Source organism: Callorhinus ursinus, unplaced genomic scaffold (genome assembly GCF_003265705.2).
Source record: "Callorhinus ursinus isolate GAN/ISIS: 27379988/994484 unplaced genomic scaffold, GSC_fseal_2.0 scaffold10, whole genome shotgun sequence".
Classification (NCBI taxonomy): domain Eukaryota; kingdom Metazoa; phylum Chordata; class Mammalia; order Carnivora; family Otariidae; genus Callorhinus; species Callorhinus ursinus.
In genome coordinates, this window is record NW_027397072.1 from 38,268,656 (window position 1) to 38,472,622 (window position 203,967).

The 203,967-nt window shown below is 51.9% G+C and overlaps 3 protein-coding genes, 2 long non-coding RNA genes and 1 pseudogene across 21 annotated transcripts; 3 read left to right on the top strand and 3 right to left on the bottom strand.

Annotated features, from left to right (window-relative positions):
• Positions 1 to 14,991: 14,991 nt before the first annotated feature.
• IL1RN (interleukin 1 receptor antagonist) lies at positions 14,992 to 28,909 on the top strand. Of its 3 annotated transcripts, none has more exons than XM_073897414.1 (5): positions 14,992 to 15,016; positions 23,680 to 23,731; positions 25,158 to 25,246; positions 26,344 to 26,456; positions 27,609 to 28,909. In XM_073897414.1, exons 1-5 carry the CDS (start codon positions 15,007 to 15,009, stop codon positions 27,819 to 27,821), a joined length of 477 nt encoding a protein of 158 aa, XP_073753515.1. In that variant the 5' UTR covers positions 14,992 to 15,006; the 3' UTR covers positions 27,822 to 28,909. The 3 variants fall into 3 exon arrangements, with proteins under 3 accessions (XP_073753515.1, XP_025724006.1, XP_025724005.1); XM_025868221.2 differs by lacking the exon at positions 14,992 to 15,016 and adding an exon at positions 23,412 to 23,537; XM_025868220.2 differs by lacking the exon at positions 14,992 to 15,016 and having other exon boundaries at positions 23,544 to 23,731.
• LOC112821046 (uncharacterized) lies at positions 19,794 to 23,360 on the bottom strand. The gene is made up of 3 exons (XR_012379737.1): positions 23,308 to 23,360; positions 20,712 to 20,881; positions 19,794 to 20,124 (listed from the first exon to the last, which is right to left on the bottom strand). It is a non-coding gene; the product is annotated as an uncharacterized lncRNA (long non-coding RNA).
• Positions 28,910 to 40,234: 11,325 nt separating the features above from the next.
• On the top strand, positions 40,235 to 74,466 carry PSD4 (pleckstrin and Sec7 domain containing 4). 3 transcript variants are annotated; one of them, XM_073897415.1, is made up of 17 exons: positions 40,235 to 40,256; positions 58,723 to 59,768; positions 60,836 to 60,961; positions 61,232 to 61,310; positions 61,804 to 62,164; positions 64,864 to 65,040; positions 65,487 to 65,567; positions 65,713 to 65,825; positions 66,063 to 66,121; positions 66,292 to 66,381; positions 67,476 to 67,519; positions 67,915 to 68,075; positions 69,134 to 69,204; positions 69,323 to 69,489; positions 70,034 to 70,178; positions 70,429 to 70,572; positions 72,156 to 74,466. In XM_073897415.1, the coding sequence occupies exons 2-17, from the start codon at positions 58,845 to 58,847 to the stop codon at positions 72,411 to 72,413; spliced, it is 3,000 nt and encodes a 999-aa protein (XP_073753516.1). In that variant the 5' UTR covers positions 40,235 to 40,256; positions 58,723 to 58,844; the 3' UTR covers positions 72,414 to 74,466. The 3 variants fall into 3 exon arrangements, with proteins under 3 accessions (XP_073753516.1, XP_025724007.1, XP_025724008.1); XM_025868222.2 differs by lacking the exon at positions 40,235 to 40,256 and adding an exon at positions 51,421 to 51,745; XM_025868223.2 differs by lacking the exons at positions 40,235 to 40,256; positions 60,836 to 60,961 and adding an exon at positions 51,421 to 51,745.
• Positions 74,467 to 75,751: 1,285 nt separating this feature from the next.
• On the top strand, positions 75,752 to 78,247 carry LOC112821048 (uncharacterized). Its single transcript, XR_003207331.2, has 2 exons — positions 75,752 to 77,715; positions 77,837 to 78,247. It is a non-coding gene; the product is annotated as an uncharacterized lncRNA (long non-coding RNA).
• A 6,929-nt stretch (positions 78,248 to 85,176) lies between these two features.
• PAX8 (paired box 8) lies at positions 85,177 to 142,940 on the bottom strand. Of its 13 annotated transcripts, XR_012379738.1 has the most exons (13): positions 142,847 to 142,940; positions 142,393 to 142,500; positions 110,870 to 111,035; positions 108,744 to 108,944; positions 107,276 to 107,364; positions 106,880 to 107,005; positions 106,443 to 106,630; positions 102,189 to 102,312; positions 101,511 to 101,717; positions 94,775 to 94,876; positions 88,040 to 88,126; positions 85,990 to 86,703; positions 85,177 to 85,305 (listed from the first exon to the last, which is right to left on the bottom strand). XR_012379738.1 is itself a non-coding variant. In XM_073897423.1 (12 exons), the coding sequence occupies exons 2-11, from the start codon at positions 142,415 to 142,417 to the stop codon at positions 88,040 to 88,042; spliced, it is 1,221 nt and encodes a 406-aa protein (XP_073753524.1). In that variant the 5' UTR covers positions 142,418 to 142,500; positions 142,847 to 142,940; the 3' UTR covers positions 85,312 to 86,703. The 13 variants fall into 13 exon arrangements, 12 of the variants coding, with proteins under 12 accessions (XP_073753524.1, XP_025724428.2, XP_073753518.1 ...); XM_073897423.1 differs by lacking the exon at positions 85,177 to 85,305 and having other exon boundaries at positions 85,312 to 86,703; positions 101,511 to 101,638; positions 106,455 to 106,630; positions 108,744 to 108,941; XM_025868643.2 differs by lacking the exon at positions 85,177 to 85,305 and having other exon boundaries at positions 85,312 to 86,703; positions 106,455 to 106,630; positions 108,744 to 108,941.
• A 12,808-nt stretch (positions 142,941 to 155,748) lies between these two features.
• Positions 155,749 to 155,854, bottom strand: LOC112821383 (small nucleolar RNA SNORA72; annotated as a pseudogene).
• Positions 155,855 to 203,967: the final 48,113 nt, after the last annotated feature.

Below are 203,967 nucleotides of genomic sequence, written 5' to 3' on the forward strand. Positions count from 1 at the left end.
ATGGACATCTTGGCTCTTTCCACAGTTTGGCTATTGTGGACATTGCTGCTATAAACATTGGGGTGCACGTACCCCTTCGGATCCCTACATTTGTATCTTTGGGGTAAATACCCAGTAGTGCAATTGCTGGATCGTATGGGAACTCTATTTTCAACTGTTTGAGGAACCTCCATACTGTTTTCCAGAATGGCTGCACCAGCTTGCATTCCCACCAACAGTGTACGACGGTTCCCCTTTCTCCGCATCCCCGCTAACATCTGTTGTTTCCTGACTTGTTAATTTTAGCCATTCTGACGGGTGTGAGGTGGTATCTCATTGAGGTTTTGATGTGGATTTCCCTGATGCCGAGCGATGTTGAGCACTTTTTCATGTGTCTGTTGGCCATTTGGATGTCTTCTTTGGAAAAATGTCTGTTCATGTCTTCTGCCCATTTCTTGATTGGATTATTTGTTCTTTGGCTGTTGAGTTTGATAAGTTCTTTATAGATTTTGGATACTAGCCCTTTATCTGATATGTCATTTGCAAATATTTTCTCCCATTCTGTCGGTTGTCTTTTGGTTTTGAGGACTGTTTCTTTTGCTGTGCAGAAGCTTTTTATCTTGATGAAATCCCAATAGTTCATTTTTGCCCTTGCTTCCCTTGCCTTTGGTGATATTTCTAGGAAGAAGTTGCTGCGGCTGAGGTTGAAGAGGTTGCTACCTGTGTTCTCCTTTAGGATTTTGATGGACTCCTGTCTCACGTTTAGGTCTTTCAACCATTTGGAGTCTATTTTTGTGTGTGGTGTAAGGAAATGGTCCAGTTTCATTCTTCTGCATGTGGCTGTCCAATTTTCCCAACACCATTTGTTGAAGAGACTGTCTTTTTTCCATTGGACATTCTTTGTCCAAGATGCTTTGTCAAAGATGAGTTGACCATAGAGTTGAGGGTCCATTTCTGGGCTCTCGATTCTGTTCCATTGATCTACGTGTCTGTTTTTGTGCCAGTACCACACTGTCTTGATGATGACAGCTTTGTAATAGAGCTGGAAGTCCGGAATTGTGATGCCGCCGGCTTTGCTTTTCTTTTTCAATATTCCTCTGGCTATTCGGGGTCTCTTCTGGTTCCATACAAATTTTAGGATTATTTGTTCCATTTCTTTGAAAAAAGTGGATGGTATTTTGATGGGGATTGCATTAAATGTGTAGATTGCTCTAGGCAGCATTGACATCTTCACAATTTTGGTTCTCCCAATCCATAAGCATGGAACATTTTTCCATTTCTTTGTGTCTTCTTCAATTTCTTTCCTGAGTATTTTATAGTTTTCTGAGTACAGATCCTTTGCCTCTTTGGTTAAATTTATTCCTAGGTATCTTAGGGTTTTGGGTGCGATTGTAAATGGGATCGACTCCTTGATTTGTCTCTCTTCTGTCTTGTTGTTGGTGTATAGGAATGCCACTGATTTCTGTGCATTGAATTTTTATCCTGCTGCTTTACTGAATTCCTGTAGGAGTTCTAGCAGTTTTGAGGTGGAGTCTTTTGGGTTTTCCACATACAGTATCATATCATCTGCAAAGAATGAGAGTTTGACTTCCTCTTTGCCGATTTGGATGCCTTTGATTTCTTTTTGTTGTCTGATTGCTGTGGCTAGGACTTCTAATACTATGTTGAATGGCAGTGGTGAGAGTGGACATCCCTGCCGCGTTCCTGACCTTAGGGGAAAAGATCGCAGCTTTTCCCCATTGAGAATGATATTGGCTGTAGGTTTTTCATAGATGGCTTTTATGATATTGAGGTATGTAGCCTCTATCCCTATACTCTGAAGAGTTTTGATCAAGAAAGGATGCTGTACTTTGTCAAATGCTTTTTCTGCATCTATTGAGAGGACCATATGATTCTTGTTCTTTCTTTTGTTAATGTATTGTATCACGTTGATTGATTTGCGGATGTTGAACCAGCCTTGCAGCCCAGGGATAAATCCCACTTGGTCGTGGTGAATAATCCTTTTAATGTACTGTTGGACCCTATTGGCTAGTATTTTGGTGAGAATTTTTGCATCCATGTTCATCAAGGATATTGGTCTGTAATTCTCCTTTTTGATGGGGTCTTTGTCTGGTTTTGGGATCAAGGTAATGCTGGCCTCCTAAAATGAGTTTGGAAGTTTTCCTTCCATTTCTATTTTTTGGAACAGTTTCAGGAGAATAGGTATTAATTCTTCTTTAAATGTCTGATAGAATTCCCCTGGGAAGCCATCTGGCCCTGGGCTTTTGTTTGTTGGGAGATTTTTGATGACTGCTTCAATTTCCTTAGTGGCTATAGGTCTGTTCAGGTTTTCTATTTCTTCCTGGTTCAATTTTGGTAGTTGATACATCTCTAGGAAAGCACCCATTTCTTCCAGGTTATCTAATTTGCTGGCATAGACTTGCTCATAATATGTTCTTATACTTGTTTGTATTTCTTTGGTGTTGGTTGTGATCTCTCCTCTTTCATTCATGATTTTGTTGATTTGGGTCATTGCTCTTTTCTTTTTGATAAGTCTGGCAAGGGGTTTATCAATCTTGTTAATTCTTTCAAAGAACCAGCTCCTAGTTTCGTTGATCTGTTCTACTGTTCTTTTGGTTTCTAGTTCATTGATTTCTGCTCTGATCTTTATTATTTCTCTTCTCCTGCTGGGTTTAGGCTTTATTTGCTGTTTTTTCTCCAGCTCCTTTAGGTGTAGGGTTAGGTTGTGTATTTGAGACCTTTCTTGTTTCTTGAGAAAGGCTTGTATTGCTATATACTTTCCTCTCAGGACTGCCTTTGCTGTATCCCAAAGATTGTGAACAGTTGTGTTTTCATTTTCATTGGTTTCCATGAATTTTTTTAATTCTTCTTTAATTTCCTGGTTGACCCATTCATTCTTTAGTAGGATGCTCTTTAGCCTCCATGTATTTGAGTTCTTTCCAACTTTCCTCTTGTGATTGAGTTCTAGTTTCAAAGCACTGTGGTCTGAAAATATGCAGGGAATAATCCCAATCTTTTGGTACCGGTTGAGACCTGATTTGTGACCTAGGATGTGATGGATTCTGGAGAATGTTCCATGGGCACTATAGAAGAATGTGTATTCCGTTGCCTTGGGATGGAATGTTCTGAATATGTCTGTGAAGTCCATTTGGTCCAGTGTGTCATTTAAAGTCTTTATTTCCTTGTTGATCTTTTTCTTCGATGATCTGTCCATTTCAGTCAGGGGGCTGTTAAAGTCCCCCACTATTATTGTATTGCTGTCAATGTGTTTCTTCGCTTTTGTTATTAATTGCCTTATATAATTGGCTGCTCCCATGTTAGGGGCATAGATATTTACAATTGTTAGATCTTCTTGTTGGATAGACCCTTTAAGTAGGATATAGTGTCCTTCCTCATTTCTTATTACAGTCTTTGGTTTAAAATCTAATTTGTCTGAGATAAGGATTGCCATCCCAGCTTTCTTTTGGTGTCCATTAGCATGGTAAATGGTTTTCCACCCCCTCACTTTCAGTCTGGGGGTGTCTTTGGGCCTAAAATGAGTCTCTTGCAGACAGCGTATTGATGGGTCTTGTTTTTTAATCCAATCTGATAGCCTGTGTCTTTTGATTGGGGCATTGAGCCCATTTACATTCAGGGTAACTAGTGAAAGGTATGAATTTAGTGCCATTGTATTGTCTGTAAGGTGACTGTTACTGTATATTGTCTGTGTTCCTTTCTGATCTATGCTGCTTTTAGGCTCTCTCTTTGCTTAGAGGACCCCTTTCAATATTTCTTGGAGGGCTGGTTTCGTGTTTGCAAATTCCTTTAGTTTTTGTTTGTCCTGGAAGCTTTTTATCTCTCCTTCTATGTTCAATGACAGCCTAGCTGGATATAGTAGTCTTGGCTGCATATTTTTCTCATTTAGTGCTCTGAAGATATCTTGCCAGTCCTTTCTGGTCTGCCAGGTCTCTGTGGATAGGTCTGTTGCCAATCTAATGTTTCTACCATTGTAGGTTACATATCTCTTCTCCCGAGCTGCTTTCAGGATTTTCTCTTTGTCTCTGAGACTCGTAAGTTTTACTATTAGATGTCGGGGTGTTGACCTATTATTATTGATTTTGAGAGGGGTTCTCTGTGCCTCCTGGATTTTGATGCCTGTTTCCTTCCCCACATTAGGGAAGTTCTCTGCTATTATTTGCTCCAATATACCTTCTGCCCCTCTCTCTCTTTCTTCTTCTTCTGGGATCCCAATTATTCTAATGTTGTTTCGTCTTATTGTATCGCTTATCTCTCGAATTCTGCCCTCATGATCCTGTAGTTGTTTCTCTCTCTTTTTCTCAGCCTCTTTATTTTCCATCATTTGGTCTTCTATATCACTGATTCTCTCTTCTGCCTCATTTATCCTAGCAGTTAGTGCCCCCATTTTTGATTGCACCTCATCAATAGCCTTTTTGATTTCAACTTGGTTAGATTTCAGTTCTTTTATTTCTCCAGAAAGCGTTTCTCTAATAACTTCCACACTTTTTTCAAGCCCAGCTAGTATCTTTAAAGTCATGATTCTGAACTCTAGGTCCGACATCGTACTAATGTCCGTATTGAGTAGGTCCCTGGCTGACGGTACTACCTCTTGTTCTTTTTGCTGAGGTGATTTTTTTTCATTTTGTCATTTTGTCCAGAGGAGAATAGATGAATGAGAGAACAAAATGCTAACAGGTTAACAACGTCCCCAGCAAATATATTGTGTACAAATCAGAAAAGACCTGAAACTAGGGGAAAAGAAAGGGAAAGAAAGAAAAAAGAAAGAGAAAAAAAAAGAAAAAAAGAGATAAAAACAGAACAGAACAATACAAAAAAAGCAGAATATGATCAAATATGATCAAGCTAGTGCATAGATCAGTGCCACACACTAGATTTTGGGCGCATTTTGGTCTGTTAGAAAAAAGTGCCTCCTAAAATTTTAAAGGAAGAAAGACACAAATTATGTACAAAATAAGGGTTGATACACTGAAGGGATGGAAGATGACTGTAAAGATGAAAATTATAAAAGATTTTATAAAAGGAATTGATAAGATAAGTTGTTTGAAAAAAGAAAGAAGATTAAAAAAAAAAAGAAAAAAGGGAGAGAATGTGATCAGGCAGGAGACTAGAACAAAGCCATACACTAGTGATTTAGGGTATATTTTGATCTGTTAGAAGAAACTGTATCTCAAAATTTTAAAGAGAGAACAACTTATATATATATATGCCAAAAATAAGGGTAACTACTATGAAGGGATAAAATATGACTCTAAAAATGAAAAATAAAAAAATGTTTTTTTTAAAAAGTGATTGATAAGATGTTGGTTGAAAAAGGGAAAAAGGAAAATTAAAAAAAAACAGTTAAAAAATTAACTTTGATGAACTAATGAATTATGGTAAAAAAAAAAGCCATGAATTCTACGTGCAGTATTCCCTAGCGCTGGAGTTCTCCCGTTCTCCTTGATCGGTAAACTTGGTCCTGGCTTGCTGGCTGTTCGTGCTGGTCTTCTGGGGGAGTGGCCTGTTGCCGTGGTTTCCAAGTGTCTTTGCCGGAGGCTGAATTGCCCCGCCCTTGTCGGTCGGGGCTCAGCAAGCTACTCAGGTTTGCTTTTAGGAGCTTTTGTTCCCTGCAAGCTCTCGGTATATCTTTGGAGGACCAGGGCGAAAATGGTGGCCTCCCAATCTCTACCTGGAGGAGCTGAGAACTCAGGTCCCTGCTCCTCAGTGCGCCCCCAGAGAAAAGCAGTCACTCCCGTCTCCCTGGTCTCCGGCTGCACTCCGTGCTCACCCGGACTGTGACCGAGCGTTGCTATCTCTGGCACCCGACCCCGTGTGGAGTCTCCAAACCCAGCAGATCCCTGCGGTGCGTTCCCGCGCCGCTCCTCCCAGGGGAGAAAGGGGAGTCTCCCCGGCTCTGCCGCTTTTTGGGTCCCTGCTGGAGGAGCAGTGGCCCGACTTCCAGTAAGTGGTTGCTTCTCTGTTCAGAGAGTTGTTGCTACTCTCCTCTTCGATCTCCTGTTGAGTTCGTAGGTGTTCAGAGTGGTTTGATCCCTATTCAGCTGAATTCCTGAGACCAGACAAAATCTAGGTCTCCCACTCCTCCGCCATCTTGCTCCGCCCCCAGACTTCTTTAAAACAGAGGGAAATATATCCTCTGAGAACCGTGCACCCCAAAAATCTCCATGCTTTTTCTGAGTCTCAGTTGGGTGAGATGACACTACCAGTGTGCGATAAGCATTTTTCGTGTTTGCTACTTGGTCTTTAAAATACAACATTTCAAAGAGCTGCATCATTTTCCATAAATATGGCATTATTCATTAATTTTCCTTTTCTGCACATTGAAGTTTCTTCTCATGTTTCACTGTTTTCTTCTATGCTGAAATAACCATGGGGCTTTTATCCTTTGGACGATTTTCTATTGAACAATTCCCTAAAATGGGATTAATGAATCAAAGATGGATAATGTTTTTATGGCTTTTGATACATGTTACACAATCACCTTCTGAAAAGTTTAGAACAATAGCCCATTGCTGGCATCAAATTTCAGTGCAACCTCTTCAGTGTTGGGAAGGTGTGCTTTTCTGATTTTCATTAATTCATTAGGTGTAAATGCCTTATTTTAACTATGGCTTCTTCGTTAATGATGTCAATCGAATATTTTCTATATTTCTGTCTTCCATTCAATTTCAGCTTTTTGCAAAATTTCCTTTGTTCGCTGGTCTACTAGAATTTTGATATTTTTCTTTTCAATTTGTAAAGGAACTCAAATCCAAAATCACACATGGGAAAATAAACAAAGGTCTCCTTAGGAATCTACAGAAATAAAGGGATAGACTAAGAACTAGAACAGCAAAGGGATAATGAAGATACAAAATAATAAATTCGAGTTTATTTTCGTTTTTGACGTTCCTCCAGCATAGTGATTCTTTTTTTTTTTTTTTTAGAGAGCTTGAGCTCACAAGCACACATGGACGAGTGGGGCGGGGTATAGAAAGAGAGGGCGAGAGAAAATCCTAAGCAGGCCACATGCCCAGTGTGAGCTTGACACAGGGCTCCATCTCACAACCCTGAGATTGTGACCCGAGCTGAATCCAAGAGTCAGATGCTTAATCGACTGAGCCACCCAGGCGCGCCCCCAGAGCAGTGATTCTTAACTTGTTTTTAGATTATACATCTTTTTGAGATATGAGTCCTTACCCCCTAAATGAACCTGACCTATTGCATAAAATTTAAATGAGTTCATGGCCCTTCTCAGGCCTCTCCTCAGACACCTCTCAGGTTAAGATCCTTTGTTCTGTAATAACTGCTTTAACTAAAAAGTTCATTTGATTACTGCTCATTTTTGCCTGTCTTAACAAAAAGCTACATTGCTTTGTTTTGTGTTAGAAGGCTAATGTTATGAATAAGTCAATGTATTGCTTTTCCTTCTTTTTTTTTTTTCCCCCAGAGTTTTGAGGCTATCACTGGGTAGACTTCAGAGTCCCAGAGGGAATTTGACTTCACGACTCAGACCTCCAACTTCAGGTATGACATGATCCCAGGAATGTGGGAACCTCAGAGTCTGAAACACAACTGACAGATTGACGCCCCCAAGACTTCAGACTTATCAGATTCAAAATTTTAAATAACTATGTTTGAAATATTTAAAGCAAAACAACAACAACAAAACTGAATCAAAATGTGAGCAAGAGAGAAAAATAACAAATGACCTGGCATTTTGGAGAAAGAACTAAACTGGAGTGTTTAAGAAATCATCATTCTCTTCAAAGTGCTGAGAGAAAAATAGCTGTGAATACAGAATTGTATACCTATTAAAACTATCAAGAAAAAGTACACAATAAGGATATTTACAGGTAAATAATAAATGAGTTTACCCCCAACAAGCCTTCACTGAAAGAACAAAGGGTGTTTTAAAAAGAAGGAAAATTATTCCAGACAGAAGGCTTATTAGTTTTTTATTAGCTGTTGTGACAAATTGCCACTAATGCTGTGGCTCAAAACAATACAAAATTATCTCTCATTTCTTCAGGTCAGAATTCTGATCCAAGTCTCATTGGGTTAGAACCAAGGTGTCAGTCAACAGGGCTGCTGGAGGTTCTAGGAGACCACCTGCTTCTCTGCTTTCACCACCTTCTAGAAGCTTCCTGCGTTCCTTGGCTGGAGGCCCCTTCCTCCATCTTCAAAGCCAGTAATGGGTGTTGGGTCCTTGTCACATCATATCACTCTGACTCCTCTTCTGTCTCCTTCTTCTACTTTGAAGGACCCTTGTGGTTACATTGAGCCCACCCAGATAATCCAGAATAATCTCCCTATTCTAAGGTCAGCTGGTTAGCAACTTGCTGAGGTTTTCACTCTCTTACCCAGTTTGCACTTCTGGGCAGAAACAGGTTCATATGCTGGCCAGCCAATAAAGCCCCCAGTACTCCTGTGGCTTTGGAGCAAGCTCCTCACCTGGTAGGTGGCCGTCAGGTGTGCTGGAGAAAGCCAAGATCCCGTCCCTTCCTGGCTCTGTGTCCTTACCAAGTTACCCGCCCCCACCTCCGGACCTCTGATTGTCGGTTGTCAAAAGCCTCTGGTTATTGAAGGGATGAAAACATAACCTATATAAAGCACCTGGCATGATGCCCAGCACAGGTGGGCATTTCACAAATGTTGCCTCCTTCCAACCCCTCTGGGGAAGTCCATATCCTCTTGGCTGGACTGGCTCTTGCTTCCATTGTGTCATCAGATCCATACTAGGGCCCTGTTGGACATGGATTCTGGGAATTCATTCTTGGCCTCAGTTCTGTCTAGAGACTTCCCTGTCATTTACTTCTATCCATCCATTTGCCAAATGGAGGTGTTTGCTTTGGCCTTCTGCCAGTTGGAGTACCCGAAAGATTTAGGTTTCTGGCCATCCTCAGAGATTGGGGGTGGTCTTATACTGCCATTTCTTAGATCCCATACTGTTCTTCATGCGCATTAAGAATTCCATCTGCTGTTTGTAGAGGGGTTAGCAATTCACAAAGCACATCCAGCAAAATGTAGATCAAGTATTATAATCCCCCTTTTACAGCTGGGAAAACTGAATCCCAGAGAGGAAGAAAGACCTCTCTGGGAAACAGTCAGCAGCTAGATGGGAAGTGAAGGCCTTCTGTGCTGAGGTTTCCTGACTACCCATCCAGTGCTTTGCTTGGGAAGGAGATGTTATGGTGAAGCAGGCTCTGAGTCAGACAACTCTGGGCCTCAGTTTCCTCATCTGTAAAGTGAAGATAATAGTAAAACAGGCTGAAGCTGTTGTGAAAATTCAGGAAGCTAGTCCCTATGGTAGCACTGCGACTGGCATTGGGCACTGCTGCCGTAGACGCTGGTGGGTGCTGCCCAGACCGGCCCCTGCCCCAGGAAAACAGTCTGCACCTGAACAAGTCATGTCTGCTCTCCAAGGGAAGCCCACATCCAATGACCAGTCAGTATGGGGTGTGGAGGTCCGGCTCTCTTGCCAGGCCCACCATAGCAATGACGTCCCAGGGAATAATGGGCCGAGGCCAGTGTTATGACTGCACTGTACTTCAGCTCCTTCTGCTCCGTCCTTCTTTCTTCACACCACGCGGGGGCGGAGCCTGAGCTAACTCCCCAGTAAGTGCCCTGTGCGCTAGTCTCCATGTCATGCTCAGGGAGTGGGTTTGCATGGAACCATGCACACAAAGCCCAGGGTAGCAGAGATGCTGGCCTGGGTTAGTTGTGTACTCCGTGTCCTTGCAACAGACTAGGATGGGCAGGCTCTCCTAGGTTCTAAGTCCATGACCCTGGCCCCCAGCCCTGGGACCAGACAGCTGGGGAAACCTCCAGGTCTGGGCAACCCCAGACTCTGGGCTGTTCTGTTCCTGGGCACAGACTTCTTTCCCCAGTGATGCAACCCTTTGCAACAGACCACAGGTCAGTCGTGTTCCTGTTACCAAGCACAGAGAGGCTTGCGGCTCAGTCTCTCCAGGAATTCTGACGCACCGCAAGACCCTGTGGTTGGAATGCTTCTTTCCTCATAAAAGCCCCTGGCCTCAGAAAAGGAAGATTTCTCAGGTGACTAACATGTGAGTAGGTCTTCCCAGGACCCAGTCACCCTGTTACATGAAACAACCAGCAGAGATCGACTTCCGCTCAAGTTATTTGAGGGGGGGAGAATAGGACCCCATAATTACCATCAGCTCCCCAACTTCCCCTCCCCCAGGTAAGCATACAGAGCAAGAGGGAAAATGCAAATGGAACACTTGCCGGCCTTTTTCCCACTTCCAACCAGACTGCCACCCCAAGTCTCCCCTGTCAGTTCTGGAGCCCCTAATGCTGCCCCAAATCTAGAGCCCTTGATGACATCGATGGGTGAGGGCCTGGAGCCCAGGGGCTCTGTGACTCTGTAGGCTGCTCCCACTGTTCTTCCCCGCGAACACTACACTTCAGCTCTGCTTTGCCTAAACCCCCTTTAACTATGGTGGAGCTCCTCTTCCTTCCTCCTTCTCTACCTGTCCCATCTGGCTCCCCTGGCCGCTCCCCTAAGCCTGAGTAGGGTGTCCCTGCTCTGCACTCCCACAAAACGCTGTGCTTCCTTTATCCACACACATATCACCCTGTGATGTAGTTTTCCGGGGGTGTGAACGCTAAGTCCGCGAGGACAAGGAAAAACCTGCCCCGCTTACCTCTGCCCCGCCAGGATCTAACATCACACCTGGCAGTGGTGCTGGGGCCGGGGCGGGGGGAGGCGGGAAGTCTTCGTGGAACGGATGCACATTAGGTTTTGTTAGGATTGTTAGTTGTTGTCACAAGGGACCAAACCCCACCTTGAACTTGCTGGCAGCTTCTACCATTTGGCTGCTGTGAGAGCCAGAGGAACTGCTTCTCTTCCTGAGGTTCAGCTTGAACAATACCAGGAGGAGTCCCACGTCCCAGGCACTGTGGCTGAGGATGTGGTAAGGTGGCTGGGCTGGGAAGAGCAGGGCCAGCTTAGCATCATGAGGCGGGGAACCTGGCAGGCAAAACCTCAGGCGCTACGGAGCTGCGGACTCCCGTGGAGGAGCTTTGTGAACTGCAGTGTCCCTGGCATATGTGGGGAATGACTTCCCATTTGTTAGCCGGTGCTTTGCTGGAGTCTGATCCCTGCATTTTCATTTTGATCGACTCCTCAGCTCCCTTCTGTGTTGCTTGTTGGCTTTTATAGGATTGTATAATTGAAGGCTTTGGTTGCAGGAGGCAGACGTGCTTGAGCTAGCGTCCGCCATAATGGGGAACGTGTGAGACAGGACACCGTGGTAGGCAGTGCAGTCAGACCTCATGAGAGACTCTACCCGGGGACAGGGAGGTTATGAGATGTGAAGCCAGCCATAATTATCTGTCAGGCGAAGGCCTCTACCATCCCACTGCCACGTCTGTCTGCTGTGTTCTTCCCTCCCCGCAGAGCGGCTTTCTCTGCCTCTCTGTGTACCTGCAGCAAGTAGCTGCTCTAAAGCCTGTGGATTTTGAAGTCCTCGGTGTGAGAGCGTGTCCGTGTGGCCTGGCCTCTCTGCATTCTAGTCCCTCCCTCCTGCAGCTGCCCACCACAGGTCCAGTCAGCCGAGGCCTGGGGACCACGTCAGGCACATTTATCCGTGACTGGCCCCGAGGGTTGTGGCGCGGTGATGGGGGTAGTTCCCAGAAGAGTGGATCATGGGGTTAAGTGGAGTCTGCATATCTTGACCTTGCCTGATGTGAACTTGTGTGTTTCAGTGTGTGACCACTTATGAATGTCATGCTGGGAGACTTATTCTTTTATACAGATGTGTGAATGGTGTGTGTGTATATGAGAGAGAGGGAGAGAGAGAGGCACCAGGTACATGAGTGGCAGCTTCCCATCTATTCCTTTACTCATTTGTCCACGTGGCAGGTTCTGTGTGAAGAGTCAGGGATATCATGGTGCATAGAACAGACACACTCCTTGCTGTGACCTGCCAGGGAGGTAGGTGTCACACAGAAGATCATGTGAATGATATGTCTGAGCTAAGGTCTTAAGGGTGAGGGTAGTCTGCAAGACAGTGGAATGGGGCAGGGAAGGGTGTTCCGTGCAGAGCCGAGGACAAGCCTTTGTCAAAGCCCCGAGGCAGGAGGAAGAGGTGATATTGAGAAATCAAGAGGCCTGTGTCGCTAAAGTTCAGGGAATAAGGGGGTTGTTTTGCAAGCGGAGCCTGGAGCTGGGTTTTGTAGACTCTCACAGATCCTGCAAGGACTAGCATTTATCTAAGATCATGGGAAACAGCTCAATGCTGGCTCTTTTCACAACTCCGCTCCACTCCTCTGCCTCATGCACCTAAACTTGCAGGAAGCAGGATGCCCCCTCAGTGCCTCTTTCCCCTGGCTGCGATGAGGGGCTTCTCTGATGCTCCTAGTCTTCCCACGGTGCACAGGGAACCTGCCATTGAGCCCAGAGTATGGCTTCCCCTTGGGGCCTTGGCATCTCTCCTGCCAGGTAACCTCACCTGCAGCTGTCTCAGTCTGAGACACGGGTTCTAAATAACATCGAACCTCAGTATCTCATCCCTCCTGATGCCTGCTCTCCTTGTCACCTCCTGCCTCCACCCTGTCTTCTCTCTGTCCCCTATCCCCTTCTTCCTTGTTCAACAGGCTGGCCCCAGGCAGGTCAGTGCTAGAGTGAGTGCTCAGTCACTGTTGCTGGAGGTGGAGTAGCTCCGTGTTGTTCAGAAGCAGCCCCCCTCCACCTCCAAGGGTGCCCAGCCCCCAGGAATTCCCGAGGTCTCAAATGCCAGCCCTTTCCACAAATGCAGTCTTTCCCATCTCCGGGACATTTTTGGCCCCGGGCTTTTGGCCCCGAGTGAGCCAGGCCAGGCCACTGGTCCCTTAGATCTTTGCAGCTTTGGAGGAGAGGTGGCAAGCCTGGAGAGGAGACTTCTGGAATGGGCCAGGCTAGGGAGTTGAAGATGCCCACATTCTGGATGTGGCCAGAGTCAGGCCTGGCCAGGGAATGCCCGCCTTGTGCGCTGACCAGCATGCCATCTCCAGCCCTGACTGGCAGCTTAGTTTATCAACTCCTTACTGCCCAAAGACTGGCCAGGCCCTAGCTCCCCAGGGAGAAATCAGACCCATGATCTGCAGGAATAATAGCTAATGCTTAGATAATGCTTCCTGTGTTCTAAGCACCTATGGCTTGTTAGCTCAGTCCTCACAGCCACCCCACAAGCTGGGTAGCAGTCTTGCACTCAGTTTACAGATGTTTCCAAGATCACACAGATGTAATGTGTGAGGCCAGGACCTGAGACCCCAGACACCAGAACCTGCCTCACAGAGTGGTCGTCCTGATGTAATAAAAGACATGCAGGCCACCATGACAAGACGGCATGCGCAGGCAGGTTCCCTGACTGCCCTAATGCCCAACTTTCCAAGTTTACAAAATTTAGTTCCTGATTTGTTTGCAAATGGGCATTTCTCTACAAAAATTGCTTCAGAAATTCCCAGCCCAAACTCAGAGGCCTTGGCATTCTAGCTGATGAGCCAAGGCTGCTGAGAACAGGAAGTGAAGGCCTTGTGGGAAGTCCCTGTGGTCAGGGGTCCCCAGGAAAGAGCACCCTGCCCGCCTCTGGCTCTCCGCACCTCCCAGCCAACTTCAGGCCCTGTGCGCTGAGTGGAGAGACCCTGGGAACGAGCCCAGATCCCAGAGACAAGGTTAGGGGAAAGCGAAGCCCTCCACTAGACCCCTCTTGAGACCCCTTCTGCAAATAAGCATGGTCTTTCCTTCTCCAACAGAAGAGACAGGCTTGAAGGTGGCCAGGAGGCTGGCCTGCTCCTTCACTCTCCCTTGCCCTGTGCCCTAAGGCCCTGTCTAGAGCAAAGCCCTGTTTCAATGCACACAACTTGTAAAGCATTTTATAGTCTGCATGCCATTTCTTCCTCTAGCCTGCCCCTACTCTAAGGGACACTTCCAAAGTCATACAGCTGGTTAGTTGCAGGCCTGGGGACAAGACCTGGGACTTCTAGCTTGCCAAGGGAGCCCTTGCCACGGCTCTCCATGCATCAACCCAGATGGTCTTAAGGATTCCTGAGTTGTCTGCTCCTTGATGGTGGGATCCAGGGGCATGAAGCTAGAGAGTAAGTTCAGAACGGCAAAGAGGAGAAAGTTTAGGACATAGGGTCTTAGAGAAAAGGTGGGGAGAGTATTAGGCCTTGTGGACAGTGTCATTGCCAACAGCTGGGGTGGGGAGCCTGAGGGGAACTGGAAGAAGGGATGGACACCCTGCTGCTCCATAAGCCACGTCCCAACTATATAAGCCTCCACATGGTTCCCAAATAAACCAAGAAGATCCCTACCCAAGGGCCTTTGCACTTGCTGTCCTCTCCCCTGGGACACTCTTCCACTTCTTTGACGTCACCCGGGTCTCAGCTCATAAGTCACCTTCTCAGATCGGCCTTCCCTGCCACTTCACATAAAACATGCACCCACCCCTAGGTCCCTCAAAAACAGATCAGGCTTTTGAATTCCCCTGGAGCACATACTGTCATACGAAGTTAGTTTATTTGTTTACTAGTTTCTTGTCTGCCTTCCTCCATTAGATTATCAGGGACCTTATCTGGTGTTCCCCCAAAGCCTGGAAGAGTGCCTGGCCACAGGATTAAGTCAACCCACATGGTCGGGATGAATAAGCACATGCGTACATGAACCGGTGGCAGTCGGGTTGAGAGTAAAGTGGGGTGGGCACAAAGGTCCAGCCTCACTAAGCCAGCTCAGTTCCTCATGCAAGACCTCTGGCTTTACAGAGATAAGCATCTGTTGGGCTTCTGTTAGGCTGAGTCACCCTTTTGGAAGCTGGGCCTGGCGAGCCCTGCATGGGTGTGTGGAAGGCAGGCTCTGGCCCTTTCTCTTCCTTTCCCCAGGTAATCAGGAAGCAAGGAGCAGCTCCACCCTGGGAGGTGCTAGTAGCACAGGTACTGCCCGGTGCTTCTCCTTTCTGCGCAGCAGCTTGGTCTGGAGCCAGAGGCTGGAAGTCCTCAGAAGACCGTGGAATCTACCAGGCCCTTCCCATGGCTGCAGGTAAGCTCCTTTGACTCCTACCTTTCCATCTGAAAGATGGGGAGGAAAAGAGCCACCATTAGTTCTTACCAAATGCTCTCAGACTCTGAATAGCAAGCTTCCAGAGAAATGTCAAAGGCAGGTAGCTCCAGGCCCGTCTGGGAGACCTGGCCCAGGGGAGGCAGCAACAGGCCATGAGAATGCACTGGGGCTGGGGCCACCTGCCCAATGCCTGCAGGGCCCGCAGGGGACAGAGGAAGCACGTCTGCTGTGAGAAAAATCCTGGAGCTCTTAGAGTCTATTGGTCATTTTCCACTGGTGAGAGAGAGGTGGAAAGTGGGGACATATTCCTGTCGAATGGGAGAAAGAACCGTGTGAGCTCAATGAGAAATACGGACAGAATTAGGCACCAGGTCCCAAAATCTGAAGGGTCATATGAAAGGGTAGGGACCTGGAATCCCTGGCTACTACTGATTTGTCCCAGCAGATGGTTGTCTCATGAGGATGCAGGCCCAGGTGGCCAGAACTTCTCATTTTTCAAGAACTGTCAGATATTCTGATTTCCTTATGTAGTATTTTGATTAAATAAAACAACAAAGTGAGCAAAGAAAATATTCAACCTGTGGGCTACAGGTTTGTAATCTCTGGTTAAGATCTGTGGGGGGCAGAGAAAAGAGCTTTAAACTGGGGGGTCTGAAGACCCAGTTTCTAATTCTATGTTTGACCTCGAATGGGTGAACTATTCCTCCTTTCTGGGGCTCACTCTTCTCAGTGTCAAGAGGAGGCTGGCCAACTCTTAGGGTCTCACGGGCTCGGTAATAGCCAATTCTTCCATAAGCTTATGGACCAGGCACTCTGCTGAGCAATTAACATGGCCTGTCTCTTCTAATCCTCACAACAGCCCTATGAGGAAGCACTGTTATTCACTGTTTCAGAAGTGGGAACTTGGACACAGGTTAAGTAATTTGTCCAAGACCAGACAGCCACTCTAAGGGGAGGAGCCGGGCTCCACTGCAGACAGTCTGTTCCAAACCACTGCATTGTGCTCTGGGGGTGTGGAGACTGAGTGAGGTCATGGAGAAAGAAGTACTCTGTAAACCACCAGCAGTTTTTCCAGGGGCAGCAAATCCTCCCCTTTCCCCCAGTAGGTGAGGCAGGCTCCAGTGGGATGTGTTAAAATGTCAGTCCATGGTCTTACGCATCTTTCAAATGTGTAAAGAGGATGCCACTCCCAGAACCAGACGGTGATAGAACGTGAGGGAACATTTATACTTAAAAACAGTCCACTCCAAAATATTTTAAACTGGCACATGGTAGGTGCTGAGTAAGTTTGAGTTCAGGAGGCGAGGGCATGGGAGCCCAGTGAAGACACCGTGTTTTCTGGGAGGCCAGGAGCAGGGCTCAGAGAAGGGAGACCATGGAGACCATGGAGAGATTTGGGGTTTGCCTCAAGAACTGGGAGCTTGAGGACAGACGAAGGTGGGCATGTATCTGGGACACGGCACTTACCTTGCTGGCCCTCTGCCTCCTCTCTAACACCACTGACCTCACAGCTAATGTGTGTGAAGAAGGTGAAGCAGAAGGAAGAGGGTGTGAAGGTGCAGACATTGATAATGAAAGAGAAACTCCTTTTTACGGCCTAAGTTTGAAACCAATGTTAAGCTACTAGAGGTTGACCTATCTTGATTTACACAGTTGGAGGAAATGTGAATGGCTAAATTAAAAAATTAACTTGATCAGAAGGGGAGTGATTGGCCAATACTGCATCTGCTGTGGTCTCTTTTCCTGAGTGGAAGGCTAAGGCTTTTGGTTCTTATGTGTTTTATCTATCATCTATCTATCTATCTATCTATCTATCATCTATCTAATAAAATGGACCCCATCTCTGCTGGGCAAGACACAATGATGGGCAGCTAATCGTGCCTGCAATTTGCAGTACTAGCCACCAGATGGTATGAGCACCTTTTAAGGATTCATATTATAGGGTGACCAATCATCTCAGCTTTCCAGAGACGCAGGACTTTCAGTACTAACACTTGGAAAGTCCTGGAAAGACCGGGGCAAATGGACACCTTAGTCCAAAACCAGGTAAAGAGCTTTCTCGTTAACCTCTGTAAGGTTTTAGAATCATCCTTTCCTTACTACCAAAAAACAGACAAACTCCTAAAATTTCCAAACAACTGTGGGAACAAACTGTCACTCTATACGATGTGAGTTCAAATCGGAAGGAACTCCGTAAGAACAAATAAAATTCTTGCTTCTGTTCATTGTGCAATGAAGCGAGGAAAGAAGTCAGCTGCCTTTTTGGCAGGACTGCCGTGTGGGAAGGAATACAAGAGCTGGGTTCAAATCCTGCCTCAGCCACAATCTGGGGTAAGCGATTTAATCTTTCTGAGCCTTGATTTCTTATTTTGCGAGGTGAGTATAAGTATATACCCATCTTGAAAGTGGGTGTAAATATACCCACCTTGCACAGCTATTATTAGGACTAAGTGAGATCCATGTGAAAGAATAAAACACCATAGCCTGAGCCTGACGCACAGCAGGTAAGAATTATAACTGTGCCGTCCCCCGGTTCCTGCCCCTCTCCCTCTCTGTCCACCTGTGGAGAAGCTGGCTGCCTTATAAAGCTAGTCACCAAAGCCAAGAGGGCAAGAGCGAACATGGACCTCTAGTAGGACGAGATAACCGGATAAATAATGGCTTGCAATTCAGATCCATATCGAACCCAGAAATTGCTGGAGCAAAAACCATCTTGAAAGACTTGAAACTTATAAAAGATTCACCGGCAGTTGACTGTTAAGACCTAGGAGGAGGGCACGCTTTTGTGAAGCAGTGATTGAGGACAGTTGACTTTACATACAATCTCCCAACCACTGTACACGGACCAGGAGGGCATTCAGGTTGGCCAAGACGCCCAGGAGAACCTCTGTCTCCAAACCTGGCCCACTGCTATAGGGAGCTTCTCATAAGCTGCTGGATTTGGTTAAAATTGACTTGGTTACCAGGCAGGGCTGCGTAGGTGGAAGCTGACAAAGAGAAGACATGGTATTTGCCCTTCCTCCGCCTGTTTGTACTGATATATTTACCCATCTCTTGGAAAGAGTAACCAGAGACTTTGTACCATTATCTTAGTAAAAATTTCCAAAGTTTGGGCAACAGCACTGCCGGCAATTTCTGGGTTTGATATGGATCTGAATTGCAAGCCATTATTTGTGTCCTGTGACGCTCACGTACGCTGAAGGATCTAAACATGAGATTGAGCCATTACAACTTAAGGTGCACACCTGTCCCCCCAAAGCCAGCTGCTGACAATTTTACAAATGGTGTTTGCATGACATGCATGCAGGCCAATAGGCACAGTTGAAAATGTTTGCACCAAGATCCAGGGTAGTGTCCTGATACACTGGATTTGTTGGGAGGGATTGCTTTCTGTAATGGGGACAGGACCTGGGGGTAAGCCCCTGGGCTGAGGTGGGGAGAGACTGGAGTTGGGAAATAGAATGCTATTTCTCTAGATGAGACAGACAGAGAGCTGCCAAATCTCCCCACCTCCATGAGGCACTGGAGCCAGCAAGATACGCTTGAGCATCTCTTCCCAGCTCTGCATTCAGTGTTGTCTTGCTGGTGGCTTGAGGTCATCCATGGTGGGAGTATTTACACCAGAGAAACCAGCAAATGCTACTGATGAGAACTCTTTTGGAGATCTAGCTGTCAACATTTAGCAGCACACCACGGCCCTGCCTTCAGGCTTGGTGACCCCAAACCACACACCAAGTCTCATCTATCTGTCCACTGGCCCCAGGATGATCTTAATAAAACAACCCTGACGGTGTCACCCTCTGATACCATGTTCTTTAAGATAAATTCCCTGCCCCTTGTTGTGTCATTAGAGGCCCTTCCTCCTCTGACTCCTGCCCAACTTTTTAGTCACTTCTGCCCCTACCCCCGAAATGCTGTTCCAACTCTGCCATCCCGAATGATATGACTCAAAAATAGACATCGTGTTCCACATCTGGCCTAGGACCAAACTTCCTGCTGTGATAACCAGCAAAGCTAGCAAAATGTATTTCTAAACAATCGCATGGGATCAAAGAATGACCGGGGCTTTGAAGAACTGCAGAGGCCCCGGCAGGTGGAGGTCAGCATTGGGGCCTTTTGCCCCGGGAAGCATTTGCTGGTTTCAAAAGCCCCAGCCGAGTTTTGGACAAACTTATGGGGTTGGACAGGGGATGGGAGAGGATAAAATTTGTATTTTATCTCCCACTGAGGAGAACGGGCCCTGATAAACCCCCCAGGTCTGGGCTAGGACCGAAAGGACTGGGACTGCACAGAAATGGAGTAGCCTGCCTGGCTACTGGTGCCCCGTCGTGATCATCTCAAGCCCGCTGGGGGGAGGGTCACCTGCAGCTGCAGCGCCCCCGGCCTCCCCGCCCAGCAGAAGCAAAAGGGAATCACCTCTAGATAAGTACAACATTGTCCAGAGCCTCAAATGACCTCTACCATTTTCGATGTGCTACCATGCCCAGCAGTTGATAGAAAGTAGCCAGGCACAGGCAAGACAACCCGTGCACCAGACAAAAGCAGACTCCAGAAAGACACCCAGAGGGGATTCAGATAATAAAGTGAGCAGGTGCAGCCTTTACAAGAACCATGAATACCGCGTCCAAGGATTTTAAAAGACACGACGGAAACTTTTGGCAGACACCATGCCAAAAAAAAAAAAAAAAAGGAAGCAGATGGAAATCCTAGAATCGAAAGAAGCAATTAGCTGAAATTGAGAAAGAGCTAGCATTTTTTGAACACCTCCTATGTGGATGGCGCTCTAGAGGCACCAACAGGGGCCCAGGGCTTGGTCTCAGTAGAGCCTGTCGAGCATCAGTCCAAGGACATGGTTGTCCTATTTCCCTCTGAGTGGGCCTTATCATTTCTGCTGTCACCAGGGCAGGGCAGGGCTCAGCATGTAGAAGGCACTAGATGCAGTTTGATGCCTGCAGCTCGCAGGGAAAGTGCAAGGTGCTGACCGGGAAGGCAGGGTCCACGACGTGGTGTGGTCATTAAACTGAATTTGGGAACTGGAGTGAGGGGCTGAGCACCCGGAACCAAGAATAAGTTTCGTCAGAGATTTCCTGTGGGCAGAAATCATAGGGACACCAACTGTTTTTGATAAGACGGAACCAAGAATGGAATTGTGGCCAGAAGCGTGAGGGGAGGGGAAGGGAGGAGCCTCTGGACCCCGGCTCCTTTCCTCCCCCAGCCCAGACCCCCTCTGGAGTCCACCCCGGTGTGCCGGGCAGGGTGGATGGGGTTAGGGGCATTGTGACTGACCTCCCTCACTTTACGTGGGGTGAAGAAGCAGATGCGATAGCTTTCTATTGTGTATTTCCTACGTGCCAGGGTCAGGGTTATGTACACTGTGTGCGACATCTCAGTCCTCACAGAACCCGTGATAAGGCTTCAATTATTAGCCCGTATAATGGATAATGAAACTGAGACCAAGGGCCTGGGTGGCCAGCTCCTAGGTGACCTGGGAGAGCGCGGCGCTAGGTCAGCCTGACGTCTCAGGCCAGCCCTAGGGACTCCCTCCTCTCTATCGGGAAAGGCCTGCCAAGCCACTTCTTGGGCACAGACCTGGCAAAGGTGGAGAACCCAGGGATCTGCCCTCTGGGAGAAATCTGTCTCTCTGAATTTGGGCTGGGAACAGGGGAGCATTTACCCAGGAGCCACAGTGTGGGTGGTACCTTGACTTGGAATGCTGTCTTGAGGGCAGGCCGGCAGGAAGGAGCCCCTCGGCCTCCCCTGAGCAAGTCATTCCTCCTCTTCAGTCTCCAAGGACATTTTTCAAGGGGTACTGAAGTAACATTGAGGAGGGCTTCACAAGAGGCACTGAAAGACAAGTAGGAGAGAACTTATCACAGTGGGGGCTAGCTGCCTTCCATAGCAACACGGTGGTGACCAGTTCAAGTCCCTGATGACTCGTAGATGTTCCAGAAATTATACCCCCAATTCAGCAAATGCTGCCGATGGTAAATAATCAAGCAGGTTCTTATACATCACGTCCTCCAGCCAGCCCTCCCCCAAACAAATAGAACTCCCCCTTGGCCTTCAAAGGTAGATATATTCTTTCTTGCATGTGTTTCAAAGGTGAATGTCTCCTTCAAGGTCACTCACCTTGTGAGAACAGAGGGAGATACATACAAGTCACTTTGTCCCTCAAAGTAATCACCCAGGGAAGTGATACAATTTTTGCAGAAATGTTCCATTTGCTCTGAAAGAAGAGCTCTTTAAAGATTTGAGAAATTCATTTGTAACCTTTATAAAAAAATTTTTAATTGCAGTATAATTGACATATAACATTATATTAAATCTGTTTAAATTGAGGTATCATTGAATGGATAAAGAAAATGTGGTATACATATACAGTGGAATATTATGCAGCCATCAAAAGGAATGAGATCTTGCCATTTGCAATGACGTGGATGGAACTGGAGGGTGTTATGCTGAGCAAAATAAGTCAATCAGAGAAAGACATGTGTCATATGACCTCACTGATATGAGGAATTCTTAATCTCAGGAAATAAACTGAGGGTTGCTGGAGTGGGGGTGGGGTGGGAGGGATGGGGTGGCTGGGTGATAGACAGTGGGGAGGGTATGTGCTATGGTGAGCGCTGTGAATTGTGCAAGACTGTTGAATCACAGATCTGTACCTCTGAAACAAATAATGCAATATATGTTAAGAAAAAAAAAAAGAAGAAGAAGAAGAAAGCAGGAGGGGAAGAATGAAGGGGTGAAATCGGAGTGGGAGATGAACCATGAGAGACGATGGACTCTGAAAAACAAACTGAGGGTTCTAGAGGGGAGGGGGGTGGTTAGCCTGGTGATGGGTATTAAGGAGGGCACGTTCTGCGTGGAGCACTGGGTGTTATGCACAAACAATGAATCATGGAACACTACATCAGAAACTAATGATGTAATGTATGGTGATTAACATAACAATAAAAATTTAAAATAAATAAATAAATTGAGGTATCATTGCCATATAACATTAAATTATATTTAATTGAGGTGTAATTGACATCATAACATTAGAGGTATACAACATAGTGATTCACCCATTACCTGTTTTATATACATAGTTATAAATGTATCTTTTTTCTTGTAATGACAACTTTTACCGTCTACTGTCTTAGCAACTTTCAACTATACAGTGTAGACTTCCTCTTTGAAGGATTTTACCCTCATTTGGTCACGGACCCTGATTTTTTGGTTAAAAATAAAGTCAGACTCATCAAGATCAGCTGTTGTAACAGGATGACCACTGGATGGGAGTCTGAAGACCTGGATTCCTAGGCATACCTCTGCCATTAATGAGCGGTGTGGCCTTGGGCAGGCCTCTTTCCCTCCCTGGGTCTTTCTGAGTGTTCTTCAAGGTAATGATAGGGTGGGATAGGCCGAGCTCCCATCCAGTTCTCCAACGGTATAGTCTGTGCTTCTGCGTTAGTACTGGGCGCTCTGATCATGGGACGCCCTATCCATAAATAGGAGTATGCCTACCTTTTTCCTAACTTCCAGAATGTAGGAAGGAAAAAAGTTAATGCTTATGAGTGCTCACTGCAGGCTAGAATTTCCCCTTCCTTCCTTCCCTCCCTCCCTCCCTCCCTTCCTTCCTTTCTTCCTTCCTTCCTCCCTCCCTCTTTCCACCCATGAGGAAGACATGATCAATCCCACTCTGGGCCCTGAGGCAGAGGGGACAGAGGTAGAGGCCCAGAGAAGTGAAGCAACATGTTCCAGGTCACATGGGTAGCAAATGGCAAGTGGCAGACGTGAAATCTGGATCCGTTTCTGTCCAAGGGCTGCGTTGGCCCCATTATCCCAAGACCATAACTTTAAAGACGTGGATAGTGTCTTAGCGGAAGAGAGCTGGCTTCAGAGAACCTCTCAGGAAATTTACTCTATGGCAGGGGTCAGCAAACTTCAAGCCAAACGCAACCACCACCTCTTTTTGTAAATAAAGTTGTATTGGAACAAAGCGGGCTTGTCATTTACAGATCACCTACTACTGTTTAAGCTACAATAGCTGAGTTGAGAAATCATGACAGAGACAAACCCTAAAATATTTACTATCTGGTCCTTTACAGAATGTTTGTTAGTCCCTGGTCCAGAGTCCAGCATGGCTGTCCATCCTTCAAAGAATACAAAGTGACACGCGACTGTCCCGTGTGCTGAAGAGCCCTGCCACTTGGCTTGTTAGGAAGGAGGACTTCTCTTCTTAAATCTATTTTTAAAAAGGCCAACAAACAGTCTCAGGATACCTGTCAGGCCGATGAGGGAGTTCAGTTTTCATTGTGCTCTTCCCAGGAACTCAGTGAAGGGGAAATAGAAATCTTAATTTTGGGGAAATTGCACAGGGGAAAAGGGGAGGGAATCAGTTACAACACCCCATTGCGACACTCAGCACAGTTGAAAGTGACAACAGCAAGGGTTTCTCATTTTGGAAATGTGAGGGCATTTCCGTTTCTCAGAGTAGGACAGGGCGGCTTGGGTGAGTGACTATTTTCTTTATAAGCGGCAACTCGGGGCCCGAAATGGCAGTGTCGTGTTGCCTCGCTGCGGCCACAGAATGGAAACCTGCAGGTGTCCCCTCAGTTACCTGATCTCTTTCCTCCTTTTCCTGTTCCATTCAGAGACAGCCTGCCATCCCTTGGGGAAGAGACCTTGCAGGATGCAAGCCTTCAGGTAAGGCCACCCCTGAGGAGGCGGGGTGGATAGATAGGTAAATGGATCCACCGCGGCTGGTGGGGGGGCCCGCTGGCCTCCGCAGCGCCTGCGGACTGAGTTTGGGCTGGAAAGGGAGGTCCGTTATTCAGAAAAGGGGAGCCACATCCGTGGTCTTCAGGGCTTGTGTTTCAGAATATCTCAGATGGGCAGAACTTGGCTAAAGGCCTGGCTTATTCTCCCGGAGACTCTGGCAACTCAGTGAGTGACAGACAGGTGCCGTGGAGCCAGGCCGGGGCTCTTTGCTGGGCCGCGTGGGCAGCGCACAGCCCAGAGGCCAAGACTGCTGGTCAGCATTGCAGGTCCGTGTGGACATGGTGGAGGACCCCATTCCTTTGCGGCCTCAGTTTCCCCATCTGTGACATGGGGTTAAGGATAACCCCCTGCTTGCCTTACTGGGTTGTTGTGAAAATCAAACAGTGCTTGAACACTACTGTGATTTTTTTTAAAAATTGGGCCAGGAGTTTTGTGAGAGAGATGTCACCAACCCTGTTGTAAAATCGAGAGGCTGTGATGCTGTCCCCATGGGCCCTCTGTCCTGGGACATTGCAGGCCTGAGCGACGTCAGGGTGACTTCACCGTCAAACCGGGTTTCCCCGGCTTGGGGCTGCAGTTCGGGATTCTGTGCGTGTGTGTGTATGCGTGTGAGTGCATCCTGGGCAAGTCATTCCCCTTTCCAGACACGGGAACTGCTTCACGAGCTTTGCCTCTGCTTCTTCCTACTGGCTGGGGGCTCCAGGAGATGCACCTGGAGGTCTTGAGTAGGAGACTTATCCAGGAATGCAGAAGAATCTCGAAAGGTCAAATGCTCAACGTGTGCAAAGACCTTTACAGTTTGTCCAACCATCCCTCACTGAGCTCACGAGCTCCCCCAAAGTCACCTGATGCCACGGGCCTTGGTAGCCACACTTCACTTGTGAAGAGATGAGGCGCAGGTCCAAGGTCACATGGGTGGGCAGCGGGGCACAGAGGGCCCACGTCCTGGCTGGGGCTCTGCAAGCCCTGCTCTCAGCCCTTCACCACATGTGGCTGGTGGCTACCGTACCGGACGGTGCCGAGAGAGAACACTCCTGCCCCCAGCAAGTTTTATTGGATGATGCTATTCTATGATGTTTTGCTGAAGTAGAAGGTGCCTGCTCTGGGAATCTGAGGGTGAGGAGCAAGGTGAGGAGAGGGGTAGAATGTGGGTGCACTGCTTTCCAGCTGTGGGAGCTGGGCCGGCCTCGACCTCAGTCTCTCCTCCATGCCAAGGCTGGGCTACAGCACCACAGCCCCGGCAGAAAGTTGAATGCACATTCAGTGAACTCTGGGGGACACAGGAACGGGGGGAGCACAGGGCTGGGCACACGGAGGTTGTTCACCATAGCTGGGGCCTTTCACATTTCAGAATCTGGGATATTAACCAGAAGACCTTCTACCTGAGGAATAACCAACTCGTCGCTGGATACCTGCAAGGATCAAATACCAAATTGGAAGGTGAGTGGTTGCCAGGAAAGCAGATGCTGTGTGGGTACCGGGTCACTTTGCCCTGGCGTCTCCAGCTTGCCCTTGGAAAGCTTAGGTTCAAAGTCCTAATCCCCACCGGGTCTTTGTGGTTGAGTTGGAAGCTGGGGGAGGCCTGGCCACACGTGAAGGCAGCCTCAAGAGGGTAAGAGGGTTAGAGCCTAGGTCTGGAGCCCCCACCTGCTGGCACCGTGTCCCGGGGCCAGCACTGGCAGGGAGAGGGCACAGAAGGCAAGGCGCTCCCTTTCCCTCCTGTGACCTTGAAGCCTTCCGTGTTCCTGTGTTGTTCAAACCCTAACTACCACCCAAAACGAATACACCACATCTAAGGCTGGGTTATGCCCCTTATTCATGGACACCACATTCAGCCGTGGTCTGGTCCTTGCTCTAAACAAGCTGCATGACCTTGGGCAGGCTTCCCCCACTCCATCGCTCAGTTTTTCCTTCAGCGAACCGAGGCCTGCCTCATGGCAGTCTGGGAGAGTCTTTCAGCGTGAGCTTCCTGGGATGTTTCCACGTCCCTGTTGCCTGACTGGTCCTACGGGATGGCACGATCTCCATCTTCCCACCTTGTTCTCAGCCCCTGCCTTGCCCCGAAAGAGTGTGAGACCGGCCTTTCCTGTCCTTCTATGAATTCCGCAAACGAACAAGCCGAAGTGCCGAAAGGCTGAGCTTTTCACTGTCACATGAGGGCTCCGAGATGACCAAGGGGCAGGGTCAGAGTCACCCAGGTGCCTGTAGACCAAGCCCCGGGGCCCCCTGTGTGCTATTTCCCTGCCCGTGGGCGGCACCCCCGGGGCCCTGGAGCGCAGGTGTCCTGCGGAGAAGGGAGGACAGGGACCACGCAGAGCAGAATCTAGGGGACACGGTCCTTGAGGGGTAACTCGATAACTGCTTGGTGTGATCTTCCATTTGAGTGCAGGCCAGGAAGATGGGACCTCCCTGCCCTTCCGGCCTTCGGGTTTTACGTCGGGTCGGGATGGGGTGGGGAGACGGAGAACTCTCCTGCGAGAGTCCGGGCTGCCTCCCCCTCTCTCTACAACCTGACCCTGCCTTCTGCTCTTCCCCAGAGAAGTTAGACGTGGTGCCCATTGAGCCCCATGCTGTGTTCCTGGGGATCCGTGGGGGGAAGCTGTGCCTGGCCTGCGTCAAGTCTGGTGATGAGACCAAGCTCCAGCTGGAGGTAAGGACCCGCCTCCGATGACAGCCGCCCCAAAGCTGGCGGCTGGGACAACCGCAGTCGGTTCCTTCCCGGGGCCCTGTGGGTCGTTGAGGCAGGCACAGCTGGGCAGTTGTGTTCCGCTCGGCGTAGCTCCCGTTCCTCCGGCAGCGGCAGCAGTGGGGAGCTCTGCTGGGGGGGGGGGCACAGTGACTTCTCGCCACCACCCCGCCCGCTCCACGTGCTCTCTCAGAGCTCCGCGGCCAGCGTGGGACTCCTGCCAGCGTGGGTGCTGCCTTCCGAGACAGATTATGCCACAAAGGCAAGCCTCCGTGGGCATATCAAACCCCCACTGACGTCGTACAGCTCACGTCCCATGGGCCGCAGCCAGCCGTGTGGCCAAGTCTAGTCTCGAGAAGGGCAGGGCCGGGAAGGACGGTTCCTTCGAGGACTTCATTCTCTGTGTGCCACTCTCGGGCCCGCCGGCTCCGACCTTCTTAGACTCGCCCTCCTCCAGGGAAGCCAAGCTTTAGGACTTTTCTCTTCTAATCCTTATCTGCTCAAACCCACGAGTTAGCATCCTATCCAGGGCCCTGTACTCCTTGATCCCTGCAGCATGAACAGGCTGCCAGCCCTGGGAGGAGATGGCTTTGTCTCAGGGGCTTGTTGGTCAGGATCTTAACCCAGTGTGAGTGGCTGTGACCGGGGCTCCGTCCCTTACCCCCAGCCGTGGACAGGGCCATTCTTTGGGAGGGTGACTACTCCGTGGAGTGGGGATGACCAGGACGTTGTGTGTACCGTGTCGAATGCACTGCAGTGATCTCTGCCCCCCATTCTCCGCCGCGCCTCCTTGCCAGAGAGAGGCACAGGCCCCGACAGAGTACCAGCCTCCATGAGCGTTGACCTCTGCGGCTGATGCCATGTGTTTACCAAACCTACTGGCCCATGGCTAGAGGGGCCAGATTTCCCAAAGTCAAGGTGTGACCGTGGGATGGCCTCTTTGTGTCACTGTTGTCCTAGGAGAGCCGGGACGTGTGGCCTGCTGCAGGGGTCCCCGGTCAGAGTTTCCCCAGTGCTTGTTGTGGGCCGGCCGGAGGCCAAGTCCTGGTTGGGAGAGGGAGGCAGCACGGGACCTATGGGCTTCCCAGCCCTCACTGCTCATGTCTTGGCTTCCAGGCAGTTAACATCACTGACTTGAGTAAGAACAAGGATCAAGACAAGCGCTTCACCTTCATCCTCTCAGACAGCGGGCCCACCACCAGCTTCGAGTCTGCGGCCTGCCCCGGCTGGTTCCTCTGCACAGCACTCGAGGCCGACCGGCCCGTCAGCCTCACCAACACGCCCGAAGAGGCCATGATGGTCACCAAGTTCTACTTCCAGAAGGACTAGTGGTGGGTCCATGCCGCACGTCCCCCACGCCCAGCACACCGATGACCCCGGAGACGCCTCTCCACCCTGCCCCGGGGCCCCTGGGCTGTCGTTGGGGCTCAGAGGAGCAGCCTTGGTGGGGTGGACCCTCGGAAGGATGGATGAGAGCCCCGGTAACAGGACTCTGTCGCCAGCCTCCTCAGCTAAGCAACCTCCATGCTGCCTCCACGGTGGTCTTTCTATCGTGCAGCTCAAGCCACCGCACTGCCCCAGGCCTTTCAGCACTGCCTGTGCCTCCCGGTCGAAAGCCAGGCCGCTCGGCCAGCCTGGGCCCCCTCTGCTCTCCCCTCCCTGACTCCTTGGCCTCCTCCCTCGCACCGTGGCCACGTCCCGGATCCCTCATGCCCCTCGCTGGCCTCCCAAACCTTGTTTTGCCAACTGATGCTGTTCTGTGGGGAAAACTTTTAGAGCCTATGCCACGGTGGAAGAGAAGGATTTCCTTTTTCTTTTAAGCCAGCTTCATCCAATTTGAAGGCGAGTCCTTTCTTTAGAGACTGTGTCCTTTCTGGAAAGGGGGCAGGGGAGGGTGGAAGGAGCTCTCCCTTTTGATTTCCCTGTCTTCTTTTTGTAATGCCCTACCCTGCAAAACTGCGAAGTTAGTGTGTTATGTTGGTCCCTAGTGTTTTTTTCTTTCTGTGACGTTCCTAAAGTCTGGCCCCCACTGCTCAGGCCGGGCACCATTTCCACCCCAGACCTCGTACAGCCGCCCACCGCGCTTTTTCTCCCCCAGCCCACCCATCAAAAGCTCCCAGCTCCCAGGGCAGCACAACCGCGGCTCCCCTGGGGCTCCTTCCAGGTCTCCTGGGAGGGAGGAATGGCTCTTGGACCATTTTAGCCCTTCAGACACTCTGAGACTTGCTTGGAAGACGGTTGTGCCTCCGTCTGTGTCCCGCCGCAGACTATGAGCTCCTGAGAGCAGGGAGCGTGATGACCCGTGTGTGTTTCGGACCCTCAGCACGTGCTCCATAAACGTGTGTTCTGTGTGTTGAGTGGAAAGTTTCCTGCTTCCTGTGACTGAAGCTGTTTTACAATAAAATCTTGAAAACTCATCTACTTTGCTGGTTGTGTCTCTGGCCTCGCCAGGCTTGGTGCATAGAGAGCTTGGGAAATGGGGAGGCCAGCGGGCCTTTCTCACCCCGGGGACTGGGCCTGGCTGCCTCTCTTCTGATCTTCTGAGAGTCCTTTCCTCCTTGGGCCTCACTGTCTCTGGTCCACGAGAGTGAATCTTCCTGCCAAGAAGGTGGGTAGCACCACTGTCCACACTAGCCGCCAGTAGCAAACAATCCAAACATGCATCACAGAGGAACGAATACAGACATCAGGTGTGTGCATACAACACAACGGTTGACAGCAAAGAGAGCGGATGGACTGCAGTCGGCTGCTCTCCACAAAACAGATGCATCTTACCCACATGATGTGGGGAACAAGATCGACAGAAGGCCGCACAGAGCGTGAGTCCATGCACAAAAAGCTGAAACAGGCAAACCCGAGCCGTTGTGGGGAGGGATGTGTAGACAGGGGGTGCAAACACACGGAGAAGCAGGGACGGGCTGTGTCTGAGAGTGGGGCTGCTGGCTGACTCCTGGGAGACAGAGGGTCAGGCGGGAGCCCCCGGAGGCTTTTAGGATCCAGGACACACCATAATTCTTGGCATGGATGTGGTTAGGCGGTTTGCTGGGTGTATGTCATATTTCACAATTTCGAAGTCTAAAAAAAATGAAAAGCCTTGCCCCCTGGGGTGTGAGCAAAGGGGGCACTGGGAAATAATGAGATCACCAGTTGGAATATTGAATTTGGCCCCGTGAGATGGGAGTGCAAGACCATCCTCAGACACAGCTTGGCTACCACTCAGAACTCCTGCCCGGCTTCTGCTGACTTCTGCCCTTGGTCTCTGGAGCCCTCGAGTTGAGCCCAAGGATGGCCTCCCTCCTTGGGGCCTGCTGGTCACTTGTTCCCAGCGGGAGCTGAGACGGGGTTTGCAAATAGCGCTCTTGGCACTTGTCTCCAAGGCCCGGGAAACAGAACCTAACAAAGCTAGGCCGCAAGGCTGGGCTGCACATCTCGAACCTGGCTCTGGCCGGGCCTTTTGCTCCTCTCCACTTCACAAACTAGACTTCACGCACCGCCTTGCTGGAAGAGGAGATTTCATCGCTAAAAACTAAGTTCAACAGGTTAAAGGATAACCGATTGGAGAAAATCTTTAAGATCTCTAGATCTCGGCTCCAGAGGAGGCCACCCTCGGGTCAGGTTTCTCTTCCTCGTATGGAAGATGGAAGTTGTCACACTTGCTCCCTGGGGACGGGCTGGGGATAAAATGAGCCGGTATGGGCACCGTGTTGTGTGTCAGGGAAGGGTGCATGTGGCTGATAGATTTTTAGTCCTGGCTGATAGACTTTTAGTCCTGGTAAAGGGGGAAGTTCAGGGCCGAAAACCCTTCAAGGCTTAATGGTAATAACAGCAACAACGCTTGTGGGGCTGGCTCTTCAGCCATCCTGCCTCCTCTGACAAAAAAGAAACCTGAGGCTCAGACCCTTCATGTGATTAGATCACGCAGCCGGGTGTAGGTAAGTAACAGGTGAGGGAGCAGACAGTCATGCACAGGAGCCCTAGAATGTTCTGGCTCTCCTGCTTGCAAAGTGCACTCACGGACAATGAGTTAATATCTTGCAGGCTCCGTTTAGTCAACTCTAAATGCAGGTAATAGCTAGTGCACAGGGCTTATTTACTCGAGCTTTGCAATATTACTGTGGTAGTAAGTCATACTGGTATTTGTTTTGGAAGAGTCAGTGCTCAAGGGAATCTGCTTTAAAGCCTTGCTGCTCAAAGTGCGGTACCCAGAGCAGCAGTGGCAGTGGCAGCATTTGGGAGTTAGAAGGCAGAGTCCCAGGCCTTGTGCCAGACTTCCTAACTTAGGATCTTCATCTTAAGCAGGTCTCCAGGTGATTCAATGCAGGTTCAAGTTTAAGATAAAGGTCTGCTTCAAAGTGCAGTGCTCATGCGGTGTATAAACTCGGGCATATTTGTTAAACTGACCCTCATAATTACAAACCAAACCCATGTCCTCAACAGTACTCCCACTAGCTCACTGACGATACCCCAAACTCCCCTCTTAAGACCTCCTCAGTCTGGTAAAGTGTTCTTTAAGAGAGGAAAAGCTTTAGGGGCCCCTGAGTGGCTCAGTTGGTTGAGTCTGCCTCTTGGCTTCTGCTCAGGTCATGATCTCAGGGTCCTGAGATCGAGCCCTGTGGCGGGCTCTACGATCAGCGGGGAGTCCGCTTGTCCCTCTCCCTCTGCTCTGTCTCTCTCATAAGTAAATAAAATCTTAAAGAGAGAGAGAGAGAAGAAAAGCTCTAAGCCTTTTCCATCCTGCTAGAACATCATCAGCTCCACACACGCAGGGATTTTGATCTGTTTTGTTCTATGATGTATCCCAAGTACCTAGATCAACACCTGGAATGTACAGGGTGGTCAATCAAAATTGGATGAAGAAGTGAATTGGCCATTGATGTATCAGTAGGCACTAATGTATTACATGGGTCAGAAAATTTGGGAAGACAGGGAACTTAGGCCAGGGAAGTTTTGAAAGGGGCCCAGAAGCCCAGGGCGCTGCATGTCGCAGAGATTTTGGAGCTCATCAAGGAAAAAGCAACGGCCACAAGGTGGCAGTAACGCACCCACGCTTTACTGGGCCGCGCCTTGACAGGTTCCCTTCCTTCACATCAGAAGTTTGTCCAGAGGTGACTCAGTAGGGAGTTGCTACTTAGGAGGAGAGGTGGGGCATGGGGACTTGGGGGAGAGGGGACTCATGTGTCTAGGTGATGTCACTCAGCCGCACAGTGGGGAATTTCTGGGTCAGAGAGCTCCAAAGCACAGCGGCAGCTTGGGGCCTTTATGGCCTGGGGCTTATCCATGGCTATCAGATGTTGGGAACAATTTCGTGGGGTATGCAAAGCAGGCCGGCTCTAAATGGCTAAAAATCTGCTTATTTGGGTGATGTTTAAAGCAATTGGCTATGGAGACATTTGAGTTTGGCCTCAGGTGGGCTTTGGAGCTAGCCCCTCTCAGTCTGCTGTGAACAAATCAACCGCCGAGGGCCCGGTATGCAGGGGCCACCTTTGGCTCATTTAGGTAACACAAGGCTGGGGGATGGCTCAGGACAGGCAGGCCTGGGCAGCACGTGAAAGTGACAATTTTGTGCGAATAGGGGGCAGTGAGGGTGACTGGGAGGTGGGAGGCTCAGCTGGGAGAGCGAAGCTCAGGGAGGGACGATGAGCAAACTTCGGAGAGGAATGTGGCCTTTTCTGTCACTTGGAGGCCTGACTGTGCTGTCAGACCACAGGATCATGGAAGAGCTCATTTGAAACTTCGAAACTGAAAGTACAGGGCTCCAGTCTTTCAGGCTTTCACAGTCTAGTCAGAATTTCCCTGCTAACTAGCTGGGTGACCTTGGCCAAGCGCCATCTCCTCTCTGGGCCGTGGTGTTCTCACTTACACAAGGAGGGGGTGAGACTAGGCCCGTGGTTCTCATTCAGCTCACCTGTGGAGCTTTACAAAGACTGATGGCGGTGCCTGACGCCACCCCCAGAGACTGGTTCGGGGCTGGTCTGGGCACACCCAGGTCAAGACCCCCTGGACCGGAAGGCTCCTGTGTTCAAGTCCTCCCAGCTGCTCCCTCAGAGTGAGCCCCATCCGGTGGCATCTGGAAATGCAAAGGAGGGAAATGGTCCTTACCTTCAGAGAGAAGCTCTTGTACCAAGTCAGTGGTATATTTTGACTATATTTTAACTTGAGTTGAAGGTAGAAGAAGGTTTTCTACTTTCTTAGTCTGGTTAAGACACATTTTGAGCTTCATTGTTTTTTTGGCATAAATTATGCTATAATAGTAGATGTTAAATTGGTGTAAAATTCTTGCAAATCTTAGGGAAACCAAATAATGTTGTGTTTTCTCTTCATAAAATCATGAGATCCCTAATCATAACAGCAAGTCTTAACATGCTTGATATTAAACCCAACTCTCAGAAAAGTTTGGAAAGATAGCGAAGTATGTGTTTTTGGGTTCTTATCCTCAAACCTGACGAAGCCTAAAGAGAGGGACGTTCAGCTTTCAAAAGAATGTTTTGCCTCTGGGTCTCCTGCTGCATCAAGTATGTGGGGTTTAAAAAGAACAACAACAAAAAAACCCCAAACCAAAAAAACAAAAAACAGTTTAAGAAATGTCCACCAGAGGTCAGCATTTTGCTGAAGAGAATCCTATATGAAATAACTAGGTTCAGTTTTTAAAAAAAACTCTCTGAGAAACAGCTGGGTTTTCATGCCAAGGGAAGTATATTCTCATGCAACCTCTCAATCAGGCTGTGGTCCTAATTTGAGCTATTTGCCTCATGAAGTACATGAGCCCTGAGAAGTTTCCAACCAACGGTGTCTCTTACTGATGTCTCTTTTCCATACGGTGAGATTCAGGAAGTTCACCAGGTCTTCTTGTATTTGCTTGAAAATCGACATCCTGTGGTTCTGTTTCCAGCTGAGGACCCGGTAGCTGGATGATTGATTGATGCATGGAATTACCACCACCCCTCTCCCCCGACCCCCCAGGGAGAATGTGCACCGCCTTGCCAGGAATCAACACAGGAGCCCCAGTGGGCATGCCTGCAAGGGACACGGGCACTTTTTTGTGTGCTGGAAAGGGGTTAATGGAGCTCACAAAAGACATAAACAAAAAGGCCTGGACACTTACTACGATGAGGACTGGATCCAGGTCCAGGGAGGGAATAAACTGGCCTCTATCCTCTCCCCGGGGAAAGCCTACACACAGTCAGCTGACTCGGAGTCAGAGTGGAGGTCACTGATCCTAGTGACCAGGGACCGCAAGCTGCCACACCTTGTTATCCACCTCTATTCAGGGGGGTCTCCCCGCCAAGGGATGGGAACGGCCAATTCTTAAAGTCAAGGCATACTCTTCCTTGGACCTTGATGGAATCATCTGGCATCTTCTTCTTTCTCCTTGGCAGTATTCCTGATTAGTCATGGAAGTTTTCTTTCCTTCCATCGAAGGCCTGCGGCTGAAGCACAGGCACAGGGGAGAGGTAGGCAGGGGCTAGATCGCGCCGGGCCTGGCTGGTGACGGTCTGGATCATAGTCTCTATCCTGAGGCCTGAACAGGACTTGGAAACTCTGAAACTTACCGTGTCAGCACCCCAGGTCCCATTTTGGGGTGCACACTCTCCTCCTCAGCACCACCGAATTCCTAGTCAACCTTCATGTGCAGGCTCCTGGGCCACGGTTTCTGTGAAGCCGCCGAGGACCATCTGTGCCAGCCCTCGGTACACCACTCTCTTGACACCTCCACCAGGACCTGTGGCTCAGACCCCTGATTTGCACAGTACTGATGAGACCTTTCCAAATGTGCATGTTTTAACTGTCCCCTGAATGCCTGAAGGTGGGGACGAAGCATTTTGCATTTTGCAACCTCCAGAGCACTGGGCCACTTCCCTGAAACTGATGAAAACTCATTGCAAACAAATTCCGAAGTATATTCATTTCCCATGCACTTCCCATTTACTCTTTCCTCTTCTTAGAGTGCTCTACCCCAGAGATCCCCGGGGAGGGTTTCCTCTTCTTCCCTGAGGCCTCTGCATACTTGGCACCTTATCAGGTCTTTTCTGGTCCCCCTATCTAAAATAGCATTCTACCCCTTGCCTCCCAAATCCACCTGCATCTCCCTTACTTGCTGTCCCTGTACCTTGCTTTGTTTTTCTTTCTGGCAATGATTACCTTCTGACATGTTATATATTTGCTTGTTTGCTCATTTAAATCTATTGCCCTACTACATTTTAAGCTTCATTAAGGCAGGAACATTTCCCCACACCAGTGCCTGATTAGTAATTCAACAGTCTTCTTCATCAAGCACCTGCTCGATGTCAGTTCCTGGTGCTAGAGACAATACCCAAAGTGCCCCCTAGCAAGCTTGGCCAGGCATAGAAACCTGTTCAAATATATACTAGCAATGGGTAGTATTTTTACACGGTTAAAACTTGTATTCCAGTTTTCCTCTCCTTTCTCGTGTGGTGTGGCGTGAAACAACAATTCCTTCTCCTGGGGTAGATATGGAGGCCCAAGGGTACTAACGGGGCATCTCTATGTCCTTGTTCTGAGAGCCACAGAAATCTCAGGGGTGTGATGGAATGATCTGAGGAGAAAAAGAAAGGTTTGGAATGTGAATGAAGGGTCACAGCCAAGACAGCATGAGCCACAATGGGAACTGAGTGGGAGACCCCACTGTCCTAAACATTCACCGGCCTCCCCACCCCACAGGGCAGGATCCCAAAGCCCATCTGAGCGCTTTGTTCTCAGCCCCTCTCTTTCTGTAAAGACCCTTCCCCATCACTCTCTAGCTGCCGGCCCCCAAGGCTCACATTTCTGCAAAGGAGCCTATATCTCCTGACCTCCTTCCACCACAAGTGGGTCCAGGGCTGACTTTGCGTTTCCAAACAGACCGAAGAGCTCCGCTAAGCACCGGGCCATTGTGCTCCAGGAGGGGCAGAGCTTTCAATTTACGGTTGTCTTTAACATCAAATTCTTGGGCAGAGCTTCCAGTGCTTTCAGACCAGAGCAAAGGGCCTGGGGACCGTCCACGTCTCCAACCCCTCCAGAGGCCCTCAGTCAGGAGGCTGGGCGCTGCAGTCAGCAGAGGGGCCAGGGCGGCTGCACAAGGGGCTGGCTCCAGGCGGGCCACTTTCCCCTGGAGAGGGTCGCCTAGCAACAGGAAGCCAGACTTGAAGTCAGAAGGCTCAGGAAGAAGGTCCAGCTCCATCATATCATAGCTGGAGGATTCTGAGCAGGCTACCGAAGCTTCCTGAAGCTCTTTTGATTCATTTGGAAAACCAAGATCATAACTTCGCAGAGTTGTTTTGATGATTAAATAACATACGTAAAAGTACTCTGTATCAAAGCTCTCTGTAAAACCCGGTTTCATAATGGTATAACCCAAGCGTCTCCAGATGTCTCCAGGTTGTGGAAACAAAGCAAATCACACAGTCCGAGTGTCCGGGTCCCCAACCGGCTTCCCCTGAAGCCCCTGGCTGCCCCCGACAGGACTGCTGGGATGACCCAGTAAGGGGCCTGCACTCGTGTCTGTCAGAACCTGAGCCCCAAACCTTCCACCACTTACTTCCCTCCTGTCCTTAATGCAACAGCGTCTGCACCAAGGGCAACCTCTCCAGATGATCCCGGAGCGTCCAGTTCTCAAAAGTGTCCAAGTGGGTTCCGAGAAAAGGAAAGAACATTTATTTCTCCAGCTTTTGTACCACTAGGTGGCACTTGTCGCCCCCAAAATTGCTCAGTGAGGCCTTTCCGTTCCCAATGAAACACTTGGCCTGTGATCGTTTGTTTCATTAACGAACAAGTTGTTTCATCACGTTCCCCAGAAGCAACAGCAACATTTTGCAGGCACAGCGAAGTCGGCTCCGGATTTGGGAAGGAAACGTAAGGACCCAGTGTACAGGGCCGCCGTCCCCTCCTCTCCTGCTCCCACTGTCCACAGAGCAAGGCTCTAAGACCCCCTCTTTGGAGGATAGTTTCTGCTTGGCAAATGCCTAATCGAATGGCCCCATTCTTCACCCAGAACGAAGGACCCACCTGCCCCAAATGCCTTTCCAAGTGTTCATTTTTTCCCCTGACAAAATTGTTTGCTGCTTCGAAATAACAATTTCTCATTCAACATAATGCTTTTGAGATTCAGCCACGTGTTGTGGACAATCAATAGATTGTTTCTTTCTAGTTGCTGAGCATATTCCAACTTATGAATAGATCACAACTGTTTACTCATGGGCTTTGGGGGTCGTTTCCAGTTTTCGTATTTGATAAATGAAGCGGTTGTGAATATTCCTTTGTACAAGTCTTCTCACGGACATTTAGTTTTCATTCTCTTGGGTAAATTGCTAGGAGTGGTGTGTCTGAGTTGGGTGGCAGATGTGTGTTTCATTTCATAAGAAATTCACAAATTGCTTTCCAAAAAGGCTGCACCTTTTTTTACATCAACAAAGTAACGGTTCTACTTCCTCACCAATATTTGGTATTATTAGTATTCAAATTTTAGCCATTCTTGGAGGGGTGATGTGGTATCTCATTGTAGTTTTATTTTGCACAAGTGATAGTGAGCATCATTTTATGTGCTTATTGGCAATTTATCTTTCAGTGTAAAGTGTCTGTTCAAGTCTATTGGGCTTTATTTTAATTGAGTGGTTTGTATTTTTACTACTGATTTGCAGCAGTCGACTATAACCTGGATATAATTCTTCTGTCAGATATATGTTTTGTGAATATTTTCTCCCAGTCTGGAGCTTGCTTGTTCATTTCCCTAACAGGGTATTTTGATGAACAGAATTAAAAAATTTTTAAATCTAATTATTATGTTATGAAATCTTGGCCTCTTACAAAGTTGCAAAAATTGTCTCCTTATTTTCTTCTGGATATTTTATAGCTTCAGTTTTATAGTTTTCTATGATCCATTTTGAGTTAATTTTTATGTGTCATGGGAGGTGAGACACAAGGTTATTTTTTTTTTCTTTTGTAACTGCTTGGTTAGTTTTCATCATTCACATGCCACACAGTTCAACCATTTAAAGTGTACAATCCAATGGTTTTTGGTACTGTCATGATTAATTTTATGTGTTGGTGGAGCTGAGAGATACCCAGGTAGCTGTTAAAACATTATTTTGGGGTGTGTCTGTGAGGGTGTTTCTGGAAGATGTTAGCATTAAATCAGTAGACTAAGAAGGTGGCACTCACCGACGCTGGTGGACATCATCCAATTCATTGAAAAGCACATAATGGCAGAGGAAGGGTGAATTTGCTCTCTTTGCTTGAGTCGGGGCATCCTTCTTCTCCTGCTCTGGAACCTCAGCTCCCCTGGCCTTTGGGCTCAGACTGGGACTTACATCACCAGTGTTCTGGCTCTCCAGCCTGTAGACGGCAGATTGGGAGCTCATTCCCATAATAAATCTCCTGTTTTGTAGAAATCTCTCTCTATACCCTGTCGGTTCTAGTTCTCTGGAGAACTCGGACGCTAGCATTTATGGAGTGTTGTACAACTATTGCCACAATCAATTTCATCCTTTTCATCACCCCAAACACACACCCCATATTTTTAGCAGCCACTGCCCATTTGCCCTTTTTCCTAGTCCTGGCAACCACGAATCTACTTTCTGTCCCTTTAGATTTGCCTATTCTGAATGTTTTATACAAATGGAATCATGCAATATGTGGTCTTTTGTGACTGTTCTTTCACTTAGTAAAATGTTTTTGAAATTAAATCCAGGGGCACCTGGGTGGTTCCATCAGCTAAGCGTCTGCCTTGGGCTCAGGTCCCCATCTCAGGGTCCTGGGATCCAGCCCTGCACTGGGTTCCCTGCTCAGTGGGCGAGTCTGCTTCTCCATCTCCCTCTGCTCCCTCCCCTCAACTCGTGCTCTCTCTAATAAATGAAATCTTTAAAAAAAAAAATTAAATCCATATTGTCGAATCATGTATCAGATAGGACGAATAATATTCCACTGTATGCGTACGCTAAATTTTGTTTATTCATTCATCAGTTGATTGACATTTGGGTTGCTCTCCTTTTGGCTACTATGAATATTGGCTGCTATAAACATTCCTGTACAAATTTTTGTGGGGGGATATATTTTCATCTCTCTTGGGTATATATATACCAAAAAGTGTAATTGCTAGGTCATATGGTACTTCTATGTTTAAACTTTGAGGAACTGTCAAACTGTTTTCCAAAGTTGCTAGATCATTTTATGATTTTATAATCCCACCAGCAGTATATTGGGTTCCAGTTTCTCAACAGAGAGATTAACTCTCTTTTTTATTGTAGTCAGCCCAGTGTGTGAAGGAGTATCTCATGGTGGTTTTGATTTGCATTTCTCTGATGGCTAATGATGTTGAACATCTTTTTGTGTGTGTGCTTATGAGCCATTTGTGTATCTTTTTTTGGAGAAATGTTTATTCACATCCTTTGCCCATCTTTTAGTTGGGCTATTTGTTTTTTTTTGTTATTGAATTGAAAGATTTCTTTATTTACTCTAGATACAAGTCCCAAGGTTCACATTTTACCATGTGGATTTCTAGGTGTTCCAGAACAATTTCTGGAAAGACTTTTCTTTCTCCACTGAATTACCTTGACACTTGAAAGGGTGCCAATTGCTCATATGTGTATGGATCTATATTTGAACAGTCTGATTCTGCGACATTGATCTGCTTCTCTGTCTATGCCATTTGGTTTGAAGTGTTTCCTTTTTCCCTGCGATGTCTTCTTTGACTCATTAATAAGTTATAGGATTGCGGACCCAGCATCGGGGCCCCCTCTAAGAAAGACAAAGCATCGACCCTGCGTGGTAATGCAGAGCGTGGACTGTAGGTCCTTCTGACTGTGTGATCTTGGTCAGGTTACTCAACCTCTCTGTGTCCCAGTTTCTTCATTACGTGAAAAGCTTCCGACCTCATTGGGTAGTTGCGAGGATTCCATGTGTTAGGACAGGTAGAGAGCTATTGCCTGGCACCTCGTTAACAGAATAAACATTAGCTGTTGTTCCTCGTAGAGAGCCTGGTCAGCACCATTTCAGGCAGCATCAGGTAAGGAGATGGGCTTCTCCAGGTTGCCAGTCTCTAGGAGAGAGCTACATATCTATCCCTGGCTATGCTGGAAGTAGGGAATCACTTAACTCGGATTTTCACACACCGTGCCTTACACAACTACAGAAGTAGAAACTAGATAGTGCCATTAAGTGGAATCCTGGAATCCTGAAAAAAGCTTCTTGCCAATGTCAACCAATGTCTGAGGATATGTTTGCTAAAACAGGCTCGTTTCAAAACCCAACGACTCGCCATCACGCCATCAATTCCCGACGCAGCCAGCAGCTAGCTAGCGCCGTAAGTGCACACGCACAGACAGCTGAGGTTCTGGGCTCTGCAATCACGCAGTTTTCCTCGCGCCCACGAAATACAAGCAAAGGGCTTGCGGGGACCCGGAGCAGCGCGCGGCTCGAGGCGTGCACACATCGGGGTCTGGCCTCAGTTTCCGGTTTCTGGGCCGAGAGAGACGAAGCAGAGGGCCCCGGCCGTGGACGGCTCGGGCCCGGGAGAACGCAGGCCGGCGGGCCAGCCCGCGCCGCGGCCGTCAGACCAGTCGGACGGCTTCGCCCCCAGCCCGCCCCTCCCCGCCCGCGCCGCCGCCCTCCCTCCCGGAAACCCAGTCCCTCCCGCCGGCGCCCGAGCAGGACGCGCGCGGCCCCCGCGCAGCCGCCGCCCGCAGCCCTCGCGCTCCCGGCCCGCGCCCGGGCGCCGGGCCATGGGGCAGCCGGGCCGGCGGGAGGCCGGAGCAGGAGCCCGGCGGGAAGTGGGTAAGGGCACGCGGGGAGGCCGGGCCCGGGGCGCCCCCTCCGCCCTCGACAGTGACTGCGTGCCGGGCGCGGGGCGCGCCGAGCCGGGGAGCACCTGCGCTGGGCTGCGGGGCCTCGCGCCGAGGTCGAGGGGGCCCGCGGACGGGGAGAGCGGGAAGAGGCCGCGGGAGGGTGGAGAGCGAGCGGGGGAGGGGGCCCTCAGAGTCCAACCTAATCTGGTGACAGGGACGGCACACGGTGGCGACAGTGCCCCACTGGGAGAGTCAGCCCGGGGCCTGGGCTGCGGTGGCTCCACAGGCTTCTCCAGCTGGGCCGGCTGGATCTGGGTGACAGCGAGAGCTTCGCTGCTAGTGTCCGTCGCCCTGTGCCGCAGTGGCCCCTGACCTCCTCCCTGCCCTCTTGGATGTTGGCCCCTCTCCTTGGCCCCTCTGGGTGTCTGGCCAGAAGACATCAGAGATTCCCGGGAAGGTAGACAGTGTCTGCTCAGCTAACAAACTCACATCCCCTCTAGGTTCCTTTCTGGTCCTAGAATGGAGTCTGGCTTGTCCTTTCAGTAGGACGGTGGAGCCAGGGATGTGCGTTCTTTGCTGGTTTCTTCCATGCTGCAAGATGGATTTTGCTGCTCTGGTCAGTGCAGGCGTCCAGACCCCTGTGGCTGTGGCCTGCATGCTAGGTCAGGAGGCCAGCATCAAAATGAGGGCCTGGGCAGCTTGGGGCTCCACCTGCCCTTGAACCTCATTAGCCCAGCCCTTTCCCCAGCCCAGCCCTTTCCCCAGCCCAGCGCTGATTGAATGTAATTAGCAACTAATTGGATGTCTGTGAGCCCCTCTGCTTAAGAAGTACACCAAGGTCAAGGTTAGACAGCCGATAGTGCTGAGTGATTGGTTCTTCAGACATGGTATTTTCTCTCTGTGGGGCCTGTGAAGAAGAGCCATTCGTTTATTCATTCATTCAACTCAGATATTTACTGAGTGCTAACTACTAATCAGGCAGGTAGGCATCGGAAATACAACTGCTCTTGTTTAGGTATGAATTGTATGAGAGGGAAACAAGTAAGGGGGTGAATCACATTATTTCGGAGAGTGATAAATGCTGTAAAAACAAAAGACACTGGCTGGTGATGGGCATGGTGGTGAGACAAGAGAAATTAGCCCTTAGCTAGACAAGGGACAAGCTTTGTAAATGAGGTGGGAGGATGTACGATTTTCAGGCCCTAAAACTCTGGGGGCTAAGAATAGGATGTCCTCTGTTTCCATGAGCAGGGACTTCAGAGCTGCCCATGAGGGGTGAGTGAGCAATGGGTGAGTGGTGAGTAGCTCCTCTCTGGAGTCCTCAGAGTACACTTGGGGGGCTTACATCAAGGCGGAACTCTAAGCTTTCCCGGAAGACAGGCTCTGTGGGCTCACTCGCTCATTTGTTCATTCAACAGATGCTTACTGAGGGCCTGTACCTTCCAGGCACTATTCCAGGTGTTAAGGATACATCAGTGAACAATACCGTCTTGCCCCCTCACAGAGCTTATTTTCTGGTGTGGAGAAACGAATAATAGACAACAACAACAGTGATTTTAAGGTCCTATCTGATAAATGCTACGAAGAGAAAGAAAGTAGCTTAAGGGGTTAGAAGGTGATGGGCTATTGTGTTCATAGAGTGGTCAGGACTGGCTGTGCTGAGGAGATGAAATTTGAATGGAGACCTGAATGTAGATAAGACAGAGGCATGTGACTCTCTGAGAGAAGAACATTCGAGGCAGCGGGAATAGCAAGTGCAGAGGCCCTGAGGCATAAATAAGGCTTGAGCGTGTTGGGCATCTGAACATGCCGGAGGAACAGGAAGGAGGTCAGTGTGATGGGGAGGCGAGCAGGCATTTCAGAGGCTCTCCTTGGACGGGGCCTCAGCCTGATGACCAGAGGCATCCAGGAGAGCAGGTGATGCTCCCAGGTGCTGTGGCAGGAAGATTCATATGCTCCCTGGCAAACCCAGGGTCAAGCCTGGTGGTTTACACTGAGCAGGGGAATAGATGATCACTAGAGATAGAGAGTATGTGTCTTGGTGGGAGAGGCATCACTTGCTTTCCTTACACCCAGAATCTGTCAAGAACACCATCATGGGCCCACAAAAAAGAGAGCTAAAGTGGGAGGCCGATCCCAAGTTTTTAAAAAGAGGTAAAAACTCTGGAAACTGGATATGGGGAGAAAAACTCGCCTTCTTGGAAGATTCCAATAATCTTTCATTCTTTAATTAGGTTTTCTCAGTAGTAGTCTTAAAAGGAAAACAGAAGAGTATATAATAATTTACATTTATTGAACACGTACTGTATGCCAGGCTCTCCTTTGAGCACCTTATGCGCAAACACAGATCCTCACAGCAAGTCTGTGCGAAGTGGTACTGTCCCATTTCACAGATAAGAAAACTGAGACCCAGAGAGTAGGAAAGTTGCCCACTTTTACACAGCTAGCAAGTGAAGAATCAGGATTTACAGTCAAGTGGTACAGTCAAGTGCTGAGAGACAGAGACGGGGTGGGGGAGGTTTTGGCTGAAGGGATGTTTGTCCACAATGGAAAGGGATCCTAGCGCCTAACAGCAGGGGGTGGTTAGAGAAGACAGTAGGGATTGGGAGCCCATTCCACTTCTTTTGTTCTTTTTAAGATAACATTTGCATGGGTTAAAAATTCTTTAGAAAGTATTTTTAAAGGTATCACTTGTATGTGTTAAAAATCTTTTTATAAATGTTCATTGAAACAGCCCTTAGGGTGCACAGTGAAAAATCTCCCTCCCCCTCCTGTGCTCTCAGTTCCCCTCTTCAGAGGCGATTTCTAGAGAATATTTCCAGACAGATAGGTTCTGTTTGTAAAGGAGCATACAAGTATGTGTAACTTCTCGTTTTCTACACAAACAGTAATAATACTCAGTTCTGTACTTCTTCTTATTGTTTTACTGAAGATACTTAACCTGATTCAGGACCTCTGGAAATACTTGATCCATTTTAAATTGTAACGTCTCCCTGAGTGGAGGCACCATGTTCATCTAGTCAGTCCTCCATGGGCTTCGAGATGGTTCTCCCCATTTTTGTGTGTGGGTTTGATGTGATTGACAGTAGTGCGTTAAGCACACTTGTGCCTACATACCTGCTCACTTCTGTGACTATTTCAGCAGGAGAAGTTCATGAACGCAGGATGACTGATTTAAACGCCCCGAGGATTTTAGGTGGTGGTTGCTGCTGCCAGCCGGCCTTCCAGAGCCTTGGTGTGACTTGGAGCTCTTGCTCTGCAGCGTGACAGATAGAAACCCCTGGCACCACATTGTAGTTTTCATATGTATTTCTAGTGAGTGCTGTTAGGAACCTCATGTGTGTTTTTAGCTCTTTGTCTCGGTTTAAATTGGATTTTCGTCTTGTTGTTGTTGTTGTGATTGAATTATCTGGGGTCTTATTAGGATTTCTTCTTCACCCCTCAAATCTTGTCGCGTCGACTGCCCCTCCCCATCTCCCCCTGCCCTGCTTGTGAGCCTCAGCTCCACGGATATATTTCTGGTAGGTTTTTCCTGGGACCGGGATGTATTCTAGAGAAACAGATGATGTTGATCTATGTATGCATGTATTTTAAACCTACATAAATTGTATTGTGCTACAAATCATGCTCTTCTTGCTTTTTAAACCCGAGGCTGTTTTTTTAAAAAAGATGGATCTGACTGCTGTGTTGAGCCCTCGGTTCGTCACTCCCGATTCTGCCCCGCGCTCCCTAGCTGGCGTTACGGAATTCCTCTAACAGTTGATTCTTTTCAATTAGCAAGAATCGCGCCTTGCATAAACCTCATTGGCTACGTGGCTTGGTCTACAAAGACTGTCTGGAGAGATGGCATTATGGGGAGAGGCTCGGAGGACGAGGAGGATTTGAGAGATGCATTGGAGAGTGGGGACAGGAACAGAGATGACCCAGTGCGCCAAAGTCCTGGGAGCATTGAGGCCCCTAGACTCCCCTAGACTTCAGGGTCATGCTCCAGGGTGTGGATGCGTGGTCCTGGGAGAGGCTAGGGGGTCTTCCATGCCAGTGTTGGGCCTTCCCTGATGGCAACATGGGTGACGGAGGGGGTGGGAGTCAGCAGGAAGAATTTTCAGGGGCAGGAGTGATCCCCTGGAGAACTGGGGACTTCTGCCCTCATGAAGGGGCAGGAGGTCCCTGCCGCTCTCCTGGTGAGGGGGTGGGGGCTCTGGGGTGAGGGTGGAGCAGTGGCACCTGCCGGGGAGGGCGAAGCCGCAGGACGGGGCACCGGGGTCAGGAAGAGTCTGGCCTGGTGTCGGGGCTGTTAACCTTGGAGACCGGGGCGGATGTGACGCCGCAGACAGGACCCAGGAGGGGCGGGCCTGGGCACGGGAATGGGAAGGCGTGTTCGTGGGACATGGGCATACTGTGGGGCATGCTACTAAATCTAAGACCTGCTCATCCGGCTAGAGGATTCCTGCCGGCAGTTAGGACCCGGGCATCAGTGAGCAGGTGGGAGATGAACCTGTGGGGTGAGGGAGGTCATCCCGGGAGAGAGTGTAGGCAAGAGCGGCCCAGGCAGAGCAGAGACTGCAGCGGGCAGGGGAGGAGAAGTGGATGGACTGGCTGAGCTGGCCAAGGAGGCTGGGTGCACTCTGGAACTCTCCCTTTGCTGGTTCCGTGACCTCAGGGAAGCCTCCTCTCAGCATGGGAGCCTGGGCAGGGGTGGGGGGGGGAGTGGGCCCTGCCTTCCTGGTGTCTCCCGGTGCTGCCTCAGAGGAGGCAGCATAGACGTGCAGAGACAGGAGGGAGAGGGCCTCGGGCGGCGCAGGTGTGTGGGCTCTCTTCCCAGGGGTGAGCTCTGAGGCCCCAGTGCCGTTCCCACTGGAAGCTGCCACTCCAGGCCGCCCCTCTGTCCCTGCGGGCGACTGTGGACAGAGCACAGATCAGCTCCTGCTGGCACGGACAGGGCACTAAGAAGCCCAGGGCGTTGCTGCGCTGGGCAGGGTTAAGCCCGGGCACCCCCGGGGAAGTGCGGGGCCTTTCAGGTGGCCCCAGGAAATGCCTTGCTCTAAGTGTTGTCTTCCTCCTTCGCCAGGTCAGAGCATACCTGTTCTCTCTTTTCTGTAACAGCGGAGCCTTCCATTCCTGCTTGTTGTCCTGTTCAGCAGTTAATGACTGATCAGAGCTAATTAGCATTATCATATATAACTCCCAGTTCTTTCTTCAAAGTAAATGCTCAAAAGGTTTGAGTCAGCCGTACACAGTGTCTACTCATTTACTAAGTATCTTGTCATGATTTTTGACAGAAGAGTTTTCCACCTGTACGATTTTATTTCATACTTTTCCTTGACGACACACAATGTTGAAAATAAAGTAGCCACTGTTTACTTCCATGTGGTCCTAAGAAATAACATCTGTGGAAGCGCGGGTATTTTTTAAATGTGTATTCAAATAAATCCTCAACTATTAAAAATGTTCATTATGTGTACCCCGTACCTGCTTAGGCAAACACAGCCTCAGATTCATGGCGTCCTGGAGGAGGTCATCTTTGCCATGAAGGAGAGGGAAAAAAAAACTCTTCCTCTACCCTCTTAGATTCAGTCACTGAGACAGGCAAATTAAACTGACGAAAGACAGGTTAACAGTAGAAAGAGGTATATTGGCATGCCCCTGAGAGCCAGCCAAGAAGTAGCTGGCTTGTGAAATGGTGAAAAGCCTATATACCTAACTTCGTAGGGGAATGGGGGCAGGGAGAAAAAGGCTTCTATGGGAAGAACCAGTAGGTTTCTTTAGGAAAGACAAATGGGTTTTTAGAACAAACGAGAGATGAGAAAGTTTGTGGTAACGTTTGTCTCTATGGTATGGGTGGCCTTTGAGTGTCCCTCAGGGCCATCATCCTTCTTAGAGAAGGGATTTGGGATGGTTTTTATATGGTCTTCTGGGAGTAGCTCCACCCTGAAGAAGGAATTTATGGTACCCTTATTTTCCAGAAGTTGCTGCTATTAGTCAGATGAGGGAAGCACTGAGAAGCCTTCTTCTTGCATCTGTCAAATCTCAAAAGTCTTCACCTTAAAATAATCTTCATAGTAACTCTGGGGTTCCAAGCAGGTCCCCACTCCACCAGCAGAGAGGCCACCTGGCAGTCCCTTGAGGGGTGGTGACAGTGAGGGGTCGAAAACGGTGAAGGCCCTCCCTGCGGCTTGCTAGCGCCCCGCCTCCACTGGAAAGGAGGAACGAGGTTGGCAAAGAACATCGCAGTCTTTGAGGAGAAATAGTCATTATTTAATTCAGCATGTTTAATTTCCTAATACCTTTCTTATTTTTGCTGATGATAAACATAATACATATTTATTTTTTAAAATTAGATACATACCAAAAAAAGTATAAAGAACTTTCAATCACGTGTACTGTTGCCACACACAGATAGCCACTATCAACCGATGCTTTGGTATTTTGTTGCCTAAATACACAAACAAGGTTTTTAAAAAATCAAGATCATAATGAATATGTAATTGGTATTCTTAATAATATGCCATGAGCGTCTTTCCACTGCATTAAATACTTTCTAAAACTGAGCTACTTAAAGGTGGCTGAGGCTTACCATATGGCTATAGCCTCTACCATAATCTATTATCCAATTCCCAGTTGTGGGTGCTAAGGTTGTGAGCATTTTTGCCACTAGAACAACTGCATGCTCCCGGACTTCAGCAGATGCTGGTGAGCATCTGTTGGGTGCCAAGGGGGTTTGGAGACTGAGGTGAATGGCTGGAATCCTACCCGCTGCTTCCCTAAGGAGGGCAGACCCAGGACGGGGGGGGGGCTGTAGGGAAGGTGCCCGTCTGCAGACGCGCCGAGTTGGGAGGGAGCAGAGAAAGGGAGCCTTGGCAGACGGAGTCTGGGGTCCAGGGAGCCGTGGCCTGGGCATCTGTGCCCACGGAATTGGGCAACCAAGTCCAAGAGGTAGAAGCTTGTCACTCACTGTTGTCATACTTCCTGCCCCGCTCCAGGAAACCAGGGGCCGCAATGGGGCCCGCATAGGTGTTGGGTGGTTGGTGGTGGTATTGCCGCCGGACTGGGTCCCTTTCCTCGTGGCCCTGCCTCTGAGAGACTTCTCCCTCCCATTCTAGGACTATAGGCATTAGGGAGGGAAGCCCTCACCACCACTCCCACACCCCTCCCAGCCCCCAGCTCTGGGCTCAGATCCCCAGGGGGCCCAGAGTCACGTGGGCCAGTGCAACTATAACCATCTAACCTGGCAGAGGAATGTTTAGGGAGGCGGGTGTCCTCCGGACTGTCCTGCCTGAGGCCCCAGGCATGTGGAGGCTGGAGAGCTGGGAGGGAATAGGGCCTTTGCTGGAGGAAGGAGCATGTGGCCGCCTTCCCCCCCAGGCCTCCCTAAAGGACAGAAGTTTGTCCTTTAGGCACCCAGGAGGGCACTGAGTACTTCTGGCTTTGGCTCTCACGCTGCCCAACCACTGGTGCCCCCGAAAGGACGGTAGTGAGCTTCTAGAAGCTTCGAATTGGGAGAGATGCTGCCATTAGTGCTGCTCGCTTGGAGAGAAGGCCTGCTCCTTCCCATCAGCAGAATGCGGGTGGCAGCGGGGTAGAGCAGAAAGTGGATTCGCTTGGGTTTGGCAGTCCTGGGTTCAAATGCGGCCAGAGTAACTGCTCAGACCCTCCGTCTCCTCATCTGTTCGGCAGCATGGGGGTAATAACACCCCATTCCCACCCCAGCTTCATGCGCACTGGAGATGCTGCTTGTGAAGGGCCTGGTGAATGTCAGCACATGGCCGGCAGGGGCAAGTCAGGTGCACCTCCCTTCCCTGCCGCAGGAGGGCAGACTGGGTGCTGGAATCCCCAGAGCCCGTCTCCTGGAAGGCGGGCCCCATGCCCTCTTCTGTGCTCAGCTTATCAGCTGCCCCCCCCCACCCGTGCTGAGCCGCTTCCTCTGTGGGCAAACAGGAAGTCTCTTACCTCGAAGGAGGCAGGAAGGGGCTGCCTGGCAAGGCTGCGTGCCCAGGGGCTGTGGTCAGGAGAGGAGGCTGGGTGTCCTCTGGGCCCTGGGGAGGGGATGGTGGGCCAGGCACGGGGAGGGGTGGCCGATCAAAGCTCGAGCTGGCAGGGCTCTGGGGCAAGAGCCCGTTTCCTTCCTCCTGCCCTCCTCCAAGCCCCACAGCCACTGAGTTGGTGCCCTCCTTGCCTGTATCCAGGGATTCCCCCCTCCAGAGTTTCAGTCCTGGCAACCTTGGGAAGGAGATGAAAGCTCGGAGATGGAAGGGAGCCAGGGGCAGCACCAGTCGGGGAGTCTGCTTTTGGAGATTGCTGTGAGCAGGAACGCCCCACACCCCTAGATACGTGCCCCATTCGCCTGCAGAGGAGCCCCACCGCCTGGGAGGAAGGCGGGGGTGGGGGGCGCATTCCATCGCCCATGGCATTGTCCCGGAGCGATCCAGGAGGAGACGATGAGTGGTTTTCGCTCATTCATTCCTCAAGTGGCAGTGGGCACTTATGAGCCAGGCCTCTGCCCCACAGCCTCCGTGCTCCGCAGGTGAACACCGGGCCTTGCCCTTGAGAAGGTCACGTGGCAGGGAGCGTGCGGACTCCGAAACACACGGAGGAGGTGGAGCACTGGGCCCCGCCTGACCAGCCGCAGGGCAGTCACGGGAGCTGCTGGTGCCAGGATCACGGCTGCGCACGGCGGGGGGCAGACCCGGGGTCGGGGTCTGGGAGGTCGACCCCAGGTTCTCCCCTCCTCATCAGTCCTCACCTCATGGCCGCTTGGCTTCGGATCCCCTCATGCCCCCTGCTCCCCCAACCCCTGCTTGTCCATGACCTCCGTGTGGCCACATTCGATGGCCACTTTGCGCCTTACCTCCCTAGCCTTTCTAGCAGCATTTGACATAGCTGACCACTTCCTCCTTCTAAAGTTATCTCCTCCTCTTGTCTTCTGTGATGCCACACTCTGTCCCCTCCTTGACAGCCCTTTCTCACTCTCCTTTGCAGACTTGTCCCAAGTAGTCTCCATCAGCCCGCGGCGTAGCCCCTTCATGCTGCTCACCCACGCTCACTTCTGCTTAAACAGCTGGTCTGCCCACTCAGCCCAGTGTGTGTCCCAAGTCCTCCGCCTCCCCTGTTCTGCTCTTTCTGCACCCCTCCAAGCCCGCCTCCCCTGGACTGCGGAGCCCCCAATGGGTCTCCCTGCGCTCAGTGAGCCCTTGACTGGCTGTTGTCCGTACAGCAGCAGATGGTCTTATAAACCAACATGGCAGGGCTCCCTGACCTGCCATTCCCCCGCTCAGCGTGCACGCTGGCTGACCACTGGGGACCCCCTGGCATCTGGTCCTGCCCATCCCGCCTTGTCTTCTCCCACTGTCCCCTGAGCCAGCTGGCCGGCCATACTGGCTTCGCTTTCTGTCCCCTTAATGCATGAAGAACTTTCCAGTCTCAGGCAAGGAACTAGACATGCTGGCTCCCCTTCATCAGGGTATAAAGGTCCCCACAAGCATTGCTGGTCCCCTGCCTCCGTCCCTGCTGCCGGCCCTCCATGCTCCCCGCCCCTTCCTTCCTCAGCATCCCTCACAGTTTACAATCAGATGTTGATTGCTTAGGCCACTTGTTTATTTTCTGCCCCCGTCACTAGATTGGACGCTCCCTGGGGACAGACGTCCTGTGTTTTATTCCTGAGGGGTCAGCAGCTTCTCACATAGGGACCGCAGGAGGATTGGGTGCTGGCCACCAGGGGCCATGTTCCAGAGAGGCCCTGGGAGGCCCGAGGCCTCGGGGGAGGGTTTGCATTCAGGCTGAGGTGACTTTGGGTTCCTGGCGTACATAGCTGGGCACAGTTCTCTAAAATCCCGAATACAGAAGGAGGGGCAGCCGGGGGGAGGTGAGGAACCGGGTCAGCATTGCAGTGAGTCTGAGGCACTGGTGAGATAAGCCTGCCCTCCCATTTGCCAGCCCCAGAGAGTGAACAGTGGAGGGCCCCATTGGATTGTTCGAATATGTAAAAGTTACAACTGCAGCCGACAAAGTGTTCTTTCTATAAAGTGGGTCCTATCATCCTACCTCCCATCTTAATAGTGACCAGGGGGTCCAGGCTTGAATTGAGATTCTCGGCCTCCCGCAAATGTGGCTACTGCAGCCGAGCCCACTTCCAACCTCCAGCCCCTGCCACTGCCCACCTCCCCTCCTGCTTCTCTACCCTGTACCAAGTGTGCACGCTGGGGTGGGGGGCAACCTGCCTACAGGTGCAAGCCCTGTCCATGCCCTCCCCGTCTCTAGGGCCGCACAGAGCGGTGATGCAGTTCCTCATGGCAGGCAGATGGCACATGGGCCGGGAAGCTGAGACTTCCAGGCTCCTGGATGCTCTGAGGGTGGTGGAGAAGGGCCTGGTGGGCCCAGTGGGCCTGGTGGACCTGGCCTTGTGAGGGAGGGACGCAGCTGGAGGAAGGGTAGAGCTGGAGCTAGGCCCTCTAAACTATGGGCCGGGGTGGCCTGGGTCAGAAGGCACTCTGCTTCTGGGAGCCGGTGGCAGGGTCTCCTGGACACTTGTAATGGTGCGGACTGGAGCTTGTGGGTGGGGGGGCGGGGTGCAGGGGTTTTGGAGCCTCAGCAGGGAAAGTGGTAGCGGTTGGGGCTGGAGACGTCGATTGTGCAGAGAGAGAAGAGACTGGTGAGTGAGCGTGGCTCCCCACCAGCCTCTGTCTCACACTCGTGGACACCTGCGACCTGCGTCCTGCAGACACATGATGGGAATTCAGCCGTGGGAATGCATGACAGTTGGTTCTCGTGGTCAGACACTCTTGAGTTCTAACCTCTTCTGTGCAACCCTAGGCAGTGGCATAACCTCTCTGGGCCTGCCTCCATTCTGTAATGGATATAGCAATGCTCCATAAAGGAGCTGAGAGGGGCGGCTGAGGTGCCACTGGGGGACACTTTGTAAAAAAGATAGTTGTAGCCACACCGCGGTTACCTACATGAGAAGAAGCCACGCCGCGTTCCCAGTGTCATTTATGAGAAACAGAAAAAGGAAAGCTGCTAGGCCCAGGGCCCTCCTCTGTCCCCCAGGTGCCTGGCGACAAGGGACTGCCAGCTGGGGCAGAGATGAGAACCTGGTGACAGAACCACAGGGAGGAAGGGGGAGGGGCCTGTCCCCAGCCCAGGGCGCAGCACCTTCCCCTTTCTCTCCCCAGGGCCCTTGACTGAGGAGAAGGGTGTCGGCACTTCTCTCCGGGCCTCGTGCAGGGTAGGGGCCTCCCGGCAGAGGGGGGCCTGGGGAAAGGGGCCAGAGGCAGTGGGCCTGGGAATGGAGGCGCTTGCCTTGTGGGCAGGAAGTGTGAGGTGGTGAGCAGCTCGGGAGCCCTGGGGAGGCCGCAGGCTGGGAGGGGTGAGCGTGTGTTGGTGAGGGGAGCGGAAGTCGGAAGCACGGCAGGCGCATTCTCCATTCACGGGTGGACGGCCCTTGCATCGGGAGGGCCCGCTTGCCCTTTGCTGGGGCCTTTGGAGGTGAGCAAGGTGGGCCTGCTGGGGGTGGCGCCCGCCCGGGAGGGAGCTGGGGGGAGCAGGGGATGCGGAGGGTCCCGATGTGGGCCCTTGTGGTAGCTGCTGGGGCAGGTGGACAGGAAGGAGGCCCCTGTGGGCCCACGGCGTCCACACCTTCTGGGAGCCTGGCAGGGCTACCGCCCTCACCTTCGTCTTCCTTCTCTCTGTCCCCCTCCTCCCTCAACCTACCCCTCCCAATCTGGCCCCCACTTACCCTGGCCTCTCCAGAGCCGCTGGGGGTCTGCAATTACGAAGGGGGACGGGGCAGAGGAAGGGGCTCCTTCCTGAACCCCTTGTGGGCCTCCCTGGGTCCCTAGTGATGACTGTGGCGGGGCACCCAGCGAGGGCTTTTGTGGCCAGAGGCCCCCAGTGAGCCTTGGAGAGGCTGGAGAGAAGGAAGCCAGGCAGGCCTGGGCTTTGGGGCGGGGTGAGCTTTGGGTGCAGGTGCTGCAGGGGCTCAGATGCAGAATCCACCATTAGGGGGCCCCCGGCTCTACCTCGCCTTCCGGGCCGCACCCTGAGAGGACAGGTCAGTGCTAGGGACCCCAGTAGCTGGCTTGCCGGGGCAGCCTAGGCTTGGACCCACTGACCTGATGCGTGACGGCCATTGTTTTACTCGCAGAGAAGCCTTCCCGTTTGGGACACTGAGGCCTTCTGCTCATCGCTGTCATCCTCATGGTAGATGGAGTCTCACGGAGGGAAGGGCCTTTTGGGGCCTAAGATCCTAGGGTTGGTGTCACTCCTCTGCTAAAAACAGACAGGGGAGGGTGACCTGTCGTCGGCAGATAATAAATACCCCTCCGGCCTGTTGAAGCTCAGCCAGGTTGGAAGGAATGTGCCTCAGATGGGCCTGTCTCCCCAGCCTCCTGGGCCTTCAGAACATCCCAGAGCTGCTGCTTTCTACAGATAAGGAACCACCCAGCACAGGGCTTAGAACCTGGGCTGCTGGGCTCTCAGGGGAAGGAAGGGGAGACCCAAGAAGGGGGGGTGAGGGTGGTCCAGCCTGGCCCTGAGCCCTCCTCGGGGGTCCTTGTCCTTCCCAGGGGACAGCTGCTCTGGGGACACGGCAGTGCGCTGCCCCATTCTCTCTGTACCCCAACATCTCTGCCCCTCATCTCTGCCCCCCATTCTCTTCCCCCACCCTCTCTGCCCCGCCGTTCTCTCCTCCCTCTCTGTTCTCCCTTTCTGCCTGAGCCCCAGCTGACCCCCCCCCCCCCCCCCCCGGGCCCCCTCCCCCCCACTGCCCCCCCCCCCCCACCGCACACTCGCATGAAGGCTTCTTCCGCGTGGGCAGGATGTGGGGCTGCCCCTAGTCCTGTCTCTCACGGTGCTCTGGCCCAGGTTCAGGCAGGAGCATGTCCTGCAACTCCAGATAAGGAACTTTTCCTCTGCCCTCCGGATGATATCCCTAACCTGGCTCCTCCGAGGGCTGTGTGGGGACAGGCCATCTCCTAAATCCCTGGACGGGCCAGGAGCCTCTGCTTTTTCCATAGGAAGGAAAAATTTCCAGGGCAAAAGGGAAGAATGTCTGCTGAGTCTGGAAGCTTAAAGGGAGTGAGGGACAGAGACAGGTCGCTCCCGGGGAGAGGGGGGGCGAGGCTGAGCGTTGAGGGAGCCCCCTGGGAGGGTTGTTTGTGGGCTTATTGTTTTTGGCTTTTCTAAATGACCAGCAAAGGAGCAAAGTTGAACTGAGCAGGACATGCTATTGCTGAGCACCTACCGGGGGCCAGGCCAGCGGCAGCTCTCAGGCCCGTCCTGCTTTATCACAAATCTACAGAACAGCTTTAGTCCATCTTATTTCCTTATTTTACAGATAATGAAGTTTTTGATCAGAGTCACAGAGCTTGTCAGTTGTAGGTAGGACTTCAGTCTCATCTGTGAGCCTCCAGACGTAGGGGGGCTGCAGACATTCAAGGCTGCCACCTCCCCTCTCGGGGCAGGCTCTCCCCCAGCCTCCTGTGGCCTCCCTGCACTTCAGAGTACAGGCTGTGTGCCCAAGCAGCAAGCAGGGGGGTGAAAAGCAAACCCACTCTCAAAAAGTACAGTCCAGGAGCCAACTGGTCTCCTTGCCCTCAAGATCAAGACAAAGTCGCACTGAAGCCCAGGGCAAGGTCGGGTAGGGGTGGAGGGACTTAGGCCCCTTAATCCCCCAGCAATCAGGTTCTGCGTCCTGCACTCCCATCAGCCAGGCCCCGCTCAGCCCCTGCAGCGTTCCCCACTAGGGTCAAGAGGGGGCACCTCCCCAGCCTCCTCCCCCCCTCTAGCCTCTGCTCTTTCCCATTCCTTCCTCTCACTATCTCTGGAGCTCAAAGCATTTTGTTGGATGCCATAGAGTCATTCCACTTCTCCCGGAACTTATCCTTCCGCTCCCCAAACCAACGGAGGGCCGCTTTATTTTGGAGGTGAACAAAACCCACCTTATGAGGCACGTGGCAGACTTTCTTCCTCCTTTGTTCTGGTTAGGATACCTGAGAGAAGCCATTTCAACAGAGATTTCACTGAACGTCAGGGCTGAGAAAGTAAACCAAGAAAGTTCTCGGTGTGGGAGACCTGGGCTTCTGGTCCCCAGTTCCTGGCCCACCTCTGCCTGAGAGGTGCCATCCTACCCCCAGGAAAGGAAAGCCCTTGCTCCACCCTTGGCCCTTGCTGTGTCAGGCTGCCCCCACCCAGGTGACTAGTGGGACTGCCTTGATGGTCATAGGAAGTGACGTCACCCCTCAGTTCATCCTACCCCTTCATTCAGGGAGGAGCAATTAAAAAAAGGAGGAGAGAAAGAGGGAGAGGAGAAGGGGAAGAGAAAGAGAGGAAGAAAGGGGGCAGGGGAGGGGAGACGCTTCTTAAACTCTCCGTGACAATGGCCTTGCACAGGCCGAGAGCACAAACAAGATGATTGATGGGTCTTCCTCCCGTCTCCTCCTCTCTATCCAGCTGCTGCCTGGGAGCCAGGACCCATACGACCATTTTGGCTGCTGGCCTGGCAGGACCCTACCTCTGGGAAAGCTCTACCCCAAGGGCACTGGGCTTCCTGGGAGGAAGGAAGATGTGATTGGTTCATGGGCAGACTGCCCTTGGGAGGAAGTTGTGAGGCCAAAATGATGCTAAATCTCCTGCAAGCCTCAGTCTCCCGAGTCCTCTAGTAAGGTTATTGAAGAGGGGCTTTCTGAGGATCCACCCCTCCCACCCACTCATCCGTCCATCATCCATCCACCCATCCGTCCATCCTTCCCTTTTATCCATCTGTCCATCCATCATCCATCCATCCATCCATCCATCCATCATCCATCCATCCATCTTTCCATCCATCCATCCATCCATCCATCCATCCATCCATCTGTCCCCCCCTTTACCCCTCCCTTGCATCCATCCATCCATCCATCTTCTCATTTCCACAAACATTTTTGGAGTACCACTTCTGAGTAAAGCAGGCATTGCACTGGGCTGTGGGAAAACAGATGAACTCAAGAGACCCTGCCTCACAAGTAATTCATGCTTCGTTTAATTCATGAAGGCCCAAGGGAACTGATTTATGGGTGGGGAGAGAGAGTGATACTTAAGAGAGCCACAGACCTGGATACAGACCCCAGCTCCCCTACTTACTAGCTGAGCTCCCTGGGTCCATTTCTGACAGTCTCTGAGCCTTAGCTTCCTTATTAGTAGGAAAGAAATGTTACCACTTGTCTCATTCATGGGGTGGCTGTCAAGACCCACAGATGAGCTCATAGCTGTAAAGCACCGAGCTGGGTGACGGGTGTGTTGCGGGGGCTCGGTACATTCTTTTCACCTCCCCCAGGGGGTAGGGTGGCCAGCTAAAATACAGAATGCCCAGTTAAATGTGAATTTCAGTTAAACAGAGTAAGTTCTTAGTATCAGTATGTCCCAAATTTTGGGCATCCTATATGTATATTTGCTAAAGGTGGCAACTCCACTGTGGAGCTGTGTGCTGCCCATTTGGAACTGCCAGCCTAGAGCCAGGAACACCTCCGGAGGGCTCTAACTCTCCAGGTGTCCCACGGGCGGTCCCGAACTTCTCAAGGCAACACTAACCTTTAACTTTCTAATGCACTTGAACTAAAGTGTAAGGACACGCACCCCACCCTGAACTTTGTAGGTGGAGTGGGTAAAACACACGTACTCAACTGATACAGTCCTTAAGCACGTCCATACTGAGACAGGTGAACAGAAGCACAAAGAACCTCTCTTCTTGGTGCTCACGTTCTGGGAAGGGGATGCAGACGAGGACCATGTGGGTAAAGCACCCGCAGTCACACCCTGGGATAAATGCTCTGAGACGGAGAGTGAGGGGTGGGGTGTAGCCAGGTCGAGTTTGATTCAGAGTCATGGCCTAGCCAAACCGCACACCTCTTCCCCCACCCAATGCTCAGTCGGTCTGTCTGTGTGTCTGCTTCCTCCCTCCATCCCCCAGTCCCCACCCCACCTCCCTCGGACCCTTGAGACTCCTCAGGCCCCAGAAATCGGCTCTCTCCTTTTTGGTCTCTGGAAAACTGCTACAGCTTCTGATTTTTTTCCCCTGGAGCCCATTGAGGAATGCCCGGCTTCTTCTGGGAAGGCACATCCAGTGATCTTTGATGCCTAGCAGAGTCATGAACATCTACCCGTAGCCCTACGGGTAGGGCTTAATTCATATACAGAGTTATTTAGAAGTACATATTTGCAAAGAGGAATGCGTGGGACTCTTGTCTCATACAAATTTCAGGATGGCCTTTCCATGGGCCGAAGCTAGCATTTCCCATCCCATTTATTGGCGTTTGAACTTTTCCTATCAAGTGAGTTCACTAATGAGGGTAGGGGGACGGATGTCATCCAGGCCAAGTGCTCTCATGGCCACAGGGACGTGCTCCTAAGGATGGCACACACTCACAATGTGTGGACCTGTGGAGGAAGGAGCACCAGAGCAGGGGTGTGGGGAGGGGAGCCAGCTAAGCACAAATAGACCAGGTCTTGGCAGGGAGGGGGAGGGTCAAGGGACATCGGCCTTGGGGTCTGGAAGTGAGCTGTAAACAAGGTGCTTCCCTCCACCTCTGTCTCCTAGTGGAACTGCCTTCCCAGTGTTCCCTGTACCCTGTGGGCTGCTTGCTCGAGAAGGCTGCAGCGGGGGGATCTCACTTCCTTTCTCACACTGGCCTGGAGAGGGAAGTGTGGATCCAGAGGGGCTGCCCAAGTACAGACTGCCCAAGTGGGTTGCGAGACTCACTCCTCCTTCCCCCTGGGAAATAGGATGATGGCAGCTCTCTTACGCAGAGAGGTCGGAGAGTAGAAAACGGACCGCTGCTTAGGGGGAGGAAGGTGTTCTGGGATTGCCCCTTGGGCCAGCCGAGGACTGAGGGAGCAAAGCATGTGCATCCTCAGCCTATAACTGGGGGCTGGGGTGTGGGGTGGAGACAGAGAACCAAGAAGGAGCAAAGGCCGAACTAGGAGACCTAGCCGAGAAGAGCCAAGGGCGAGACCAGGGCACACCGATTTGATTCAGAGCACCGAATACAAGATTAAAAATAAGGAACAGCCCCACGTTTGGGGAAAGTATGTTCTCCACCGTCACTGCAGGAACTTGGCGGCCCTGAAGGCTGGCCAGGGGCCTTCCCCAGGGATTGTGAGGCCCGAGTTCAGCAATGACAGATTCTTGCTCCAAGGGTGGACTGGGGGTGTTGGGACAGAGAGGGAAAAGTCCAGAAAGGGGTTCTATTTCTGAGGGACTTTTAGGAAGAGGCCCTCAGGAGGAACAAGAAACTGAAATTCGTGGTGGTCCTGTGTCATTTCTGTCAGGCGCCCTCCTGAAAGAGGGCACGGTGCCAAGCTATGTTTTCCAGGTGACCTTAAGCAATAGGTTTGGACAGTAGGCCCCCCACCTGACCCCGGTTTTGCAGCTCTGGGGGTTCCCATTTATCGAGAGTCTCATGGTAGGCCAATAAGTAGGCAGCAGGCGGTTACAAGTTGGGAGCAGGTGTGTGTTTCTTTATACCTTTGTTCCCCCAAATAGTTTAATACAGCACACAAGCACACACAAGACTTCAGGGTGGAAACACATGAGTGAAGGAAGTGGGCCAAAGGGAAAACCAGAGAAGATGTGATGGACACAGGGGTGCATTACCCAGTACTGGGTACCTGCGCTGGGAGGGCCCGTGCACTTAACCCTGAGCGGCCTGGGATCCACTACCAATTGGGGAACGGGTCGGGTCAGGAGTTGCATAGTGTCCGTGGGCTCAAAACAAGCCCTTGTTCTCAGGGCCACCCAGAGAGCCATGTGACTTGTCTACATGCAGAGGATGGACACGTGCGCTCCTGGAAAATACCCTTCAAGATTCCTTGGCCGCATCCATGTGGTGCTGGTGCGGCCCATGCACTGGGCAGTATGAGCAGGTGTGGTGCCGCCCCCGTGGGCTCGGCCACTCCCTCTCCTCCCCGTGTAGCGGGGTAGGCCCAGGGGCTGAGGGTCCTGCCCTTGGGGGCCGCCGGCTGAGTGTATAGCTCAGCGAAGGATGAGGCCCCCCAGGGCTCCTTGCCTCCAGTCTGTATCTATTTGGCTCCCACGTACGTTGCCTGATGTGTGTTTTCGGCTTGCCACTGCTTTCGTGCTGTTCTGAGGAACGTCCACCTTCCGCTCCTGCCGCCAACCACTTCAGGGTCTCCATTCTCCGTTCCAAATGCCCAAGAGAAAGATCCAGTGTGTCCCGTTTATCTCTCTCAGCGAGGCCACTTGGCCACCTTCAGCCAACAGATGGGTGTCTTTGGAGCAGGTGCCGCCGTGGTGCGAGCAGTTGGGGTTGTGGGGCGGACAGCATCCATGGTGCCCCCCTCACCCCTGGCAGGGCTGTGGAGGGCTCGTGCCCCTCAGCCGGGGCCGGAAACCTGTCTGATACACAAGACGTGGGCCTCCAGGGGCTGGGTGCCCTTCGCTAACCCACATTTGCTTTGGGCACTTGCAGGGTAGGCGTGGATTCCCCGCTGCCCCCCACCCTCCCCCGGGCCAGCGCTCCCCCGGATCCACACAATGGGACTGTGAAGGCAGACACTTCTGGGGGCACCGGAGCAGCTTGCACTCTGGAGGATGGGTGACGACAGACTCTCTGAACACCCCAAGCCCATGGAATTTCTCAACCTCTATTTGGGAGACAACCTGCAGCCCAGCCCAGAAGCACACCTGAGGGAAACGTGCAGCCTTCCTGACCCTCCCGAACCTCGTGGGGAACAGACCTGGGCCTCTGAGCCTCCTCAGAGGCCGGATGCTCTGCCCTCATCCCAGGGGGAGCCCAGGCACAAATCGGCAACCCCCGGGTCACCCAGGAACAGCCATCCTCTGGGGAGCCCGAGGCAGAGCCAGAGCACGTCCACCCAGGTGGTATTCTGGGCAGGCATCCTGCAGGCCCAAATGTGTGTCCTGGACCTGGAGGAGGAGCTGGAGAAGACAGAGGGGCTCAGGGCTGAGCTGAGGTGCTGCCTCCCTGCGGCCCCTGTGGAGCTCCCCCCTTTCCCCTCCAGCCCCGCAGGCCCCCGGAGCTCAGGCCTCCACCCCAGGTTACCGGTGGAGGTGGCCCCAGGGGGAGACAGCAGTGGCCCTGAGGGGGAGAACCAGCACTCTGTGTGGCCAAGGGAGGGAGGGACAGACTCCTCCCCGGAGTGGGGTGCTGAGGAGGAGAGCATATTCTTCGACAATCCCCTCTTTTTGGAGAGCCCTTGCTCGGACACCAGTGCTTCTGGAGCTCGTTTTTCCTGGGGGTTCTCAGACTCCCGCACGGATGTGAGACCTGAGCCCCAGTGTCGCCAGATCCCAGAGCCTCCACTCCCAGGAGGGGGAGTGCTGTGGGAACTGGACAGTGAGCCAGGCTTAGGGGATGGCGCAGCTGATGACAGCGGACACACCACGCCTTCATTCCCTGTGCCCACCTACAAACCTCACTCCTTCTCGTGGACTGTGGAGGGTGAGGCCACCAAGTGGACCCCTGAAGCACCTCCTGACTGGGGGGAGGGTGAGGTAAGCCAAGCCCTGGAAAGGCCTTTCTCCGTGGTCCCTGGGCCCAGAACACTCTTTAGATGCTAGGGCCTTTCGGAATCCTGAAGTAGTATAGCAGAAAGGCAGGCCCAGTGTGGCCTTCAGAATTACAGGACATTGTACAAATGCCATGATGTCAACAGAACATGATGGCCATTGAGTCCACAGACGTCCCTATCTCACCAGCTCCAGAGGGCTGTGTCTGGACACATTTGGAGAACAAACAGCTCCTCCAATTTCAGTGTGTTCCAGGCCATTCTTAGACTCTACCCCTCCCACCTCCGGGACATTCCCAACCGTAACAGGGCAACCTCTGCCCCAAGCAGGGAGGTATCTGTTTTAAGAGTCTGGTCTCTTGAGAGATTTCAGCATTTGGTTACTTTGAGTTCACCCTTTCATTCCCACCCAGGCACCTCCCTCCCCAGGGTCGATAGATCCGGCCGCATGACAATGGCAGAGGTCCTTGATAGCAACTAGGACCAGCTCGGGGGACAAGTGACAGGAGACGGTAGGGCGCATAGTTTTCCCAGGGGAGGCCTCTGCTCAAGAGATAAGGAAACTCAAGATGTCAGAGCAGGGCTGTAAGTTTCTAATCTCTCTGGTCCCAAAGAACAATGCAGAAGAGCCATTAACTAGACAGCTCTCCCACCTGACCCCAAGGTCACAGGAGCGGCTAGGTACTGTTGGAGATCCCTGACCGGAAGGCTGGGGCGTCCAGTGCGGGGCATTGTGGCTCTGTCCCGTGAGAGTGCATTCTCGCGACCTTGTTGCTCTAGGACCCTTGGGGTCCTCAGAGGGAAGCCTGGGAGCCCCATCCTCACAGCAAGTGGCATCTGCTTCCATCCCAGTGCCTGGGCGCTGTCACCCTCCCTATAATACAGCCCGTCCTTGGGCTGGTGCTGCGGACCACAGAGGGAGGAGGGTGGGGGCAGGGAAGACTAGAAGTCAGTGGGCATGGATGAGGGACTCTGGAGGCCTCGTGGGGTGCATTAAAGGCCCTAAGAACAGTTTCCCTCGGGTCAAACCTCTTGCCCCTCCTTCTCTCTAAGACTTCTCTGGCAGACAGTCCTGACCCCGTCCCACTTGCAGCATCCTGTGTGGACAAAGCATTGACCTGGGAAACGGGACAAGTCGGATCTGATCCCAGCTCTGCCATACAGCCTGTGCAACCTTGGGCAAGTCACTTACCCTCTCTCGGCCTCCCCTTCCCCAACTGTATGGAGGAACGTGAGCCCCGGTGCTTCTTGATTCTCGGGGTGGGCACCAGCACCCCTAGGATGCAGGTCTTCTCTCATCCAGGATTCCTCCTCTGATCTGGGGCCCTGCTGTCTGGGTGGGAAGAGAGCAGGGAGGGAGGGGCCCTGGATACTCAAAGTCATTCTCCCGTCCCCCTCCCCCTCTCGGTGCCTCCAGGGCTCATGGAGATACTGTGCCTCTCTCAACAGGCCCTGCCCAGCCCGGAAGGCTGGCAGACAGAAGAGGGTCCTTCCTGGCCCCAGGTGCCTCTGATCTCCCAGGACCGAGGTGAGACCTGTTATGGGCTCTGGGAAGTTGAGTGTGGGAAGCTTTGGATCTGGGTGGGGACAAAGATCTCCTTGGATCCATAGATATCATTAAGAAGTCCCATTGTATCAGGTTGAAACCAGAGCAGGGGTGAAATCCTGCTTCTCCTGTGACTACATTCATACAATGGTTTTGAAAATGCTCATTTCATAGAATTAATGAAGAAATGTGCCAAAGACCCAGCATTTCTGATGCCTGGGTCTTAGGGGTTTAGGAAGTCCTGAGCCCCAGGGTTGCCTGGAGACCGGAGTTCTGGGAGCCCTCTGCCTGCCGCCTCTGCATGTGGGAGGTCCCCACCGCTGCCTGCCAGAGGAGGGACAGACCGGCGCTGCCCGGCTCCAGGGGGAGGAGCCCCAGGGAGGGAGCCTGTGGAGGTGGCAGCCCAGGCGGTTTTCCCCTTGGCCCTCAGCCTGCCGCTCGCCCCATGTCAGCTTCCCTCCATGCTCTTCCTCAGGTGACAGTGATGCTGAGTGTCTCCAGGAGTCTGCTCTGCGCACCTTGGCTCCTGGCCCCTGGGGGAGCCCAGCCTCATCACCGGAGCCTAGTAGCCCCGAGTCTGAGAACAGAGGCCCTGGCCCCAGGCCCAGCCCCGTGTTCTCCCGGGAAGGCAGCCCAAAGCCCCGGGGTCCCCACTGGGACAGCAGTCTTCCTGAGCCGACGCTAGATGCTTCACACCCTTCACTCTTGGAGACAGATAGGGCAGAGCCACGTTTGCTGGAGAAAGAGGAGGCAGGAGAGGCCTGGAGTGAAGGCCCAGCCAGGACTCCAGAGGCGGGAGCCGTCCAGCCTGGCGCTTGCTTGACCTCTGCAGGAGGGTAAGTGTCCGACTAACCAGCTCTCTGGCTTCTAATTTTGGATACATTTACGAATACCCTGGTCTGGATGGAGCATGAGAAATGCCCATTGGGATTTAACATATTAACACCTGTTAAGCCAGGATTCTATGACTGGGTGTCAGCAGTTTTGAGCAATACTGGAGGGTCTGAAAGCACGCGAAACCCAAAAGCAGACAGACACGTGGGGCAGGATTTGCACGTGCTGAGGCCATGCCCCAAGAGCCTGGACACCAGGAGAGGGGTGGGAGGTGTTCAGCGGACCTGACCAGGGCCATGTGCCCGGAACAACGGGAATCGTGCTAGGCAGGGTGGGGAGTGGGAAGGTCAGAGCTTGTGATGTGGGGATGACACATTGCTTTGAACTTGAGGAGGTGCCTGGGAGAAATCCATTGGTGAGCCTTAGGCCAAGGGTATGGCTCAGATCTCAGGGGAAGCCAGAACCCCAAGGGGAAGTTTGGCTGGAACCAAGGAAGTGGATCTTGGGGCCCATGGCAGGATCGAATAACCCCAGAACTGTGGCCAGAGGCAGGAATAGGACCACTGGGAAACCAGCCTAGATGTCTGCCTGCCTCCAGAAGCTGCAGGGGGCTGTCAGTGCCTGGGGCCTCCACCCAGGAAAGGGGTTTTGTTCTCTGGCTGGCCGAGGAGGGGACATCCTAAAGAGGCCGGGAGGAACCAGTGATGGTTTGGGTTGCACTAACTTGAGGGTCGCCCCCCCCATGTCAGTGTCACTGGGTGATGGGGACAGAACCTCAGGCAGTGTGTGTCTCTCATGCATCTGGAAAACTATACAGCCTCTGGAGGTGTTGGGAGGCTTGGGAATCAGGGGAGTCTTTCAGGATCTGAGAAGAGAGGGCTCGTCATACCAAAAGTAAAGTCAATTCAACCCAAAATAAAAGTAAGTAAATCCACCTGAAATGAGAACCATATGTTCATAGTAAGTAATGAAAAAAGGCTCGATTGGGGCTTTTCTTGCTGTGATGCTAAATATTACATAAATAAATAAGTTTAATCTTATTTTCAGCACAATATTGGATTAATTTTCCTGGCCCGAGTTTGCTGGTCCAACGGGATGTTTCGTTTGTGCTTGACTATCACAGTGAGGTCACAGAGGTTATTTTTATCACATTTTATTTTTTCATTTTATTTCATTTCATTGCAATTAATTAATTTTTTATTTTTTGTTTGTTTGGAGCGGGGAGAGGCCGAGAGAGGGAGAGAGAGAGAGAATCCCAAGCAGGCCCCACGGCTCAATTAATTTAATAACAGCTTCATTGAAGAAATAATTCGCATACCATACAGTTCACCCATTTAAAGTACACAGTCCCATGACAGTTGATATCTGCATTACTTTTTTCCCCAGAAGTAACTCCCCATCTAGATATTATTTTAGAAACAACACTAGTCGACTAGGTCATTTCTGTAAAAGCATTTTAGGGCTTGCGCAGCTGATGATCCAATAGTTCTCTTCAGATGTGACATGCGGGTCGTTAGTTTTCTCCTCTCCAACTGTCCACTGGACTTAACTCCTTCAGTCCCTTGTTTGTCCCTGGCTTTTCTGCGATTCCTGGGATCTTCTGGCCTCACTGACACGGACTTCATGAAGCCCTATGTTTTTGGGGGATGAGATTTGTAGGTCACTTTTCAGTGGGGCTCTGTTGTGCCGGCCCCGCTGGGTGTGCAGGAGCCTCAGGGAGAAACGAGCGGAGAAGACACGGCCCAGTCGAGGGCAGAGATGGAGGTCCGTGTTAGGAGAGAGGGGCTGTCGAGCGCAGCCTCATTTGATAAGTGGTCAGTCTATCCGTGAACATTTGCAGGTTCTGCTGACGTGGCTTACCTGTACATCGCCCTAACTGTGGTCACTGGGATCTGGAGTGTTCCGATAAGGAGGATCCCCTAGCCCCGGTTGTCGTGTTGCGGGGGAAATGGAAGAGTCCGGCAGAGACTGGGCTTGGTGACTTCCAAAGTTCCGAGCATCACATGCTGAGTGTTCCCCTTGGGTGTCGGGGCGGCCTGGTCCTGTGTATGTTCATAGTAAGAACTGGTCGCCATGTGGGCTCCTGAGGTGAGGGCTTGCTTCCCCACAGGGCTGCCGGTGTGAGAAGGGAGAGGTCGGAAGCCACCTCTGACACCCCCCCCCCCAGCCCCCAGCTGTGGCCATGCCTGAAGCCAGTCTGGCTGCTTCTTCTTCCCTCACCCTTGCACCTTCCTTGGCTCCAGCTCTAGGAGGGAAGCCTGGGGCCGGGGCCGGGGCCGGGGCCGGGAGGGGCAAGGGGGCATCACGAGCAGGGGAGGACAGGTGAGGGAGACAGGTGGCTGGTGGGGCTCAGGGGGACGAATGCCATCCCTCCTGGGGATGGATTCAATACCACTGGCGTCTTCAAAGGGCTGCACCTGCCACCTGAGGTGAACTAGGCTCAGAATGTCCTCGTGGTTTACCTGCAAAGGTGCTGGGCGCTGAGCTTGGCCTGGCAGGTGCGCCACCTCTCTGGATCCTCCCGGTGCCCAGGCCAGGCCAGGCCGGGTCAGGGACCACCCCGGCACTCCAGCTCCCCTGCTGAGTTTTGGGTGTGGACTGTGAGCCCCCCTTTCTGTCACTGACCTGGAGGGACGCCTGACCCAGTACCCCTCCTGTCCATCCCACGTGGTAGTCTGAGGACACTGTTGGACCTTCGCAGGCTTCCCGAGAGCCCCATGCCCCAAGCGCAGTCCCTGGAGGAAGGCCAAAGGCCACAGACTGGAGACAAGCTGGCTAATGGTAACAGCACCGACAAGGTGGCCTGGAACTTGGCCTCTCGCCTCTATCACCTGGAAGGCTTCCGCAAGTCTGAAGTGGCTGCCTACCTGCAGAAGAAGTAAGGGGCTTGGAGCCTGAGCAAGGCTGGAGGTTGCGTCAGGAGAGGGAAGAGTGGTCCACGGACTTCCGTCCACGGGCCGCCGCATCCCTGACCTTCATCCCATCGTTCCCGTCCGAATCCATCCCCCCCCCCCCCCCCCGGTCTCCTTGTGGCGCCTGCCTCTCCCTCTTAGTCCCACTTGTCACCCCTTCTCCACACTCTGGAGCCCTGCCTAGAGCCACCGGACCTGGCCACCTCGTCTCCCCCACCCAACTCCACGTGTCCTCCCCACTCAGCAGTAGACGGGGGCCCGTGGCAGACCAGACCTGGGCCGCCCCCTTACCCTCTCACCCTCTGGGGATGTGCACAGGCCCTGGGGCCCCCTGGCATCGCGGCTCCAGCCCAGACCCCCTCCCCCCCCCCCCCGCCCCCATGCGGCCTTCATTCCTGGTTCTTTTCCGCAGCAATGACTTCAGTAGGGCCGTGGCTGAGGAGTATTTGTCTTTCTTCCAGTTTGGAGGCCAGAGCCTGGATCAAGCCCTCCGGTAAGGCCTCCAGGCCCTCTCTGGGGAGGAGGGATGGCTGGGAGGTGGTAGCCCCGGTGAGGCCAGAATCTGATTGGCCCCCGGCTCTGGAGCCTGCTGGCTGCCCCAGCCCGGGCTCTGGCCTGGACTCTGGCCTTCCTTCCAGGGTCTTCCTCCAGGCCTTGGTGCTCAGCGGGGAGACTCAGGAGCGAGAGCGAATCCTCTACCAGTTCTCCAAACGCTTCCATGACTGCAATCCCGGGGCCTTCTCCTCCGCAGGTAGGGAGGGCTGGGCCCCGAGGGCAGGGCAGGGCGCGCTGGGGTGCCTGGGAGAGGGATGGCACTGGAGTGCCACCCGGGGGGGGGGGGGGGGCTCTGCGTAGCGGCTCCTGGGTGTGTTCGGGGGACTGTGGAGGACCAGAAGCCTCTGGGGTCACCCTGCCCAGCGTGGCCAGTGGAAAGGCAGGAATCCCGGGTCTAACGAGCTTTCTCTGTACTCGCCTCCCGCCGGGGCAGATTCCGTTCACACCTTGACCTGTGCCATCATGCTCCTCAACACGGACCTGCACGGACAGGTGAGGGGGCGGGGGAGCTTGAGGCCAGGGGCCTGGGATAGGGTCACAGAAGGGCTCCGGGGGAGGTAGGGCTGGAGGACTGGAGCAGGTCTCAGAGTGGCCAACAGGGGGGTTATTTTCTACGGGTGGGGAGTGTGTGCCTGCTGCCCCACCTCTCCCAATGGCCACAGAACATTGGGAAGAGCATGAGCTACCAGGAATTCATAACCAACCTGAACGGCCTGCGGGACGGCGGGAACTTCCCGAAGGAGCTGCTGAAGGTAAGGCACAGGGGGCTGCCCCCTGGGCTCGTGATGCCGGGGCTACCTCTGTAGCTCCTTGTCCCCCGGGGGGGGGGGGGCGGGCGATGCTCAGCCCGGGCCTGGCTCTGCTGCCGTGCCCTTGGTAGGCCACGGCCTGTTCGTGGAAGGTACTAGAGTGTGCGTCCTCGCCAGCAGCAGCACCATGGAACTTGTTGGCTTGTGTGAATTCGTAGGCCCCCTGCCTTGGACCCTACTGAATTAGAATCTCTGGGGCTGGGACCCCCTAAAATGTTCTCTGGAGTTTCCAGGTGATTCTGAGGCATGGGGAATCTGAGACGCACTGGGGTTTTGGGTTCTCGGAACGAACAAAGGGCAGGGCTTTAAGTGGCAGTAAGTCTAAGACTGAGGAGCCGGATGTTCTGGGGTTTGAATTCTCGTCTTGGGCAGCTTGCTCGAGTTCCTCCTGGGGTAGCACCCACTTTACAGTGTGGCGCTCACAATGAAATAAAGGTTGCCAGGGGCCTAGCATGGCGCGGGGCACACAGCAGGCTTTTCACACGCAGTGATGCCCTGGTTCTTTTGTCTGTGTGGGGAACATTTCTGGAACTCTTGCTGTGTGCCCGGCACCCCGCGAGGCACTGCCAGGACTATGAAGGCAAGCGAGGTGCACGGCCATGAATACCCTTTGTTAGGTCCTTTCAGAGTCCCAGCACCTCGCTTACTCATTCCTTCACCATCCATTTGTTGCCCCTGTTTGTCCCCTGTCCCTGCGCTCAGATCCCTCTGGGCGGGATGGTACTGGATGATTCATGTACTTTCCAGGAGAACTAGCTCGGGCCTCCCTCCCTAAGCTTGGGTCGGGACTAGGATTGCTTTGCTCATCCTGTCTGTAGCGTCGGGCATGGTGCCTGGCACGTGGTGAGCGCTCCGTAAACGGTCGCACGCACGGGCACATGGATGCACGCGTGCGCTGCTTCCTGCTCGAGGAGGAAGGGCAGCTGTGCTGGGGGTGGAAGAGGCAGACCGCAGCTTGCCCCTGTCCTGCCTCTGCCGGGCAGAGTCCGGGCCCCACGGGGCCGAGGCTCCCTGCCCACTGTGTGCTTCTGTTCTAGGCCCTCTACTGGTCTATCCGAAGTGAGAAGCTTGAATGGGCCGTGTAAGTGAGAGTCTCCCTTCCCTCCACTCCCCGCTCCCCTCCCCTGTCTCTGGGCCTGTCCTCCCTCCACCCGCCCACCTGAGAGTCAGAGGAGCCCGGGGGAGGCAGGGGGGCCTGGACAGTGCTCCCCTCTGAGTGGGATGCAGCCAGAGGCCGGACCCTGGGTGAGTCTCCAAGAGGGTAGAGGAGTCCAGGCAACACCTGGAGAAGCCAGGGGCTGTGGGGGGTGGGGATGACAGGAATGGATGGGCTGGCTTTGAAGGACTCCTTTTAGGGGGTCCTGGGGTATGGCTCCCCAGCAAGAGAGAGAGAGGGTGGAGGGCGCTGAGGCCGTGGGCTCCTCCTAGTAGCCTTTGCCCAGTCAGTACCCCCCAGCCTGATTCTCTGATGTCCAGGGATGAAGAAGACGCAGGCCGAGCAGAGAAGGCCCAGGTGTCTCCCCCCACTGGCAAGATGAGCAACCCCTTCCTCCGGCTGGCCCAGAGCCCCACGGCGCCCACCTACAAGCAGGGCATCCTGGCTCGGAAGATGCATCACGATGCGGATGGCAAGAAGAGTGAGTGTCTGCTGCCCTGCTGTGTGGGGAGCTTGTGTTCGCCGCCGAACCCGCGTGTGGACGTGCGTGCGGGCGTGCAGAGTGGCTCGGCACAGGGCCGCGGGCTGACGTGTGCGCCGGCGTGCAGAAAGATGGCACGGGTCAAGGACTGGCAGCCTGTGTTCCTTCCTTGATGGTGACCATGTGCTGGGCGCCGGCTAGAACGCCAGGGAGTGGGGGTGCAGAGACAAGACAGACCTAGGTACTCCCTGCCCCCCAGCCCCCCATGGTAAGGGGGAGGTTAGATGAGCACATCAGTGTCTGGGATAAAAGGTGGAAATGGCTGAGGGGTGTAGGGAGGGTGAGATCAAGTACGGGGCTGTGGAGGAGGGCTAGGTTTTGGTTTGGTTTGGGGGGTGAGATGTGGGGGACAGGGATGGGTGAGCCTTCTGGGAAATGATGGTATCTGAGCTGAACCTTGGAAGACAAGAGGCCAGAGGGCATCCCTCTCAGACAAAGGAGCAGGCGGAGTCGGCGGGGAACAGGGGGTGGGTGACGGGACGGCAGGAGGTGCGTTTGGCCTCGCTCCGCAGACAGGTGGAGACTTTAGAGCAGGGCAGCGCCAGGACCGGAGCAGTAATGGGACCCTGGCTGGAGAGGACAGGGTTCAGCGACCGGCCAGGGAACTAGCACTTGGCCGCCAGAAGCCACAGGGCCTGAGCAAGGCTGGAAGGTGACTCCAGGGAAGCCAGCCTTCTTCTGCAAGAGGACCTAAGCCCCTGTGCCTCTCTGGACGGGACCAGAAAGACGTCTGGTGGCACCGTGCTTCGGTGTGGGAGTGTTTGGAAAGGGGACAGTTGGTATGGACATCTGCTTTTGTTGTTGTTTGTGGGGTCTGCGCACGACTGCCTGGGTGTGAGGCATGGCACCTGCTTGTTCCTGATTGTTTTGTGGTGTTGGTATGCCGCTGCGTGTTTACATGCACCTGGGGAGGGACTGAGTTGGTGGGGAGAGGGGACCACGTGTGTCTGAGTCTGGTTGGGGTGCCACCACCTCTGTGTGTTCTGCTCCTGGGGCAGCGCCGTGGGGCAAGCGCGGCTGGAAGATGTTCCACACCTTGCTTCGAGGGATGGTCCTCTACTTCCTGAAGGTAGGAAGGGGGTGCACAGCCCTGACAGGCAGGGTGGGGAACAGGGAAAGGCCCAGAATGGTTTGGAGGGCAGGCCCCTGTGATCACCTCTTTTCTGAGCCCCTGTGCCCTGTGGCAGGGAGAGGACCACTGCCCCCCTGCAGGGGAGAGTTTGGTGGGACAGATGGTGGACGAGCCCGTGGGGGTGCACCACTCGCTGGCCACGCCGGCCACCCATTACACCAAGAAGCCACACGTCTTCCAGTTGCGGACTGCCGACTGGCGCCTCTATCTCTTCCAGGCTCCGTAAGTCCCCGGGGGGGACAGACCAGCAGCAAGGCTCTGGCTCTCTTGTCCCTGGTCCCTTGCTCACCACTCTCTGATGGCTGCTGGCCGGGGCCCTGGTGGGAGCAGGAGAATGCTGCGGCTGGCAGGGGTCCTAGGCGTCCTGCACCTGCTCCCCTGACCCCACCCACTTTGCCACTGCAGCGCCTCTTCCCTGGTGGAGGGGCACCCCCCCCACCCCCGCCATCCACCCTCCTACTTCCTAACCTAGGATTCCAGGAAGCCTCTAGCAATTGATTTTTATTTTTTTAATTTAATTTAATTAATTTATTTATTTATTTTTTGCCTTAGATCTAAAATCTGTTGCCTTCCTAGATTTTCCTCTTTGACGGATGATAAAAACCACCGGCAGAGGTCAACCACCTCGACTGGTGGCCGGGCTTCTGGCTTTTTGAGGCGCTGGGTACTGAGAGTCTGGAAGGCTGTGCAGACCACAGGAGGTTGTGGGGAGAGGGGCAGGGCCGGCTCAGTCACCTTGGGGTCTGACGGCCTCCTCTGCCCTCAGCACTGCGAAGGAGATGAGTTCCTGGATTGCGCGCATCAACCTGGCGGCCGCCACGCACTCAGCGCCGCCCTTCCCCGCCGCGGTGGGCTCCCAGCGCAGATTCGTCCGGCCCATCCTGCCTGTGGGCCCGGCCCAGAGCTCCCTGGTAAGGGGAAGGGGACTGCCCGGGCCCGGGGGACGAGGTGGGAGATGGGAGGTGGGAGATGGCTGCGCACCTGGCCTAGGAACCGGGAGAGGGGTGCGGTGCGCACCTGGGCCTGGGAACGAAGGGAGGATGTGTGGGCTGCACACCTCGGTGCAGGAACCAAGAGGGGTTTGTGGTGGGCTGCACACCTGGGGCCGGGAACGGAGCGGGGTGCGGTGGGACAGCTTCCCCCTCCGCCTCCCGCTCCCAGGAGGAGCAGCATCGATCCCACGAGAACTGCCTGGACGCTGCCTCCGACGACCTGCTGGATCTGCAGAGGAACTTACCGGAACGGCGGGGCCGCAGCCGGGAGCTGGAGGAGTACCGCTTGAGGAAGGAGTACCTGGAGTATGAGGTCAGGCTCCGGAGTCTCCGCCCTCCCTGCTCTCTCCCGCCCCCTCGGCCGGGCCCTCTGCCGCCCTCTCGTGGCCGCATCCGGCCTTGCAGCCTTCGTTCCTGGGGCCGCTCAGGGCTGCGGGAGGCCCTGTGTGCGCTCTCCCGTGCAGTGGCTTGCACAAAGTGTGCGTGTCCGTGAGCACTCAGACCCCTTCACTTCTTGTCCTGGGGTACCTAGAAGGTGCTTGTCTGGAAACACTCACAGGGGACGTTTTGTCACTTTCACCTAAGAGTATACTGTATTTGGCTTTACCTAAATTGCAGGTAGAAACGGTATTTTAGTTGAATTATTTACCCTAATACCTACCTAGTACTAATAGGCAGTATTTATGGAGTTTGTCTTACTTGCCTGTATTATCTTGTTTAGTTGTCTAACAACTCTGGGGTAGGGACCGTTATCCCCACTTTACAGATGAGGAAACAGGCAAGGAGATATTAAACAACTTGTCCAAACCTGATGAATTCATATCCTACTCCAGTCAGGGCCGTGCCTCATTTATAGTCTTAACTAAGGACCTTTTTAGCCCTCTGATCGATGCCGCACTGTTTTATCCCCTGACCGCCCCCCCCCCGCTGACCCCCCACCCCCTTACATCTTACGCCTCTGGTCAGTGCGCATGTTCTGGGACCTGAAGCAGGAGGGGTAGGTGAGGGGCAGTATGAGAACAGAGGGGGTCAGAGCCATCCAGAGGTGGAGACCAGAGAAGGGAGCGTCCGTGTCATCCCCGGGCTGTGTTTGCGGGGCCTCGTGCTGCCCCCTCCCTGCCTTTGTGGCCCATCCCTTGGCTTGTTAGGTGCATCCTCAGCCGTCGGTACACTGCTTCGCAGGGGCCCTGGGGTGACAGGACCCAGCTCTGCCTGCAGAATTCTAGCCTCTTCCTGCCCATGCGCAGCTGCAACCTGTAGCAAGCCCCTGCCCCTCCCTAGACCCCATTCCCCTCCTTATAAAGTGGAGACAGTGATTCCTGGGCCACCCAGCCACCCGGGCTGGGATGAGAATCTGGTGGGGTGGAGGATGAGCATGCACTTAATACACTGGGACCCGTATCCGAAGGCTGCTAGTTACGGAGGCCTTTGGAGTGTTAAACAGATGAAGGTGGTTAGCATCCCGCTCTCCAGATGCCAATTGTTAAAATGCTATTCAGACTCAATTAGGCTTCAGTACAGATGTGAGCTGTTTGTGTGCAGTGCCGCACAGATCAGGCCTAGTGGGTTATGGATCTCTTAGTGTCTCAGGGATGTAACATGTTCTGGAGACGTTAGTTACAGCACTACAGGGTGGTGGCTGTTAGAACAGGGCTGGGCTGCTTATAATACTGTCCAGATAACTGCAGGGGTCGGGCACCGATGTGGCTCCCGTGTTCTGCACAGTCAGCTGGCTCAGGCTCAGTACAGACGTTGGCTGTTGGTCCAGTCCTCTTTCTGCAGAAATCTTTACCACCAGAGCTTTGTACACATGGGAGCAGTCTGCCCCTCGTGATTCCGGCCTCCTCCCGCCCTGGAGCTGGGGTGGCGCTAAGGGGTGGGGCCCGTGTGTTGCAGAAAAGCCGCTACGAGACCTACGTGCAGCTGCTGGTGGCCCGTCTGCACTGCCCCTCGGATGACCTGGACCTGTGGGAAGAGCAGCTGCAGAGGGAAGCCGGAGGCACTCAGGAGCCCAAGCCCAGCCTGAAGAAGTCCCACTCCAGCCCCTCCCTGCACCAGGAAGAGGCCCCCACCACAGCCAAGGTGAAGCGCAACATCTCAGAGCGCAGAACTTACCGGAAGATCATACCCAAGAGGAACCGCAATCAGCTCTGAAGCTGGCACCACCACATGGACTCTGGCCCTGTGTTCGGAGGGGGGGGACCTGAGATGAGACCCCATGGAGGAGCCTTGTTTCAGGGTCCGTGTTGGGGGATGAGGCCCTCCCCTTTCCCGCTGAAGGACAGGCCCTGTTTCTCTGCAGTCCTCACTGGAGCTTTCCTAATACTGCTGTGCCGACCCCCACGGCAGCCCCAGCTGCCCCAGTCCCTGCTCACTCCCAAGGGAGGACAGAGGTCAAGGGTTTGGCTGCACTCCCATGTCACCCTCCCCCCTTCCACAATCCAGAGTGGCCACATTTCTTGGGCCTGGGGGCAGCTCGGCGCTTATTTGAGAATCCGAGCACCCGCGGGCCCTGAGCTTCCAGAAGGGAGGCTGGGGCAATGGAAGCCTCTGGGCAGTCAAGCCAGGGGAGCCACAGCCCTGAGGATGGTTTTGCTCTGGGAGTCAGGTGACCTGCAGTGAGAGGTCCTGGGAGACCCCAGCCAGCCTCAGGTGACTGAGAGAGCGGGGTGGCTCGACCCCGCCCCCTGACAGGTAGGCCTTGGGGGGGGGGGGCTTCGAGGATAAACTTGGTGAGGCTGACTCTGGGGCCCTGGGCCTTTGTGTCCTTTCTCCCTACAATCATCCACGCACCCAGGGCAGATGAGAGAGGCCCCACCTCACACACCCAATTGCTAATCCTCAGAGCAGAGCCCTTGGTGGTCAGTGAGGGCCAGAAGGGGTTGGGGCCTCCAGAGCTCCATGGAGAGCCCTGGGAACAAGGGGCCTTTGTTTCCCCAGAGCAGGGAAGGAGGTCCTCCAGGTTCGGACCCCTGGGAGAGGCCGAGAGGCGAGAGGCCGTGATACATCCCCTGAGGTCTCTCTTGGAAGGAGCTGGTCTGAGACCTGGGAGAGCCAGGTAGAAGGCTGGCTCCCTCCCACACACCCCATCCCATAAAGTTGCATTCCCAAGGAGGGGCACCAGGGCACCTTCCAGACCCCCCTTCCTCCCCACCAGCTCTCAGGGGGCTTTGCTGCCCTTCCTGGGCAGTCCCCCTGTGCTGCCCTCTGGCTGCCTCCCAGCTGGGCTCTGGGGGAGGTTCCGGACACTCACGGACCTCAGGCTCTGCCTGTGGGAAGGAGGCTGGGTTGGCGAAGCAGCCACCATTGTCTCTGTTCAGCCAAGTGTGCGAGCAGGCTGCCCGCCAAGAGGGCCGCTGCTGCCTGTCTGCAGCCTGCTGGCTGACGCACTGCTCTCCAGCCTTCCTGCCAGGGCCCCTCTCCTCCCATCTGTGCTGGAAGCCAGCCCTGGGGTCTGGAACGCCACCAAGTGGGGCTGGCCCTTGGGGACCACAAGGGGTGTCTGGCCAGGGCTCAGGGCCGGGCCGGGTACCCAGTGGGTACACAATACATGAAGGCCAGTGAAGAAGGAGGTGTGCACAAATGTGTCAGGAAGGGAGGGTCAGGCAGATGTGCGCAGCTGGAGCCACCTGCAGGGGGCCAGGCTGGGTGTCCCCCCCCCCCGGGCGCATCTGTGCCTATGCGGGTCTATGTGCCTGTGTAGGGGTGTGTGTGCATGCGTGTGTGTGTGTGGAGCACTGCGCGCGTAGACTGTCAGAGCCTCAGGGGGCCTCAGTCATTTGTTCATCCACTCATTTGTTCATTCATTCATTTCACAAATAATATTGACCACTTTTTATGGGCCAGGACGAGGGCATTCCAGAATGACTGAAACACATCTCTGGCCTCCCGGAGGTAACAATCCTGTTCTCTGGTTCCTTGCTTTCATATGGAGGCACACTTCATCTTGCTGGGGAGACATGCTGAAGACACATTCCCACCCTTTGCTCAGGGATTCGGATTCAGTAGATCTGGGTCAGGGGCACGGATATATATTTTTAAAGCAGCTTGGGTCACTGATGTGCAGTTAATAGGTGAAAACCTAGCATCAGGTTGATGTGACTTGCCCCAGGACTGACACAAGCTTGGCCTTGAGTGGGTTATTTGATCTCACTGAACATGTATCCATATTTCTAAAACCAGAATAAAAGGTGGAGGTTTGTCTGCATTTGTGCATGTATGTGGCACTTCGATGCTGCTTTGCTCGTGTGGAACTGGCACCTGTCTTTCACCAGGGCACCTGAAGCCTTCCGAGAGATCCGGGCTGCAGGGCGCCACCTGGCACAGCTTGCAGACTGCGTAGTTAGGCTGCAGTTCTGACATGTGACCGCTAGGGGGCGGGCTTGTATCTTTCAAGTTTGTGGGGCCCGGGTGTCCAGCTGCAGAGCTCCGCTCCCTGAAGAAGAGGAAGTTAAGTCTCTTTGTTCCCAACCATCAGCAGAACCAGGACCTTCCACTTTCCTAAACCCACAGGGGTCCAGGCCAGGCCTCCCACCTTCTGGAGAAGTCAGCCTTGCAAACGGTTGCGACTCTTTTGACATCTTCCTGCAGATGGACAGGAAAAAGGGTTTCTGGAGCCATATGGGAGCAGCCTAGAGTTCCCCAAAGAATTGTCCCCACAAAAGTGAAAAATGAGTGAGCTCCCAGTCCCAGTCCTGAGGTTTGGGGCAGATCTGACCCACAGGCCTCTGTCTGACCTTGTGTCCACCCTCACTTTCTTTCCCATCTGGGAAGTGGGTTGGTGCATCTCTTTGCAGACGATGGGACAGGCACAGGTTCTTGGTGATGAGCTCAGGCCCTGTAAGGCTGGCTGAAGTTTGTCTTTGGTTCCTTCGTTCCCTCCTAGGGGGGCTCAGCCTCCAGGGCCCTGGGCCTACCATGACCCAGGTGATACCCCAGATGTAACCTCTTCCTGGTCTCCCGGCATCTCTGTTTTGTGTGGCTTTCTGCTGATAACATTCATTTGTTGGTTGTTTGCCAGGCACCAGAAAAGAGTAAAAGGCCGCTGAGGCCCAGGGCTTGGGTCCTTTCCTTTTGGGGTTCAGAGTCCGATGGCAACAACAGGCGGGCTATATTTGAAGGAGCTGGGCTGCAGGACTGGGGGGGGGGTGGGCAAGGGAAACGTGGCAGTAGGGGGGGGGTTAGGGCCTGGTCACACAGGACCTCTCCTGCCACCGAGTGAGCTGTACCAGCCGGAGAGGCACAGGCTCATGGCTTGGGAGGCAGTCAGCCTGGGAGTCTTGCTTTAAGAAATGACTTGAGTCAATAAGGCCAATAGGTAGAGTCAGAATAAGGCCTGGAGACCCTCTATACAACCTGTGCAACTTTTCTGTAAGTCTAAAATAAAAAAAAAATGAAAAGGGGGGGGAAGCCAATGGCCTGGAAACAGGAAAACCTGGCAATCCCCCTTCTGGCCCTTCTCCCTCCCTTACCGCCCTCCCCCCGACGCACATGCCGGCACATATTCGCACATACTTATGGCTTTCCTGAATGCCACACTCTCCACCAGGCCTCTTCCCCACCGCCCCTCTGCCAGCTTTCCTGGATGTCTCTGCCCCCTTGCGTCTAAACGTGGCTCACACCTTCACCTGTCCCTTCCTCCTCCCTTCGCTATAAGAAGAGGTGCTCACTGCATTCCTGGGACTGACCTCCTCCCCGAGACCACACACCACCCCTGCTTCTCCTGCCTACCATGACCTCTCTCCCTCGGGGGTACCCTCTGGGTCTTTGGGCCTACTTTCTACCCCCTTCCTTATCCCTTGCAAACAACTTCCAGTATATCACCCTCGCGAGGAAAAAGGAACAGAAAAACCTGCATGTGACTCTTCGCTTCCTGTAGCTGAGACCCACAGATGTGTGGTCTTTGCCAGCTGTTTCTCTCCATTCACACCTGGCTCCCATTCACACCTTGCAAACTGGCTTCTGCTCTACCCTTCCCTGAAACGGGGACACACCAGAAGGGCCACTGGTGAGCCTTAAGCCTCAAATCCAATGTCTTCTCAGCCTTCATGTCCCTCACCTCTCAGCGACCTTTGACCCAGAGACCTGTCTGGCCCTGCACAAGGCCCAGCGTGATCTGGTCTCAGCAGCCGGGACCGGGAGTCGGACTGCCTGGTATCAAGTCCCAGCGGTCCCTTTTCTAGCTGACTGCAGGCCAGTTACCTAGCCTCTTGTACTTCGGTTTGCTTCTTTATCCAATGGGGATAATAATGCTATTTACCTCACAGGGTCCTTGTGAAGAATAAGTAAAATTATGCACATAAACATCTCGGAACAATGCCTGGCACCGAAGGAAAGCCTAGCAAGTTAGCTATTAGTCCACGGCCTTGCTGGTCTTACCACATGCACCCTCCCCTCCTTGGGGCCCGGCTTAGGTTCTGCGAATGCAAGCAAGGCCTTTGCTTTCCTTCTTCCTGGAAGGTGCAAGTAACAAATCTGAACTCAAATGGGCTTTAGCAAAAAAAAAAAAAAAGGGAGGGGGACATTTCATCGCTCCCATAATGGGACAGTCTATATCCAGGTCAGGTGAGGCTTCAACTAGGGCTCTGCACTGAGCCTTGCCCCCCTCTGTTCTTCTGGGCTCCATCTCCTAGGCTAGGAGGCAGGAGCAGCCCTCATGGTCCCAAGATGGCCCCAGTAGCTACCAAATCGCCCTCTTCTTGGTGGCAGTCTAGCACATAGAGACCATCTGCTTCTTGGGAAGTTCAAACTCAAGTCCAGGAATAGAGTCTCTCTGAGCTGCCCACTTTGAGCCATGTGCCCCTCTCTGAGCCAATCACTAGGGTCAGGGGCTTAGGGTAGTCAGAGTCCACCTTCTGAGATGGGGGTGGTGGTGAGGCAGTATCACGCAACGGATGGGGACTGGGACCAGCTGCAGAGAAATCCTGAGTACAACTCGTACCAGGAAGGGGAGGACACCAACTGTATCTGGATGCCGTCTCCTCCAGGAAGCCTTCCTTGAGCCCTGCTGCCCCAGTTACGTCTGTAACTTTCTACATCCCTCGCTTCCCCTGCTCGCCCCTCATTCCCTTCCCTCTTCTTTCTGTCTCTGCTCCCAGTAGAACATACGCTTCCCAAGGGTAGGAGCTGGGCAAGTTGGTTTCCACCGCTCAGGGCCCAACAACGGCAGTCTAAAAGTGTAGCTCACGAAACTGTACCCCCGCGCCCCGGGCTTCTGGCCTCTGCGTTCTCCCGGTTCTTCCCCCTTCTTACACGTTCTTTTCTGTCTTTCCTCTGCTTGCTGCTCTCACCCCTGAACTCAGCCTTCCCCCCAGGTGCGGCTTTTGGAGGCCTTCGGGATAGCTTCTGGGAAAGCCTCCTGATGTAAATAAACCTTCAGCTCTGGTCTCCGTGCTGGATTTCAGTCCCGGAGTTCTAACTGGGCGGGACGTGGCCCTCAATAATCTTCCCGGAGCGGGTAAGTTTCTGTACAGATGTTACTTATTACACGTAAGACTGGATTTAGTGTTGTCCCCCTAAACCTGTCCTCTTCTGACTCCCCCGTTTCTATTAATGATTCTGTGATGGTTCTGTGACAGTGGATTTGAGAGGCAACACAACGGGATTATGAGAATATTTGAGCCAAATGGGCCTTTGCCTCACCTTTGGTGTCAGGCGGAAGCTTCTGGTTTTCTGACGTCTTTGTCTCCGTTGGTGTGACACGGACAGGGTCTGGAGGAGGTACATGGACAGAAAAGCGATGACTCTCAGTCAGGTAAGGGACTGTGAAACCCTTCCACCTGGCCACCACCATGAGGCTCAAGGCCGATCTACAGCTCAACGGTGGCTTCTCAGGACCACTCACTGTGTATTTTCTGTGGTCCTCATGCTTCAGTTCTTATTTGTATTTTCCTAATTTATTGCATGCATTTCCTGTGAGCTGTCTCAAATCCTCTCTGGAACAAGGTGGGGAATACATTAATATTTAAAATAAAATAAACAAAATGTCAGTGTGTGTGTGTCTTAGGTTGGAAATTCCTTAAGGGCAGGGACCATGTCTGTTTATATAGCACCTGGCACAGTGTCAAATTGAAGCTTAACAAATGAATTTTGATGAAGAGGGAGAAGGAAGCTGCCTGCAGGAAGATACAGAGATTTAGACTTCACCCTCCAGCTACCCCTCAGCCAAAGCCCCCTTTGGCAAGGGGCGCCCTCCCTCACTCCGTTCCTGACCTTCCAGGTCCCCTCCTGCCATCGCTGCCCTGTCCACACTCCTCATAACGAACCCTGTCCTCACACAGACCCTGCTGTCTTGCAGATGCTCCCCTTCCTCACACAGACGCAGCCCCAGACGCACCTCACTCAGGGCTTCACCCCGAAACACCCAGCGCCCCCCCCTTCACCCTCTGCCCCAGCCCCACAGGCTCAGCCAAGGCCGGGCAGCCTCGTATGGTGCTAGGGACCGCCACCGGCTGAGCGGTTGGAGGTGCTGTCCCCACTCGTGCCTTGGCCCCGTGGGGGCCTCCAGCCAGGCGGGGACGTGGCAGAGGGAGGGAGAGGGTAAGCTGCTTCAAAACTCCAGATGCAGCAGTTAAAAAGAGGACAGAGGCAATGATCCTTCAAATTGCCACATCTGTATAATCTGCCTTTTATTTTCTGCTTCATGAAGTTTTATTTCCTATTATTTATTCACCTCCCCGCCCTCCCCTCCCCCGCCTCCGCTCCTCCTTAGCAGGCGACATGCTCAGATGGGCCCTGAGCCTTGGCCTGGGTCTCAGCCCACCCCCACCCAACCCCCACCCTGGGCCGGCTGCTGAGAGAAGGCACCTGCTCCCCCTTCTAGGACGCCCCCCCCACCATTGTGCTACAGCCCCTATGGGCCCCTCCCTCCACCCTCCAAGTGGGGCTTGGCTGCAATGTGCTTGGGGAGAAGGGGTCGGGGAGGTGAGGTCTGTCCCCCAAGACTGCTATCACTGTTACCACCACTTAGCAGGAGCTTATGGGAAAGAAGAACCCAAGGACCCAGAACTCACAGCCCGTTGGAGTCTCTGTCCCCATGTACCCTCTCCCCGCTCTCCTGTGTCCATTTCCCACCCTCCACACCTCTCCCTCCGCCCTTCCCCTCTGCTCGTCCTGGGCCCCAGCCTTGCTGAGCTGGGGAGGGGCAGGTATTGAGATGGGACGAAGGGGGGACCAGCCAAGCCCACACAGGGAGGGGCACCTGCCCAGCTGGTTCAGGCCCTGAGCCCCCTCTTCCCCTTCCCTCCCTGGCCCCGTTGCAGGAACAGAGAAGCAGCTCCAAGAAAAACCCAGGGCTTCAGGTCCCAGGCTCCTGACTAGTGGCAGGCGAGGCTGGAGTGGAGTGAGAGGGTGTTTGGGAAAGGTGGCTTACGTTTTGCCTGCCCCTCACCTAGCACCCTCCTTCTCCCTCCTGGGAACACACGCACAGGGGAACAGCCCTTTTCTGGGGATTGAGGTCTGGCTTTTAGGCCCCAGGGGGGTGTAGGGTTTGCGTTTGGTGTTCCTGGTAGCTGCTTGAAGACAGGGATGCCAGAGAAAGGCCTGGGAGGGACAGGAAGGATTTTGCAAATATTATCTGAAACCTGAAAGCGCTTTACATCTCCTCTCTCACGGCCTTCATCACTTTCCCACCTTGTATTGTAGGGACTTTCATCAAAGTCTCATTTCTAAGTTCGGAGGGATCTGGGGGTGGGGGTGGTGGATGGTGGTGTTCTCTGCTTAGTGCCTGTCACTGAGTCTGGCACGCGCAGTAGGTGGTTCGTGAGAGACCCCCGGATGAACTTGTCAGCGAGTGTGAGAGCTCAGGAGATTTTTCCCGCCCCCGCCTCTATTAACTGTGGCACCTTAGCCTACCCTCTGGTTTCTGCCCCAGTCCTGGAACCCTTTGGAAGCCTGGCTTAGCTCCACCAGCAGAGGCAGGGCCCCAGCACCCTGTGTGAGTGGGGCACCAGAAGCCACTCCACCCCACCCCGACAGAGACCTGATTCCAAATATGGCAATATGGTGTTTCCTTTGGTGTTCAACGGAAAATTACCTGCAGAATTGGGGAGAAAGAGGCTTCATACCTGAACCAGTCAGATGAGGCTGGGAATGCCTTTCACTGACCCAGGCAACTATTGAACCACAGTGTTAGGGCTGGACATCATGGCCCATGCCATGCATTTTACAGCTGAGGAAACTGGAGTCCCCTGGGGTCTCCAGTGGGGAGGTGATGAGGCGGAGTCAGAGGCCCACACCCCAGCTCCGGGCTCCTTAGCTACATCACTGGCCCCTCTCCCTAGGGGAGGCGTGGGAGAAACAAAGGTGATGATCAGGGGCCTGGTTCTGCTGACAAGAACCAGCAGGTTCCGGTACTCCTCAAATTCAGTCCCCAGAACGGCGGGCAGAGCAGCCCCCTCTCTGCCACCAACATCTAGTTTCACCTGTCCCGTCCCCCTCCTTCTTTCTTAAGCTTTTCTTTCTCCTCCCTTCTTCCTTTGGTGGGGAAATGAGTTTCCACTTAGCGCATTCAGCCTAAGCTCACCCTTTTGTGGACGATTTGTGGATTTGTGTCCTGCTGCGGTGAAGTCCCCTGGGCCGCCGGTAGAGTGAGGGATCGGGCCCAAGGAACCTTCTGGCCATACTCCCTGGGCTGGGCCCCCCGGGGTGCTCTCATCTCCCCAGGGGGATGTATGTGGGGGAGCCGATGTGGCCGGGAAGTGGGGGGGGGGGCTCCTGGGAGGCAGGGGCAGGCCTGGAAAGAAGGCGCCATGGTGGTGGGAAGATGAGAGGGCCTGAACGTGAGCTCCAGGGCCATGCTCCGGGCAAGGCTGCAGGGGCTGTATGCCTGGGGGCCGGGGAGTTAGGCTTGCTACCAGTACCCCCTCCCCAAAGCAAACAAACAAAAACCAGACAACCAGGATTTATTTGCGAAGGAACAGGGCTCCCGTTGGAGGCCCACTCCTGGAGTGGGCGGCAGGCTGAGTGTGCGGTTGTGTGTGCGGTGGGCGCAGCTCCCTGGCGTGGGGGAGGGGGCCTGGGCTGCGGAGGAGGAGGAGGAGGTGGTGGTAGTAGGGGGTCTCGGAGGGGGTGGGGACCCGAGGCGCGGGGGGGGGGGGGGGGGAGGGTGTTGGCTTCATGCTGGTACTGGTTTGATTTATCCCTAATGAGTTCTGAGCACATGGCTGCTCCCGGCTCACTCCAGGGGCCGGCGCGGCCTCCCGCGGGCCCCAGCCCGCCCCGACTCCAGAACAGCCGCCGCTCGCTCAGAAAAGAGCCAATTTCCACACTGCACAGTCCGCTTCACTCAAGGGGAAATCACATTTCCCTGGGAGAGCCGCAGGCTGCGCTCCGCTCCACGACCTGGCCAGCTGCCACGGGGCACGGGGCTGCGCCCGGCCTCCCTCCTCCCCTCAGCCAGGGCCCCGCTTCCCGCCGCCGCCCCGGAGTCCCCGGTCCGGCCCCCCGAATCCCCGGGCGGCCTCTGGGGCTTCGCAAGAGGAGGGAGACAGGGTGCCGTCCGGGGGTGGGGGGGCGGCGGGGGGCAGGGATGCGGGCCAGCAGGGGGCCCGCCTTGCCCGTGGCCTCCCGCGTCTTCGAAGGCCGGCCAGCTGGTTCTGTCCCAGGGCCTGTGACGCTGCAGGTGGGGTTGAAGGTGGTGGGGTGCGACTGCCTGAGCGAGCGGACAGCAGCGGGCACGCGCACCTGCCCTCAGGAGCCGGGGCCTCTGTGCCTGTGTCCCCGAGTCCCCCGAAGAGCAAGAGGAACAGAGGAAGGTAATGAGGAGAACAAGGAGCCAAAACATTAGGAGATGGAGAGAGGAGAAAAGCGTCCTGGCATTTGTGGAGCAGGACGCAGGACCTCTGAGCCCTTCCGGAGAACTCACCTGCTCTCTCCCACTTCCACACCCCTGCAGACGCCAACTGGGCGGGGGGTGGGCAAAGGAATAATTGAGTCAGATCCCGCGGAGGAGGGACTGGAATAGAAACTAAGAGAGTAAAGTGTCAGGACAAAGAGGTGAGAGAGGTTGAAGGTCGGGGTTTTCGCCACAAGAATCACGGTCATGGTCACTCAGCTGGCTCACTCCCTCTGGAGGGTGACCCATAAGCTGCGGCAGAGGAACAGTGAGACCCCCTACAGACAGAAATGCTGTGTGACCCTGAAGGTAGGAGAACGGCTGCCAAGGGATGGCCTGAGGAGCCACTCAGGGCCAGGGGCAGAGGGGAACCAGGATCACCCCCGCCCTGCACTCCTTCTCCACCTGTAGCCTGACATCTGGGCCTTCCATCCCGGACTGTTGGCCCTGTCATGGCAGTGCCCTAGGTGGTCACGGGCCTTCTGTTCTTCCCCACAAAGTCACAGCTGCCTGAGGTCTCTGCAGAGGCCTGGCCACGTCTGGGTATCCAGGCCTTGGATTAGGATGCAGAGTTGGCCTTAGATGAGGGGTTGGGCTGTGGTCCCTGCTCCTCTGAATGACCTTGAAAAAGTCAAGTAATCTTTTGCTCTCAGTTTCTCCAGTGCCAAATGGAGCCAACGTTCAGGAACAGAGACAAAGATTGATGCGGTGAGTTTTATAAACAGAAACTAAGCCTACGTGAAGGGTTAGTATATCTTCCGAGGATGAGGGAAGAGGAAGGGGGGCATTTAAGTAGGGAGCGAAGGGGGCTGGGCAAGGAGCCCCAATCCCCACCGGCTTCCCTCTGCCCCCGAAGCTCAGTCCCACTGATGAGGGGCACTGAGGTCTCTAGGCCCCTCCTCCTGCACCCACCCCGAAGGACAAGGACATCAAGAATCGCCTAATGAGGACCTAGGTGGGTACACACTGGAAAAGGTGTGTGCATTTGGGGAAGGAAGCAGGAGGATGGGGAGGGCAGGCAGGAGAGGGGCAATCCTAGCGAGTGCCTCAACTTCGCTGGTCCCCTGTTTCCCATCTGTAGACTGTGGCCGTGAAGTCCTCTTGCCTGAGCTTGTTGACAGGGTGGAGTGCATGCCCCCGTGGAAAATACACTCTCTTTAGTAACAACGTACGGCAAGAATATTGGAGAAGGGGTAGGGTGTGGAACCAGCCTGGGGCTGGCCTTGGAGGCAGGACTCCCAGCTGCCCCTGTCCCCACCACTGCGGGCTGTGCGGTAGGGGCCCAAGGGTCACACCAGCTCCAGCCCACCTTAGAAAGATGGGCTCTACTCCACCTGGTGGCCCAGCTCCACCTGGTGGCCCAGCTCCACCTGGTCTGAGCTGCTCTGTCTCCTAGCAGGAACCCTTTCGGCCGCCTGCAGGGGCTGCCTGGCCGGCTCAGACCTCTGCGAGCTCCTGGTACCCTGGGCTGGCCTGGCCGTGCTAGGAGGGGTGAGGGGCAGGTCACTGAAGCGGACGAGTGAAGATGAGGGAGCAGGAGCGGGGAGAGCTGCCCCGAAAGCTGAGGAGGCGTCCACACATGGGATCTGACCGGGATTGCTCCAGTTGCTAGGGTGAGGCTGGGCCCTCTGTGCCCTGGGAATGCTCAGGCCCAGGCTTCATCCCCAGTTCTCCTCCCCACACATTCTACTCCCACAGGCTTTCACAGAAACCTTGCTACATGGTAAGCCAAACCCTATGTCCCCACCCGCCCTTCCTCCTCATACTCCTTTACCAAGCCCTGCCTGTGCTGCCCCAACATCTCTCAACAGCATCTCCAATGCTGGGGCACCTCAAATCATAGCTTTCCCCCAATACATAGATGACTGCATTTTCCAAAGGGGGACCATGGTTTGACCATGGATTGAATGTCTGAATAGGTACCGGCCAGGACACACTGCCCTTGGCCCACACCACACACTCACCAGCACCTGCTTTAGGCAGAGTGCCCTGCACTGCTTAGCCCACCTCAGAGAAAGAAAAGGGAGTTCTGAACCAGGGTCACCGCCAGCAAAAGCACAGCCCAAGTCCCTTTGCCATTTGGGGTTTGGAGAAGGCCTGCCAGGGGCACCAAGTGTTCCAGAGAGGGCTTTGGCTGCAAACGCAAAATCGCTCTGCAGGCTCCTTGGGGCACCGTGCATCTCAAAGTGATCTTGGATGAGGGGGTTTATTGTTCCTCAGAACCAGGTGGGAGGCTCTTTTAGGGCACTCAGGGACCCCGAGGCTGGAGATGATGAGGAGCCTCAGATATGAAGGGATTCAGTCCTGCTGCCATGCTTGTAGCCAGAGGGAAGTGCCGTTAGTGGACAACGAGCCTCGACTCAGGTCCCCTCAGAAGAGATGAGACTGATTTTCTCTGTGGGATGATCCCGTGGCTCTATTCTCACGCCATCCTTGGTGAGCATCCCTGGCCTCTCTTTAGGGAGGACCCGGGGGTAAGAGCCCGATGTCTCCTCCTCAGCCCTCCCAGTCTTGGAGTCCCTGGTAGGTGAGGAATTCTCTCTTCCTCTGACTCAAACTCAGTTGTCTGCCCTGCTGTCAGCATTCACCTGGGCACCTTGCCCCACCTTGTTTCAGCTGCACCCCCACATGGAGAGGGTGCCCACAGACCAAGCACCCTGGTGGGGGCAGAGCCCGTGCGGCCACCATTGTGTGTTGACCCTTGTTCTCCAACTCTTCTTAGACAGGGATTGTCTGCGGTCCCCGCAGGCTCCCTCGGCCCTTCCTGGCCCTGCACACCCAGGGCCTCCCCACTGCTCAGTCTTCCCAAGAGGGTTTGATTGAACCCACCACTTCCCACCTTGGGCAAGTTATTTCTTTCTGTCCGAGCCTCAGCTTCCTCAAATTGTCAAATGGGGCTACTCCCAACTTATTTACGTGAGGCCCTTCGCACAGAGCCCGGCACACGGCACGGCCCAGAGAACATCTTCCCCCCCCCCCCACCTCCTCTCCTGCTACAGGGGGCGCGGGAGCCGTTATGGAGGCTCCAGTATATCATGTTCCCAGAACCTTCACCAGTCCTCCCCGCTGACTCTCTGGCTTCCTGTGATTAACCAGAGCGACTACTTGAGAGTCTACGACTGGCCCGGCACCGTGTCACGTGCTCATTTTATCCTGTGTTCATTCACAGTGGAAATCAAAGTTGAGGATAAGTGGCCGCCCGGCGTGAAACATCTAGCAACGGAGGGAGAAGGAGAACGTGCAGTCAGGACTCCCGGGCATCAGACGGTCCTTCAGCTCCCCCCGCCCCGCCCCCAGAATGAGCTCATGGTCCACGGGACTCTGAGGTTCTCTGAAGAAAGCCCAGACCCAGGCTGCTTCCTTCCCCAGCCAAGCCCAAAGCCTGAGACGAAGAGTAATGGTTTATTGAGTTATGTGGTAATGGTGGGTTGTCTTTAAAAAAAAAAAAGAAAAGCATCAAGGAGAGAAGCCCAACATGGCAGGGAGACAATTCACTGAGAGGCCAAAGTCTAGGGGTGCAAAGAGGGAAGCTTGACCCAAAGAGAGCTCCATTTACAGTATTTACAGTCAGGCTTTGGGGGGCAAGGGCTGCGGGGGGCCAGAGAGGGCACCTCCATGCTGGCTTCGGGGGGTTGCCACGGGGCCTCTTGAGTTGCTGTGGGCTGGGGCTACAGGCGGCATACCTGGCGTGGCAGGGGCTGTCGGCGGGGGTGGGGGGCGGAAGCGGGTCCCCAGCAATTCTGCCTTGCTCCGCCCCGGGCAGGGCTGCAGCTCACTGGGGGGGGGGGGGGGGGGGGGGGGGGGGGGGGGCCCTTGGGAATGTCTGTCTCCAGCTGGAATGGGCTGGTCTGGCTATGAGGGAATGATCCACCGGAGGAGAACCTGGGGTGTGCTCACACATCCTCAGCAGCAGGCAACAGGAAGGCCCCGGGGACCATCAGGTGGAGCTTCGGGCTTCGACTCGACCCAGCCCTCAGCCCTGGCCAAGAGGGAGGTGCAGAAATGCCAAGCAAACTGAGTGGAGAAGGTGGACAGCCGGAGCCTCAGCTGTGGGGCAGGCGGGAGGTGACTCTCAGGGGGGCGGCGAGGGAGAGCCTGGGCGCCCAGCTGCGGTGTGGGGGCTGGACAGAAGTGCGCACAGCCCGTGCCTGCAAGAGCATGTCGATGGTGGAGCCACGGGGGCCTCGGTGTGGCCCTAAGCCTATCGTGGGCCCATGCGCCAGCCCTCTCGAGCTCCTCGGCTGTTCCGCTCTTCTCTCCGTATTTCTCCTCCAAGTGTGTCTCTTTTGGAACGGGACAGTTCTCCCTGGGACTTCTGCCACTCATTAAGGAGTCTTGGAGGACAGTTTGGCCTTCTCCAAAGTCATCCTGTCTTTCATGGTTCATTAAATCAACCACACAGGGAGTGCGCCGCAATGCTGGACTTGTGGTTATTTTTCATGTAATAAATAAAGATTCCTTTGTGTGACTCTCTGGGGCCTGTCCCAGGCCAAGTCCTCCTGGTGCTCAGTTGCTCCCACTGTCCCCATAGCAACTACAGATGGTCAAAGGCCGTGGCGGTGGTGGGTGGCGCACTTGGCCTTGATGTGGAACTGTAATAATATGGGGAACCTGGACATGTTAAAAAAAAAAATAAATAACAACAACACTGCTGGTCAAAAAGGGGAAATTGCACCATAGCCTCTCCTGCATCTGCTAACCTTGAAGACAACACAAGTTAATCATCTACCCCTCCGGCCTATCTGATCATCAAAGATTAACTCCTCTCTGGCCCTATTTCCTCCTTCTCTGGCCTCACCTTTGGGTTTCTGGCCAGAATGAGAACTATGGCTCCTTGCCCCTCCTCCCATGATTGCTTTGACCTTCAACACCCTCGTTTCAGGGAGAGGGCAATTGAAAGCAGTTACATCTGGAACCCTGAAGAACTAAGCACACTTGGGGATCCCTGGGACCTTCCCCAACCTTACCTAAACAGCGCGAGGTCAGAGAATCTTCCTCTTAGGGCCCAGAAGGACTAGAATCCTGACTGGCCAAGGGGAATGCATTTGAGGGCCTCCATGGGGAGGCTCTGTCCACCTGAAGGATGGCCAGCCCAGGCGAGCTTGCATGGAGGTGCCCTGCCCCCTGTCCCAGCTCAGTACCCTCATCCTTTCTGGTGAAATTGAACAGAAAGGTGGCTTGGAGTTGAACCCATCTGGCAAACAGAGCCCAGGGGAGCCACCCTCCCGGTCATTGCTGGAAGCAGGAGGTAATGGCGGGGGTGGGGGGGGCTTAGGAAATGGATGGTCCTGCCAGGCCTGTGATGGTGCCCACGGAGTGGGCCGTACTTGCTTCACTGCTTCTCTTGGGCTCAGGTTTGCTCTGAGGCCCTCAAGGTCATCGCTCAGGGAGACTCTCGTGGAATTCCTCAAGTTCCCCATTTATGGGACTTGGTTTCCTAAAAAGCTTCTCTACCCAGCCCATGGTGCCGGGGCAGGGGAGGGGTGAAGAGTAGCCTGTAGCTCACTCTCTGGACTGCCCCCCTGAAAGGTGTCCACATCTCAAGTCAAATACCGGGAACGTGAGCAAAGGATCCCCATGTAAGGGTGCTGGTGCCGAGTAATGAGACCCGGTGCGCCGCTGAGATGGTTAATGTGCACGACAGGATGGCCTCGTTTGCCCAAGGCCTGAGCCCCATATCTTACACAAAACAGAGTTCAGACACATGGCCTCAGGCAGTAGGAGGGAGAACGACACGGAGAAGTCTCCGGCCTGTGTGCTCTCCCTGCAAACAACCAGGGGCTCTGCCTTCCCACCGCGTGCTTGGCCTGCCAAGAACACCTGTCTCCCCAGGCCCTCCATCTAACCTGGGCCTCCCGGCTGCCTTTCAGGCAGACTTTTGGCCCAGCCTTGTACCCCAACCCTGCCCCACGCAGCAGAGGGCCTGGGTGGCCCCGAGGGGACTTACTCAGCAAGCTGGAGTTGGGGAAGCGCCAGGCCTCGCTGTAGGAGGAGTAGGGGGTGTGGCCGTAGGCATTGCCCGAGTATTCACTTCCTGTTGGAGGCACACAGGTGAGAGGCCTGTGAGGTGGACACACCCGTGTAGGCTTGGGGGTGGGGGAGAAGGGTCTGCAGTGCTGGCATTGGGTGACCTCTTGGGGACAGGGGGAGACAGGGAGAGCCGGGGCAGGGCCAAGGTGAGCTCAGAGGCCCCTCAACCCACCCTTTGGGGGCCCCTCAGTCTGCATCATTTTGGACAGGGCCCTTTATTGCCAGGTGCCTGAGGCACTGCCCTGACAAGCTCAGTCCTCCCAGCTACCCCAGCAGGGAGATGGTATTATAAGGCCCATTTTCCAGGTAAGGAAGCAAAGGCTTGGAGACATGCAGAAGCTCATGTGGCCAAAGGGTTGGGTGGTGTTTGGAAGGTACGCTGTGATTCCAGCGCCCAGGTTCTAGCCACTTTTCCTGCGGCCCGGACCTTCCACAGAAGGCCGTTCCAGGAGGGCCCGAAGGGAGTGAGAGGGGTCAGAAACAGCCATAGAAAGAATCCCTAGGTCTGAGTTTGTTCGGGACGGGGTGGGGGAGGAGGTGGCGGGGAGGGGCGGGGGTGCTGACTGAGGATTAGGGGAAGGAGCAGAGGGAGGAGCCCTGCAGGGCACCAACCTCTTTGGGGAATCTGTCCTGGGACTTGCTCTGAGGATGTCTGCGTCCCATATTCCAAGTCTGCCACTTGAAGCAAACTCAGTGCATGAATCGAAACAAAGTAAATCAGATCACCTCCTTCAGTGAGGGGATTCTTAGCTTTACCAAAGGAATGATTTACCAAAGAAATCACATAAGGATTCCCTTAAACAAGAGCAACAAACCCAAGCAGCCCATTCCGTTACCTTCGGTACTCGGTACTTGGTAGGGAGCTTAAAGTCTGCGAAACACTTTTCCACACCCTCGGCCCTTTGATCCTCACGAGCATCCTATGAAGTACCCATTAATACCACCAATTTATAGGAGAGGAAGTTGGAGTGCAGCAGGATTAAGCAGTTTGCCTCAAAGCACAGCATTGGTAAATGGCAGAGCAGAACTTGACCTTAGGGCTCTTAACTCTGGATTCCAGATAATCCCTTTATGTGCTTCCGAGCTGATTCCCTCCACAAAGCCAGGTCCCTGCCAACCCGGCCATCTCCCCTATGTCCGCGCTGCCTTTCAAAACCTCATCTGCTGTTGGGAGCTAAGTGCCTGCTGTGGCTCCCTGTCTCTTTGACAGACTCTGGACGGGAAGCTTGAAACTGCCTGGCTCTTGAGCTGGCCTGCCTGGAGTCAAATCTGTGCTCCCCACTTCCCAGGTGTGTACCCTTGGACCAGTCACTTCACCTCTTGGAGACTTGATTTCCTCATCTGTAAAATGGGGTGAATTATTGTCCCTATCTCATGGGGTTTAGGGAGGATTAAATTTGATAACATCCATTGAATGGTGAGTCCCACACTTGGTATATAAAAAGCACTCAGGAAATGCTAGCTTTTATTATTTTCCCGTTAAGCAGGTGCTAGAATAAAGTGCAACAGAGGATCACAAATGAAGAAACGGCTCCCCAGCGAGGGAAAGACATTTACCCCAGGTCCCGTGTTCAGTTAGAGCCTGCGCTAGAACCGTGGCCCCTTCGCTCCTATTCCAGGGCTCTTCCTTGTATCCCACAATGCTAAATGTTCCCCACTTACTGCTGGTGTACCCCAGAACTGCCTGGTTTCAGAGCACCCTAGGGGGGAGCCAGGGCCCCCGTGCCTTCCTTCCACCCGGCGCCAAACACCGCCGGCTCTGAAGCATGAGGAAGAGAGGCGGAAAACACACAACGCTTCCTCTCTCATTTTGTCACTTACTCATGCATTTCACCTGCTCACACACTTACTCACTTACTGAACACACATTCACCAAGTACCTACGTGCTTCAGTCACACACAAGTTGGCGTAGGGCTTGGGGCTCAGGAGGTGGCACACATCTGGCTGGGCGCAGCATCTCCCCACCACTAGATCTGTCCAGCTGCCCGCAGCCGCACGGATGAGACACCCCTGCACCCACAAAAGGCTAACCCCTCCTCTTTGCATCCCCCCCCCACTCACCTGTCCAAGGTCTTGGCCCCTACAATCCATCCCTTCTTTTTCTGCTTCATCGATCTCTCCCTTCCTAATTTACCACTCCCTCCAGCCAGCGAACGTGGTCTGCCATCTTCTCTTTTCCAAATCGTTTTCTGCCCCACCTCCGGCTACCAGCCCCCTTCTGTGCTTCCTGGCCTCTGCCCTCACCTCCTCATTCCCGTCCAGTCGGGCCAGAGCAGATCCCCTGAAATCCCACAACTTCCACCCTGATCACTCCCATGGTCACTTCTATGCCCACTCCCACCCCTCCCCCAACCGATTCAGGTCATGGCTCCTTCCAATGTCTTTGGGTTTTGTGATGCCTTTGCTGCCAGATCCACTGTCCTCTCCCGCTCACTCTCTTTGCTGGTTTCTTCTCTGCTCAAGCTCTAAATGCCCAAGGCTCGGTTTGTGAGCCTTCTGTGATTTTCCATCCACATTCTCTTTCTAGTGATCTTTTCTAATCCCTTGGCATTAAATAACAGCTCAGTACAATGGCTGACATTTACGCCCTAGCCAGAATTCTTTCCTGACTTCAGACATATATCAGGTGCCTACTGACTTATTAAACTGGGTATTTGGAGGTGTCTCAATCCTCTTATGGCCAATAGAACTCTTGATTTCCACCCGCCACAGGCTTTACCTCTCCCTCTCCTGGTCTCCCCCATTTTTACTTGCGACCACCACGTCATGCATTTTCCCAAGCCCCAAGCCTCGGAGTCATCCTCGGAGCCTCTGGTTTGGAACCCCCACAGACAAATCACCAGTAAGTATTGTTGGCTGTACCACTAACATATCCTCAGTGTCTCTTTCCTCCTCCCTCACTGCTACCTCCCCAGCCCAAGCCACTGTCATGCCTTTTGTTTTTTAAGATTTTATTTAATTATTTGAGAGAGAGTGAGCGAGAGAGAGACAGCACAAGCCCGGGCAGAGGCAGAGGGAGAAGCAGGTTCCCCGCTGAGCAGGGAGCCCGATGTGGGGCTCGATCCCAGGACCCCAGGATCATGACCTGAGCTGAAGGCAGACGCTTAACTGACTGAGCCACCCAGGCGCCCCCACTGTCATGTCTTGAATGAATGATTGCAATTGTCCCTCCCCTAATTGGTCTTTGTGTTTCCCGCTTTTGACTATCTACTATCTGTTTTCCCAGCAGCCTGAGTAGTCTTAAAATTTGACCCAGCCACTCCCCAAATCCCCTCATTTTGTAGTGCTTTCTCCATTCACTTGTTCTTAGATATACTCACCCCCTTTTTATCTGTGATCATGCTAAACTAGTTCCTGCCTTGGGGCCTTTGCACTTGCTGTTCTTTTGGGCTGGGGATGGTCTGCTCCAGTTTATCACTTGGCTGACCACTTTGAACACCTTCTCAGAGAGGTCTCCCCTGTTCACCAATCTAAGGTAGTTATCTCCTCTCCCTGTGGCTCTTACGGACATCATTCTACTTTATTAGATTCATGGCACTTATCACTATCTGAAATTATCTTGTTTTGTTCATTCATTGACCTGTTTACTGTACTTTCTTCTCCACTATTAGGTTGTAATCTCCATGAACAGAGGGACCTGCCTTGTTTACTGCTATATCCCCCAGCATCCTATACCATAGATATGCAACCAGTATTTGTTAAGTGAAAAAGTGGTGAATGGATGGAAGGATACAAGAATGGTTGAAAGGCTGGAAATGGAGGATGGAGGATGGGAAGATGGATAGATGAAGGGATGGCTGTATGGAAGGATATATGGATGGATGGATGGATGGATGGATGGATGGATGGATGGATGGGTGGATGGATGGATGGATGGATGGATGGGTGGATAGAAGGATGGATGGATCAATGAAAAGATGGATGTAAGAAAGGATGGATAGATGAATGGACAGAAGGAACGACGGATGGAAGGAAAGAAGAATGGAAGGATGGATGAATGGGTAAGAAGGTGCATGGATGAATGGATAATGTGCGTAAAGATACATGGGTGGAAAGCTCAGTAGATGGATGGATGGATCCGTCTATCTGGAGTTGCCAGTTCTGCTCTAGAACTGGTGTGAGGGTCATCAACTCTGTTAATGAGGCAGGAACAACAATAACAACCACGAGAAGGCAAAACAGGAGATGAGTGGATAAGAGAAGTCTGTCCTGGTCCTGTTCTTGTGTCACTTTCTTATAGTTTGTGTCATTACTTCTGGTATTGTGGGAGGCAGTGTGGTATAGTAAAAAGAGCCCTAGATTTGAAATCAGAAGACCTGTGTTTGAACAACTCAGCCACGTAGTATGGTTCATTAAGACCCTGAGCACACTAAGCTTGTTCCTTATCTGTATTAAACTAGAATAATACCAGCCTTCTAGTCCTATGGTAAGGATTAAACAAGAAAGTTCTATCTATGAATGACCAGGCACACACAAGTGCACAATAAGTGATCTTTGCCTTCCTTCCACAAATGATTGAAGAATGTCATTGGCATGCCTTGCATTAAGCAAGTGTTCTGCACCTACCACACAGTAGGTGCTCAGCGAAGGTTTATTAATTTAATTTTATTCTTTTTTAAGATTTTATTTATTTGTCAGAGAGAGAGCACGCGTGGAAGGCAGAGGGAGAAGCAGACTCCCCACTGAGCAAGGAGCCCAATGTGGGACTCGATCCCAGGACCCAGAGATCATGACCTGAGTCGAAGGCAGACACTTAACTGACTGAGCCACCCAGGTGTCCCGAAGGTTTATTAATTTTAATGGAAGGAATCTCCACTCAGCCCCCTGGAAGATTGTGGCTACTGGTAAGAGATGGACAAATCATATTTTACGGAAAAAGAATTCCTTAAGAATTCATTTGTACCATAGAGTCCCTAGGACCCAGACGATGCATTTAAATAGTATTGCATTTTCTGAAAACTGGTTTACATATAACTTATTGGGAAGCCCGTGCACTGTGCAAGGCAAGGCCCACCACCCCTTTTGCAATTCACTGGTAGTTGATGCTGTACTTGGGCTATTTTTTTTTTTTTTTCTTTTCCACCACACTCACTCAGGATGAGCTCTTTCTGGAAACACCTGGGGGCCTTTGATGAGAGGCCCAAACCTTCCAGCTACCTCCCAGGTCAGACTCCAGGCCCCAGGACCCCCTTTGCCCTGGGCTTGGCCCCCGGGGAATGATTCATAATTAAGAGAAAAAAGCCCTCTGCTTTCTGTTTCCTCCTCCTCCTCTGAGCAGGCGGCCAGGGAAGGTGGAGAGGTTGGAAGGGGGATGGGAGAGCCGACTGGGGCCTGGGATTTTGATTGAGAGGCCCCATTATCCACACTCTTAAAAAAATAACCGAATCTTTTCCTTTTTTATCTTGACCAATCTCATTTCACGCTCCAGAAGAGGAAGGGAGGGAGGGAGGGAGTCCAGGGCCAGGAGGGAGAGAGGAGTCGGTATTCTGTATTTTCAACGCTGCATTAAGCACATCGCCACGGTAACCAGGCAGCAACAAGTGCTAGCTCAGCAGGTTCCCAGGGAGTGCAGATCCTCCTTCCCTCCCTCCTGTCTCCCTCCTCCCTCTCCTCCCTCTGCCCAGGAGAGACCAGCCCACCTGCCTCAGCGAGGAGGGGGGGGGGGGGGGGGGGGGGGGGGCAGAGTGGGTGGCTGTTGAAGAATAACCCTGGCCAGGGAGGGAGGGAAGCAGGCCTGGGTGGATGTGCTAAGTCTCTGGGGTCAGAGCCACAGAGGCTGGCATGGGCATCCCAGATGCCTGATTCAGAGCCCGTTCCAGAAGCTCCGGGTCCTAGGGCCTCTTGAGGCAGTAGAAATGGCTCGATTCTGCCCTCTCCACCCTTGGGTCCTTCCTCTATGGTTCTTGAAAGAGTGAGTGCGACTCGCCCAAAGAAACTCCCCTTGTCTTCCTCCCTTGCCTAGACCTTGACACCCTGGGTCACTGCTGGGCAACGATCACGCTGGTAGATAAAGAAACCCAAAGGACTGGCAGATAGGAATCCAGGACAGTTCCAGTGATGGTGGAGAAATCCTCCCAGCTCATCTCCCTGTAGTACCTTTGGAGTCCCTAGAACGTGGGTCCCACCCATGCAATGTGGAGTGAGGGCGGGGTATAAAGGAAGGTATATGTCAACCATCTTCGTCATCATCATCACCAACACCATTCGTACTCAGATTTTATAGAAAGGGCATACAGGTTCATCAGAGGGAAATGACTGGGAGACCACGGGTGGCTCGAGAGCCAGGTTGGTGTCTAGCTCACACGGTTCTGCGGACCCCTAGAGCACTCTCCATCAAGGCTGACTGAGTCAATGGAAGAAGTGGCAGAGCTTGGATTTGAACACTGGTCTGTCTCAGCCCTGCCCATTTCATCACGGGGAGTCTGGGAGCATGTGGGAAGAAGGAGGCTGAGCTGGGGGAGAGTTAAGGAGCCGGGACTGCAGTGACATCTTGGCTCAAGGCATTTACAAGATGTGCCCTTTGGTGGGTCCTTTGATGCCCTCTGGGAAGTCTGTGCATGGGACACACCCTACCTCTTGCCCCCTTTTGCTCCACCTTTGGCCAACACCTCCCGGTTGTAGGACTCCCCTCCTGCCCAGCCCCCTCCTTACCTGCCACCATGCCTGCGATGGCAGAGGAGGCATAGCTGCCCTGCCCGCTGGTGGGGATGTGGGGTGGGTATCCGGGCAGCGTGGGTCCCACCATCTCTCTCCCTGGAAAAATACAGCAAGGAATCGCTAGTTAGGCCATCATGGGCTCCTGCACTTCCTGTCTTGCTTCCTTGAGGCTCAGCAAGTCTTTTCCTCATGCCATGGCCCCTCTCTCCAGAGCCATTCTCCAAACCCAAGTCCCCCCTCATCCCTCCTTCGAGTTCAAGCTCTCCCCTCTGTCTGGCCTTCGGCAGGACGCAGGCTCCACCATGCCGGGAGCACTGGCTAGTGCAGTCCTGCCCTGTGGCCCGTCCTCTGATGATTGCACTTGCGTGAATCTTAACTCACCCATAAAAATGTCATGGTATTGGAGGGAGGCGGGGGCTATGTCTTCTGGGCCTTTGTTATCCCCCCAGCGTCCAGCACAGCAGTGGGTGCCGCTGCCCTAAGTAATACAATGCCCTAAGGGCCACTGGACTGAGACCTCATGGTCTCTCAGCCCCAGCTCTGAGGATCAAGGAGGAGGCCCTACAAACGATGGCACAGGTGTGGCCTTTGGGCCACTACCTTTGACTACCCTTTTTTGGACCTGTGGCAGACATTGCCAATCAATCACTGCACTGTTTTCCAGTGGGCCCGAAAGGGTGTTCCTCCTCCTCGACCCGGCCTTCCACGTGGGTACAACCTATCAGAGCTGTAAAGGACACAAAACCTAGGGGGCGATCCCTGACCTAGAAAGGAGATGTGGGCTGAGAGATATTTAGTGTTTACACGTGAATATGAACCACACATCTGTCAACCCCATTCCTGAGGGAAAAACAAAACAAAACAAAACACATTTTCAGCAAAACAGACACCCATCTCTCTCTTAATAATTTGAGGGTAATGCCTTTGCCTTGGTGGCACTGAGGTAGCTCTGGAGAGACCTGATTTCCCTGGTCCCACCTCTTCCTTACACCTGGAAGTCGAGCTTTCCCGTTTTGGAGGCCCCATCTGACCGGGTGAGCTTCTTCCACAGCTGCCACGTCCTGCAGGCCCAGATCAGATTCTCCCTCACCCGAGGATTCTTGGCAATACATCCTGGTTTGCCTACCTCTGTCCAGGTTATGACCACAGTCCCAGCATATTTATTAATAATGTCCATTTCACTCTCAAATGCCCCCATGTGAACGATGAATTACTCGGTCATCCCAGTTCTTGGTGATGTTTACAGGGTTTCTCAACTTCAGCACTATTGACATTTGGGCCCAGATAATTCTTTGTGTGGGGGCCATCCCGTGCACGGCAGGACATTCAGCAGCATCCCTGGTATCTACTCACTAGATGTCACTAACAGTTCTCACCCAGTGTGACAACCGTAAATATCTCCAAATATTGCCATATGTCCCCAGGGGGTAAAATCACCCTGGGTTGAGAACCACTATGTTTACTTATGACCATTTCTCCCCAAATGCCTCTGCCACCCTGGGGGCAGCTTCTTCTCCCAGGACTTACGTGGACTCCCTGTGAGCCTGTCAATCAACCTGCCAAGATCGTCCTCTCTACAGCCCTGCTTGTCAAACTTTTCTCCCTGAGGTTCCCCCTCAGGTCCCCCATGCTTCAAACTCCTCAGGGGGTGGCCAGGAATGATGAGAGGGAAGGTATGGCCCATGGAACCTTATGAGTTGTCAATACGTATCGGAGTGACTAATTCTTACCTCGATTTCTAGAGATTCCCTGAAGACAATTTGTGCATTCAGTAAAGATTTATTGAGTAAGTATGATGTCCTAGGCACTTTTCTGAGTACTAGGGATACAGCAGTGAGTAAGAATGCTAAATTAGCAAGGCCAGCCATTAAATCAAGATGGGGCATGAGTTGGGATGAGCATGTGGAGCCAAGCCTAGGGGTTAGCAAACAAGACCAGGCCTTCTGGGCTTCTGCCCTTTCTCTGGAGGGAAGGGTCTAGGAACCAGAGGACCTCAGTCCTTAGTCTGTTTCTACAGCTAATATTCTAAGTGCCCTCAGATCAGCTACCTATGTGTCCAAGCTTGTTTCTTCTTGGGCAAAATGGGAGAAAAACAGTAAGAGTAGCCTTACGCGCCTTATTACTATCGCTATGGTGTTACCAGCATAATTCAGAGCCAGGGTTTCACGCTACAGGTGGACATTGATCAGTGCAATGGACACCTTCTATAAATTGTTACATGTCATGGGAACCATTATAGAATAAATCCTATTTGAATGAGCCATCAGTGTTCATTATTTAAAACTATGTGTATGTTTTCATAAAAATAAACACCACCTCCTAATTTGTTTGACTTCTGGTACAATGTGCAGCTATGGTTGGTGCTGGACCAAACAGGGTGGAATCTACCAGAATTCTACAGGTGGGTTCAGTTCACTTGACCCAGGGTCCAAACAAAAGAGGAATTGGAAACCCAGGGGAGGCAAGGAAATTTTAGTATATTTAGAAGTAGAGGGAGGAATATGCAGGAGATATACCAAGGTAAAATCTGGTTTTCTTCAAAGAAGAGTGCAATACAATCAGCTATCAGATTCAGCCCCCTCGGCCCTCAGATGAAGCACCTGGCCAGGTACTGGAGCCTATGAGAGCAAGGGGTGACAGAAGCCTGTAAGGGGCAGCACGGGTACAGAGGATGGACAGCTGCATGCATAGGAGGGTGATGGAAGAGACTGGTGGCTAATTCAGGTCCGAAGTCTTCTCTCTTTCCTCTTTCTGCTTCCTCTGGGAAAGTGAGAGAGAGAGAGAGAGAGAAGACAGCTCTAGATCCAAGCCAGGCTGTGGCTGAGTGACAAACTATTTAATTGCTCTGAATCACATCTTCCTGTCTGTCTCACGAAGAGCTAGGTTAAATTAGAGACTGCAAATTAGGTTCAGCTTACCACTTAATTCTTTCATAGGGGCTCCAGGTACACTATGTGGAGCAGGATTCTGAGGCTGCATCTGTGTCTACCATGACTGGGGCTGGAGGCCAGGAGGTTAAGCCTTGGCTCTCAGGCCACCTCTCTGCTGGAGCTGGCCTAGGTACTCTCCAGGGCTCCTGTGGTCCCACATTCCCCCTTTCTCCCACCTGCATCTATCCCTTTCCATCACCTGACCCTGCTGCTTCTTGAGCTTTACAGCTCAGTGGGCCAAGCACTGGGGCATGTGCTCCCCTGAAGCCACAATTTAATTTAGTCACAGTTGCCCTGTCGGACCCCATCCCATGAAACTAGCCCCTAGACTGCTCTTAGAAATAAATTCATCAGCCTCATTTCCTTAAATTCTGAGATTTTTAATCTTCATCTCTCCTTGGTCACCAAGTTTTCTCCCAGTGAGGCAGAGGTTTCTGAATTAAAGAACACCCCCAAAGGTTTCCATGAAAGCTGGCCCTCCTGGAAAGCCGAGGAAGACTTTCTACAGGATGGCTCTCACCCAGGCTGTGGCACCTTAAACTCCCCTGTCAATCCCTCAAAACTCTGCTTCGGTTCCTTAAATAAGTGGTTTCTTCCAAAAAGCCGAGAACCTTGCAACCTTCTCAGATATGAAACCACAGAAGCCATGAGGTAGATGCGCTCCAACGTGGCCTAACCGTGACCTTTAACTGACTTACTTATTTTTAAGGCTCTTCATCATGAGTTTCTTTGATTTGTAACTCCTCAGCACTCAAATATACTTCCAACATGGCCCTATTTTTCAGAAGGTGATGTAGACACAGATCCATGATGGCTGGCTGTGAAGGGGTTCTATAAGAAAACACGAGCACCCCAGAAATATTGATAAATGTTCTAAATATTGGTAGCATCCCTTGGAGGAATTCAGAAGGTAGAGGTGATTTCAGACAATTTTATTTGCCCACTTTGATGCCTGCCCTCTACGTGACCCCTTTTTAATTCCTTATCTTGTTCTGATAGCAAAGAAAATTTATAGCAATCCAGAAATCTCTTTGGCAGGACTAAATATAATTTCGCACAAAAGAATGGAGGCGGGTAATGGACTCTTTGATGATAACACCAAACTCAGAGCTTTCTGATCAACTGAGCTGGAATCAGCCCCAGAGCAGCCAGGACAGGGACGGCCTCAATATCCCTCTTACAAGTGCGCTGGGACCCAGACTGGGGCATCTGAAGGGAAACAGCAGGAATATTAGGGGCAAGCCTATTGTTCCCCAAACTCCGATGCTTCATTTTTGGCTGATTAGGGAGAAGCGGAGACCCAGAAGGACAGTCACCCTGAAAATTGCACTATCAGAGCCCCTGGGCAAGGAGAGGAAGCGACCCCAGGGGGAGATGGTGATGCAGCAGGGAGGGTCTTAGGAAACCACTCAGAGGAGGCGAGCCGGGAGGGCCAAGCTGAATCTGGAATGAACACTCACCTGGTCCTGCCTCCTCCTCTTGTCTGCAGCACTACCTCAGAACAATTTAGTCTTGGCTACCTTCTCTCTCTTCCAGGTTCACCTCTTCCTCCCTTGGATCGATTTCTAGCCCCCTAAACTCTTGAGATCCTTCCTCCCAACCTTTCTTCTCCCTGGATCTCCTCCCAGCCCGCTCACCATGGCTCAGCCACATGGTAGGCACTTAGGTCCATTCTTGACCAGAGGCTGCAGGTGGATAGTCTTCAAGGAGCTCCAGGCCTACACCCTGGGCTCTGCATGGACACCAGCCATCGGGTACCTTGTGCCGGAGCCACAGAGCCGCCTCAGCTCTGTGAACTGCAGCCCTGACTTGCTTCCTGCTCTTGGTAACCAGCCTGGACCCAGTCCTTCCAAGTCTGGGCATCTCTTGCTTTTCTCAGAGCCCCCGCCTCGGGTGCCCCATATTTGGCCCCTGGGCTGGGCCCTGCAGCCCCCCACTGGCTTCCACAGGGGCCACACTCTGCACCCTGGCATCTGTTGCAGCTTCCTTACCCCATGCGGGTAAGTATGCTTCATACCACTATCCAAGACCGCTTGCCACGGCCATCTGCCCTTCCCTCTCCACTCCACAGGGCCTGCCAAGTCTCTGGGCAGCTCACACAGTAACCGAAGTACTGCTCCCCATCATCACAAGCTTTGCCCACACCTCACCCCTTGCCTGCCTTATTGTAGCCCTCCTGGTCGGGCATTCACACCAAGCAGGCAGCCTCACCCAGTGATCGGGCCTCTCCACCCCGCAGTGGATTTGAATCCCTTTACTCCCTGGCTCCCCTCCCTCCCCCCCATCCCATTTTCTCTGGCTGACATCATTCCACTCAGCTCGCAGATTTTTCTCCTTTAATCACTTTGGTCAAAACAAATGACCCATCTCCGCTGACTTCACCCGCTTTTGAAATTTTGAACTCTGAGTCAACGTTAGCTTCCTTGCTCCACACCCCGAAACACTGCCTCTCTGCCCACACGCTGGACTTCCTTTGTTAACCCTTTACCTCTGTGCCCACCTCTTCCAAGAGGACCTCCCACATTAGATGTGGGGATGCACAGAGAATAAAAATCCCAGGTGCCTGCCAGACAGAAAATATACGGTCAGTTATAAGACAGGGTCTGTGAACTTGAATAAGACAACCCTGTGGTCCCTCTGGGCAGGTAGAGGTCTTGTTCTTCTGGTTTGGTGGTTTTCAAGTCCAGGGGCTTTTAGGGGGCAGAGTCCCGACTTCAAACAGCGTAGCTCTTCATTTGTCTGGTCTGGATACCTGGCTTCTATAAAAGCTGTCATTTCAAGAGAGTGTTTTGAGGCCCAGCAAGTTGAAAACCACTGGTCCAGAAGGGCTGGCTCACTTCTGGCTTCCTCCATGGGTTTTAAGTTCAATGCCTTGGGCCCACATCTGAAATAGTCCCATTTCTGAGGAAGCCTGTCAGATATCTGAAGAGGATTACGGGTCTCTGCTCCCTTTGCTCCCTCCACTTAAGGCCTTCTGCCCAAGCTAGACACCCTGACTCTTTTGGCTGCTGCCCAGGTTCTTGCTGGATGGGCTGATGTCCTTCTGCCAGGGAGACCCAGTTTGATTTGTAATTCGGTGTGCATGCAGGCTGAGCCCTCACTCTGCCAGACACCACATGCCTATTCAGGGACCTTGACCAGGCCCTTCTCCTTCCCAGGCCTGTTTCCCATCAGTATAAGGAGAGATTTGCTCTAGATGCCCCGGAGGGCTTCCAGCTTTAAATGTTTTGAGGCCAATGAGGTTCCTGATGGGAGGTCCCCTTGTTCTCCATCTCTCCAGTTGGTGAGTTACTCTGCCTCAGTGTTTTCCAAGGGTGACCTTGTTAAGCTGGGTTCAAGGAGAGCTACACTATGGAGACCCAATGGGAACGGACCCTGTTTTCTTTAGAAATTTGATCCAGAAATTAGCTACAGAAGCCAACGACTTTTTGCCCTCCAAAGTTCTTTTTTATTTCTCACCCAGACCAAGGGCTCACTGCTTTATACTGCCCAGCTCCTGACCTCAAGGTCCCTGCTGGTCCATGGGGCTTTGGGGCAAGGTTCTAGAAATCAGCCAGGCACCCCTCTTACAAGCATCCCCAGAGTGCCTGCCCGTCCCACGGCCTGACTTTGCCGGCACGGACGGAGCACCACATCTCGGCACGTCCAAAAGTTGCAGGAAGATGGAGGGAATAGAGTGATGGTGAACAGGACTGAGGGCCAGAGGGGGGGCTGGTCCCCAAAGCAGGGGGCTGGTGGCCGGCCCTGAGGACCCCCCCTCCCGCCCCCCGCGAGAGCTGCCCGGGACCTCCCTGTCGTACCTGAGAGGAGCGCCTGGCCCGTGAACTGCCCGTACACGGAGGCAGCATGGGGAAAGGCATTGAAGGGCGGGACCGAGGCACCGGCTGGGACCCCGGAGCCGACTTGCTGCAGATCCAAAAAGGCGGAGCTAGATAAAGAGGAAGGGGTGGAGCTAGAACTGGACACCTCGGGGGTTTCCTGCTTTATGGCGAAGGGTGAATGAGGATCTGCCGGAGGGAGGGAGACAACAAGGAAAGAGGGGTGTGAGATGATGGGGTGGGCACATGCACGAACCCAGCCATGAGATGTGGGGGTGGAGTGCGGGCGGGGCGCTGGGGCAGGCGGCTCCTCTCTGAGTCTGGGGGCAGCGGGAGGGGCTGCGCGGGGTCCTCAGGGTGAGTGAGGGAGGGGGCGAGAGAAGCTCTGCCTCCCTGCTGTGCCTCTGCGCCTGTGGAAGGACAGTGTGTGCCCTCTCCCCTGCCCCGCGGCGTTGGGGGAGCGAGGAGGCGCCCAGGAGGCCCTGGGCTACTACGAGGCGGGACCCTCTGGACCCACCTGGAGGCCTAACCGGCACAGCCCACCTCTCCTCTGCAGGCCCCGGGCCCTAGGCCCCTCCTCCTCAGGGCCAGCCACGCCCTGCCTTCCAGCCCCTCTGTGCAGCTGGGGCCACGTGGCCCAGGACATTCCAGGCATCGTACCTGCCACCACTGGGTAGGTCTGGTGAGTCGAGAGGTTGCGCCCCAAGGGTGTGTTGGAAGGGGTCAGGGTGGCCTTGCCGTCGTCCAGGGCGGCGCTGTTGAGCAAGGGCAGCGGGTAGAGGCCCTGGGGAACAAAGAGAAGTCAGCGCACAGAGGCCCTTGGCAGCAGGCCTCACTAGGGACCCTGAGGCCTAATCTCCGCAGAAGTGCGCCCTTCTTCACTGTCCCCTTCTTTCCACTCATTCTGGACTCCACTTAGCCTGTTTAATGGGTTCTTATGTTTCTTATTCTCCGACTCCACTCGCAGCCCCATCCCTGGCTCACAGCTTCCCCTCCTGCAGCCCTGGGATTCCAAAGCTGGCTGGTGGCCTGAGGGCTTGGCTGCGTGGCCGCCTCCTTCCTTGTCTCCCCACATGGTCTGGACCCACAGGACGCGGGGCGGGAGCAGTCTGCCTCGGGCGCGGTTCTAAGTGCTTCACTCGATTCATTAGTTTATTCCTCTCCAGATAGGAAGCACAGCCACAGGAAGGCCACGAAACCCGGCATGTTCCCCTATGGGGCAGAGGCAGGATTGAAACCCAAGGGGTCCGGCTGTCATGTCCATGCTTCCAAATGCTGCGCTAAACTGGATGACGTCATGACCATGTCCGTTTGCAAAGAGCTCACATGAGAGCTTTGCCCATGTTATCCTGTCTGTTGACCCCCAACAGCCCTGTGACGTGGGCAAGCGATGTTGTGTCTGTTTTATATGTGGAGAGCCTGAAGCCCAGAGGGGCCAGTCCCCAGACAAGAATGACACAGGTACTAAACCGCCCCCGGTGCTCTTTCCTTCAGGGAAGCGGCAGACGTGCCCCCCACGCCCACCGGAATAGGGGGCTGTCTTCTTTCTCTCCTCTATATCCAAGTCAATATAAATTCGCTGCTTCCGCTGGAAGGTGATTCTTGGGGTTAATTTTGTTAAGGAAAAAAAAAAAAACTCGATCAAGTACCTGCGGGGTTTTCTTTCTCCCTTGTTCAGTTACGGGCAAGCGCGCACTACCCCTCCCCGTGACTCCCTCCCTCGAGGGGACAAGACAGCACACGCAAGCACACACCTGTCCCCCACGAGTGAGTCACACACGTCACAAATACACTCTTGTGTGCAACAGTACAATCAAGGAATGCTCCGCAGTTACATAACAGCTCCACTAAAGGCAATCACTTCCAAGGATTTCCGTGGAGCCGGTTTCTCCAAGGGGCCCCGGCGCTTTCTGGTTGCCTGCCAGGCACTTTTGGAAGCTGCAGGCAATTCTAGAGGCCACCAGGGCGTCGTTATCATGTAGCTGAGATTACTGACTAAATGGTGCTCTGGTTCCATGCTTTCTGAGGGGGGCTTGCTTTAAGGCGGGGCGGAGCTGCTTAGAGCCAGGCTTAATGAAACTGAGCAAAATACCTAATTTCTAGAGAGTGTAAGAAAAGTTTAAAATGCCTTATGGATGTGTTGATTTGATAACAGATACCTACTCAAAATCCCATAGCTTTCCCAAATCCAGACAATTCAGTGGGGGGAGAAAAAAATCCCCCAATCCTCCCAAAGTCCCCAGTCATCCCAGTGATGGCTGGATTTCTTCCCGGCATTGAACTTGAATTGGGGTGCAGAGTGGCATAATGCTCTAGCACGAGGGCCAGTTTGAGGCCTGGGTCTGCAGTGAACAGCCACGTAGCTGTGGGCTCCTCGACCCCTCTGAGCCATGACTTTCTCATCCTTATAACAGGAAGAATAGAATCTGCGTCACCAGGCTGATGTAAGGATTACCTGAGATTTTTTTTATACATACATTGAGTGCTTAGCCCAGAATGCCCAATACGTTGCTCTAATAGGTATTATTATTTGTGAATTCTGTGAAGAGTCATAAGCTGCAAAATTCTCGGTCTGTGTCATAATATTCACATTCTGCTGATCTGTTCTTGTTGCACTTGTAAAATAGAGGACAAAGAACCTCACTGTGACTCCTAACTGTGCCTGGTGGTGAAATAGCAACCAGGAGTGAGGCCACATGGTGTTTCCGTTGAATGCTTTCCCCCTTGTTGATCTTACAGGAAAGATGACTGTGCCGTCCCCGATCCTGAAGTCGGGTGTGCGGACCTGTGATTCTCTCTCTCGGCTCCCCAGGCCAGAGGGCCTTCCTGGGCCCAGGTGAGAGCACACAGTGCCCTTCGACGGCACAGTCCGAGTCACCAAGGACAGGAAAGGCAGGGGCTCAGACCTAAGGAGCCCTCGGCACAGGCTGGATGCTCCCTGCCCCTCACCACCCAGCCGGGTGAATGAATGAGCAAGTAGAAGATTGACTGCGGGAGGAATGAATCATGGATGGACACTGCTGAGCCTCAGCTTGCTTATCTACAGGACAAGAGGTTGGAACAGTTCCATGGTTTTCCAAACTCTGTTTCTCCAGCCTTCGAGTAAGAACTGACATAGAAGCATTATATCTAGAAACAGGGCACCAGCGGGCCAGTCTGAATGAAACCAGGGCCGGCAGACCTGAGCTCCGCAACCGTTCGCTCCCCCAGGCTCTGACCACCCTCCCAGGCCCTGGGTTATCTCAACACAAATGCAAAGACTGGTCTCCGTGGTCCCCGAGGTCCCTGTGGCTCTAAGACTCTCGAAGACCACAATTCCCAGGCGCATGGGCCAGCTTGGTGCTGGTCTCGGTCTCCCTGTCATCATCAGGCAGGGCCCGCTGGGGGCTCAGCCATGGAGCCAGGAGGTGGCCCTCAGACCCAGCGGGTGCCCAGCATCTCAGCAGCAGGGTTTCTGCAGGACAGCGGGTGCTTGCACACAGAGCGGGCTCCCTGTGAGCGAGCCCACAGCTGCGGCCCCACTTCCCTCCGGGAGCCATGTGCTGACTCTCGGATGAGCACCCGGGTCCTCTCCCCAGGTCTGCTGACGGCCAGCTTTCTCTGCACCCCCTCGTGGTGGCCGTGGCCCAGGCTGATAAAATCGCTGACGCAGATTGCCTGCCCAGCTGCGGCGCTGGCGTGGGCCCAGCAGCCCAGACGGTGCCTGGCGACAGTTCAGCTGCTTACTGGCATCGTCCACATTGTCCTGCTCAGACTTTCAAAGCGTAAGGCTTGCCTCACTCCTGGATCAAATGACAGCATGAGCAAAGTGGGGTGAGCAGACCCACCCTAAGGGAATTCCTCAACTGGTGGACCTGGGGAGGGGGGATGGGGGATGGAAGCCGCGGCTACTGGGGACAGATGCACATGAACGGAGGGACCAGTGGTCCTGGAAGTTCTGTCAGAGTTGCGGAGTCTCTGCTGGGCTGGGGGGGGGGGGGGGGGGGGGGGAGACCAGTGACATCTCTCTTAGCTTTTCCCAGAAGCTGACCCACTGTAAACCATTTCACCCATCCTGAGCACTAGAAATAAAAACTCCCCTGTAACTTGCAAATTATTGTTCTGGATTTCTCAGCTCACTCACCAATACACCTCTACTGAGTATCTATTCTAAGAGGGGCACCTTGTTGGTGCCAGAGATTAAAAAAAAAAAAAGATGCTTCAAGATGCTGCCCTGCCTTATGAAACCCACTGCCTACACCCCTGCCCACTGGACAATTATGGTATGCCGTGAGAAGTTACTGGAGTGGTGTGCTGGATGGGCGGAAGCACAGATGAGGGAGAGATGAAGCATGTCTGGGGGCAGGGCGTGATTCATGGGTAAGTGATGCTTGAGCTGAGTCATAACGGCCAAGCGGTACTTTTCCAGGCAGAAAGGTGGAAGGCAAGGTGCTCTGCGGGGCGTGCATGCAGTGTGCCAGTGCAGAGGGGTGTGAACGAGAATGACATGCTCGTGAGCGTGAGTAATGCAGATCAACGGTGTGCAGGTGTGAGTGGCCAGAGGTAGGCCGGAGGTGCTGGTCGAGGTCATGGTGTAAGGCTTTGAGCAGCCGCTTCAGAGCTGTGGGACCTGACCCTGCGGTCTGGGAGAGCCCCAGAGGACAGAGGGATGGCATGGCCTGGGTGTGGTGCTCTTCCAGAAAGGGTGGAGCTCAGAGGCTAAGGGTGACAGAAGGCAAGAGGGCTGGGGGGAGGAGAAAGGTGCCCGCATCTGGTAAAAGAAAGTCTGTGTCGACTTGGAGCTGCATGAAGCATGCGCCCTGAGCCCACTGGCACAACTTCTAGTTGCTTTGGTGGCAAGACTGCAGGCTGACTAGGAGTCTTCCAGAGACTGTGCTTTGCTGGGCCCCTGCCTGCCACTGCTCCGGGGCTCACCTGGCTGCTCACCTGCTCGCCTTTGGTGTGGCTGGGGGAGGCATAGGCCTCCGGGTAGTGCTGCCTCTCGAATGGGCACTCGAGCGGCTCAAGGTGGTGCTGGCTGAAGGCGTCCGTGCGCAGGTGCTTGCGGGGCCCGCTGCTGCTGCCCTGGGAGTCGATGCTCAGCCGGCAGCTGTCCTGGTCACCTGGCATCCCCAGGCGGGGAGAAAGCTTTCAGGAGACCCATCTACCCATGCCCCAGGCCAGGGTGGAGGGGCCGACTCGGGCTGCAGAGGAACAGGAAGGATCCGGCTCCAGGCCGGGGAACTGTGGCCAGCTTAGGGCAGGCCATGTGCTGTAGGCACCTGCGAAGTCCAGAGCCACCAGTCCCCTTGGAGCCTGAGCAGACTGCCCTCCTGCACCCCCAACCTGCCCTCTGGTTCCCCAACACTCACTGTCGTCCATTTTCCTCTTGCTGTCGCTGCCAGGCTGAGCGATCCCCAGGAGCCCGTTGATGGAGTAGGTGGAGCCCAGAGAGTCTGACTGGGGTGACTCTGGGGGCGTTACGGCCGAGCTGGGGACTGCGGTGGGATGAGAGGGAGAGGGTCGGCATGTGCAGGGCACACCCCTCAGAGCCCACTAGCAGGAGGGTATCTTGGAGTCGAGGCTGCCTGACGTGTTGCCACCCCTAAGTATGTCAGTGCATCTTTCCTGGGACCCAGCAAGGCTTTGTCCCTGCGGAAGGGCTCAGTCCACGCTGGGGGTGTGTCTTCGTGGGCGTGTGTGTGACTACGGGCTTGCAGGTGGGTGTGCGTGTGCGAGGGTGAGCATGCCAGCACGTCAGCACTCACTCAGCGTATGTCCTGGGCTCAGGGACTTGGTGGCCACGCAGCTGTCCATGGGGAGGTTGAACGGTTGCTGTACTTTGGTCCGGATGATTCTGTAAGGAAGACGAGAAAGGCTATTAGAGAGAAGAGGAGGAAATAGGACTCACACGGCCCCGGATCCTGTGCCTTTTTGAGAGCTCACTTGGGTATCTTAGAGGCACCTCGAGTACAACCTGTCTGAAATCAAACCCCTGACCTCACTCCTCACACCTGGTCCTTCCCAGTGTTCTGTTTCATGATCAGTTCCACTGGTCACTCAAGGTGGAAATATAGGTGGAGCTTTACATCTGCCTCCCTCCCTCCTCTATTAAAACCATCATGAGGTTCTGTGGGTTTGACCTTGTAAACCTCTCCAGCATCGACTGACTCCTCTCTGCATGTCACTGTCAGCAACATAATGCAGGCCATCACCAGCTCTCTCCCCCCACTCCCGGGGATCACTCACTGGCCCACCCCTATCTGCTCTTGACCCTTTCTAATCTCTTCTCCCTATTGTAACCACAGTGGACTTTTTGAAATGCAAGTCAGCCTCCTGCTTACAGTCTGCCAAGTTTCTTATAGGTCACAGGTAAGAATATGTGACATGGCCACCAGCCTCTAAAGGGCAGTTTTTGCTGACATTTCCACCTCAGCCTATCTCGTGCTCCCCTTCTATCTGCTGGCTTTCTTTCAGCTTCTTGTCTAAGATCTGTGAGCCACAGGGCCTTTGCATATGCTGCCTCCAAGCTCCTTTGGCTCCCCTTTTCACCTAGTTAACTCTTATTCATTGTTTCTTACTCAGGAACATCTTTTCGTTCCTTCCTAAACCAAGCACCCTATGCTAACTCACATACCTCATGTTCCTCTCCTTAGGAGGACTTAGAGCTGCATTTTTACAATTGTGTGTGTGGGCACTTGATTAGTACTTGATTAGTGTCTCTCTTCTCACTAGACTATAAGCTCCACAAGGACAAGGATTGTGTGTTCCCAGGGCCTAGCACATTATGAGTGAATTACGTATACAGAAATGAATGAGTGAGTAAATGATTGATCGAGGCTGTGAGTGAATAATTGAAAAACCAAACAATTGAGTGAATGCTTGAATGAGGGCCAGGTTAGGGGTCGTGTGGCCCAGGAAAGGGTCACTTCGAGATTCTTTTATTGAATGAAAGAGGATATAGCGTGTGCGGAAGGAAACTGGCGAAGTACAACCCGGGGTGGGGTGGGGTGGGGTGGGGTGGGGGAGGGAGTGTCACAGAGCAGTGGGGAGGTGTGATACCTGCCCCACGGCGCCTGGGGTCTTCCTGCTTAATTCTTCAGCAGGAGTCCCCTTCCTAGGCTCTGTTCCACCCAAGCCAGGCCCTTCTTTGGGTCTCCGTCATGGTTCCCCCAAAGCCCAGGAGCCCTGCCCCCCGCGCCCCCCCCCCCACGCCGGCTGCTGAGTCCCTCTCACCTGTTGATGGAGCTGACACTGGGCACAGTGTCATTGTCACAGACACCCTCCGCCAGGAGCCGGTCTCGGATCTCCCAGGCAAACATGGTGGGGTTCTGCCGCTTATAGTCTCCAATCTTCTCCACCACCTTGGGGGTGGCCACCTTGGGCTTGGAGCCCCCTATCACTCCAGGCCGGATGCTGCCGGTCTCGTAGTACCTACTCCAATAGAGAACCCCAAAGAATTACCCAATAAGCAGGTGGGGTCTTCGGGCAGGGACTTAGCCAGAGACTCTTGTTCCTCTCCAAGGCTTCAGGGGGTAAAATGCACCCCCAGGGCTGCCCCCAGACACTTGATGTTCCTGGCACTGTCTGCTTCCCTTGCATGAGTAAGTTTATGCTGCTGCCAAACCAGAGCCCTCTGCTAAAGACTTCACCCTGGACACCTGGCTTCCTCTCTCTTTCCCTCCTGCCAGTCTCCTGCGTCTGAGCTCCCGCCAGAGCCAACTTCGGCACACAAACGATTTCCCTTCTTAGAAAGGAGGTTTTGCTGCGCATGCTCCGTGCGTACGTATAGGTTCACAGTGGTGGGTTTCTCTACGCAGCTTTCCGGGGTTAAATCTTGACTCACCGTTCTTGGCCATCCTGGCTTTACCCCTCCCCAAGAAGCTGGTTTGGATGGTTGGGCCCTCTGCTCTGTCTTACTGCTTCACCTTTGCTCCCCTACCTTCTCCCCCAGCCCCCACCTCCCGGCTGGCCGCTGGTTTTCTGCCAGATTACATGGTTCAGGTGGAAGCTATTCTTCCTGGACTCTGGAATGCCAGCCTGGCCTGGATCCCTGGCCATGTCCGGCCCCTTAAGCCAAGCCTGCTGTCTCAGGCTGTCCACTTTTCCTCTCCCCCGAGCCCCCAGCCAGCTGCTTTGGTAGATCCTTGACTTATGTCAGGATAATTTTCCCCTCTTTGGGTGGAAACTCTCTGGTCTCCTCTACCATAGAGTAAAGTCTGGTTCTTTAAAACTCTGCTTGTCTGTCATAACCATCCCAGGCTCAGCTCTCAGGGACACTGCAGCCCATCTTGGGAGCCCCTCTCCTGACCCGAACCAGGGAGTGCCCTTGCCATTGGCAACTTTAGTCAGGAAGCCAGGACTCTCCGCAGTTCAGCTACAGTCAGGTCCCTTTGCCTCGTTAAACCAGAACTCCTGCTGAACCCACCTGTGAGCTGGGTGAGGGAGGCAGGTGCACTGAGCTGATGCAAAGCCCCAAGTCCCCCAGGGCAGGGGCATTTGGAGAGTGGCTCTCCAGACTACGCTGTGTCAGCCCAGACACAGGGCTTTGCTGCCTCTGGTCCTTCCTGAACCTTTGAGTCAGTGGTCCTCAACTCTGGCTACAGAAAATTGGAATCCCTTGAAGGAGACTTAACACTATACAAAAACTTGAGCCCGTTCTCCTAAAGTTCTGCTTTAGTGGGTGTGGGCTGGGGCCTAGACATAATTTTTTTTTTTTTAATTAAGTTTCCCTAAGTGACTCTAATGTGCAACCAGAGTGATGAACCACTGCTCTGGAGTTGAGTGTTCATGACTGGTACATGGTCATCTCCTAAAAATCACAGCACCCGGGCCTGGCTCCCAGAGGGGATGCTGTGATTTATATGTAGGTCTGGACCAGGCCTTAGGGATCTACATCTCATCAAGGAACCCTGGTGCTTCCGTGGCAGGTGCTCTGGGAATTAAGAGTTTGAGAAGCACACTCAGACATCCCTCATGCGGGGGGGTGAGATTGCAGGAGCCACCTCTGATCCTGTGTCCTCTCCCTAGTGGTTCCATTTCCCGTGGTCTCAGCCAGGGTGGGGGTGGGGTGCTTTGGGGAAGATTCTCCTGCTTTAGGAGTAGAGAAGCCCCTAAAAATGAGAGATGGGGCAAAGGAGACAAGCGAGAGGGAGAAAAGAAAGGAAGGAGAAATGGACGGAGAAGGAAGCAAGGACAGGAAAGTAACAGAAGAGCAGCGGGCGGGGAGGCCGGGAAGCACCACCGGATGGAAGCTGGACATCGGGCGACCGAGTGCCCCGGGGGCAGGGGCGTGGCTGCCAGGTGGGCCGCTCCAGGCAAGCCCTGCAGGGAAGGTGGCACGTGGTGAATTTCGTGCTTACCTGCCAAGGATCTTGCTGACACAGCCATGGCTGACTCGGAGCTGGCGGGAGATGTCACAGGGCCGCACGCCCTGGTGGGCCAGGTCCACGATGCGTTGACGCACCACTTCAGGCAGGGGTCTGCCGTTCACAAAGGCCCCTCCCAGCTGGTTCAGCCCTCCGTGGCCTAAGAAGACAGTAGTCCCAGGAACAGCTATCAGGGCCGGGCAGGGCCAGGGGGTGGGAATTAGCCCTTGAGTGTGGGTGCGTTGTGCATGCGCGACCGTGTGCGTGTGAACTCTCACCATCGTGCCCTCTGGTGCTCCTGCTGATGGACCGCCTCCTCTCCCCCACTGTAGAGGGAGGCTAGCTCCCGTTGGGGAGGGTCACATATGATGCCAGAGGGACACACTGCAATCTGGGGACCGCTTGGGCCTGCTCAGTTTCCTCTCAGACCTTCAGCCCTTCACTCCGAATAACAACTAACTCCCCACCTTCTTCCCTCCCTCCAAAAAGTATATAAAGAGTTGGAGATGCAGGGCCTTCCCACTCTGATGCTGAGCTGTGTGATGCTGGTGAATGTCCCCTCTCCTCTCTGGCTCTCCTTTCCTTATCTATAGAACGAGGGCATAGACTACACCCGCGGTCTTTATGTTTGTCTTTGTCTTTCTTCTTAACACAGAGCCAGATTTTATCAGCACAAGTGCATTGAGAAACACAAACACAAACAAACAAAAGCAGAGCTTCTGTGGTCGAGCTGAGGCAGAGTGGGCCCAGGCCTTGTCTGTGGGCTCCCAGCGCAAGTGATCCCATGGCTTCTTCTCTCTCTGACAGGCCAGAGCACTACAAGGGCGGGCAGAGATCTCCCCGGCACGCGTTCGCAGGGGTTCCAGGCACATGACATGGCGGGCTGCAGGCTGTTGTGCAGAACGTGGACGTGCCGTGGATGTGTGGGCATGTTCCTTAGCGGCCTTGCTGCCTTGCCTTCTGCCCTCTGGCCCCAGCCTGTGCTTCATTCTGAGCCCATCTACCTAGTCAAGCATATATGTACTAAGTGCCTACCATGTGCCAGGCACTCTACCAGGTCCTGCAGGTGCCCAGGTGAATAAGGCGGGTGTGATCTCTGTTCTTGTCTCATGGGTTTACTAAAGTGAGGGCCCAGACCAACAAACAGCCAATCACCTGACCACGTGACCACTGCTGGGGCCAGGGCCAAGTAGGGAGTTATGGGGACCACTGGAGGGGACCAAGCCCAGGCTTGGGGGACTCTAGAAGGGTTCCTGGAGAAGTCTACGCTTTGACTGAAGGTAGAGAGGTGTTCACCAAGGGAAGGAGGGAAGGGAGAAAACTGTTCCAGGCAGTGGGAACAGCATGTGCAAAGGCTTAGAGGCAAGAAGGTACTTGTCTGTTAGATTTACCAACCTTCTCAAATCTTGCAAATCTCGAGACCCAGGCTGGGCTCATTCTGGGGCTAAGATCGCCCTTTTGTTGATGAAGAAACGGGCTTGGAGGGTATGAGTGACCTGCTTTCCATGACTTATGTGACTCAGCCTGTGTGAGGCGCCACCAGGCTCTGGCCAAGGATTAAGGCTTCCATCAGTGCTTCTTGGGTTGAGCCCTGTTCTATGGCCAGAACCAACCCTGGAACCTTGGCCCTACAGCCTGTGCTGAAGGTGCCATGATGTGGGCATGAAGGACACCTTTTCATACCAGGGTGTGATTTGGTGATCTGGCTGGGATGGTAGAGCTCCAGGGGTGGGAGTCAGGGGGAAGGGGCAGGCGAGGAGGAAGAGTCAGCCCCAAGCCTTCTGTGTGAGCCCGTTAAGGACTATTTATGGCCGAGGGTGGGAAGTGCCTCTACTGGGCACACAGTGCCCATTACTGCCCACGGACTTAGCACATTCAGAACTGCCTTGCCATGTCTCCTCGGGGGCCCAAGCCGGCTTCGGCAGAACAGTCAATTTCTCTTAAAAGAAAAAAAGAGGCTATGAGTCTCTGGCCTGGGCACTAAGTCAGGAGGAACAAGCCTGCTGGCCAAATACCCAGCAGGAGGGACACAGTGATCCATCTCTCTGCTGGAGGCAATTGGGTGAGCGTGGACACAATTTCCACTGTCCCATACAGCTTGTCCCAGGGAATGCTTTTCCACAAGGGCTGGGAGGACATCCCAGATAACCCACTTCTGAACCCCTTCCACTGGCTTCTCACGGCCATAGGCCATCCTTGGAGAATGGCTAAGCCATTTGACCCTCACTCCATCCTCGTGGTCTTTTGGCTCTTTGGGTCCAGACAATGAACACAAGGGGGCGCCAGACAGCCACCCAAACGCAGACAAGACCTTGAGACTGTCCAGCTTTGTCCCCATTTTCCAGAACTTAGGCTGCCACCTCAACCACCAAGGCTCAGGTGTTTGTGCTAGGACCTCTATATCTGGAAGCAAGGTTTCCTACAGGCGGAGTTCTTCACCCCTAGAAAGGTAGCAGGTTTAAAAAACCAAGCACCATTTTTGGGGTGACCTGAATTGGGTATTGTGCCTTAAAAAACAAACAACAACAATAAAAAACCAACCCTGTTTGTCTCTCTATTGAAAAAGCTATGTGGGCTATTGTCCTAAATCTTCCTGAAGGACTGATCAGGATCCTTAGAGACCCAAGCCCTCAGGAACTCTCCTTGAAACCTTATTTATTAGATCATCCAGCATCAGTGGGAAGGGAAAGGGGTACTCATACCTCTGGCCCTTAAACTATAAATTATCTAGTGCTTTATTTTATTTTACTGGCTTTGAATGACTTTGTGTTGCTGTACAAAGAGCATTGGGCCAGATTCCTGCATTGACTCTGACTGTTTTAATTTTATCATTTGAGAAAGTGGGTTTTTTTTTCCAGCCTCACTGTTCCCATCCATTGAATGGGACTTCTTGCTGTGTCTGCTGCTGACCCTATAACAACTGCTATAAGAAGATGGGGAAACGAGGATGTAGGAGTGTTTGGTTTGCTGAAAATTTTGATTTCGTGCAAAATTCTTCTAATTTTTAATATTTACACGGTTGAATGTTATGACCCCAAGCTTGGCCTTAGGGCTGGAACAGTGGTTCTCAAACTTGAGCATGCATCGGAATCACTTGGGGGGCTTGTTAAATCATAGGCTGATGAGCTCAATGCCCTGAGTGTCTGAATCAGCAGGTCTGGGATGGAACCAAGAATTTGTTTCTAGGAAGTTCCCAGATGCCACTTGTCTGGGGCCACATGGCGTAAACTACTGGTTTAGGCTGGGCGATGGCTGGTAAAGAAAATCAAGAGAGGAACTAAATACTTGTACCCCTACCACCTCGGCCCCGCCAGCTTTAAAGAATAATAATTCATACTGTTTTTATATCATAGTTTTCATTTCTTCATGTACGAAGTGCCTACCACGAAGGTGCAAAGCACTGAGGAAACCATCTTGAAAAGGACAAGGAACTGGCCCTCAAGGAACTTACAATCTTCGGGGGATCCAATCACATATATTGGGAATCGCCATGCTAAGGGAGAAGTTTCTTAAGAGAGATTAAGTTCAGGTGCTGGGGGAGTCCATAAGTGGTCAGTTGGAGGTTGCAGGGAGGGATGACTAGGAGGTAACCAGGTGAAGAAGTTTCCAGAGGAAAATAAATCCATGCACAAGGTCTTGGTGCTTTCAGGATATTGGAAGACACTTACTGTGGTGTAGGACAGGCAGGCAGCAGAGTCTGGAAAGAGCCTGCTGGCTGAAGATGGCGATGACCCCCGTGGTTTGAGGTTTTGAGCTGAGTCCCTGTAATGGAAGGACGTTTGTCCTTCCTGTGTCCGGTGTGGGGGAGTGGACTCCTTTGGGTGAGTCACCACCAAATGCCCAGAGGTGGGTGCAGCCTTCCTTCCTGCACCGGCAGGGGCTGGGCCACCCACTGTGCTGACCACCTTTCCATGCAGCTGTGGACAGGGTGGGCTTTGAGGCCGGAAGCCAGGAATGAGTGGGAGCCCCTGGTTGGGCTAGGAGGAAGGTGTGAACCAGAAAGAGGTTTGAAGCTTCCTAAGCAAAGGCCCTTTGCATGGTCTGGAGCGTCGTGGGTGGGGAGTGGTGGGCATGGAAGAGGAAGACAAGCCTGTCTGGCTGGACACGAGCAGGTTCTGAGTGTGAAGGCCCTCAGACAAAGGGATGCCAACTTTCCCAGGGCCAGAGAGGACTATTCTACAGTGAGGGGTCTGGAAGCCTGCAAAGCCCCAGCTGAACGGAGATGTATACTATGGAGAAGTGACCGTGTAGGGAGGAGTTAGGGCTTTCTTTGGTCATTTCTTCACCCCTTACAGAGCTCTGAGGAGCAGGAATGGTAGAAGGAAAAGAGAGGCTCATCGCACGAAACTCCTGTTACAGGCACCAATCCCACACCCTTAAGGCACACGGAGCGTTGTCCCGGGCCCCCCTAGTCCTCTATACGAGTCTCCATCATGGCATTGATTACGTTAATCGGTCTCTTTGTTTATTCTCTTTAAGGGCAGAGGCCCTGTCTTTGTCTACCTGGCACCTGTCACAAAAGTCTAATTAATGCTTATATACATGTGACAGAAAAGTGCTTTCCAAATGTGAGGGGCCGGTGTGCAGCCACTGTGCAGACTCCCCACGGTGGGATCCCTAAGTGGCCGACTCCAGTACTTTCCTCTTTCTTCCTGTTTCGTTCCTCACGCCTTTGCCCAGTCCCAGAGTGACACACTGGTTCGGTGGGTTGTTCTGGGAAAATTTCTCCTTAACTACCTGGGGCCTTTTGCTTTAGCTCCAAAGGGTGGCAAGGTGGCAGGACTATCACGGGAGGGGCGGTGGCTGCCTTGAGATGTCCTTTAGATCACACGGTGCCTACTCCCCTTCCACAAAGGAATGGCCTTGCTGGCGTGAAGCAGGCTCTGACATACTTAGCCTGGTGGCGTTGTCATCGCCCCTCGCCCCTCCGCATGCTCGCTCGCAGGCCGATGGTCTCCCACTGTAACCTCCCAGCTGCTCCCCTTGGCCCGGTGCCTTTCCGGAATAAAGGCCAGGGTCTCTGCCTCATACCACTCCTAGAGAAAATGTCCCAGGACCACGGAAACCTAGCGTTCCAACCTCTCGTTCCATCTCCCACCGCAAGCGTGCAGACTGGATGGCGCCAGCATCCATGGCTATGGGTTACCTAGGCACCTAGGCCTTGCTCTGGCACAAAAGGGGCCGGCACTCGGAGAAGGAACATTCCGCATCTGCCTTCAGCCCCGACCTGCTGCATGGCCTTGGTATCTGGGCCTTGCACCTCTGCTCCCCAGGCTAACTGGAGCCGAGAGACAGTAGCTGGCTAAAGCTGTGGCTTATGCCTCTCCTTCATTTCGTATTGACCCCATCACCCTTCTACCTGTTCTGGAACGCTACTCCACAAATTATCCTCATATTTCTTTTATGTTATTTACCTCTCCCTTTCTACTAGGTCTTTCCCCTGGGCCTACAAACACAATGAAATTCATCTATGCTGCCTCCCCACCCCTGCCCCCTCCCCCCAATATTCTCCCCTGGACTGTGAACTTTTTTCTTACTATTGTTTTAGACCAGATTTCTCAAGAAGTAGTCATACTTGCTGTTCCCATTGCTTTCATTCCCTTCCTGGCTGCTCATTGGTTACCCTGCCGTGTGCCTCGGGCTGAGCATGTACTCAGACACTCGGTACTGGGTAGAAGGGGCGTGGTGTGAGTGTTACATTCTCCTCCTTGAGGACGTTTCTGTGACAATGTTGTCTCCTGGTTCCTCATACCTTCAGACCTGCTTTTGTTTCTCTTTACTGGGGTTCTCCTCCCTCCTTTGTTTAATTAGATGTGTCTATTTTTCAGGCTTTTCCTAAACCCCAGTGCTGCGCCCACTCTAGACAGTCGTCTTTGGCGATCACCCCCGCTCCCAGTGTTCTCCCTACTACCCATGCACTGATGGCCCTGTAGGCATCCCCGGGATCTCCAGCCCAGAGCTGTCCCCCTACGTTTATGTTCAGTTTCCTGTTGGAAATATCCTGTTGGGTGATGAGGAGTCTCCTTGCTAGTGCTGTCTTGGTTGGGAACATCACGAGCTGCCGCACAAGCAGAGAACCTGCCCTACGGCATCACCTCGTGCCACCTTGCACCACACCGCCCTGCACCCTCATCGGCCTTCTGCATGACTTCAGAGCTAGTAGCGCGTCCTTCTCCCTTGGGGCTTTTGCACATGCTGTTCCCTCTGCCTGAACTCTTGTCTTCCCCTCTTATCTAGTTAACTCCTACCCGTCCTGTATAGCTTAGTGCAAAGTCACTTGGGCTGGGTGGCTTTGCTGTATCCTACCGAGAAGGTTAGGGCCTGTGTTTAGACAATCTCGACCAATGTCCCTTACCTTTCCTGCCTGGCGTTCATTCAGATTTTAATTTTACATTCATTGGCATGATTATGCACACACAGGAGTAGCGACTGTCTCGCCCACTAGATTGAAAGCTTCGTGATGGGGGCAGGACCATGTCTGTTTTGTTCATTATTAAATTGGATTAGGCATTCAATTAATGTATGCCCCGTGAATTAACTAAGGGCCTTTAGCTTCTTCCATTCTCCCCCTATGGAGGACTCACCAAACCATGGCATTTTTACCTCCTAAATATTTACCTAACCAGTACCTTCCTAGCCATCCTAGCATTCACACATCCATGTATTCGTGCATCCATTCAATGTGTATGTGCTGAGTCCCCACCACATGCCAAGCACTTTACTGGAACTGATCATACAGAATTTATGCCTGACCTCATGGAGCCTCCAGTCTAGAAATAAGTAGGTATTTACAAAGTAAACACACAAATAATTGTGTAAGTATTGCTTGGATGGTGCTAAGAAGGACACAGTAGGGTACAGTATTAAAGAATAATGGGGGGAGGGTGAGAGACAGAATCACTTCCAGGTGACCCAAGAAAATCTGGGACAAAGGTGCGTAGGAGTTAATTAGTCATGTGGACTCACTGGTCCCTGCACTCAACGTGCACATGTGACCTTTTGCTGGGGAGCAACGCATCTAAAACCCAAGTCTGACCGTGTCCCTCCTGAAGAAGCCTGCTGGGGCACAGCCCCATCTGCCTGCCTGCCGAGGTCTAAGCTACTAAGCCTGGAGGACAGGGTCCACATGAGCTGAGCCTGGCTTATCTTTCCAGCCTCCATCCCTACCTGTCTGAGCCCTATTTCCGATGACCCAGCAATGCGGAATTACTTGCTGGTCTTTTGCAGCCTCTGAATCCTCGCCTGTAGCCTGGTCTGGGCTGCCCTCCATGCCGGCAGTGGCCTTTCCTAACTGGCTCCGGATCGATCTGTGCTCATGCCTTGAGTCACTTCGAAGCTACGTCCTACAAGAAGTCTTCCCTGCCCTTCCTGCCTGCTGTCTCTCGTCCTTTCTTTTAAACATGCCCGGGCACAGTGTCTACCACTACATGCAGCAGAGAATGTGTCTGTTTATACTGTCTGGGCCCTGCTGCGACGACTGTGGGCCCTGTGAGGGATGACGTGGCTTTTTTTTTTTTTTTTTTTTTTTTTAATCTGTAAAGCCCTAATATGCTAGTACAATGCTTGGTGCACAGTAGGTACCCAATAAATGCTTGCTAATTGTTGGAAAAAAGGCAGGAAGGAGGGAAGGAAAGAAGGAACCAAGGAAAGAGAGGGGAGGAAGGAAGGAAGGAAGGGAAGGAGAGAGGGGGGGGGAGGGGAGGGGAGGGGAGGGGAGGGAGGGAGAGAGGGAGGAAGGAAAGTAAACAGGCCCAAAACAAGCCTGGTGAAGCCCACACATCCTTTGCCCTATGCAGAATTGTGTCTTCCAAAGTCACATTCTCTTAGACATGAGCTTTTTTATAAAGGGTCCGGGAAAAGAGCAGTTTGCCCTCCTCCAGAAGCCATGGGATGAAGGCAGAGGCCTTCCTTTACATCCAGCCTTTGACATCAGCATGAAATGTGTGAGCCCTTGTCATGAACTTACAGCCCGTTTGGTTCTGCAGGAGCTCTCTGTGGGAGTAGAGCTACTGTGTCATGCCACCCCCATGAGGAAACTGTCACCAAGGCGGGTCTGCCAATTCTGAGGTAAGAAGCCTTTTCCTTCTAACCCTGACCTCAGAGGGCCTCATGGAGAAAGACGAGGGGTGACCCACACAGGTTGACCCCTACGGGCTTTACGGCTCCAGGGGGGGAGACTTTAGTGTGCCTCGAGGGAAAGAGCCACAAGAGACAGCTTGAACTAGGGATGACCACGGTGTAGTGTCAAAAACTACCCTTCCTGGGACTTGGACACCCCAGAGTCGGAGGCTCCCTTGAGGAGAAGTTTCTGACTCGGGGCCGTTGCGCAGGGCTGCCCTTTTATGTCTAACAGGATCCAGCTGGTCAAAAAGAAACTGGTTTCCCAGGTCTCGCTGCCAAGAAGCTCAGCATTGTGCTCTGTGTTCAAGGCTGAGGGCCTGACCAAGCCAGTCCTGGAGCCCTGTTTCCTCAGACCCCCTCTGACATCAAGTGGCATGTCAGTCAGAGTCCAGTCAGAAACCAGAAGCCCGTTCTTAGGTACTTCAGCAGAGGGGCTTCGGTGTGGGAGCTGGCTTCTCTGGGTGCTGGAGGGCTGTAAGAGCACAAGGGAGCCCTGAGGTACCCCTGAAGTACCCCTGAGGTGGGGACTGCAGGAAGAAGCCACTGCTCCTAGCAGGGAGCTAAGCGAAGAGGCCTATTCTTGCCTGATCACTGTCTTGCTCTTACAAGGTCCTAGAATGCCCTGAGGGGCAGGAAATAATCCCAGCTCTGTCTTCCCCGCTCCTGGAGCCCCTGTCTAGGTGGTTCTTCATTGATTCCTGGGCTTGTTCTTGTTGATTTTTTTCCTCCTGGTGTGCTGGGCTCTGTCCCTCTTGTGGGGCTCTGTCCTCCCTGCACTTGAATGCACCCCAGAGGTGTCCGGGGTGAGGCCATGAGGACAGGCTCCAGCTCCCGACTTCTCACAACCTGAAGCCCTAGCAAATCCGAGGGTCCCCAGAGGCCCCTGGAACAATAGGGTAAGAAGTTTGGCTCCCTTGGAAGCTCTGCCTTCAATCGGCCCAGAAGGTGGGAGGGCTTAGCACTATTCTTTCCTCCTCAACAGGGAGAGACGGCTGGGAGGGCGGAAGGAGGGAGACAAAGCGTGGATAAAGAGGTTTCCTTCGGATTCGTCTCTGGCAGAGAAAGAACCACATTTGGCGGGTATCTTGCCAATGCTGGACTTAAAGAAGAGGAAAGGGGAGAAGGAGGAAAGGAGCGAGGGCTACTTTTCAGGATTCAGCCCCCGTCCCCCATGAGTCAAAGCTCAGGCATACCGCCGAGAGCCAGCATGGCGGGAGGTGCTGACTCCTGAGCTAGGCTGAGCCCCCTGAACGCATCCTTCCATTAGTCCTCCTGGCAGCCCTCTGAGGTAGGTAGCCCCTTGTCCCCATTTTACAGATGAGGAGATGAGAAGCAGAGGTCGCGTGCAACTTGCCCAAGGCCGCACCACCACGAAGGGGCGGGAGTGAGATGTGGGCTTCCGGCCTCCACGCACCGCTCAGGCCCGCGTCCTCGCCAGCATGGCCCCTGGCCGCAGGACAGTCGGCCCCTTCTTCAGAGCCACAGTGTCTTCACCACGTCACCCACCAAACCCACTTCGGGGTCCTCCCCAGCTTTTCATTTTGCTGAGGCCTAACCTTGCCTTTTCTATGGTTTTCTTCAGGCAGAGGACTCACCGAATTCGGTTGTCTTTCGCCCCCCTCCCTTGCGTGCTGGTTCGTTCTCCTGCGTTCTGTTCCCCTCCGTCGCCACCCCCCCCCAACTTTGTGCCAAGTCTGTCCCCGCTCCGGGGTTCCTTCCTCTGCCCTCTGTCCCTTGTCCCTTCCCCTTCCGATTGCCCCCCTTGTCTCCCTTTCCGCCCCACACTGACGGTCCCTGTGCCTCCCCTTCTCAGTCCTCCCAGCCCCTTCCCTGCTCCAGTCCCTGGATCCCGTCCAAGATGGCAGAGCCCGCCCAGGCCACCTCTCCCCTACCCCCTTCACCCCCGGCGGCGTTCCCTCCTCTCCGCCTCTGCGCGCCTTTGGCCGGCCCCCTCCCTGCGCCATCTTTATTGCCTGCATGACTGCTCAGGTTCTTTATCCCATCTTCCCCTCAAAGGCATTCGCAGCTCGGCTGTTATTCTTGTATTAGCATTGAACCCATTAAAGCTAATTTGTTTGCCCTAATCTCCATTTATTTTTCCCTAGTTGATATTAGATTTCCCTTTCTATTGCTCCAGCATGATTTTCTCTTTGTCTTCCTAATGGTCTACCCCCCTCTCTCTTCCTCTATTAATCTGGTTGGCTTCACTGTATGTTTCAAGGCCTTTCTCCGCCTCCCCCAGCCCTTAGATTAACCCTGTCACCTCCCTCCCAGGAAGGGCCCCAGTGCCTGGATTTCCAGGAATGGAGCTGCTGTAAATGTCAAGAGACCTCTAAGCTTCCCGAGAAAAGTCCCATTGGACGAGAGGCGCTGCCCTGTCCAAAAGCCAGTCTGGATGATGCCTGGGGAGCTCAGGGGCTGGCGAGCTGGAAGCGAGGGGGAGAACACGGGCTCTTCTGAGTCCTGAGGGGCCACCAAGCCCAAGGGTTCCCTGGCTAGATTCCCCTCTGGGGCTGCCTCAAAGATTTCTGGAGGCCTCTGCAAGCTTTCTCAGATCTATAAATGATATCGGTAGGCCCAACAATTGGATGGGCCACTTTCTCCCTGTGATTAGTTTGGGCACGGTTCCCCCTCCTTCCTTGTTTCTCCAGCTAGAGACACACTCCCTCCTCTTCCTGAAGAGGTGAAGCCTCCTCTCTGACGATGTGGCTTTGGAGTGGCTAATCTGCACCTCACACTCTGGCCTTTGTGTTCCCCAAAATAGAAACCTCCCTGAGCCAGCTCCCAGGGAAATTTATTATCCCCTACTTCCTCCCCTCCCCGATTGCCCCTGTCCATGGCCCTCCATCTGAGTCTCATTATTAAGGCCTTTCTCAAGGTCCATGCTTTGCCTGCCCCCTAGATGCCTAGCTCCCTGAGGGCAGGCGTAGCGTACTATCTGGCCGCATAAGCTTGCCTTGCAGGGGGGACAGCCGCGCTCCCGCCCTGGCTGCATGCTGGAATCACCTGGGACCTTTGGAAACTTTCTACCTCCAGTCAGTTCAACCAGAGTCTCTTGAGAGGGTGTCCTTGAATCTGTATTTTTTTTTAAAGTTCTTCTGATCGCCCAGAGTTTATATCCACTCAGTAGATGGTCAATAAATATTTATTGAAAGCATTAATTAATTGATTAAACATAAACTTCTGGTCAGAGGCTGCAGTGGATCTTTCCAGTGCTGGCTCCAGGTTTCCTAGAGGTCATTCTTTTCGGCTCCTTCCCACTGAGCTTAGATACCTCCAGACTCCTGACACTGCATGGCAAGGCGGCGGGGGGCGCTGCGGCAGAAAGGGCCGGGCGTCTGTCTCTGGGGGGAGAGAGGTGTGCAAGGCGGCGGCAATGCCAACACCCCCTGGACATGTATTAGAAGCCCAGCAGCCCCACAAATCACTGTGCTACACCTTCCACCACCCTCCCTGGGGTCAGAGGCCTGTGGATATTAATGCTATTTTTTAAAATATGGGCCTATATTAAAGCAATTTTCAGTTCGTTAGATTTCAATTCAATGAGCACCCCCTCTATGTCTAATAATATTCCAGCCTGGGTGTGTGTGGGGAGATGGTTTCTGAGTAGAAGTTCTTGCCCTTGAGAAACTTACAAGTTAATAAACCCTGACACATTATAGAACCTTAAAATTTTAAAATCCATTCACATGCACTATCTCCTTCAATTCTTTTGACGAGCCTGGGGAATACCTATGGTGGTGGTGGGGGGGGCCGTGCATGTGTATGCATATGTGTGTGTGTGTGTGTGTGTGTGTGTGTGTGTGTGTGTGTGTTGAGGATGAGGGTGAGTCATTAATAATTCACATCCTGATGACATATGTTGTGGAACATTCTGCTACGTTCTACAGCTCAAAGTTATAATGTTATAAATGTGGGTTTTGTGGACATTGATTTAAAAATCACCCAGAGATGGGGAAAGGTTAGGTCATGATCCCAGTGTCCTGGGATCGAGTCCCACATCGGGCTCCCTGCTCCTTGGGAGCCTGCTTCTCCCTCTCCCATTCCCCCTGCTTGTGTTCCCTCTCTCTCTGTCTCTGTCAAATAAATAAATAAAATCTTTAAACAGAATAAATAAATAAATAAAAAATAAAAATCACCCAGAGGTGGGGAAGGGAGAGAGTGGGGAGGTAGCTAGAAGGGCCCCTGGAGGGGAAGGGAGAACACGGCGGGAGAGGGAGAGGGAGGGGAGGGCAGCAGCCCTCGGCGGGTGGGGTACCTGCAGTCCCTGGGAGGCCAGAGGCATGAGGGCGTCCTGGATAGAAGTGAAATCACGTGACGAAGAGAGGAGGGAAGTCTTGCCTCACCTGGAAGGTTGAACTCAATGACCTCTGAAGTTCTCTCTAACGGGGATTCTCTACTTCTGAGATCTTAACTGAGGTAAGAGGTGACCGACTAGCTCAGCAGGGAGGTGGCTGGAAAGGGTGAGATTTGGGCTGAACTTGAGGCAGTTAGAAAGGTTGTGTGTCTGGGTGGGTCTGGATGTGTGCGTGTGCACGGGTCTGTGTGTGTGCAAGGGGCAGAACCCTCGGGTCTGGCCGTCCTGAGGAGTGAAACAGGTAGGAGCAAATGAAGAGGAACCGCTTTTTTAAGCCTAACACACCGAGCAAAATCTGTGACAAAACTGCGTGTCTGTGGTTTCCACACCTGGCGATAGCTGGTTCCCCAGGACCCGGCACCGTAGCCGAGTGGATTACACACTCTGAAAGCCACGCTCGCTGCTGCATAAGGAGCCAGCGAGGCACAGATGGGGATAGACTCAGCCTGCAGGTTATGGTTTCAGGGGAGGGCACAGGGGTGCTGAGACCCAGGTTCCACCCACTCTGTGACCTGGCTTGTTTGTGCCTCAGTTTCCTCATCTGGTCTGAAACGAGCTGATGATCTTTACTGTCCTCCCAGTCCAATAGCTGCAACTCCAGGACAGCCCTCGGGTGCAGAGAGAGCTCTGTGGGAGGACCTTGGACAACTTTTCCACACAGCAGACTACCAGGGGGTGGCCCTGAGGCCACCTGGAGGAAGATGAGGGAAAGTGGCACACAGTGGGCCTCCTGGGCTGCCATGTGACCTGTATGACGGTAGAGTGAGACACTCTGGCTAACTGAGTATGGAGGTGGCCATGAGCAGTATCCTATTTAGTGCCAGAGTTGTGGGCCCTTCTAGAGGGTCCTTGGCCAGGAAGGGAGCGACCTGTCTAATGTCACATATACTCACTTCATGGCACTGCCAAGACTCACATTTTTTGACCTAAATCCCTGTTCATTCCACGTTCCAGGAGACCCTTTGGGACCTGAGCTCCATCTTGGCTAGGGCCATCTTAGCGGACAGAGGAGGAAGAAAGGTGTGGGGACTGGGCAGAATGTGTTCTGAACCAAGGCACACCCTAAAAAGATTTCTGCTGCTCTTACCAGCTTGTTTGCTTGTCATTTCTATTTGCTTATGTAGTGAACCCAGCCTGGAGGCTCTGTTCTGTGGGTTCTGGGTTGGGAAGCAGAGTCCCTTCTTCTGTGGGAACACGGGGGTGGGCACAACAAGAAAGGCTCTACAGAACCCATATTGGCTTCTCCTCTTCTTCTGTCAGTCCCAACAGAGGCTTCTACCCTTGGTGCCACCTGGACCTAAAGCAGCTAAGGGTCCATTCAGGGCTGAGTGGGGAACTGACCCACACCAACAACCTGCAACACTCAGATCGTTATGCGTGGAGTTGTGTCCCCTCAAAACTCACACGTTGAAGTCCTAACCCACAGTACCTCAGAATGTGACCTTATTTGGAAATAGGGTCTTTGTAAATGATCAAGATGAAGTCATTAGGGTGGGCCCTAATCCAATGTGACTGTGTCCTTAAGAAAAGGGAAATTTGGACACATAGGGATGACACGGGGAAACTGCGATGCAAAGACTGGAGTTATGTCGCCACAAGCCAAGGAACACCAAAGATGGCCAGTAAACCACCGGAAGCTGGGGGAGGGGCATGGGAAACAGATCCCCGCTCAGAGCCCTCAGAAGGAACCAGCCATGCCAACATCTTGATCGCAGACGTCCAGCCTCCAGAGCTTTGAGAAAGTAACTTTCTGTTATTTCAGCCTTCTCCACCCCCGCCCAGTTTGTGGTGCTTTGTTAGGTCCGCCCCAGCAAGCTAACGCACAGATCAACAGGGTTCTAGCTCTGAACTGGATCCAGCAGACCTGGGGATGCCCCTTTGGGCTAGTCTCCTGGGATATTTGGCTGCCCCTCCAGGTAACTTTCCAGTCTAAGGCAGGCTCAGTCAAACAGAGAGCACTTTCTAACATCTGACCCTCTCTATGTGCACCCACTTCTCTTGACAATGCTGTCATTCCTACAGAGCCACCATCTTGGTCTCCATTCCTGATCCTTCTATCATGCAGCAAATTCTTCTTTAACGTAAGAATGTCAACACAGCAGCATAGCAAAGCCTTTGTGTAGGTGCCAATCACTCTTGCCCGGCCAGGCGGGGTTCCCCCCAAGTCAACCAGGACTTCCAGGCTTCTCCTCCTTTCAAGAACTTTCTGGATTCAGTCTAAAGGTTGGTTATGGACTCACTTAACAATTTGCAGAGCTAATGGCAGGTAAGTGATTCTTAAAGTTAATTAAATTCAACAAATATCAACTGGGCTTTCGTTGTACCAGGGATGAGTTTTCATAACTCTGTGAGAGAGGTAGGGCTAGCATGTTGAGCCCATTTTCTAGATAGCTTGGAAGGTTAACGGGCTTGTGCACAGCCAGTTAAGAGCAGACCTGAGACTGCATGTGAGTTGGATCCACTCTTGCCCACAGCCAGAGGGGAAATCTGAGAGGCAGGATGCTTCTGTACAGGAAGAATGGCTGTCTCCCCCGCAAGCTGTCATGAGAGTCTCCACCTGTGAGAGACCTCTGGCTGGGCCTTGCTGGGCTGACTCTAGATCTGTGGTTCTCAAAAGCTGATCCACAGTAGAATCACTGTGCACTTGTGATGGGTACAGATTCCAGGGCCCTACATCTGTTTACATAGCCCTGGAAGCTTCTGATGCTGGAGCGAAGACCACACTTGAGAAACACTTGTATAAAAGCAAATTTTAAAATGGTTATTTCATTTAGCAAATATTTATTAAACATCTAGCACGTAACTACAATGTGCCAGATGAATTTGAAGAACTCAGTTCCCAACGTATGGAATCTTGGAAGCATTGGTCCTCACAGATAGCCCTAAATCTGGCCATCCACCCTGCCCAGCTGATGCCCAGCATCCACGAGGAAGGACCCCTGTTGGGTCAGTATTGTCCAGGCCTGCCAATGTTTGCTACTCCCAGTGGTTACTCCTGCCCAACCTCAACACCCCGCACCTGGGCCTAGGCCAGCAAGGTGCCTCAGGACCGGGGAGGTGTCCCAGTGGGGCAGCTCAGGCCTCAGCGGCTGTATCAGGTTTCCCAAAAAGGCTACAATTCTTATCTCCTCAGTCACATAGCGCCCCCTTATTATAAAGACAATCGGGCAGTGATTACAGCAATGTCATATGGAAGGACCAAGTGGGCTTCACGTGGGGAAGACTTTATTCGCAAAGCTCAAACAGACAAGTTAGGTCAACTAGCAAAACAATAAAACATGCTAGTGGAGAATTATGTCAAAACTCCCATCACGGGCATCTGTGGAGCCCTCATATGATACAGGATTTTATGTCCAAGTGCTGGGGATGTAGAGAGAACGAAGAGTTCTCACTCTTGCCTAGCTCAGAGGTGAGTGCAGTGGGGAGTCAGACGGGATGGTGGCTAAAGCTGAGAGGAGCAGAAAGGGCCTGATTAGGGAAGTGGAACTTGAGCAGAGCTTTGTCTAAAGGGTGGGAGTAGGGGCGCCTGGGTGGCTCAGTCGTTAAGCATCTGCCTTCGGCTCAGGTCGTGATCCCAGGGTCCTGGGATCGAGCCCCGCGTCGGGCTCCCTGCTCAGCGGGGAGCCTGCTTCTCCCTCTCCCACTCCCCCTGCTTGTGTTCCCTCTCTCGCTGTGTCTCTCTCTGTCAAAATAAATAAATAAAATCTTTAAAAAAATAAATAAATAAAGGGTGGGAGTAGCGATGATGTTCCCAGCAGCTGCCATTGCACGGGCAAAGGTGCAGAGGTGGGACTGTACACAGTGTGTTTTGGAAACAGAGACCAGTTGGCTGGAACATAGGTTTGCATCTGGAAGTGGTGGGAAACAGCGTCAGGGAGGTGGGATAGAATGTTCTCGAATTATACACCAGCGGTTTGCCCACAAATGCCTGTTAATGATTGGATTAAAAGGAAGTGCAAATGGGACTCTAAGATGATTTTGGAAAATCACCAGGCTAAGATTCTCTGGAACAGGGCTGGGAAAAGAGAGAATTCAGAACATTTTAATAATGTGAATCATCTAGCCATCACAGATTATTGCCAAGCTGTTCCCCTTAATAAAAATACCACAAAGCTCAAAGAGGATAAAATAAGTATGTGGCTCTAGCAAGGGAGCTGAAGGGAATATGAAAATCAACGACAAGGGAAGCGAGGATGGAAGTTTTCATGCACCGTGAGTGAAACACTCCCAAACATGTACACTGAGTGCACTCGACCCAGGCTTCCTAATGGCAGGGTTGGTCTTGGCACCTTAGCCTGGCCTCTCTGGTCAAAGCCCCCTGTCGTTTGCCTGAGTCCCACCTGACGTTCCATTGCTGCACCCTTAGCCCAGAGCTGACTCTGGTCCCTGGAGCTGCACACACTCCTAGGACTCCACATCCCTGCTCCCCCTGGTCTCCCCTAGAGTCCCCTGCTGGAATCCTGCCCCTGCCTCAGGGTAGGCTTCCACCCCTGCCCCCCCATCATAGCCCCACCCCTTCCTCTCCCACTAGCTCAGCATTTTGTGTCTATCTGGACTGACCGTTTCCTTTCTCTCTTCACTTGTGACTAAACGTCCAATTTGTTTCCGTTATCTCTAGAATGTCAGCGTGTCTCCCCGGAGTTCTGCAACCCCAAAGTCTAGCTCCACGCCTGCCATGCTGAAGGGTTCTGTAGATGTTTACTTATGAAACTGAATGTTAGAGTACGAATGTCCTTTGAAACAATTCGGAGTTAGAGCTCAAGGCTTATGTGGCCAGGCATACCTGGGTAAGAGGGTGAGAGTATGTCCTAGGACCTTGGAGTAACGAAGCATGGGGTGGGGGGGTGGGTATGGTCGGAGACATACCCAGTGCCCAGCACAGGGCACTGCCAGGCAAGTTCAGGCATGCGGGGACTCGGAGAGAGAGAGAGCAGAGGGACCCCAGATGCTTCTTGAGAAGCTAGAGTAAAACCTCAGGGGACCCAGCGGAACACCCACTTAGGAGAGAAATAGCCCAGAAGGAGAGGAGACAGGTCTGTCTCAGGGCAGGAGAGGGCTGGGAACAGAAGCATCTCTGGATAGCAGACCAAGTAGTCTGTGCTCCTGAGGAGAAAAATAAATGATGACTTCTATGGCTGGTGTCAGGGGCTAAATGTTGGTGTCCCCCCAAATTCATATGTTGAAGCCCTAATCCCCAGTGTGATGGTATTTGGAAGGGGAGCTTTTGGGAGGTAATCGGGTTAGATGAGGTCATGAGGGTGGGCCCTCATGGTGGGCACAGTGCTTGTAATCAGAGCTTGTAATAATGCTTATTCTTATAATAAGAGACACCAGATCTTTCTCTCCCCAGGCACATGCACCAAGGAAGGGCCACATGAGGACACAGCATGCAGGCCCCGTCTACAAGCCAGGAAGGGCACCCTCACCAGACTTGACCATGCTGGTGCTCTGATCTCAGACTCAGCCTCCAGAACAGTGAGGAATCAATGTCTGTTGTTTAAGCCACTCAGTGTGTGGCACTGTGTATGTTTTTTTGAAAAAGATTTTATTTGAAAGGGGGCGGGGGGAGAGAGACAAGCTGACTCCAAACCGAGTGCACAGCGCAATACAGGGCTCGATCCCACAACCCTGAGATCGTGACCTGAGCCAAAATCAAGAGTCAGAAGCTTAACCGACTGAGCCCCCCAGGTGCCTCTGGCGTTGTGTTTTAACAGCCTGAGCTGACTAAGACAGGTGGCTGGGACAGAAGGTGTGGGGAGACAGGATCTTTGGAGGAAATCTCAAGGAGAGGTGTCTTGGCCCTAAGTATGCTCCATAGCAGCCGAGAGCGAGACAGGGGAGCCACTTATTCAGGTTGTGTGGGAGAATGTCCTTACTCTGCCACAATCACCGACCCTTAAATGACCGACACACGCATGCTAGATACCACGTGCCTGGAAAGCAAGGGGCTTTTTGAGAAAGTAAAGGTGAGAGAGGTGGGGGCTCAGGGACGGGGCTCCCTCCTGGATGGTGGCAATGCAAATTCTCTCTGATGGAAATGTTCCAGTGCCTTCTGATGCAGGTATGCGCATCTCATCATTTCACAGAATTGGGGTGCAACGCCTGCCAGGTGGACATCGGGCAACTCTAGTCTCATATCAACACTAGCTATTCTATTTTTTTTTTAAAGATTTCATTTATTTATTTGACAGAGAGAGACACAGCGAGAGACGGAACACAAGCAGGGGGAGTGGGGGAGGGAGAAGCAGGTTTCCCGCTGAGCAGGGAGCCCGATCTGGGACTCGATCCCGGGACCACAGGATCGTGACCTGAGCCAAAGGCAGACGCCCAACGACTGAGCCACCCAGGCGCCCCAACACTAGCTATTCTGACACCTGTCAGGAGAACGGGCCCCTGGAAGGCCACACACACTTCCACCAAGAACGGGACCGAACAGCAAGCTCCACATAGCGAAAAGTATAACGTGCTGCTAAATCGATCTGAGATCCTAAGGAATATACGAGGTAGTGGCCATTAAATAGAAAAAAAAAAAAATTACACCTTGAACTTGAAGGTGGTTTGTCCACAAATGCACTTTCTCCTGCCACTATTACTCACTTTCATTATATCAATGAGCAACTCTGTCTGCTCCGCAGGGAAACATTGTTTGAGAATCACTGATTTATGAAGGTTATACAAATATTTGTTGATCAAATGTACAAAGCATTCGTGATGACACCATATTGTTTGTAATAATCCATTCTGCAGGTGCTGCAGCAAGCCTTGTGCATTTATGAGATTGTGGTGCACACTCACGTGGCCCCTGAACATTTTCGTGATCAGGGGCGTGTGTGCTCATAAGGCTGCAGGCTGAGGACCGAGGGGCTCAGGGGGCAGAGCTGCCAGGGAATTCTGAGCAGGGGTGAAAGATGAGACAGGATATTCTCATGGTCTGAGCAGAGGAAGGAGCCCACCAGTGACAGCCCTCAGCCACCTGCCTTCAGGGCTGCCATCCTCAGGGGACCAAGAGGCCAGATTCTAGAATAAGCAGGTCCTGCGGCTGTTGCTTGCCTGCTTGGTAACACTGTCCTCGTCTGGGAAGAGCCACTATGAACCCCGGAGACAGAGCATTGCTAGTGGCTCTGACACTGGCCTAACGAGTGGTCCATGTGAATGACTGTCTTTTGGTCTCATTTGAAACCAAGGTCTCTGCAGGGCCCCCATGACACCTCTGTCCTGTAACTTCAGTGGGGCCCCGGGGAAGAGGGCTTGGCTGGACGCTGGAGTTCCTCAGCTCAGACCTCAAACTGTAGGTTGCCAGAACGGGAAGGTCACAGGCTGGTGACTCATGCTTCAATTGATCTGAGTTGACCCACAACACAGAGCAGATTCCCCGGATACCTTGGACCTCACTTTGTCTACCACGTCTATTACTGGTTGCTTCTCAGCAATGTGGACTCAACCGGGACTCAGCAATAGCGCCTGTGTTTTTCTGGCTGTATCTCTTGAGGTCTCTGAGAGCAGAGGCTTCTTTGGCCTTCCTTTTTATCACACACAGACCTAGGACAGACCTCTGCATACACAGGTACTTTGTAAAGACCCTTCCTAGTGTTTATACGTGAGACCGGGTAAGTATTGTACCTATGTGTGTGAGCATATGTCCCCCACATGTATTTGAGTGTGGGTGTAACTGGTTATGTGGGTGTGTGCGTCACATACAGAGGACTAGGGCCAGGTACAGAATTTAAGGGGGCACTCACTCTCGGGGCCAGCCTTACCTTTGTCCTCCCGGCGCCTCACCCTAGTCCCAACCCTGGTTGGGTGTATGTGTGAGTGTGTATGCGTGTGGCTCTGTACATTTGTGTGTAGGGGAGTGTGCGTGTTGTGTATAGGTGCGTGTCTGTGTGTGCATTTGTGTGTCCATGTGTGTTGGTGCCTCTCCCTGGGCTTCAGCAGTCCCTGTCAGCAGGTGTGGGAGGTCCCTCTTCCCGGTTCCGTGGGTCAGTGCTCACATAGAAGAGGCTGCAGCCAGCACTCCATGGACGTGGGTCCGCCCTCCCTCTACCCTAGCACACTCTGAAGGCAGCCCGGCGTCACCGAGTGAGCCCTGATCGTAAGCACGAAGCCTCTGCTGTGCCACTAGGCCCGTGGGGTCCGGAGCAAGGCACGCCCCTGTGAGTCTCAGTGTCCTTGTCAGGAAAATGTGGCAACAGGGCTTCACTTGGGAACCCCTGCTGGCCTTGACCAACTCTGGGTCCAGGTAGATATTTGATGTAACAAAACCCTAGGGAGCTCCTATGTGAGGCCCACAGCCTCGCAGGTGTTCCGGTAAGCCCAGATCTAGAAGGGCAAGAGCCACAGAGAGAAATATTCCTTTACAAAGTGGACTGCAAAACATGCCATAAAAAGGAAGTGGTAGGGGGCCCTGGGGAGCTGGAGAGGCGGGGAGGCTTTAGGGGGAAGTGGCATCTGAGCTGGGCTGGTAGAGGATAGCTGGGGGTGGGGGGAGCCCCCAACAAAGTACTTCACAAGCCTGAAGTCAGCCAGTCCTCACAGCAGCCTGCCGAGGCAGGAACCATGCATCTACTTTTCTGTGGGTTGTAAGTGGCTGAACGCAGACTCAAGACCCCCCAACACCAGCCCCTTTGACACTCCCTTTTGTCCTCCAGCAAGGGGAAAGACAGGCCCCCTGGCCTCAAGATGGGCACCATCTACATGGGGTGGATTGGCAAACACGCACCAAATTGTCTGCAAACAATAGAAGGCTGTGCACAATCACATCCTTGCTGTGGTACGGACAGTGACTTCCAGGGAGGTGGGGACAGAGAGCAGTGTGGGCAGGGGCACGATGCGCTCCTGGCCTCAGATCTCCCGGGGAGATGGACACCTTCCAGCCCACAGGACCCAGCCAGCCAGGGACGCAACTGTGAGGAGGCGATCAGGACAGCAACTGTGTCACCGCCAGCAGGATTCTTGAGACCAGGTCTCACGTGCGAAAGGGTGAGCCCTGCGGTCTGGGCCGGCCTGTCACAGTTAGGGGCCCCTTCCAGACAGCTCTGTGGCCAGCAGGAGAGGGGCAGCTTCTGTGGGGGCGGGATGGGGATCTTCCCGGTGTGGGGCACTGTCATGTCATCACAGAGTACGGGGACTGGAAAGACCTGCTCCTTGTCACACCGTCAAGGAGATGGCAGGCCCAGAAGGGAAATCCTATAAAGTCTGCACATCTCTGAAGGTGTGGGGGATATGCATCAGAAGTGTCCGGCAAGCGTTTCGATTTAGCAGATGTGGGCACATCTCCATGGCATTTGAACCTACAGATCGGCGACATCTTGCCATGAGCCAGCTAGCCACCCCACTCTGGAGTCCCAGTGTAGACCCCCGTGGAGCTGGCTGAGCCTACACAGGCTCACGTGCTGCTTCTCTGGAGCAAGTGGTCCAAGGACCAGCTAGACTCACAAAGGCCAGATGAGCTTTTTCTGTTGGCGGCAATGACATGGTTGGGCTGGGGTGGCTGTTGGAGATAAATGACCTTTGGTGTTCCCACCGCCCAGGGTTGTTAGTTTCCAGTCCTTGACCCGCCACTGAATTGTTTGGTCTGATTATTTCCCTTCCTGGTGCTGTGGGTCTGTCCCCTTGACAGGGAATCACAAGACTCCAGTGGCCCGCCCGGAGAAGGTGCCACTCACCCCTGTCATACCTTGACCATCCAGGGCAGTGAATGCCACCATCGCTGGCATGGTGCCCTGCACATGGTGGGCGGCCCACCACAAGGGCTTGTTACATTGAATTAAACCGCTGACCCCCAGGTTCCAGCTGGCTCCCAGCTTGACTCCAGTACCTCTCCTGCCCTAACACTCTCCCTCCCATCCTCATTCCTCCCCGTTCCCACCTCCAAGTCACAGCCAGATTCTGCCCAAGGACCTGTCAAGAGGTTGCCTCATTCCTGCCACTTCCATTTTGACAGCACTCGAGAATGATCTCAGGGTTAGAGGAGAAGACCAAAGCGGAGCTGGAGTCAGTGATATGGTGCTCAGCTAATTTTAAATGTCACCCAGGCTTTGCTGTCATGACAAAGCTGGATTATTATTATACAAAGTAGGAAAATATAAAGATGGGGGCAGGGTGGAGGGAGGGAGAGAGAATAGTGAATTTTTTTTTAAAGATTTCATTTACTTATTTGACACAGAGAGAGAGAGAGAGAGAGAGAGAGAGAGAGAGCACACACAAGCAGGGGGAGCGGCAGGCAGAGGGAGAAGCAGGCTCCCCAAGGAGCAGGGAGCCTGATGCGGGGGACTTGATCCCAGGACCCTAGGATCATGACCTGAGCCGAAGGCAGACGCTTAACGACTGAGCCACCCAGGCGCCCCAGATCAGTGAATTAAAAAAATAATAATAATAAACGTATGGTTTCGTATCGATTAAGAACAAGTACCTAGACGTGTCTTTGTGTGGTCCTCTCAGAACTACACATCCACTTCTCCGCACCTGTCCTCTAAGACCCTAAATTTTGCTAAAGCCCTAGAATGTTCTGGATTCCAACATAAAGTCCATGCATAGCCCATTCTAGTGTTTCCCTTATGACTGGGTTTTCTGGTAAAGTGAAATAAGGAATCATCTTGCAGAGTGGGCTGCGATAGGAGCTGATAATGGCCATGGGGGTCTGAGCCAGCCCTTCTCACATGTCCTTTCATTTAATCCAACACTCCTAGGCAGTAGGCTTGTTCTTTTGTCCACCTGGAATACTTAAAAGATCTGTCCTAAATTTTAACTGGAACAAAGTTTCCATGCGGGGTTGCAAGTTTCACAGGAAATGCTAAGACAATGTAACATTTGGGCATCGGCCCTGGAGAAGTTTTGGAGACTCACCTCTCTGGTGACCAGTGTATGGAGGAGGACAAAAAAAATTCTTGAGTAGCTGCTGTGTGCCAGGTGGGGATACTGGCCATACTTTCAGTACTTTCTAGAAGCCCTGCAACATCTTCGTATTTTATACACATGGGGAAATTCAAAGCCTAGAGAGACAACTGACTTGCCTAAGGTCACACAGGGAGAAACTAGCAAGGTCAGCAAAGGCAAAGCCTCCAAGGCATAGCCCCTCCTGCTGCCTGTGGGGATGGGGAGGCTCCCATGGCCCTGGCTTCCCAGTGACTGCAAAATCCCTAGCCCTCCTGACACCTCCTGGCCTTGGAGTTTATTCTAGGAATAATAGTTCTGCTGTCCTCCTAGAGAAGCTGAGTAATAAAAAATGCAACACACACAGAGGACCCTGGGTGTGCAAACATGCAGTTCACATGATGACAGCAGATTAAGCTGTTTCTTAGATGCGTCACCCAACCAGCTCCCCGACCTCTCTGCTGTGCTGGTCTGACAGCAACAATATGTCCCAGTGGACTAATTAGCACTAACTACTCAGGTCACTCCAAGGCCACTTAGGAGAACAAGTGCAAAAGAAAAACTGATGAGCATTGTGGCTGGAGACAAGAGAAGAAAGACAAGACTTAAAAGAAGGCAGAGAAAAAAATGTTTTTATTTATTTATTCTTTCTTTCTCAGTCTCTCCGCTTAAAACTACAGACGGGTTTTCATCGGAGAAATGCAACCAGCTCAGGAGCTGGGCAGCTACTCTCACAGTGAAGAGTGCAAACGTTAAAATTAAACCCCCTACCAGCTAACGTTACAAGTTGAACCGCGCAGGAGGCTCTGAAGGAGCAGATGATTTGGTTTTGAACTCCTGAGTGAGAGGGACCCCCCTGGAAGCAGCAGAAGGAATAAACCTAAACTCGGGGAAATGAGATCCGACACCTTAAGTGGCTGCCCGTGCACTGGGCACCGGCAATATCCCCTGACTTCGTGGACGGCTCTTCCCAGTAACTCTGAAACTTCCATCACACCCACTAACTCATTAGTCTCTGAAGTGGACCCAGGTAGGCAGGCCAGGTGTGGTTTGGAGATGCCAAGGGACTAAGTTCCTTGCTGGCCTACAATAAATTGAGGTACCAGAGGATAGCTGTCCCCCTTTTTTTGGTGTAGGTGGAAACACGGCAGCCTTGGGGGCACGCATTAAAAGAAAGCCCCCTCTCTCTGCCTTTCCCAGTGGATGATCATCTCCTTCTTCCTAATAGCGACCTCCAGGAGGGACATTCTGATAGGTACCACTTCGCCCATTGTGCAGATGGGAAGACCGAGAACTGCACTGCAAAGGGGTCTATTGTAATAAGCAGGAGAGTTAAGGACCCTGATGAGGAGAACAAGCTGACAGACTGAAGGCCCTGCCTGTCGCTGTCACTATCACTGTCAGTACAGGCTCTCACGTCCTCTCATCAAGGGTTCTGGTCCGAATTCCCAGCAGAGTTGTGTGTGAACCAGCCGATGCTACAGGGAGTTTGGATGAGGGACTTTGGGAAGAGGGGCAGGTGGAGAAAAGGGGGGTTGGAGTCAGATCAGCCTCTTCTGCAAAAATGTCAGAAACAATACCTGCCTGGTAGAGTTCTGGGAATTAAATTAGAGGATATGTGCCCTCTCCTGTGGAATACCGTACCAATAAGAGCCCACGGAGAGACTAAGAAAGCTTCCATTTACTGAGGGCTCACTAAGTGCCAGGGTGTGCTGAGTTCTTTGTGTATCACTCCTCTTTCTTAACTATTAAAGCAACAATGCAGAGCTAGAGCAGCTGTGGGGCTAGCTTGCCGAGCCTTCGCGAGATTTGGCATCTTATATGGCATTCAGGACTAGGGAGGGATCCTGAGGCATGAACACAGAAACAGAACCCACCTATCCCTGGGGGAACTCCCGAACCTCCCTCCCCTTTGATCTCGGACATGCCTCAGTAAGGAGATGCTGGTTTCTGCCCAGCCCCATTCCTGGGGAAGGAGCCCCAGTCAGGGTAAAGCTTAGACTCAGTGACATGAATTGTGGGTTTCAAATAGAAAACTTCCTGGGAAGATTTTTCTGGCCCATGGCCCGTGTAAGGGACATTTGCTCACCGTGTCCCCACCTGGCCAAGGGAGAGATCTAGGGGAGCTTTCAAAAAACCCAAAGAGGCTTGTCAACCTTAACTCTGGACCTAAGGAAATAGTTATGACCCTCAGAGATCCACTTAAAAGTGCCGTGACCACAGATAAATAAGGAAGAGTGGATGCCTCTGCCCACCCACCCCTACCCAGAGATTCCATCACTGAGTCACTGATCACCTACTGAATGAACTGGGATTGGCCTGGGATAGTGGAGCTTTCAGGAACCAGGAGACCCCTAGATGGCTGTTCTCTACTCCTTCCCCCAAAGAGAAACATCTAGTATCTCTGCAGGTGTGGTCACTGCACATACTTCCTAGGCAGAATGTCTTCTAGCTCTTTCTCCAAAAGAACCCGGGCTATAAAGTGTTCCAGTCTGAACCCAGAAAAGAATCACTTCTCCAAAGAACTCTGAGTATGGGGGTGCATTCTCCTCTTTCTATAGGATGTTTTACATCCCTGCGTCCTATCTCCGAAGGGAGTGGGGGCCGGTGGGGGCCAGTGACTCAGCCATTTCCCAAGTTTCAACTAAAACAAAAGCCAATTGCAGTCTTGAATAGGGGTGCATTCTCCTGTCCTCTCCTTTTAAAATCACCTTTTCTTTTTTCCTTAAAAGAAATTGTTTCTTTTATCTTTTGGCTCCTTGTGTCCTCAGAACCCCAGAGCTCAAAGCTTTCTCAGCGCAACTGAGAACTCGGCACCTCTTGGACTGATAAATAGAGCAGCTTTAAAATGCTTAGAACTGAAGACAGACCAACTGTGGTGAGAGAAAGTAAACACATCCATGCACCAGTCAACCCTAGCAAGCTCCTCGCTGAGATTACAAACTGCAGTTCCTGCCTGAGCTGGCAAGGATGCTGGAGCAGGCTGCGGAGGGTGGGGGCACAGAGCCACAAAGCAGGCTCCCTTGCCTCAGTTAGTCGTGCCCCAGAGGAGACAGGTCACCTGGGAGTCTGCTCAGGACCAGGTTGGGATGTTTCTAAGCCTAACAGACCTTGCCAATGTGTTTCCCATTGGTTTCACACTTGGAAATGTCCCAAGAGAAGAGGGGACCAGCTTCATTCTGATTTAAAAGGACTCATCTCCCTCACCCCACGTTCTTTGTGTACAGGTGAAATTCACCAGTGAGAAAATTGGGATTTTTTTCACGAAATAGAATATGATCACTACCTAATTTGATAAGAATATTTGAGGAACTTTTCCTATGCAAAATAAATACTTTAAATATCCCCCCGAAACACACACACACAACTTGTTTTTATGAGAACCAATTAATAAATGCTAATTCATTCAGGCATATCTCTACTAAATTACCGTTTCATTTAATTGCAGGGGAATTTTCCATTACTAAACTCTCCCTTGCTGATTTTTTTGCATTATTTATATATTTTTTCAGTTTCACTAATAGTGAGATTGGTATGTGATATTATCTGCTGTTTGTACGTCTTAAATTTCTTTTTTTATTTAAAATGTTTCCTCATTCTTGCAGCTCCACGTAATCTGGGAGAAACATCATTAAAAGCAGACAAGATTTTATACATAAATGAAAAGGCACTGGCTGAAATTAACCTGGCAGGAGCACATCTTGTCTGATTGTGCTTCTCTCATTTCAGGCGGGCATGAGTGTGTGCAAGTACGTGCCTCCACTTCGGGTTTGTGTGGAAATGTTTTCCTGTCAGTGAGTCACAAGTCTGTCTGTGGAAAGACTGTGGGTACACAGCTAGGAATGAAGATCACAGGGGCTTTAATAATAAAAATAAACAACACTCAAATCTCTTTACAAGCCCCCAGAGCACAATGCGTATTTTCTTGCTTCCTTTTTACGGACACCAAATCAAGACTTTGATATCTAGATACCCAACAGCCAGACGAGCTGGCTCCTGAAAATTCTGCCTCTTTTCATGCATAGAAAAGTGGGGAGTTGCCAGTGGTGTTTAGGGGTTGCTTAGGGGCTGTGGTAGAGATCCGTGTTCAAAAGGATGTGTTTTGAAGTAGAATTCCCATTTTCTTATATTGAATGACACGGGTCCTGTGCACCTGGCTACCTTCGCTTCGGCAATAAGTTCTTTCATTTGTATTCTCTCCAGCCACTTTCTCCCTCTCTCTCTCTCCTCCCCCTCCCCCATTGCCTCCTTTCAGGGTCTTTCTTTTGCTCTTTATTCCGTCCCTTCTTTCTCTTTCACAGTAACATATTCTGGAGGATGTGAATGATTAAACTGTTTACTCCGAGGTTTAAGTACGAAAAGGCATGTCACCGAAGTAAAGTTTCACCTTCATACCCAACTCTATCAATAATTACAGAACAGGGATGATGATTAGTAAATCTTTCTTACAATTTGCTCTTACGAAAATGATGCCATTTATTCTGAGCATACTGAGTTCTATTGATTTTACTTTTCACAAAAATTAATTACAAAGCATAGTAACCTTCAAAATGAAGTCAGCATATAAAGGGGTTGTGAGTAGATCCACGGAAAAATATATACCCAGTAAACATGTACCCCATTAAAATTAGAGATATGAAGCCATAAATAGAAAGTTTTGACATATTATTATATTAGTGGAGGATCTCCTTTGAATAAAAATATTGCAATAATTAAAATTTCATGAGACTGACTTTTTGTTTTGCTTTCCTTCATCTCCTTTGTCCTCTTCAACAAAATTAGGCAGAGTCTTTTTGGGTATAGACTGATAAAATTAATTAACTTTCCTTCCACCCCAAAAAAGTCCCAAATAAATGCTTCCAATAGACATCAAAAAAGTGTCAATTAGAAATAATTACTTCTTATCAATCAGTGGAGCAATTAAAGTGACAAAGCTTGAAAAGATACTTATCTTAAAACTAATTCACAAGGTAGCTAAATTATCTCCTAATTAACTTGCATTGAGGAGTGTGGGAGGATGGACCATCTTGAAACAAAGATGAATTGAGGAACCCCAATACCTCTTTATGTTCTTTGAGACTGTTTCCCATCCAGAGACCTTGTTTTCAACCCAGGCAAGAAAACTGGGAAGAAAATAGATCCTTCCCAAAAGCATTTGGTCCCCTTTTCTCCTTTCTTAAACCAAGAGGAGGGAACAGGGCTTTGCAGCTCAGATCTAGGAAGTTAGAGCCATGTTCCTCCGTGATCTTCAGCCTCATTTGACCACTTGAATAACCTATTTTCAGTGGCTGGGGAAGAGGGTTGCCCCAAGTTATGGCACATAACTTTTAATGACAATCTGCTTGCTTTTACTAAACTCTCGTCTTCACTGATACAGTATTATTTTCATTTTAATATTTATGTGGCATTTATCTTTAAACATTAAAAAAACAGTATTTGCTTTAAAGGATCTTTGTTCCCTGATGCTACAAAATTCCAGTAGATTACTGACCGGAGCAATCAGCGTAATTCCCTAGGCGCTCTCCACAGCCCTTCAGAATAAAGCTTGTAGGGGGGAAAAAAAAAATAAGACCTCTCTTCAAAGCAAGATCAGCCGAGAGTGAGCCAGACCAGGGTGAGCTGCAGGGGCTGGCCGGGTGGGCAGAGGCCGCGCAGGAAACTTTTCTCCCGCTTCTTGGGTTTTTGTAAACGATGCGCACGGCCTCGGTCCCGCGAAAAGCCCCGTGGCCGCCTGCGCGCCCCGGGGAATTTTGTTCCAGAGAAAACTTAAATGGAAGCTTTCCAAGCAAGGGCAAACTCAGGAATGGAAGTGCCTGGGGAAAAGAGGGAAGCTGCTAAAACCCGAGAGAAATGGGCTTATAAAAATCGGAGTCAGCTTATGAATTTATCTTTACATATAGGCATCGGTGTTAAGTAAACTGATTAGAAAGAAGGAGGTCTCTGGCTCAGGTTTTCGTAAGGGAATTTAGAAAAGACATGGGATAGCCTTGAAATGTTTGAGCTGTGTTTTAGGCAGTTTTCTTCTGTTTTATTAGCATTAAATTAAACGAAAGGAGAAAGGTTCATTTTCCCTCCTTGCAGCTTTATTTCTTTATTTGTTTTGGGGAAGGTTTAGAAGTAGCCCCTCTGCCTTCCTTAAACGGAAAAATAACCTCTGTCCTGGACCTGCCAGGGAGTGGACGGCTCTCTCCCCAAACCCAAGGGCAATTTACATCTGAGCCAGTGGGGAATTGGCCTCTCATCTTCTGGGCCTGGTGCTGATTAAAAATAAAGTAAAAAAATAAATTGTGTCTTTTTTTCTTTCCTTCTTTTATCCCCATTTATTCTAATGAGTGCTTCTAGAATGAAAATTAGCGAAAACAAAATCAAGCCAACCCAAGGGGCTGTGACCTCGTCTTATTTCTAGCAACAACAGAGGGAAAGGGATCTGGTGCAGCACGGTAAATTCGAGGTCCCAGGGCACCCACTCCTACCATCGCCTGAAAGGTCAGAGGAAGGTCGGGCTGCGGGCGGGCGGGGCGGGGGGGGGGGGGGGGGGGGGAGATGGAATCGGAACCGAGCGGAATTGGCCGGGACCAGACTGGCGTAATATGGGGCACTAAGCGCTGAGCGCTCGGCCTCAGAGACCGTCCCGATCCCGAGGCAGGGGAGACGTCCGGTATTGTACCCTGGTTTGGCTAATGACTGCGGGGCTAAAACCTGGTCCTGGCCTCAGAAAGTGGTGAAGGAGCGCGCGCGGCGCCGGAGCGCGGCCGGGTAAGGGGAGCCAGGCAGGTCCGCTCGGTTCCCTGGCTCGTCGACCCCGCCGCTCCCGGGAAGGGCCGCGAGGTCTCTACTCCGCGCCCCGAAAGCTGCCCGTGCTCCCGCAGAGGCGGCCGGGACGGGACGACTCCGGCCGCGCTCTCCTAGGGGGACGGGGTGGGGAGGCAGCGTACTGCTGACTCCGTCTCCCACCCTAGAGGAAGCCAGAATGAGCAACCTTCCAGCGCCTCGCGGGGTTCCCCGCACCCCTCGTTGTGGGGCCTCGGCCCCCGGACCCGGGGCTGCGCGGCGAAGCTCGGACTCGTGGCGCTCTCGGCTAAATAGAGATCTCAGCCGCGCGCCGCGCCCGATCCGACCCTGCTTATTATAACAAATGTCCCGTTTGCCGTGCGGGACTTCATATTCCCCGAGAATTCATCTGAAATATTGATTTCCTCTCACTTCGCCGGCCCAAATCGATAGCGTTGCGCCCTGGCCTCATAAATCGCCTTCCCCGCGGCCCGCCCGGCTCCATCCATCACCGCGGGCCGGGCCGCGCCTCTGCCCGCTGTCCACACTTGCTGCGCGCCGGGGCGGCCGTGACCACCGCGCCTACCATGCCCACGGCGCCCGCCGGCCCCGACCCTGGGGCTCCGTGTCCGTTAACACCTTCCCCCTTTACCCCCCCCCCCCCCCCCCTCCCCCCCCCCCCCCCCCCCCGCACACACACACAACCCCGGCCTGGGCCAGGAGGCGGGGAAGAGCAGGCGCCGTGGTCAGAGACCCCCGAGCGCTTTGGAAGGCCCTGGGCCGGGTCGCCGCTGGGGAGGGAGGTTCGGCCCCGCCGGCCGCCCAGTGCTCGCAGGCCGGACGCCCCGCGCTCGGCTCTCCGCCTGGCCCAGGCTCGGCAAGGAGGAGTCCGAGAGCAGCCGAGTGTACTCAGAGGCCCCCCCAGGCCCGGACCACAGGCTTCTTTCCCGCCGGCTTGAGGGGTGCGCGGGGCTCACGGTCCCGCCGGGGCAGCCAGGGGCAAGAGCTGCGCGCACCCGGGCACAAGGGCTTAGAGGTCGGGGGCGGCCCAGGGCCTGAGAGGCACAGGATGTCCTCCCTTATGGGACATGCAAGACGGGGGTGGGGCGCGAGGGACACCCCTCTGACCCGCACGGAGAGCTCCTCACCGCTCCGTGTGGTCCGCAGAAACCAAGGCCTGGGGAGGGCGGCTCGCCGGGCCGAGGGGGACCTCGGGGCCTGAGAACGGCGAGACGGCCGCAGCGGAGAGCTAGGCCAGCGGCGCCCCCAGCTGAGTCCCCGCGCAGGTGGGTCCCACGAGCCCAAGCGTCAGCTCCCCAGCCCCACAGGCCCGAGCGCACGCACGGACGCACGGCGACGCGGGGGCTCCGGGGTCTCGGCAACGCCGCGTCCTTACCGGATCTGATGGAGTTGTGAGGCATCGCCGGGGAGTCGCTCGCAGCCCGCCGAGGGCTCAGGGCTTCCTCACGCAGGTCCCCGCCGCGCCCGCCGCCACGCCGCTGCCCTGCACAGACCCAGGGGAAAGGGCATGAGATTCGATGTCCCCTGTCTTATGCCTTCTCCCCGGGCCCTATCCCTTAGGCCCTCATCACGTGGCAGGGGTCGGAGGATTTTGAGGCGAAGGGTGGCCCACTTCGGCCTGGCTAACACACGTTTGCCCGGAGGATCCGGTATTAGGGGTCCTCTGGAGGAAGCTCCGAACTCCAGCCCCGTGCCCTCTTCCCCTGTTGCCCCAGCCTTATCCAGTTTAACTTAGGAGGGTAAAGGCTGCCTGGCTCCCTGGGCCCCTCTCCCTTCTCGAATCACCGCTGTTCCCCAGTCAGCTTTCAGCCAACCCCTGGGCAGCATACCTGGCCAGCCGGCCGCAGGCCCTCACTGCCTGGGTCAGCCCGCGAGGGTGCCCTGGGCCCTGCTGTCTCTCCTCGTTCTGAAGTTTGTTCCCATCCACCCGGCATCGCCGACCGGTTTTATCCCGCCAGGGCCCGGAGAGATGGGTCTGGAGAGACTCGCAGGCCGCGGATTGGCTGGCTGGGTGCAGGGGGGTGCGGGAAGGGGAGGATTTTGCAAGGGGGACATGGCTGAGTGGACTCAAGAGTTAGAAACATTCGCTGGAGCTTCTGTTTCCAGCGGAGAGAGGAGAGGGAGGCCGCTGAGCCTGAGGATGAGGGTGTCCAGTTCCTCCTGGGGTCACTGACCACCAGAAGTGAGACACCCTGCATCCCTTCTCTCACCCCCTGCTCCCCTCTGGGGAAGCAGCTTTTTCTTTTATAGGAGGGAACTTTTGGTTTTAAGCCTGTTTCTTAAGGTAGAAGAAGCCTGCAAATAGGGCTGGAGACAGGAAGGCCCCGCCTTCTCACCACAGGTGTGGACTCTTTCCAAGGCAGAACCCTGAATAGCCCCAGAACCCAGCACTCATAGTCTCCATCTCACCCAGACAGGAGCCACACCCTCGCACCATTAGATTAATGAAAATGGTCCCATAACCTTTTGGACGGGGCTTCTCCTCCTTCCAAACACACACAGCCACCAGCCAGTCCTTTGAGGATTTTGAACTTGGGAGAACAGCTCAGAGGGCGGGCAGTGAGGGTCTAGATCTCACTTCAGCAGGGAAGGGTGTCAGATGGGGACAGGACTGAGCTGACCTCTGGCCTAGTCTGGGGGAATCGGCAGCCTTGGGAGCTGGGGGTCCTGGGTGGGGAGAAGAAGGGGTGTCTTGGGTAGGAACGAGCTGCCTCCTCTTTGGTCACAGGTTTTTCTCTTCAGCCGGGAGGCTGGGCGCAGGGAAGATTGTGTGTGCCAACAAACGTGTTGGAACATCTTACAGGCTGGGGTGGGGGTGGGGGGCAGGGACTGGATGGTCCCCAGTCTCAGACCAGATGGCCAGACTCAGGAGCACAACTCTCCGCTTGCACTGTACTGTCCTCTAAGTACCGCGCGCTAACTAACCGATTGCGCCACTGGAGCTCCTCAGGAGCACAACTCCCTGGCCTGGAGGGACTGCTGCAGGATACAGAGGCCAGAGATGGCCGAGTGAGAGGGGGGCTGAAGGGGTAGAGGGAACAGGTTATTCAGGGGGATGTGCGTGTGTATGTACACGTGTGTGCACCCGTGTGTGTAAAAACACACAATTTTTCTTAACGAAAAAAAAAAAGTTTTATCTTTCAGGTTAATCCGCTTCTTCCTCCCACACAGACTTTCTTGATTTAGTAGAAATTAATCATTTTGTGAAAAGAAAGAGAAGAGAATATGCATATCCCTGAGTGGATCCTCCACGTTTGTAACAATGGCTCTAAACAAAAACAGTCGGGGCTTTACTGTGTTAAAAGTTTCTCCAAAATTGTTATTTAAAATTGCTCTGTAGTTTCCAAACGTCCAGATACTGTACTTCTCTGGAAAGACCCCCTGGAGAGAGAAGATCAGGGGTGCTGGGATGGAAGTGGACCTCAGTGCAGGTCCCATGGACACCACCATGGGCCAGTTGGCCACTCCGGTGCCCGCCCAGCCTCTGTAGAGGAGCTGTGGGGCCGTAGAGGTGAAGGCAGACTGTCCACTCAGGCTCCCTCCCACCGAGGAGGCAGTGCCCAGGTGAGTCCGACAAGCTCTGACCCAAATAGTTCTGCAAACCTCAGAGGGTCTTCCCAAGCCAGGGGGCTGATAGGTACCAATCACCATGGAAACTCATGCATCTATTCTTGCCAGTGCTTTCCCCCCCCCACCCCTTAACAAAACAAATCCACCCCTCCCCTTTTCTGGCAAACATTCTCAAAGGACAAAAACATCAACTTATCAAAACATTCTTGTCTCATTTGTGAGCTCATTTAAAAAAGTAATTTAAATATGAAAACGAAAAGTGCAAAAAGCCCATTCACACATCATGAGAGCACCCCTTTCCCAGACTACAGGTGACAGCAAGTGGCCAGGAGGAGACCCACCAGAGAAGTTCTAGAGCTAGCAAGTAGTGAGAATACAGTAAGCCCTGCTGAGGAGATAAACCCGGGCCTCGCGGTGCTTTCTAATTACAATCAGAAATCAGGCCTGGGTTCCTTTACTGCTTCTTACTTCCCTGCCACCAAGGTCAAGAAAATGGTTATTTTTAAAATTTTATTTTTAAAGATTTGTATTTATTTGACACAGAGAGAGAGAGAAAGAGAGCACAAGCAGGGGGAGTGGCAGGCAGAGGGCGAGGGAGAAGCGGGCTCCCCACTGAGCAAGGAGCCTGACTTGGGGCTGGGTCCCAGGACCTGGGGATCATGACCTGAGCCAAAGGCACATGCCCCCAACTGAGCCACACAGATGCCCCAAGAAAATAATTATTAATCAGCACCCCAACTCAAACTCTTTGACATCACTCTCCTCCTTTGCAAAATGAGAGTTTGAAATATTTATTTAAATATTTAAGTTAAATATGTTAAAATATATTACGTCTACTTAAATAAAAGAATATATATTTGGAAAATTCATATCCGTGATTTTAGTTACACATAAAAATCTTAAGCCTTCCTCTGATGTTACTTAATATTTCAAAATAAATTTAGCATCACAAATGAGAGACTCTTGGATCAATGGTACATTTAGAACACACTTTTAAAAGCCAACACCTCCTTCTCCAGCTTTTCTTAGATTTGGTGCCTATACGGTTTTCGTGCTGAGATTATCAACTGGCAACCTGTGGTTTAAACCCAGTTACAATTTTTTTGAACTCACTGTTTTTCCAAGAAAATGTAATTAATTGCCAATATGAAATTAGAGAAGAAGGAGTAACTCTGGCTTGCCTTTAAAAATTGGACAGATCTGGCCACAGATCTGAGTGTTTCTTTGTGGAAATAAATGTTCTTTCAGCTTTAACATTCAAAGAGTTTGAAATACATGCCAGGTATAGCTGCCCAACTCCCGTGAGTATTCTGTGATTTTTTTTTTTAAAGTTGACCTGCTGAGCTTTCAAAAGATGATCTTTCTTTCCAGGACTCGGCGGACATCGGCAGAACTAGCGGTCGGGGTTTGCCAGGGATGAGACTGAGGGCATTCCCTAGATGTGGGATTTTCGGTGCTAAAACCAAGCTGCCCTAAGCACAGCAGTTGGCCCTCATAGCTGACAGAACTGGGAAAGAGGGTGGTTTGGGGTTTTTATAAGCAGCTCAGAGTTTACAGGGGCTACTGGGGTGGCTGTTTAATTGCACAGGTGGAATCCTATCACCTTCTGGCTCAGGCTCCTTGGCCCCCTGAACTCCAGCATGGGCCATGGGCCTTACTTCTTAATCCCAAGACAGGGAGGGAATCTGGGACCCCTTCTCCCACTTTGACACGAAGTCTCAGAAGTTCCTCTATGCAGACCAGCCAGAGGCCAGCCTTGGGGGAGGATGCCCGCCCCCCAAGCCCTCCTTGCTTACCTGCCATGCCCCCTTTCCCCACATGGGAAACAATTCTGGGACTAAAGTGCATTTCCTGGGAGGAAACCAGCAGCTCTCTGCTAAGAGGTAGAAGGTGGGCGTTTCAGCCCTGGCTATGTGAAACAGGATCATCTCCTTTCTCTGAGCCTCACTTGCTTATTCAGTGGGATGTGGGTGCAGGTGCGGAGTAAGGAGGGTAAGACCGGCCTCATAGGTTTGTTGCGGGATGAACAGAATTATGAATGTGGAAGACCTTTGGAAACTACAGCTCTGCACAAAAGTTAATTATTGTTAGGCAACAAGGCCGGGCAATACTTTCAAGAAGGGCAGAATTATAACTCCTCTGAAATTTTGCTGGAGAAGTCCATTCCTTTAATCCCCTCTCAAAAGCACTGAGAGTTTTTCAAACAGCCCTGTGACCCACGGGGTGATGGACAGGTGAGCTGTGGGACAGGAAAGCCTGTGTGCTGTGGGCGTGGGGTGGGCTGCCATGGGGGCGGGGATGTCTGTGAGGGGAACAGTGTATGGTTTGACCCACCAAAGGAGGAGCAGAGCCAATGGCAGAAGGGGAGGGCCAGCGCCAGGGCAGAGCTCCCAGCCTCGCCGACCTCCCCCCCTTCACAGAGGGCAGAAGTGTTGAGGGCACCTGCAGGTTGTACTCTGCCTGCCCCGCTCCCAGCCGTGCCCAGTGGGGCTGTAGCCTCATGGGATCGCTACCCTGTCCCCACACCTCAGGAAATGGCTGACAGCCTGCCCAGAGGCCTCCTGGTGGCCCTGGCCCTGCTGGCGAATCAATCATTAATGAGCCCCTGCTCCACCCCTCCCCCTCAGGCTGTCCAAACACAGGAATAGAAATACAGGTCCTGGCGGGTGAGAGGAAAGGCCCGGGTGTGCAAGGCAGTCTGGAAAAAGCCACCATCGGCGCTGTTTGTCCGGTTGGTTTTGAGTTGGAGATATGTCCTGGGCACGTGTCTCTCAAGCTCTTTGCCTACCCTGCAGTGTCTGCCCCCCGGGGTGTCTGGAGGACCCCTGAGTAGGAAAGAGCTTCACTGGGGAAGCAGAGAGGAAGGTGACAGAAGGAAAGAACAGGAACAACATATACAGGGAGAGCACGTCAACTTTTTTCTAGTTTTAATAGCTTTTTTTTTTTTTTAAGTTACAAATAATTAGCAAGGCCCTTTTGCGGCCCATTTTACAGATGAGAATACTGAGCCCCAGAGAAGGTAAGTAGCATATCTAAGGTTACCCAGTTGGTAGGTTGTTGACTCAATGACCAAAAAAACCACTAGCGATCCAGGCCCTGCCTTAAGTGTTGGAAATACTGGCCACGCCACCCTACTTCCTCCCGCTCCCCAGCACCTACCCACCCTCCAGGCAGGAAGGAAGGTTCTGGAACCCAAAGGGTGGCCAGAGTAAGGTCAGACCCCCATGGCCAGAAAACTTTCCTGCCACAGGAAAGGAGGGCAGCTCACTTAGCAGGAATGCCCTCCCCTTGGCCAGGCCCTGGTCCAGCCCAGAGCAGCTGGAGTCAGGGCACAAGAATCTTCTCAGGCCAATGCCAGGGCACTGGAGTGGGCTGCCTTCCTGACCGCTGTTTCTGGGGAGGCGCCAAGGAAAAAACCCAGACCCAAGGCTCCTCATCAGACTCTAGGCCGGCTTTGTTCTCTGTGGCCTTGGAATGCCAGAGGTTCCTGCTGTTGATACAAACCACAGAACAGGGTATGGCCTCCCCTAACCCCTGGCAGTGCCCAGGGCGCTGATGAAAAGACCAAGAGACCCTGCTGGTTAGGGAGCAGGGTCGGGGGAGAGATTGATGGATAGAGAAGATTCAGAAGATCTCAGATGCCTTTTGCCCCCAGCCTTCACTGCCTGGCCCCTGGAAGGCTCCCTGCATTCTGAGCAGAGCAATCCTGGGCGCTTTGCCACGCTTTGGGTCTCGGCTGGACTCAAGACCTCTTGCATTCTGTTGTACAGCCCCTGACTTCCCTGCTTTTAGAGGGGGAGCCCTGAGGGTTTACAGCTTTGGACCCTGATTTTTGTATCTCTCCTCTAGTGCTCCAGCAATATGTCCATCCTTGCTGTTCTATGGCCCCCATAGGAAGGTAGACACACTATCGCCTTGAGGGAACAGGAAGCATAGAGTTTCTTTCTAATAAAAAGCACCACTACTATTATTTACAAGGTATCATCAAATGCTAGGGGCTCTTGAGTGCCTTATACACACCCAGCGAAGCTGGGTTTTGAGGCAGCTGGGGCATAGAGGTTGCTCTGGGTCACCCCATTGCTGAGCAGTAGAACCAGGATCTGAACTGAGGCTCATCTGAAACCTGAGCCAGCATTCTCTCCATTACCCCATGGGGTGCTTCAAGGGCGTGGACAGCCATGTAGCTTCCAGAAGGCTGTTGGAACAAACTAGAAAACAAACTAGAAAATGAGTCTTGTTTATCAGTTTCAGGGGCCACCTGTGGCCGATTGGGAAGAAGCTTGACCACTAGTAATGAGACCGAGGCTTCCTTGGCCCTCAGAGAGGCCAGGTAAATGAAAGAATAAAAAAAAAAAAAAAAAAAGAAAGAAAGAAAAAAAGAAAAGGTTGGGGTCACAATGCATTCTACCTCTCCCTCACGGAATTCCCACGCATTTGGCAAAGCGAAGACACCAAACTCATTTGTGGCAAGAATGAGTGAATCATCCACCCGTACATTTTTCTTTTTCTTTTTTTTCAGCTTTCTTGAGGTATAATTCACAAATAAAATTGTAGGATATTTCAGGTGTACATCGTGGTGAATGTGTGTATACATTGTGCAAGGGTCCCCACTATCTAGTTAATGAACCCATCCATCACCCCTCATGTTTCTCTCTCTCTCTCTCTCTTTTTTTTTTTTTTTTTTTGGTGAGAACCTTTAACGTTCTATTTCCTTGGCAAATGTTAACAGTGTGTTCTCTAAGCAAGTGTTAACAATGACAGTCTCAGTGTTTTACATTAGATCCTCAGACCTTAAACCTATGCAATTTTCTAAACTTTATTTATTTTTTTTTCTTTTTGGGCATATCATCTTTATATAAGGTAGCATTTCCTTTTATTTGTCCTAAGCGCTTCTACTTTGAACCTTACAGAGTATGTGCCGCGGTCTTGCTGATTTCTGTTTATTTCGTCCCCATTCCCTGTCAGTTACAGACTTTGATCTTGTCTGCTCTGAGACTTTAGTTTTCCAAGTAGAATTATTTCCCTCAGGCTCACTCCAGCAGAGAGAGAGCACAGAGTCCTGGGGAAGGATCTTTTCCCACTTGGATCCTGATACCGCCCTCCACAATGCAGAGATGGTGTAGGAGTCATGATGGCAGGGCTGGGAGTCTGGCAGCCAAAGCTAGAAACCTGGCACATTCCTGTACGGGCTGTGTGATTGGTGCCAATCACCCAATCCAACTTCTCTGAGCCCAAGTTTCCGAGTCTGAGAAGTGAGACAACTAACGGTACTTCTCTTTTATTATATTGTGGTGATTAAGTCAGACAAAGTGCTTGGAACGCAGCGGGTGCTCAGAAAATGTTAGCCACAGTAAAGACGATAGAGACCATTGTCTCTAAGTATGGTGTCACTGCCACCATCCTCAACACCAGAAGACACTGGAGGTTCCAAAGGTGGTCATGGAGTGAGAGGACTGGGGAGGAGGACTGAACATTCTGTAGCCTAGGGCCACCTGTCCCCCGGCATATGTGAGCTGTTTCCTTTCCCCCACCATCTGCGGATGTGCACTCACCCAGCATCCTGGCCCCTATCCTCTGAATGCCCTCTGAGTGCCACCCTCATGGATCAGAACCTGCTCCATTGCCTGAAGGGCCCGCCAAGTTCTTCAGCCTGAGAACTCCCCTCCCAGAGAGTGTTCCTGGGGCTCTAGAGGGTGGAGTCCAGAATAGAAGACACCCGTTTCTGGGAGGTGTCCAGAGCTCTGACTCTCCAGACTCAGCTTCGAGGTGGGTGATGTCTGACCTAACTGCCACGTTCTAATTCATTGAAAAGCCAGAGTCTTCGTGAGTTTTCTTTCTGTAGTTATTTATTTATAGCTTATATGCATAATATATCATAAATAATTCAAACAGTAATGACAAATGGCTCCTACCCTCCAGTCCTTAGCCAGAGGTAGCCCTGTTATCTATTTGATGTTTGTCCTTCCAGAACTTTGCTATTCGTACCTTATGTCTGTTACGGTAGAAATTATGACCTTTGTTTTAGGAGTGTGTGTTTCAGCATACATAGTAGCATACTGTATGTAAATCTTGCTCTGCAAGTTGCTTTTATTCGCTTAGCCATGTCTTGAACATTTCTACATGTCAGGACATAGCTCTACCTTGTTCTTTTGAACTTCTCAATCAGAGTCCAAAATATGGGTTTAATGCAGTCTAAATAACTGTCCCCCTTTCCATGTATTTTTACCTTCCACCTTTTTTTCTTATCAAAATTGGTCTGCAACAAACTCGTTGTGCACATGTGTGAATATTTTCCTGGAGAAATGGGAGATGAGAAATCAATTGTGGGGGCACAGGGTGGGCACCTTTAAAATAGGCAGGACTAACTGGCTTCCCAGCAGTCTAGTCTAGCTTCTCTCTTCATTGCTCTTGAATATTCCTTCAAAGATGGAAGGTAAGCAGGTCAGGCAGAGTAAGAAGGGAGGTACCTGTGAGATTTCCTAATCCGGGGTCATTGTCATCCTCTAGGCAGTGACCAAGGTGTACAAAAGTCAGGGTGGGCGCCCTGAGTGGGGAATGCTCTTCATCCTGAGAACATTCCTGACTGCACAGAACCAATCAGGGAATGAAGAGAGGGTACACTGCAACCCCCTGGGATCCCAAGGTCACCTTCACAGATCAGACTTCATTGTTATGGTCTTTCTTTCAGGATTTAAGAGAGAGCTGGCCCCTCATGCCTGAGACTCAGTTGCTCCATTCCAGAGCCTGAGGAATTGTGAGCTCAAAATCGGAGAGACCTGGGTTTATGACACAACCCTGCCCTGAGCTTTGTGATCTTGGGAAAGTCACTCACTCTGATTCTCAGGTCCCTCATACTTAGTAAAAAAAAAAAAAAAAAAAAAAAAAAAAAAAAAGCATATCATATTCACATCCTATCAGCAAGTTCTGTGAAAGTGGTTTGCAAATTGTTAAGAAATGGAGAAATGTGAAGGATGATGAATTTGAAGCAATTACGATGATGGATATAATGCCGGGGTTGCCTCACTGGAGAGCCTCTCTCTCGCATCCCTTCTCTCTCTCCTTCCCTCCTTTTCCCTGAATTTAGTTGCACAGATGTTTATTGAGCATCTACTAAGATTGGAAGAGGCTGTGTTGCCATGATTCCCTGAGGGGTGATGGGAATATTACGGCTGGAGAGAAGCAATGTTGTCATACTCAGCTCTTGACTCTCGATTTCATCCTTGGTCTGGTGGTGGCAGGTCGCAGCCCTGCGAAGACCCGATTGAATATAAGCACTAGTCCTGTCTTTTCTTCCTACATCCTCTGAAGGGCTCAGGGCTTGGGTCCCCAAAAAGTTGTAACCACTGCAGGCAGATCTGGCTCTTCTCACCTCAAAACCTCCCAATGGCCAAGGGGAAGTCTCTGTCTGATGACAGATCAGACAAGAGAGGATGGAGATGTCGGTCCAGGACGCAGACTGTCATAGACCGGCTGACGGACGGGATGGGGAGGGTGCGTGTGCCTCAAGTTGCCCCAGGGTTTTGGATTTCAAACCCCATCCCAACCTGGATACCAAGAGCCCCCCTGTGGCTGAACCATAGACAGATGCTCAACGGGATGAAGGAGGGGGTAGAAAGGTATCCAAGGTGTGTCTGCCTCTGCATAGGGCAGTAAAAAAAGAGCACAGGCTGACAGTCAGGAAGTTAGGGTGCCCGGCTTGGGACGGAGGCAGCAGGACCTTGGGGAGGTCACTCAGCTTCTCGGGCCTTTGTGTCCCCTTCTCCATAAAGAAGAAGAATGCGGGAGCTGGAATGTGTACTGGCTCCCAAGTAACAGTGGAGAGGAGAATTTCCTAGAGTTGTGCCGCCAGCGAAAACCACTCACTGTGCCGACACCCAAGTGTTCTTGTTTTCAGTACAAAGTGCTTAAGCCTATCTTCCCTTTTAATCTCATTGGGTTGGCTTTTGGGAGCCATTGTGTGAGCAAGCACTTTGAAAACCCTTAGGTTGTAATAATACCGTAGCCTGATACACTATAGTGAATAAATGCTGTCATATCCACCATTTCATTTAATACGCTGGTCAGTTCATACATCTATTACTATGCATTATTATGTATATCTACTATATAATAATGTAGAATACTACATATAATATCTATTATCAAATAGATAATATATCACTATATATAATAATACTGTATGTGTACATACTATTATATATAATATATATACATATATACATATATATGTATATGCTGGCATGAGATTCTAATATGTTCCAATGCATATTCAGTGGCCCCCTCAGTCACTCAGAGAAAATGACAAAACTTCCAAGTCCTCCTCCATCAGCGCATGCCACCCCGTCACTTCCTTCTCAGGTCTCCTTTCCTCTCCCCCTCTTTTATTCTGCTCCAGACACACTGGCTTCTTGGCCTTCCTCAGATATGCCAGGCTTGCTCTCACTCACTTAGCCCATGCTTGCCTCACCTCCAAGTCTTGGCCCAAACCACCTTCTCACTGAATCCTTCTCCAGTCCTCCTTGTTGCAGCCTTCTCCCCGACTCTTTATTCCTGTTCCTCTGCTTTATTTCTCTCTGCCACTGACATATCATATTTATCACTTATTTATTTGTTGGTCACCTGTCCCCCCCCCCCAACCACCCGTAACAGATAAGTGGCATGAGCATGGCAGCGAGTGCTCATCGGTTTTACTCACTTTTGTGTTCTCTGTGCCTAGAATAGTGCCTGGTACACAGGTGGGGCTCAGTAAACATCTGTGTTTGCATGAGTGTTTGATGAAATGAGTGTTAGCAACAAGGATAACAATGATTTTATTGTGAACAAGTGGTGCTAGGCACTGGACACACAGCAGCTAACAAGACAAACACTGGGCCAAAGTCTCAGCTGTGCATGCCCCTCATTGGTTCTTGGCAGCTGGTGGTAGAAGCAGAAACTCAGTAGCCCTTAACTTTTTACCTGGGAAAGCTGCTCGCCCGTTCCTTCTTTATTCCAGGCATCTGAGGATGCTCTGGGTAGCATCTAGGTGGAAGTTGGGCTCAAGCCCTGGCCAGGGTCAATGAGAGGTGTACAGGAAGCAGCCTCCCCTAGATTCCAAGGGCAGTGGGGGACAGCCAGACCAACCTCCTCCTCTTTGGCATTCAGCCCTGCCACCAAGGGCTCCAAATCTCTGGGCAAAGGTCACAGCACCTGCTGCCCAGAGGACATGTGACCAGAGTGCTGCTGAGTTGGAACAAGCCACACAATCAGGTCATTGTGCTAAACATGCAGGTCCACTTGCCAAGACACACCCCATTCCATCACTGCCAGGCCTTTCTGGGGCCCTGATTTACAGGGGCCCCAAACTGGGGAGGGTGTTGTCTCAAAGGTCTTAGGGGAGAAGGGGTGTCTTCTGGGAGACCCATTTACTCTGGTCTGCTCCGAGAGCCAGGAAGAAGTAGATCAGCGAGAAGCAAGCAGTAAGTCCATCCTGGCTTTAGGCCCCATGAGGAGTGGCAGCCACTGGCAACATCATTACTGTTGGACTCTTGGTGACACTTTGGCTTTAACCATTGTCCTCCAACCTTTGCTTTGGGTGGTTGAAGACTGCTGATCACTAACTTTGATATTTTAGAAATCCAAAGGTTTTCCTCCTATCATGACTGGGTCCAGGGATTCCCATGAAGCCCACTCTTGGAAGGAGATCTTCCTTCACAGAACCAGCAGTCCACTAGACAAGGATTTGGGGCTAGTGAACTCTGGGTGAACCTGTCAGACTAAAAAACATGGTGGGTGGGGCGTTCTGGAGAGCCAGACCAAGCTGTCAGGGAGTTCATCCCAGCTTCTCTGCTCTTAAGCTGAATGGCCTTGGGCAAGATACCTAACCTTTCTGAGACTTAGTTTCCTCATCTATAAAATGGAGATGATAATGCTTGTCATATATGATTGTAGATGATCTTAAACAAAATGAGGTCTGTAAAATATTGGCCTGCACCACAAGAATGTGTTACTGTCGCTAGAGGAATGAGGAGTCGGACAGGGCTTTGCAGCTTCTGCACACTCAGGCAATGCTTACTGGTAGGTTTCACTCCACAGGCCATTCAGTGACTGTAAGAGAGTCCCACCAAGCTTGGGTTGTTTATTTATTTTTTTTTCCTTATAGGTGACCCTAAGGGAGATGGCCTGATGCGGTAGCTTCCAGCTGGGTGGACACAGCAACCTTGATTTTAACAGTCAGGAGAATAAGGAATTTGCTTGTTACACTGCAAGATTCTTGAGCACCCGGCGTGTAGAGAGTAAAACAGAGGTGAATCTGCACTTGATCTTAGCCAAAAGTCTGAGAAGTGATAAGAGGTGAATTGGAGTCAGGGAGCTTGAAGTCCCAGGTGCTTCTTATGGGTTCAGAGGTCCCAGTTCTGCTTTGCTGTAGTCCTCAGCATACCTTTCCATGATGAAAGAGGGAAAGACAATAAACAGCACTCACCCTTTGCCATGTTACTTGCAGGAAAGATATTGTTTTACAGGCTGGGGTCCAGGCACCTGAGGGACCCTTGCCCATAACCCTGGTTCTTGAGCCCTGGTAGGTGATTTTTGCGTTCCAAGTTTTATCTCTCCAGAGTCATTCTCCAGAGGAACATCCTCCCTTCCCCACCCGTACCCACTGACATATGAAAGAAGGTCTGGGCAAAGGAGGAGGAGCATTACAATTATTAGAAGTTAATTTTTTTGGCATGTGTGTGTCCATTCTCCCACATCATTTGTTGAATAGACTCTCTTTTGCCCCATTGAACTGCTTTTGAACTTTTGTCAAGAATCCGCCGGACATATTTGTATGACTCCATTTATGATCTCCTAAGACCCATTAATCTATGTATCTCTCCATCTGCCAATACTATACTATCTTCGTTACTGTAGCTTTATAGTAATTCTTAAAACTGAGTAATGTGAATCCTACAACTTTCTTCTTTATGCAAAATTATTTTGACTATTCAAGTTTTCTTTGCCTTCCCATAAAAATTCTTTTACTTTTACTTTTACGATTCATTTAACGGCAAGTGGTAATCATCAAACTGGTAATGGTTATCCTCAACTTACTACACTAGTTGTGTTGTCATTTCTCAGGGTTGATCAGATAACGTAGGGTCAGACATTCCCCACAGAAGATGAATCATATGAATCAGAATCGGTTCATCACCAGCATTTATAAAACCAGACGTAGAAAAAGAACTAGGTCTGGGGACTCGTGCATGGGCTTAATATAGCGAATGTTTAGCCTGGGAGGAGCATTACAATTATTGAGCACCTACTTCTTCGTAAGCACCAACTAGGTGGTAGACGCTGTCCAAGGTGCTGCCTGTGTGCCATGTCCGCCATTCTGGGCGCTCTTACTCCTTTCTAAAGAAAAGGGCCCCGAGACCTTGAATTTTGGAGCTGGATAGTCTTGGAGGCTCTGCTTTACCACTTACTGGAGGGCCTTACCAAGTGACTTAGCCTCTTGCGGCCTCAGTCGCCTCCCCTGTGAGATGGGGATAATTAGAATACCTACATTTTGAGGGTTGTTGAAGATTAAATGGGATGAGATAAGCAAAGCACATGACACAGGGCTTGCTAAGCGCTTTGAAGTTCTTAGAGATCATGATGATAATAAAATAGCGCGGGCTTTGAAAGGCTCCCCCAGATGTTATCCTTGGCCTCAATGCTACCTGGAATTCCCGGCTACGCAGCAGAGAGGTCCTGACGCAGACAGTTCTGGGAGTCCAACCCTATTTCTCACTTGCCTAGTCCCTTGGGGCCATTTATTTCCTCCAGACAATTTTGATTCTGGGGTCTGAGAGTTAGGTCCCAGGGCGCTGGGCCAGCGGCGCAATGTCAGAGCTATTCCAAAGGACAGAAAGGCCCCTATTCTCCTCCAGGCGCCCTCGTCTGCGCGGGGAGGAGGGTGGGGTCGGAAGAAGGGGCCGCGACGGGGGCGAGCACCGCGTGGGCCGACTCCCTCCCCTCCCGGCACTGGCCGACTTGCTCTAGTTCCCTCCTCCCACCGGCTGGGTCTCCAGGTGCCTTCTTTTAATTAAAAGTCTTTAGCCTTCCGCGACACTGGCCCTCATTTGCATGGGAGCCCTCCCTTTATGCCGCCTCGGCATCAGAGCGAGCCAGGAGGCTAACCGAGCGTCCTCGCGCCGAGTTCCGGGACAGCCGGCTGGGCTGAGCCGAGCGCCCGGTCCCCGCCGCGGCACCCGGGGATTCCGCGGGCCGCGGGGCGGGGAGCTGCCGTGTTTCCAGCCGTTCTGCCGCCCGGCCTGGCTCGCCTGGCTCGAAGCGGGCGGGAGCAGAGACGCCCAAGGCTTCCCGGAGCCGGCCGGGCGTGGGCCAGCCTCCCGCTTCTGCGCGTTTACAGCCCGCGCCCTCTGCGGTCCTTGCAGCCTGGGCGGGGTCCTCTGCGTCTCTGCAGCCTCCGGAGCGGGTCTGTACGCCTCGGAATCCGCGAGGAAGGCGGGTGTTTTCGGATCGCCTGTGTGTGCCAGCCACTGGACCGAGTTCCTGGGGTGTTGCTGGGCCAGTCACGATTCCCGCCCCAAGGAACCAAGAGCTGATCAGGGGAAAATTGTATTGGCGATTATGCAAAGAACTGTGGTATCCAGGCAGAAGGTGGTTAAAAACTGCAGGAAGGCTTCACCTCAAGGGGCCCTGGAGTTCAGAGGAAAGCGGGAAGTGAACTGCCAGTTAATGCCAGTGCCTTACCTACTGGGAGGAGGGGGAGGAGGAGGAAGAGAAAGAGGGGGAGGAGGAGGTTCTGAAGCTTAGAAAAATCAGGCAAATTCACCAAGGTGATATAGATGGTTTAAGCCCAGGCCAGCCCTCCTCCTAGGCCCATCTTTTCCCACTCTGAAGGAGAGGAAGCATCCACCCTGGAGTGACCAGACTCCTTCCCTTCCAGGTGCTCATGCTGGAGTGCAGAAGAGAAACACAGACCTGGGAGACTCTAGGTCAAGGTCTTTGCTTCTGAGCCCATAGTGGGCTCTACCTCATGGTTCTGGTTTCCTCAGCAGACCTGGAGTTTTCTGTAGGACCTCCCCCAGTCTGTTCAGTGCCCCATCCACTGGGAGTCCCTCCGTCACCAGCAGCCCCAGTGTCTCAAGGCCAGGGAGAGGAGAGCAGTCAACCCTTTCTACGTAGCAGGCCCAATTCTTAGAGATAAGGAAGAGGAGTTGCCGCAAGCGCCGCTCTGTCTTTGCTTCCATTTTCACTCCTCCTTTTCTCAGATTGATTCCAAAGACCTCCCTTCTCCCAAATTCTGTGAACTAGTTTAACTCCTCCTTTCTTCAAGTCCCCTTTCCCCTTTTCATTTCCTTGGACTTGACAGACACCATGGAGTCCTGGAGTTACTGTGACTTTCTCCAGGCAGAGTGCCTGATGCAGACTAGACAACCAATAATGAATGGATGCGTGGGCTCAGACTCCAACTCAGGCTTCCATGGTAAAGACAGAGGAGGCAAGAGACATGGACCAGCATGGGGAAGGGTTAGAGCCCCTCGTTCACTGGCTTGTTTCCCCACCATCCCATAGTCGTCTGCAGTGTAGACAGCAGGCTATCGTGCCATCAGCCCATCCTACAATACTCCGGAAGAAGGTCGGCGGCATTCCCACTCACTTTACTACGTGAAGCCTCTGGAACTGGAAGTCTGAAGGACTCCTTTGCCTCCTGGAGCCAGCCCAGCCCAGCAGACAGTCAGCTGACAGTTCTTCAGGTCCAGGAGAGGGCGGGGTGAGCTCAGGACTTATTTTAGAGGTGAGTTTTCAAGGCATTTTCAGGAAGGCATTCCCCTTCCCTGCTAGTTGGTGGAGCACATGGTACAGAAGTCTTCCATTAGCATTTCTTGGCCATGCACCCCAGAGAGGGCTGAGCTCTCCCTTCGCCCTTGCCATGGGTGCTCGGGCAGACTGGGGGAGGTGAGGAGGCTGCCATGAGCAATGGCAGCAACAAACACCTCCAGAGCACTTTTCAAAAGCATTACCTCATATCATCCTGGCGAGCAATGGCTGACGTTCTTGTTGATCTGCTTCATGGATGAGCAAAGTAAGGCTCTGACAGGCTAAATCATATATCCAGGGTTGCCTAACTCCTGAGTATTGGCCAGGATATGGCCAGAGACTAGAGTGGTTAGGAAAGGCCATCTAGAGAGCAAGTGGGGCCTGGAAAGGACCCCCACCTTTCCAGGCTTGCCCAGGAAAGTGGAATCTTCTTGAACAGGACACTTGAAAGAACACCTTCCTTGAAATGGCCTCCAGTAGGTCTCTCCTCTAATTTGGACACTGCGACTGTCAAGATGTATTAAAACACAAACAATTTTTGTTGAGCAGAGTGTGAAGTATGAATCCTAAGGCCCAGCAGACACTAACGAGCGCTGGGCCATTCGATTAGCTTGCTGTCACCCAGAAAGCAGAGAGCATGACCCTCAGGGGATGCCCCCACAACTTGAAAGAGCTGTGGGAGGATTGGAGATGAGGAGCGGAGGGAGACAAGGGTCTGAGCAGTGAGCCCTGTGAGCAGAAGCATTACGGGAGGGGTGCTGAGGGCTGGAAAAAAGGCCTCCCTGAGGCCGGACCCTGAGACTGCCTCGCTTACTGCCTTGCACAAATTTTGGTACATGTGGGTTCTCAAGAAATATTGGAAGTAGTAAGTATTAAACGACTGTGCCCAGAAGAAATCCTTGAGGGAGAAGATATGGGAGCAGGAGAGGAGCCGGGCAGGCAGATCTTGTGCAGGTGGATTCTATTTTCAGATTGGATCCTTGTGAGACAGGGCATGGGGTGGGGGGTAATATGCGCCAACGTGCGGGAAGCCCTCCTTTTCTTGGCCGCAGAGAAAGAGAGACATTTCCTAAAAGGTTTAAGAAAGTTTAATTGATTTTAATGCTGAATATGCAATTAGGCTTGGCCTGGGGGTGGGTTCTGTGGGACTGGGTGAGGGTGCTGGCTTGGTAGAATGTGGACAGTTCTTCACTGATGAGGTGAAAGGAAAGGTCTGGGTAGGTCTAGAGGCTCAAGGAAAGTTCATCCTGTAGAAGGGAGGCTTGTCTCCACCTAGTGCAGACAAGAGAGCATCAGCAGTGCCAACGATCTTCCTGGATGATATATTCATTAAACTGTTTAGTTGCAAGTAAAGGCAACTAATTTAGATCAATTTCGAGAATATTTTCACTGCTAAAGCAAGTAGAATTTCTTCTCCTTCCCCCTCTCCTCCCCCCCTCCTTCCTCCCTCTCCCTCCTCCCCTTTTATCTCCCCTTCTCCTCCTCCGGTCCCCCCCTCCCCCCCTCCCTCCTTCTTCCGACTAAATTGACTTCTTTGGGCTTTAAACCTGCCTCTAGCCCTAACGTGGGGACTTTGTGAATTAACACATGAATTCATTCTTGGCATTTTAAATGCAACTGTGATCAAATCCCCAGAGGTGATCCTCCCAGCAGCTAGTACGGAGATATCTGGGATGCTCCTGAGTCCAGCAGATGCTTTATTCTGTTTGGGCTAGACATTCCGGCTGAGAAAGGGGTTATCCTGGGCCACAGGTCACATGGCCTTTTCTGGAGACAAGTCAGGAAAAATGGTGGAGGCAGTGGGCAGTGGCTGAGGTTGGTGAGACTCACTTTTCAGAGTCAAAGAGAAAGAGAGCAAAGGCTCATCAGGCATAGAGTCTGGGTCCCTGCATTCCATATCTGTGTGTGCATATACAGGGGTGTTCTTTCCGTCCCCTACCTTGGAAGTCTTCAAAGGATTCCAAGAGCTCAGGACCAGCACTGGTCAAAGTTCACAAGTTTTGTTTGTTTCACTCCTAGCTCCTATTTCCTTTTGGAGAGTGGGATGGGGATACAGAACAAGTTGGGGGAAGGAGAGGGGCAGCAAACATGATGAGTCCCTGAGGGCTAAGGCAAAGGAAAAAACAAGTCCACAAGAAGCTGGTCTGGGTCTATGAAGGTCTGAACACTTCAAATGTCCTTCTGGGATTCCCAGCCAGTGTCCTTGGGGGTTTCTTTCCATTGGCTAGCCTGCCTGTAAGTCAGGTAGGTGCCACCAGGTGGAGAAGTATCTGGATTACAGCCTCATGAGTGTGGGTAACTGAGAAGATAAAAGGGTTTAATCATCATTCTTAAAACTGTTCCTAAGCGTGCACACACGCGCGCACACACACACACACACACACACACACACCAAAATACTAATTATTGAGAAAGGACTCCTCCACCAGCAAGTATTGTAAATTTATGAAAGTTACTTAGTTATCACTAATCCTCTCCGGGACTTTGTTGCTTTTTCTTGCAAAATGATTTCTAAGTCCCCTCTGAAATTCCAGGAGTCCATAATATAACATTTACAACAAGGCTTATTCTACTTACCTTTCATTTTTCCTAGCTTTTTAGGACTGTGGGATCTCACTCCCATTCCCCATCTCTTTCTTTCTTTTTTTTTCCTAAGTTTTATTTATTTATTTGAGAGAGAGAGACAGCAGAGGGAGGGGCAGAGGGGGAGGGAGAGGGAGAGAATCTCAAGCAAACTCCCCGCTGAGCTTGGAGCCTGGTGTGAGTCTCCATCCCAGGGCCCTGAGTTCACAACCTGAGCTGAAGCCAAACTGACTGAACCACCCAGGCGCCCCTTCATCTCTCTCTTTTTTTTTAAAGATTTTATTTATTCATTTGACAGAGAGAGAGAGCACACAGACAGGAGGAGTGGGAAAGGGAGAAGCAGTCTCCCCACCAAGCAGGGAGCCCGATGCGGCGCTCGATCCCAGGACCCTAGGATCATGACCCGAGCTGAAGGCAAATGCTCAACCAGACTGAGCCACCCGGCTGCCCCCCTTCATCTCTTTCTTTCTTATGGTTTCCTTCAGCTGTGTCTCTTTTAACATCAATAACCATTCCACATCAATTTCCTCAACTTCTTTCTGCTCTATTTAAAAGATGTCTCTATCTCTCCACTTATCCATTCTCCCCTTTTCTCTGGTGTATGAGACACAAACTGTGTGCTTTCTTGGATTCTTTCAACTGCCTCTTTTCTCTCTCTTGTTTGGAGCACATTCCATCCTCTTACTTCAAGACTTGATCACGCTGTGAGATCTGGCATGTTGGAGGGCAAAGATTGAATGAGACAATCCAGATGTTCAGGGGCATTTGCTCGCTGTTGGGTAAGTCTTGACTGGTGGGAAAGGAGACATTGGAGGAAGATGGTCCCATAAATTCTCCATCTCCTCTCAGTGGATACTTCACTGAAGGTATGGTTTTCCTCTTGCAACTCTTGCAACCAGCATGCTAAATGAACGTGTCTCGGGAGTGAGCTGTTGTGTGTCTTCCCAGCTTGTTGTCAAGTTTCCACCAGCACAGTCATGCATTTCAGCGCAGTGCTTCACGCCTTCTCCTGCCTTGCTTCCATCTCTTCTGAACCCTCACTGTCCTGGCCTTGCACCTTTCCTCCAGGTAAAGTGTTTGCACTTCAATCCCTGCCTTAGGCTCTGCTTCCGATAGGATCGAGGCTGAGATAGTTGGCCTCAGAAGACAGTGTCCACTTCCTTCTAAGGATAATTCTCTCACTTGGGTTCTCATTTCAAATGTCTTTCGGCCTCCTCTGTGCTTCAATAACTGTTCTTCAATTCTTTTTGAGATATAATCAACATATACATTTTGAGTTTTCTTTTTTTTAAAGATTTTATTTATTTATTTGACAGAGAGAGACACAGTGAGAGAGGGAACACAAGCAGGGGGAGTGGGAGAGGGAGAAGCAGGCTTCCCGCTGAGCAGGGAGCCTGATGCGGGGCTCGATCCCAGGACCCTGGGGTCATGACCTGAGCCGAAGGCAGACGCTTAACGACTGAGCCACCCAGGTGCCCCCACATTTTGAGTTTTCTACTTCTTCCTCTTTATGGATTCCTTTTTCTTAGTCTCCGAACATATTCAAGTATTTCCATGAAAGATAAACATTCCCTTTACCAAAAGTGTTTAATTGCATCTCTTCATGAACAGATTTCTTATAAAGATGTACTTACTGCCTTTATTAGTTTTCTAGGACTGCTATAACAATGTAGCACAAATTGGGTGGCTTAAGGCAATAGAAAGGTACTTTCTAATGGTCCTGGAAGCTAGAACCCTGAAATCAAAGTGCTGGCAGGGTTATGCTTCCTCCGAAGCCTGGAGAGGATACTGCTTTGCCTCTTTCAGGTTCCAGTAGCTCCAGGAGATCCTTGGCTTGTGGCAACGTCACTCCAGTGTCTGCCTTTATCTGCACGGGCCTGGGGCCCTCTGTGTTTCTGTGTCTTCACAGGGCATTCTCCCCTCTCCTGTAAGGACATCAATCATATCGGATTAAAGGCCCGTCCTAATGACCTCAACCTAATTACATCTGCAAATACCCTATTTCTAAATAAGGGCACATTCGCCCGTGCCAAGGATTAGGATTTCAATATCTCTTTGGTGGTGGGGGGACACATTTGAACCCATAACACTGCCTAAAGGTTCTTACTGCCAACACATTCCTTGGCTTCTTGTAATTAGGTTCCTTTCTGTAACTTGCTACTTGTAAACATTCCCGTAGAGGTCACCAAGTGCCAAATTCAATGGCTTTTCTCAGTCCTTATTCTTGTGGCGGCCCTGTGGTATTTGTCATGGTTACCTTTTCCCTCCTTCCTGAAGCCTTCTGCTAACCTGACTTCTGGGTCGTTGTGCACATCTGGGGCTCCTTCTGTCCTCCATATTGTTCCGCATGTGCCTTCTTCTCTGGCTTTTCCTTCTCGCCCCATCTCCGTTTCAAGCTGTGTTTTCGTGTTGGGGCCTTGGTCATATTCTCTTCCTTCAACACACTCTCTCCTCTGGCCTACTCCCAACCTTCACGCTTCAGTGCTCTCTTCTAAGTAGATAACAAATATATCTCTCTGGTCCAACTGCCTCCTGAGCTCAGGGCGAGCATCGCCACTTGGAAATCATGGAAGGGCCTCAAAGGTAATATATCCCAAGCACAACAGATTGTCTTTACACACACACACACACACACACACACACACACACACACACACACCCTGATCAAAGAAACAACTTGTTTCTCTTCTTGGCTTCCCTATCCCTAGTAACACCACCACACCCTCCCATTCTTTGTTTTCGGGTATCCATGTCCATCTTTGTGAAATTGTTCTAAGACTTCCAGAAATACCGTGGCATTTCGAATATGGACAGGCTCCCGTAAGAGTGGGTGTGACCAGTCCAGTGAGATGTGCCTTATTGCCATTATTGTGAACACAGCTTTAGACATAGACCATGGAGGCCTGGGGAAGTCTGGTCTGTATCTGATTCTATAGGTTAAGCCTCCCATGGCAACAACAGCAAAAGTATATGTATCAGCCAACTTGGGAATATAGATAACTCTGGGCCTGGTTTCAGACCCAATGAGGCCCAGGGCCACCCTCTCATATGTTGTTGGATTTGGAACGTATGACTTCCACATTAACTCTACGTTTTTTTTCAGAGCCTCTGGTGGAGAGTCTCACACATAGCTAACTTCCCATAAGTATGGTTGAATGATGGAATTTGCCTGGGTACTTATCTCAGCCATAAAACCCAATACACTTGCACTCAAGGATCTGTAAATAAGCAGTTGATGCTGTTTCTCTGCAACTCAGCTCCCCAGAACCTTCCTTCCCAGCATAGCCAGATAGCATAATAATGACCATGTTTAAGATTCAGGGCTGGAGTAGACTGTAGAGATGAACCTGCTCCAATTCCTTCATTCTGTGGGTACTCCAGGGCACCGAGGGACTTCCCCAAGGCCCCCTGTGTGGTCCCTTTACATGCTGTCTGCATGATTTACTTTCTCCATAGGACAGGCCGAGGGGTCTTCTACCAGCTCACCTGCTTGCAGTCTGTTGGTGGGGGTGCAGTCCCCTGGCACATTTTCACCCTGCGACATTCACCCCTGTACAGCACTATGGAAATGTTGCCTGGCAGCAAAGCATCTTGGCATAACTTAGGGATATTGTCCTGAGGTTGATCCTTGAGGTCTAGAGGGCTCAGCAGAGGGAGGAGGGAAGAGAAGGAGTGTTCAGAGGTTGTCATATATTGGGGAACATCAAGGGCGCCTCTTGTGTTCATATGTAGCCCAAATGTATGTTCTATTCTCAATCTGTTGGGACCTTATATCCTCTTTCAATGAAGGAAGCCTTACTGGCTAGCCGAAGACTGGTTTCAGTCACATATTTAACACCTCTTTAGAGGGAGCCTGTTACTGTGCCTTGTCTTTTATTTTTTAATATTTTATTTATTTATTTGACAGAGAGAGGGAGCAGCAGGCAGAGAGAGAGAGAGAAGCAGGCTCCCCACGGAACAGGGAGCCCGATGTGGGGCCCGATCCTAGGACTCCAGGATCATGACCTGAGCCGAAGGCAGACGCTTAAGTGACTGAGCCACCCACAGGCCCTGCCTTGTCTTAATGTAGAAGTTTATACACAGCAAGTTGCAGGTTTTATTTTATCTTACATTTAACTTAACTCACTTTATTCGTCAGTGTGTGTGTGTGTTGGGGGGGGGTGGAGTGACGATGTGGTAGGAGCCCAGACATGTCCTGCGATCCAGGCTAGGTGCAGGTTGCTGACAGCTCCAGGAGATGTTGCATGGTCTGGGCAGGTCTTTGGAATCTGGGCTTTTTGTTTACAGAGCCCATGAAGGGTCTCCGGGCCGCAGGTGGGGTCCGGGCAAGCGGGAGGCAGGCCACAGGCATTGCAGAGGGCTGGGGACCCCCATCTCCCTGACATTCAGGTCTCCCATGTTACATGAAGTCTTCTCGGCCTCGGTGTCCTATTCTCTGATACTTGATACCACTGCATACGGGCTCATTGGGCAATTGTCACATAGGCTCTGGGGTCAGACAACAGGAGGAAATGGAGGTTTAGTGAGGAGTCACCCAGTAGGACTGTGGTTACAGCAGAGCCAGGACAAGCACTAGGCTCCCCGAGCCCATGTCTGCCCCGTGGCTGCCTTGTCGTTCCCCTTAGCCTGCTCCCCATCTCCTCATCCCAGAGAGCAGTGCCCAGCAGCTGCTCAGGCTCTCCGTTTCCTCTAGCTCTGTGCTGGAGGTAAGGTAAGCAGTGAGTCTGCTCCATGCCAGGCACCTGCTGGGCACTAACTCATCTGATCCTCTCGTAGCCGTATGAGGTAAGCACTAGTTTCTTAATGATGCAGTTAAGGACCCTTAATTCAGTGAGGTTGGAGAGTGTCCTCAAGTCACCCAGATACTTGCTGGCTGCTGGAGGAGCCCGAGGAGGGCTGCCTGAGCACGGTGTCCCCCTGCCCCCTCCCCCACCCCCGCCACCCTCCGCAGCTCACCTCCGGCTGAGCTCTCCATGCCAGTCCCTCCACCCGGACCGACCAGCTCACCTGGGCAGGCGGCAGAGACTGCACGGCTGGCGAGTGATACATGGAAAGCATCGCCTCCTGCCTGACAGGCAGAAGATAAACAGCTCCCCGTTAAATCTCACTTAATGCTGATATTTATAAATTTATTCAGCTTGTGTTTACTGAATCGAGAGAATGCCTAATAACATAATGTGCTTCATCTCACATGTTCCTACTAATGAGAATGCAAGTATTGCTTAATTTTTTTTTTTTAACATTTCATTTGCTTTCCACTCCCCACCCCCCCTGCCTCCTCTTGTTGTTGGTTCAGATTTTAAGCTGTTGCCAAACTCTGGAAAGTTCGGGCTTCTTGGATGTAAGTGAGGAGAGTGGCAGAGTGGGCCTGGGTCTGTCGTTGGAGCGAGCCCTGTCCCCACCTGCAGTTGGCCCCACAACGTCGGTGTCCAGGGAGTCAGGGGGCCAAAAACAGGGAGCCACGGGGGGCGAATGAGCCTGCTGCAGTTCGGGGAGCTGTGTGCTTTGGGTCAGAGTTGGCAGTGTTTTGAAGCTTCAGGACAGGGAAGTTAGGGCAGGGAGCAGGGGGTAGTGTCCTTGGCTTTAGAGAGACAAGGAGGATGGGCAGAATGACCAGAGGAAGATAGACAACATCTGTGGGGCTGTAGTGCAGCTGTGTGTGAATGTGTGTGTGTGTGAGTGTGTGTGCATGTGTGGATGTGTGTAAACGTGTGAATACGTGTAATGTGTGTAAGCGTGTGTGCGTGTGGATGTGTAAGACGTGTGTGTGAATGTGTGTAAGCATGTGTGTGAGTACTGTAAGATGTGTATGAGTGTGGATGTGTAAGAGCGTGTGCAAGTGTGGATGTGTAAGACATGTGTGTGTGAATGTGTGTAAGCATGTGTGTGAATGTGTGTAAGCATGTGTGTGAGTACGTGCAAGATGCGTATGAGTGTGGATGTGTAAGCGCATGTGCAAGTGTGGTTGTGTAAGACGTATGTGTGTGAATGTGTGTAAGCATGTGTGCGAGTACATGTAAGATGCATGTGAGTGTGGATGTGTAAGCGTGTGTGAGAGTGTGGTTGTGTGTGTAAGCATTGTGTGTGTGCGTGTAAGATGTGTGTAGGCATGTGTGAGTGTGCGTGCGTGTAAGGTGTGTGTTCATGTGTGTATGTGTAAGATGTGTGTGAGTGTGTGTGTGTAAGACGTGTGTGTGTGTGTGTGTGCGCGCGTATACGTGTGAGACTGTGTGAGTAGGAGAGAGGGAGAGAGGGAGACTCCACTTTTACTGCGGTTTGATCTGCTCACTATGGGTTTGTTAAGAGGAAGACCTTCCCCTGGCTGTTTAGGGCACTCAGGTGAGCTGTGCTGGCCGCCAGGGAGGGTGCCCAGAGCAGGGCAGAAGAGGTGACAGAGATCAGCAAAGCTCAGGAGGGTGTTCAGAAATGCATTCTGGCAGAGGGCCCAGGGTAGGGAGAGCTGGGCTCGGTCGGGCTGGGCTTCCTTGGGGAAGGGCAGGTGGGAGAAAGGAGCGGGCCGGCAAGCTGCCAGGCCTGGGTGGCCTGGTAGCAGGGAGTCGAGAGGAGGGAGGACACCACAGAAAAGTCTGGAATCAGGGTGGGGTGTGCTGAGAGCTGGGGCTGGGGAGGAGGAAGGTGGAGACATGCTGCCCCGGGTGGGGGTGGGGGCAGGCCTGGGAGGGGCGATGGCAGGTGCGCAGGGACGGGGAGAGGGAGATGAGCTTCAGGGGAACAGACACAAGATCTGGCATGAGGAAGTAGGGAAAAGAGATGGGTGCAGGCCTGCCTGGGACCCCCGGCCCCTGCCAGTCCCCACTGGCGGCTGCTATCCGTTCTCTCCCAGCCCCGCGTGGAATCCCCATGCCGTCCACACATGCTCCTTGCCCATGTAGAGTTTTCCTTCTCCTTCTCTCTTCTAAGCCACCATCCCTACCATGGAACTGAAACATCATTTCTAGTTTGAAAAAATGTATCACCTGAAATATAAAAGCTGAGTGGAATAATTTATACTTTCCTGTCCGGACCCTCTACACATCCAAACTTATAGATAACTGTAGACACTTCTCTTATAATTCAGCTAATGGCCCCCTGCCCCATCCCTGCGCATTGGCTGGAGAAGTGGCTGTCAAGGAGACCAGCGCTCTGGCCCTGACCTCTGTGACCTTGGACAAGCCACGGGCCTCTTTGAGCCTCATGACCTGAAGCTCCGGGCCTTCTGGTCCTATTCTGGGTGGCAAATTCTGGTCCGGGCATCACCTTCTGCTGGGCTGGCAGAGCAGGAGGCAGGCCTGGCTTGGCCTGTGGCAGCTCTGGGAAACTGTTTTCTGCTTTTTTCTCATTTAAAAGGCAGGACAAGGCTGTCTTCCCCGAGGCCTGGCATCTTAGGTGGTCTCATGCCTTTGGGCATTATCCAGGAACCTGGGACCACCACGGGAACCCATGGAACCTGGGGTGAAGACAGAAGCTCTAGCTAAATGCCAACAACCATTCCTCCGAGGGCAGGGGGTAGATAACACACCGAGTTCCAGTTCTGCCATCACCCGGTTTGTGCCCCATCTAGAGTCCTGTCCCTTCTGTGTGTCAGTTTAAAAGTAGGTTGTCATCAGATGACCAAGAAAACCTTTCCAGCTCTATCTATGGCCTAATTCCACAGCTACCTGCCCAGGCAGCCCTAAGCCATGGTGCCCTCGCCTCTACCGCCCAGACCAGCGGGCTAAGCCGAGCATGCTGGGGAGGGGGCAGCCCTACTTGCCAGGACCGACACATTCGGCTCCATCTGGTTGGCTTCCCTGAGGGCTGGGGGACAGGCAGGTGGCACGGACATCAGAGGTCTTGGGTAGCAGACGCCTATCCTTGGAGTGAGTGGAGAAGCCCCACGCCCAGCCTGTACCACTTCCTTCTGCTGCCAGTCCCCCAGGTTCAGTCCTTTCCACATGCAGCCTGTGTGCCTGTCTATGTGTATGCTCGTACCTCTGAGGCCCCTAAGGATGGTCGGCCATCCCAGGCTCCTCTTGGCTCTGCAGCAACAGCGGGAACTTCCTCCTGAGCCCCCACCCCCAATGCCTCCCTCTGGGCCCAGCTCTGTTCGGGGTTCCTTCCGGGGGAGGGGGAGGGGGACAGGGGCTCATCCCTCCCTTTTGTGCTGTCTCTCCCTCCCACTTCCGCTCCCCTCGCTGCTCCGGGTGACCTTTCACCCCTCCCTTGGATGTCCCTCAAAGGCAGCTCCTGTGGTTAATAACTTCGGCTGGCAGCCCCGCACAAAGCCAGGGCCGGAAACCATTGTCCCGGGAACAATGGCCGAGCAGCCCAATAATGAGGCGGCCACAGTGTTGTCTGACATCCGACGTTGCCCTGGCAAAGGAGGAGGGGCGGTGGGGTTTGCCATGCCCTCGCCTCCTGGAGTTGAATTATTCCCCTCGCGCATGGTGGTTCCTCTTTCTGAGGAGACACCAGGCACCTGTACCCTCCAATCCTCCGCGTTCTCCTGTGATTGCCTGCTGGGGACATGTCCCCCAGAGACACCCCTCCCCGCCAATACAACACCACCCCTGCTCTGGCTCCTTTTTCCGTTCCCAAGTCCAGAGTCAGAGCACCATGCAGTTTAGCAATGGGTTGGTTCTGGCAAATCGATCAGGGAGGGGAGATCTCAGCCTGCTGCCCGATGGGGAGCATGCGGTCCTCTGAAAAGAGTGTGCACTCTGGAGCCGGCAACTGTGGGTTCAAGGTTTTCCTCCTCCCATCCTAGCTGTGTGACTTTCGGGAAGCTGTTTAACCTCTCTGAGTCTCTGCTTATTCATTTGTGAAGGCAGGGGTGGGATGGGAGCCCAGAGGAGGGCCCTCAAAAGTCAGCTAAGAGGTGAGTATCTGTGACCTCCAGCAGTTGCCACCCCCTTGCTACTCTTGGGGGGCAAGGGGGGGGCTCGGACACACCCTCATTGTGGGAGTAACCCTGCCTCAGTTACAATAGGACTTCTTTTTATGCAGGCCCCTGCCTTGTGTCCCCAACCAGACTGTCAGTTACTCAGGGACATCATGTGTCACATATTGCTCCTGTGTCTTCCACTTCGGTCCTCGGGGCTGGGTGGGTGGGTGGGGGTGTCCCCGTGAAGCCACAAGAATTGATTGCTGATACTTGCAGAAGGCTCTAAAGTGCTTCTCAGCTCTGCTGCCCACTAGACTTACCTGGACAGGCTTACAAACTACCCAGGAATTTTGACCTACTTAGAGAGGTCTTTGGCATTGTGTGTGTGTGTGCGCGTGTGTGTGTGCGTGTGCGTGTGTGTGTGTGTAGGGCAGGTGGGAGGATTAACATACAGGTACAGAAACACCGATTTGTATTCTCAGAGAATATGTCATCTCACATTTACGACTGAGCACAATCTTTCTCAAGGGGGAGAAATGGTCTACATTGTAAGACATTCTGGAATGCAGTATTCTTTACTATGGCTTTACCGTAAGCAAAAATGGTTTAGAGCTAGGGATAGTTTTCTTTTTAAACCAACTTTATTGAGATATAATTTGACTCTACTAACATGCACCCATTGGAAGGGTACAGTTCATGAGTTTTGACAAATATGCCCATCTCTATAACCACTGCCCCAGTCAAGATACAGAATAATCTGTCATCTCAGAAAGGTTCCTTGCAGACCTAAGATTTTAAAGGCTTCCCAGGTGATTTTGGGGCACAGCAGAGTGTGAGAACTGTGGAGGCTGGTGGAGGCCAGAACTGTGGAGGCCTTCTTACACTTCTGCACACACAGCATCACCTGGGGACCGGCTAAAGGCTGACTCAGTCCCAGGGTTGGGCCTGGGACTCTGCATTGCTAACACGCTCCACCCACACTTTGAGACTCTGGTTCTAAGTCCCTTGTTTTGCAGATGAGGAGAAAATGCACGTGAGTGAGCTGTAAACCCTGGTTTTAAAGCTCCTGGCCTAGTGATAATCGTCCCTCATGGCCTCCGATCTTTCTCTTTTTTAGCTCAGCCCAAACCCCGAATCCCAGTGTCTGTGAGACAAGAGACCTGAGCGTGATGACATCTCCCTTCTCTTTCCCTCTGGGTGTGACCTGTCCCTTCCTGTCCACTCCCACCTTCCTTGTACCCACTAGTGTCACTCTCCTGGGAAAGACCTCCTTTGCTGCCTGCTTCTTCGGAATGATCTGCCCATTCCCAGCAACACCTACCTTTCCCAGTCCCTCCTCTTCTTTTACTGTGCATCAATCCAACTTAATGAGCAAGTGATTATTACATAATAATAGCACCGGGCCAGGCCTGATCATGCCCTTGAGGAGGAAGATTAAACCAGAAGCTATGATTAAGTTAACCAAGAAGGCAATTGAATACCAGAATTATTCAACTCAGCTTTGAGAGGCCTTAGCGAGCCCCTGTATTTCACAGAGAATGTTTGGGGGAAGCCATCAGGGCTAATCCCGGCGTGGAGGGGTAGGTAGACTAGACCTGGCAGGCGAGGAGGGATTTGAGAAGGACTCTGCAGTTAGTGTTGCAGAGACTGTGAGAAATCAAGGCAGGGCATCCTGACAGAGGGCAGGAAGGAGACACTCTGAAGGAAACTGGGCCCCAATTCTCAAAGGACCGCGAAGAGATCCTGTGGAGTTGGCTGCCCACATGGCTGGAATAACCTCAGGCTGCAAGGTCGGTCATCACTGCCGGGACACGGAAGGGGACGGTTGGCTTCCCCTCTATCCAGGTCCCTTCTGAGCACAGTGTGGTGGTTTCACCTCCCCCAGCCACAAACGAGGTGTGTGCCCGGGGTGGCCTGAGGATTGGGTCCTGTAAGCCCCGGGACCTGGAGATGTTTGGTCTGGGGGGCCTGGGGGCCATGTTTAAACATTAGCCAGGCTATAACATCGATGTCATTAGTACTATGGAATTTGGAGAGAGGTAGGATTCAGTTGACCCTTTGGAAGAGTTAGGTTCTAACACGCATCCCCCAAGATAGACTGTGCCACGTGAAGATGAAGGGATTCTCAGTCCCTGAATGTGGACAGCTGAGAATGGATGGGGACAGAGATGTCAGACTTCTAAGCTTCCCTGTCTCCTCCCTGAGAGCCCGCCAGGGGAAGCCAATCATCCTGGTGGCCTGAGTGCATCTTTGTGTCTGGGCGGCGGCCTCCATAGCAATTCCCCTGTGGCTACCTGGCTGAGACACATTTCTTTCTTCCCAGAGGAGAGGCAGCTGTTTGCCTCCCAGTACATACCCACACCCAGAATTTAATGTTTACAGGCAAGAACACAGATGGCAGTATAGGTTTAGGAATGAGGAAGGCAGTGAGGTTCCACCAGGTTGCATCTGAGGGAGGTTTAGCTATCTGAAAAAAATAGACTTGGGATTTAAATAAAAAGTCAGTGTTGCACGTGTAGAGATGAGGGTTAAAATAACGGAGCGAGGCCTGTCTAGGAATATCAGGAGGCTCCAGATTGCTATGGATTGGATGTCTTGTAGGATTCTGGGGAGGATAAAGTCTGAGTGGAATTTGGCCGTGACCAGCCCTGGGAGTGGGTTCAACCCTGCCCCGGCCAGCTGTGTGTCCTTGGGCACACTGTGGGTAAGTTTCCCCTTCTGCATGAGTGTGAGATTGTCATCAGAAGATTTACGCTTTCTCCCAGCTTAGATGCACTAGAATTCAGTGGTTTTAAGACTTCATTCAGCTTCCCAGGCCAGCAGTGGAAATCAGGGCCCTGTTGGACGACCTCAAGCGAATGGTGGGGTCAGTGTCCAGTAGAGCCAGCCAGGGTTACACTGGGAGGGTCCAGAGGGAGAAGGGCAGAGGTGGATGATAAGGATGATTTGAGGTGGGAAAGAAAACAGTGGCTGTCCTCAGTCACTTCAGTCAAGCAGTGCAGAAGCTGGCTTGCCTGCCAACTGTCTGCCAATCACACTTGGAAGGTCCCCACAGGACCTCACAGGGGTTGTCTGGTCCATGTTGCACGAAGCAGGAACAACTGCTGGTTAATTATGCAGATGAGAGGTGAGGAACGCAGCTGTCTTTAGAGAGGACTCATAAGAAGCTGGAACTTCCGCAATCAGCTCCCGGCCAAATGTAGGGGACAGGCTTCTCAAATCCCTGTGGCATGGCTCCCCAGAGTTGGTCCATCCCACACCATGCCTGACCCTTGCTCTCTGCTGGGAGGGAAGTGCTTGCTCTCTTGGCTGGCTCCACTGACCCGGAGGGAAGTGGCAGACCGTGTGGGCTCCAGAGCTTTGGTACTCTGCTCAGACTGTGTGGCTCATCTCTCCAGCTTAGGTAGATCCGCGATCTGGAAAAAGAGCCCAGACCTCAGCATGAATGCAATCTTAGGAAGCCATGAACAGCTGGAGAACCCTTCTGATCAGCAGACGTGAAGGATGCCAGGATGCAGCCTTCAATATGACAAAGCCAGGATGCCAAACACCCCCTTCTCTCTCTGGGATCCCAAGGCAGTCTTCCCCACTGATCCACACTGGCCTCAGAATATGTCTTAACACAGCACTCCCATCAACGGGGTTGTCACATTTGATGAACCCTTGACCTTCTCTAGACTAGAAGCTTCATTCCAACACTAGATAATGCCTTTGGTTGACTTATAGGACCTCTTTCCTCTGGCAACTGCACAGAATCATCTATAAATAAGACCTCTGCTGGTGGACAGGGGCTGGGCGGCTAATACAAAATACCCGATGGTCCCATCGTTACAATACCCACAGCAAGGTAAAGCCACAAATCGCTCTTCTGAAATTGATTACAAAAAGTTACTCACTGTCACTTTTCTGCTTAATTTCCTAAATGAGAAAGTCAAAATCACATAGGCACTCATACAAGTTTCGTTGACAGTCAAGTAAATTGCATGTGGCAGGTACTTATCAAGCACGTTTGAGGGAATGGATGCATGAATGAATGACGAATGAATGAAATTAAAGCTCTTCTAGTTTTTGTTAACATCATCAATATTCTGTATTTTTTCCTGAACACTTTAGCATCCCTTTGAAAACCTTTGTCAAGGGGTAGCCATCTCTCTAGAGGCTGCAGCATGTTGGGGATGAGCTCTTGCCAGAGAAACATTTTCCATCCCTGCAAGTCACCCACCCTCTTTTTCTGGGAAGCACATGTCTCTCCGAGGGGGGTTTTGCAAGAAGGCTGCGCCATACCCCTCCGAAGTAAGAGGACAGCTGCCCCACCTTCCTGTTGCCCCACATACCCTGGGCGGAATGTGTTGGTCATTAACTTTGTAAACTGACTTTCTGAACAACTGTGGTCTATTGAGTTTTGGTGTCTATTCACACAAATCTTTCCTGGTACATTTTCTTTCCTTTGTGTTTGCTTTGACTTATTGTAAGATCAGGGTGCAGCTCCTGAGATGTTCTGCGGGGCAAAACAATTGGGTGTGTTGTGAGGTGTGAGGTCAGTGAACCACCAGCCAGTACACAGGACCGCCGCACAGGTGCGTGCTCAGACCGCCGGGTGAGGGTTTGGCATTAGGTGAGTTGCATTCATATGTCCACCCAAAGAGAGCCACCAGCACTGGCTCATTGTTGCCCATGGCTTCCTGGGACTCTGGGTGGCCCTGGGTTTGCTGGCAGGCTTCTTCCTCTCTTTCCTGCCATTCCTGGCTCCCGACTTGGGCAGTGAGGACATCATCCCCCCGGGGTGGAAGGGTAAGGGAGACAGGCTGGCAGTCATGAGGGGGTGGTGGAGTGGGAGGAACACTTTCTCTAGAAGGCACTAGACATCATAGAATTCATATGCCTGACCTGGAAGCAGTGCTATGGAGGGTCTAGTCTAATATCCTCACTTCAAAAAAGAGAAAACCGGACTGAGAGACAGAAGGGGCATGTGACATTATTAGAGCTCAGTTTTGAGAAAACCAGGACTGCCATCCAGGTCGCCTGAAACCCAGTCCCCTGCTTGTCCCAGTGTCCCGTGCTGCCCTAGGAAGGACAGCAAACGTCAGCTGGAGGTCCCCTGAGAGCATCGCTGTCTCTTCGGAACCCCTGGAGCCTCGAAGTGGGCTGGACAAACTGTGAAGAGGACGAACTGCCTCGGGTTTCTGGGCAAATGCCTGTTTATCATCCCATTTTTAAGGCTCTGTGTCCCGACAGAACTGGAAAATTTTGTGTATTCAAAATAGTGTAAATATATTGATCATGTTATTTAATCCTCAAAAACAATTTGGGGGGCAGGGCTATTTTTTTTCCAATTTATAGATGAGAAAACCGAGGCCCAAAGCTGATGAGTAACTTGTCAAAGCCACACAAAGAGTAAATGGCTGGGTGGGTACCGGCACTTGGGGCCTTGAACTTCTCTTTTGGGCCAGCCGGCTACGTTCTCGGGCCCTTGTCAGTTACATGAGACCTCCTACACAGATGCTCAGGGACAACTTCTCAGTGGGGGAAGGGAATAAGGGTTATGATCTGTTTTAAAACTGAAGACCTGATCTCATTTGGACTTCCTGTGGCCTGAAGTGGACATTCTGCTTCTTTCTGGGAGTTTTAGAGTTCAAGGACTGATGGGGGGTTCGTCTTATGTATTGAAAATAATAGAATTTTATTGTCATACTAACTTGGGTCTGTGGCCACTCCTGTCCCTTAAAAGCTGTGTGACCTGGGGAAAGTTACTTAGCCTCTCTGAGCCTCTATTTCTTCATATAGAGATGAGTGTGCGGGAAGTTTATCATGGTATGCTTCTGGGCTCAGCGCCTGTGGAGGAAGGGAAGGAAGCAGGCATGGGCAGAGGGAGAAGCCAAACTGTGACGTAGCAGGCAGAACTCTGAAGTTGGGACAGCCCTGCTGATTTGTCCCGGGCTGGGGTGAGAAGGCCAGTCCTTTAAAGCCCCAGATTGACCACTCACTGGATGCGGGGCTTGACCTTGGGTGAGTTGGCTCTTTTCAGCCAAGCGCAGTTCCAGGGCGGTCTGAGAACTGGCAGCTGAGTCCTTCAGCCTTGAAGGGAGACCAGGGCAACACAGGACAGTATCCACCACAGCCCTCTGTAGTGTGTTCTAGGATTAAATGAAGCGTCTGGAATGTACACACAGTGCCAGAACCAGAACAGAGAAAGTGCCCGGCTGAGTCACGTCCTTCCCCTCCACCCCACTTCTTGCTCCTGGTTCAGGAACCTCTCAGGTAAACCTGCAGGGGGCAGAATCCACAGACCCCACGGAGAGCTCTGAGGACCAGGGTGGAGAGACCTCCCTGGGGAGCCTGCTTCCACTCTAGCCGACTGGCTGTGGGGAGAGGGAGGGTGTGCAGTGAGTGCCCGGATGTCTCCGCCAAGTAACCTGTAAGCTCCCCAGGATACGAACCGTTCTCACTTCCCAAATAGTTTCTTTGCTTCGTGTTGTAGGTCACAATGGATATTTGTCATTCATTTGCTTCAAAGCATGCCATAGAGCATATGTGCTCAAGATAATGAAATTAATATATAGGGTAAGATAACCAACCACGGTTATTCTAAGCTTCAGTGCGACCACACGTAGGTAAGAACCGCTCAAACTGGGGAGCTGACTCAGACAATTGTGAAGCATGAGCCACATGGAAGAGATCATTCTAGCATGTGGTGGGGGTACTGAGGCTGACACAGTGATAGTCACGGCCACCTTGTGTCAGCTATGATACGCTTGATTTTCTTTCTTTTTTTTTTTAAGATTTTATTTATTTATTTGACACAGAGAGAGAGAGAGACGAGAGAGGGAACACAAGCAGGGGAGGAGTGGGAGAGGGAGAAGCAGGCTCTCCGCTGAGCAGGGAGCCCGATGTGGGGCTCGATCCCAGGACCCTGGGATCATGACCCAAGCTGAAGGCAGACGCTTAATGCCTGAGCCACCCAGGCGCCCGGATATGCTTGGTTTTCTTTAAGCCTGAGAACCCCGGTGGTGGGTGCTATTCCTCTCTACCTCATTCAGATTAGGATCCTGTGGCTCAGAGTGGGCGAGCACAGACGAAGCTGACCCAGCTCCTCAGTGGCAGAGCTGCCCCCCCGCCCCCACCATCCAGGAGTTGGCCTCAGGTCAGCACTTGCTCCGATGCCTTGCTCTTCAGAGAGAGGTTCCCTTTTTGGGGGGGAAAGAAGGGGCATCTGGGCATTCTGGGGAAAAAGAAAAAGTAGGATTGCAAAGGGGAAAAATGGCTTGCCAGCCCACAGAGGGGCTCTAGGGGATGGCGACCCTCTCCTAAAGTGGGGGTGCAGGACTGGGGGGCAGACGAGAAGTCTCAGACTCAGTCTTCAGTCTCAGGTAAGTTTACGAGCTGAAATGAGTTTGTGAAGAAGGTTGTGGATCTTCTTCCCCAGAGACCCCCCACAAACAGGCCACGGTAGCCATCAGTGGCAATAATCAGTGGTTCGCTGCTCATCAGAAACCAGGGTGCGCTCCGAAACTATGGGCCAGGCTCAGCCCAGCTGTCCCACTTCCGGAAGGCCTGCTCTGCCAGACACAGGCTTAGGCAGGCGGGGGGTGGCTGGTTATTAATAGGCATCTTACGCTCCTTTATTCTTCTCAGGGAACTTTAACGAGGGAATCTCCCCGGTGCATTTAAAACTGGACACGGTTCATTTATATAATGTCTCCTACTGTATGCAGGCAGGTGTAGGCCTGCATGCTGGGGAAGGGGCTGCTCCTTTTCTGGCAGGGGGTTATGGGGGTCTGTCTTCTCGGGTGTCCTGCTTGCCCAGAATCTGTGACAGGCCTGGAAAGGTGTGTGCCACCAGAGCACCAGCCTCTTCTCAGCGCATCCTGATTCTTCCACTAGGAGATGCCTGTTCTTTACTCTCACTTTTTCCTGACTTCTGGCTCCAGGCCAACGACTCTGCTCCTAGGTTATGGCCTGTTACCCCTCCGACGGGACCCTGGGTACCCTGGTTTTCCCTCTGTATGTATGCCAGACTTGCCACTTGGGGTTTGCCCACTCTGGACCCTGTGTACAGCACGCCCTTGGGTAAGGAATCCAGATGTGCACACATCAGCCGCTGGACTGGGCTGGACAGGAGGGACAGGGGCTTAGAAGGAAGAAAGCTGCTGGCTATGCTTGGACCTCAGTACCTCATCTGGCCTCTGTCATTCAGCTTGACTCTCCTCGTCTGCAAAGTGGCAACAGCCATTTCTACCTTTTCTTTTTTTTAATTTAAATTCAATTAGCCAACATATAGTACATCATCAGCTTCAGACGTAGAGTTCAGTAATTCATCAGTTGCGTATAACACCCAGGGCTCATCACATCACGTGCCCTCCTTAATGCCCGTCACCCAGTTACCCCATCCCCCCACTCACCTCCCCTCTAGCAACCCTCAGTTTGTTTCCTGGATTCCAGAGTCTCTCATGGTCTGTCTCCCTCTCTGATTTCTTCCCATTCAGTTTTCCCTCCCTTCCCCTATGATCCTCTGAGCTGTTTCTTATATTCCACATATGAGTGAGATCACATGATAACTGTTTTTCTCTGATTGACTTATTTCACTCAGCATAATACCCTCCAGTTCCATCCACATCGATGTAAATGGTAAGTATTCATCTTTCTGATGGCTGAGTAATAATATTCCATTATATATATATATACACACCACATCTTCTTTATCCATTCATCTGTTGATGGACATCTCAGCTCTTTCCATAGTTTGGCTATTATGGACATTGCTGCTATAAACATTGGGGTGCAGGTGCCCCTTCGGATCATTACATTTGTATCTTTGGTGTAAACATCTAGAAGTGCAATTGCTGGGTCATAGGGTAGCTCTATTTTTAACGTCTTGAGGAACCTCCATACTGTTTTCCAGAGTGACTGCACCAGCTTGCATTCCCACCAACAGTGTAGGAGGGTTCCCCTTTCTCCACAACCTCTCCAACATCTGTCGTTTCCTGACTTGTTAATTTTAGCTATTCTGCCTGGTGTGAGGTGGTATCACATTGTGGTTTTGATTGGTATTTCCCTGATGCCAAGTGATGTTGAGCATTTTTTCATGTATCTGTTGGCCATTTCTATGTCTTCTTTGGAGAAATGTCTGTTCATGTCTTCTGCCCATTTCTTGAATGGATTATTTGTTTTTGGGGTGTTGAGTTTGATAAGTTCTTTATAGATCTTGGATACCAGCCCTTTATCAATATGTCATTTGCAAATATCTTCTCCCATTCCGTAGGTTGCCTTTTAGTTCTGTTGACTCTTTCCTTTGCTGTGCAGAAGCTTTTTATCTTGATGAAATCCCAATCGCCCATTGTCATTTCTACCTTGTTATGGCACTGTTTGCCAAGAGCGTGGCTCACGCTGTGGAGATCCTCAGTGGAAAATGGCTGCCATAGTCGCATTGCACTGATTTTTATGAAGGTACAACTGTATGCTCCCTTGAGAGCTGAATGATAAAGAGAGGTGGTGAGACAGGGAGAGCCAGCTGTCCAAGAGACAGGCAGACGTGAGACCCAGTGACAGGGTTGGAAACAAGTTCTGGGGCATATTACTACAGTTGCAGGCTTTGCATAAACCTCATTTGTCATGGAGCCCCAGGGCTTTGCTGCTGGGAGCTTGCTCCAGGTTGAATATTTGGGAGGTCCGTGTAGACTCCAGGCCAAAGACCTGACATTACCAGCACCCTTTTAAAATTTGAGTAGTCCTACCTCTAACAAATCTTCTCCACGAGTACCAGTTTGCTTCCGACTTCTCAGAAGGGAGGATGAAAGTGGCAAAGGAGCCCTGCAGTCCGAACCTTTTGCAGAGAAATAATCTATAAATCCTTAGAATTCCCACATCAGCTGCTTCCAGTGTAGCTAAGATCCTGCACAGCCACAGTGAAATGAACCATCGTATCATATTGTTGCTGTGTTAGTAATTAAACAAAGCACTGAACAGTTGGATATACTGTGTTTGCATTCTCCCTGAACGTTGACCTCTTGAAGAAATGTAATCGATTGAGGGAAGCTGAAGGTGTAGACTTTTGTGGAGACTCTGGAGAAGGATGTGGGAATGTTCAAGGACTTTTGAGGTTGGAGGCACCGTTTCTGTATGACATCTAATTCCACTCTCCTTCTCATTGATTCAGACGAATCACTTGAGCACTGCTCTTGCATTTTTCAGTCATGATTAAGGTCAATTTTTGTCTCACAAATAAAATGACTACAGGGAGAAGGGGGTAAGAGCGGGATGGATGATAAGGGAGAAAAGCGGATGTGAAAAGGAGGAAGGGAAGCACACAGATTTCTCTCAAGACCAAACAATAGCCGATTCCATAAATAAAACAATGATCGGAGCCGGGCATTAAGGGACGCCCTCGTGGAGAGACCAGTGGTGGGTGGTAGGCAGCTGGCAGAGGGAACGAAGTATTTATGAGGCCAGGATTTTATAATTTGAAATCATTTATTCCTAAAGGTAAGAGTCATGTGCTGGGGGAAAGCATAGTGATGGGGGAGTAAGCTATTCTTCTTTTAATCATTATGATTAGTAGTAGCTGGGCATCATCCCATTTTATATCAATTGATTGATTAATTTTATTCCTTGACCCAACACATATTAATTGAGCTCTCACCATGTTCTAGGTCCTGGGGTACAGTGATGAGTATAAACAGTCTCTCCTCTCAGGAGCTTATAGTCCAGTGGAGGAAATAAACATGAGTGAAATGATCACACTAATGCACGGAAATCTGCATCAGTGATAAATGCGATGAAACATGGTCTATCACGGAAGGATCTGACCCAGTGATTTCTGCAGTGAGACCTCTTAAGGAAATGAGGCTTGAACCAAGATCCAAAGGACGACAGGAGCCAAGTGGGCTGAGAATTAAGAAAAAGTGAGCAGGGCAGAGTGGGTAGCAGGTGCAGAGGCCCAGAGGTGGGAGGGAGCCTGGTAGGGGTGAGGCTCCCCAGAAGGTCAGTGCTGCTGGAATGAGGTGGAGAGACACTAGGGGGAGGGAGGGCCTTGGGAGGTGGGCCCCGTTCAAGACTAACAGATGAGTAAACTGAGGCTCAGAGAGGATAAGTGGTTTGAACGGTATCACACAACTCAAAAGAACCAGTCCTCACCGCATGGGAAGCCTGTGGCCCATGAATGTTTTTCACATACTAGGTAGTCTGTTTAACATGAGTACTTGGGGAAGACCATCTTATTATCACTCATTAAACCACTAACAATATTATGTATTGCTAATCAAGCATCTAGAATATACATACAACACTGTTACAATGTCTTACACTAATCTAAACATTGATTACATATGTACATCATAACCAGTCATGACCTTACTTAACTTCCGAACACATGGTTCTGGAATCCTTCTGGTTAGTGATACCACAAGAGCAAAAACTGGAAGTCCTCTATTAAGTTGAAAGCACACCTACAGCAGCTTAGGCGGATTCTCACAGGCAACCGTCTGCATTGCTTTGTCGGGTTGTATATTTGTAGGTCATCATCACTCTACATAACAGACATGTTCTAGAGAACTCATCTCTAAGCTGAAGTTGGGCAACTCAGAGCTACAGGTAACCTGAAGAATCCTTTCTTCCAGAACTAAGCTTGATGCGTTTACACATTTGTATAATGGGTTTTCTTAAAGCAGGGCCTACCTGCAAGATTTGAGGGCTGACTTTTGAACATTGCAATAAGGCTTAGCTGCCTTCATGTGACAAGGTGGTAGGTATATGGATTGTAGATCTACATGAATACATTTTCTTTCCTTAATCTGGTGATTACCAATAGGGTCGCTCTGTAAAGTTATATGTAAATGGAGTGACTTTTGGCTCTCTGTACTAGGCTGGAAGGCTTCTTGTCAGAGATGACACAAGATGATGGAAGCTGAATGGCTGACCTTCAGGATGTCCCCCTGTCCAGTCACGTGCATCATCCATAATGAACTTCCCTCTCCCTGGCAGGAGGTGCCTTGTGCTAAAATCTACCTCTTACTACAGGCTCCAGTGTCCTGCATTTGGTTTCTTGAGCTGCCTGCTCTCACCTGCACTGCTTCTGGACCCTAACCTCCATGACCGCCAAATTCCTTGTCTGTCCCCTGTGGTTTCTGTCTGGGCCCTTTGACTCATCCCTCAAATGCTTCTCACAGCTTTTGAATTTGCTCTCGTTACCATTTTGTCTCTCCTCTCAGGCAAGGCAAAGTCATTGATAATATACAACCTAACTATCTCATCCTTTTTTGAGGGAGGGGGTCAAGGTAGACCCGGCCGGGCCGCTAACTGGGGTGGAGGTCTCCATGATGGTGAAACAGTTTTGGAAGCCAGCAGATCTGGGCTTGAATCCTGCTTCCACCAGTTATATCTGTATATGACCTTGGCAAGTTAATTTCAACTCTCTGAGCCTGTTTCCTTAACTGAAAAATGGCAAGGAAAATTCTGATCTCATAGGGTTGTAGTGAAGGTTTACTACACATTAATCTAGCGTATAGGAGGTGGTAGCAGTAACGCTCATTTTATTAGGAGCATGGTGGCACACAGTAGGAAAATCTTGAGGGTGAGTCTAGGAGATAGAAGATTTCTGTCAAGTTCAAGGGGCAAGTGGAGAGACAGTCAGTCCCCAACTGTAAGAAGTAAGCAGATACTGAGCAGATGAAGCTGCTTGAGGAAGGCAGTTGTCAGATGAGGCTGGAAAGCAGACCCAGACCCTATTCAATGACCACAGGCTGCCTGGTCCCTGGTCGTGATGGCTGTGGTCATTTAAGGATGCAGGAATAGACAGGAACATGCTCCTCTGACGGGGCAAGCCTTCTGGTTTCCTCTTCGGGTACCAATCCCTGTCCCAGAAAGCCTCCTCCCCTTCAACTGATTAGTCTGTGTTCTTCCAGCCCTGAGCTTGTTTTATATGTCACTCTGTTTTTCCATTAGCTGTTCTTATTTTAACCAAAATAACTTTGAGTCTATGTCACTTTGACCAATATGACTCTAGCAGTCACCAGTCAGCTCTTTTCGTTTCTATGACTGAGCGTCCACATGGCACAGTAGTATTGGTCTCAGCAGGTCCCAAGTTTCGTGCTATAAAGCTGCGATGGTTTTATTGACCAATTAACATAGGTTAATGATGATTGTTTTTATGAAAGTTGGCGGGTCACCCTCTGGACAGCAGGTTGAGCAATGTCATCTGAGTCTAAATCATAGATCATAAAATGTTAGAGCTGGAAGGGTCTCAGAAGTCATGTAGTCCAGCCCTCTCATTTAACAGAGGAAGGAGCCAAGGCCTGGAGAGATTAAACTCTGGATTAAAAAGGCCAGCAGAATAGAGACAAAGAAGCACAAGGAAGGGCAGGCATTTCTTCTAGACGATTTGATACAGAGGCTCTGATCTCTTTCTTACAACCATGGAATTTATGCCTTCCAGATGCTAGGCACAAGATGATGCTGGGATTGGATTTGTAAGGCCAATATATGGAGATATTTTAACAGCTAGATGACCTCTCAGAGTTTGATGGACTCTGACATTCTAGGGCGTTATTTTGTATGAACGCATACACTGTACACACAATAATTTACCTTTTTGCTTACATTCTTTCTCCCATGAAGGAGCTTCTTAAAAACAGAGCAGTGCTGCTCATCTCTGTTTCTCCTGTAGCCTTGCTTATAGTACGTGCTCAGTAAAAGATCTGCTGAGTGAGTGAATGGGTGAAAATGTCTTCAAAGTGTGAGACAAAGAATAGGGTCTTGACACAGAAGGCAGAGTGAGTTTTAGGGCAGACTAGACTCTCACATGGTTGGTAACCCTTGAGGAAAGACCAGAAGCATATGGAGTGAGAGAGGAGGAGTTAGTCTTGAATTGAAATAATGCGAGCTATGGCCTACGACTTTTCTGCAAAAAGAAGAGAGTCTTTTCAAATCCCACTGAAGCTTCTTAGCTCAAGAAGAGAGTCTATAAAGACCAAAAATGGAACACGAGGCCACCTTGACAGGGAAAATGTTTCAGAAATGAGGATCAGGTGGGAGGAACCAATGGTCCAAGGCCGTGTAGCCAGCTTGAGGCAGCCCTGGCACTAGAGTCCAAGACCTTTCCTGGGCTGGGCTGACCTCTGCGTTCAGCGGCAAATTCCTCCTCTGCTAGGGAGAACCGATATGGGAACCTGAGGTCCACTGCTTCTCAGAAAAAGGAAGAGAAATTCGAGAATACATTTCACCCTTCAGCAGACTCCATTTTTACTCCACCCCCCCAACCCCCCTTCCAGGCGCAAAGCCCCGGATGTTCCAGCCATCCCTGCATGCCTGCCATCTGGAGGCTAAGTTGTCACCTGGAAGCTCCACTTGCATCTCAGCCAGAGGCCCCTAGCTGCTGACACTCCTGCTCTGCTTCAGCGACCTGCTGTTCTGAAAGGAGTGGCGGTGCTGATGGATTTCTTGTATCTTACTGGATCCGGCTCAAGGTTGTTGATCTGAGCAATCTTAATCATCCAAACGAGTTTGCAGCTGTTACTTCCCATCAGAAACACATACTTAGTGCTATCCATAAAGTGCTGGCTTCCACTCAGGGTGCTGAGGACAGAGGGGCCCTGTCCCCAGGGCGACAACAGAAAATTAAATCTGCTCCCCAGGCCCCTTTGTTGGCACTTGGGAAGGAGAGGAGACCCATGTGGAGATGCCGAAGAGCGTCTGTGCGTTATTTATAGAGTTTCCACCTAAGAGCATTTCCGTACCCCTCCCTACCCCCCATTCCTTCCTTCCTCCTCCCTCTCTCCCCCACTTCCCTCTCCCACCTGTCTTCCCTCTTCCTTTCTCTTGTTCCCCCCTCCTTTCTTTCCTTCAACAAGCATTAACTGAGTACCTACTAAGTATCAGGTATGAAGCTGGGGGTGGGGGGGATGTTGTGGGAGGAGGAATAAACAGCTGGCAGACCCTGGCCTCTCTACGGGAAGAAATGACAAGGCCCCATTGCAGACAGAGAGCAAAGTTGTGTGCAGCTCTAAGGGTCCCAAACTCTCCCACACAGAACCCACAAAGTGTCACAAGGCGGGTCCACGCAGAGTGCCGTGTTTCTTTAGGAGAATGAGTTCAAACACATTTGGGGATCAGAGCAGCTCTGTTTTGGGGGGCATGGCATTTAAGCTGATCCTCGAAGTGGGTGCATTGAAGGTGAGCAGAATGGAAGAGGATTTCTCCCCGGGTTCTCCACATCTAGAAATGGTCTTTTCCTTCTCTGATGTCCACGTCAGCTTTATCTCCTCCCTCCGATGGTACCTGTGAAGCTCCAGTCAGCTCTGTGGGTGCCTTTCCTCTCCTCAATGAAGCCGGCCTGGCCGCCCCTCCTCCCTGGTGGCTTTCTGGGCCTGATTCTCTGAGAATCACAGAGAAGTGGGGTCTCTGCCTCCAGGGGTTTAAGATGCAATCAGACAGTGGTGTGGACTTCTATATTCAGGAAAGAGACAGATAGTATGTTTTGAAAAACCGACTTTAAAATGTTAGCCATATATATTATATCAACACAGAGAGAAGTGCAATTTAAAAAAAGAAGATAAAAATACCTCATGCATATAAAGTTTCCAGAGAGGAACAGTGCCATTTGGGAGGATTTAGGAAGCAACCTTCCATCAGTCCGCCAATCTTAGAGAGCTTCGTGGAGGAGGGTGGGCTTCAGCTTGGGCAGGAAGACTGGGGTGGGAGGTTGACTAGGTGCATGGCACTCACTATTCTGGGGTTCCTCGAGGCAGAGACTGTGTGACAGAAGCTCCTGGGTCCTCGGCAGCCAGGATGAAGCCCGGCACAGACTGGTTGAGCCATGCACAAATTGTGTGGGAGACAGCAGAGGAAGCTAAGAGCTGGGCTGAGTGACAGGGGCTGAGCAGGTGGGCTGGGACAGAGTGGGGCCTCGTGGGCACCTCGTGGGCTTTGAGCTGGAGGGTGCTGCCAGTGGGAAGTCCGTCCTGGGCCGTGAGGAGTTCGATGCCCCCATCAGGGCTTTGGGTGGGGATGACCCAAAGGATCAGCCCCAGGAGTCCAGGAGACTAGAAGTCACACTGATTGTAGCATCTCTGTGACCTAGGACAGGTCACTTCACCTCTCCCACCTTGCTTACCATCCCCTGATTTTAAGGGGCTTCTGGGTTCACCTCCTCTTCTTGTTGTCCTGCACCCTGGAAACCCAGGGTAGCTTTTCACCTTGGTCATGAGGCCAGACCAGAACTAAGTGGGCAGTCTGGAGGCTGGAAGGAGAGGCTATGGCCATCGCTGAAGGAGGGGAGGATAAAGATGCCAACAAGTTAATGACACTGGAACAATTGAGAAACAGGAGAGAAGCTACTAAGTTTGGCAACTGATTTCTTGTTTAGGAGTTGAGGCAAAAACAAGGGGGAAAGAACAAATGTAGCTATTTATTGGGAGCTTAATATGGGGCTACTGCTACGTATATACGTTATCTACCTTAGAAGATGGCTAGTGTTATTATTACTGTGCCATTTTATAGATGGAGAAGCTGAGGCTTAGAGAGGTAGAGTGCTTGTTCAAGGTTAACAGTGTTAATACATGGGAAACCTAGAATTTGGAAAATTTGGTTTCTTAACTTTGCCAGAGCTCATAGTTCTGCTTTATTCTGCCTCCCCTAAGATGATTCACCCAGGAATCCTTCTCTGGGTTTTTAAATGGTGTCGCGCCATGGTTCTTCATGAAGGGAAGGCTGGGAGGCATCTGCAGTCCTTGGGGGTCAGACCCTGGATCGATGATCACGTGCACATCAGGCCAGGAGAGCAGGAATGGGAAGAAAGAGAGCTGGGGACCTGCCCTCAGAAAAGGCGGACAGTAGGAGGAAGTGGAGAATTTGTAAAGTGCTTTCCAGCTTTTGCCTTAATTGATCCTCATGACAGCTGTGGGAGTTAGGCATGGATTTTTTTCAATCCCCATTTTCCAGTTGAAGAACCTGAGGCCTGGAGAGGTGAAAATAATTGCCCAGGGCCATATAGCTGGTACATGGCAGGAGAGCAAAATCTGGTTCTCTCTCCCTGGGCTCCGCTCCTTGTCGGGGTGGATATGGGGTCCTGCAGGATGCCCGCCTTGCTAGAGGGTCAGAGGGCAGGGGAGCAGAGCAGGTAGAGGGTCCCGAGAGCTGAGGGGAGACAGGTCCAAGGCATGTGACCTCATCCTCAAAGCCCCAAGCGGGGCAAGAGGCCTGGGGGCTGAAGGTCTGCCTGAGGGTGGCACAGCCTAAGGCCCAGAGCTAGAGGGCAATGCCAGTGGCACAGAGCCCAGAAACGGACAAGCCACCCCAAGTCCAGAGGGGAAGGGGAAGGCAGGGTAGGCCCTGCAGGCGCCTAGCCCATTCCCTGCCTTGGGCTTCACAAGGCCCTAGAGCAACATAGACCATTGCTGAGTGATGCTGATAGTCAGGGTGCCCAGCCCTGGGCGGCAGGGGGAGGAACGAATACTCTGGATTTAAATCCCAGTCTTGCCACTTCCTAGCTGGGTGATTTTGTTGCCCTTTCTATAAAATAGAATAACAACAGCTTCTTTATAGTTGTAAAGCATGAGTGAGTGAATCCATATGACTGACATCAAATGAATTTCACTCATGTTATGAGTCTACTATGTGCCAAGGCTGTGCTAGGCTGTGCTTGGGGATAGTTCTGTGCCCCACAGGACCTGGGCCCCCACAAGTGCTACTTCCTTCCTTCAACCTGTAAGCGACAGAGTTGCGGGCTCCCTCCCAGCACCCAGGGAGGAGGAGGGAGTGAATGGGAGGAAAGCAGAAACCCAATCTTGTTCTGAGCCCCCAGCCCTGCAGGAGCCAGAGGTTGGGAAGATGGACCTGGGGGTGGGGATGAAGTGGAGGGTGCACCTTGATGGGCCTTATCAGGCCGGCCTTGCACCAGAAGCTCAGAGAGCTTGACGATGATCTCAGTCGTGTTCCAAACTTCCTGGGGGAGGCCAAAGGCAAAGCAGAAAGCACTGGAGTGTGCTTGTGTTGACAGCTGAAGGATCGGAGGGCCTGGCTGGGGATCACAGGCTGCGGGGGTGGTCAGGCAGTGCGCAGATTCTGAAGGCTCCTGCCCTGGGTGCCCAGGCCAAGTTCGCTGACCATAGACACTCAAGGGAAGCTCCTTTTCCTGATCAACAGTCCGCCCTGTGCGCTAGATGCTTTTCCATATAGGCTACCTTTTTCAATCTTTCCAGGTCCGGACACAGGGATTATCATTCTCATTCTCTAGTTTAGGAAACCAAGGCACAGAGGAGTGCAGTGGCTTGCTTAAGGCCACACAGCTTCATCATAATAGTTGGTAGGCAGGTTCCCCCTCTCTGTCTCTATAAGAGGCAACACCAAATGCAGTGTCTGGAGACTTTCTCTCTAGGCTGGCAAACACGGTGGACCAAGATGACCCCACTTGACCTCCATCCTGCATCTGTTCCCCTGGAGTAGGCAGCAGGGACAGAGGTGGGACGAGGAGGACAAGGTGTCAGACCACCGGGCCCCCAACAATTGAGGGCCCAGAAGGTGGCAGCCGAGGAGGGCATGGTGTGTCTGTCCCCACCATCCCCTTTCTGCTCTGCCTCTTGATCAGACGCCGCTGTCTTCTCCTTCTATTAGCGCCTTTGGATTCATTTTCTTCTCTCGTTTCCCTTCAGGTCTCGATGCGTCTGGATTCATCCCTGGCTGTCTGTTTCATATTCCTCCCTCCCCCTCTCCCCGTGGCCCCCGCCCCTCTCTCCCCTTCCTCGCTGCTCCCTTTCTCATGCTCCCTCCTTTCTTTGTCTCTGCGATCTCCTTCCCTCCTTTTCCGCCGGTGGTTTCCTTCCCCAGCGCCCTCCCCAGCCTTCCCCTACCCTCCCTCCCCGCCTGGGCCTCCATCTGCGCCCGCAGCCTCCCCGCCCGCGCGCCCCGCCCTGCCCGCTCGCAGCCTCTCCCCCTTCCTGCTCCGCTCTCGCTCGGTGATTTATTACTTGCCCTGCTGCTTCTGACAAACTATTTGTAGGAAAATGAGATTTGGTCCGCGCTGGATGGCTCCTCTGGGAGGCGGGCGTGGGGGTCGGGTGTCGGAGCCCCCGTGCGGCCCCCCCCCCCACCGGAGCCCACGGCGCTTACGGAGCTCTTTAAGATAAATGAGCAAAATTAAGAGACTCACTGGGGGGAGAAAACACTGGATGGCAGCGAGCGACAGCGGATGGTACATGGTTTCCTCCCAGAAATTCATCCACGTGCGCCCCACTGGGGCCTCCCCCATCTGCCACCGACAGCCTGGAACTCCGCCTCCGGGGACAGGGCCTTCCAGCCTCAGGGCGCTTTTCTTTCTGCCCCAGGACCCAGCATAGCAGAGGCCAGGGACCTTTCTAGAGAGGCACAAGCAACAGATTGGGGGTGGAGCGGCAGGTCCCTCTGGAGGTGGCCAGGAAGGGTGGGGGGGGTGGGTGGGCAGAAGATCTTGAGTAGGTGGGTGTCCCAGGGCAGTGGGACTGGCCGCGGTGGGTGGGTGTGCACGGATGGGGATGCAGCCCCAGGACCCCTCGGCAGCCCAGGCCACTCCATCCATCTCACGAGCTCACAGCACGGCACCTCGAGGAGGTTCGCGTCCAGGTGACAGGCACCCCTCAGGAGGGGACAGGAGGCAGGGGAAGCTCTTGGCAAGGGTTTAACCCCCCGGGGGAGCCTGGGTAGCAGACGTAAGCGCCCTGAGGGCAGGCGGTGGGTCTGCAGTATCTCCGGGTGGGCACACCACGGGCCCTTGGGAGTCTTTGTGCAGGGAGTGATGGCACGAACACAGAAATGTCTTGCAAGCTCAAGACTCCATTTAGAACTTCATATGGGGTGTGGTTTGGAACCAGTTTTTCAACCTATTTTTTTCCCCTCTATTTTAAAAGCGATACATTTATTTTTTGGTCAAACATTAAAATGTTTGTGCAAATGAGAAAATAAAAAGCACTTGTTATTCTATCGTTTGGTATTTGTCCTAATTTTCCATGTATGTATATTTTAAAAAACATTTTTCTGACCTGTTTTTTTTCAGTCAACATTATATTGTGCATGCTTTTTTATGATATTAAGTATTCTTCTAAGATTTCATTTTTTAAAAGATTTTATTTATTTTTTATTTTTTTTAAATATTTTATTTATTTATTTGACATAGAGAGAGAGAGACAGAGAGAGAGACAGAGTGAGCACAAGCAGGGGGAGTGGCAGGCAGAGGCAGAGGGAGAAGCAGGCTCCCCACAGAGAAGGGGGAGCCTGATGTGGAACTCGATCCCAGTACTCCGGGATCATGACCTGAGCCAAAAGCAATCGCTTAACCAACCGAGCCACCCAGGCACCCGAGATTTTATTTAGAGATTTTATTTATTTTTGACAGAGAGAGAGAGAGCATGAGCATGTGCAGGGGAGGGGGAGAGAGAGAAGCAGACTTGCTGCTGAGCAGGGAGCCTGACTCTGGCTAGATTGCAGGACCCCAGGATCATGACCTGAGTCGAAGGCAGACGCTTCACCAACTGAGCCACCCAGGCGCCCCTTATTTTATTTTATTTTTTATTTTATTTTATGAGAGAGAAAGAGAGCATAAGCAGGGAGGGGCAGAGGGAGAAGGAGAGAGAGAATCTTAAGCAGCCTCCATGCCCAGCCCAAATCCCCACCTCTGGGTTTGATCTCACCACCCTGAGATCATGATCTGAGCTGAATTCAAGAGTCGGGCACTCAACTGAGCCACCAAGGCGCTCCTAAGATATAATTTTAAATGGATACTGCGTTTTATTGAATGTTTGTTTGTTCTGTGTATGATTGTTTTTTTTAAAGATTTTATTTATTTATTTGAGAGAGAGAGAATGAGATAGATAGAGAGAGAGCATGAGAGGGTCAGAGGAAGAAGCAGACTCCCCGCTCAGCAGGGAGCACAATGTGGGACTGGATCCCGGGACTCCAGGATCATGACCCGAGCCGAAGGCAGTTGCCTAACCAACTGAGCCACCCAGGTGCCCCGTATGATTGTTTTTTTAACAAGGCACCTGTTTTTGTTTATTTTGATTATTTCTAAATTCTTGCTATTATAAAGATGTGCTAACCTTATATTATCCAAATCATGCCTTTTTTTTCCACGTTAGTCAGTGATAAAAGCACTGATTTCTGTTCCTTCCTAGCTTATTAAGAATAAGGTGTGATGTATTTTAAAAGTTGATACCTCCAGGGGCCTGGTCTGAGAGCCCAGCCTGGATCAGCCCTTCTAGAAACTTTATAGATTTTCAAAGACCACCTGACTATGCAAACCAAGGTAATCTGAGAAAGATCTGGAAGCAAGAGAGGTAGATAAGGCGTCAGCTTCTATAAGAACCCAAAAAGATATGGTATTCGAAGAAAAAAATTATTCAGCTTGAATGTTTATAAGACATTTTCAAATAAAATGTGAGCCAAATTATAATAACTATAATAATGGGCCACGTTACCTCTTATCGATGTTAAGTGTGTTATATGATCATACTAATTTCAAGGTATATTAAAATGTAAAACTTGAAAATGGTGGGGCCGTCCTTAAAGTCTAGTATGAAAAGTGCCTACTAGCATATGAGTGAAGAAGGAAGGAGAGATTTAAGGTACAAATTTGTTGGAGAAAAAAATTCAGTATTTAAGGACCCCACACAGGTAATCCAAGTGACAGGACACTTTTGAGGTGGAGGTTCACCTCTCTCCCTTGAAAAACAAGGCTTTGCCCATCTGGGCGTCTGTTCGTCAGTCTGGAGGGTGTGGGTCTCAGGAAGGCTGCAAGATGACACAAAGCAATTTGATTACTTGCTGCTTGGGTTCGTGTTGCCCTCAGCACCATTACTATAAACAGATGAAAATGTTCGTGTGTCGTACTGAGATTTCTATGCATGTGACACATCCACTCAATCTAGTTCTTGGGGCCTTTGAGGACACCTTACATCACTTGTTATAAACTTCATGTCCTGAGCAGCTCTCTGAAGCAGCAACAGAAGAAGAGAGGCGTCCACGAACTATTTTCAATATTTGGAAAATATTTGGATTACCTACTAGAAAGTGTCTTGGGCTAATAAAATGTCAAGGGTTTTTTTTGTTGTTGTTGTTGCTTTCAGTTAATTTATACCAACTTGATTCGGGGATACTTACTATCTCAAACAGATTGCTCTGATTGACGTTTTCCTAGGACTTTGATTCATAAATGAAAGGGAGAGCCAATTGTTTAATAAACACAGTCTGTTTTTTTCTAATCACATAGGAGTTCATGGCTGGATGGTGGGAAGGAGGGTCTTTGATGGAATGAGCTCAGGAAGCAGTGTATAATGTCATCATAGTTCTCTGCCATCCAGCTGCTGTTGAGGCAAACCCTGCCCAAACTAGAGGGCTCTCTTGATCCTGAATTTGACACTATGGTGGGGATTTTCTAGGAAAATCCATCCAAATCTCCTTCTCCCTCAGATCATGAAGAAGAGAGATAACATACTGAAGGTGGGGTAGGCGGAAAGCATCTGTTGATGACTGGGGAAGAGGCATGAATATGACAAAAACAGGGATCTTGGCCAAAAAAGATGATTCATAGCTGATTCAATCTGGATGCCCCCCCCCACTTCATTTTATTAGTAAGAAAAGATTCAGTGGGGGGCGTGGGGTGGAGAGAAAAGAAATTAAAGCACGATGATCCCTTTAATACGATCCAAGATTTACTCTGCATAATCCAGCCATATTTTTGATAAGAAATTCATGGCTCCTCTGTCCCCAGTAACAGAACGGTGATCTTTATGGGGCCGGTGTGAGGAAGCTGGCGGGCACGGCCCCTGTCACATTAAACTGTCTCAGTGAAGAGGCAATTTGTTTGATATTAAGAGTTATAAAAATATCAGCACAGAGCGGTTATGCTGGGGATATTGCACAAGCCCATCTGAATTTTAATGTAGTGTGAGCAATAAGCACCGCGTTCCCCATGCCCAAGCCACACTCCCTCTCCGCAAATATTTGAAGAGAAAAAAATAGAGGTTTGGAGTGTCTTGCTCTTTCCCACTTCTGCCTCATGCAAGCTCATTCCTCACCGGATGTGTAGGAGCTGGACGGGGGGGTTCTGGGTGTCTGGGAACCCAGAGCATCCTTGGCATTGTTAGAGAGAGAATTGGAAACGTGACCACATGGACGGGCTCCCTATCACCCCTGTTCGTGCCCCTCACTCACTCACTCACTCACTCACATAGGCAGCCATCCTGATGCTGCCCAGGACTCAGCCCCCTCTGCCAATCCAATCTCAGGATTTTCATCTCAAGTGTCCTTTAGTTTCTTAATTCCATGGAATGTCATTTCCCAAGTATCTATACCTCCCCCAATCCACCCTAAAATGCCCTTCTTATCTTCTTACCACACCCTGATCACACCCCATCCCTTTATCTCACTTAGTGACCTATAGGTGCATACCCTGACCTCTGCTCTCCATCTCTTCTATCAGTTTTTCTCCTTACTTCCATGTACCATCATTCCTCTTCCTTCACCTCCCAGTCACCTCTTCCCAGACTCTTCCCCCATAAACATCCATTCAACCTTACAGATAGATCTTCCTGAAATATGCTAACCAATTAATTTCACTTCCAGAGGGTGTCTACTACATGTCAGGCATGGGGCTGGTAGTGGAAGGAGACACAAACATGAACGAGCGTAGGGGTCTCTGCCCTCCAGGGACTCTCTGTGGTTGGGAGGGTTGAGGGGAGGGCGTGCAAGTGGCCAGGGGGTGGGAGACAAGCACTCTGGTCATCCTCACTCCGGGTGGAGTGACATAAGATCCCCAAGAGAGGTCCAAACCAAGGCGGCGAGGGCCCAAGGAGGAGTGATGTGCTTGTCTGAGGGGCAATGAGAAATATATCATGGAAGGGGTGGCTTCGAGGAGGGATGCAACTGACAGGTGGCAGTTGGAGGACTAGGAGGAGAAGAGTAGCTTGGTGGGAAGGATTCGTGGGGGAATTTTTAAGAAATAGTGAGTCATCCCGTTTGGTTGAAGAGCCTCAGAGAAGCTCAGGGATGTACCCAAGCTACTGAACTGTAGAGTCTGATCTCGTGCCTGGGTTATCTGATTTCCCAGTTCAGGACAGTTTTCATTACACCACAGCAGGAATTCTCCAAGTGTAGCCTGGGACCCCCAGGTCCCCTGAGGCCCTTGCAGGGGGTCTGTGAGGTCATTTGCCTTTGCGTCTCTCATTTGCTCCTGAGTATACAGTGGGGTTTTCTATTGTATTTTTGGAAGCTCTGCATACCTCCAATGTGAGCCAACATTTTCCAAATAACCAATGCATGATGTCACAGATCGTGCATGGGCAAAACATCCACTCAGGGTGCAAGGTAGATCAATGCATTTAAGGTAAGAGAGTACAAAACCTTCACGGATATGATTTTCATTCCACTGATATGATTTTCATTCCACAGTGCAACTCACATTTAAGAAGCTACCATTTGTTGGGGCACCTAGCTGGCTTGGCCAGTGGAGGGCACCACACTTGATCTCAGGGCTGTGAGTTTGAGCCCCACGCTGGGTGTAGAGACTACTTAAAAATAAAACCTTTAAAGAAAGCAAAAAAGAAACTACCATTTGTTGAATCGTGAGGTAGTGTCAAAGAATAGTACCCACAATGATCTGAAAAGGGGATTAATATACTTCTCCCTCTTCCAGTTACATATTCGATCAAGGCCAAAGTTTGTCCTATAAAGCTCGGCTGAAACAACAAATCCCAACACTTTGAATGCAAAAGCAGGTATGGAATCCAAATGTTTTCTATTAAGCCAGACATTAAGGAGATGTGCAAACGTATATAATAATGACATTCAGCTCAAAATATAGCTATTTTCCATAAAACACGTGATCTATATTAACACGAGTGATACTATTATTATTACTTTAAAATGAATTAATAAATATATGTTTTTTTTTAATGGAAGCATGCCCTCTTTTTCTTTTTTTTTTTTAAATTTTATTTATTTGACAGAGAGACACAGCAAGAGCAGGAACACAAGCAGGGGGAGTGGGAGAGGGAGAAGCAGGGAGCCCGATGTGGGACTCCATCCCAGGACCCTGGGATCATCACCTGAGCCGAAGGCAGACTCTTAATGACTGAGCCACCCAGGCGCCCAATAAATATATGTTTTTAAAATGCCTCGCTATTGATTTAAAATATAGCAAATACTGATACCTATAATCCACATAAATAAATGCTCTTGGGTGCTCAAAATTTTTTTAGAGTGTAAAAAGGTCCTGAGATCAAAATTCTGAGAACATGGGACCAGAGTGTGTCTCTAAAACCTTGTCAGTTATGTTGGACGGGTATGGCTCAGAAATAATGGACCCACTGCTTGCCTCTACCTCCCTCTGTCTCTGCCTCTCTGTCTTTGTCTCTCTTGCTCTCATACCACCCCCGCCCCCCATTTACAGCAACCTTATCCTTGAACCCCTGCCCTCCTTCTGGAAGCTTCCTTCCTCTCCCTTCTATCCAACTTCTCTTTTATAGCACCTTCAACCCTAGCACCTCACTCCCTCGCTTTCCACAGATTCCAGATTCAAACCACGTTCATCCCTCCAGATGGCCTCCCTTTCTCCATCCGCTCTTATCTGCCTCACCTCAAACTCCCTTTCTAATCTCCCATAATTCTTTCACGGATAAGCTCCCTGTTGCTTCTAGCATTTATGAGGCCATGCATGCTCATCTTTGCTCACCAGCTTCTACTCAAAAAGTCTTTCTTTGCCACTATAACGAGACATGACCTCGTCTGTACCCAGAATTGTGCTTCTTGTTTTCCAAGGCACTCGAGGCTCTTCCAGACCCTCCCAGCCCAGTCCTGGAGCCAACCTCATACAAGGGAGGAGGAAGTCATGGGTGCAATGGAAGGAGCTTGGGCTTGGAGACAGGCACCTCTGGGTCAGAGCCCAGCTTTGCCACACATTAACTAGCAAGGCGGCTTCGAGCAGATCACTCCCGTCTCTCTGAACCGTAGATCCTTCCTGTATAAAGTGAGGATAATACTACGAACCCTACAGAGTTCTTATGGAAATTAAATCAGAATATGCTTATATGGCAGAGAGGAAGTGCTCATGAAGATTCACTGTTATGAGAGAGAAACATATGGCAATCAGTAAATGTGAGCTTCTACAAACTAGTTAATTATTGTCTTGATAATTGTAAGTTAAGGTAAATGATAACCTAGATCACTAGTTCTCAGACTTCCACATACAGTAGAATCACTAGGGCAGCTTATTGAATATAGGGAGACCCTTAGAAATCCCTGTGCAGTAGTTTATGGGTGGGCTTTGCCCACACATATTTTTAACTAACTCTGAAGCACACTAAACGCTGGCCCAGATAGTTCCCGAATTTTCCTGAATCTCACAATGTCCCATTATTTTATGAGATTTCCCAGTTCTCAAAAACATGTCCAATTTGTACTTGACGATACTTAATATCACACATTTTCTTTTTTTTAAAGGGTTTTATTGATTTGTTTGAAAGGGAGAGAGTGAGCAAGAGAGAGAGAGAGAAAAAACACAAGTTGGGGGGGCAGAGGGAGAAGCAGACTCCCCACTGAGCTGGGAGCCTGACATGGCGCTCAATCCTAGGACTCCAGGATCGTGACCGGAGCCACAGGCAGCCGCTTAACCTGCTGAGCCACCCAGGTGCCCCAATATCACACATTTCCATATGTATTATACATACCCAGTGGCTGGCTTACAGTGTTTTGCCAAGATGTCACTAAGCTCCCCCCAACCCCCTTCCCTTTTAGCAGAGTGAGGAGTTCAGGGCAGCTGAGATAACTTGGGTCTGTTGTAATGTCGAAGACCCTTTCTTTCTTTCCTGTTAAAGTGAGGATGGCCATACTTCATGAGGCTGCTGTGGGACTCGTGCAGGCTAATGTGTGCGAGATACCATTCAAATGCTACTTTTAATTATTTGCTTTTGTGAAAAGCCCTGTTGCACATCCAAGGAAAAAAAAAAGTCTCTCATCTCCAAGGCTTCCTGTGTTTGGGGGCTAACTCCCCACCACTCTGGGGACAGGCTGGCTCAGGGTGGGCTGAGTGCCCACCAGTGACTTGCTTCCTGCCCCGCGCTCCCCTCCGCATCCAACCCTGACCAAACTGAGCGCTGTCCCTACTCAGCGCTGTCCGTACTCAGCCTTCTCAAATGCGCTCAGTGCTTTGGAAGCCAATCGTCTTGTTTTTCTTTTCTCCCTAGTTCATTCTTTGGACTTGCTTGATGTACTTTGACCTGGAGGATCCCTTATGTAATCTGGATGCTCCTTCACCTCGCCTCCTGTGGGTGCAGCGAGGTCACAGTGATCTCTGTGCCTGGCTCCTGGTACTGGAGAGCTCCCTGCTGGGAACTGGAGGCCACAGACCCCCCTCCTCCCACCCCTCAGCCCCTCGGGGCCCCTCCCATCCATCTCAGGCACTGCCTGGGTGTCACAATGCTCTCATGAATCTCTTTTGCTTTTCTCATCTGCTGATGCTGCTTGCCTCTTGGCTGTGTCCCCAGCGTCACTTTGCTGAGGCTGCCTCTTGAAAGGTGGCCATCACGGCTCCCCTGGCATGGCCATTAGCTGAATATCTGCAAAATGGGAGAGGAAAAGCCTCCTCTTCCTCTGTGACTCCTCTACAGAGCTGCGTGAACCCCTAGCTCTTTTAACCGTGCATGTACATGGTCTTTTCCCTGCAGAAGCATCTAGGCCACTAAGATAGCTGGGCTGAGTGAGCGTCGTGTTGGCCTGGTTCTGTGCAGAGCCCATCTCCACCTCCTGCTCAGGTCCTGTGTCCAGACTGATTCCGAATGGTGGTGCATTTTCCCTTCGGAATCGATATCCTGAAGTTTTTCACTGCAGTTTGACCTTCACGAAGACCCCATCAATGTCACCAGACATGCCTGTGTGAGTCCAAATCCCAAACTGTTTTCTCAGGAAGCTACATAGCCCTGCATAAACCAGTGTTGACTACACTGGACAAAGTACACTTTCAGCAGTAGGGGGTGTGGGCAACCCAAGGGCTCACCCCAGACATACAGTTATACCCAGAAAGCATGCTATGTGGCAAGATCCTCTGGCCATTCTTCATGGGAGGAGCACATTTAGGTAGCTTCAGGGTTGGAGTCTGCAATGGGGGTGGGTGGTAAGGAAAATGAGCTGGCCTTGCCTATGTGAAGAAATTATTATTTTTTTGGTTATTTATCTATTTCTTTGGAAGATAGCATCAGAGGGTAAACATTGAAGAGAGCAGGAAGCTTTGACGTGTTCTCTAGACAGAGGTGAAGAAAGAAGCTGGGGCGCATAGAAGCAGGAGAAGCCCCCTTGTTGAGTGGGTGGGCCAGGACCGTTTGTTCCCACAGGCAGGGTGAGAGGTCACCAACGATGCCCCAGCTGTCATGCAATGCCACTCAAGGGCAGGGGTCCAGAAGCAGGAGAAAGGAGGAGAGAGAGTGCATGGTGTGAAGGGAGGGGAACAGTTTCCAGATTGGTTTTGAGGATGAAACAAACGAAGAATTAAGAAGAGCCTCCATCCAAGCCTCAGAATTACTGTGTTAACCTTGGGCAGATAGAACACAGGTGACCCTTCTCCTCGAGGAGCCATCTGTTCATTCCCTCATCCCTTCATCACACATACACCTCCAACACTCACTTGCCAGCCCATCTGTATCAAGGCAGTGGCGATGGCTACACCTGGCAGGTGTCCGGGGTCAGTGCAAAGCCCGAAGGAAAAGCTCCTGTTGCTCCCAGTGCAGAGTGTGTGCCTGGATGAGGAGTGGGCCGTGAGATGGGAGAATCGGGGTCTGGGAGCCCATGCTGAGAAAAAACAGGCGGGATCCAAAGAAGGAGTAGATGCCAAGAAAGGAGGAAAATGAAGAGCAATGACCATGCGGTCCTAAGGCTAATTGCACTGCTAGCAATAATCGAGAAGGTGGGAAGGGGCCCTGGTTTGGAAGGAAAGATAACAGACTCTGCTCTAGACAAGTCTGTGGCAGGGGTGGGAAGGTCAACCAAATAGAGATCTCCCAGACAATAAGAAATATGAGATAGGAGAGGGCCGAGGGGTCAGGGTTGGAATTGTAGGCTGGGCAGCCACAGGACCACGGGAGCAAAGCAGGGCTGGTAAGGTGGTTCCTTTGTCTGCTTAAGGAATATTCATTGAGTGCCTCCCGCGTGCCAGGCATGAGCTGAAACCTGAGGATACTTACTGTGATGAATCTGGCAGGGAAGTCATCCTGAGTGATTTGTGTGGAGGGAGAGAATAAATGTCAAGTTAAGAACCGGATCAGGGGAAAGAGTGTGCATGGGGCTGGGCAGCCTGGGATGCAGGAGGCCAGGCGGGGGACAGATAGCACGATCGATCAGGTAGGGCCTGAGTTGACCTGCACGCAGTAGGAAATCCAAACAGCAGTGGCCCAAATCAAGCAGGGGTTTGTTAGTCTCTCACAAAGCAAGGAACCTGGATGCGACCGCCCAGCACTGGTGTGGGGACTCTACCAAGTCACTGGAGACCCAGGCAACCTGCCCCTTCAGAGCCACATTGGCAATTGCTGGCGTCATTGGAGCCAAGGGTCAACCACAGTCCCCTGCCGCCTGACCCTAAACCCTACGTTTCTTCCTTCTCTGGTTTAAAGCTCCTTTTCAAAGTACATTCCGTGGAGCCCTAAGGAACCGTGGAAATACCTCAGGGGCAGCTGAGGAGGCTACAGGGGAGGCCAAGCGGTCTGGTCCTCAGCACACTTGACCATATTTTAACCAAGGCATTTATGTTTATATATATTATATATGATCATATATGTTTTAAACATCCCCTGAAAAAGAATGAGTGTTTCTTGGAAAACAGGTTGCCCGAACAGCTCTTTTGTAGCATGAGCAGGGGCTCATCTGCTGAGGCCACTACTGTCAGACGTGTGCTCTACCCAGGCCCCTAGCTGGTGTGTGTGCGTGCGCGCGCGCGTGAGTGTGTATACACGCGATGGCAAGCATGCTGCGCATGAGATTGTGCACGTGCACTTACCCGCCTGCCTCTCCGTGTACCTTTGTTCCCCTCAGTGACCTGAGCTCGTCCCTCTCTAAAAGCTCTGCATCTTGTCACCCCCAAAGCATCCCTGACCCATTCCAAATCTGGAGTTTTCGTTTAGATTCTCGGCCTGCAACGCAGTATCTGTTGAAAGTTCATTTCGGACCTGTAGCTGTGGGGCACGTGAGGTGGGGAGGGAGGGGGAGAAGGTAACCCAGAGAAGAGGCTCAGGATGCCAAGACATGCTTGCTTCCAGGGAGGAAGGCTGGTGGGGGTGGGTGGGGCGTAGGGAGGGTTCTAAGACTGCAGGCCCAGCTGCTCATCAGTGCTGTCACTTGGGAGAGAGAGGGGAAGGGACCTCACGTTGGTTAAAAGTGTAATTTCTGTGCCTGACACTGTTCCAGGCGCTCTCCTACAATCATTTGATCTTCACACGGACCCTGCAAAGCAGGAAATTTTATCTCATTTTGTAGACAAGGTGAGCTTGCTCTGTTTACATATGAAGTCTGCTGCGAAAGCCAACAGAGAGCACACGTAAGGTACTTTGCAAACCGGAAGATGTCCACGTGCACAGGTGGTTATCACTGGCTAGCTTCGGTTGACCAACATTGTGCCCAAGAAAACTAGCTTACCTTCTTTCTGCCCCCAGCGTGCTGAGGAGAATGAGCCCTGGAGGGGGAGAAGGCCCAGCACCAAGTCTGCCTTCCAAGGGAGTGATAAGATGCACGGGCTGCGAAGCCAACCTCCAGACAAGCAGTATAGAGAAATAAGCAGACTTGGGTTTAAATCTCGGAGGCACTCTTGGACCTCTGGCTGGTTATGTAGTCTCTCCAAGCCTTAGTTTATTCATCTGAATAGTGGGATCTATAATAGGACCCACCTCATGGGGTTGTCGTGAGGAGTAAGTAAGTGAATGGATGCAGAGAACTTCGCACTGTCTGTCGTATAGAGTAGACCCAGTAGCTGTTAGCTTTGGTTATTATGGTTTACAAATAGGGAAACTGAGGCGCACTTTCCCTAAATCCCAGCCTGGAAGAAATATGCCTCAGCAGACTTTAGACTGAGATCCTCAGAGTCCAGACTGCTCTCTGCTGTCCCTCCTTCAGCCCCTTGTGTTGTTTGCTCGTGATGTGTGGGAAGCACCATGGTGGGAGGGTAGGACAGTGAGCCTTTATGGCCAAGGGAAGATTTGGGGGAGTGTTCCCTGTCCCAGGCCTCACTTCCCAGTCTGGCGAGGTGGATTCAGCTCCTCTTTCCTCAGAGCCCCCTGCCGTCTTCCCTCTGTGAAGGGCCTGTTTCTCTACTCTTGGCTATGAGAACCGCAGCTAAGAAACTCTTTCCATGCCAAATTTCTAATTTTAGTCATTTGTAATCATCCCAGGGTTTATCCACAGGGATGAGGTTTCCTTTATTTTGTCACAGCCCCAAGAATGGTCTTTTAAAGTCTGTTTATCCTTCACTTTGAGAAAAAAAAATCCATGGAATTATTTTTGCGGCAGGTAGCAGGCACAAATGAGTGGATGTGGCGGGGGGCATGTAAGTAGGTTTCTTTGCTGGTACCGATGTACCTGGAACATTAGACACTGTGGATTTGAGACAATCTCCTGTGGCTCTGGTGGCTGGTCCCAGTGTGGAGATCCCCCCCACCCCGGAGCAGTGAGTCTGAGAGACGGACCAGGATAGAGTATGAGAGGCGCGGGGTAGGTGGGGTGGTGTCACTCAGGGGGCACAGGTCTTCCAGCAGCGTGATCACGGTACTTTCCACAGAACTGGAATGTGGGTGTCTCTGGAACCTTCCTAAAAGGAAGGATTTGAGTGAAAATAAAATCTCTTGCCATGTGACTTCAAAAGGCCTCAGGGAAATGTAACTCATTGACTCGCATTAACCATTAACATTTAGACCCAGAAGAGTTTACAGCACCCATGGTGTTGGATTCTGGGATGGGCAGGAGGCAGTGGGGTGGAGGGGAGAGTGGGCCTGAGCCTGGCAGGCCAGGTTTGGAGGCACTGGCACCCCAGTAATTTGAGGGGAGAGAAACACTGAACAGAGGCGCACAGAAGCCATTGGATGGGCAGACTGTGTGTGGGCTTCACTTTCTCCTTGGGCCAGTCCAGTGTTTTCAAGGCGGAGGGCCTGGAGACGGAGGTGGATTGGATTGTGGAAGAGATGAGAAAGGAGAGAAATTAGGATATTATATCAAGAGCAGTATGTCAGAGGGAAAGATCTAGAAGACATAATCTGAAGGAATTTGATGAAAAAAACCCAAGGGTTTCAGAAAATAACACAAAGACGAGCAAATACTGGCTGTGCTCAAGCCACGGGAACAGGCACTAACCAGAGCTCTTGGCTGGACCCACTGGTCACAAGGTGTCTGCCTCCTTAGAGATCTCTTGACATCTGTTTCTGCTGAGGCTGAGGAGCCCCTAGGGGTGGGAAGAACCGTTCCGACACACTTGAGACTGGCTTTGAGCTCTGCCTCCCACTCTCACCATCTCATCCCCAGTGCACTTGACTCCCAGGATGAAAGCCAGGGCTCCCAGGTGGAACCTCTCATCTTTGGGGGGGGTCCACGCCCCACACGCAGAGCCTGAACGCAGAGAATAACCCGGCTGTAGGCATCCTGACTTGAATCTGCCAGGGTTCTGTTCTTTTCTCTTCTCTGGCCTTGAACCATCACCCTCTCTATCTAAATAAACTGAAAAGGTTTATGACATCCACCATGACATCCACAACTAAACAGTTTAATCTCAGTGTCTTGAGTCTTATAATGCGTGGGTTCAGGTGATGACACCTTAATAATGATAATTTTGACCTTGCAACTTTCTGGCTCTCTCTTGCTCATGCAATCTCTTCCTCCTCAAACGTTTCTGGACTACCCAAGAGGTAGCTTTTGCAGGCATTTTTGTTGGGCTACTATGGCGCTGGCTTATTATTTGGGGCTGTCACTTCCACAGGTGAGCAGGGGTCTTTGCTCTTCCCGGAAATGCACAACTGGAGGCTTTGTCATCCAAAGCCATTGCAGGCTGGCTCAACTCAACCATTGATGCTCTCAGGAGGTGAGACCATTGTGTACTCTGTGCTCAGCTGAGGGAGATCTCAAAGTTGCCTGTACCCCCAAAGGATCAGAATTTACTGGACTGCTTCTCTCAATTTACAAACACACAGACCTTCTTTTTCTCCACGTATCTTCAGGAGAGCTGAGTCAGGACAAGTCCCCAAAGTAACACAACTACCACATACAATGGCACCATGACTCACTAACCCTTGGTGCTGCTGCTGAGTCAGGCTCCCCTTGACTTTCTTCCTAAGGTGAATTATCTCATGAAGGCTCTGTCATTCTTCCTCACACATGGGCCTCCATAAGGAACTACCAAATAACTCACTAGACATGTCTGTTTTTGTATAAACTCTTATAGACTCAGTTCAAAATTTTTCTGAGGAGTATATCACTCTGCACTAAGAAAGGATCTGGATAGATTCCTGGGAGACGGGTATTTCTCAAGTCCAGCTACCAGATTATACCTGAGCATCTGCTCTGGCCCAACTGGGACACCCTTCTATTCCGATTAGCAGCATCAAACTGGGTCAGGAAGCCCAGGGCCAGAGCCTTCCTGAGGACCAACTCCGCTGAGAACGGGCCTCAAGGAGAGTTATTCAGACTTATCTTGATGCCACTGTGAGGTCCAGGACCATCTTCCTTCTCCACAGCTGAGTAAACCACAGTTCTGCCAAGTCCCCACACCACGTTACCCTATCCCATCACTCAGGATCTCCAGCCTTCACAGAAACTCTCTCTTCTCGCTTTTGCACAGGGGAATGTCAGGGTCCTGGAAGGGAGGCAGATTTGCTTTAATGCAAGAAAGCTGTAACCACGTACCAGAGTGGGTGTTCCAGAGAAAAGGCAAAGATCTTTTTCAGATCCCTGAAGTCTTACAAAGTGCTTTCTTCCTTAGTCGCTTATTATATCTGTGGGTCAGGCCTATGACCCTCATCAGATCCTTGTCATCACACCCCTAATGACTCGCGCTTTTTCCTCTCTTTTCTTTCTTTCTTTCTTTCTTTCTTTCTTTCTTTCTTTCTTTCTTTCTTTCTTTCTTTCTTTCTTTCTTTCTTTCTTTCTTTCTTTCTTTCTTTCATTCTTTCTTTCTTT

Bases quoted from the DNA above. Each gene is read 5' to 3' on its own strand.
- IL1RN (XM_025868220.2), top strand. From the start codon at position 23,616: ATGGAAACCTGCAGGTGTCCCCTCAGTTACCTGATCTCTTTCCTCCTT. The intron at 23,732-25,157 runs GTAAGGCCACCC...TTCACATTTCAG, and splicing joins TGCAGGATGCAAGCCTTCAG to AATCTGGGATATTAACCAGA. The intron at 25,247-26,343 runs GTGAGTGGTTGC...GCTCTTCCCCAG, and splicing joins ATCAAATACCAAATTGGAAG to AGAAGTTAGACGTGGTGCCC.
- PSD4 (XM_073897415.1), top strand. From the start codon at position 58,845: ATGGGTGACGACAGACTCTCTGAACACCCCAAGCCCATGGAATTTCTC. The intron at 66,122-66,291 runs GTGAGGGGGCGG...CAATGGCCACAG, and splicing joins ACACGGACCTGCACGGACAG to AACATTGGGAAGAGCATGAG. The intron at 70,179-70,428 runs GTAAGGGGAAGG...TCCCGCTCCCAG, and splicing joins GCCCGGCCCAGAGCTCCCTG to GAGGAGCAGCATCGATCCCA.
- PAX8 (XM_073897416.1), bottom strand. From the start codon at position 142,417: ATGCCTCACAACTCCATCAGATCCG. The intron at 107,006-107,275 runs GTGAGTGCTGAC...ATCCCACCGCAG, and splicing joins GAGCCCAGGACATACGCTGA to TCCCCAGCTCGGCCGTAACG. The intron at 88,127-94,774 runs GTAAGGAGGGGG...TGCCTCCAACAG, and splicing joins CATCGCAGGCATGGTGGCAG to GAAGTGAATACTCGGGCAAT.